Source organism: Camelus ferus, chromosome 1, assembly GCF_009834535.1.
Source record: "Camelus ferus isolate YT-003-E chromosome 1, BCGSAC_Cfer_1.0, whole genome shotgun sequence".
NCBI lineage: Eukaryota > Metazoa > Chordata > Mammalia > Artiodactyla > Camelidae > Camelus > Camelus ferus.
This window is the reverse complement of record NC_045696.1, coordinates 105,760,611-106,008,348: the sequence shown is the minus strand read 5'-3', so window position 1 is coordinate 106,008,348 and position 247,738 is coordinate 105,760,611. Positions and strand designations below refer to the sequence as shown.

Genomic DNA, 247,738 nt, shown 5'->3' with positions numbered 1-247,738 from the left:
GATATGTTCTCTGAATGCCATCTAATCTAAAAATCAATAATAAAATGATAATAAGAAAATCCATGTGTATTTGGAAACTGATAAATATATTTCTAAGTAACCAAAGGTCAGGAAAAAACCAAAATAGAAATTAGAAAATATTTTGTATTGAATGGTGATGAAAAGACTTCATATCAAAACTTATGGGATGAAGATAAAGACTGTTACTGTAAAGACTAAGACTGATCAGCTAAGCAACCATCTTATAAAATTATAGGAGAGGAATAACAGCAAATTGAATCCAAAGAAAGTAGAAGGAAAGAAATAATACAGATAAGAGGAGAGCAGAAAACAAGCATACAACAGAGGATCTATAAAGTAAAAAACCAATTCTTTGTAAAGACTGATACAATTGAAAAACCTCTAATGAGCCTAAGAAAATAGACTCTAGTGTGCTTAGCACGCACAAGATCCTGGGTTCAATCCCCAGTATCTCCATTAAAAGATATATATTTATATATACACACACACAAACACACATACACCTAATTTTAACCTCCCCCATAAAAAAAAGAAAAAGAAAAATTCATATTAAAAAAAAGTCCCATAAAAAAAGAAAAGACTCTAACCAATACCGAGAATGAAAAGAGGACATCTCTACCATTCCTGCAACATTAATAAACTCTTAACACATGGATTGATAAAAATAAATTTGAAAATATAGATGAAAGACACATACCTAGAAAATCACAACTCTTCAAAACAAACACAGTAAGATATAAAAATCTGAATATACCTCTTGGCTAGGAAGGAAATTAAATCCATATCTCAAAGAAACATCAGAAATAAGGTCACTGGCAAAATTCTATCAAACTTTTAAATAAGAAATAATGCCAATCTTGTCTTATAAGGTCACCAAAACCTTGATAACAAAACCTGACACAAACCATAAAAGAAATTTATGAGCCAATCCCACTGATGAAAATAGATTTAAAAACCCCACATGAAATATTGGCAAGTCAAATCCAGCAATATATAAAAAAGATAATACATCACAATACCATTGGGCTAATTCCAGCAATGTAAATTTGGTTTATATTTGAACATCAATCAATATAACTCACCAAATGAGAAAAACCATATGATCCTCTTAGTAAAATGCAGAAAATAAGTTGATAAAATTCAGCATCTCTTTATGATGTTTGAAAAAAATCCCTTGGGAACTGAAGCATGCTTTGTTAACCTGGTAAAATATCTAGATTCCAAAGCAAACATCAGATGTAATACTGAAGATTTTCCTTTTTAGACCAGCAAAAGGAAATTGAATATTGAATATTGAAAATTGAATAATTGCTTCTATTCAACCTTTTATTGGAATTCCTAACCAGTGTAGAAGGGCAAGAAGAAGAAATAAAATGAAGGGAATGGAAAGGAAGAAATAAAGCTATTAACTATTTGTGCATGATATATGCAAAACCAAAATAATTTCTATAAATAGTTAAGATTAATAAGAATATTTGATATGTCTGCTAAATTCAAGTATCAATTGTATTTCTATTGATTGTTCTAAAATTTTAGTTAGAACTATTAAAACACAGGTTGCTTGAGTCCATCTCCCAAGTTTCTGATTCAGTAGTCACGTTTAGGATGGGGCTCAAGAATTTGCAATCTTTTTTTGGGTGGGGGCTGTGGGGAGTTAGATTTGTTTATTTGCTTGTTTGTGTATTTGTTTATTTACTTACTTATTTATTTATTTGTGGTACTAGGGATTGAACCCAGGACCTTGTGCATGCTAAGCACATACCCTACCATTGAGCTATATACCCTTCCCCCCAAGAATTTGTATTCTAATTAGTTTCTAGGTAATGCTAATACTCCTGGTCAGGGGACCACACTTTGAGAACCACTGCTATAGATCAACAAGAAAATTTAATCACTTACCCAGGAAATCTAACAAAAGATAGACGATGCTCTCCATAGAAAACTGTACATCACTGTGGATATAAAGAGGATCTAAATAAAGGATACTCCATTATCACGGATTTTAAGAGTCAGTATTCTGAAGATGTCAATTTGCCCCAATCAAATTTATAATTTAGTGCAATCCCACTTAAAATACCACATTTGTTTTCTATGCCTGTCTGTTTTGTAAATAAGTTCATCTGTATTTTTTTAGATTCCACATATAAGTGATACCATGATATTTGTCTTTCTCTGTCTTAATTTAGTATGATAATCTCTAGGTCCATCCATGTTGCTACAAATGGCATTATTTCATTCTTTTTTTATGGCTGAGTAGTAGTCCATTGTAATAACCTATAATTAAAAAGAACATATATATATAAACTGAAACACTATACTATACTCCAGAAACTAACACAACATTGTAAATCAACTATACTTCAATAAAATTTTTAAAAATTTTTTCTATGGGTTTTTGTGCATCTCAACACAAAAATGAAATATATATTTAGGCATCACTGATAACTGAGTAAAGAGCATGGACACTTAAGACAGACTCCCTGAGTTTGAATACTGGCTCCTATTTTGTGACTGTTGACAAATTACTTAACTTTCTGTGCCTCCGTTTTCTCATCTGTAAAGTGGGAAAGACCAACTCTATCACATAAGATTGTTAAAAGGATTAAATATATATAGTTCAGATGCATGTCTAGAACATACTAATTAGTATGTATGAATTTAATAAACAAGTAAATTAAAATAAAATAAAAATAGGGAGATGAAATCTAGTGGATATCTTCTAGAGTCCAGAAGCAGACTCATGCATATATGAATAGATGGTTTATGACAAAGGGGGATATATAGAACAGTGGGGAAAGAAGGATTATCTTTCCAAATAAAAAAACACTAGGAAAAAATACTTCACACTATATATAAAAAATAAATATATATTTTAAAATTCCAGGTAGGTTATAGATCTAAATGGGTTAGGCAAAAATATAAAGCTTTCATATGACATTCTAGGAGAATATCTTCATGACCTTGGGGTAGAGAAAGATTACTTAAATACTACACAAGGGGTATTAACCATAAAGGAAAATAAAATAAATCTGACATTAAAATTAAGATCCTGTGTTATCAGAAGAAACATAAGGCTTTTATATATATATGTATATATATATAAAAATACAGAATTTCACATAACAACAACAAAAAAAAGGCAAAATTTATAAAACCCTTCCTTAAAACAAAAACAAACAAACCCCCAAAATGACAGGTAATCAAATAAATGGACAAAGGACTTAATTAAACAGGCAATTCACAAAGGAGAAAATCCATAAGGCCACAATCAAATATGAAAAAGCAATTTAATCTCATTATTAATCAGGGAAATGCAAATTAGTTCACAGAACGGCTAAAATTTTTTAAATGTTTGTTAACTGGATGTTGGTAAGAATGTGAAGCAATAAGAATTAAGTTCTGGGGAAAAATAAATTGATATAACCACTTATTTTAGCATTACTTGGCCAAAATAAAGATATGCATAATTCTATGACCCATCAATTTTAATCTTAAGTATATACTTCCAAAGAAATATGTACATATGTGAAACAGGGGACAAAATATAATTATTACAGCAGCATCATCTGTAATAGCCTCAAACTAGAAACAATCTGTATGGGTCCCAACAGTAGAAAGGATATATAAATTATAGGGTATCCATAACATGCAATATTGTACAGTGATGATAAAGAATGAACTGGAGAGAAATGCAACTACATGATTGAACCTTAGAAACACAATGTTGGGCAAAAGCCTGACGGTTGCTCTAAAAGAAGAGGTGGTGATTATCTTGGCAGAGAGGGAGTCCTGACCAGGGAGGGGAACTTGTACAGTTTCTGAGGTGTTGACAACGTTCTTTCTTGACCTGTGTGGTGGTTACCTGGATGTCTGCTCTGTAATATGCTGAAATTATTTATATGTGTAATTGTTTTATGCACTTTTCTCTATGTGCCATTTTCTACAATAAAAAAGGGGAGAAGAAAGTAAGGCAGGTAAGGTTTGAAAGGCCAAACTTCTGAGTGCTAAACCTGGGCTTTGTTAAAAGAGGAAAAGAACCAGGAATTCCAAAAATCTACCAGTTACACATTTTTAGAGTAGGAATAATCTAGAAGGTAATGTCAGTTTACCCATCATTGGAAAAGGAGATAAAACTGCCACCAATACTGAAAGAGGAAGAGGCTCCAGGATGATACAACTGGGGTTTAGATCCTACCTGGATCCCTGAGAAGAGGCGCAGCATCCTGGAGTGGAGGAAGGAAAGAGGCTGGTAAAAATAAACAACCGTTGATCCTGCTAACGCCCATGAATCCTGCTTTATATACCTTGTAGCTTCCTAATCTGCTCTTCCCACTACCCTGTTACCTAGCTCCTATTTGTCCTTGAAGACTCAGCTGGCAGGCCCACTTCTCCAGGAAACCGCAGCCCCTGCTCCCTCCCTTCTAAGAGCCGCTAGTCCCCAGTAGTCAGGGTCACGTGGTACCTCTCTGCTGGCCACCTCACGGACCAATCTTTCACCTTCTGCAGACAAGTGACCCCTGCATTACAGGCTGCCTGGCTGTATGTGACCTGGTGCTGACAGTCGGGGTTATGGGCTGGACAAGGTGAACTGAGAATATACTGGAAGTCAGGACACAAGGATAGATCTCTGGAAGGGGCTTCCCTTCCTGAAGTTCCTCCCTTCTAGGCCTTTGGGAGAGAGGGGAAAGCAGGAAAAAAATTGAGATTGCCTCTGAGTTGGGACTCAGCACATGTTCCCACAGGCACGGTCTTAAACTAGCCTCTCCCCATCCTACAGGAGAGTCGGAATGTTATTACCAATTCCATCTTACAAACATGGAAGTTCAGACACTGAGAATTAAGGTCACAGAGGCAAAGCTGGATGGCAAATACTGGCCTCTGCAGCCCAGGGTCTGCCTATAGACATGAAGAGAATACTTAGGAATTACTTGTTCAACAAAGTCAACCTTTGTCTTCTCAGAGCTGGGTAGACACAGACTCAAGTATGGAAATGTACAGGGTTTCCAAAATCCTGTTTGGGGGAAACTTGGGTAAGGAACAAAAGACAGGGTGCCAAGGCATTGGGTGACCATCCCCCACACAAGGAGCTGTTCCTGCAGCCTAGACCCCTAACCCACCCTGGAGGTTGGCTATACTCTGCCTTCCACCTCCACCTCTCTGGCTCAGCCAGAGCCCCTGAGAACCAGAGACATGCAATTCAGCAAGTGTGCAGGGTGCACCTGCTAGGAGTGCTCAGCAGCTCCTGAGGGCCTCCAGCAGAGGGCAGGGTGGTCAAGAGGCATGCTGGCCTCAAGTCCAACACTGCCTGGGGAGGTTCATTTCCCGTTCTCGCTCTTGAAGACACTGGCATTCACTGATTTGGCATATATTTACCAAGGCCCTCTATGGGCTGAGGAGACCCCTCTGGAAACAGTGGTGCCCACTTCTGCCTGATAATGCTCATCACTCTTTCACACACCTGATCCATGACCTTGTGTGTGTCATGGTGGATGGCTATTGGACAAAGATCCCTAAACAAAACTGTCTTTTTACAGTCTTATTCCTGGAACTCTCACTGAGTCTAGAGCAGCCCGGGGAATGGTCAGTTCAGAGCTTAACTCCCATCATCAGCTGAGTGATTTCCAAGAAATTGTGCTCTGAGCATCTGCCCAATGGAAAGGAGCTACAAAGTGCCTACAATCTGGCCTTGGGTACCAAGTAACTGAAGGGACATTCTTCCAGACCTCAAGATACCTCCCAGAGGTACGGAAATTTGGTGAAGGTACCCTCTTGCCACAGGCTCCCAATAATGTCCAAGAGGCCTCCCATACTGCCTAATGGGGCTGGGAAGCAAGGAGAGAAGTCACGGGAGAGATTGTGAGCTTCAGCCTATTCTGGAAGTTGGTCTGTCTATTGACCTGGCCATTTCTTCGAGTCCCAGTGCCAGGGTCCAAAGGCCTATGCTGCCCATAAATAAGAGGCCCACATATCCCAAGAGCAGCCAAAACCAGCTCATCCATTTATTTGACTGAGAACATTAAGGAGGACAACAAAATTAAACAATCTTTAATAAAATTCCTATAGAAAACCCAGTCGCAGGGCAAATACTCTTTCCCATGTCACAGAGGATTGAGAACTCCCAATAGGCTTTGGAGAATAAACAGTAGTTTTGCTGGGTGTTGCCAGTACTCAGAAAGAGCCTCCATTTACACATTCAAACCAGTAGTTCCTATTGCACATATTAACATTATCTGCCAACTAGCACCCTAAATATATGGTACCTCAACAAATAAATTAAAGAATTCCATGTGGCATGAAACATTCAATTTGAACTAATATCCTTGAAAAATCACATTATTACAAGTTTTAATAAATACAGTAAGAACAGCTGGCATTTTACTAAAATACTGAATTTTAGGTCTGGAGTTTATTCCATAAATAGTTTCCTTTTCATCTGCTTTCTGTCTTGGATACATTTGCTCAAGTATTATGCTCTATGAAGTGAACTCTTTCACAGACACCATGTAAAAACTGTATTAATATGTGCCTCATTACAGAAGCAGCTGGAAGAACTGGATCATAGAGTCAACTAAAAACTAACTCAGGAAAAAGCTCTGATTTGTAAAACTTTAAAACACAGGCTGAAGAAAACCAAAACAACATCTTTTTATATAGAACTCCCACTAGAAATTTTATAAATATATATGCAGCATATATATTAGATTTGCCTCACCAGTAGATTTTTCAGCAAGTCTGCCTGGGATGGTGCTATCACGGTAGATAAATATCAACAAAAGAATTAATGTTTCCACAGGTTTAAAAGATTTCTTTTGAAAAATAATCATAATTTCAAATTATATTATAATTTGAAGTTTACACAATTTAAAAAGGGAAGACAGATAGATAGCTTTCTTTTATGCCTCACTGGGGAAGTAAGGACAGCTACCACTCCCCAGGCATGAATAAGCTGGCTGAGTGATAACACTTGGTCACAATATGAAAAAGAAGTATTTACACCTTTCTGGAAAAGTACCAAATACTTAAAAAAAGAAGAAGAAGAATAAAAGAAGAAGAAGAAAAAGAAAGAAAGACAAAAAACAATCTCTAGTAGCATTCCTTGGCGTGCAAAGTCAGCAGGAAATGATTATCCATAATGTTGACAGTTTTCATGATGAGTCTTGGAAGCATTCAAAAAGCAGAGGGTGGTCATCAGGGATTGTTCAGATTAGATTTTGTGGGCTGCCTTGTTCTTAATTTAACTCTGGGTTCCAGGATTTCATTCCCTTTATAACATCTCTGGCAGGGTCATGTTCAATTTAGTGCAAGTGCAAAATGAAAACTAAACGAAACCAACAAATACATTAGGAGCAAAGGCTGATCGTTAAGATCTGTAGTCTTTCCGAACTGTGTGGGCCATCCAGTTCACTTTAGTAGTCCAGCTTTCCCTGAGTGCCTCATCAAATTTTTGCTTAAATTGCTTGAGTGCTTCTTCTTCACTCTTCCCTAAGGCAAGAGAGTCCTGAAAATGAAGGGAAAAAAAATCTGATTTTATACATTCTCTGCAGTGATGTGCAAATCTCAAAGTCTGTAGGAGGCTGGGTTGGCCATGTCTCCCCAGCCACCATCAAGCAGTGTACCCCATGTTCTTGTTTAAACACCATTTGCAGGAGGCAGAATGAATACCAAGGTATGGTGATAACATGACCCCTGCCAAAGAATTTTTAAAGACAAAATGAATTTATGATTACTGCAAGACAACTACTCAGCCGCCTGCCACCACCACTACTGGGTAAGAATCATCTCATAGGAAATTACTTTGTTCCATTCCCTTTGAACATTTGAAAGGTATAGCTGAGCTCTATGCCCACAAAGTCCAACACTGAAAGAAAAACCATTTATACCTTAAGATACTGTATATCCTTGACTGATGTGAGCTCAGGAAGCCCTGCAGTCAACATCAGTGCAAAGAGAGTGATGAAGAGATTCCCATGCCGTCGTAAAATCAGATATGCATCCTCACAACACTGGCGGAACCTTTAGTTGACGCAGCAATCACAAGAGTAGGACATTAGAAGGGAGACAGCAAATTTTAATAAAGGAAAACAAGAGACATAACTAGACTTTGCATTGAACCAAAGGTTCTTTTTTGATTTTCACTTCTTTCAAAGTTGTCCCAGGACTAAAATTAAATACATGAAGCCCTCTAAAATCACATGTATCTTTTCAAAAACAAAGCTAAATAGAAATTCTATGATAAAAGGTAATGTAACACAATGTAGGCTTTTTAATTCAATGAGACAAAAATTAATTATAAAACAACTGGTAATTATAAATCCATGAGGATTTCTAAACATATTTCTAGATTCTAGATTTGTGGTTTGACTCCAGAGACTTAATTTCTTTAATAGACCCCAAATCAGTATCCGTGCTTTTGCACTGCACCTTCTTGTCCTCTTGTCTTCCCCCACTCTCCTCTTCAAGATGGTCATTCAAGAGGACTTCCCAATCCTATGTTCCTAATTTTGCTAAAGAGAAAAATGGACCCAGAGATATAGTCTCAGAAACCCAGGCAGAACTGGAAATCATATTAGCAATCAGTGGTAAGATATGATATGAGTTGGTCACATCATATAACGTATCTTTAATGATCAAAATAGCCTTGAAATTTAATCATTTTTGTCCCTATTTTAAATAAAGAAACAAAGACCAAAAGACAAATAATGTGCTTGGAGACATACAAACAGCAAGGAATAGATCAGAGACGACAAGGTCTGTCCTGAGCCCTGGTTCTCCTACTATACTTCACATAGAATGACAGTAAAATGCCTATCCCTCTCAGCATCTCACTAACAAATGTCTTAACAGTTTCAAGAGAATTTTCTAAGACAGGTAAAAGACAGTATACTATTGGAATACAACATGGTAATTTACAAGTTTCTAGCATTTTGTTTCTCTTGTCTGAACCAGAACATGGATCTGACAGGCAAATTCCCCAAAAGCCTCCTGTTAGCAGACTGAGTATCTCTCTAATCTAAATATACTTTTCAGCTAAGAAATGCTAGTCTAGCTGGTCAAATATGAAAACATTACATGTGTTTACCCTTGACACCAGGGCAATACTTACCGGCCAAACTTTTCTGTGTTTCCTGTTTTTCCTTGCTGAATCACATGAATGAAGTCATAGGTAAGAATAAAAGGCACTCGCTCCCTTTTAATGCCAAATTTAGACTTGAAATTTCCAAGAATATGTCCAAAGTCAATGTGGAAGAGCTGGAAAACAAATGAGATTTAATTTCTTTTCTTTTCTTTTTTTTTTCTGATGGGTTCCAAACAGAAAGGCAAGGCCTCAAGCAGTCCTAGACCCCAAAGCACTACATCCAATGTCACGTGAGCCCTCCTCTCTTTCAAAACCTACTGGGTCACTTGGAAAAGACTGTTTCTGACGTTCGTAAGTTTTTATACACAGTAATAATCCTGATATTAAACTGCATATCCCAATGGGAAAGACGAATTTTTAAAAAGAAAAATACATCCAAATAATAAACATGTCTGATTTTAAAAAGTCAGACAGTTCTACACATAGAAACAAAATAAAAAGAGTACATCCTTGCCCCACCAGTTCCTTCACCACCTTAAGTGCTACCATTTACAGGTAACTTCTCCCCACTCTTTCATGTGTTTTTCCTGATAATTGCCACCATTTTTCTAAACAGTATGTTTATACTTACTTATTACTTCCTAATTTTGGATTATTATGGAAGGTAAGTATTTAGTACTCTTGTACTGAGGTAATGCAACACAATACAGCACATTATAACATAATTTCTGGTAAAATCAATATTCAGTGTACATACTGTTCACACTATGTGAATACATTTTAAAGCCAAGCAATGTGGTAGTGGTATATAGTATGACTACATTTCCTTTTTTGCTTATCTTTTTCCCTGACAAAAAAATTTTTTTTCTTAGTGTTCTATGATCTGATCATTAATTCTTCCCAAAATCTTAGAAATCTTAAAATCATTTTAAAACAGTTTTCCCACGGTCAGGTAACCTGTAAGTGCCTGTCTGGGCTGGCTGTTCTGTAGGCCTGCCACAGAACCATCATCCTGGGCTCAACCTTCGCCCTTCTTCCATCGGGAGTCCCCGTTTCTCAAGCCCCACGTCACATTCTCTTTTAGTTTAGACCAGGCTTTCTCAATACTGGCACTACTGACATTTTGGGCCCAAAACTACTTTGTTGTGAGGTTCTAGCTTACACACTATAAGAAGTTCAGCAGCATTCCTAGCCTCTACCCACAGTAGAATACCCACCCCCACCCCAGTCACCACCCCCACGCCAGTCACAACAACCAGAAATGTCTTCAGGCATTGACAAATGTCCCCTGAGGGCAAAACCACCCCACTGGGAACTACCAGTTCAGACCCTTATTTTGATGGATGCCCTTATTCTGGCCTCCTCCTGAAAAAAGATTCAGAGAAGATACAGTTTTTGAAACCTTGTTATATTTGAAAATGTCTTTATTCTACCTTCATACTTGACTGAAAGTTTGGTTATAGAATTCTAGGTTAGAAATCATTTTCTCTCAAATTATGAACCCTAATTTCCATTGTCTTACAGTTTCCAACACTGCTACTGAGAAGCCAAGTCTTTCTGGCTCCTGAACCCTGAGTATGTGGCCTGCGACGTCTCTGGGCAGGTTTTAAGACATTCAGCTTATGCCTGATACACTAAAATCTCATGGTGAAGGGCCTGAGTGAGGGTCTTTTCATCCACTGTAAGGGAACTTCTGAGCTCTCTGGACTGAATATTCATGAATATCAGCTTTGGACAATGTCTCTGTATTACCTGCTTGATAAGTTCCCTCCTTGAGTCTTATGTGCTACCTCCTTCTGTAACTTTTATTAGGGCAGATGATGAACCTCCCTGGACTGATTCTCTATCATTTCTGGATCCTCTTTCTTCTATTTATTAGATATTTTGGATCTTTTGGGGATATTAAAGGGCAATATATAGCATGGTGCCAAAAAAACAGAATCTGGGCAAACTGCCAGGATTTAAATCCTGGTATGTCCACTTTCTGTTGTGTCAATTTTTTTTCACCAGTAAATGGAAATAATGTTACTACTTACTCTGTACAGTTGTCATAGGATTGAAGGAGTTAACATATATCAAGAACTTATATAGAACAGTGCTTTCCACAAGTTAACAATTCAAGAAATGTTAGTTGATCTTTAATTTACACTACTTCTATTTTAATTTTTAAATTTGTTTCTATTCTTAATTTCCAAGAATTCTATTTTCTGATTTTTAAAAATAGAATATTACTTCATAGATGCAATGTTTTTTTGTTTGTTTGTTTTTATTTTTCAATCATTCTCTGTTTACTGCAGTTATTCTGTTTTCCCAGAATTCTTTTTTTTACCCTTTTGGCTTCTTCTTTTTTTTTTGGTCATCATCTATATTTATTTCTTGAAAAGGATTATCGAATCAGACATTAGATGATACCTTTGTGACCAAGAGTCTCAAATGTGGCCTTTTGGATTCTTTTAGTCTCTGTCTTTCAGACATTGAGGCTTCCCTCAAATGTCTAATAATCCTTGGCTGACCATTCATATTTAAGAATAAGTCACTAAAAAGATGAATGAAAATTCTGTGGGCATGGGTAGTATTGTTGATCAGTGGGCTTCCTTGCAGCGTGACTGTCAGAATCTGTAAGTCTTTTCACTGGAAAAGGATTCCAATCAGATTCTCTTGAGAAAAACCATCTAGTATCCTGTAAGAGTGGGGATTTACACTTGGTCGCTAGTGTTTCTGTAGCAAAGCAAGCAGAAGTTGTTGGGAACCATGCCATTTGGCATGCCAACCTTCACTTCATCCCTGTTTTTAACATGGACCTTACCCTTAGCTTCTGTAGAAGATGCTTGTCCATGAGTCAGAAGAATTGGTTTCTTCAGAGAATAAATCTTTTATCCCCTTCTTGGAGTTGGGAAGGAGACATGAGCATCTAATTCCTCCATATATTAACTGCCAATCAACCCTGTTTTCAGCCTCTTCCCCTTTCCCTACCTTTAGCAGCACCTCATGCCTCTGATTTCAGAGCTCTTCTCTGGCTGACACACCCTTCTACAAGAAGCCATTCTCTCAGCTCCTCTAAGTCATTGCCACTTTCCCACTTTGTTTTCTCTCATCCCAAAATCTGTCAATATCTTTCACCACTGAGGCCCCTTTTCCTATTATCTTTGACTTGGATTTACATATTTCTTATTCCTCAATATCATTTTAGAAGGGCGTCAGGAAAAAATGGAGAAAAACCTATGTTTCAACCTGATTAACCAGAAGACTGAGGGCATCCTTTTAAGTGTGAACACAAGGTTTAACTCTCAAAGCCCAAGTCCGAACTGCCCAGATCTCCGAGGAGGTATAAAACTCTGGGCCCCACCCCCAGAGCCAGAGTTCACATAATGACCTAGAGACTCTTATTCTGGAATGCCTCTAGTGTCAGGGAATTCCAAGGGTGGCTAAACTGAAAAATTATCCCAAATTATATCATCTCTTTGCTTACTATAAAAGAATTTACAAACAAAAGTCACTCTGAAGAATAAGAAAATTTTCATTTCAAAACTAAGAGCTTCTTTATATTAAATAATCTGGTCTAGTCCCCCAGGTTGATAGTACCAAAATGATATTACTGATATTCCATTTCTCTCTACTCCCATATATGATTAAATTTGATATTCTAAAAGAGAAAATGGCTCAAGTAGGGTCTGTCTTAACTTTCTATTTTTTTTACCTCTGGTTATCTTCTTTAAAGTTAATATATTCTGTACATTATCTGTTTTGTCTACTCTTAGGTACATATGTGTCCCAAATGTAGTTTCTTATATTGAAGGAACAGGTCACTTTTAAATGACCACAATAATTTTTTAAACACTTAAATAAATGCTTATCACCTAACTGTAAATGAACAAACCAATATATGAAGCAAATGGTATATGAAACAATGGGTGGGAAATAAAAGGCAAAGACATAACTCTGAGAATCATAAAGACTCTGACTGGGTTCCAGAAGAGATTGTGCTGCATGTAGGTAACAGCATCACAAGGTCCTTGGCAGGCTCTGGAAAGTAGCTTACCTGGCCGGTTTTTTTGACCATGATGTTATCACTATGTCTGTCACCAATCCCAAGGACATAAGAAGCTACACAGTAGCCGGCACAGGACAGGGTAAACTCCTCAATGGCTCGGTCCAGGTCATCCCTGAACAAGAGAAAAAAATAGAGGAAAGGTTTTCGGCTTCCATATGTATAGGATGAGACCCAATCCATGCTTCTGTTTCGTTTTTAATGTGAGGAGAACTGCAAAACAGAACTGCCAAAACCATATGAGCAGAAGATGCTGGATCAGCCAACAGAGGGAGGAGGATCACCAGAGGAGCAGGGCAGAGAGGAGTCAGCAGGCTGGCTCAAAGACATCAGATACCTGGATGTCAGCCATTCAAACTGCTGTGTCCTGGGGGTCATGTTTCAGTGGGGACGGGGGTAGGTTCGTGTGCACAGTAACGAGAGGACATCAGCTTTGCTGGATGATGCTGGGCTTTGGACCATTTTTGTCGGTTTTGACCAAAAACTAGAATTCCATATTTAAGAGTTAAGTATTGCAGTTCCAACCATTTAAGTCAGTGGCTTAAATCAGAAGTGAGTAATACAGACCCTTTAGGGACAAGGTCTGAAAATCAAAATTTGAAAACTAATTCTCACATACAAGTTCTTGGATTTTGCCGATGAAAAAACTTAAGTCTGACTTCAAAGTCTTTAGCCAAAAATACTTGCAATATTTTCCCCTCACTGTGAAATTCCTTAATTTCCTATGTGTTAGGGGTTTTCCAACACAATAACCATACATAACACAATTCCTAGTGCTGTACTTTATAGTTTGGAGAGCTCAGTCTACACACTCATTCATTTCTACTCTAAAAATCTACTGAAAACTTACTTAGGTTCATAGATTCACATAATGACAAAAGTTCATGCACTTAAAAAAGGTACATTATGTTACTTTTAAAATTATTAGATTTTTTGTACTGCCCAGCTCTGAAATTTGATTTTGATGAAGCAGAATTCAATGCTAATCATCTGCAAGACTTTAGGGAGGCCAATTTGTCATTTTGATCTAATCTGAAATGAAGCAATAAATAACACTAATGTTTCCTCTAGGACACTGATGATTCTAACTGAGAGAACAGTCATTTGTTTGGCTGTTTGTTCAGAAGAATGATAATCAAACAGAATACACTAACCCAGAATTGTACTCTTTAAGCCAGTTCAGAAGGGCGTCTTTGTTGAAGGCTGCTGCAGCAGCCACATTGCTACTGTTTAGCTGAATGTCAGCGATTGTTTCAGAGGTGCTCACAACTTCAATGAGGCCGGAGCGGTCTCCTGTTGCTAAACAGCCGTAAGGCAACATCCTGAAAAGAAAAAAAATGGGCATAGAAAGTCATGTGTATGTTATCTATAAAATGAAACATTAAGAGTACTTTTTTTTTTAAGTTTTATTACTATTGATACTCTTGCCATTATTGTATCAGTCATATGGAAAAATACGTGTTCTACCTTCTGTTAGAGAGTAACTATCTTGGCCAACGGTGAGTAATTCACTAGAACTCCAATATCCCAGCTAAATGTATAATTTGTTGTCAAATCATTCTGGTGAAATATTAACTTGTCATGCAGGTGGACAGAAGCACATCAGATAAAAGTTTTTCATGTTCACCCTAAATTTGGAAGTAGGGAACCACTCTTTATGGAGCACCTAGTAGGTGGCACACAGCAGGCTAAGCACTTTACACATTCTCTTAGTTAACAGCAACTCTATCCTCCCAGTTGTTCAAGCCCACAACCTTAAGGTAATCTTTGACTCTTCCTCTCAAGCCCAATATTTATCTATCTTGAGAATGTACACAGTCTAAGTACTTCCCTGCCTCCACTCTTCCTTCTGCTACCACCCTAATCCAAGTTACCATCAACCTTATTCAATTATTCATGTTTCCTAATTAGTTTCCCTGCTTCCACATCACAGTAACAATTCATTTTAAATACACCTGTATTACGTCACTCTCTGATCAAAATTTCTGCGATGGCTTTCCACCTTAGAGTGAAAGCCAACAGGCTTGTCATATATCTAGCCCCCTTCACCTCTCCTAGTATCTTCCCCTTGCTCACTTTGTTCTCACTACACTGGCTCCCTTGCTAGTCCTCAAACATATCAGGCACAATTCTCCCTCATTTCTTTATCTGTGTTATTTTCTCTACCTGGAACACTCTTCCCTAAGACATCTACATGGCTTACTCCCTTACCTCTTTGAAATGTCACTGTCTAAATGAGGAATTCCTAGGTCATCCTTTTTAAAATAGCAACACTGTGACACCCTACCTGCCATCTCTTTCCTCTTTATTTTCCTCTGTAGCCCTCAACACTGTCTAACATCCTATACATTTTATTTATGTGTTTCTTTACATCTATCTCCACCATTAGGATTAAGTTCCATCAGGCAGGGATATTTTGTTCACTGGTGTCTACTCAGTACTTGAGAATATGCTGGCACAAAGCAGGCATTCAATAAATATTTTCGAATGAATTAAACAAATTTAATAACAAAATTCCTCTAAGTTCCCCATTTTACAAATAAGAAATAAAAGTAATTTGCAAAAAAAATCATACATTTAACTAAGTGAATGATCCAAGACTTAAAACTAGATCTGAGTGGCTCTAAAACTATCTTTTTAACCTAATGCCATCTGTAGAATCACTGACTATATAAGAGGTCTCTCAGGCTCCTGCTTGTGCAAAATAATTTTTGCTATATTGATAGTAAGTATTTTGCTTTGACTTGCATCTGTATGCTCTCTAGTGAAAATAAAAATGTTCTCAGATTTTCTTTAGCCATCTTAAGAAGAATTTCTTTCATGAATTAGCTAATAACATCCTTTGCCTTTTTATCAAAGTTTTAAACATTTTCCTTAGAGATTTATATGAGTTCTTTATATACTAATATTATCCTTTTCTCATTTTGGTTGTAAACATTTTCTTCAGTTTTCTAAAAACTGTATTGTCATTACAGCAACTCCAAAATGGAATGAGATACCTTACAAAGTTCAAATAAAAGTCAAGTGACCATAGAAAATACAGTGAATGGAATTCACGGATTCAATACATATATGAGTGCACCTATGTGCCAAGCATTGTGTTAGCTGCTGGTGATACAGAAATGAGCGAAAAAGCAGTCCCTGCTCTCACTGACTGGACAAAGTACAAATGCACAACGTGCAGGTGATCGTCTATGAATGAGGAAGAAGTGCCACTAGAACATGTCAAGAGTCAAGAAAGAACTCTGTGAGGAGGAGGGACACCAGGAATGGAGGAAAGGGCAAGGGGGACACAAAAGCCAGGTAAGGAGAAGAGACAGTCAGTGTCGCAAAGACCATGCAGAACCCTACAGGCCACGAAAGGACTTTAGAAAGAGAAACAAAAAGTGAGAGAGGGAGAGAGAGAGAGAGAGACAGAGAGAGAGAGAGAGAGTGTCGGTGTGTTCAGGATTGTATGAGTGTGTTGGTGTGTATAACAATCAGTTGAAAGAGAAAAGTTTCATTAAATAGTTCCTAAATTCCTCCCAACCAACAATTCAATTCTTTTATGCCTGTTTAAGCACTTTCCTAGTTCTAGCAAAATACAGTTGGAAGCAAAATTGTCAAACTACATGCTGACAGCTGGATACACCAACAAACTGCTTTACATCTGCATTATTAATTCATTTCTCTTTTTTAAAGTTTACCCTTCAATAGGAAAGGTAGCTATGGAGCATGAAAGTTTCTACCAGAACCCCTATTCTTATCATGACATAACACATGTGAAGTGAACAGTGTCCGGTTAAAGTGCACTTTGGCTCACTTTCCTACATCTCCTCTCACCCAACTTGCAGCCAAACCAGGCAAAAGTCCAACAACTTCCTCTTCAAAAGCAGACGATGAAAGCATTCAGTGTCTTGAGGACAGAATACTGACAATGGGAAGGAAAAAACATCCTAGTCATAGAGACAGTTTGACAGAAGTCAAGTTGGGGACAAACTCTTGGAGCCCTGACCACCTTATATGGGCCCCCTTTGCACTCTTATTCTTTATAAAGGCCATGACAAAGCTTAGTAATCCTTTATCCTCCTTCCTCAGACTCTCTGATCCAAGGAGCAATTTGTTACCTTTCCATTAAAGCAAGAATTGTAAAACGAAATTATTAAGTGAAATGCTTCACAGTCCCACTCTGTTGGCAACCCTGTAAGTTTTCTCTGGCTTTGACTCTGACACATCAACCCAAGTCTGAGTGGTACCTTAGCCCCTTGCCTAAAAAGGAGGAAAGTATAACTCCTTTACCTAAGGCTTGCATTGCTTCCATCTTCTTCCTTCATCCTTCTACTAGCACCAGTGTTGTTAAAGAACAGCTGTGTAGCTCTCTTAAAAGGGATGTAAATCCCATCAGTGCAACTCAGATATAGTCACAATGAAGACAACTCTCCAAAAGTAAATGTCACCTGTATTTATGGGGGGTGGGAGTGAGGGGACTGTCAAATCAAGGCTAGATAGATTCACATGTAGACAACTTATGAGACTTGAGAGAAAGGGCTGATGCACATTTGATGATCAAAAGTCACAGCTTATAAATGTTCTAATTTGGCATGGAAGATATCAAAAGAGCATTGTGAGACACATCAGAGAAAAATGAAAATAAGAAACACACACTTTCATTCATGCTAACATGGCACTTTTGCAGGTGCTAAAATATTCTAATTAAAATAGTACGTATAGAAGGTACCTGAAGATTTGAGATTGAACTTAAAAAAGAGTGTGTGCTACGTGACCCAGGTTAACCTGAACAGCTGGCTGGAAGAAAAACAAACATAATAGGAACACTGGGGCACGTATATTTATAGAAACAGTAAAAAATGTTTGGTGAAAAAAAGACACTGGTTTGAAAATGAACTCAAAAGAATTAAAGTCCTGCGTATTTTTTTAAACATGGGGTCAGAGTATAAAACATCAGCAAAGCTCTCACTGGACAGACAAGTTCCTTTTTCTTGTTAGACACACACTGCTTCCCCTCAGACAGACACCAGGTTTATTTCTAGCACTCCCACATGTGGCTGCCTCCTTTTGCCTGAGGTCACAATGAACTTCATTTGATGCTAAATGTGCTTTACATTTAAATTGAATGGGTAAAATTAAAAACTAAGAGAAGACAACTTGGTTGGGGTTTTCAATTAGACTGACAGAACTAGGGACAAAGTCTTTAGCTCAGCCTTTCATAATTAACACGACTCATCATATGGCCAGAATCTGCTCTTAGCAAAGGAGCCCATGGTGTAGCTTATGTGTTAACCTTGGAAAGAACCAATCATCTATGAGCCTAAGCTTGAAAAGCTTCCCCCATTTTTTTGTGGACAAATGAAGGAAAATTTTCATTGGGGTTTACTATGTAAGAAGGGTCAATAAACTTTTGCTGAAATGAACCAAATAGTAAATATTTTAGGCGATGTAGACTATTAGGTCACTAACTCAATTCCGCAGTTAGAGCATAAAAGCGCCATTAAAACCCTCCAAAAAGGCAAGCCAGTCCCCTCTGGGTTGATGTTCCTCAGGCAGAGTTTCTCACAATCACCATTCCCTCTTATCTACAGTATTTCTTAGGAGTAAGTAACTGACCAAAAAAATGGCTACCTATTCAAAACTATTAATTCTATTTTCACACAGCTATATTAGAAATTCCTGCTAACTGAAAAGTGAAACTCTTTTGTCATTTATGGTATTCAAAGGTTCTTTTCAGATGAAATACAGTCTCACTTCCTTATTCCAATCATACCTACAAGTCTCATGAAAGGAACAACACCTATAGCAAACTGTGATTTCTACCTCAACAGTACCGGGAAAGTTAACCCTGGAAGGATCTAAGACTAGAAAACTACTGCTTTAAAGGAGGGAAAAAAAATCAATGGACAATTACATATTTGGGGCACCAGGCGACTTTGATAAACAAAGTGTAACAGATTATGTCTTTCCACAATTGCTTTCTCATTTAGACTGGTAAAACAACAGATAAAGCCTGATGTGAAGTTTAGAGTTTGACAGATCCCAATGTGAATCTAGCTCCACTACTTATCATTTTTGTAACCTCTGACAAATTGTTTAAAATCTCTTAAGTTTTAATTTTCTCATCTACTAAAAAGGAATAACACAACCTCATAGAGTTGTAAAGATTACATATTACATATGTGAAGAACACAATACAATGTCTGGTACAGTCAATAAATAGCAACTGTTTCTAAGTTTTTAATAAATCAAACTTAAAAGTAATCAAGAAATACTTATAATCTTGCAGGGATATAAAGTCAATCACAAGCATAACTATTTCTAGCAACCTTGTGGACAAAGTTACTGTAGATAGTAAAATACATGAAAATAACAAATAAAGCCAAAAAGATTTTTTAAATAGTTACAGTTAATAAAGAAAGAAAAGGAGGTTTCCATACCCCATAAAAATATAGATTATCCATAGTAGTAGCTCAGGAAGTTACTAACTTGGCTGACATTTTAATGCCCATGAGAAAAGAGACATGGTCTTGAGCCCATGAGAGGCAGGATCTGGACCTGAGATCCTGCAGTAAGCTGGGGCTCTAAAAGGATGTCAAATGTATGAAGGGAACTAGAGAAGGTCTGCTCACTGAGGAGAGGTTGTGCCATCAAAGTCTGCCATCTACCCTGGGGCTTGGGTGAGCTATTTTAAAAAAAGAGTTTCACGCAAGTGTAAAAATTCAAGCCTTCCCACATTCTTGTGAAATTCAAATATAATATAAATACCTAGGAAGTATGAGAGCCTGAAGGCAAAGAGTTAACATAAAAACTGGGTGATCATGAGTAAAGACCTTGGATAATAACACAAACTAAACATAAATTCATTTTGGAAGGGGGGCAACTTTCACATCTTAATGAATTCAAAACCAAATATTATTAACTACACAAGGAAATGAACAAGATTAAGCTGATAAATGAAAAGGTGACACCCTAAGAGAGAAAACAGAACAATAAGAAAGAGATACTAAAATAATGAAGACATGAAAAGGAACAGAAAACATATGGAAAGAAAAGTATAGTATTAAAAAGAGACCAGGTATACAAAAACAAAATCAAATACAACTCCTACATAAAAGCAGTCATTGAAATGAACACACTACGTTGAAACACAAGAGATTACACAATACTGAAGAGATAATTCATGAAATGGGAGACAGAATAAAAGAAACTACAAAGAATGTCACATAAAAATAAAAGAGGAGGGAAAGAGGAAAGAGATTAAGAGACATGCAGGACAGAATAGGGAAGACTGTTACACAAAAGGTGCAGAAGACTATGAGAGTGGGAGAACTTCAGTGCTGAAGAAAATGAATACATTTTGTAGAAAATAAAAGAAGATGTGATTTTCTTTCTTTTTTAATTTGCGTGTGTCAGGGCCTGGGTTTCACCTTCCCACACCGAGGAGTGGGTGGTGAGCTAAGGCCCCTGGAGGCTCTGGGTATCAAATCTCACCCTCGGCCAAGTCCAAAGCTGCAGATGATTTTCAGCTAACACCACTCTCCCAATCATACTCACAGCGATGCAACGAGCAAGGAGCACGGAGCATCTGATGGGCGGACCTCCCTGCAACCTGAGAGAAGATGTGATCTTCTTTGATTGAAAAGATACAGTGAGAATGGGGAAGTAAAAATAAATAAAAAGAAATCCATAACAGACAAATTATAGTAAAACTGCAGAAACCAAAGGAAAAGAGAAATTTTTTCCTGCAATGATGTTAAAAAAAAGGGTGGGGGGGAAACCTTATTTAGACTGACAGCAAACTTTAAAAATAAGAACAAAGGTGTGCTCTACACTGAAATTTGACACAACATTGTAAAATGATTATAAATCAATAAAAAATGTTAAAAAAAAAAAAGAACAAAGTTCAGATTACCATGGAATAACATCTTCAAGGTTACTAAGGAAAGCAGCTGTCAGTTTAGACTGTAAAATTCTACAACCAGGTGATGTCAGCAAAAATAGAGAGTTAAATAAGGACCTCTGAAAATCCACTCTTCCATTAAAAACAACAAAAACACTGGCAAAAAATTGTTAGAATCAACCATTTTAGTAAAAAGGGTTTATTGAAGAAAACAGCTAAATCTCACTTTTATTTTACCATGACCTCCTCCAATCTCCCTCACTTTCCAGTTCTGCAGTAGACTTGGCAACCAATGGCCTACAATCACTGTGAGTACAGCAATCTGTTAGTCACCAGAGGGGGCAAAAATGGGACTGGAGCTCCTCTAAAGCCTCTTTTCTACAGAACTGTCATTCTTTGAATTCTTGTAGTTTCCAGGAAGATCCCACTCACAATTCTGTGTTACTTTGACCTGATTCAGACCTCACTTACTGTGAATTGCTTTTTAGCTGAGGATGTTTCTCAAAAATAATCTGAATCAATTGTTTAACACTGAAGTTGTCTAAGGCATAAATAATAGCTGCAGTGAACAGTAAGTTAACCAAAAAACTTAAAGGAAAAACTGGAATGAGATGTTCACAGGGAACAATGAAAGACTACCACATATCCAAAGGAATCTAGAAGGCCATATACTACAAGGCTACAGTAATCAGGACAGCATGGTACTGGCACAAAAACAGACAGGTAAGATCAATGGACCTGACTAAAGTGCCCAGAAATAAACCCATACACTGGTCAATTAGTCTACAACAAAGCAGGCAAGAATATACAATAGAGAAAAGACAGTCTCTTCAATAAGTAGTGCTGGGAAAACGGGACAGCTACATATTAAAGGATGAAATTATGACATTTCCTCATATCATATATGAAAATAAACTCAAAATGGATTAAAGATCTAAATTGAAGACCTGAAACCATAAAAGTCCTACAAGAGAAAATCAGCAGACATTTTCCAATTTCAAAACTTACTACAAGGTAATTAAGATTGTGCATAAAGACAGACATGTATGTACGTCAATTAAATAGAATTTAGAGTCCAGAAAAAACCCCCTCAAGTTTACAGTCAATTCATGTTTGACACAAGTGCCAAGATAATTCAATGAAGAAAGAAGCCTTTTCAACAATGCTGCTCAGACAACTGGATATCCAGTCCAAAGAATAAAACTGGACACCTAATACACATCATACAAAAATATTAACTAAAAAAAATCACTGTGCTATACACCTGAAACTAACATAATACTATAAATAAACTATACTTCAACTTAAAAATCTTAAATAAATAAATAACATATTAACTAAAAATGGGTTGATGACCTCCACAATAAGGGCTAAACTAAAACTCTCAGAAGAAAACACAGATCTTTTCTTCATGACATTGGATTAAGCAATGGTTTCTTAGACCTGACACCAAAAACACAAGCAACCAAAGGAAAAACAGATAAACTGGACTTCATCAAAGTAAAAAAAAACTTGCGCATCAAAGGACACTATCAAGAAAGTGGACAACCCACAGAATGGGAGAAAATATTTGCCAATAATATATTTAATAAGAGTCTAGTATCCAAAATATATAAAGAACTCACAACTCAAAAGGCAATCCAATTCAAAAATGAGCAAAGGACTTGAATAGATATTCTCCAAAGAAGATATACAAATAACTAACAAGCACATGAAAAGCTAGTCAACATTATTAGTTATTAGGAAAATGCAAATTAAAATCACAATGAGAAAATTAACAAAAGTGTTAAGCAGAAATTGACAAATGCCAATTATAATGGGAGGGTTCAATATACTTCTGAAGTGACAAATACATAAAACTTTAATGAGAATACAGATCTGGGCACAGTGAACAAATTTGATGTAACAGACCAGTTTATAACCCTTTCAGCTAATAATTAACTATAGCATCTGGAATCTTTTCAATCACAAATAGGATATTTAGGAAAAAATTGGACATATTCTAGTAAGGCACAATGAATCTTAAGAAATATGACACTGATCTTGTACAGACCACATAATCTGACAATAATACAATAAAATTAAACATCATAGAGACAACAACAAAGGGTCTAATGCATTTTTAAGTCAAAATAATTTAACCTAGTTCGGGAGTTGAAGAAATAAAAACCGAAATTAATGAAATATTTAGAATTGAATTCTATATAGTGTGATGTATTATGAAAGTGCATAAATAAGTACATTTTAAAACTTATGGGATGCAGCTAAGGCAGTAGCTAGAAGAAATTTATGGTTTTAATTTGTATATATGAAAAAATGGAAATTAATGTTCTAAGTGTTTGTCTCAAAAAATCAGAACAGAATAAAAGAAGGAAACAAAGAGATAATAAATAACAAAATAAGAAACAAAAAGCTAAACAATATTAGAAGCCCATTCTTTTAAAATACTAAGAAGCAAACCTCTAAAGACTAGTAAGGAAAAGACTAACAAAAAAGACATAAGGAAAAAATACTGCATATAAAATAATTTCACAAATGCAAAAGAAGAAAAAAAATTAAACATAGAGGTTTTAAAATTACCAGAGGTTGTTTTTAAAAATGTATGGTAATAAATTTGAAAACACTGATAAACTGGACAATTCTTAGTCTCAAAAATGACTCAAGAAAAAAAACTCAAGAGGGAAAACAATCTGAAGAGTCCAATAATCATTAAGGAAAATCAGTAGTCAAAAAAACATAGACTCCAAAAAATCAGCATTAGGACCAAATTTTTGCAGAGGCAGATGAGAATAAAGCATGTCAAGTTTAAAATTCGCAAAATAAAATATAATACCTTTAAAATAACTGTACAGGGAAGGATTTTTTAAAAACAATGTAAAAAAAAACATAAACCTTAAAGAAACCTAGGTAATCTATAGCATAGAGAAAACACAATACATATAAATACTGAAAAAATACTCAACCAAAGAAATGCAAATTAAAATTCAATGAGACGCCATGCTATATTTATTAGATTTGCAAAAAATTAACAAGTCTGATTGGCAAGGAGATACTTTTGAGTGGAAACATAACACTGGTACAACTATTTTGGAAGCTAGTTGAGCAACTGTGGTAAGGTTGAAAATATGCATACTTATGACCCAGCAATCCCACTTCTGACTATAAAAGGAACTCTTCCAAATGTGAATAAAGAGATATTCATAAGTGTGCAGACTCAAGGGGTTAGGTTTTTCTTTTTAGTTTTTTTGGGGAAAAAATGAACACAAATAGCTACTAATAGGAGAACGAATAAATTTTTATATTTATTCAAAGCATTAATAGAGAAGTGAAAATAACAAATTAGAACTTCAAATATTAATGTTGATAAATCTCAAAAAAATGTAATAAGTAAACTGCAAAAAGTTACACGTGATATGACAGTATCTATTTACAGTTCAAAACATAAAACGGATATATAACATACAGTTTAAGCACAAAAATTATATATTACAGCTTTAGAATGGTGGCAAATTCTGAGATGTAAGAAAGAAGAAGATAAAAATGCATTAATATTATCTGCATGTTTAATTCCTTTTTTTTAAAAGTAAATATGAAAGCATGTTAACATCTGTCTTTTAACTGCTAAATACATATTTATCAAAGCTTCTGTATTTCATGTTTGAAACATTCCACAATTACAAAAATAAAACATAAAGAATCAGGTAAAAGATGAAGTGAATCATCAATACCTACCATAAAAAAATTTTTTGAACTGTATGGACCTGTTTTATATCATGAAACAAGCTTAATGTTTTTTTTTCCTCCTTAATTAAAAAGGAGTACATGCCCACTGCAGAAAACTAGAGAAACAGGTATACAAAGTGGTGGGGAAGGGAATGAAAACCACCTTTAATCCTGACACCCAAAAGTAATGCCTATTACCACTGTAGGTTCTGTCAACATTTTAGTGGGTCATTTTTCAGTGAATTTTTAACATGATCAAAATAATTCTGTAAAAATACCTTCTTGCATCTCACTTATTTCATTTGCTATTTGAAGATAAGTACTTTTCTCCAAATTGTTACCAATTCCCTATAAATAGTATTTTTAAATATCTGAGATATTTAGTCATATGGAAAAGCTAATTTTTTAAACCACTATTCTACTATTGTGATATAAAATAAACTAATAACATAAACCTTTCTGTATCAAGTTTATTATTAATTTACAATGGTATATGACAATGTTTGTGCTTCTGTTATGCCAACAGTGTCCTAGACTAAATTTCATTTAATGAAATCTTTGCAAGTAAATCCATGGTTCTAACTGTTCCTGTGATTCGTACTTCTACACTGGAACTGATGGTGTTCACGTAATTATTAGTTTGTTTATGCTATATGTTGTATGAATAGCTTTTGCACATTTCTTCCCCATGTATTTATTTCTATGAGCTCTTTAAATATTTAGAATTATCATCCCCCTGTCCTGTTCATTATGAATATAATGCCCACTGTGAGGTTTGACTTTTAATTTGGTTGGCTGACAATCAAATCTTGTATTGGTATATAGTTAAACATACCAACATTTTGTTTGCAATTATATTCATCTGCTCTTTACCTTAAAAGATTTGATAATAATTAACTTTTAAAATCCATTGTTTCTTTTTGTTGTTGCCATAAACCTGTTCTGCTCACTGTCTACCCCAAATAATAGTGGCAAGCGAAAAGCCCCGAGAGTCACCTAAACACTTTCCTTTTGGGAAGGTAGAGGAATCAGTTACCAGGCTAAGTAAAAACAGGGGCAGGCCCTTCTCTGGCTTATCACTCCCATGACCACCACCAGTGCATCATCCCTGAGACCACCTTCACAACCACTGGTTGGAATGTCTCTTGCTGTCACATGCATAATTTCACACCTGATGAGGTTTCAATGAGGTAATATATTTAAGAACACACTGTAAACTATAAAATACTATATAAATATTATGATAAACAACAATCAATTAAAATAGTAGGAAGAAAGGAATCAACAAGAAGTTTTTTAAATTTTGCTGTGGAAGAACAAAACGAAACAAAAATAAGTTCACTAGAAATCTCACCGAAGTGGGGAAGAGTGTAGCTCAGTGGTAGAGTGCATGCCCCGCGTGCACAAGGTCCTGGGTTCAGTCCCCAGTACCTCCATTAAAGATAAATAAACAAATAAAAACCTAATTACCCCCCCAAAAGAGGTTTTTAAACTTAAAAAAAAAAAAAAAAAAGGAAATCTCACCGAAGATCCAGACCAGCTTCTTTCCAGAGTAAATCCATCAAGCGCAGCATTTGGAGAGTCAACATATCTTGCCGTAAATCTAAGAGGGAAATACCCTGCTTTATTATAAGTGCTTTCCATTTTATGCCTAATACCATTAATTCAAGATTAGCTAATTCAGCCAGAATTAACTGACTCAAAAAAAAGACAAATGCTCTAATTTTCCAAATTTTAATGCTAACCGTATTTACTATGTTAAATATTAGGTTTATGGGTTAGCATGTCCCTGTAACTATATCAGAAATTAAAAATATTTTTAGCACTTTACCTTGTGCAAGCTACTATACTAATTGTATGTATGTTGTAACAGTAATGCTGTATTACAGCATTCATACAATTCACATGGCTAATTTTTTCCCTTCTTACTTGTTTTTTAGGGATGCACAAGAAGTTCTTAAGAATCACATAAGTAACTGCATGTTGGATTCATAAAACTGTAATAGTTGATTTTATTTATTATCAGGTACAAGGTAATTTTCAGGTATCAGGCTGTGAAAGTACTGACTGCTACATAATGACATTCATGTGGTCAAGTGGGGTTAAATGTCTAGCAAAATACAAGTGCTTTTTAAAACAGTTGTAAGCACATTTACTTATGTTATCTCACTTAATTCCTTTTAACAAACCCAACACACAGAGACACTATAATCCTCATGGGTCCGAAGAACCAAAAGCTCAATGAATTTTACGTGACTTGTAATCACAAAACTTGTTAGTGGCAGCAATGATAACTGCCTTTTGGTGGGTGTGATTACTTCAGGGGCATTTCCTTTATAAAGTATGAGTAAGATATTTTAATTAAAATACAAACCTATGGCAGCAATATCAAAGTTCCTATCACTGAAACAGGGTGTATGAATATATTATTGAAAATATTCTCTTGTATTTCACAAACTTTTTATGAAAGGAGTAGAAAGCTTTGTACTTCGTAGGAAAAAAGAAAGGTTCATTAGAGCAATGTATATAAGTAAACCGTAGAAATCATTTTCCAAGATGGAAAAAAAAATATTTAAGACATGCCAAATTCAATTTCTGACCATGTATAGCTACCTTTTGGTTGCCACCTCTTTGTTACACATGTACACATCAGCTTTCAGATTAAGCAACAAATGAAAAATACTATGGAATTTGGCACTGTTAAAACCTCACTACATACCATCACCATTTTTAAAAATCACTCCAACTGAATCCTCTCCAAACACCTTGTTGTTGTACACCAGCCACAAGGGCTTCATTTTGGAATCCATGTATTTACACTTTTCAACACTGAAAGCAAAAAGGAGAAAATTAGCCCACTTCAATTTAAAGATATAGCAAGACTATAATTTTGCCATGATATAACTAGGCTTGGGAAAACCCCTCACCTGTTCCATTCAGGCTGAGAGAAGTCAAAACTAGAATATTTCCATTCGGTAGAAAAACAACCGAGATGATAGCCTTGGCTGGCATGTAGTGATGCCAGATGAGCAGGACTGAAAACCCAGATTTGTCCTTCACACAACTACATTTAAAATTCCCCCTTTTCTTTCCTTATTCTTCCTTAATTTTATGTTATTACACATAGACATTAAAAATCAGAATATAACATTGTACTGTGAGCTCATTCTTGATTTAAGGGGGATCAGTTTTGAATACCAATGTACTCCTGCTCTAATCTAAATCTTATTTTAAAATAGGAAAGTTAATTAGTAAGTAATCTATGGTGGTTGCCAACATTTTGCTTACTTAGGATTTTCATCTCTTAGAAACCAGTAATATAGAAAACCAAATTACATACAATTGAAAGGAAATTAACTTGCATTAACTTTCACTAACCCCACAAGTAAATTAAGCTAGAAGACATACATCCTATTAAACACAAGAATAACTTCTGAAGACTTTAAGATTTTTCCGTTTTTAATTATATTCCACTTTCTGGGGCTAACAGCTGGCCTACTGTTCCCCCAAGGCAGTCACTCAGAAATCCTTTCTGAATTGCTGTTTTTGTGGGAGATTCACTAAGTACAGTACAGATGGTCACTTACTAGAGTTCTGAGAGCATGACACACGGGTTCAGAGGTGACTGCAGGTCAGAAAGGGCTTCCCGGTAAGCATTCTGTTTTAAACAAGTGTGCATGGCCTCCTTCCCTTTGGCTCTATTTAGCTTCACTGCATTCAGTTTGATTAGACTATTTAAAGTTTTTAATTTATTGAGTGCTTCAACCTGAAAAATAAGTTTCCCCACCACCAAAATTCATTTATGTTAAAAATAACATCATGTGATGATATTAATCAACAAATATTTCCCCTCTACTCACCTCTCCCCTCCACACACAGGACAACCAACTAAAGTAAAAACAGTGTTTGCTTTATCACAATTGTATTACATACAACAAAGTATTTTTATCACCTGTTAAAGTCTCATCTTTCAAATGTTCTTTAACCCTTTTCTTAAATAAAATCTTGTAAATTAGAGAAAAGAAAAGAGACATAGACTGTGGGTAAGAAGATAAATATGAAACTTAGGGTCGGGCCTGGTTAGTACTTGGATGGGAGAAGGTAAGTATTAAACTTAAACCACTCAGAACTCTGCAACTAAATGAAGATTAGAGTTTGAAACACAATTAATCTGAACCACTCTATCTGGTCAACTCCATAGTATGAAAGGAAAATCTATGTACAAACAATCCTGGAGTTGACACCCAACCTTACTATCTTTATCATTGCTCTTGTATGACATCTTCTCAGTATATTCTCTTTCCATTAATAGTATAAAGTAAATTATTGTATAATAAAATAAATATAAATATTGACAATAGTAGTTGTTGTCCAAGTCTAAATTATTTGTCTTTATAATGAGGTAACTCTATCAAAACTTACACAAATTAAAAAAAAAAGTATGCAAGTAGTACAACGTGAATTGACAATAGCCAACTAAATCAAAACCATATATTCAAAAGTCAACTTTCTTGCTTAGTAACTGAAGGGCTTTCTATGTCATATTTTGCAAAATTCTGTAAGACCCAGACTCGGCCAACCATAAAACGGAATTATTGTATCATGTCATTAAAACTGGAAACAACAAATGAAAAAAGAAAATACACGTATCAACATATAAACTGTATAAAACAAGCATATAAAATATGCATACAACAAACACTATGAACACCATGGCTTGCATTTCCATGAATAAGACATTTATTTTACATCATGTTTTCCTTTTTGAACTTAGCTTTTATGCAAGGAAACCACTAAGACTCTAGGGAGGTAAGTTCAGGCATGCAGTTTCTACAGACAGGCTGAAGGCCTGCTCACAGGAAACTGGGAAGGTTCTATGTAGCTAGATGATAAAATCGAGATGGCTGAAGTTTGCCAAGTTAGCCATCTGTCAAAACCACAGACACTCCATTTCTCAACAACTTCAGGAGCTGTACAAACACTGGTGAAAAGGCAACTAGCCGAAAAATGGGCTATGCAAACAGGAACTTTCTGAAGTATTTCAAATTTGAATTTCTTCCATGTTTGTACAGTTGCAAATTTTCAGGCCCTAGAACTAATTACGTTGATACCCATTTCCTGGACAGTGTCCTTAATACCCATATGGCCATAAGTCAAACACTTTAAGTGTTTCAACACCTTGTCACACTATAAGTTTACAGTGATAACAAGAACTGCCATGTAAAGGGTACAGTCTTGCCCTTGCTGTTCATCAGTCAAGAAAAAGTAAGAATGTGATCATACATATGCCATATGTTTGCTGTTATAAAAGTCAAACTGAGGTTTCCAGAGAACCAGGAAAATGTTCAGTGTAGTCTGATCATATGAATGAGGTCAAAGAAGTTGGGACTTTATCAAGAGGGGTCTTAATTCTTTGTGCAATGAAAATTACTGCAGGGATTTTAAAAAGGGAATATATCTATATTTTAAAAAGATCACTTTATCTGCTGTGTAGAGAATGGAGGGGGTGTGTGTGTGTGCAGATGCATATGCAAACGAATGGAGACAAAGGGGCACAATTAAGAACGTTGATGAAGATGTCCAGGTAAAAAAGGATAATGGGTTGAAGTACATGGGATGGTGGCCATGAACACAAGAGACATTGATATGTATGAAATATATTTAAAAGGACTATAAAATTAAGGGGACTAACAGTATCTATCTCATAGTGTTGTGAAGAATAAATGGTCCATAAAAAGTGGTGAATAAATGTTAGCTATATCACCATCACTGAAGAGCTTTCCAAAAAGGAGGGATCAGATATAGTTGTTTTAACATGAATAAAAAACCACAAATACTAAAATCATTTATGAAAACCTATGGTAGTTCCTCTGGCAATGCAAGTAAGTTAGAAAAGTGCAGTGAAACTGGAAATTACTACAGAGATCTGATATAAAAATAGGGTGTGATACCAGAGAGGTACAGGAATGAACAGAAGGTTAGAAGTGGAGAAACAAATAGTCCTCAAGTGAGAAAGAAGACGTTAGAAAAGATAAAAAGGTAGCAGAGTCTCTGCCATGAGGAAAATACAAAGTACCAAAAAGCAAGGTCTGGGAGAGAAAATGTAGTATTACAGAAAAGTTAGGTGGATTGAATATACTGATTTTAGATTATATCATCTAGATGAAACTACCCTGCTAATATCTACAGCTGACATACTGTGATACGTACAGTCATATATAGCTTATGGTCTATGTTTATACAGTGACAATAATAAACACCTAAGGAGTAAACCTTCAGGACTCATTTCCCTAAGATGCACTCATAGATCAAGACACATTGAAAAGTTGATAAATCCCCCAAATTCTTCCATCAGTGCTGAATGATGCCTACGAATCCTACTAGATCAGACTGAAATTGACTTTCCCTTGGCCTCCCCAAAGGGACCTACGGCCTTTCACCATGGTACTGGGGGAAAGGAAATAATCAGATCTTTGAGGGACCAGTGAACACTAGCTCTAAACTGACACTAATTCCCAGAGGCCCAAAATGTCACTGAGGTTCACCAGAGTAGGGGCTTATGATAGTCAAGTTAATGATGGAGTTTTAGCATAGATCTGTCTCACAGTAGGCCCAGTGGGTTGCAAACCTTGTAGTTATTTCTTCAGTTCGGGAAGGCATAATTGAAACAGATATATTCAGAAGCTGGCAGAATCCCCATGGTGGTTCTCTGACCTGTGGATTGAGGGCTATTACAGTGGGAAAGGCCAAATGGTTTATTACAACTGCCTCTACCTAAGAAAATAGTAAATGAGTTCCTGGGGTGACTGCACATATTAGTGTCATCATCAAGGACTTTAAAGATGCAGGGGTGGTGACTCCCATCACATCCTCATTCATCTTGCCTATTTGGCCTGTGCAAAAGATAGATGGATCTTAGAGAATTACAATGGATTATCATAACATTGACTAGGCAGTATATCAGATGCAGTTTCACTGCTTAAGCAAAGTAACATACCCCTTGGTATCTGATATGTAACTACTGATCTGGTAAATACTTTTTTCCCATACGTGTCAATAAGGATCATCACTAGCCATCTGCTTAAGTTAGCAAAGCCAACAATACACTTTCAATGTCCTAACTGAAGGGTGTTTCAATGCTCCAGGTCCATGTCATAATTTAGTTTAAAGGGATCCTGACTGCCTTTCAATAAGATTATTAGGCTGGTCCATTACAGTGATAAAATTATGCTGACTAAACCAAGTTATTAAGAAGTAGCAACTACTCTAGATTTAAAGAAATTTGTATGTGAGAAGGTGGGAAATAAATCTGACAGAAGTTTGAGGCCTTCAATCTCAAGTGAAACTTCTAGGGCTCAACTCATATGGTGTACGCCAAGAGAGCCCTTCTAAGGTGAAGAATAATTTGTTGCTTAGGCCTCTCTTACAACCAGAAATAAGGCACAACATCTAGTGGGCCTCTCTGGATTTTGGAGGCAACAGATTCCCCATGTGGGTATGTACTATGGCCTATTTACTGAGTGATCTAGCACCCAAAAAGGTGGTGGTTTTGACTGAGGTCCAGAACAAGAAAGGCCTCTACAGCAGGTCCCAACTGCCATGCAAACTGTAATCACATGATCCAGAATATCTAATGGTGCTTGAACTGTCAGTGACAGATAGGGATGCTATTTGGAGCCTTTGGCAGGCTCCCATAGGTGAATCATAGCACAGGTCCTTAGAATTTGGGGAAAGACAAACAAAAATTAACAAATACCTACTATTGCCTGCTGAACATTACTCTCTTGTGTTAGGTTAGATGATACTCAATTCAGGAAAAGTTACTGCTAGAGAACAAGAGCATAGTGTTGCTATCTGTCAATGAAGGATTCCAGCATGAGGAAGCTAATACGGGGCTGCTTTACTTTGATGGCAGAACTGCTCTCACTCATCCTTCAGAGGACCAAGAAACCACCAGTAAACCAAGCCTGGGCCATGGTTATGCTTTCTCATTTGCAAGAAAGCAATTTAAAAACCATTACTATTTGCAATTACTTAGCTGTATAAATCAAGATTATCTCCAAAACAAAATACACAAATAACTGGGAATTGAGACAACTGTCAACAATAAACCCAGCAAAATCCTGTGTTTAGTAAAACAGCTTCATGTTTCTATTTAATGGCTTATGTTTTACTTTAGCTTCAGAAATACATTTACGGTGACAAAATCACATTATTGTCTATTTTATATAATGGATCTATCTTTAACTTTTGATTTAAAAAAGAAAGTTGTACTGCTAAAAAGGTTTGAAAACTCCCAGTATAATAAAGAGATTTAGTTTTATAGCTGGACAGATCTAAGATTGAAACTTACTCCTTCACTAAGTTGTGGGGTTTTAGGCTAAAGTAACTTAATTTCTTGGAGCCTTGGTCTTTCGCCTTGTCAAATCCAGACAGTGTTGTGGCACATTATTAGGAGAGTGAAGTAACATGCTTAAAATACTTGGTATGGTTACTGGTATAAAGTAAGCATTTAATATCTGACCTATTAATATCACTAATATCTCAACATCTGCAATGATTAGAAAATGAAGGCTTAGGAAGATGTGGCAGAGTATCACAATCTCAGGCAGGTATGTATAGTTTGAAAAAACACCTTGAGGATTCTGCACTCCAGAAGCTGTTAACACCAACGGACTTAGGTGTCAAAATATCTCAGTTTGAAACAAATGGCAGAGCATGTAAACATAAATATTACTGGAAAGAGTAACTCAGAGATAAGAAAAAAGAGTGTCTAAGGATTTCATAACCTTTGTTACCATCAAACCCATTGTTAAACATGTTTAAATAGGTATTTCCTACTGAAATTTAAGGCACAGTATTAATATAGATACTATGAGGAATCCTGGCTAATTTTTCAGCTAGCATTCAATTAATACTCTTCTGTTAAAATTAGTTAAACTTCATTTCTTGGCTTAAATTTTGGTTAAAAAATGTAGTAACTGGGTTCAGTTACTGAAACTTCTATGAAATAACGTGATGGGGAAAATAGCATATGATACAATTTATCAAATACCACGTGGCAAAGTGAACATGAAGATTAAAATAAGCCGATACCTGCTTGGAAAGTGCTTTCATGTGACCTACACTTCCCCGACAGTATGCTTCAAGGATGACACCAAACTGTACTGAGACAGCAGGAATGTGCACTTCTGACCTGCAGAAAGTTAATATTTAAATGGTTTTTCAAACACTTTAGATCACCTAATAAAAATACTGATTTCTTTATGCTATTATGAAACTAACTTATGATGCTAATCAAACGAAAGAACACATCATCTTGTGTGATGCACAAATTTCCAATTCTTTAAACACTGTAGTTCAAAAAGATACAAGATTTTATCATTAATTAATTGTTTATTCCAAGAAATTCAAGGTTTTCTCATCTTACTTGTTTTCTGGAGTGAAATGGTAATGTTACCAATTTAGAGACAATTAAGATGAAACATAGATCTGACTCCGACCACAATTGACTAATCCCTCAATTAGGTTCTATTAGATTTTTTTCTCACACAAAGAATGGTGTACACATTTGAAAAAGGAAAGAATACCTTATTATGTTATTCCTTGAGGGATTTAAAAATAAAAAGATTGAAACTGATGAGAAAACAGAAGTTAAAAATAAGAAAGGAAAAACTCTATGAGTAATAAAGAAATCAAGATTCAGAAATATAACCCTTAAAATTAATATCAAAGTACTGTAACAGCTTATTTTCATTAAGAAACTTAGCCACAAAAAAGAAAAGATATTTTCTTCTGTTAATGATTAGCTGCAATACTCTGAAGTCCAGATGAAAATATCAAAAAATGTCCAAGTACAGAGTCAGAAATAAGGAACTGAAAATTTTCCTAGGAAACAAAAGAACTTTAGTTCTCTTTCCTGATTTTATTCCTATGTAAAGTTGGTGAAATAAGGTTCATGTATTCCTGAAAATTACCTAGTTAGGAAGAACTGAAAAATGAAGTTGCTGCTATCACAGGAAAGCTTTAAAATCTTTATTTATGCAATAGTAGCAACAATGATACTACTTTCCACAACCTTCTGGAGGAAGTCTGTTTCTAGTCCAAGTGTATTAAACATGGTAAGGACCCTTTACTGGAAAATAGCAATACATTATAATAATTATTAGCAGTGGAAATAATTATTATAATAAAAACAGTTATTATCTGACCTATCTGAATTACTTTGGCAAATCATGAAAATTAAGAGTCTGGCTATTAAAAAGTAGTAGAAGATACCAAGAAAGCATAAATGTTACAGATGGCTTAGAAAAACCTAAAGCACCTGCCTGTTTCGCTAAATTTCCTGTATTACGCTGATTAATATTTACAAAAGCACAAGGTGGACTCAATTTGAAATATAAAAGACTTACCTAAGGTGCCAAAATAGAAACTGCCCTATCCTCCGATTAGCAAGTGCTCTTTCTAATAGGAATCTGGAGAGGGCACAATCAAGAAAAGGCTCATATTTTAAAACTTGCACCAGTTGTAAAAGATATTGAGAGAGTTCTTCATCACTGAAAGGAAAATAAAGACACAGTAAGTCATTCAACAACGAGTGCCAGAAAAAGACCCCTTCCTATCAAACTATCAAATACTAACTTACTGAAACACAACAGTTCTGGTGGGTCAAGCTTGTTACATGCTTACACTCACTGTTTCACTGTTATAGTAACACAAGAAAAGCTGAGGATTTCTGATGGGCAGGAGGGGGGTTGAAAAGGAGAAAAGAACAGATATATGGGACATTTGTATTAAATTAACTAGGTTGATATGGCAGACCAAAGTCACAAAAAAATTAGGTAAGTTTTCTGATCATGCTGAAAAAGTTACATACTCAGTCAACCAACCAGCTTTTTAAAATACAAGTTCTATCAGTACTTTAGCAATTTATTTTCCTTTCCTATTATTAGGGTTAAGTAATTTCTTCTTCCAGTTAATGAATGAACAATTAAAATCTTAACTTCAAATAGTTTGAAGGATAAGGAGTTTATAAGTGGGAAATGATTCACTGAGTTAATGTAACAAAATATTATAATTAAATGAGCTGAATTAATTAAGGTTGGGGTTCTCTATTTCATATCCATCTCTAAACCATTCACATGTAAACACACTCCCCATCAGGGTCAATTCCAGGAGTCAGTAAGATACGAATCCCAAGTCCTCTACTCAGTGACTGTTGTCTTAAGACAATAAATGGTTAAGATGCAGTCTAAAGCAGACTTGGGACTGAAATCTAGGATACTTTTTCCTGGACATACCAGGAAAAAACTTCATAACCAGAAAATTTAACATAGGATGCTGCATCAGAATTACCTATATGGAGCATGGGGATCATAGTAATCTCCTCCTAGAAATCAATACATTTAAGAAAAACACTTCAGCCCAAGGGGGCCCAAGTAGCCCCTCCCTCTCAGGTCTCCAATGCAAACTCAGGGAAACTGAGGAACAGCTGGTGGCCTCATTTCTTAAAACTATCTATAAAACCTATAAAAGGTGTAAAAGATGGAAGTATAAAAATAGAAGAGGTTTCCTCTTTCCTTACATTTCATATTTCACTCCTCCCAAAATAGCCACTATTGAAGAGTTTGTGTAATTTCATTTGGATATCACACAATTTTAAACATGTATGGTTTATTTTAAAAAGAAAAAGAAAAAAAAAAAAGGAGCATAGTACACCTAATTTTCTGGTAACTTCTGTTTCTTCAAATAGCTGTAAAGTATAACCCCTCATTTTGAAGCTAGAAAATGGATAAACCTGAAAATGCTCATTGTCTGAGACTGTTGCAATAATGACATTTCATCAAATAAATCCTATAGATTCTCACACATGTACTATCCAAAAGGGACTGTACAAGCATGTTCACTGCAGCATTATTTACAATAGGGAAATCTGGAGAAAATTTAAACTGTTCCTCAGTACGGTAATGGAGTAGATAAGATATATCCCTATGACAGAACATTACACAGTAGTGAAAGGAATAAACTACATTTATACCTCACAGGAGAGACTGACCTCAAGAACCTAATGTTGAATTAAAAAAGGAAAATTAAAACAATGCATATGGCAACACATTTGGGTGATTTTTAAATGTACAATATTATCCAATATCTGTATTTTTATAAATATACAAATGTGGTTAAAAACAGAAAGATGTAGTATAGAAGGATATACACCAAATTCATGGTAACAGTTGCCTCTGGGAAGTGAAAGTGTTCAGGGCTGGGTAAGGAAACTACAAGGACTTTAACTGTAACTTACTTGCTTTAAAATAAAAACTTAAAAAAAAAAAGACAAATATTAATTTCTTAATTCTGGGTAGTGGACAGAAAAGCGTTTAATATAGCAGCAAGCCTGACTGCTATCCTCTGAAAAAGCATTCTTACAAGGTTAGCCCTTGACTGGCATCAAGGAGCATAGATTTAGGAAGGCTTCCCACCACCCTAACACGTAAGAATGGCTCACTGTGCCTAAACAGTTTTTGCAAACAATACAGTTTATGCTCAACATCCATCTCCTTCTGGGAGTCTAGAATTTTGGTATATGTTAGGCAAAGGGAGCTTATGTGACCAGCCCACCCCCCCAAAAAAAAACCCTGGTCACTAAGTCTCTAATGAGCGTCCCTGGTAGACATTTCAGGTGTGTTGTTACAACTTGTTGCTGAGGGAATTAAGTGTGTTTAATGTGACTCCAAAGCTTCTTCCTGGTTTCTTCCAGATTGTGCCCAATAAATCTTTCTCCTCTGCCATGCCAATCAATTCTGCTCTGTACCTTTTTGCTGTAATAAATCTTGTCAAGAGCGACTACATGCTGAGCCATGGAAACTGAGGGTGACTTGGGGACCACCAGATCCAGTTTTTGTTTGTTTTTTGTTTTATAATACAGAGTAAACATGAGAGACTGAAGAGTGTGAGGGTGGAGGGAACAAATGCTTTGGACTGTGAAGCATTCCTAGCCTTTTCCTTTCTTATGAGACGTTCAAGAAGACATCAACTTCTCTACCCACCCGCAAGTTATTCCTTGACCCAAAAAAAGCGACCTGAAGGAGATACCTCATCTGTCGCAGGCAGCCCACTGCATATTCTCGCACGTACTGATCTGGATAGTTGAAATCGAGAAGCTCCAGGGCCTCCCGGGGGGGCAGTTTAGGCCAAATCTGAAGTAGTGCCTGAAGCTGTTTAAAAATTGAGACTGTTTCAGGAATTATAGGAGAGAAAAGTAATCTATTTTTCCTTAGCACATAAGAGCAGAGATTGGTCAAAAGAAAGGAGAAGGATATTTACAATTACTGAGGCTGCAAAAATCCATTCTTGTTAATATAGATTAATAAAGATTGTCGCTTTTGACATATTCTATAGATAAGCAAGTAAAAAAGCTATTATATACTTACATGGAAGTAGAATGACACACAGTATATGAATTCTACAATCATTAGCCATTTAATAATTATTTAAAGCAAAGAAAGGAGGGAAGGCAGGGAGAGAGAGAGAGGGAGGTGAGGATAAGAAGACAGAGAGGAGGAGAGAGAAATGATCAAGAAATATCTAAAGGTAAAATTCAAACTATAAATAAAAGCTGCAAGGCTCAGCTTAATAACAGGCAATTTACATATAAAAAGTTCATTAGTAACTCAATATAAAATTATCTTAAGGGAGTTTACTTTTAGTTCTTAATATTTTTAAGAATGTCTATCACTTAACAAAACTTCATTGACCATAACAAGTTTAAACCTTTTAAATCATAATAAGTAACCCACAAGAAATAAACAGAATCTAGTTTATTTCCTATACACAAGCTAAATAAGCCAGTCTCCCACTTACACATGCCACCTAGCAATCATCTAGACATAGGATAAAAAACCCAAATCACCAAAAAGGACTCTTATCTGCCTTACATCAGGACACACTGAGACTCATCAGGGTCACTTCTGGCAAGAAAGAGTCTCTTCTTCCCATGGTTTTGATATATTTATAGCATGCATTCTATATTTATAGCATGCATTCTTATCAGGGATGGTAAGTGAGAAGAAAAGTGGTTATGGAGGCAAGGGGAAAAATTTTTTTGCTAATTATGATTTGCAGCCCTCCAAAGCTCAATCCTGTCTGACAAAATCTTATTCCTTAATATTTGATTTACGTCATCAAGTTTTCTTGGGTATCACATAAGTAGCACTGACATCAAGTCCAAGGAAGATACACAAAATGTATGTATGATCAGAGCTATAAAAATATGGCAAGACACAGAAAACAAACAACTTATATTTGCCAAAGGGGATGGGGGGGTGAATTAGGAGTTTAGGATTAGCAGATACAAGCTACTATATATAAAATAAAAAAACAACAAAGTCCTACTGTGTAGCCCAGGAAACTATTATTTAATAATTTATAATAACCTGTAATAAAAAGAATATGAAAATATATATAAATATAACTGAATCAATATGCTGTACACAAGAAACTAACACAATACTGTAAACCAACTATATATACATATATATATATATATGGCAAGTAGATGGCAATGACTCAAGGCTTTTCTCTCAAATGACCGCTCAATCTCAAAATCATGTTGAAAGAGGAGACCTGCAAGTACCTGCTGACTGCCTTGTTGTTTGTTGTTCAAGCTTTTGTGAGACCTGAGCTTTGACAACTGTGTAAATACAATTTACATTTTATTACTTTAATTCTGTAAATTATTGAACCTCTCATTAATTATGTCAAGTGCCAAAAAAAAAGTCAGTAATATCTAAATGAATAATAGGTTAAAAGGTATTTTCTCACATGAAGCAAATTCAAAAGTTGAGTTCACTAAAGATAATTTTTTAATGAACTTAATTTTTTAATGTTTTACATTAGCAGAAAAATACCACCTTTGAATAATTTAAAAAATTTGACTGCACTGTTATTATTAGTGTATTTACATAAACTGCTAACATTTTACATTTTACATAATAAATCACATCAAAGTTATTCAACAAATACAGTGAAATGTTAGTTTTTGTATTTTAACATTTACCTTAAATTCTGGTTTAATTATTCTTAGACTTACACTGAATAAAAAGAATAAGCTTCATACTTGTTCTTTTAATGTGTGAAGTACATATGTGCATACAGTACATAAGCAGACATATACTCATCTGTGGTACTAAAATTCCATGGGGACGGGGCTGGTAGGGGGAAAATATCTAAGAAGGCTCCTAAGGAGTGTAATAATGAAGAAACTTTGAGAAATACTGTTTTAAAGATATAACACCTACTTCTCCACACTTTTATCACTGATGTGGCCCCCTGCCCACTTTTCCCCAAGGCCCTAATGAATCAGGAGCCTTCATTAAGGATAAAGAGGACCTCTTCCTGAAGGTCTGAAACAATAGTTTAAAAAAACTCCTGCCATCCCCAGTTAACATGTGGAATACACTGCTCCACAAAAACAGTACAGCAAAGGACAGATAATATCCTGTAATACTAGACGTTCAACTAGGTTGTGAATTACAAATAGCCCGACCACTGAAAAGTAATTACATTTGGTGAGCTTATTTACAATTATTAAATCAATAATATAAACAAATAATTAAATAAATTACCAAAACTCACCACTTCAGTTTGGGAAAGTTACAGAAGCAAACAGGGAAGGGAAATCTGACTCAGTCATATAAAAAGTGAAGTGCTGACTAATTAATTACCTAATTAATCCAATGCACAGACTACTGAAACCCCTTCTGCAGTATGCCAACAGAGTATTTTCCTGTGGATTAATGGGAGATAACTCCTCTACAAAATTTTCACCCATGGCTTATGCCTGTAGAATCAGAATACAAATTTGCACCAGGCTCTGACTCTCCACTTCTTTTAAGTAGTCAACTTACTGAAAACACAGTTTACAGTCTCTTGTACCAGGTCGCTGTAACTGGTAATGGGATGGTGTTGGGGGAGAGGCCAAAACACACCACTTTTTATTCCATTGACTGTTACTCCCTAGACTACTAAAAGGAGGGATTAGGGTTGTGAAATTCACGCTTTCCTATACTTGCTTACACACATTTAGGTATTTCTATATGCATATTAAGTGACACTACTGACTTCCTTCTACCAAAATGGAGGAATTTAAGGTATATCTGAGAAAAACACCTTAGATTCACTCATGAAAATGAGACAAGTGTACAAAATTGCTGAGTGTAAAATTTTCTGTCCCTGGGGTTCAAATAAAGAAATATTAAGCCTGAATTGGCTCATTCCATTTTCTGACAGTTGCCATAGGAAACCTCACTCTCAGAAAGAAATTTTTTCTACTCTAATTCTATACAAAATAATAATATGATGCATTTCTTGGATAGGCACTTAGAACTGAATACTATTCATGAGACGTAGGCAAATATGCCCACTAAAAATGCTTGTATTATATATTCAACCATTACGAGGATTCATAGAAAATTAATCTTGAATTTAAATAAATAAGTGGTTAGAGGATAACTATGTCAGAACAATTAAAACCTATCTAAATGACAAAAGTATTTTCTTTTCAGAGTAAGTAATTTTTAAATGGTCTAACTGTGAAAACAGTTTTAAACAAGACACATAAGACAATTTTGTAAAATGATTCCAAAAAAATCTTTAGACACTAGAAATAAACTCAGAAGAAATCCTTTCTAAACTTAATTTGAAAAGTAAAACAATAAAATCAAAGATTTTAAAAATACACAATTAAAATAAATATGTATTTCTTGACTAAGTTTTTTAAAGTCATTATAGATTTAATACGACAAAAAAATTTTTTAAAAGATCAGGTGAATTTGAGTAAGTAAGGTGAATAAGTGTAATTATTTTAATATGCCAAATGTATTCATTCTGATTAAAAAGCCATTTCAAGGATCTTTCTCTAGACCACTGATAACCAAGTGAATTTAATAATGTCAGTGCTTTTTCAGTCTTGAAAATTAAATCAAGCAGCTAAAATTTAGTGACTTTTTTAGAGCAAAAAAATTTTTTTCCCTTTTTCCATTCTGCCTAAAGGCAAACATTCATCAACATTGCCCAACTTATATAAATGTTAAATTAATCTGAATGGTTTATGCTCTAAAATATTAACTTCTACAAATAGAAGTAATTTTCAAACAATACATATTCATTTTAGAACACTTACTGCAAAGGGTCTTTAGATTAAAATTCTGGAGTTCATTGATGAAACTGTTAGAAGTAGCCCAGGACCCACCACATGCTGGTAGTAATTATAGATAATTACACCAAGATCAAAGTTTTAATTACCTTTACTAAAATATATAGAAAACCTACCCAGAATCTGGGATTTTTAAATCTTAAAACTTTCTGGTCTACCATTAATAGTATATATAAGAGTTTAAAATTTCAAAATTTCTTCTGCAGAAAATTATCCAACCTATGGAAACATACCTATGGAGAAAAGGACAATTTTCATGAAATCAACAAAGTAATATATACTCCCAAAAGGAGTTACAGAAATGATCTTTTGTTACCTGAGCAACATCCTCAAGCTTATTCCACTTGATTGACAGCAGTAATTTTGGCAATGACTGTGGGAAATTCTCTCTGCAGTCTTGTCGCAAAGTCCAAATAAGATCCATTTCATTCTCACACAGTTGAGACAATGGATCCCTGTCCAAGATTTCTTTCAGTACAGCAAGAAACTTCTTTCCACCTCGACTCTAAGGAAGTAAAATTACTCATTACAGAACTGAATTGTGTAAAACATCATGGGCAAATCTTGAACATATGGGTTATGGGTGTGAACCCCTAAAGCAGTCGAAAATCCCAGAATCCAAGGATTCAACCAACCATGATTCATGTAGTACTATCGTACAGGGTTACTGCAAACAATCCACTTGTGAGTGGACGTGTGCAGTTCAAACCCATGCTGTTCAAGGGTCAACTATACAATGAATTTAGACACAATTTATTAGCTTTAAAATGTAAGATATTAACAATCTAATTCTTTTAAAAAGATTAATAAAGGTGGGTCCCCTTTTATTGCTGAATATGTGTAAGCCAAGAATGAAGGAAAAAACTATTCTCAGTGTTTTAAAAGGAAGAAAAAATAAATACTGTTTTTTAAAAAATCCATGTGTAAACACTAGGTGGCAGAACTGTAATTTGGATTAAGAAGAAATCATTACGTGAACTGAGTTTCTCCTTTTTAAACTTTCAATTTCTATAAAGAAAAAACAAACAATAGCAAAGATGAACCAAACATATAAAGTTTTAAAAAAGTGTAAGAGGTGCCTACTTGGCTCAGAGGCATTAAACCATTTAGATTAAGCCCAGAATCTTAAGTAAAACTCAACAACGACAACAATACAGCTATCCTATTATCCTTCCCAATCCTTACAAGAATAAATTAAAATAAAAACAGTCCATACTATTTTCTGGATCCACACTCTGAATTATACTATTATTAAAAGAAAGAGGGGGGAGGGTATAGCTCAGTGGTACAGTCTGTGCATAGCATGCAATAGGTCCTGGGTTCAAGTCCCAGTATCTCCATTAAAAATAAATAAATGAATAAACCTAATTAACCCTCCCCCCACTAAAAAAGAAAGAGATATATTTCCCCATACTTAAAGAACTATACTATTTAGGCAAAAATGTATTATTCCCCCACCCCCAAATCTCCAGAATTATCTGACAAGATTCTATATAAGGATTTACATTATATTAGTATATTATTTTGTACTTGAAATTATTTTTATCTAGGATTTCATATAAACATTAAACAATTTTCTAAAGTAATGAAATTCAAAATAGTGTACACATATGTAAAAAAGAATTAGGATGACATGATTGTCTATGTAGAAAACCTGAGATCAACAGAAACACTGCTAGAACTAATAAGCAATTACAGCAACTGGGATACAAGGTCAATGTATAAAAGCGTATCACTTTCTTATGTATCAGCAATAAACAAGTGGAATTTGAAATTAAAAACACAGTAACATTTACATTAGCATCCCCAAATAAGGAAACAGGTATAAAATTAACAAAATATGTACAAGATCTATATGAGGAAAACTCAGAACTCTGATGAAAATAATCAAAGAATTAAATAAATGGAGATACATTCTATGTTCGTGGATAGAAAGACTCAATATTGTCAAGACATCAGTTTTTCTCAGTATCAACAGATTCAATTCAAACCCAATCAAAATCCTGGTAAGTTATTTTCTAGATATCAACAAACTGATTCAAAAGTTTATACAGAAGGGCAAAAGACTCAGAATAGTCAACACAATACTGAAAAAGAAAGAACAAGATTGAAGGACTGACACTACCCAACTTAGGTAAAAATAAACGTGAAACGCAAAACTATAAAACTTCCAGAAGAAAACACAGGTGAAGATCTAGATGACCTGGGTTTGGAGATAACTTTTAACATGTAACACCAAATGCATGATCCATCAATGAAAGAAGTGATAAGCCAGCAACACCGGAAGAAAATGTTTGCAAAAGACATATCTGATAAAGGAAAATACACAAAGAACTCCTAAAACTCAACAAGAAAACAAACAACCAGACAAAAATATGGATCAAAGACCTAAATAGACACCTCATCAAATAAGACATACACACGCCAAATAAACATATGAAAAGATACTTAACATCATATGTCATCAAGGAAAAGCAAACTAAAACAAAAATAAAATAAGACTACACACCTACTGGAATGGCCCAAATCCAGCACACTGACAACATCAAATTCTGCTGAGGATGTACAGCAACTCTTATTGCTGGTGGGAACGCAAAATACTACTATCACATAGGAAGATAGTTTGGTGGTTTCTTAACAAAACTAAACATACTTTTACCATACAATCCAGTACTCACGCTCCTTGGTTATCTACCAAAAGGAGTTGAAAACTTACGCCCACACAAAAACCTGCAAACAGATATTTATGGAAGCTTTATTCAAAACTGCCAAACTTGGAAGTAAACAAGATGTTCTTCAGTAGGTGAATGGATAAACTGTAATATATACAGACGATGGAATATTATTTAGCACTAAAAGAAATGAGCTATCATGCCACAAAAAGCCATGGAAGAAACTTAAATGTGTATTACTAAGTAAAAGAAGCCAATCTAAAAAGGCTACATGTGGTATGATTCCAACTATGACCTTCTGAAAAAAGGCAAAATTATGGAGACAACACAGTGATCAGTGGTTGCCCAAGGGCAGGAGCTAGGGTAAGGGAATGAACAGGCAGAGCACAGAAGATCTTCTGGACGATGAAAATACTTGATAGGATATTGTAACGATGGATACACAGCATTATACATTGGGTCCAAACCCACAGAATGCATAGCACCAAGAATGAAATCTAAGGTAAACTGGACTTTGAGTGATTATGGTGTGTTGATGTAGATTCATCCTTAGTAATAAATGTACCATTCTGGCGAGTGATGTTGATAATGAGGGAGGCTATACATGTGCAGGCGTAGGGATATATGGGAAATCTTTGTATGTTCCTCCCAATTTTGCTGTGAATCTAAAATTGCTCTTAACAAAATAAAGTCTTATTAAACACACATACACACACACACTTACACACCACTCTCTATGCATGATGATTACAGTGGTTTTATATTCAGAGCTTCAATCTAAAAAGGGTAAGCTCTATTTTACAAACCTGACCAAGTTTCTTTGAAAAATGACAATCAGAATTTGAAAATGAAAGTCCTACACTTACATATAAAAGTGAGACCTGTTACTACAAACACCACACTATAAATTGTTCATGCCAGAGAAAGGCAGACTGCTGTTAAGTTAAATGTGCAAAAAGCTAGCAGACCTACTATAACTTCATAGATCAAAATTAGACCCTACAGACCTACCGTAAGTAAATATCCTGAAGACCTAGGAGTAAACTAACAGGGAAGAGCAGGGGGTTAGCTGTATAACTGTACTGTGATTGTTTACTGAGCTATGAAAAGCACAGCACTGAATAATGCCAAGGTAAAAACAAAAAACTATGAGAAATGTGGTTGGAAGCCCAAAAAACACAGAATCTTACATTCTTTTACAAAAGCCAAAAAAATCAGTAATGAAAAAGTACACTGTAGTGTAACTGGTGAACTTATACACATGTTCAAAAGCTTAAATTAAAATAAGATAATGGTGGAAAACAATGAAAATTAACACCCATATTCTCTACTTTGTTTCTGTGTTTAGATTTTTTCAAAATCATACACATGCTATGATATAATAGTGATTACTGACCAAAATAAAACAAAACATATACAACTCACTGTAAGCACATGAAAAAAGGCTAGGGCTTTTTCCCCTTCCCTATTGAGGATGGTGGAGTGGGGGCTGGAAAAATTATCAGCCATATTCAAAGGTGCTAGAAACTCAAAACAGTGTTAGCAGAGGACATGCCAAGGATAGAATTAACTATGTGTTGGCCAGACTGGGGCTTGACCAACACATAGCTGGGGATGAGACAGCCCATGCAGTCAGGGCTTGTTGGGACAGCAACTGGGAAGATGGTTTTATGACTGGGAGATTGATTACAAGCAGAAAATTGAGCAAATAAGCAAATATATTAAGGTTAATAGGAATTCAGATTTCTCACTGTTAGAAAAAGTAATTTAAAATATACTAAGGCAAAAGATAGAAAAAAATATCCTGTGGTGGTGAATCTAAATTAGAGCCTCTGATTAAGAACGCATGGTTTTTAACAGAAAGATAAAGAAATATATCTTTGTGCTTGTATATGCCCAAATATTATACTGTCAACACATATATAATACACTATTTAGTTTGTTTCATGAGAACGCCTAGATGCAATTGCATGCCAGGACCAATGAGCATTCCTAGTGCCCAGAACTTGGATTCTAAATATTTTTGATAAATAAAAGGAAAACAGGACTCCCTGGAGAAATGACAGAATCCAAAACTGGGGTAGAGAAAAGACCAGAGGAATCTGGAACACTGTGTTGTACCAGAGAGAAGGAAATGCTCAAATAATGATAGAGAGATGTCAAAAAGACACAGGAGAACACCTAAATGGGTTGCCATTGGCCAAATCTGGGTCAAATCTGAACATCAAATTTAATGACAGTGATGACTAATTATAAGACATTAAATAAAACAGAAATCACAAATCCACACTACTAGAAGTTTTTTAGAAGTAAATAAATGGGGGATAAGAAAAGCCTCTATAGTATAAGCCAACTAATAAATCCAAAAGGAAAATAAATCTGAAAATCAGCACTTGGCAAACCACTGTAGTAATACTGATTCAAGCAAGATGTGCTAATAAATATTTTAAAAAGTGGGTGAAGAGTTTGATGAGAAACAGGGTGTTTACTTAGTCTCAAAATATGCCCACAAAATACTTACTTATTATTAACTTTACTACAAAACCTAGTAGATACTACCCTAACCAACAATTAACATCAACATTAATGGGACAAACTGACACTGTTTGCCTTTGAGTAAAATGTAGTAAGAACATATTTCAATATATTCATGCTAAAAATGCACAGCTGGACTCTGATCATGATGAAACATTAGGCAAATCTAAACTGAGTGACGTTTTACAAAGTAACTGGCCTATATTCTTAAAAAATGTCAGAGACTGAGGAACTACTTTAGAATGAAGGAAAATAAAAATACAAGACAACAACTTACAACAAGTCATCCTGGATTGGAACCTGGACTTATAAAGGACATCACTGAGATAACTGACTAAATCTGAATGGAGTATGTGGATTAGACAACAGAACTATATTAATATTATTTTCCTGACTTTTATAAATTGATCTGGTTAAATATGAGAAAGTCTTTGCTTTTAGGAAATATACACTGAAGAATTAAAGGATAAAACAGCATGATGTATGCAACTTAATCTCAAATGATTCAGAAAAGAATGTATACACACACAGGACAATAAGACGAATGTGGTAAAATGTTAGCAGTTAGGGAAACCAAATGAAACCTATATAGGAATTCTTTGCAGTCTTCTCCCAGGTTTTCAGTAAGTTTGAAATGTTTTTTAAAAAGTTTGCTCTTTCCTTCCCTAAAATTGAAGGCTGTAAAGACTCTAAATCATTCTACTAAAAAAACATTCTAGGTAAATCCCCAGAACCTCTGAACTAAAAGCCGAGTCATTATCTGCATTCTCAAAAGTCAGTCATTAAGATTTTGTGCCTGAGTTTCTGCTATAAGAAAAGAAGACAAACTTTATAACATAGATGTTTTAGATTAGAGCACGGTTTCTCAACCCTCTTACTATTCTGTTGTAGAAGGATGGTCCTGTGCAATGCAGATAGTTTAGCAGCCCCTGAACTCTATTCACTACATGTCAGGAGCAACATTCCCTGAGTTGTGACAACCAAGAAAATCTTTAGACAACGCCAAATGCCCCATGGAAGGCCTCAGGTTGAGAACCACTGGATGACCAGATCAAAAGCCGCCAATTATAATTCACCAAGATCACATTTCTTCTATCCTGTAGACCCACGATCCTTGGCAATCACCTATTTTTAAAAAATGCCAACACCTATTAGGTTGAATGCTATCAAAAGAACAGAAGGTTGGGAAGGATCTGGAAAAACTGGAATCCTTTTTCAGTGGTGGGAATGTGAAATGGTACAGCCATTGTGGAAAACAATCACAGTTCTTCAAAAAATGAAAAACAGAATTACCATATGATCCAGCAATATATACCCCAAAGAAATGAAAGCAGCATCTCAGAAAGATATTTGTACACCCACATTCACAGAAGCATTAGTCACAGCAGTTAAAATGTGGAAGCAATCCAAAGATCCACTGATGAATGAATGGAGAAAAATAGTGTGGCACACACACAATGGAATATTAATCAGCCTTAAAAAGAAGGAAAATTTGACACATTCACATGGATGAACCTTAAAGACATTATGCTAAGTGAAATTAGTCACAAAAAGATAAAATACTGTGTGATTCCATTTATATGAGGTATCTAGAATGATCAATTTCAAAGAAACAGAAAGAACAATGGATGTCAAAGTCTGAGGGGAAAGGGAAATGTTGAGTTATTTTATGGATATAGAGTTTCAGTTTTGCAAGATGAGAAAGTTCTGGAGATTGGTTGCACAACAAAGTTTTGAATATATTGTGAATATACTTAGCACTTGTGAACTATACACGAAAATGATTAAGATGGTAAATTTGGGGTGTATTTTATGACAATTAACAACAAATTTTTTTTAATTCCAAGAATAGGTTTAAGTCCTTAAGAAGGCGTTGGTAAATTCACCAAATGAATTGTACATGTGTATATATTATACACATACACGTCAAAAATATATATACAAACCTATAAATGTATACACACACAATTCAACAAGTCAGCTTACCACAATCTTATTAATGACCGTAACCTGCCCTTGGCATACACATGAATAGTGGATTAAAACACAGGAATGAGAACACAGTTTTCCCCATTTCTCTCATTCTAAAGACTATAGGTGTCAGAAAAGATGTATCTTTTTAAAAATGGTAATCAGTAACAGTTCTGGGATACAAGAGAAAGTGCCTAACATAGGAATCCTTTAATGATAGAAAGCATACAGGATCAGGGATCAGATCTGCTAAGACCCAAACAGTAGTGAGAAACACAGTTCCAGGGGGCTTTCCAGTTCAGAATCAAAGGGTACAAGGAACAGAGGTGGCCGGGGGTATCATCAGGGAGATTATCAAAGGATCTGCAGGTGGAGCAGCTGCTTTGGTCAGGCATATCCCTTCCTATGTTTGTGCTGAGCTGAAACAGCAATGGGATCAGCCCCAGACTGAGGTAAGAAGCATGGGGACTGAGCCTTAGGGAGCCACCCAATCTCAGAAGGCATGGAAATCTTCACATACAGAAGACCCCATTGTCAGCACCATCTACCCTAGTTACAGTGAAGAGACAAACCACCAGGGAGCCACAAGTATAAAAAGAGCTAAACTAAGAATCACCAAATATTGAGAAAGACTCACATGAAGAAAGACAGACACCTAAAGAAGACTACTTTAAAAACAAGACTATTTAATCCCTCAGAGAGAACTAAGGTGACATTAAAGACATGAAAAAGGAATAAACAAAAATCTTTTAAAAGATAAACAAAATTTTAAAAAGAAACAAATTCTCAACTGACTAGTAATAAGGGAATACAAGTTAAAATAATGTGACACCATTTTTATGTTCACTAGATCAACATATTAAAAGGGTTGGCAGAAATGCAAAACGATAGAAACTCTTCCACAGTGTCGGCAGAGTTGTAAATTTTAAGTCTTTTAGGGTATATAATTTGGCAGAATTCTGATTTCCTGGTGATGATTCTCAATCAGCCAGAGAAAGTCCAGTGAGACCAACTTCCTTATGGCCAACTGTTGTCCCAGCTATTGTGAGAGTTACAAAGAGAGACATATCTCTTAAGGGTATGTCCTTACCATAATCTTATTAAGAACTATAACCTGACCTTGGCATATACATGAATAGTGGATTAAAACAGTGGAATGAGAACACAGTTCTCTTCATTTCTCTCATTCAAAAGACCATAAAGTGTCAGAGAAGATTATCTTTTTAAAAGTTAAAAGGGACATACCTTTCACCTATAATTTTAAGGAATCCATCCTATATAATACATACATGTATAAAGATGTACAAAATATTCATTGCAGCACAGCTTTAGTGGAGAATAATTGGAAATAAGCAAAAAATCCATCAGCAGGGGTACATATATTTAATAATTAATGGCTACCAATAATTAATGACATGAAATGTTAACAAGGCTTTAAAAAGAATGGACCACTTCATACAGACATGCCAAGATCCATAAAATGCATTACATAAAAATATGAGAAACTTAATATATAAGGGTCTCACATATTTAAAAAAAAAAAGATATTTACATACAAAGGGATGTAAATGCATACACAGCATTAGGATTGGTAGCTACAAGCCAAACTGTTTATACAATTATCTCTAGGGAGAAAGTTAAATGGAGGTTATTTTTAAAACTTTCATTTTTGGTTTCACACAATTTATTAATTATGGTATGTGCCCAATTAAAAAAAAAAGTCATCAAACCTGGGCAAGAATACTGCATCCTCAGTAAAGAGGGAACTCTCTTATTTAAGTAAGGTAGTAGATTGTAGCACAAATAATAAAAATTAATTTATGCTTCTGATGTTCAAGAAGGAATATTGAGACTATAAAGGGTAACTAAAAACAGGCATTAGAATGAAGACAGCCCTATTTACCTATTATCTCTTAAACTTAAACTGTAATTATATGTTTCAGTAATTCCCTGATGAGCTAAGTGTATACTTGTAGTAAACTTATTTTGTTTCATTAAAGAAAACTAAAACAACTTAAACGTCCATAGACAGATGACTGGATAAATAAGCTGTGATACATACACACACACCCAGGAATACTACTCAGCTACAAAAAAGAATAAAATAATGCCATATGCAGCATCATGGATGGACCTGGAGAAAGCCAAAAAGAGAAAGAAAAATACTGTATGATATAACTTATATGTGGAATCTAAAAATACAAAACAAAACAAAACAAAAAACACAAATGAACTTATTTACAAAACAGAAACAGACATAGAAAACAAACTTATAGTTACTGGGGGAAAGGGGGTAGGAAGTGATAAATCGGGAGTTCAAGATTAGCAGATACTAACTACTATATATAAAATAGATAAACAAGTTTCTACTGTATAGCACAGGGAACTATATTCAGTATCTTATAGTAATCTATAATAAACAAGAATATGAAAATGAATATATGTGTGTATATGTATGACTAAAACATTATGTTGTACACTAGAAATTGGCACATTGTAAACTGACTATACTTCAATTAAAAAAAAATTTACAAAAAAAAAGAGAGAACTACAGATGACCCTTGAATAATGTAAGGATTAGGGATGCAGAGTCCCTGCACGTTGGAAAATCCACGTATAATTTTACAGTTGATTCTCTGTATTCAAGTTTCCGCATCCACGGATTCAATCAACCTGCAGGTCATGTAGTACTGTGGTATACATTCAGTAAAAAGAATCTGCATGTAAGAGGACTCATGCTGTTCAAACCTGTGTTGTTCAAAGGGTCAACTGTACTCTTGAAGTATTTGTGGTGGCAAATAACTTGCACTGCAGGGCTATGGAAATTTTTGAGAACTCTAACAGTAAAACAGAAGACAGCCTGGGCCAGATGTTTCTCCAACTAACCAACATTAAATAGTGCTTTCATTCTGTGCAAATAACAAAAGCATATACATTATTTCCATTTGCCTTCTGGCTTCTATATAATTACCATTCTGTACAAAACAGCTTTACTGAAGACACCTGAAAATTATACACTGATGACTTGAAAAGAGAATATCAGATTGGTACTCAGCAGAGTCTTACACTGAAAGTCAAAAATTAAATTAAAAATAAAATGGTATAAATATTATATATATTGTAAACTAAAAATAATCTATTTTGTAGTCTTTGTGCAGAAACAATGGGAAAAGCATGTGTGGCAGAGACTGCTATTTGTCTCTCAATATGCATTCTCCTCTTCTTTATTACAATCTTAACAATCTCTTACTCCTAGCCAAGTACATGACTGCCCAGCTAAAGACTACACTTCCCAGCCACACTTGTAGTTAAGTATGGCCGTGTGACTAAGGTATGGCTAATGAGATGTGAGCAGAGAAATAAAGTACATACTAATGACATCCTCAGGAAGAACAGGTGTGGCCTCTAGTCTTGCTTTCCTGTTCCTGTGAGCCAGAAGGCAGTAATGTAGGAAGATGAAGCCCATGTTTTCAGAGACAGAAACTGCATGTTAAAAAGGCAGAGCACCAAGATGGAAAAACCTGGGTACCTAGCAATGCAAAAACATTGCTTGACTGTATCTGCTCTGCTGCATCAAGGAAATAAAGAAAATTACAGCTTCCTCATTCAACTGAATAATATTAACAGAGATGGTATTGTTAATCTGTTATAGACTAGCTGCTGAACCTGTGTTTGTATCAGAAAGTGGCTTACCATTGAACACAAATCAAATACAAACAGCTGCCACTGAACAAAACATTAGTATGTACATACTCACATACTCAGACTGTTCTTGCATGAGTATGGTCTTCTGTAAGTTCATTACCATAAATAAGATGAAGATAACTAATCATGAGCAAACTTTTTAACAAGGAAGGACCATTTTTAAAATCTTGATACTTACTGACACATTAGCACTATCATTGCTTGCAATCTCAGCTGCCTTTTCAATAATCTGTTTAAAAAAATTAAACAAATTAAAATTTAGCTCTCGTATTTATAAAATTGTAAGTGTAAATTACTATACTTGTACACAGATTATAAGGAGCTATAAATAATCTGGCATTTCTATGGTTTATAATGTAAGCATGACTTTTAAATGCAAAACGGTATCATGCAGTGATTTCCAATCTTCAAACTCTTCACAACCAGGAAACAATGGTATTACTGTAAAGGACTGTGACTCCCACGGTACAACAGGATTGTCCGTAAACAAAATAAGTAGTGCCTTTTGTATGTGAAAAAAATCTTAAATACAGGTAAATGTTTTCTGATTAAGAAAATGCAACGTTAAAAGAGTTACTAAACACAGAGTAAGTTTTTGCCATTTGTCATTAGGTTTTCTTTTGAATTAACATATATCAAAAGTAGAAGTAATGTCAAGAGAGAATCTAAAATATTTTTTAAATTAAGTTCAAAAGAGGCACTGATTCTTGAAAAAATGGGGAACCCACTAGTCTAGTGGGAAGGGTTAGCAGGTAAAAAATTTGAAGATCCATATCCAGTTACTAAGTTAAATAATTCTACATGAATAAGTTAACTGTATCCAGATGTGTAAAATGCACTGATAATTCCCATCCTATTTCATAAGGTTGCTCTAATGATAAAATTAATTACAGTTATTAAAATTAAGCAATAACCATAAAGGTGATTTGAAAAGCAAAATGTATACAACTCAGTACAGCAAAAAACATCAAATAAAAATACAAGGAACTTTCACTTTTTACGTCTGAATTATGTGTTTTTTATATCCGAATTATGTGTTTTTTATAGTGAGCATATATAAAATTGTACAAGTAAATGAAAACCAATAAATACAAATATGTATATACATATTTAAAAACTAAAATCTCCATCCCACATAGATCTTCAAAGACAGACTCTCCAAGGGATCAGAAAGGCAAAAGGAAAGTTAATTATCAGTTGTAAGCAATTTAAGCAATGTTGAAATAGAACATTTTAAAGAAACTAGACTTCTCTTGAAATATTAATTAAAAATATTTAAATTTGCACAATATGTTATATTTGCAAAAATGCTTCAAAAAGCAACTTCACTGACCCAAAAGAAACTATAAATGACCCCTGAACACATACCATAATTCAACAAAAAACAGTCAGAGTTCAGACTATTAAGCATATCACAAGTAGCTATAGCTTATGGATAAATTCCTATTCTATGGAATAAAGCCACAGCATAAATGTAATGGATGCTTCAAAATGTATCTTCTTCTACTCAGTGTATACCAAGGTATATGGTTCTTGACGTATTTGAGATTTCTACTGTAATAATCGCACATTTTAACTTGATTGTATATTACTGATCAGAAAAACATTTTAGAAGAAAATGAAATGAAAAATTACTTCTTAGGTGGATAAAATTCAATTAAAATGAAAGTAAAGGAAGAAACTTTTGAGTTATATATATGTATTTATCTTACATACTACTTTTAAAACCTACTCTATACAGGTCTGACAGTGCTGAACATTAAAATACGATTAAGTATATAGGTGGATTAACTGCAATTTTAGTATAATATCAATTTTTAAAGGTAGCTTATTCTCAAATGGATTAAATAAGTAAAAGAAACTTGCTTATTGTCTGAGACTTTACTCATAGATTTCCTCACAAAAATCAGTATCAATCATACCTGAAAGAAAGATGCCAAATCTGACAATAAAACATGACAGCTCAGCTCTTACCATGCAAATTATCACAATCCAACTGTCAGTCGCTACCAGACACACTCCTTATCCTTAAGACAAGAAGCTTGTATACTCAAGAAATATGTTTAGAAATAGCAGCCCTTGCAACAGATTCTACAAAAAAATAGCACCTTAAGGAGTCCTACTAATAATAGTATTCAACGTAAATCATCTTTTCTTTGAATACCAACTCCAACACAGTAGTGATTGTCTTTAATCTGAACCAACCTTTCACTATACATTTCACATGTTTAGAATTACATATGAATGCATGTTTAAACTGAAAAGGACCTCACAGAATAACCGAATTCCCCATTTTACAAATGAAGAATCTAAACTTCAGAAATGCCTTGTCTCACCTGGTCAGTGATAAAGTCAGTACTAAATAGAGTTGGCTCCCTGCTCAGTGGTCCTTCTACTGTACAAAGCTGTAAATGTATATGATATTTTGAAAGAGAAATAGACATACAGAGCTTAAACTATGAACATAAAGAGCCAAGAACTAATAATTCAATTACTTCATACATAGTGGCCCTTTAAATAATTACCTTACCTTATCAAAAGGAGGGTAGTAATAAGGTTGCTTTTTATTCTCTGGAAATTTGATGTGCAAAGCTGTTGCATTTTCAGTATATGGATTTGTCTGAACAGTTCCCATTGGATTCAACATTTCTTCAAGTTCATCTAAAACATGCAAATAATCATGATTTTCAAGAAAATGTTTCTGAAACTAAAGAAAAACTTAAATGGATTTCAACCATGAAAATTACTTAAAAAGTGTGTCATCTAAGGAAGTCTGGCAAACAACTGTATCAGTAAGCCTCTAATTTTCTTAATGCTTGTCACAAAATTTGAATGTGAATTTATATACATCTTTAAAATGAAAAAGTTAACAAAGATTAGTAACTACCTCACCTTTTTCTTCAAATTTAGCTAAGTATTCTCAATCTTTGAAAAAAAAAATTGGAATAGCTCACTTTCCATCAAAATTAGGTGGTCCATAGGAATTTATATTATTTCATCACTACATATCAATTTATTAATCACATGTGTTTTGATTTCATGGTCATCACAGTACCCAAACCGGTATTTCGAGAGTCATCAATGACATTCCTTTTGACAAACCTAACTTTGTTAATGTTCCTCTATTATCTCATAACTGCTAATATATTTAAACACCATCTATGGTAGTTTCTGAAACATTCCATCTAAGTAGTATTTCTTTAACCTCACCAACTGCTACTTTCTTCAAGATATTCCTTCTCTACCATCTTAAATATGGTCTACTCACAGAATGATGCATGGAATCTTAGAATTTCAATGTTTTCTTAAACCCTGAGTTCATATAACTTTCTTATTTCACAGATATGCAAACCGTGAAGAGACATTAAACACAGGATGAGAGAACAGAGTTACCAGCACAACCTAAAGTTTCCCCTCTCCAAACTAATTTCTCTTTTCTTATAACTGATTTTTAGCACAGTTGTTCTTTTATATTTCCATTCTGTCCAGGCCTAATATCCAGATAGTATGCACACTCAGAATTATCTCCCAAAGCTAGAAAGTCTTTACAAAGTATTTATAGGTTTCAGTTTCTTAATCAATCGTTTGCTTATCTTTTAATACTCTCAAATCTCACAGATTCCATTTTCACCTGGACTGAAGCAATTCTTACAATTTATGCACTTCTAAAGTTGATTTCTCAGTAAATTACAATCCTACACTTGTGCTGTCTAGAATCATTATACTTAATGTCCTATCAAATGCAACCAATGAATATGATTACATACCTTCTAACAATGACTAGGAACTCTAGATACTAGGGTATTTGTAGTTCCTTTGTGTCTGGCTTGCTCCTACTCAGATAAATGATAATTCTAGAGCTGAAACATGCAGAACAAGTATCTCCAACATTTTGTTAGAGATAAATGCAGGTCCATGGTATGCCAAGTGAATTGCCAAAAATCGTCAATTTTTCTAAAAATATCAGTCAAGTTGCTTGGTGATTCTGGAGAACATGTGTGAGTCTAAATTAAGATTTTCAAAAAACTATACTGCTGAAATGAATAATTTTCACTCTATAGTTTCTTTCTTAGGAACTACATTTCTTAAGAGGAACTATAGTTACAGTGTGAACTATAGTTCCTCTTAAGAAATGTATACATGCACACTGCTCCCCTATATTTGGGAAACAATGTGACAGCGAAAAGTATTGAAGATACATGCAGGAAAAGGCAGGAGTAAGAGAATGTATACAAATAAAACATTAGGATGTGAGCAGTTTATAAATATGTCTGATTATCCAAAAACAATTTCTCAGGTAGCAACTACTAATGTAGAACATTTTTAAATGTTTGTCACCCACAAAATAATTTTTAAATGCAAGTAAGTTCACAATTTTACTAAATATATTAACCAAGCATAAAGACAGAAGAAAAAAAGAAAAAAACACCCACGATTCTAATGCAAAGAAAACACTAAAAATTCCCAACATTTGGGAAAGCAGCATGCAAGGAACAATGGAAAGAGTTGAGCATTATTTCGTACAAATCCTAGGTTTGAATTATTATGTAAGACTGGGTGACTTCTTATCTGAGCTTCACTTTTCTCATCTGTTCAATGGGATAGAGCCATCTACCTCATGGGGGTACAAAAAGTAATTTGAGAAATACAGGGGTATGGAAGGTGCTCCTCTTTTACCTCAAATTTCAAGCTAAAGCCAACTAAAGAATAAGTGTTTCTACTATTCTTCCCTTGTTAGTTAATATTCCCTCTCCTAGTGCAGAAGTAGAAATACAGTACAACTAGCAGCAGTAAGAGGTTGTTATATAGAAGAAATTGTTTCTTAGGAGAATTCCTCAAAAACCTATAAAAAGAAAACATTTAAAGAAGGAAAATATTCATCAAAATAAACATATTAAGATACAAATCACTTTTTGAATATATTAAAAATAACCTTTGGAAATCTGTTGTAGAATAAACAATAAAAATATGAAATGATGGTTTCTTTACTGGACTGAAAAAAACACTGAGTCATAAATGTAGTCCACATGCCAGAAATTATTCTTTAACACTAAGGATTAGGATGTAAATCTTACCAGGAAATGAAGACCAGCTGTGCAGTATTATATCTCCAGATCTCAACTGTCCTTTAAAGTCAAAAACCATTGTATTTACCCACGCTACAGGATAATGCTGTTGAAAAAGACACCATTCCATAAATATGCTAGGAATGAACTTTAAGGTGTGAACACACACATGCCCTTTGTTTCAATAATGCTGGGTCTAGAAATTTCTAGAGTTCTAAATGATTTCCCCAAAAACTTATGCAATATAAAAACAAGATGTACATGGAAAAATGTTCAACACCTTTATAATAGCTAAAGGAAATCCTAAAAGCCAATTAATGTCTCATAACAAAACAGAGTATCCAAAAAGCAGAATATTTATTGTACAGCCATTGCAAATGATGAGAAATTTTTAATGATTCAAGAAAATATGTGTGATATAATACCAGGTTATATGTTTTAAGAGCTTCCAACCTATATAAATCTTAACTTAGGAGAAGGCAATGTCTCTAGGTATTGTAGAATTTATATTTCTAAAAAGGAAGCACCAAGCTGATAGGACTTTTATTTGGACACATAGACTAGTTAATTTGGTCACAGTGTATCAAAAAACTATAAATATTTGAACATTTTGAGTAAAATTCTAACCAATGACAGAAAAAGCACTCAGAAAGTAACTCTTCTGTGACTTCCTAGACAATAAAATTCATTTTAAAAAACTATATGATAATAACATTCTCACGTTAATAGATTCAAATTCATGTAGATAAATACAGTAACCAGTTCTTTTAATGTATAAATTTCATGTCCTCATTCTAAAAAACTTTTCATAAAGAAGGAAATGTTATTACTATTCCATTATAAAAAATTTTTCAGAAGTTAGTGCATAATTACCACTTTTCCAGATTTCCTGATGGTCTGATATTTAGAGGGATTAATAGTTTTAGTTGATTTCTTCGTTTTGACTTTATCCAAAACTGCATAAACAGCAAAACATAATCGAGCCATCCGTGGCAGGTCACAAGTATTGATATCAAATTCCAGTGGTTCATTCCAAATGTGATCATTTTTCCCTGATATCTCTGAGCTTACGATGGTTTTACACAGGAGTTCAGTACCATGAAAAAGGCCAGCCCTGACATGAACCTGTAATGATGGAGACAAAAACAAATACAGAATCATATATTGAACCACCGAAACACCTCTATTTTGGACGATGAAGAAACACACAGTAAAGAAGAAGCAGACCAGCTCTAGGAAAGCCTATTTGTCCACAGAACCATCAGACTGTAATTAATCAGCATATACTTCACTAAACTGTTCATTTAACCTGTTTTTCATTTACTAAGTAGACCAGCTGAAAAATGCCAGAGGTCTCATTGGTATAAATGGGTCTAAAGAAGCCAAAACCGTAAGTGTAAAAACTACTATCATATGCTTACTTCCACTCACTTCATTTACTTGGGGCTTTGTTTTAGTCTTCTATATAGTTGGGAAAGGGTGGATAAAATGTGTCCAAGTCTCTTTCTACGTCCAAATAATTTATGAACTGGTCTTTATAAAAGTCAACTTAAAGATAATCTATCCATATTTATAATTATCCTACATATCACTGTCTTTCATTTTTTCTAGAGACTCAGGTCCAGAGTGATACAGAACATATGTAAAATGTCCCAGAAAGTTTTACTCAGTTATTTAGTTATTTAAAAAAAACATGACAAGGGGAGGGTACAGCTCAGTGGCAGAATGAATGCTTAGCATACATGAGGTCCTGGGTTTAATCCTTAGTACCACCACTTAAAAAATAAATAAATAAACCTGATTACCTACCCCCACCAAAAAAAAATAATAATAATAAAAAATAAATGACATGATTATCTCCAATTTAAAAGTGAGTGGTAAAAGTAGAATTAAAAACAGTACCAAAACACTGAAACTGACTCAGTGAAACCCTTTAAGGCCAAACTTTTTTATCGATTAATTCGGATGTGACATTAGCACACAGCAGTACTCAATAAATATTTACTGAATAAATAAATACAAATGTGGAATTACTTAGGTTTGTCTTTCTTTAATTAAAAAAAAGCTTATCAATAAAAATTTTGACTTTTTTAAAGAGTTACTACCCTAATTCTGAAAAGGAAGGTAATTACTGAAGAATATCTAGATACTAAAACATATTTTATAGTAATATGAAATTTTAAATGTTGATAATACTATTAACTTTTTACATTATTATAAGTATTTATAGTATTACATCTATGGGTTTAAAACCTAGAAAATACTTCAAATGATGCTCTGATGGCATAAATAAAATTATAGGTTAGGAGACTATACACTTCACAGTGTGACAGGGAAAGAATGGCTTACTTTAACAAATAGTACTCATTTATCTAACTCCCACAAAATAAACAGATGGATTAAGGGGTTAAATATTTTTAAATCACTAAAAAACTAATTTAAAAGAAAAATTACTAAAAAGCTATCTATCAAAATAATCACTGAAGTTGGTGATGGGTTCATGGAAGTCGATTATACCATTCTCTCTACTTTCACCTAAGTTTGAAATCTTCCTTTAAAAACATTTTTAAGTTAAAAGAAGAAAATTGATTATTTACACCAAATACAGATAGACTATTGTAACACAGAAAAGATTAAAGCATAGGAATTACAAAGAATTACTAAAACACTTTCAATAAACTCCCAGGCCAGCAGGAACTTTTATCTGGTTCCCTTCAGCTTCATAAGGAAAGGGGTATTCGTTCTTCAAAGCTCCCGGTTCCATCTTGCTCCAACTGCCCAAGTACTTAGACCTTCCTCCTTTGCTCCTCTGCATTGGGAAATAATCCTCCTCCCCAGTAGGCAACAAACCTATACAAGTCTCTCTCATATCAAACTCAAAAAAAATTGTCCCTAGAACCTAACTAATCCTAATGAGAATGGCACCAACATCTACTTAAGACACTGTATGTCTCTTATTTTCAACCCATCATGAAGCCTATACTGTATACTAGGGGAATATAATTTATTACACACTTTTAGATGAAAAATGAAATACTATATATACTCGTTAAAGTATATTCATATCTTGACTGTGTGAAGAATACAAATAAAAGTAGTTTATAGTAGGACAGCAAGAATACTGGTGATTTGTCATTCTCTTATGTGATCTCAGGGGGAGAGTTCAGCTCAAGTGGCAGAGTGCATGCTTAGCATGCACAAGGTCCTGGGTTCAATCCCCAGTACCTCCTCTAAAAATAAATGAATAAATCTAATCCCCCCCCAACAAAAAAAGTAATTAAGTGATCTGGGATTATATTTTATGTTATCTTTAAAATAATTTTAAAATTAATATTCTAGGAAGTATCACATAAAACAGCTGGATGGTCTAAATTTAAGATCCTAATCACTAACACCAAATGCACACATCAATCCAAAACTCATTAAATTTAATGAAGGTATATATAAGTGAAAATGGAAAGGATTTTTTTGGTATTACTTTTTAAAAACAGCCATTCAGGTTTCTCTCCGTTTTTTAACCAACAGTTTCAAGATTCAGTAGCCATAGTCTTAAAAAACCCTCGTTTAACTCCATGGCTCTATACTACTTTAAATGACATTTCCCTGTGTTCCCTGAAATTAGGCAAAAAGTCTAAGGACTTTCATTTTCAGTTCGAAAAGAACATGACAAGGATAATTACAAATAAGGACTCACGTAACAGCAGTTTTAGGAAATCTTTGTGTCTACCTTTATGCTATCCTCAAAGTATCTAAACTATGAGAAACTAATAATACTAGTCTTTTTAACAGCCAAGACATGTGCCAATATGAAAAGGAGAGGCTTGGGTCTTTCCTTTATTGTTGAATGCTCCTACCTAATGCTTTTTAGCTTTTACTGTGTTAATTTTTTAGACTCCCATCTGTACAAAATGCAATAAAGATAATTTTAATTTTTTTTTTAAAAAACAGCCCCCCATCCAACAAAAGTCAAGACAGAATAGGAGTATGAGTATACTGACATACAATTTCTCATTTTCACAATTCCTTTATTCGGTAACGAAAATTTTAGCTGCCTGTAAGAACTATATAACAATTACTTTCTCCTAAGCAATTAAGAAATGGCTCCACCATGAAATGCACAATAAATGGCATTTAGTGTTAGTAAAATTACATGAAAGGTAGGAAGAAAGAGCACCAAATCTGGATTTCTAAGGTTTTTTTTTTTTTCCCTTCCTAATATACCTGAGGGAGACTGGGCATCAAACAATCTCCCAATGGATGGGAGATTCTAATTTATCATGAGATTAAGAAACGTTCCACCACTGTTGTACCAAATATTACCACAAAAGGAGTTCAACAGGCAGAGGAGTTAGAGGAAAAACCTACTGCCCACACAAAGACAAACTCCCCTGGCATGCCTGAAGAACCAAACATAGTCTAGTATAGGTAGACACACCTGAGGACCATGGTAGGTGCTTGAGTTGGACAGGCCTGCAGCAAAGTCAGTGCCACTTAAGACCACTAAGCAGGAATATAACTTACACAGTTAAAGGACTACTTTGCCATAAGAAAGTAGAAGTGCTTGGGTATAAGGAAAGGTGTGAAAAGAGAGGCAAGGAGAGCAGTGGGGAGGCTGCTGTTGTAATTCAGCGAAAGATAGAAAGGCTTGAACTATGAAAGGGTCTGGAAGACAAAGAAGAAGAAATAGATAGTAAAGAATATTAATGGGGTCAAGTCAACAGTATGTGAACAACTGGTTAGCTTTGGTAGGTAAGGGAGTCGGGCAACTCTAGTTGCTCTACCAAATATAAGAGGAAAGGCAGTCTAAGGGGCAAGAGAATGAGATGGGGACAGTAAATATAAGTTGGCCTTAGAAATGTGTATGTAGCACATGAAAACAGAGTCAGTAACTAAAGAGAAATCTGGGCTAGAAGCAAAGGCTTGAGAATCATAAGCAAAGATAGTACAGTTTTTTCAATTTTCTTACAAAGAAGGTATCAGTAATTGTTTTCCAAGATCTGAAGGATCTGAGTTAGAGGAAAAACACTAAGAGGTGTGGAGGCAGGGCCCACATGAAGCAAACAATCCATCTGACCTCAGAGGTCCTTGACCTCAAAATCTCCATAGTACTTCCTCTCACTCCCCTCAGCCATAGGCTCCTACAATCACACCCTGAATTTGACTTCACCACACTCTAACACCTTCAAGTGAAATTAATTCCCACATTTCACTCTCCAACTATCTCACCTGCCAGCTCACTCCAAAACTTCCACAAGAACAATTCCCTGCCCTCATTAAGGCCTCCATTTCAAAAATAACACCTCCCCCACTTCTCTATTAGTTTTGTTTGCCTTCATCCCCACCAACTCTCTGCCAATGCCCATATTTCCCTTTGTCATACTCAACTGAAGTCAGTATCCTGGATAAACCTAATTACCTGCCTCTCCTCGACATCAAATATTTTGGGGCAGACCAGCACATGACTGACCAATGTCAAATGTAAATTATTCTTTCGTCGCTGTAAGAACTATTTTTTACCTTTTCTTCACTGCTAAAAACTTCCACAGTTACTCTCCTCTGAGATGCACCTCCCTCACATTCAATACAACTACGGAAACAATTTAAAGCCCTATTTAAGCTACTTGTTTTGTCAGGTTGTCTATTACTTGAAGATGACATATCTTAAAGGATACTTCCTATCTGTCAATCTGTTCTATTTAGAAGTTATAAAACATTAGAACAACAAAATACTAGTCTACTATTGTGTATAAGGAAAACAAGTAATGAAGAAGATCAAATTATGTACCTAATATAAAAATCAGAATCCAATACTTACCAACTAGAGACAGATCATTGTTACTAAACTGTGAAGTCATGTGGGTGGGCCAGATTGAGGATGTGGTATAAGGTGCATGAAGTAGAGGGCTTACAGAGTACCTTCTTCCTGAAAAATGTAGGTTATTTCATAGACACGTGACACTCCACAAATCTCTGTGCAGAGGTGTATGGGTGGCAGGGTAGGGGTTAGCATGTATTCACACATGAAGCTTAGGAACTTCATGTCTTTACAACTAGGCTCGGTTGATAATCAAACTACATATGCTTTGATCTCATATACATATGTCTCAGATATTTATATCTGAACTTAAATGCTCACAACAGTCTCTGCTACCTAATCTTTATCCAAAACCCAATTTTGAATAAAAATACACATATATAATTTCCAGAAAGATACACAATATATTTATTTCTTTGGAAAAGTCCAAAGATTGTCATTTAATTCAAGACAAATCACACTGTTGAGTACTTACACTGAATTACTTTGGTCTCATATAGAGTGACTTTCTCTGAATTGCACTGTTAATATTATATATTAAGTCTATCCAGTGAAAGATATTATAAGAGATAGATATGTGAAACATTATTTTACCTACTATAATGAAGCAGGCAGGGGTGCTGATGCCCACCGTATCATCATCCACTGTGTCTCCTTCATTAACGAGCTGCCAAACATCTCTCCACTTCCAATATGAGGATGAACTACAACCACATGACTAATGAGACTGTTTTTATCTTAGGAGATTCTGAATCCTATAACTGATCATGTTTCCTTTGCTTTGGCCACTAGCTATACTGCGCAGAGAGCAAAATCTATAGTCCACAGCAACCAGTTATACAGGATCTTATTATACACATACCTACCGCAAAAAGTCAAAATTTTATATATATTTTTGTATACATATAAGAGAGACTGTGCGTGTGGGGGTTAGGGGTATGTAAGCAACCTTACCTCAAATTATTTGTGAAATGAGATTAGGTAAATCATAAATAAAACATATATAAAATATATTTTGTATCTTCTGTATGTTAAGATGGAAGATAGGAATTTCAGAATAAAAATGATATTCAAGTCTTATTCTCAGTGCCATTTAAGACATGAATTTATCACTTTTTGTATACAGAATATAGTTTATTCAGAAAAATCACAAGTTTAAAATGAATACTGGACATTTTACGCTGTACACCAGAAACTGACACATTGTAACTGACTATACTTCAATTTTTTAAAAATGTAAAAACAAAACAACAGAAAAAGAATATTTTTCAATGTTATTGTGATAAAGATAAGCTACTTAAAATAAATTGCTGAGCTTAGAAATGTTTGCATCTCTTGGTTTTTGACAATTTTTGAGAAATAAAAACAAATGAGCTCACTACATAGTAAGTACTCAATAAACATTACTTAATACTTAAAAAACCAAAACAAAAAAATGGTAGTTATAATTTCATCAACCAACTTCTGGCAGAATTCAGATATATGGAACAAAGTAAAATTATGGATCAGTTGGCTATAACGCTAAAAAAAAAAAAACAAAAACTCAAGTCCTATCTATACTAGCTGTAAACAGCAATAGCTAATAAAGGGTGTGATGTGAAGAAGAATAACAATAAAGGATGACTCTAATATGGGTGTGGTAACAATATACAAAAAGAGATCCTGCACATTCTAAAGAAACCTGTTGAAATATCAATCATTATCTAATAGTTAAAGTGTGGTTTATTTAAATAAAGTCATTCTGATTGAGAAATTTGATAATTCACGAAAATGATTAAAGTTCATGCATGGCTAAAAGGAAATGAGAAAAAAATCATCTACATTTAAAATAAAATTAAAAAGTTGTGTTTTTCTGAACACTGAATCTCCTGTAGTAGGAGGCATTAAAAAGAAGGTTTTTGTTTTCAGAAAAAGCAGTGAGAAAAACCAGTCTCTAAACTTATATGTGAAATTTTGCCAAAATTGTCACATTTCCTGATGCTCTGAATCATCTTCAGGCTCTGAAAAGTTAAGAATTTCAAAGCACCATCATGCTTAATTAATACAGTCACATGTTTTATTGTCCGACTTTAGTAAACTTGCAAAGAGATACTTTTTCACAAGCCCCAGAATACCTGGAGATCAAGAGAAGGCAGGCTTTATCATGCAAAGGACTTTCCACTGTGCTATAGCAAGGATGTGCCAAGTCTACACACAGACTGCATTCCTGAACTCACCAATTAAAAATGTTGTGTTGGGTAAGATAAGAAACTTTTCCCCAACATCAACACCTAATTTCTTTCTTGTTCAACAAAATGGCCAAAATCCACTACATTTTGCCTTTTGATATTAGGCACCAAAAAAAAAAATCAGTAGCATAAGTAGCCTAAATTTCCATGGTTTCACTTAATTAAAAGGCATGTTTGTTCTGGTTATGGGAGGAGTCCTGTGCTGCCTTTAACTAAGGATATAAAGATGTAAGAGAGAGTCATAGTAAAATGTATTAATTCATTGCACAAATATTTATTTTGTGCTCCAGGCACTGAAATAAGAAGATAAAAAGATTAAGATAGTTTTTTTCTTTCCCCAGGTTATATCTATTTTAACAGGTTTGGAGTGCTGACTGAGAGTCATATAACTAGTCTTCTGAGTGTTATGATTTTTGACTAATAAGGGTGAAGTTATGATTTTTGATATGGAATGTATCTGGGCTTGGAACTCTCTGGGTTTATCATGGTTGGGGCTCATTGGACTTATTGAATCTGTTATAGTTGTATCTTTTGCCAACTTTGGAAAGCTCCCAGTTATAATTTCTTTAAATAGTTTTTCTGAACTGCACTCTTTCTCTTTACTTTCTGAGACTCGGGTTACACAAATGTTAGACCTGCTGATATTGTCACAAAGGTATCTGAGGGTCTGTAGAGTTCTTTCTCCTCCAGTCATTTTTCTCTCTCTGTTGTTCAAACTGGAAAATTTTATTGATTAATCTTCAAGTTCCCTGACTCTTTCCTTTCTCATTCCTTCCACTATTGAGTTCATTCAGTGAGAGTTTTTTAATTCTAGTTATTTATTTTTCATATGGTTCCTCCTTGTATAGTCTACAGTCAGCCCTCCATATACATGGGTTCTGCATTTGTAGATTAAACCAACCACTGATCAAAAATATCTGGGGGGAAAAATTCCAGAAAGTTATAAAAAGTAAAAATTGAATTTGCTGCACTCATAACTATTTACATATCATTTACATTGTATTAGGTATTATAAGTAATCTAGCGATGATTTAACATATAGGTTGTATTTAAAAACTATGCCATTTTATATAAGAAATGTGGGCATCCATGGATTTTGATATCCTCCAGGGGTCCTGGAACCAAAATCCATATAGATACTGAAGGACAACTGCATTTCTTGGGTAAGACTTTCTATTTTTCTATTCTTTTCCACTGTGTTTGATCTTAGTTGTTGGAGCATTTTTATAATAACTGCTTCAACATCTTTGTGAGATAATTCCAACATCTATGTCATCTCAGCAGTGATGTCTGTTGATTTTCATGGTGTGTACAACTTGAGGTTTTCCTGGTTCTTTATATGCCAATTAATTTTGAATTGTATCCTAGACATTTTGACTATTATGTTATAAGACTCTGGGTTTTGTTTATATTCTACACAGAATGTTGATTATCTTTGTTTTAGGAGACAACAGTTAGGTTCAGGCTGCAAGTTCCAACAAGCCTTTTCTGAGTTGTGGTTCCAATACCGGTTCGGTTTTCAAACCCTTTGCAGGGCTATTTGAATCTGTCCTATGTGTGCACCATACAGTTGACTAGTCTGAAACTTGGGTGGTGATTTATGCCACCGTTCAGTTCTCAAAGTATATAGGCATATATCCATACACATACAGCTCAGGAATAAACCTCTAAGTTTCCTGAGCTCTTCCCTTTCTGAAATCATACAAGTATTTTTTGGTTGCCTGAGACTCCCTTTTTCTTGTTACCTAGTCAGAAAACTGAGGCTTTTTTGACCTGTACTTCCTACAACTATGCCAAACAGAGAAGGAGAGAACGGGGGCGGGGAGGGAAGGCCAATAAGGATATGCCCCATTCTCTTAGGACTACAATGCCTCTAATCAGGCAGGAAGGTTCAGCAGTACATTTCAGTCCTGTCCCCACTGCTGTTGCCACTCCCACCACGACCACTGCTACTGCTGCCACAGGACTTCTTGGGAAACTAGGGCAAATGAGAACAGAGAAAAGAAAACAAAAAAGAGAGGGGGAAAAAATGTGGAGATCCCCCCACTCACTCTGAGAGTCAGAAAAACCCATTCTAACTAGAGCTATAATGAGAGGGCTTTCTGAGCTCTGTTTGCACTAAAACCATCTTCTAGATCTTGGGCAGCACCAATTTCAGGCTTCTGCTAAATATTAAGATGCACACCTGTAAGGGGAAATGACACAAGGCTGGGAAAAGATTGGCCGGGAAGCTGTATACTACAGAATTCTAAACACTTTCAGCGTTTGGACATTCAAGTGTCAGCCAGTCCGAGTAGTGAATCCCCATTGAACACCTAGGATTATGTTACAGACTCCAGAGAACTGGGACTGTGATTACAATGGATTTCATCCCCATGATTAGGTTATACAATATGACATAAGTGGCTTTAAGGACAGAAGATTATCTTTCATGGGCCTGACCCAAAGGTATGCCCTGTAAAGGGACCAGGCTCTTCTGGCAAGAGATTCAAAGCATTAAGAAGGATTTGATCCTTGAGAAATTCTCTGTTTCTGGAGTTGAAAATAGAGAGAGCTACCAAGCCAAGACCTGGTAGATGCTTCTAGTAACTGAGAGCAATCCTCAGCCAAAAGCCAAGAAGCAATTGAGAAGCTCAAATAGCTTGAAACAACCGCAAGTAGCTGAATCTGGTCATTAACTTGAATCATTTTAGAAGCAGATTCTTCCCCAGAGCCTTCAGGAAGGAATGTAGCCCAATTAACACCAGGATTTCAACATTATAGGACCATAAGCAGAAAACAGAGCCACACCTTGCCCAGATTTCTAACCAAGAGAAATATGAGCTAATAAGTAGGTATTGTTTTAAGTGCTGGATTTGTGGTAATTTGTTACACAGCAATAAAAAAAAATTTAAGGGGCTATTATGAACTTAATGCCAATAAACTTAACAACTTAAATTCTTCAAAAGACAAATATTATCAAAGCTGATACAAAAGAAACAGAAAATATGACTAGCTATATATCCATTAAAGAAATTAAATTTCTAATTAAAAACCACCTCACCAAGAAAACTCCAGGCTCAGGTGGCTTGGAGTAAATCCTACCAAACATTTAAGGATGAAGTAATCCTATATAAACCTATCCTATACAAACCAATCCTATATAAACTTGTTCAGAAAATTGAGGTGAGGGAAAGCTTCTCAACTCAATTTATAAGGTCAACATTATCCTGATTCCAAAATCAAAGACATTATACAAAAAGTGCAGTCCAGTATTTTTCATGCACATAGATGTAAAAATCTGTAACAAAATATTAATAAATCAAATTCAGCAATATAGAAAAAGGCTACTATATTACCACTGAGCGGTGCATATTTCCAAAACACAAGGTTGCTTTCAACTTCTGAAAATCAAATTAACAGACTAAAATATAAAAACCATACAATCACCTCAATAAGTACAGAAAAAGCATTGGACACAGTGAAACTTTCTTCTATTCCTTTCAGGATAAAAATGCTCAGCAGAGTAGAAAGAGAAGAGGATTTCTTGAATAAAGGGCATCTATGAAAACCCTACAGCTAGTATTATGCTTAAAGTTGAAAGACTAAATGTTTTTCTTTAAGATTAAGAACAAAACAAGAATGTCTACTGTGATGGTTAATTTCATTTGTCCATTTGACTGGGCCCTGGGGTGTCTAGATATTCTGTGAGAGTGTTTTTCAATAAGATTAACATTTAAATGGTAGACTGACTAAAACAGATTGCCCTCCTTAACGAAGGTAATCCTAATCCAATCAGTGGAAGAACTGAATACAACAAAAAGACTGATTCTCCTCAGACTAAGAAAGAATTCTTGCCTGACTACCTAACTGCAATAGCAGCTCTTCGTGGGTCTTGAGCATACAGAACTACAACAGGAACTACACCACAGGCGCCTCCAGGTGATTAGGCCTTCAGACTCAGACTAGAATAAAACTATCAGCTCTTCTGGATTTCCAGTTACCAACTAACCCTGCAGATAGCCAGGCTTAACCATCTCCATAATTATGTGAGCCAATTCCTTAAATAAATGTATGTGTGTGTGTGCGCGCGCGCGCGCGAATATATATGGAAACGTGGACATCTGTGTGTACGCGCGCACACACACACACACCTTACTGTTCTTTTTCTTTGGAGAATCCCAACTAATATATCTACTCTCATCATTCTATTCAACATCATACTGAAGGTCCTTCCCTAACACATTAAGGAAAGAAAAAAATTTGGAAAAAAAGAGTAAAGCTGCCCTCCCCTGGCCAGATTTCTCTTCAACACTGTACTGGAACTCCTAACCCGTGTGGCAATTAAAAAGAATGAGGAATCTGTAACTCAATAGAATCAAATTTAAAAAATAATAAAAAGAATGACATATACCTACAAGAAAGCCATGCAGTACTTGCATTAACTTACTTAAATTCAACTATATAGCCCCACTGGAAAAAGAAAAGGGGTAGGGAGGGGGGAACTAGACAACTAGACAGAATGGAGTGGGAGAGATACTTTAAATAGTACATTAAGCCCATTACTCCTAAGAATATATGGCCACAAACAACAGAATCAGTCCAGCTTGAAACAGCTGATGGAAGCTGGTAAAACCTATGGAAATAAAATGTCACTCACAATTTGTCACTGACAAAGAAATAAAGCATAATTGCTCAAGAAAAATAAGCATGTAGTGAATGCTTCTTTAGGAAGAAACTGGGTAATAAGAGAAGGCTGCAGAGAAATAATAACTACAAAAGAAATAAAATAAGTAACAATAAGCTAGTAAGTGGGAAGAACAAGTAGGAATTCCCATGTAAATTATACACATGTACATATAAACCACTGAGCAAAACCATATATATATATATATAAAATCATATTCTATACACACATACACACACACACACACAATTAAAAACTAAATATGACTTGAGGGTAGAGTTGCCTATATATGAGTTCTACCTTTAGAAATACCCAAGGAATGCTATTGAATATTTAATAACCCAGAGGGCTATGCGAGATACATTACAAAGAGAAGAAGTCAAGTTATAGAATAATATATATACCATCCCTTTTGTTTAACAAACCAAACCAATCAACAAAATAAACACAACCAATACCCCTTCAATCCCCAAACCATGTTTATAAATATTTGTATAAACATGAATGTCACCCAAGATTTGTTGACCTTGAATCCCGTATGATGGTAAAGAGATAGGGAGAGATCTTTTTTATTAAATCATGTTTGGGCTTATTTTTTACCTGTTGCAACAATCAAGTTATACTGTTTGCAATTGGAAAAAAAATTAATAAAGAAAATTTAAATTAAGTTAAGGAAAAAGTTAAATTAGCACTAAAATAAAAACAAAGGCTAAATGCCTTAGCAATTTAATTTATATGCCATAAGCATACTCATTAAAAATTAAAATCTAGCTGAGAATATAAGACAAAGACATCCCTTATTTTAATGACCGCTACCCAAAGAATCTTTAATGTCCATTTATAAAAGCAAGTCATTGGTAATCTTTGGCAAGGTGCTCCTGAATATATCCTCATGCCAGCAAACATCTCAAACTAACTGAATCTCTTTCTTGGATCACAGAACTATTCACTTAACTTCCTGCCAAGCAAAATAGAGGAAAATGCATGCTTTACATTTTGAGACAAAATGCCTTGTTAAGTCTTTACCTAATTATATGGGTGGTGCAATAAATCCCCATGTGTTAACAAGCTGTGGTCTACAATGTAGTCATCTATTTTATTTCAGGAAATAGTATTACATTTTCTGTGTGTTCAGCAAGTTTAAAAGGAAAGGGAAAAAAAAAAAATGGGCTGAGAGAGGCTGAGTGCAGCTCTAAGCAAGGGTGAGAAAGCAGAGTAAGCCTGTACAGAAACATGTGACCCATAGTTTTGGCTTAAATTTTACTTGCTGAATTCCTGATCTAAAGCAATTTCTTTCATACAGTATACCCTGGGAAAATGTCAATCTTTCCAGTACATCTCCAATTATTCAAAGAATATTTTGAAACAAAAATTCTAAATTGTCTCATAATAAATTACCATATTCTACGTCCTATAAGTGACCAATATAAGAAAAACTTAATATCCAATGAGACAGTCACTGAACTTAGTGAGTTATTCAAATAATAAAGCAGAAGACAGATTCAAATCTTAACAAGTACTCACTTTTACAGTTTCTTCTGTGTTAAGTTTATTTCCCTTAACCAAGACAATGTGGAAAGGGTTGTTATTTTCCCAAACATGCTATAAAAAAAAAATGAAATAAATACAGAGTATTTTAAAGAAAGAATTGAATATTTCATGCTAGCAATGAAATCATCTTATCAGTTCTCATGTCCATTGGCAAAATAATGAAAATAGACCTCTGAACTAACAACTAAAAATCAAATATATTAAATTAAGCATCACAACCACTAGCACTTAGTTCTCATGGCAAAATAGGCAGCATTCTAATACTGCTAAGAGATTCACTAAATTAAACACCATACACAAATAGTATTAACAGCTTTGGATAAATTAAGAAATGACCATATAAATTAATATATAGATAATCTTTTAATTATCAAGGAATGGTTAAACATGCAATTTCTTAAGACTGAAGAACTATTTAAAAACTGTTAACTATTCCAATGAACACAAACTTTAGATTTGCTTTATATAAATGTATTACATTTTAGAAAAAAAAAATGCCTTTGTTACATTTAAAGCTTAAAAGTAATCAATAAGAAACAAACTATACCAAAAACACTATTACAGATAAGCTGACAGAAATGAAATATACCAGAAAATCAACTATCTCTGCACGTCTAACTTTTCTACCAGAATGTCTCAACTTGCTCTTTGAAGTCCTATGTTTAGCTCTAATTTCAAAATATTCCCAATTTGATGGCATTTTTCTTTAGCATCAAAAGATAACAGGAAACATAAATAGCCTATTTACAATTACATGTAGCTTAAGTAAGGAAAAAGAATAGTAGCCAAAAAGATAATTACTAATAAATGGTGCTGGATCTTTGGAAATATGCATTAGTTTCCACAGAAGAAGAATTGAACAAAAAATGTATTTGTGAGGCTTAAGCATACAACCTAACAGAATCACATGCCTTTTGGGGTCACCAAAGGTTCACACACAAAACTTACAGAAATAATTCGAGTTTTCTTTGGTGGTAAAGGAAGAGGAAGGTTAGACGAATTTCGATTTATGGCGGCCTCGATGGCAATCATTTCCTGTTCGTACAGCTTCTTGATCTTGCAACATTCCACAAGTATAAAATGGGGCAAGGTCCTGTTCATCACACAGTTCCGGATATACTACAGTGGCAAGAAAGAATAAGGGAAGGATTCTCAAGCAAAACATAAATCAACAGAAGAATAAAATTAAGCTGAACAACACTAGAATAAAAGTACTGTTAAAGTGTATCTTAACAACTCATGTCAAGAATATGAAAAATTAAAATCACAACATAAAATAGTCACCATTAATTGAACATCTAAGTATTTAAGAAATGAACTAGACACTTCTTAAATGTTATAACTCATCTTTCTAACTCTAAGAGATTTTCCCCCTTTAATAGATTACAGAACTGGAAACCAGAAGGTTTAAGTTATACACCTAGTATCTTTAAGAACTGGATTTAAATCCACCTGTTTGATTTTTTTTCTGTTCGCTAAACCTTAGAAAAATATGTGCATCAGTCTAGATGTTTTTCCTTCTCCTTTCTGCACTTAATACCCAGCAGTATGACCAACTGGTGTATCCTCCCAGGAGCAAGACTTGATCATCATAGACTGTGATGCCACAATGTAAACTGACCAGTAAGTCAGGAAAGGTGAATATGTGGTACACATGTGACCATTTTTTAAAAAGTCCTACACTTTTCTATGCATCCCTGCGGTAGACCTGGTACCTTTTCAGCACAGGGTTCTAGGTAACCATTACTGTCTTTCCATGAAAAACCTACTGGCCATCCCACCTGGATACTCTGTTTCATTTCCATGAAACCAAGATTGCTGTCCAGAGGCATGTAAGAAAAGGAGTGGTATTCACATTACCAAAGATTCCTAATAAAATGAACAGAAATTCAATGTATTCCTCAGTAGAATAAATTTTCTATACAGATATAAAGTATGATTCAATATATTGTATTCAATTGAGAACCACTAAAAATACATTTTTGAAATTAAACAAAAAACATTTCCAGAATGGCCTATAAGTGGGAGTTACAGTATTATGATAATTATATTCATTCAAAAACCTTTCCCTATGAAAAATGTATCATTCCATTTCCTTCATGCCCCTTTGACTACACTGCATATTTTCTTTCTCATATGACCTTGTACAAAAACTGCACACCTGCTTTTATTCTTCTTTGTAATAAACAAATTCCAGTTTGGGCAAAACAATGTACTTTCCTCTTATTAAGGTTAAAAAAAAAAGTGTTAAAGACACAGGAGACTACTAAAAAGATGACAGAACATGAAGGGAAGAAGTCAGTACTTCTATGTTACTACCAAGTATTTTCCACCTTCCTTCTTTCTCTCATGAGCTAGAGTTCAAGCACTTACCATCGGAATGCCACAGATCCCAAAGCTGTACACAAGGTTATAACAGCTGCTAGACTTTCTACCTACTAAACCAAGAATTAAAGGCTACACTAAAAATATGAGGGGAAGGGTATAAAATCCCCGTTACCTGCTAATAAAATATAACTCCTTCTCAAACAGACATCACTTAATAAATGGCATGCCTGTAGCCCACTTAAAACAAAAATCATAAATAAGAGCAATCATGTATTTTTCTAAAATCCTGTTACTATCTACCCCTAACTTCGCACTTAGTCTATGTAACAACCATATAATTCTTTCTGTAACAACCATTTTTTAGTCTTCAAATGTAATTTCAACAAAAATATCAAGTTCCTAGAAAGTCAAAGCCAGGATCCTATTCTTTAAATAGTATACCTTCTGGTAGGGGAAGTGATGTCGCACTGCACATATCTTATTTAAACTCAACTATACTCCAAAAATAATCTAAGGCACTTCAATGTCCTACATAAAACATCTACTCAAAAAATTAATGATTAAATGGAAATAAATATCTCAAAGACTAACAAAGGCTTTTGAGGATGGTCAGACCTAATGCTTACAAAATTCCTACCACATATGGAAGTAGGGGAAAGGGGAAATTATACCTATAAATATTAGGCTGATATTGCAAACTTTCCTAATACACAATGAAAATTTATATGACTTTACCTATTTAATTGATAATCACAAATAAGTTTTTACACAATTCATTTAGTGGCCACTTAAAGTATTTTCTATTTTTTTTGATATTTCTTATTGAAATCATTATATTTATGTGATATAGTAAGCAACTGTAACGAATTGCATTAAGAATTCATAATCCTATAGAAAAATATGACATAACACTCAATGAAAAAGCAGAATACAAACACAGAGACAAAACACATACACACACATATAAATGCATATAATTATTATCAGAAATACATAGTATAACTGCAAGTAAAATGATGAAAACATACCAAAATGTTAATTAACAGTGGTTATCTCAGAAGCAAGTAGGATTATGAATATCTATTATTTAATTCTGTATTTTCTTTCTGTAGGCTCCAAATATTCTACTATGACAACACATTTTTTTGGATCAGAAACTTAAGTTGTTTAAATGCATACCATACACACACTTCTTTGGAAAATTGATAGTTAAAACAGATACCTGGAACTGAATTAGGGGGTGATCACCAAACACATACTCTACTCTCCCACTGACTTGCAACACATAGTCATGGGGGCTAACTTCATCTTCTTTCCCATGAATAGTCGAACGTTTTTGGATTGCCAATTCATTTATTTTGATAGGATTCATGTTAGGAGATACTTGAAAGCTAAACACATCCTAAAAGGGGGAAGTAGAAAAAAGCAATTTTATATTTATGCTGAAGAAAATTACTCTTTATACACTTGTGCTTATTATTAGTATTATTTGTACTACATTGTATACAGCCATGTATAATGTTTATATATGTACATTTACATTTAATATTTAGTTTACATTTAAAATTTCAGTAAATTTTCTTTCCCCCTACCAATCCTGGATAACCAATTTTTTTAACCTAAAAGAATACCTTGCTACATTTCATCTCATTTTTACTTTAGTGTTCCCACATTCTGTATCCCAAAGCTGGTCATCAGCAGTGATGGTGAAAGATCCAAATGAGAATTTTATAGAAGTGGGCAGGGATGGGGGGTGGGGCAAAAGAGAAAATGCACATATGACGGAGGAGGTTGCCAAATGTTTCTTTATTCTGAGGTTCTGCCATTCCTATTTTTTTGATGGTAAAATGTTTATTTACTTATGAAATCAAGTTGGCGATAAATTACAGTTTAGGATTTTTTAAAAATAGTATTACTTGCCTAAATAAAAAGCTATAATAAATTATATGTGACTTCTAAGAATTATTTAATAACTTAAAGGATTTACTATTCTATATGATCCAAAATTCTAAGAACTTCTGGTTTAATCCCTGGGGAAGTATTTAGCCACAAGAAAAGGAGACTAAGGAGAGATATGACAGCTATATTTCAACTATCTGAATATTTGGTGTAGAATGAAGGGAGACTGAATGGATACTTATTCAAACAGGAAATTATAACCAGATGGGCAGAAGTTACAGAAAGGTAGTTTGAATATTTTTAATTTTTTTAAATTCAAAATTAAATGTGTGCTTGCTCACAGTGAAAACATGCTGCGTCAGGAGGCTTCCCATAGCACAGGATGTATTTGGTGAGAGACACAGGATATAAGGGATGGTGAAAAGAATTATTAAGTTATACAAAGAGTCTACATACATGATCTCTAAACTCCTTTCACCATTAAGTTCTATGACTGCCTGGAATCCAGTAAGATTTCACAGTATCTGTATTTCTCTTATAACTTCAAAACACTTCTTTTCACATTTACTTTGTTACAATGATGATCACATTAAAATCTGTATATCCAGTAGAGATTTGACCCATATGTGATGAAACTCACACTGAGCTAGATGAACAAATTGCCCAGAGTAAGAATTTTCAAGTTGAATTCTAATCGCCTTTTAACAGTAAATTTTATTATTCCAGCTCTTTTAACAATGCAGAATTCTGTAAATGGTATTTTAAATTTGATCTTTACACTTTATGATATCCAAATCTTGATTGACTTAAGTTGAACTTTAGTCTCAACATTATCTCAGGACAGAGTGACAAACTGGTTTTTTTTCCCTAGACAAGCTTCCTTTATAAAATCCCAGAAAGTAGGATCCTTTTTTTTTCACATTTGTCCTAACAAATACACGTATTGTTGGAAAGGAGGCAGAGTTGATAAAACAAGAAACACCTGGATAAAATTCTGGCTCTACCACTGCCCAGCTATGAGGCATGGCACACAAAGAAAACAAACTTCTCTCCTTTTCAGTTTCTTCACTTATATAGTGGGGATAAGATAACAACACTCTACAGAATTGTTATGAGAAGTGAAGAATATATTTTAAAAAAATATACCTTTCACAGTCCCTGGCATAGTAAAGTGCCCAGTACAGAATGGCTACTGATAGTTTTTTCATTGTTGTTATCATACTAATTGAATAACAAAATATCCTTGTACTCCCACCCTAATTCTAAGACCAGAATCTAAATGATAAAATGAGCATACTTGATACAAGGATAGCAGCATGATCTAGTTTGTACTATTGCAGTAAACAGTCAAATACAGATTAACTGTATCTATACTCTTATAATGCTCAATTCCATTTCAGCATTTAATTCACATATTCACAGAATGCAAATGTAAGAATATGGGGGGGGGGAGAGATCATTTGATCAAAACTTTCATTTTACAGGTAAGAGAAAAATCACATGGGAAAACAAAATTATATCCATATTAAACAACATTATCTAGACCAGGGGTTGGCAAACCGTTTTTCTAAAGGACTAGGCTTTGCTGAAAACATATAGGTCTCTGTCCAATATTCTTCTTTCTTTTCTTTCCTTTTTTTAAAACATCCCTTCAAAATTCTTTGAGTTTTTTACATCTTTTTTTAAAAATAGAAAAACCATTCAAAACCACTGCAGTTTGCTGACCCCGATCTAAACAAACATACCACTGCATCAAAAAACCATATATGTGTAAAGAATGTGTCAACTTAGATTGTCATACATAATCCTAAATGCATTTCCATCTTAAATCTCAAAATAGTCTTTGTAAGTTTTTACTAGGTGAGCAACAGCCTCCTCTAAGATTGGTGCTGCATTCAGGTAAAATTAACAAATTTATCACAAAGTATTTCTTAAAATAATATACTATTACCTGACAATTTTCAAAATGAACAGCCACAATAAGCTTTCCTCCATAAAGCTTATCTTCTAAATTCTCAAGGATGGATGGTTCATGCTCTGGTGGATAGGTCTGCTTTAGCCAATCCATCCAAGACAATCCCACAAGCGACTGAATCTTTTCCTCACTGAATTTGCGCATTTTTATTCGGAATTCATTAACTTCAGGATCCTTCAAGGCATCAAATTCATGCAGACCTAGACAAAATTTTTAAAGGTGTCATTCTGAGTAGCTAATAATAACGAGAATACAAAATATATTCACCAAAAACTAGCTTGGATGTTTGGTTTTTTATGAAGCAAACAAAACTGGGCAGGAAATACTACGATAAAAAAATTTTTTTAACTGGGCAGGAAAATATTATGAAAGATAAAAAGAATACTCAAGATAAAATAACGAATTTCATGTATAGAAGACAAACATACAATTAGACTTCTAAAGAATACAAACTTGAAACCTCTTAAAGAAATGCAGTTGGTTACCATTTTTATAATCACTGAAATTCATAGTACCGTTTTAAAACCACACATGAAACATCCACAGTTCTTCTCTACAAATTGAGTAAAGTGCATTTAAAGTATCTAAGAATCTGAAAGCTTTACAAATAAACCTAAAACTTATTACTTAACTTAAAACTGAGTAAATTTAAATTTTATGGGTTAAACTTTTAGCTCAATTGTGATTTTTCAACAATGGTTACAATATATCAGTCAAAAATCTCATAAACATAAAATTATTCTTTGTTATATTTAATTATGAAGCACCTCTGCCACGAAGACAGTTTTTTCATAAACTTAAGATTATTCTAATAACTAATTCTAGAAACCTAAAACAATAAATGAACATGTATAAATTTTTATACATGCGTTAATTTTTATCTACCAGATTGGTAAACATTTTAAAGTTTGAAAAAACCTAAGCTGAAACAGTTACAGAGAAACAGGCATATTTAATATTTATTAGAAATTACACACACACACAAACATGCGCACACGTGCCCACGCACACACTATGACCTCAAAATTCCACCAACAGGAATTTCAACCTAAGAGACTCAGGACCAACCAGTGAAAGAGATATGCTCCCCAAACCAATCACATAAGATACTCAACTTCTCTTGAGCCTCCCTCAGCTTCCTCCTGCCAACAACTTCCAATTAAGCATACCTGAAAAGCCATCCCCTTTTTCCAACATCACTTTATTAACTTTATCACTCCCCTGCCTAACTCTGAGTCACAGACAAACATAAAGTTTCTTTACTATAGCAAGCTCTGAGTAAACAGTCTAATCTCATTTGGGTGATGTTTATTTCCACAAACCTATGGAAATAATTGTACAGATAGCAAGGTATCAGTACAAGCATGTTCACTGTAGCTTTGTTTATAATATAAATGAAAAACTGGAAATAACCTAAAGTTAATCATTAAGACCTGGTTAAAAAAATGAAGATACATCCATATACTATGAGATGAGTAGTACAAGTGACAAAATGAGTAAAATAGATCTGTGTGTTACGTTAAAAGCCCCAGATATATTAAATTTACAAGGCAGGGACAGAATACATCTCCCAAGATTTCTTTCATGCAAATTCAAAAGGAAGCATATAAAACATGTAAAAAATTCTGCCTTGGAAAGAAACTTGAGGTATTATTAATAGCATTTCATAGTGTTAGGGAGGTAAGCACAGTACAGAGGGCTATTACTTTTCATTCCATAAGGCCAAATCAATACTGAATTTGAACCTACACTATTTGAATATATGCATGTCAATAGTGGATTTATATGCACGGTCTATTTATATCTATTAGAACAGTAATTATTTCTAAATAAAAGCTAGCATCAATTTGTGGTATTAAACATAGAAAAATTAAAATATTTAAGTTGCATAATGAGCCAAAGTAAAATCTTGAGGGTACAATACGATCTCTTGGATAGTTTTAGATCTCTAATGAAATTTATTACTCTAAGTCAGGTATGAATGCATGGTAATTTAAGCAGATTAGCTTAAGAATCTTAGAACTTCTTCCTCAGCACTGTTCAAACTCTTTCTAGCCACAAATCATCGGTATTACAGGTAAGGAAAGGTAAATGAGTACCTAATACTTCTAGCAAAAATCAAACTCTATCTTCCTTCATCAACTAAAAGTCACATCTAATCCATTTCTAAATGTCTCTCAGTTCTGTCTACTTCTCTTAGTTCCTGTAGCCATTACCTTAATCTTGGCCATCAACATTCCTTCCTTGGATTAATTACTACATCAGTTTTTCATTAATTTCTCTACTTACAATCTTAATCTCTCTGAACTATTTCCATTCCCCAACCTGAGTAATTTTTCTAAAATGCAAATCTGCTCATGTTCGTCACCTACTTAAATTCCTTCAATAGCTTCTCAATTGCTCTTATGAGTTAAGTCCTACTTTTTATAATGGCCTAGATGGCTCTGTATGCCCTGAAGCTGGCTGTCTCTCTGGCCGCCTTCCTGCTTATCCTAGCTGTCCCCTTTAGCAAACCATAACCAATTTCTTTTATTCCTTGAACAGGCTATCCTTCACATATGCCATTCCCATTTGCTTTTCCTTCTTCCAACTCCTTTCACCTGCTCAACTGCTAATGAGCACTGAAGGTTCAATTTAACTGTTATGTCCTCTAAGAGGACATCCTTGACTCATCCAGTTGATTTAAATGACCCTCCTTCACTTATAGCAGTTTATACACTGTATTATAACTGTCTGTTTACTAATCTGTATTTCCCAGTGGATCGTGAGCTCCAAGCAGACAAAGACCACATCACCCAAGTTCACTACTGTGGTCCCAAGTATAAACACTCAACATAAACTACTGAATTATAATCACTACTGTTTTTGTAATCTTTTTCAATGTATCATAAATAAGGGATTCTGTTCACATAACTATTAGTGTCAACTGAAAAGTACAGGTTTCTTTAATTCATCCCAGACTCCCTAGATCCCAATCTCTTAATAATCTGCTTTTTAAAAAAAATGATAAAGCCTGAATTTGGGAACCACTACAAAGATCTCTTAAAAATAAAACTTTGCCAAATATAAAAAGTTAGGCTAAGTAATTTAATTTTAAACCTAGTTAATTGCCGGGGAGGGTATAGCTCAAGTGGTAGAGCACATGCTTAGCATGCATGAGGTCCTGGGTTCAATCCCCAGTACCTCCTCTAAGAATAAATCAATGAATAAACCCAAATACCTCCCCCCACCAAAACAAACAAACAAACAAACAAAAACCTAGTTAATTGCCTATGTCTTGTGGTATGAAAATTTGACAGCAAAATTTCAATTTTAAGATGAGTACCATATTTACAGTCAAATATAAACTTTTGGTATTAAAAAAGTTTTGAGTGGACAATGACTTCATACTAAAGATGCTGTTAAAATCCTACAGACTATATATTTCCTTCATGTTAAAGATAGGTCGGGGGTGGGGAAGGGAGTGTTCAAATACTTTTGTCAGGGTGCTGACAAAATTCTCTGATCAAGATTTACCACTGGGTGTTTGGAGAAATTAATGCAAGAGCGTCAAGTATGTTCACTATAGAGAATAATCAGAACCCCAACAGCAGCTCTGTAAATAATTATTTAGAATAAACATAGAAAATAAAATGATCATCTTTCAGGAAAAGGTATTTTTAGACCCATCAAGGCAGTTATATTTGTAAAGGTTCTATTGTTTTCTTTGGGGAGGAGGAGGCAGCAAACTTGTTCCTGAAGTTAAATTGAAATAATTGTTTATTGTTTTCCCAGGAGGCATGACCTCAACAAGTCCCGGTTGTAGTCATCACATACAAATTAGCAACTGCAAAAATTGACTTCTTAGGTATTTATAGTGAAAATTAATTTTAAAATATTAAAATAGACTTAACTTCTTAAATGAATGTTAACACCTGAATTTGTGTACATGATCACAATGCCAGCTTTCTTAAATCTGCAGAGGATCTAAAGTATAATTTATAAATTTTAAGAGCTTATAAATTGCTTAATTTAATGCAGTAAAACACTCCTTACATTTTCTTGGTCATTCAAATTGCAAGGTACACTTCATTAAAAAATTTTTTTTGTACAATAAGCTTTATGATACTAAATGAAATATGGTACATTGTTTATAAAAGAGAAATTCAATTCTAATATATATATTAGATACCTGTGTTGTTGACAGGCTAAAGTTAGAGTTTAAAAAACATTATGTCCAGTTCTATTTGAATTTTAGATAAACAGTAGATGACTTTTTAGCTTTAGGTGTATCTCATGTAATATTTGGATCTCTTGTATTTTTATTTGGTAAATCTGACAAGCTTGGGTAACAGTAATGGTAGCTAATAAATCCATATGCTTTGGAGATCAAGACCCAAAGAGAGTACAGTGATCTAAGTTTTGAAAAGATGGTAAATCTCAAAAAGATATCTATATTTTGAAAGAAGTTAACTCTGCAATGCTAATTTTTGAATTATCAAACATTTTTAGCTTCCCTATCAGTGTGGTTCTGGTGTGCTTCCTTCCATCAGCAAAAAAATACACAAACATAACATTTTCACACACACACACATTATCAAAATATTATCAGTGGATATCCTTATCCTGGATAAGACTATAAGTGATTTTCTATTCTTTCTATTTTTCCATATACTCTTCAATTCAAACAAAAGAAAAACTTTTTCTACTGGAAAAGAATTAAAAGTTTATAAAAAATCTTTGGAGCTATAGTCCACAAGAAAGTAAGGGTCTATCTCTTAGAAACGGGCTTCTCAAATGAGCTACCTGGGGCAAAGGAACAACTTTTTCTTTCCTATCTTCCAAAAACCAGTGCTTTTGTAAAATAAAAATAAGTCACTGGAAAAGAAAAAAATATAGAATACATGAGCCCTTGGATGTTGTGGTAATATCACATCGCTGGAGAAGTTCTTAAACATTTATTCTCAATTTCTGTATTTTCTTTATCTCCAACTGACAACAATTTACAGACCAGCATTGGGCTATGGACCACATCTTGCAAAAAAATGTCTTACATCATACTATACATTTATACATATAGCAACAAACATGTTAAAAATTCATACTAAGAATTTGTAAAATTACCTCTGCCTATAAGGACTCCAATTTTTGAGTCTAATTTTTCCCCTGGGTCACAACTTCTTGTCACTAATTTGAGAACTGGAAGAAAAGGTCTGACATCACAGAGTCTTCTTGTTTCATCTTCGAGCTCCTCGTACACAGCAGTCTGATTCACACATGCAAACATATAGGAATCAATTTCCATAAGGAGGTTAAACATTGGGTAATTGTGAACTTGTTTCCATAACATCTGCAGAAAAGATAGTAAGACATTTTTTTGGAATGTAAACACTCAAGTGTACAAAGCTGTATCTACAAGAATGCTCACTGCAGCACTGTTTGTGAAACTCAAAAACTGAGGACAAGCTAAATGTTTAGCAATAAGGGATTGGTTACATAAATTACAGAATATTATAGAACTGTGGTAATAAAATAGAAAAACAGAGTAACATGGAACTGTGATAATAAAATAGGAAAACACAGTAACACAAGATATATTAAGGTTAGTTTCTTTTATAAACAGCAAACTGCAAGAGAATATGAATGATATTAACTCATTTGTGTAAAGTAGTACGATGGCACAATGCAAAAAGTGCATTTATATAAACAAAAATATTAAAAGTGAGTATCTATAAAGAATAAGAATCAATGAAGACTTCCACATTTCACACTCTTGTGAACATAAATAACTTCTAATCCAAAAAAAAGAGAATAAAGTATGTATCAATCATCACCTCAATACAAAATTTACATTATTTCTGTTCTGAATTCTTTTCTCTTCACCAGTCATCTTTATTAACTAGCATTGACCTGTCAGGATGAGAAGAGTCAATCTCTCATCATCTCTCCCCAAGAATCCTGGATGAGATCATGCAAAACAAGGTCATCATACAAACACAAGGTGGATTACATATTTTAACTGCAGTCAGGACAAAAGCCAACAGCTGAGGAATGAAAATCGTGGCCAATCCTCAGACACAGTTACATAAAACAAACAGGAGAAATCAATGCTAGGCAACAAAAGAAAAAAAAAAATAGGTAAACTTGATTTCATCAAAATGAAAAACTTTTGAGCATCAAAGGACATTATTATGAGAGTGAAAAGGCAACACACAGAATGGGAGAAAATAACTGCAAATTATATATTTGATAAGAGAGTACCATCCAGGATATATAAAGAACTCCCATGACTCAACAACAACAAAAAAACTGAATTAAAAAATGGGCAACAAGGGTTGGGGGTGGGGAGGGTATAGCTCCAGTGGTAGAGTGCATGCTTAGCATGCAGGAGGTCCTGGGTTCAATCGCCAGTACCTCCTCTAAAAATACAGAAATAAATAAACCTAATCACCTCCTCCCCACAGCATCCCCCCAAAAAAGGGCAATGGTTCTAAACAGACAATTTTACAAATGGCTCATAAGAACATGAAAAGATGCTTGACATCATTATCATTAGGGAAATGCAAATAAAAACTAAAATGAGATACCACTTCACAGCCATAAGAATGGTTATTATTTAAAAAAAGGAAAATAACAAGTGTTGGCCAGCATTCTGAGTTTGAAACCCTTGTGCACTGCTGGTGGGAATATAAAATGGTACCACCACTGTAAAAAAAAGTTTGGCAGTTTCTTAAAAAGTTAAAAGAGAATTACCTACCATATAATCTAACAATTCTGCTTCTGGGTATATACCCCAAAAAATGGAGAGCAGGGGTTCAAACAGATACATGTGCATCAATGTTCGGAGCAGCATTACTCACAACAGCCAAAAGGTGTACATAACCATCAAAAGAAGAACAAACAAACAAAATGTGGTCTATCCATACAATGGAATATTATTTAGTCTTTAAAAGGAATGAAATTTGGTTTTATGTTAAAACATGAATGAACTTCAAAAATATTGCTAAGTGAAAAAAGTCTGACACCAAGGGTCAACTATTGTGTGATTCCACTTACATGAGGCAGCTGGAATAAACTAATTCACACAGACAAAACTAGAGTAGAGATAACCAGGGACTAGGAGAGGGGAAATTTATTATTTAATAAGTACAGAGTCTGTATCTGGGAAGATGAAAAATGCTGGAAATGAATAGTGGTGATGGATTGAGCACTGTGAAAATCTTAATACCACAAAATTATGCACCTAGAAATGACTCTGATGGTAAATTTTATGTTGTGCATATTTTACAAAAATAATTTTTTTAAGAAGGAGCAGTGTATCAATGGTTAATCCAGCTTCAGCTTTGGACACAGGCATCCATATCTGTCACTGGCGACTATAAAAGTGCACTCTGCACCTGTAGAGTGCCTAAAACAGTGGGGGTGTTTTGTTTTGTTTTGTTTTTGTTTTTACTTCAGAGATCATGCAGTTTTAGAATTCTTATGTCTCCCTGATGAGGAAGCTTGAAAAAAAGAACTAAGAGGCTGTCCAAAGTCAAGAGCTTTAAAAAGGTTTGTCATAAATACTGTCCCCCTGTTTCCCCCAATTTCCATATTGAGTTCAGCTATTTGAAAAATATGAAAGAAAAAGTTTAGAAAAATAATTTCATTTATAAATTGTAGTCTTCACAAATCAATAGCCCTCACCGATTAACTTGAAAAAATAATCCAACAAAACAAGCAAGCCTTGTTATGCAAAAGAATTTGCTTTCAAATGAGGACATACCATTCATTACTGGGGGGAAAAAAATCTAGTGAACAGCAGAAAACCTTTTCTTCCTGCAGAGTGACCATGAAAAGTAGTGGGAGTAGGGACGCAAGATGGGGAAGAGAAAGGGAAGAAAAATGGGATAAGAGACAACCAACCAAAAGTCACATTAAAGGGGGGGTGGTGTGTGTGACAAGTTCAAAGACAGTAAGTACAGAGATCTTATCTCAAAATAAAACTTTCTTTGACAATGTCAGATTCTTTCTGACATTCTTTCAACCTGAATAAACCTTTCAAACTAACTAACATAAGCTAATTTGTCTTAACTCAGGTATCACATATGGATTAAAAAAAAAATCAGTAGTGGGAGTGAAAATGAGTACATCTCATATGGCCAAAAAAACAAGATCCAAGACAAAGTATGGATCAAAATCTTTAAAATGTATGACCTATAGGTTAAACTTCCCTCAAATTTACCCTATGATTTACATTAATAACATTTTTGATAACAGAGTAACATTTCCCCCTAAGTTATATTTATAGAAATTCCACCTGGTAACATACCTGTTTAATATAGGAAATGGTAGCTTCCCGAGGTACCTCCAACTGGATATAAATCCCAGTGGGCAAAAGGAAGTCCACAGGTATGGAGCCATCAGATCCTATCTGTGAATCCACTGCCCAGATGTCAAGGATGTCTGCCATAGCAGGAGGCATTATGGAGTGGAAGCACATTCATAACCATGGGGCTCTAGAAATCAGTAAGTGAAACTTAGTAAAAATAAAAATAATTAGCCAAATGTTATACTATAATATGAAAAAGCCCACCAATCCATAATTAGTCCTTGGATTTCAATATAGCCACTAAGGTAACAAGAGGCCAATTAAATTAAGCAAAAGTAAGCCACCATTACTTAAAAATACTTTTGGTTATCACTACATAAAGTATGTATATACACCTCACAGACTAAAATTCAACATAAGTATATTACATATGAAAGAAGAAAGGTTTAAGAAACACAGGGGTCCTGAGAAATTCAGTTACCAACCACTCAACAAGGAATTCTCTCCAGACTTACCTAGTTGATTGATACTGGCTTCTTTGGCCAAATTTTTCTCTGCAAACTCCATGAAAATGGCAATCAAAAGGGCATTCTTTCAAAAATAATTTTCTATCAATCTCATGTGAGAAATAAAATGTCATGAACTTAAATTAAAAAAATTAAAAAGACCAAATCCACCAAACCAGCTTGCAAGGTCCTTTGTGCTCTGTCTCCGGCCTGTTTCCCTTTGCCTGTCCTACCACTCCACAGCTCAGGCTCTTGTGCCACAAGCACCTTTTGCTTTCTGCTGCTGGACCTAAGTTCACAAACGTGTTGACACTCCCCACACCAAATCACTATTCCGACAAATGTACCCTTCAACCGTGCATTTCAGTCTCATTTATTCTTTAAAGGTTTCCTTCAAGAAGGCACAACAATAATACTGAGAAGAACACGGGCGCTGAAGGTAAATAAACCAAGGTTCAAATCCCATTTATTTAAAAAATGAAAGTGTCATGTCAAAAGAGACAAGAGCCAACCTGAAGCATTTCTGAGCATCAAAAACAATGACATCCAAGGACTGAAACACACCAAATATATACAAATATGTGACAATAATGATAAAGAAAACAAACCCTTTATTGGTCAACACTGCAGACTGCTCTGAAACAATCTGGGAAATTTAAATAGATTAAGTATTACATGACTTTAAGGAAATATTATACATTTTATAAGGTTTAATAATGGAATGTTTATTATATCTCTAAAAATCAGTTCTTGTCAGTCACAGATGCTAATGAAGTATACGAGGAGTAAAACAACATTATTCTCGGCATTTGTTTTAAATTATTCCATTTCTTAAGAAGTGAATGGGCAGCTGACCTCAACTCAACAAAGGAGTAAAGGTAATTTGATGAGAAAAGGAAATAGTCTTTTAAATAAATGATGCTTGAGTAACTAGACATCCATATGCTAAGAAAATGAACCTCAATCCATACCTCACACCCAAAATAAAAATTAACTCAAAATACATCACAGGCCTAAATGTAAACACGAAAACTGTGAAACTTCTAGAAGAAAATACAGGAGAAAACCTTGTGATCTTGGATTAGGTAAAGAATTCTTAGATATGACACCATATACACAATTCATAAAATTAAAAAATTAATAAATTGAATATCACCAAAACTAAAAGTTCTGCCCTTAAGGAAGACACTGTTTGTATTATAAAAAGACAAGCCACAGGCAGGAGAAAAATGCTTGCAAAGTACGTGAAAAACTTGGATCCAAAATATATAAAGAACTCTCAAAATGTAATAAAAAAAACAACTCAGTTTCTTTAAATTGGCAAAAGATTTGAACAGAGATTTCATCCAAGGAGATACATGGCGAAAGGGATCAGTTAGCATTAGTCAATATAAATTAAAACCCCAATGAGATACCACTACAGCTGTCTTACAGGGCTAAAATTAAAAAGACCAACCATACCAAGTGTAGACAAGGATGGGGAAGAACTAGAATTCTCATACACAGCTGGTGGGAATGTTAAACAACAGAACTACTTTGGAAAACAGTTTGGCAGTTTCTTAATATACATTTACCCTATGATCCAGTCATCCCACTCCTAAATATATACCCAAACAAAACACAGATATATATCCATGTAAAAACTTACACAAATTGTTTACAGCAGCCTTATTTATACTAGCCAAATTGGAAAAAATTCAAATATTCATCAACAGGTGAATGTTTTTTTTAAGTGGTATATTCATACAATGGAATTCTGTACAGCCAAAATAGCAAAAAGTAAACAAAAAATTACTACAGACATATGTAATAATATAGGTGAATCTCAAAATAGCAATGCTTAGTGAAAGAAGCCAGACAAAAAGAGTATGTACTGTATGACTCCATTTACATTAAATTCTAGAAAATGCAAACTAGTCTATAGTAACAGAGCAGTGGTTGCCTTGTGTGGGAGTAGAGAGGGAAGTAGGAAGAGGTAAGAAGGGGGGATTACAAAGGGACACAAGGAAACTCTTGGGAGTGATGGATACGGTCCTTATCTTGATTGTGGTGATGGTTTCAGGGGTAGGTACCTATGTTAAAATATATCAAATCGTACACTTTAAATATATGCACTGTAAGTCAATTATACTTCAATAAAGTTGTTTTTAAAAGTGAGAGAAATAGATGAAACAAGAGAGGCAAAACATTCGTAGTATTTACTGAAGCTAGGTGATGAAGAGTACATTGTATTACTCCTCTGCTTTGGTATACGTTTGCAATTTTTTGTAACAAAAAGGTTTTGTTATATCCCACTTATCCCACTTACCAGCTCTGTGAATTTTGGCAAGTTAAATTTCCTGAGTCTCCATTAACCAAAAAAGTGATTAATAATAAAATGTACCTCCTGGTAACACTGTGAAAACTGAAGAAGCTAATATGTAAGAGCCTGACACACTGCAGGTTCTAGTAAATGACAGCTTTCTTTCCTCCCTGAACATCCTTGCCTTTACTGATTCCTCCCTCCTAATTCTTACACCCCATAGTCCAGACCTATCACACTGACACTGTCATAGAGGTTCTGAATCTTTCAGATGAGTCAGTCTTGTTTCTGCAGGCAAAACAGCACATCAATTAGACTGTGGTCTCAGAGTCTAACAGCTTTGTTGTGAAACCTGGCTCCATCAGCTACTAGCAGAGAGATCTTAGGCAAATCATCCATCCTCTCCCTACTTAAATTCCCTTAATCTGTGAAATGGTGAAAACAACAGTAACTACCCCATCACATAATTATGAAAATTGAGTAAAGAATGTCTGGAACACAGTAAGTCCAGTGTTTGTCGCTATTTATTTTATTTTAATTCAAAAATTGTTCTTCTGAGCTATCAGTTACATATTTTCAATTACTTTTGTTTCCCCCAAAAGTGATATGTACAGAGCAGCCATCTGTAATTGCTTAATGAATTTAAGACAAACATTATTATCCCTACTCCTACAATTATTTTAAAAATAGCTCACAGGATCATAGAATTAATAATAGCTAAAGGAGAGTACTTAACTATGTGTTAGCATTCTACTAAGTCCATTATATGCATTACTGTATTTTATCCTTACTATTACCCTGTGGTAATAATTCTACTCCTTAAGGAAGCATCCTACACTTACAGAACTTGAGATCTCATGGATTAAAAAGTGGCAGTTCTGGAATCTGAACTTGGGGCTAACTCTATAGCAGGTGAGCCCTACACCACACTCTACATAGTAACTATTAAAGCACCAGAAAAAAAAGTGTAAGACATTTAACCATAACAAACCATATTATGCTGACTGTGAGATCCTTGAGGGCTGTCATTCTTTTTAAATTAGTCTCTCACCACAGTGTACAGAGAAACCACTATACTCAGGAATTCTAAACTGATCAACTTTCACAGACATGAACAAAACTCCACAAAGTTACTACAGAGGTCATTTAACAGTCACTGATCCTGGAACTGCTATAGGCAAATCACTGCAAAACAGCCTTTACAGATTGTCTTCAGTGGAAGAGCTTCTCAACTTTGCAAGAATTAGGCATTCAAGAAGTATCTGTGGAATGAAAACATGCTACATCAAATTATAAAGAACATGTTTTGCTTATATTCAAATACCACCATGCAGAGACAAACAGGGGAAAGCCATCTCCTGAACACCAAGCCACAGCAATTACTACATATAAATCTGGAGTTGTCAACAAAAGCTGAGAGGACAAACAAAAGTTAGCATTTAAAATTGAGATAGGTTTGTGAAATATAAGCCATCTGTCATAGAATTACAATCAAGATAAACCTGTATATTCCCGGATTTCTTCGGCACAAATTTTTGGCAAAATTCTCACAAGTTAAACCAAAATCACCTAACAAGTATCAATAGTAATACAGGAAAGCAAAACTATAAAAACAAAAACTCTGAGATCTCATCCTTACCAGACAGCTGGAAATGGTAAGGCTCCCTGCATTTCTGGAGTCCAGAGTAGCAATCTTTTCAGAGACTGACTGTACCTCATCATCCTACAGCCTCAACTCCCCAGATTCAAAATTCTAAACTTCTCAGGTATTAGAGGAAAAGGCACTATGGTAGACATTAAGAATTTCTTGATGAAGCAGCTATATCTAAAATGAATTACAAGAATGAATTCATGGGCCCCTACCTTCCTTACTCTCTAGATCTGTCATTCAACACTCCCATACATACTATCCTTAATCCAGCCTCGCTGAGCTGCTGGTACTTGCCAGCATGTCCCATATTCTCTCCTGCCTCCTATCTTAAACCTATCATCTCCTGTCCCTAGGATGTCCTCAAATACACATCTCCTGACCAAACTCTTACTCTTCTCAACTCTTGGAATCCTTCCCTAATACTCCTCTGTGTGCCCAAGCACTATCTGTGCCAAAGCAGGAGGACACAACGTTGAAGTCTGTTGCTTAGTGATAGCTCCTCAACTTCGTATTATTTCCAGCTCAGTAAGTGTTTACTTATGGCTGAATGAATGAATGAATCAAATTCTATGGAAGTTGCTAGTAGAATAATTATATTGGATCATTAAAACTGTGATTTAAATCATGCCTGACAGGAAAAAATTAACTACATGGCTTTCAATGTAGTCTTTCAGCACCTAGTATAAGAAATACCATAAACAGCTTCCAAAGATGACATCTTTACATGAAGTGAAGGTAATATTTTACCAATACATAGACAAAATGCCACATACATCTAGCTCTCCTAGAACTCCTTATATTGAAAAAACTGAAATGATTTAATCCAGAAATCATTTAAGTTTATTTGCATAAGACTTCACAAAATCTCAATCTGTATTTTGTAGTGGGTATGTATTCCCAAATAAAAAAATAAAATGGAAAAATAATAACAAACATACAGAATTCTGATTGCCTAATGCCACTTTGTCTCCAATCCATAAGCTCCTGTCATGTGGAGAAACATCAAATGGGTTTCACCAAGTACTGTATCCCAACTGTGTTGCAATTCCAGTAATGTTAAAAGGATTTCCAAAAGTATGTATTTTCAACTAATGTTTGACTACAGAAGTGCTTATTCCCATAAAATGGCATTTTCTATTAAATTTAGACAGACTGGGGAACTCCCATGATGTGAAAGGATAACCATTATCTTTAATATAGAGAAAAAGAAAACAGGATTTCACTTTAGAAAAATTCACTAAGCTCTAAATTTATGTTTTATAAGTTTTTGTATATCTATGCTATACTTCAAAATCAGAATGTCTTAAATACTTAAAACCTGCAAAGTAAGTTGCAAAGGTCACATGTGTTTCTTCTGCCATCTCAAAATGCATAGTAAAGTTTAATCCTTTAGCTTTATAGTTAACTATGGTCTTTGCTTACTAAAGCAACATTACACCAATCTCCAAAATCAATTCCCCTACCTTCAGTTTCAAGCACAAAATTCTCACATTCAAAATGTCAACTTTTTGATGTAAAATCTTCAGAAAGATTCTAATCATTCATAGAAATACTGATGATGCTAGTAAAGCAATACTGTGTTTAAATGAAACCTAGAAATGTTTTCCTCAACCAGGAGTAAATTATCAAAGGGAATACAGTCAGCCTTCCATATCCACGGGTTTCACATTCACAGTTTCAACCAATCATGGATTCAAACAACCATGAATTCAACCAACCATGGATCAAAATTTCACAGATACAGAGGGCTGACTGTATTCACCATACTACACCATTTTATATGAGGGATTTGAGTGTCAGCATATTTTAGTATCTGTGCGGGTTCCTGGGACCAAACCTCCATGGATACTGAAGGTGAACTACATTGCTAGGTTACATCTGGCTCTGTAAATTTCTACTTTGATATTATCATATTAATAATTTACTAATAACAGAATCAAAATGGATTGTCAGATTCTATGACTTTGTAAACACATCACATAGGCATACAGCATGTAATTACAGTCTAACATATAGGTTGTACTTGTGTATCACCTTTAATAAAAGCACTTTTATTAGATCAGTTCTCAAGGTTTTCAAAGTACTTTAAGCTAAATACTACCTAGAATAGTTTTCAATCCTCTCATATTCAATATTCTTTTTATATAAATATTTAAAAAATCTGAAATGAAGTTATTAATTTACATACATATATATCCAATTTCAATATAAACCCATATAAGTCTCTTCAGAAAATGGTATTGGGAAAACTGGACAGCAGCATGTAAAACAATGAAGCTAGAACACTCCCTTACACCATATACAAAAATCAACTTAAAATGGATCAAAGACTTAAACATAAGACAAGATACAATAAACCTCCTAGAGGAAAACATAGACAAAACATTATCTGACATACATTTCAAAAATTTTCTCCTAGAAGAAATAAAAGCAAGAATAAACAAATGGGACCTAATGAAACTTACAAGCTTCTGCACAGCAAAGGAAACCAGAAGTAAAACAAGAAGACAACCTACGGAATGGGAGAAAATTTTTGCAAATGAAACCGACAAAGGCTTGATCTTCAGAATATATAAGCAGCTCATACAACTCAATAAGAAAAAAATAAACAACCCAATCCAAAAATGGGCAGAAGACCTAAACAAGCAATTCTCCAAGGAAGACATACAAATGATCAAAAGGCACATGAAAAAAAGCTCAATATCACTAATTATCAGAGAAATGCAAATCAAAACTACAATGAGGTATCACCTCACACCAGTCAGAATGGCCATCATTCAAAAATCCATAACTGACAAATGCTGGAGAGGCTGTGGAGAAAGGGGAACCCTCCTACACTGCTGGTGAGAATGCAGTTTGGTGCAGCCACTATGGAAAACAGTGTGGAGATTCCTCAAAAGACTAGGAATAGACTTATCATATGACCCAGGAATCCCACTCCTGGGCTTGTATCCAGAAGGAACCCTACTTCAGGATGACACCTGCACCCCAATGTTCACAGCAGCACTATTTACAATAGCCAAAACATGGAAACAGCCTAAATGTCCATCAACAGGTGACCGGATAAAGAAGATGTGGTATATTTATACAATGGAATACTACTCAGCCATAAAAACCAACAACATAATGCCATTTGCAGCAACATGGATGCTCCTGCAGAATGTCATTCTAAGTGAAGTAAGCCAAAAAGAGAAAGAAAAATACCATATGAGATCGCTCATATGTGGAATCTAAAAAACAAAAACAAAAACAAACAAACAAAAACAAAGCATAAATACAGGACAGAAATAGACTCATAGACAGAGAATACAGACTTGTGGTTGCCAGGGGGGTGGAGGGTGGGAAGGGATAGACTGGGATTTCAAAATTGTAGGATAAACAAGATTACACTATATAGCACAGGGAAATATACACAAAATGTTATGATAACTCACAGAGAAAAAAATGTGACAATGAGTGTGTATATGTCCATGAATGACTGAAAAATTGTGCTGAACACTGGAATTTGACACAACATTGTAAAATGATTAGAAATCAATAAAAAATGTTAAAAAATATAAACCCATATAATAGCCTAATAGTAATACAAAGGGGAAATAAAAGAAAATAATAATGTATATCTCAGTATATGAACACTTGGACATGACCATATCTCTGCATAATGATGTAGTCAGAGGTTTACATCTATACTTAGAATCACCATGGATATGACAACTAACTACAATTACAGACTAATCCAGGTGTGTTGTACTGATGAACAAATACCACAAAAGCCACTGGTGCCACAAATTTTCCAAATCTATACTTTCCAAATCTATATCCTCCAAAATTAATGTATTAAAATAATGTAAAAAATACTTTGTATTATATTTTTATATAATATAAAGTTCAGATCTAGGTTCAAATAATAAGACTTTTCACCTATATGACTAACTGGAGGGTAACGCCAAAGCTGTGTTGTACATGAAATATGTTTCTGTTGTACATGACTATCCTATGCATTGCAGGATGTTACATTAACCATTACATAATAGTAGCACCTCCTCCAATCACTACAGCAACAGCAAGTACAACAAAATCACCCCCACAAATATCATAAGCATCTTACAGGGGGCAGTTCACATTGTCCAGTTTCAGAACCACTGCTCTAGGACAATTCCTACTATTTCTCAAAGTAGTGAAAATGGGCACTCCACAATTTACCTAGACCTAATTGCAGTCTGTATTTAAAGTAGTGATGAACATAATTAACCACACATTTCTACTTGTCAATCAATGATGTTTCCTGAATTTGGCTGTGCTGTCTTTGGCTAATTCTTAAAGGGTAAAAGAAGCTCTAAGTCAAGAAAACTTCAGCCCCTTAACTGATCAGAGGAATCTAAGGCCAATATAACTAACTCTTAGTTTTCAAGACCCTTAGTAAACATACTGATGGGGTAGTCTAACCAAAACTACAGTGTAACTTGTAGCTCTTCAGGGCTTCATGCACAACACTTTAAAGGTAGATATTGAGAGGGGACATACTCACAAAATGTGCTGTGCTGTAATTAAAAATACAATGTCCTTTGTTTGACCTAAAACTCTGATACTGTTGCAAAACAAACAAGGCAGCAAACCGATAAATCTTTTATAAAGATATTCTGAAGAGAATTAAATTACTGCCATACCATTGAAAATAAAAAACATTCTAGTTCCTATTTCCCTTAGTCGCCCTTATTTTGTAGGGAGCATCTCATACAAGAGTCCAGCCTAAGAAGTAACTCAGAGTTTCAGGTTAGGAGACACTTTAGGAGTTACAGACCCTTCTCAGCTTAAAGATAAGGAAACTAAAGCCCAGAGAAATTAAGTAAATTATCTAGGAGACACAGAGGCAGAGCCTAAACCAAGGTTTTCTAAGCAATTAACATACTTTTAAATTATTTTTTCTCTCCTTTTTTCTTTTCTTTAAAGGATATGTTCTTTACAGGGTTACCCTAACATAGCAAGATCCTCAGTCTTGTATGGCTCTTCTATTTGAGCACAAGCAAATGATCAAAGGCTGAGGACAAGCATGAAACTACTATGAAAACTTTTCCAGGAAGCTATCAGAGGACACAGGAACTTCAGCAATGAAAATTAGCTCAGCTAAACCCTTAGACTGAAATTACAAACCCATATCCTGTCAATTGTTCATTGGCAGAAAGAGGAAAGGCTTTGAATGTTCTCAGCCTCCCTAGCAGTGTGCCAGCAGAACCACTGGATTTTACATCTTTAAGTCATGATAAGCAGAAATCAGTATAAACCTGTTATACAGATGAACAAGTAGTTCAGACAAAAACTTATTTGGAAAACCATGGAAGAAATTTTGAGAGTCTGAAAGGGAAATTCTTAAAAATGAAATGTGATAGTATTCACCAATTATTTCATTGCTATTATAAGACATAGCCAGAAGACAAGTTAATGTTCATAAAAGAACTGCAAGGGGCAGTGTACTTATCATGAACACTACATTTACTATCTCTGCCTTTAGGGTTCAATCACAGTAAGTGATGGGATTTGGATTTATCTGGGCTTCAGTCCTCACCCCCTACACTGGACCCGACTGTTCAAAGACATCAGCCTCATTTGTTGATTTGTTTACAATGAAGTATGCGTTATACTGAGCGCTGAAAAACTGAACAGTGTAGAACTTCATTTGTTAAAGATGATTATTTTATGTGAATCATTGTAATTCCATGTAAGAGACGCTCTAAAGTAATTCTACAAATTACTAAAGAGTAACTGCTAAAACATTACTACATACCTTATCATTTATACTGAAAAACATTTAAATTTATCCTCTTAAAATAGACAGTGGTCCTAGAACCAGCTTTTAGAAAATATCTGCAAATATGCACTGAACCTTGAAAACAAGGTAAGCCTACTAATCCGGTAATATACCTATTTAGAAGCTTGAATTCAGAAAAATTTTCATATACAAAGTAAAATATACAAATATGACAAACTTGCAAATAATCTAACTGCCCAAACATTAAGAAACAGACAATGATATACCCACTTGATAGCACAGTGAGCAGCCTTTTGAACTAGTGTTTGTCAAATGTGTATAATACGATGGAAATAAATGATACAGAAAGAGCAAAATATAAAACAGTACAAAAAGTATAATTAGAATTCTATTTACTGTAAAAGAGGAAAAAACCATGAGTACAATCTAATGCATGGAAATACAGGCTGGAAAACCAGAGGGTGGGAGGGGAAGGGAGTAGAAGGAGAGATAGATGAAGGTAGTCAAGAGGTACAAACTTCCAGTTATAACTTAAAAGTACTAGAGAGCTAATGTACAACATGATAAAAATAACCAGCACTACTATATGACACATATGAAAGTTAAGAGAGTAAATCTTAAGAGTTCTCATCACAAGGGAAAAAAAAACATTTTTTCTGTTTCTTGGGGGAAGGTATAGCTCAAGTGGTAGAGCGCATGCTTAGCACGCATGAGGTCCTGGGTTCAACCCTAGTACCTCCTCTAAAAATATCAATAATAATAATAATTAGAAAACCTAATTACCTCCCCCAGGGGAAAAAAAGAAAAATAAATAATTTGTTCTATTTCTTTAACGTTGTATCTATGTGAAATAATGGCTCTTCACTAAACCTAACGTGGTAATCATTCCATGATATATGTAAATCAAATCATTGTTGTACACCTTAAACAGCACTGTATGTCAAATATATCTCAATAAAACTGGAAGAAAAAAAGAAAGAAAGAAAGAAAGAAAGAAAGAAAGAAAGAAAGAAAGAAAGAAAGAAAGAAAGAAAGAAAGAAAGAAAGAAAGAAAGGCTGGAAGGAAATACATTAACATAGTTCAAAAGTATAAATAAACATTTCCTTTTTTCAATGTTTCATTAATGAGAGCATACAGATTATACACTTTTCTTTTAAGTTCTATTATTCAGGACACTTATAATAGTCCAAAGGAAGAACTTAAGTTAGAGCTAGGCTATCTAGTCTTAATATGTCTGTGTTCATCAGTATTTCTAAACTACACATTTTTATTCTTATTATTTAATGTTAGTATAAATAGAATACATTTACAAATACTTAATATGCCTCTGTAAAAGAAGTTTATTTATTATAAGCCAGATTTATTTCCACCTCTTTGAATGCAGAACAATTTTTTAAAAACACACTTAATACATCAAAATGGCTTCTGTGGCTAACCTAGACATTGACAAGAATAATTCCTTTTTTGCTTAAGCAATTTTTCTCTTTTAAAATTTTTCCCAAAAAACAATCTATAATGCACAAAAACCTGGTACCCATCACAGTAAATACCCTGAAGAGGGAAAAAAAGCATATATCTAAAATTAAAGTGGTACAAATTTAAATAAAATATATATTATTACTAAAGTTTCCCCTCCAAAAAAAAAAAACAAATTACTCTCCTAAGGTATTAAAAGACATAGCTCCACAAGATGGAGCTCCTGCAGGTCCTGAAGCACGGGCTGCAGCAGGTCAGCAGCCACGGCGGCCTCCGCGGCTACCTACGGATTTTATTCAGGGCAAATGATGTGAGGGTTGGTACATTAGTGGGGGAAGACAAATATGGAAACAAATACTATGAAGACAACAAGCAGTTTTTTGGCTGTCACCGATGGGTTATATATACCACTGAAATGAATGGCAAAAACACATTCTGGGATGTGGACGGAAGCATGGTGCCCCCTGAATGGCATCGTTGGCTTCACTGCATGACTGATGATCCTCCGACAACAAAACTACCTATTGCTCGTAAATTCATTTGGACAAACCATAAATTCAATGTGACTGGCACTCCACAACAATATGTACCTTATTCCACCACTAGAAAGAAGATTCAGGAGTGGGTCCCACCTTCAACACCTTACAAATAAAGACAATTAAAAACATTTTAAACATGTAAAATGTGAGGCTTGCCATGTAATTGTACTTTTACTGCTTAGTATTAACGTCATTAAAATTGTTTGATTAAAAAAAAAGACATAGTTTCAAAGTATAAATTTTATATTATCACTCTATCATTCTCTTTAGTATAAGGTTCATCAATATTGGACCAGATCCACAGAGGTTTTATTATTGAAATACTAAATGGTCCTTTTTATAATATGGTTTCACCTACATGTTTTTTCATACAGCTTGGATTTTATATCCTTGGATAACTTACTTAAGCTGACATTCAGTTCCCTAATTTACTGAATAAGAATAGTAACATCCACTTTGCAGAGTTACTTTAAGGATTAAATAAAATAGCACAGAAAAAGCACCCTTCATAGCACTTGACATTAAAAAAAAAGTACTCAATAATTGATGACTAAATATTAATTTACAATAAACCCTTTTCTTTCCAACAAAAGGGACAGCCATGCCTCCTATTCACAGCATACAATCAACAGCCTTGTTTGCTTCATGTGAAAGGAATTAGAGCAATGCTTCTTAAAAGGTGGTCTCTAATGACTTACAGGTGGTTTACTCACATGCATTTCCAAGATTAATTACAATTTTTACAGAAATCCCACAGGGCTGTGTTGTTCAGTTTTTCCCTTGGGTAACAGTTAATGGGAAGCTTCCAAATCTTAGCAAATACACTTTTACTTCATTTCTGCTATAGCATTACTTTTGTTAAATATTTATTGTTACTATTATCCTGCATCATTCATTTTAGTATCAGCAGCTCAAAACCAATTCAAAGAGATCAAAATTAGAGGGGCAAAATGCAAAGTTACATACCTTACAGCAAAACAAATACAATTTTCACAACTGCAAAAAAGGTTCCAATAATGTTAATGACAATACAAAAGAGAGAAAGTATAATGAGCTACTACAAAATTCCTTCATCAAACTACACACTGGGCATTGAGTAATATCAATGGCATACAACATGGCAGAGCAACTCCTACCTCGTGTGTATATTAGCAGAAGTTTTGCTTTATGAAGGTCAAAATCCCTAGAGTGTCTATCAGGGTTCCTGAAGGAGACGGGTTCAATGACCTTTTATGTTTATTTATGAATGAAAAGCCATGGGACCAGAGAAATAATTTTTCCACTTAGCTTGTTATTTTTGTGAGCCATGATATAGAGTCAAAAGTGGCTGCTATATGTATTGCTCATGGAATTTAAGTTACCAACACAACATCCCTGTGTCGGTCTTTACTTGTAGTCAATGCATTCACAAGTGATCTAACTATATAACAGCATCTTTAACTTTGGTCTACTACATTTGGACTTGAGTGCTTACATATTTTTTAGCAGGAAAAACTGCACACCACTTTTTATCACAATGACCTTCCCTCATAGTATAGTTAAAGCATTATGTTTTTCTTATGTGTGTAGGTAGATTATATTACCTATTAATTTCTTTTCAATATACTAAAACAAGTATTATAAAATATACTACAAAAAGGGGGTTTGGGTATAACAGGGTTTAGAATCTTTGTTATAAACTATTTTAAGTTTCTTTATATACAGTCAAAGTTCTTAGAAAGGTACTTTCAAGAAAGGTTTTACCAATTAGAATTCCCATTATATTAATGGATGTATACAGTTTCTGTTAACAGGACTGTAATAAAGCTTTTAAATCTTAGTCAATTATCTAAAGATATCTGAGTTAATTTGCATTTATCTGATTATTTGTAAAATCAAAAAATTTTTATATTTACTAGAATCCATATTTCTGGATGTGTTTGATCATACTAATGTAATTTATAAGTTAGAGGTCATTTCCCTTAAACATTAATAGTCTTTCTGCATTTCATAGTGAATGATATCGCATGAAAATATTAGAATTCTGAGATGTAATTTTATTGCCTTGTTTCTTGCTTACCTTAGGTTTTGAAACTTTTAATGTGTTAAAGTATACTATCCAAATCAATCGAATACTTTGGAATCTTATAGAATATCTGCTTTGAGAATAATTCTTGTGATAAAATATAGCACTTAAATCTCTAAAAGACACCTCATAATAAAATCCTGTTTTCTAAGGGAAAAAAACTCCAAATACATTTAATCCCAAATACTCATCTGAAGTATATTTAAATTAAACTACAGTTTATCAGATAATGTAATGCCCTAAGTGGACTTCACAGAATGCAGAATATCTATCATCATGTTACAAATTTAGAAATTATATTTTTCCATTTTAATTGTATTGCTGTTATTTTTTCCTTTAAAAAATTCCATTCACAGCACACTCTGTGCACTAACATAATATATTTAGTATTCAAATAAAAGATATTCAGTTTTTTAAATAAATTAAATTAACTATTGTCACCCACTGTCCATTTTGGAGTATCGGTGCTTTTCATTTCTAATTGGTATGGTATTTTTCTCTATCGAGGATTTTTACGTGGTAAGGATTCAGGCCTCACCAAAGTCAGTAACAGTCAAGGCTAATTCCAGAGGACTGTCCAGAGGTCTGTCCATGGTCTGAGAATTACAATCTTGAAGATCACACAGAGCAGCAGAATCTTAGCAGTAGTCTATGCTTTAGGACAGGTTTTGAAATGCAATAAATCTCAAAATACATGGGAAACACCAAACCACAGAGTGTTCTTCAATTCATATTTTTACTCTACCCTTTTCTTGCTCCTTCCACTGATAATTACTGAACAAATAGTAAGGTTTGAAACAAGCAATATAAATTAGCACTGTTTACTTAAAAAGCTTTAGAGAATTTTAAATAACTCCCACATTCCCAACAACTTTTTAAGAAGTCATTATTGTCAGGAAAAAAATATAAATAGAAACTTAGATACATAATCCACAATGGTACACCAATGGGGAGTGGGGACAGGGGACATTACAGGTATTATTTCTTCAGACCAAATGGGCTAATGAAAAAACTTAATCCAGCAGATTCCTAGGCCTAAAGAATGTTAATAATCTTCCTACAAAGATTATAAAATTTAAGTTACATCACCCCATTATTCCAAAATATGGTATACTGCTAGCCTCTTCAGAATACTCAATTTAAAACTATTTAAATGGTTTTGATTCAAATATTTAATTTTTTATTAAAAATACTAATTAATTTTTTAGTGTTCTAGTTTTCAGTCTGCCCTCCTCTATTCTAAATGTTCAATTATGCTTATCAACAAGAAAGAAGTAATAAATTATTCTAATTTGATATATATTATGAAGAAACATATATTTTATCCCTACAATGTTGTCCCTTCACACTGTCCCTTCTCTTCAGCTTCCAAACAAACAGTATTTGGGAACTAACTGTCAAACCAATTTCAGTCACTGGTAGACCAGTACCACATTTTAGTGTAAATGTGATTATCTCCCTAAATATATCAATTTAATAGGACAAAGACCTGCTACCAACATCCAGTACAAAATACGCAGACCCTCTCTAGCCATTGAAGTCACAGCTGAGAGAATTCTCCTACATGATGGGCAAGTACTTTCTATTTTAAAATATTTTTCTCATTTAAAATAATATATAAACAAAAAAGTACCCAATGAGTTACTATAAAGCAAACCACCATCCAGGTCAAGAATTAGAAGGAATGCTGCCAGCATCTCAGTGTCTCCTTGGATGTTCCTTCTGGATAGCAACCCCTTCCCCCATCTCTCAGCACAACCATGACTTCCGTGCTAAGCGTTTCTTTGCATTTTAATCATTTTAGGTAATAGTACAAAAGTGAAACAAATAATTCTGGCTTATTAGATACACTTTGGTACCTCTCATGGGATACACATTTTAGACAAAAGTTTCATAGTCTAGACAACTGCTTCTGTTTCTCAATCCAGCAGTAATGGATCCAACAGACTGACTAGGGTGGATTTTTCTTTTTCCTTTTTTGAATGACAACAAATCTTCATCTGAGAAATGGTATTCAATCAATTCCGGTTCTTGTTTATAACAAGCGACATCAAATAATCAGAAATGACTGCAGAGCAAAGGGGACCCACACATAAGTGCTGTGAGGGTGAGTCATGAGCCAGATTGTACAAGTGTGTAGTGATGCTGGTGAGTAACTAACCAACAGCCCTCACATCTAGGAACTGAACCAGTGCCAGAAAGCCATCTGAATGGCAAACAGTAACACGAGAAGAATTTTAAATAGCTTACAGCTGTAGAAGAAGCACTACTCCAGGCTCTGAATCTTTTGGTTATTTCTGTCTGCCATCATTTTGAAAATAAGTTGTAATGCATAAAAATTAAAAGACAGTCCTAAAAAGCTAGCATTTCTCCCAAGCCATTTCAGGATATTACTCTTCTGCATACTGGTGTAAGTTCGGTCTATGCAAGTATTTGTTTGTCTGTTTTAAAACTTTTCCTTGGAGACCAGTTTTCCTCGTAAATTATCCAGCCATGAATGACAAAATGCTTCTGTGTGTAGCTTTTGTAGCCCCTTCACTACTGACAGTAAACAGAGAATACCAAAAAAAAAAAAAAAAAAAAAAAAACCTAGAAAAAATAGAAGAGGTATCTGTCCCTGATGCCAACTTTTCTTTCACTGTCTATTCTCTAGAGAACACAGTATATCAGGCGAGACAGGCTGATAGTATCATCAGTGCAAAACCTCCATCAAGAGAGAAAGACAATAAAAATCACTGAAATTCAAGTTAATAAATATTTACTAAGTATTCATTCTGTGGAAGATGCCATATCACACACTTGATTGGGGGAGGAGAGGATTACAAAAATAAAACTAAGCCATTTCCAACCCAGTCCATACCAGACCACTGAGGTCTGCAGAGAAAGACAAATGAGAGGAGGTCTTCTGTTTCACTCAGACAGTGCTCCTTCTTAGACTGCAGGGGAGAATAAAACAAAGGTAGTGAAGGCTTACATGACTCAACCAGCAAAGAACCTTAAACACAAGAGATGAGGATGGAATACTGAAAGGGGGAAGTATGGAGTGTCTGCTTAAACTTCACAGAGGGTATGGAAAGTAGTATTACCTGGGGATCAGGAGGCCTCACCTGAAGTGTTAAGGTCGCACCACAGATTCACTGTCATGAAACCCCCTCACTGCCTCACTGCCCCAGCCTACAACCTGTGCACAACAGAGTAAGTATTGGGAGTTAATGTGGCTCAGAGTATAATAATTCATCACGAGTCACTATACTATGTCTAGGTTCCCAAAAAGTCTGAAATCTTCATCTATTTGTGCTTCAAACTTGGCTTTTGGATATTGTCCTGTATTTAATTTATAACACTACCCTATAGTTAATCTATTAACCACTTATTTTTTCCAAAATAGTCAAGACAGTATTATCTCAAAAACTGCATTTTTTTTTCTTGTGATGAGGACTTCTAACGTCTACACTCTTAACTTTCAAATGTACAATACAGTATTATTAACTAGTCACCATGCTGTAGCATTACAACTCCATAACTTTTTTATAACTGGAAGTTTTTGCTTTTTGATCCCCTTCACCCAGTTCGCCCACCCTCTACCATTCCCCTGCAGTCTGGCAATCAACAATCTGTTCTTCGTATCTATGAGTTTGGGGGTTTTGGTTATCTCTTTGATTGTTTGTTTGTTTGTTTGTTGTTCGTTCTAGATTTCGCATATAAGTGAGATCAAATGGTACTTGTCTTTCTCTGTCTGAATTATTTCATATAGCATATTGACCTCGAGGGCCATCCATCCACGTCGATGTGAAAGGAAAGACTTCCTTTTTTATAGCTAAATAACTTTCCATCATGTGTGTGTGTGTGTGTGTGTGTGTGTGTGTGTGTGTGTGTGTGTGTGTGTGTATAACAATTTATCTTTTCATCCATCGGTGGACATTCAGGTTGTCTCCATATCTTGTCTACTGTAAACAATGCTACAATGAACGGGGACTTAATATATCTTTTGGTGTTTTCACTTCCTTCAGATAAATATGCTGGATCCAGAAGTAAAAATGCTAGATCATATGATAGATCTATTTTTAACTTTTTGAGGAACCTCCAACTATATCTCACAGTGGCTGCACCAATTTACATTCCCACTAACAGTGCAAAGGAGGTGCCCTTTTCTCCACACACAACACTTATTTTCTGCATTTAGGGTTTTCTCCCATTCGGTAGGTTGCCTTTTCACTTGCTAACTCTTACAACACTTGCTTGTGAGATGCTCATTCTAAGAGCCATGTGTAGGTGTTCTGACCAACCCCAAATGACTGCCAGCACCAACAGCTAGACTTCTTAGTGACTAGGCCTTCACAACTCCAGCCCTCAGACTTTGAGATGCTCCATCTGAGGCTCAGGTATCATGAACTAGAGAAGCTGACTCTACTGTGCCTTATTCAAGTTTCTGACCACAGAGCAAAGGCATAACAAAATGTGTGTTTTACACCACTGAGTTTTGGGATGGTTTATTACAGCAATAGATAATTGGAGCATGATATATTAGGTTAAGAATATAAATTATACTACAGCCAAGAACTGATTCATTTGTTTCTTTAAAAAAAAAAATACACACACACACATACATTTCCCTAAATATATTTTTTCTCAAGGGCATTTCTGATAAAAACTTTTTCTATTCATATACAAATAGCTTCAGTATATATTAGTAAACAAGTTACCCTATGAAATTATAATCACTGAGACCAAAATTCTACTAAAATTGAAATGGAACTGAGAAATAAAAGCTAAAATTAAATTACCAGTGGTAACTACCATGCTAATGTCATTTCCCTCAAAAAAGGAGGTATATGTTCAATAAATTTTTAAACACATGTAAAAATGAAATTTCCATTACCCAACTTCGCTCTATCAAACTTACAAAAACTATCAAAACAATTTTCTTGAAATCATAACTGCTGAAACAGAGGTCAAATTTATGAATAAACTGATACAAGCTCTAGTCAGCTTCCTTAATTAGATGTTTATATGTAAAATTCTTATGTTTTCCAAAGAAAATGTAGAATATTTAAACAAGTTCTTAATTCAGTATTTCAAAACCAACTAATATATTTGTCTACAACTTGGCAGGAACACATAACCTCAGAATTATTTCACCTTCCATAATAAGCTTCCATTCACAATAAGACCATGATGAGGTTTGTACCTAGGACCTGGATAAAGTTATAGAGCTTTAAGTAGCCTGGCTGTGAAAACAAGGAATCTTAACAGTGATGAAAAGCAGCTTTATCACCTCATATTCCTTAAAAACTGCACTGGAAAAAGGTGAATGAAGACACAGTGAAAAACATTTTCCTTGTACCTTTTAAGGTGAATCACTAAGAAATAAGGATGTGTGTGTTATAAATCTTCTCAATATAGATCCTTTATTTTATACCTTAAGAACTAAGACCTACAGAAATAAGACGACTTTCCCAAGGCCACTGTGGCAGAGACCACTTTTCTCCTTCCACAGTTATGGGATTGTGGCTGTGTACTTGGCACACTAGATATTCCAACCTCCTGAACAGAAAGAATGATCATATACTAAGTTCTTTCCAGTGGAATGTTAAATGGAAATGACTTGTGCCACTTCAGGTGAGGGCTTTGAAGACAGCTGATGTGCCTCCTGTACCTCCTCTTTCCTCTTCTACTGGTCAAAAAGGATAAAAGAGTCATGCGATGAAAGAAACCACCTGAAAGAGAACCACCTACCAAAGAGGAACATTCACCTTGGACTATTTCATGAGTGAGAAATAAAAATCTATTGTGTCTGAGGCATTACTCATTTTCAGTCTGTTACAGGAATTTGGACTTCACTTCAAATACATAGTTTAGGTAGTTGCATGGCCATTATTAAAACTCATGCGTGAACACAAAAGACCCCAAACAGCCAAAACAATCTGCAGAAAGAACAAAGTTGGAAGTATCGTGCCCCTTTATTTCAAGTTACATATACTGCAAAGCTACGGTAATCAAAATAGTATGGACTAGCATAAAAACAGACACAGATCAAGGGAAAAGAACAGAAAACCCAGAAATGAACTCAAACTTATACAGTCAATTAATCTATGACAAAGGAAGAAAGGATATACAATGAGGAAAAGAAAGCCTCTTCAATAAATGGTGCTGGGAAAACTGAACAGCTACATGTAAAAGAATCAAACTGGACTACTTTCTCACACCATATACGAAAACAAACTCAAGATGGATTAAAGACTTAAATGTATGACCTGAAGCCATAAACTCCTACAAGAAAACATAAGTTGTGCACTCTTTGACATTGGTCTTAGCAATATTTTGAGGGGTACGTCTCCTCAGGCAAGGGAAATAAAAGCAAAAAAAAACAAGCAAGATACATCAAACTAAAAAAATTTTGCACAGTGAAGGAAACTATTAATGAAACAAAAAGGCAACCTACCAAATGGGAGAAGATACCAGAAACGATATATCCACTAAGGGGTTAACACCCAAAATACAAACTCATACAACTCAACATTTAAAAAAAAAAAAAAAGCCAACCAACCCAATCACAAAATGAGCAGAGAACCTGAATAGACATTTCTCCAAAGAAGACACACAGATGCAAACAGACACATGAAAAAATGCCCAAGATCGGTGATCATCAGGGAAATGCAAATCAAAACTAAGAGATACCACCCTGCACCTGTCAGAATGGCTATCATCAAACAAAAAAACAAATAACAAGTGTTGACCAAGATGTGAATTAGAGGGAACCCTCATGCACCGTTGGTAGGACTGGAAACTGGTGCAGCCATTATTGGAAAACAGTATGGAGATTCTGCAAAAGATTAAAAATAGAACTGTCATATGAGTTAGCAATTTCACTTTGAGGTATTTACCCAAAACAAAAACAAAAACATTAATTCAAAAAGATATATGTACTCCAATGTTCACTGCAGCATTATTTACAACAGCCAAGATATGGAAGCAACCTAAGTGTCCAATGATAAAAAAAAAAAATCAATAAAATAGAAGTGATGTCTGCATCTATAATGAAATATTACTCAGCCATGGGGGGATCCATTTTCGACAACACAGATGGATCTAGTAGGTACTACAGTAAGTAAAATAAGTCAGACAGAGAAAGACAAATACTTCATGGTCTCACATGCAGAATCTAAAAAAAAGAACAAAAACAAAATGAAAACAGACTCACAGACACAAAGAATAGGTGATTGCTAGAAGGGAGAGGGGTGGGCTGATAGACAAAAAAAGGGGGATTAAAAGGTACAAACCTCCAGTTATATAATAAATGACCATGGGCATGTAATATACAGCATAAGGGAATATGGTCAATAATACTTAGTAACTTTGTATGGGGACAGATGGTTACTAGAGTTATCCTGGTGATCATTTCATAATGTATGTATATGTCAAAACCTTAGGAAGTTCACTTGAAACTAACATAATATTGTACATCAATGTTTCAATTAAAAAAAAAAACCTAGCATATGCTCCCTCAGTTACAATCAGTCCAATGGTCTGTATTTTCCTTACCACCCTTCTCCAACCAAACAGAAAACAGAAATACAAACAGGAGTCAGGGAATAACACTGACGAGGCTACTGTTACGACTACCCAAATCATTCACTATTTAAACTCAACAGCTTTTATCCTTGTTTATCACTTTGCACAATGTGTTTTTTAATCTCCTAGCAGATACTGACTGGTATATATAAAACAGATAAACAAGTTTATACTTACTGTATAGCACAGGGAACTATATTTGATATCTTGTAGTGGCTTACGGTGAAAAAGAATATGAAAATGAATATATGTATATTCATGTATGACTGAAGCACAGGGCTGTACACCAGAAATTGACACAACATTGTAAACAGACTATACTTCAATTAAAAAAAAAAACCTCCTAGTAGAAATGGACATATTGACAGCTCTCTTTCTCCTCCTGTCTAGTCATCTGACTAAAATTACTGTATTTTTCATAAATAAGTGTAGAGACACAAAGTATGTGAATCTGAGGTGGATTAAGATAAGAGTGCTTTCCAAGGGGAGGGGGTACTTTAACACAGACTTGAAGGAAGAAAGAAAATTGGCTAGGCAAAGGGAGAAAGAACATATGCAAAGACCTAAGAAACCTTAAATACCTGAGGAATTCAAAGACTATCATTTGGAACACAGAGACAGAAAACAGAGGCGGAATGGTCATGGAGGGAGCTGGCCAAATCCGCATTCCGATAGGCCATATTAAGGTTATTGCTCTTGATGCAAAAAATAAGAGGAGGTTCAATGAAGAATGTTAATTAAACAAGTGAATAAAAACTGATCAACTAAACAATTTTTATAAATTGTGAGAAAATGAATATGCAAAGAACATGAACCCAATTTTAAAAATGGGTAAAATAATTAAACAAATTTCACAGAAACCCAAAATCCCATAAACATATGGTGGTGGGGGGTGGGAGTGGGGTTAAGTTGTTCAACCTCCTTAGTCACCAAGGAAATGAAAATTAAAACCACAGTGAGATAACATGTCAGAGATCACTGCTGGTGGGAGAATAAACTGATTCAAAGCTTCTTTCAAAGAATTTGGCATAAAAATTCCATTATCAGGTATATATCCTAGGAAAACTCTTATCTGAAGTTGTCACACGTACATGGGTAGTCAATATAAAAATTATCATAATATCCAAAAAAACACACAACCTAAATGTACATTAATAGAATGAATCAATAAATTGTATATTCTACAATATAGGAAATTAATAAAATACAGCTACACTCATCTGCATGAATGAACCTAACAATGTTAAGAGAAACAAATCAAAAAAGAATATGCACAATGTGATTCCATTTACTTAAACAGAAAGTCAAATATTGTTCAGATACAAACATAAGTGGCAAAGTTATAAAGAAAAGAAAACAACCGAAAATTCAGCGAAGTGTAGCCTGGGGAGAGAGAGAAAGATACGATAGAGGAAGGCACGTACAACTGGCCTGGCCGTTAATGCAGAGTTCATTTTTTATCATTCTTTAAATTATAAATTTAAGTTCTCATGTGTGGTCTTCTGCACAAATGCCAAATTTCACATTTTTTAACGGACTAACAGTGATAACATATATAAAGCCCCTCGGCAGCATCTGGCACAGAGAATCCATTTGATGGGAACCCATTCCTCATTTTACTGCACCTCTGATCTCAGTGTTGGAGATAATCAAACCCAAGCTCCAGACTTTTTCTGTAACCCACAGTTGCTTCTCTTCCAACACAGCACTATTCCCACCTAAGAATCCTGACCATCCTCATGCCCCTACTGTTTCTCCTTATAACCTTTGTCTTTACCTCTAGACTCTAGGAGGGAAGTGACATTAGCAGCTAAAGCAAGGAGTTGTGATCCTGCCAAACTATACTCCTGCCACCCTTGCTGAAATCTAGACAATGAGTTCCTCAATGCCAGGGACAGGCTCTTTCATCTTTGGGGTTCTGCACAGCACCTGATACAGAACCTCAGTAACTATTGGCCAAATGATGAATTAATAAACACATACATTACAGAGTTAAGCTACTAGCGGAAAATAAGATTAAAGTTTAAAATCAGGCAGGTGATTCCTCATGTTACCTAGGCCCCTTTACAGTTTTAAAGAAGCCTCTCTTGGCTGCTCAGGAACAACAGAAAGACAATTCCAAAGTCACCTGAAAATCTTGGCCCACAAAAATAGTAGCTCTATAGTCATCAGCTGTATATAATAATCTCCATTCATTAATAATTCTTGCAACTCTGAATAAAAAAGTTAGAGCCTTCTTCGAGGTAACATAAATGATTCTGTTTTGATTTTAACTATTATAAATTTTATTTTTAAAATTATAATTAAAATGTACTCTAGGGAATGGGTATCACTCAGTGGTAGAGTGAGTGCTTAGCATGCACAAGGTCCTGGGTTCAATTCCCAGTACCTCAGTTAAAATAAGTAAATAAATAAACCTAATCCCCACTACCAAAAAAATACCCAAAATAAAATGAAATGAAAAAAAAAAAGGTACTCTATGTATAACACATAAAACTAATTCATCCTCTACATAAACAAAACAATGATATTTAATAACATACATGACTGTTCAGTAAGCTCTTATATTGGAAAATTATTGAGATCAACAAGGCAGCCATTTATGTTGCCTTTTATATACTACTTCCTCTGTCATGAGGCAGTCAAAAGGCTAAGTGAGATGCTTGCAGCAAAGAAAACAGTTTTGAAAGGTCATACTATGCAAACAGCCAGAATTTCTTTCACAATATCCTTACTGTCTATGGCAGACTATATGACAATCTAACCAGTTATGTTCTGAGTAAAAGCAAAAAGCACATTATGAAAGGAACAGAAACAGTAGGCACTAAACAATATAATCTTTATGAACATTTTTCTAATGCATAAACATCCACTGCATATTAGAAAAAAAAATTCTAAGGCAAAGACAAAGAACTGGAGGAAGAGGAACTAGTCAAAACTGGAAGGCAAGTTTAAACCACTCAGTTTACTCATAATGTTCATATAACATTGTAAGAAGCTTCTAAAGTAAACTTTTTCAAATGTAAACGTGATTTACTAAGGAAAAGCACAATTATAACAATATTGAAGCCAATGAATATGATCTACTTCAGAATTTCCAAATGTTAATGACAACTGCGAAAGAGGTACAAAGCTCCAAAAACCTCTCTGCAGGAGCTGCAATCCCATCAACATTTTTTTCCCTTAATAACTTTTATTGGTCTATGAATTAATAAATATATACATTACAGAGTTAAGCTACTAGTGGAAAATAAGATTAAAGTTTAAAATCAGGCTGGTGCTTCCTGATGTTACCTAGGCCCCTTTACAGTTTTACTGGTCTATTATCCATCTGAACAAGTAATGTCTTTCCCTAATTGTTACACAGACAATGCGTCAGTCAACAAGATGAAAATTTCTTCAGCTCCTTATAAAATTTCTAATTTCCAAGTGTATCCTTTGGGGAAAAAAAAAGCATTCTAACTCATTTAATCATCTTGTCCAGTCCTGGAGATCATAGTTATTCCTGTCCAGTAATCAAAACATATAGCTTTCTCCTAAGCCAAGTGAAGGTACTTAGTACATTAGACATAACAGTCAAGTTACACAGACACAGTAATCATAAGTTTTTGGCAATGCATTCTTTCCAAAGCCCCGTAACTTTAATTCCTGTGAGGATCTCTCACTAAAATTTAACTAGGATACAACTTTCTTTACCAGTTCTGACCTTACAGCAGAGCATGAGAATTTGTGTTACTTCTAAAACTACTAGAAAACCATCTATGATAAACATTATTTTAAGAAAATAAATATCCTTAAAACATTTCACTGCTCAAAACCAAAGTACACTATAAACCAAATCCAGGCAAAGATGTGGAGAAATTGTAATCCTTGTGTATTACTGGTAGAAATGTAAAATGGTGCAACCACTGTTGAAGAGAGTATGGCAGTTCCCAAAATATTTAAACAGAATTACCAGCAATTCTACTTCTGGGTATACACCCAAAAGAATTAAAAACAGGGAGTCACACAGATATTTGTACACCCATGTTCGCAGCAGTATTATTACCCACAGCCAAAGGGTGGAAACAACCCAAATTCCTCCGAAGAGATGGGCAGTTAAACAAAATGAGTATACATTCAAAGGAATTCAGCCTTTAAAAAGGACATTGTGATACATGATACAGCGTAGATGAATCTTAAGGACATTATGCTAAATGAAATAAAGCAGCCACAAAAGAACAAACATTATATGATTCCACTTACATGAGCTATTCAGAATAGGCAAATTCACAGAGACAGAAAGCAGAACAGTGATTATCAGGAACTGAGATAAGAAGTTAATGGGGGGTTATTGTTTAATGGGTACAGAGTTTCAGTTTGGGATGATTATAAATTTGTAGAGATGGATAGTGGTGATGGTTGCACAACATTGTGAATGCATTCAATGCCAGGGAATTGTACACTCTAAACAGCTAAAAAGGCAAATGTTCAGTAGGGATAAATTGAGCACTTTCCAAAAACACACATTTGCACATATTCCAAATGTCACCTACAAAATGTGGATAACTTCTGTTTCAGAGGGAGTTGATGACAGGATGAAATACGACTATAAATAAACTAAGACCAGTAAAGCCCCATAGAGTTGTAGGTGCTTAACATTTACTTAGGCTCACTCATGCTGAGTACTTGTCATGATGCACTAGTAATAAATGCCATTTTTACTGGGACACGATTTGGAATCATGAGTGTTTGGAGACTGCAGTGGATCTTTGAACACATTAAATCTGAAAATGCCAAGAGTGAGTCTAATGTATTCTGACTTCACTAGCTTTAAGCAGCTAGGAAGCACAGGACTCAGAGACAATCTGGGGTCCAACAGCTGTTCTTTTCCTTAGTATTCAATGTTAATGAGCAAAGTAACCAGATCTCCTTTGATTTACAGGAAAAAATCTTTAACTGATCACGAGCGTTGCTTCTGTACTTCTGACACCATCTGTCAATCAATCATGATGTGATTTAGAAATCCCCACTTTATTAAAGCTTAAAAAGGGAGCAGTCTTGGTATTTCATTTTTCAATTTACAGACAGAAGCAATGGCAAGAGAAGGCCCCCCTGACAATGTGAAATGAGCCAATTTATTCTTTCAGTCCCTCTCAGTCCCTACATCTGCTCTGAGTAAAGAAAAGTGAGCAATACTGTGCAGATGAAACTGAACATTCAGATGTTTTGTACACATGAAGAAGCTGGCCTGATTCATGTATAGATGTCAATTTATCATAAAAAATTTTTTAAATTTTTGTTACACACATTTTACAATTTAAAAAACCCAAATCCAAATAAACTTATTCATCAGGAACTACAAGCCCTCCATGCACCCAATTCACCTTTCTCTACTCTTTCTACTTCCCTGTAGTATTAAAATAATCTGTTTAATTGTACATCCCCTTCTCTTATCATCACCTTCAGATACTTCAAACATCACAGTTCGTTAGCTACAAGTTACACCTCTCAACTGTAGCCTTGCCTTTCATTCCTACAGCCTCATCCCTGGATGTGCATCCCCATCATCACACAGATGAAAACCTGAAAGTCTGCAACTTGACTCCTGCTCCTCTACCTTCACAATGTCAGCTGCTACTACCTCATCCCTCACTTACTCCATTCCAGTCACGCCAACTCTTTTACTGCTCCTAGAACATATCGGGCACAGTCTTCCCTCAGCTACCCCACCCCAACCCAGATAGCTACCTGGCCTGCTCCCTTACTTCATTCAGAGCTGCGAGCTCCAATGTCACCTAATCAGGGAAGGCTTCCCTAACTACATCTTATAACACAGAAGCCAACCCTTCCCCAAATCAATGTTTACCTTTCACTAATACATCTATCTGCCTAATATATTTTTCTTAACAGTAGTAATTACCACCTAACATAGTATGTATTTACTTACTGTTTATCTTTCCCACCCTCATTAGAATGGCAAGTCCATGAGAAAGGAGCCTCTGTTTCTGTTCACTGTTATAACCCTAGCAGCTAGCACAGTTCTGGGTGTATTAGCAGATGCATATATTATTCAATAAATATGTATTGAACCAGTCATGGCCTCCAACCCCTTGTGCATTACCTTTTACCAAGCCTTCATCCCCACAGACAGTTATTCTAACCACCAATGTCAAATTTCTCACTTCTACCTTAAAGGTTATGCTAGCTAAATTCACACTGACATGTCATGCTAGTTTGTCATAACTGAGCCTTTACAATTGTTCAGCAATTCTTTCTGTTCTATCCTGGTGATCATATTAAGTTTCTCCACCGTGGTCTCTGGCTTGGTCAATTTTAACAGCTTTCAACTGACCTTCCTGCTTCCCCTCTACTCCTATAGTCCATCTTTATACTAAAGCAGCCAGAGGAATCTTTAAAACACGTATCAAGGCACTTTTCTGTGTAAATCCTTCCTTAACAGACTTCCTTGAGTCTAAACTCTTTACCATGGCCATGGGGACTGTCTACTTCTTTAACTTCATCTCATGACACTATGGTTCTCATCCACTCTGTTTCAGAGCACTGGTCTTCTCTCCATTCCTCAAACATATCAAGCTCGTTTTCACCTTGAGATTTTTATAATAGCTTTATTTTCAAGTGACTGAATCTCTACCTTAGACATCTTACCCTAAAGTCTCCTCCTCAGAAGTAGCCACCTAGTCACTCTACCAACTGCCCTCCCCATATCACATTACAATTTGGCATTTTTCTTGTTCATTTCAATGATTGGCTCTACAGGAACACTAATCTTGTGTATAAGAGTGCCTGGCACAAAAGCACATGTCCAAAGAATATTTATTGAATTTGGTAATTACTCTACAACATTTTTTCTAAATGTTTTCTTCTCCCAGGACCCCAAAACTCTCTTCCCTTCCTCTGGTTTCTAAGCAGAATGGTTGCTACTGTTTTGTAAGAGTTAAGCCCTTTGCCCATGTCCTTGATCTCAAACCTTCTTACCCCCTTCAGGCAATTAATCACTCTAGTATTTTAAACTACTCTACATATTTCAGCTACTCTAATGGATCATTCCCTTTTACCTAAAATATACTAGGTGCTAATGCTAAAATATCTTCATGTGGCCAACTCTTCAAAATGATCACTGTCTCATTTCCTACACAAATTTCTTGAAAAACATCCTATTTTATTCTTCATGCTTTTCTTTATTTTGTAAAACCATTAGCTTAACCTCATATAATTCATTCTGGTCTACCCAAACTGTTCTCTCAGTTATCAAGAAACTCTTAATATTTATTATCTTACTTTATTATAATTTATTTAATTATTTTATTTAATATAATTTACTGTAACTTAATTATTAGATTATGTTAATACCCTAGAAGGGGGTCACTGAATGTAATTAAATTTAATGCCCTTCAAAAGTATTAAAATCCTTAATCTTTCTATAGCATCTCATCCCTCTCAAGAGCCTCTTTCTTAAAGTTCTTTATTGTGCTTCAAAGACAGACACAACTTTAATACTTTTTCTTATTCTTCCTTTACTGATTCTTTTTAACAACAGCTACTCATTTACAATACACATTTCCTAACATTCTATGCTAGGATATTGGAAATGTTACCTACTTCCACACCTTAAACTCCTCAAAATTTGTGAATTACTTCAAAGTTTGGATCTTCGGGCTGTAAATGTCTTCTAAATTTGTTTCATATTTCCACATTTAAGGAGAGATTCTGAAAGTTCTATCTGTATTTCAAAAATCACAATGTGTCTAACAGAATTCATCATGCTGTAGTCCTACTCTTTTGCCCCCTAATAAACAGTCTTTCCTTGATGTTTCCTTACTTCTGTTTATGAGACCATCATACTTGTTCTAGCCACTGGAACCCAAAATCTTAATTCATATATATGATTTCTTTTTTTCCATATTCCCCACCAAATCTGCCTTTAAAATCTGTCCTGCCAAATGAACTCACAGACTACCAACTCCCACTCCCACCACTCATTCAGGTAGTCATTATTTCACTATTGCAGCACTTACCACAGCTATAATTAAGCAATTAATTTCATGACTGTTAAGCACCTAACTTGCCTGCTAGACCATTAGCCCAGTAACAGGCAAGATAATCCCAGGCAAGAAAAGTCTGTCTTTGTTAACAGGATAACTAGGGTGAACCACGTAATTTATCACCCAAACCAGCAGACAAGAGTAAAAAAGGGCATAAAATAGTTGAGCAATTATACAATGTTATATGTCAATTATACCTAAATAAAGTTGGGGGAAAAAACATTTGGGCATTAAATGATTTACAAGAGGCTTAAACCAAGCTATATATATCGCCACACGGTAACTCCCGTGCTTAGGGAAACAGCTGTTGTATCCTAAGTACAAACTATACATTGGTTTAATAAATTAATTAAGAGCTAAAATACTCACTTTATCACCTTCTCTTCACTCTTTACTGTATTGCAAGCTTATTTTCAGCCACAAACATTGTCCTGAAACGGCCTTTGCTGGGGCCAGCAATAACCTCCTGACTGCCAAATCCAAAAAAGCTTCCAGTTTTCAATTAACCTTTCTAAAAAGCTTTAGATACTACTGACCCTTCCTCTATCACTCAGGAAGCTGGGTTAACTTTGTGGTAAACGTGACTACCTTAATAAACAATGCCTAGAATTTCCTCCCTATCCCCACCCTAGATTAACTAAAGAATTTAGAATCTAACCAACATTCACATCTTCCTTCTATATTTAACTTCTGGGAAAATAATGTAAGTAATTAAAGATACAAAATTGGATACTTACCTTGAAATGACAGCCCCCATTTCAGTCCCTTAGGAAAACAGATGGCATTACTGAAGTTTTTATGGAAGACTTTCTCAGATTAGAAGACACACTACAAAAAAGGGTGAAGATAAAAGGTATTAACACTTAAATGGACTAAATTAAAAATTATTTTGTTACTTATACGACACAATTGCTTGTAACTATATTTTTAAATACGGGGAAAACAGGAAACACATGAACCATAATATTAAAATTACAGAACGTCTGAGTTGAAAGGGACTAAAGTAGATGTCCTGTGCAACTATCTGAATTCTCCCATGTAAATCACCTCCACTTTCTTGAAACCTCTCTTCTGTAATATGGTAATTTTCTTTCTACTTCTCAATCCATTCCTCCATCTACATCATAAGCTGCTAATATGAACTTATTTCATTTTTTCCCTTTCCTCTTTAATGTAATATTTGACACACACACAATATATGGAAAGATGCATATAAGCAAGCCTAAGATGAACACTGTAAATTGTAAACCACCATGTCACAGAAGAACTCCAATAACATTACCCAAGTGCTCCTTTTATCCCAACATTTATCCTGAATATATATTACACCACTGCTTTTTAACACAGAACTTCGTCACCCAGGTATACGTTCCTAAACAATACTTCGTTTAGGTCTGTGTCCCTGACTCCTGTTTTCAGCTTGATAAATTGGTATGCTGAATGGAGTCTTCAGGGACTTGAACTTTTTCACTCAATATTTTTCTACACTTTATCCATGTTACTTTTTCATTGCTGTATATGGTATTTCATTATATAAGTATGCCACAATGTATTTATCTATTCTGTTGACAAACATTTGGATGGTTTAGTTTTTTACTTCTATCAACACTATTATACAAGTCTCTAGGTGCACTTACACAAGAATTTTAGTGTATGCCTTAAACCTGGAAGTGGAAAATTGGTGGGTCATAGGACACGCAAGTTTCTGAGTTTACCAAAAATGTCAAATTATCTTCAAATTGAATCACTTTACTAATTCACCAACCGTAGATGAATTGATAGCACATCTTCTCCAATACTCAGTAAAGTCAGATTTCTTGATTTGTAGCAATACAGAACATATAAAATGGTATATGTGTGATTTCAGTTTGTACTTGATTAGGATGAAGATCTACTACGGTTGAAGACCTTTTCTCAAATGTATTAACTATCCATGTTCCTTTCTGGGTTCCTCTGTTCAGTTTTTGGCCATTTTTATTGAGTTAACTTTTTCTTATTAACATGCTTTTGTATATTCAGAACCAGGACTGACTATATAATTTGCAGTGCCCAGTGCAAAATAAGAAAGTAGAGCCACTTATTCAAAAACTAAGAATTTCAAGACAGTGATAGCATTAAAATAAGTGTGTGGCTCTGTATGACTGCACAGGTGTACGTCCACAAAGGCAGCCCTATTCAGGACGCTAATTTTCTACTGCATACATTACAATTTTTCCCTCCAAGTCTGTGGTCTATCTTTTCATTTTCTTCATGATGTCTTTAGATGGACATTAATTTTAATGTAGTCAAAAATACCAACCATTTTTTAGTCAACTTTTCTGGCTCACTGAGAAAATCCTATAGCCTTCATAAAGTTCCATGGCTTTGCCTTTTCACTTGAGCCCTAACTCATGGATGCTTTCCAAGGATCAGTGAGCTCACAGCCCTCTCCTCTCAGCCATTATGTCCCATTCTTCACAAATGACACTTTACAGGACTTTATGACCTTTATGACAGCAGCATCCTAATCATTATCATTTAATTCATTCTGGGGCAAGCCCACTCAAACAGGATTTGAACTTGAGTAATACTCCAAGTCAGAAGTTTTAATAAAAAATTTCAAGCACCTGGGTAGAACATTTTACATTTAAAAGAGTGGGGGGAGGCTAAAAAATCTTTAAGTTTCATAAAATTCAAAGGAGAGCATAACTGTTGCTATTAAAATTGAAAATCTTTTTTCTTTTTGTACCTTCAAAATAAAATTTGGTTAGGAAGTAACTTAATCCTAGTCTTGGCTTCTTTGCTTTTGAAACAAGGACAATAATACGCTTTTTAAAGTGAAAGGGATATTATAAAACAAATTTTAGAATGATATCAAAATATATCAAACTGCTTACTTTCCCAGAAGTAAGGCAATTAGTCAACTCAAAAATAACCAATTTGCTGGTGCAGGATGTTGACAGTGGGGGAGGCTATGTGTGTGGAGGCTGGGGTGTATGGGAACTCTTGTGTACTTCCCGCTCAATTTTATTGTAAACCTAAAACTGCTCTAAAAAAATGCTGTCTATTTAAAAGGGAAAAGAGAAAAGGAAATGTTTTGATTGCAGCAAAAAATAATAACCAATCTGACACATACAATATAGGTTAATAATGAATGTAAGTATACTGCTTACTCTTCTTGGACAGTCAATGAAAGTACTCTGACCTCTTCAAACACAGAATTCGATAAAATTTATTCTTAAAGTTCCTTGTAATCCTTTACGTAAAAACAATGTTATCAATAACTTTACACATGAAGATCTACTCACACTCACATTTTTATTGTAAAAAGAAAGAAAACAGGATTTACTAGAAGAAAAAAGTTCTACACAAATGTCCATTAAACTTTAAAGGGATAGGGGGAGAATTTCAAAAGTTCATTCAAGCACTGAGGCACATGATAAAACCAAACCCCTACACAGGTTCTATCTTTCGTCCCTCCAATCAGCAAACACTGTGCCTCAATCATGCAATTTATATTTAAGAGTTGGCTAAACTATTGTCTTTAAGTAACAATGATTTCAACCTCTCAACTTCCACCCACAAGTAAGCAAGCAAAACCGTCCAAATTCCAATGTAACAAAAAAGAAGTGGGGAGGGTATAGCTCAGTGGTAGAGTGCATGCCTAGCATGCACGAAGTCCTGAGTTCAATGCTCAGTACCTCTATTTAAAATAAATAAATAAATACATACATACATACCTAACCCCCCCAAAAAACAAACCAAAAAAAAGAAACAGATTCACAGATATAGAGAACAAACTAGTAGTTACCAGCAGGAAGAGGGAAGGGGGAAGGAAAATGATAGGGGTAGAGGGTTAAGAGGGACAGACTGCAAGAACAAATTTTATTGAATTCTGTGTTTGAAGAAATCAGAGAAATTTTGTTGACTGTACAAGAGGAGTAAAATAAATAACCTACAAGGATATGTTGCATATTGTATGGTAACAACTATAAATGGAATATAATTCATAAAAATTCTGAATCACTATGTTGTACGCCTGAAATTAATATTCTAAATAACCAGATTAAGACTGCTAGTATATTAATTTGTCAGTCTGTTTTTCTTCCTTTCTTTTTGTTTAACAAATGGAGATTATATATTCTGGCTTCTTTTTAAATAATGTTTTTCCAAAGACCAATATAGCCAATAAACATAGGGAAAAAATACATAATCTAATTAGTACTCCAGAAAATAAAAATAAAACCACAATAAGATACCACTATGTACCTACCACAATAGGTAAAACTTAAACAAATTAACAATACCCAGGCTTGCTGAGGATGTAGAGCAATGGCAATTCACATTACCTTATGACATAGGAATTCTCCCCTAGATATAAATTCAAATGTTTACACATTTCACCAAAAGATATTTACTAGAATGTTCAAAGCATCATTATTCAGAACAGCCAAAAAGTGTAAACCCAAATCACTATGGACAAATTATGGTATATTAACACAACATAATACTATACTGCAATAAAATGAATTGAATACCTTTGAGCTTTATAATCACACACTGATACATTAAAAATATGCAAGATGTTAAGCAAAAAAAAAAGTATAGGATAATTGTTATAATGTGTTTTTGGCAGAGGGATAAAGATGTAAAGAAATAAAAATCTATATTCACGTTTGCTTATAAGAGACATTGGAAGGGAAGATTACACAAGAAACTAGTAATACTAGTTTCCTGGGCAAAGTAAGATATTAGGGGATTGGGGTAGATGTGAACTGGGTAGTTGGGAACGGGGGTGGAAGACTGTTTCCTTTTTTATACTTTTTATCTTTGAACCACAGGAGTCTGTTACATATTACAAATATAAATAATCCAGAAAAAGTTTTCAAAGACAATAGACATATATTTTTAAATCTATTTAGATATAAGCATCTGATTACAAAAAGATATTTCAGCAATAAAAATAATTTGCAAGCTCCTCAAAAAAATAAAAAACAGAAGTGTGCCTCAAACATACACAAATAACGGGAACCACACTTTTACACATCGTAAGAATGAGAATACAGCTTTGTCAATTTTACTAAGCTACACAGAACAGTTCACAACTATACATAAGATGAATAAATCTCAGGAGCACACAGGGTTTTTTGCTTTTGGGGGGTAGGGGTCCACTTAAACAACAAACATCTATTTTTCACAGTTCTAGAGGCTGGAAGTCTAAGAGCAGAGTACCAGCATGTTCGGGTTCTTGGTGAGAGACCTCTTCCCATTGTACAGACCACTGTCTTCTCACAGTATCCTCACACAGTAGAGAAGAGAAAGAGAGGAAAGCAAGCTCTCCGATGTCTCTTCTCAGGACGACAAAAATGCCATCATGAGGGCTCTGCCTCATGAACTAATTACCTTCTAAAGGCCCACCTCTCCATACTATCAAAGTGGGGATAAAAGTTCCAATATATAAATTTTAGGGGGACACAAACATTTAATCCACAGCCAACATTTGATATTTGTCCATTGTTTTAACGCTGAGCATTTTTACATGTATTACTTTCGAGAATCTTCACAGAAACCCCCTGGTGTAGCTGGAATGGGGACCATCACACTCATATTGTTTATGTGATTTCAGTTACTCAGTTAGGACAAGGCAGTATGAAAATCCTGGCTTGGGGTCCTGATCTCTGACCATGTGCTATCCCCATCATTACGTCCTCAATCATTAAAAAGTGATTCTTCTTGAAAATAACGCTGTTCTTCTAAAAGGTAAAGTATTCCAGCTTTTTTCCCCCCTAGTGGCATTGGCATTTTTGTTTTGTTTTATTAAACTGTAATTGATTTACAATATTATATTAATTTCAGGTGTCACAAACATCCTGTTGAATAAAAGACATCAAACACAGAGGCACCCTAACTGCAGGATTCTGGTATATAACATTCAGAAAATAGGCGAAACTAAACTAGGGTGTTAGCCATCAGAATAATGACTACTTCTGGGAAAGATGCAAGCAAAAGGGAGTGAGGCAGAGGAAGGTACACACAGGAGAGTTTCTGGACTCCTGGCAGTGTTCTGCTTCTTGGTGGTAGTTACACAGATCTGTTTACTTTCTGACAAATCATGATATTATACATTGATAATTTTTTGCCTTTTACTGTGTTATACTCCACTGAGAAAAGTTAAAAGGAGGGGGAAAAAAAGTGAACCACTATTTGACATCTGTTAGACGTCTGCCAAAAAGATATGACAGTATCAACTATATGTGATTATATGGAACAACCCAAAATCAGTCAGGCAGTAGGAATGCCTCATGTGAACTTGATTCTTTTTCTTGATAGCCTAATAAGATAACTACAACCCTTTAACATTTTTTCATTAACAGTATGTCCTGCAAATTACTTTGTCTCAGTTCATGGAGGTCTTCCTCATTCTTTTTTAACATCTGCACTGTACTCCACTGTTTGGATATACCATTACTGATGGGTATTTAGAGTGTTCCCAATTTTTTTTTCAATGCTGCAATACAAATTATTGATATCCTCCTGTTCTTATGCCTCAAGTAACAGACAAAAACAAAAACAGACCAAAAAAACTGCCTTTACCTCTAAAACATACCAAACTCATCCAATACTCCCTCCCACTGTCCCCGTCACAGCCTCAGTCTAAGCCATCAACAGCATTTCTTGGCTATTTTGCTTCAACATCCTTCTAATCAGTCTTCCTGCCTCTATTCTAGTTTCTCCACAATGCATCTGGGTCACAGCAACTGGAACGTACCTCGTGAAGCACAAATCAGATTATTCCCACTGCTAAAACCTCCAAACTTCCCACTGTAACGCTACCTGAGTTACAACTGTGACCTACAAAGACCCTATATAAACTGGTATCTGTCTACTTCTGACCTCATCTTCCACTCTTCCTCATTCACTAGTTCCCAATCATAATGGTTTGCTTTCTGTTCCTCACACAGAAGGAACTTTGTGTTTGTTTGTTCCTAACTTGGAGCATCTGTCCTTGCTATTCTTTCAGTTTAGAATGTTCTGCCCTAGGCCACCTGCCACCTTCTAACATTCATGTCTCAACTCAAAAATTACTTCTTCTATGAGGTAACTTAACTGTGTACCACCACAGTTAAGACTGTAACCTGGTTCATTCTCTACCACTTTATTAACTTCATAATACTTATTAGTACTTGCAATTTTCATTTATTATTTACACGTCTGTTTCTTCCACAGGAAAACTCAAAAAGTCTTGAGGATAGCTTTTAATCTCTGTAACTTTAACTCTACTGTTTTTTAAAATTTTCTATTAAGTCTGAAATTGTTTCAAATATTTCTTCATGGAATTGCCTATTCTGGACATTTCATATGAATGAAATCACACAATACGCAGTCTTCTGTGACTGGCCTCTTTCACTCAGCATAATGTTTTCAAGGTACATCCATGCTGCAGCATGTATAAGAACTGCATTCCTTTTCAAGACTGAATACTATTCCATTGTATGGAAAAATGCATTTTGTTTATCCATTCATTACCTGATGACATTTTGGTTGTTTCCACTTTTTGGCTATTATGAATATATACTGCTTTGAACACTCACATGCAAGTTTTTGTATGAACATGTGTTTCAATTCCCTTGGGAATAAACCTAGCAGTGGAAGTGCTATGTCATATGGTAATTCTGTTTAATTTTTTAAGGAACTGACAAACTACTCTCCCAAAGCTCTGCACTACTTTACAATCCAACTGGCAAAGTATGGGGGTTCCAGCTCCACAGGTTACTACCACAGGTTACCACCACAGGTTACTACCACAGCTTACTAAGCCACTGAATATAGTTCCCTGTGCCATACAGTAGGACCTTGTTGTTTATTTATTCTGTACATAGTAGTTTGTATCTGCCAATCCCAAACTCTCAATATACCCCTCTTTCCCCCGGTAACCATAAGTTTTGTTTTCTATGTCTATGAGCCTCTTTCTGTTTTGTAAACAAGTTCATCTGTATAATTTTTTTTAGATTCTATATACAAGTGATATCATATGGTATTTTTCTTTCTCTGTCTGACTTACTTCACTTAGTATGATAATCTCTAGGTCTATTCATGTTGCTGCAAATGGCATTATTTCATTCCTCTTTATGGCTGAGTAGTATTTCATTGTGTGTGTATATATATATATACACATATATACATACATACATACCACAACTTCTTCATCCAGTCATCTGTCAATGGACATTTAGGTTATTTCCATGTCTTGGCTATTGTAAAAAGTGCTGCTATGAACATTGGGGTGCATGTATCTTTTCAAATTAGTTTCCTCCAAATATAAGCCCAGAAGGATTGCTGGATCATATGGTAACTCTATTTTCAGTTTTTTAGGAGACCTCCAGACTGTTCTCCATAGTGTCTACACCAATTTACATTTCCACCAACAGTGCGGGGGGGAGGTTCCCTTTTCCTCCACAGCCTCTCCAGCATTTATTATTTATAGACTTTTTGATGATAGCCATTCTGACTAGTGGGAAGTGATACCTCACTGTAGTTTTTATTTGCATTTTTTGAACAATTAGTGATGCTGAACATCTTTTCATGTGCCTGTTGGCCATCTGCTTATCTTCTTTGGAAAAATGTCTATTTAAATTTTCTGCCCAGTTTTTGATTGGGTGGTTTGTTTTTTGAAACTGATCTGTGTAAGCTGTCAGTATGTTTTGGAAATTAATCCCTTGGTAGTTGCATAGTTTGCAAATGTTTTTTCCCATTTCATAGGTTGTCTTTTTGTTTTGTTTATGGTTTCCTTTGCTGTGCAAAAGCTTTTAAGTTTAATTAGGTTTCATTTGTTTATTTTTGTTTTTATTTCCATTACCCTAGAAAACAGATCCAAAAACATATTGCTGGGATTTATGTCAAAGAGTGTTCTGCCTATTATTGTCCACCTTTTGATTAGAGCCATTCTAGTGATATGAAGTGGTATCACATTATGGTTTTGTTTTGCATTTCACTAATGACTAATAATGCTGAGCAACTGTTCATGTGCTTATTAGCCATTTGTATATCTTATTTGTATATCTTCCTTGGTAGAATGTTTATTCAAACCAGTTTCTTTGCCAATTTTAAAATTGGATTATTTGAATTTTTATTATTGATTTGTACATGTTCTTTATATACATTCCTTATCACATATATGCTTTGCTAATATTTTCTCATTGGCCACCTATTTGAATGTTAGGCTGAGTTTTCTTATAAATGTTCAGAAGAAAGTCAGTCAGTATTAGTTTATAACCATATTAAAAACAATTTATAAGAATTCAGTACCACTGACAAATGGTTGCTTGAAACCTACCTTTTATAGAAAATATAGTAACTTTTTTTGTAATATGGTCAGTTTCGTTGTGCCAATTTCTGGTGTATAGCATAATGTTTTGGTCATACATATATTCATTTTCATACTCTTTTTCATTGTAGGTTACCACAAGATTCTGAATATGTACAGTAACTTAAGATAGTATGAGAACGTGAAGTTACAGATTACTTCATATGCTGTCAATGCTAACTAATGCTAGTATTTGCTACTAGGATAAGCAAAGAACATCCTTGATATTCAAAATTCTGATAGCCAATTTAGCAAATCACACAAAATCAAAAATGCAATCTTCTAATTTCCTTGTATTTAAAAATACATATATAAAGTAAAATAGCTTCCCATAGTACTTCATGTGTGAAGTTAGAAAGTAACGCATTTTAGAAACTATTATACTGGCTATGGGAGAAGGAATAAACAATACAAGAAAAGGAACAAACAGAAGTCTGGCATACAGGCTTTCTGTGATCTACTGCTTCCTAACTATCTTCTGAAACTCCCTCCCACTTTACATTACAGCCGGCAGTTATTTAAGCACCTATACCTAAGCCCTGGTGCCACCTCCCGCAGGAATATTTCCTTGCCCACCTCTCTCCTGTGGACCAATTTAGAAATTTTTTTTAACAGTTTTTATTGATTTATAATCATTTTACAATGTTGTGTCAAATTCCAGTGTAGAGCACAATTTTTCAGTTATACATGAACATATATACATTCGTTGTCACATTTTTTTCTGTGTGAGCTACCATAAGATCTTGTGTATATTTCCCTGTGCTATACAGTATAATCTTGTTTATCTATTCTACAATTTTGAAATCCCATCTATCCCTTCCCACCCTCTGCCCCCTAGAAATTTCTATTTCAGTGGTTTTCAAGCTTTTTGGTTTCAGCTTCCCTTCTCATTCTTAAAAATTATTGAGTACTCAAAAGCTCTTGTCTATATAGGTTATATCTATCAATATTTGCTGATTTTGAAATTAAAACCAAGAATTTAAAAATTTATTTCATGTAAAAAACAATAAACCTATTAAATATTTACTTAAAAACATTTTAAACATATTTTAGTTTTACAAACCATGTTTTTCAAAACAAAACCTTTAGTGAGAAGAGTGATACAATTTTATATTTCTGTGAATCTCTTTAATGTCTTGATTAATAGAAAACAACAAGAGTCTCATCTCTGCTTTGCACTCAATCTACTGCAATATCACAAGTTATATTGCCTCTGGAAAACTCCATCATACATACATAAGCAAATGGAGGGGGAGCAAATAATGTCTTATGTTACGAAAATAGTTTTGACCTTGTAGATCTCTAAGAAAGAGCTCAGGGACCTCCAAGGGTTCCCAAATCATACTTTGAGAACCTCTGCTCCATTCTGTGCCTCCCACAATACTCTGAATAGGCTCTATCATTTGCACTTACCACACGGTATCAAAATTATCTGTTCATTTGTCTGTCTCTCTTAAACTTCCTTCAAGCCATGAGTCTTCTTCAACTTTGCATCCCCTGTGCCTCACACAGCATACAGCATATATCCTCTCAATAAACATTCCATGAAGCAATGGTAAATACAGGAAAATATTCACACACTCTAATATATAAAGGTATATAGGAATGAAGCAGATTTTCCCATAGCCAACTCTTTAACAGAAGTGTATTAAAGAAAAATCTAATGATAAATTGACAGCAATGCCAAAAGTAGAATAAAGGATACATTCAGACGTGGCATAATCATACTAGATTAGAACTTTTCAAAGTTCAGCCCTAAGGGAACAAGGAAAGAACATCCTAAAAGCCATCTTAAACTGTAAACAAACACCCACTGCTCCAGCCTTCTGACTAAATAAAAGTATCACTTTTGCAACAAGACAATTAAACCACCGTTTTTTAAAAAATAGAGTGGGAGGAGTGGTGTTAAGGTAGGGAGAGTGCCAGTGACGAATGACTAAGGATTACACAGGTATTCCCAGCTAATGAATTTCTTGAAATTTTGTCAACCAAATTACAATATAAAAAAATATATCTTCCTATCTTAATTTGCATGCCTCCTTACACTGCTATGAATGAACATCACCCTCCAAATCCAGTTAAACAACAACATCATAACATTATTGAAGACAGGATTTGTCTCTCTCACTTAAACATAGACCAGTACCTCAGTGCTCAACCAGTATCTCTAGGTTTGTGCATTAATTGGATATCTGAAGTACTTGTGCCAGGGAAAATACAAATAAGGCCTGAGATGGGGTTAGGGTGGGATGTCACACTAACCAAGACAATGAGAAAAGCTCTTGGAACAATCCTCACGTGTGAAGGGTTAAGTTCAATGCAGAGCTAAAAGAGCCTGTGGCCCTAAGGGAGACACCCTAGAGTAGATGGCCTCCTTCTCTAGGTCACCATTGTCAACTGCAAAATAAGATCTAAAACACACAGGCTCTCTGCCACACTTCTCAGGAAGTCTCTGCAGCCTTCGTGTCTAGGAAAGTCCCAACCTCTTGGAAGAACAAATCTGACATTCCAAAGGTCTGAATTCTGACCAGAATCAGTTCACTAGTACTCCACATCATACTAGCAAACCATTCAATAACTATTAGTTCACTTACGACAAACAGGTTAAGATTGTTACCACATTTTCTAGGTAAGCAAATAGGAACAGAAGTAACCTGACAAATTACTTGACCTCTTAAGGAGAAAAAGCCATGTGAATATTTTAGAAAACAACAGTCATTAAAATAATTTCCTAGTTCCTATTATGTTTTATAAAAGCAGATCATTTAAACTTTTAGTAGTTAAAATTGCAACATATTTTTCATTGGCACCACAACCTGTAAACACAGCTCCATACAAAGACATTCACTTTGGCATAACTTCAGAACAAGGCTCAAAGAACCATAATAATGGCATGGTTTAGAAAACAGGCTTTTCTTGTGCGGGGGAGAGAAACTATTACCCATGATGTCGACTGAAAAAAGATGCACCACCTAAAGGTTGTGAATTGTTTTATTTGGTGGATTTTCTGAGGACTTTAAGACGGGAAGAAAGCCTCTCAGATAGTTCTGAAGGGCAGCTGCTCCTAAGAGGTAAAGGAGGAGCCTGCATATATACAAGAGTTTTTGCAAGACCAGGTTCTCAGAACATTGAAAGATTACCATTAAATAAAAAACCAGGTATCCCAAGTTAATGAATTTGGCACTTTTCTATGTATGGAAAGATATAAGAGTCTGGGCTCATTAAAATCATTCCTTTGCTATGCACCTTAGCCATCTACGGCCAGTATCCTGTTCTTTCCCATCCTGAGTCCTCTCAGAGTACAACCTTGGGGGTGGCTGCAGTGGCTTGATGGCTGTAACATCCTTCATTCACAGATACGGTAGGCAACAGTTTTCATTCACAATTATGTTCACTAAATTTCACTATATTCTCATTTTTATTTATTTTTGTTACCTATTCAAAAGCTTTATATGGCCTTTAAACTAGGTGGATACAACAATGTTTATTATTTTCATTTGATATGCTCACCAACTGTTAAGAATGTCTATAAAATATGCTAAAATATGGTCATTAAAGGCAAGTTACACAATTCCTTAAGAATTCTTAATTTCTCCAATTTCTTTTCTGTTTGTATGTTTTTTGAGGGGGGAGGGGCTAACTAGGTTTGTTTGTTTGTTTGTTTGTTTAATGGAGGTACTGGGGATTGAACCCAGGACTTTGTGCATGCTAGGCATGCAGTCTACGACTGAGCTATACGCTGCCCCTGCAATTTCTTTCCTAGCATACTTTGAGCATCAGCCTTTAGAAAACTCAGTAAGTATTAAAATCAGCATTAGGAAGTCCTCTTCCCATTTCAAAAGGATTCTTCCCCTTACAAAAAGAATCAGGATTTCCTTAATTAGATCAGCAGGGCAACAGTTTCTATAAAGACTAAGAGATAGGTATGTTAACACACAATAATAAACACATCAGTGGTTTGTTTATAAAATCTAGAATGATTTTTCAGACTTGAACCATCACTGTTACATACATTTAGCCACATGATAACTATACATGCTCAGCAGAAAGGAGTCCCAGGAATGACTGAGTTGACACATTACATTAAGCAGAGGTACATTAAGAGGGGGGATAAAATAACAAAACAGCAACGTGCAGAAAAATGTTAAGCATATGCTATCTTTTTGTAAAAAAAAAAAAAAAGGAAGGGGGCTATATAAATACATACATACTTAGGAAAAGTGCATTTGTAATCATTGGTTGCTTCAGAGAATGCAAACTAGGTGGCTAGGAGACAGGTAGAAAGGAGACTTCACTGTATGTTCTGTTTCCTTTTGAATTTTGAATCACAGGAGTGTACTACTTGTTCAAAAAACAAGTTTAAAAACCTAAACCCAGTATCTGGAGGCACCTAATTCCTGTACTTACCTCACCTGCTAGCATTTTCAATCCCCTTCTACCAAGCGGATCTTTTACCTCTGAATCCAAAAACACACACCTCACTTGTCCCAACCTTTTTTTCTTTTCCTTATCAGCCAAGATTATCTCCATTTGTCTCTCCCCACTAGCTCCCTTACTGCCTACAATCCAGGGTTTCCCCCAATTAAGAAAGTTTTATTACCAAGTCCTTCAAGACTGGCTTCCAGGATGTCTTCCCTCAGTAGTCCAGCTCACAGTGACCTTGGGCTACTCATAATTTTAGGGATTTTAAAAACACAATTAAACCTAACACTATATGTTGTTTCATAATGTTGATTATTTTATTGTATATGTCTTGTACCCTCAATCAGAGTAAAAGCTGGGAAAAGATGGATTTATTTTCTCCATGTGACACATGATATTTCAATTCTGACATCATTAGAACTTTCTATTCACCCTTAAAAAAATTCTAAAATTTCATTTCACCATTTCTTTTTCTAACTATGAAACTTACGACTGGTATGTATGTCCCATCCAAGTAATTAAAGGGAGAAAAACAGCCAAAACATATTACCTATTCAAACAGTAAAAATCTCTCACTTAAAAAAAGCCCAAAAAGCTATTTCTGATGTAAAATGCAAAACTATGAAAACTCTAGGAGAAACTCTAGGTGAGCTTGGGTTTGACTATGAGTTTTCTAGACAACATCAAAAGCACAGTCCATGGGGGAGAAAAATGGTAAGTTGGACTGTATTAAAACTAAAAACTTCTGTGAAAGACACTTAAGAAAACCAAAAGCCAGGTTTCTTACCACTGCAGTGGGACAGTTAAGCAACAAGAGGCTACAACAGTTTAGAGTTGAAAACATCAGTAGAAACTCATGTTTAGTTTAACACAGAGATGGTTAAAAATAGAAATATTTATAGAAATTGTATACTCACAGTTTACTTATATTCACATATTTCCTTGCTCTGTCAGCCAAGAAGGCCTAGCAGCAATGACACCCTAGTAGTAATAAGCACATTTTAATGCCCAGATCTTAGTTTCTAAATACCATCCTCCAGGAAAAGGAACCAGGGCCCCTTGGAGAAATGACTGATCCTAGGAGTAGGGTAGGAAATAAACAAGATAAACCCCGAACATCTTGTGGTATGAGAAAGTAAGAAAGTGCTAAAGCAACAACAGCAACAACACCACCACCACCAGGTATGTCAAAAGGACACAGGAGCCAACTGAAAAACCTCCCAGTGGCCAAAGCTGGAACATTTTGAACAACAAAATAAAGAAAGTAGTATTGGATTATAACCTATAGTATAAAATACATTACCAGAAGTCCATACTGATATAAATGACTAAATAAACAAATAAATGGGGGGTGGGGTGGCATAAAGCCCATACAGGAGAATTTCAAGTAATTTATGTAGATACTACCCCATCAAAGAAATGGAGCACAACTTCCCTCTCCTTAAGTGTGGGCTGCACATAGTGCCTTCCATTCAAAGAGTAGAACATGAAAGGGAGCAGAAAATAGTAACTTTACAATGGCAAAACCCGACAACCACCCAGCCAGCTGATCACAGTCAACATCAACAATGGTAAGTCATGTTGATAGTATATGATAAAAAATGGCACTTTTATCTCTGTGGTCTTCCTCCCAAAAATCCATAACTCCACTCTAATCATGTTTTTTAAAAAAATAATCAGAGAAATCCAAATGAAGGACGCTGTGCAAAAATATATGACCAGTATTCCTCACAACTCTCAAGGCCTTCAAAAATAAAGTATGTCTAAGAAACTGTTACAGCTAATAGGCCTTTTAAGGAAATATAAGTAACTAAATGCAATGTGGTACCCTGGATGGAATCCAAGAACAGAAACAAGACATTAGGTAAAAATTAAAGAAATCTGAATAAAATATGGGCTTTAGTTAATAACAATTTATCAATATGGGTTCATTAAATGTAACAAATATACTACAGTAATGTTAACAGGAAAAACTAGGTATAGAATATATGGGAACTTTGGACTACCTTGTAATTTTTCTGTAAATCTAACACTGTTCTAAAAAAATTTTTTTTGAGAGTTATGTTTTATTTGGCAGACATTTCCAAGGACTCAAATCCCCTTGAGCAGGGATGACAGCCTCCCAGATTGCTCCTAGGGGCAGCTCCCTAAAAAAATTTTTTTAAACTACCTCTGCCTTCAGATTCTCAAACATGCTCATCATTTTGCAATCCAAAATCAAATCTTAGCTTCTCCAGAATTACCCCTTACTTCAAAATTTTTCTCCTAAAATTTACACTTTTGGGAAGGTCTAAATTTATTATCCTTTTCTATACAATTTAACCTTTGCCTTTCAAAGCTTGCTCTTACATTATATATTTATATAAGATATATATATATATACACACACATACACATGAAAGAATTGTTTTTCCTACTTGTTAACTGGAGGAAGTAGAAGTCAGCTTTGCCTTTTTACTGGCCATTAAAAGTTTATCACCATTTAGAAACCATAATAACTGATTCAGGCACACACACACACACACAAGCCCTCAAGGGATGCTAAAATTGGTAAAAGTTGGATGAGTAACAGGATCTTTACTTAGATTCAAAGTATCCTCCCACAAAAATACTTAAAACGACAAAAGCAAAAATTAATGACTTTAGTCTAGACACAGCCACCAGAGGTCCAGAACCAAGCTTCACCAAGCAGTGGGCAGGCACTGGCTCCTCCTGCCAGGAAACCTGCATAAGCTTCCAGTCCAGCTCATTCACCAGGGGCAGATACTAGAAATAAGAAAACAATAATCCCAAAAGCCTGTGGAAGGAATCACAAACACATAGAAAGATAGACGGTATGAGGTAGCAAAGGAGTATCTCCCAGGCCAAGGCACAAGATAAAATCCCAGAAGAAGAAATAAGTGATGAGGAGATAGGTAATTTATCTGAGAAAGAGTTTAGTAATGATAGCCAAGATGTTCAGAGAACTCAAGAGGAGTAAAGATTCACAGAGCCAAGTCTTTAGCAAAGAGTTGGAAAATATACAAAATACCCAGAGATGAAGAATAAAATCACTGAAATGAACAATACACTAGAAGGAACCAAGAGTAGACTAAATGAGGCAGAAGAATAGATCAGTGAGCTAGAAGACAGATTAGTGGAAATCACTACTTCAGAACAGAAAAAAGAAAACAGAATAAAAAGGAATGAGGATAGTTGAAGAGAACTCTGGAACAACATGAAGCACTCTAGCATTCCTATTACAGGGGTCCCAGAAAGAGAAAAGAGAGAGAAGGACCTGAGAAAATTTTGGGAGATGATAACCGAAAACTTCCCCAACTTGGGAAAGAAAACAGTCCCCCAAGTCCTGGAAGTGCAGTGAGTATCACACAGAATCAACCCAAAGAGGAATACACCAAGGCAAATAGTCAAAACCACAATTAAGGATAAGGAGAAAATATTAAAATTAGCAAGAGAAAAGCAACAAATAGCATACAAGGGAACTCCCATAAGGTTATCAGCTGATTTTTCAGCAGAAACTCTACAGGCCAGAAGGGAGTGGCAGGATATACTTAAAGTGATACAAGGGAGAAACTTACAACGAAGAATACTCTACCCAGCAAGGCTCTCATTCAGACTTTATGGAGAAATCAAAAGCTTCACAGATAAACAAAAGCTAAAAGATTTCAGCACCACCAAACCAGCTTTACAACAAATGTTAAAGGACCTTCTCTAGTCATCAAACCATAAGAAAAGAGAACAAAAAGAAGAAAGAGAAAAAAAAGAGACCTACAGAAGATTGTTTTGGCTATTCAAGGTCTTTTTGTAGTTCCTTATAAATTTTGGAATTGTTTATTCTAGTTCTGTGAGGAATGTCGTGAGTATTTTGATGGGGGTTGCACTGGATCTGTGGATTGCTTTCGGTAGTGTGGCCGTTTTGATCGTGTTGATTCTTCCAATCCAAGAGCACAAATCTTTTCATTTCCTTATGTCATTTCAGTTTTCAGAGTGTACGTAACCTCCTTGGTTAAGTTTATTTCTAGGTATTTTGTTGTTTTTGATGTTAACGGGAAATATCTCTGTTGGTTATAAAATTCTGGTTTTAGAAGTGAAAAAAAAAGTGAATGAAGGGCCACAAATGGCAAAGTAGCCTTCTTTTTTTATGGGTGAGCTGTATTCTATTATATATATATATACACATACACACACACACACACATATATATATATATATATGTATATATATATATGCTGCATCTCCATTATATATTCAACTGTTGATGTGCACTTAGGATGCTTCCCTATCTTGGCAATTATAAATAATGTTGCTGTTAATAGCAGGGTGTATGTATGTTTTTGAGTTAATTCTTATTTTGTGCTTGGCTTTATTCCTTTGATAACTATGTAAGTTTAAAAAGCTAAAGCTCTAAACATTCTTAGAAACAATGATGTAACAAACAATATATGTAAATTTTAAAATATATATGCAGTAAAAAAAAAAGATCTATCAAGCCATGAAAGACATGAAGAAACTTAAAAGACATATTACTAAATGAAAGAAGCCAGTCTGAAAAGGCTACAAACTGTACGATTCCAACCAAATGACATTCTGGAAAAGGCACAGCTACAGAAACAATAAAAAGATCATGGTTTCTAGAGGTTTGGGGAGAGGGAGGGAGGAATGAATAGGAAAAAAAAAAATCAATGACTTTAAATGGAGAAATCAGGTCAACATCACTTTAATCAAGAGAGCAAAGTTAAAATGACCAATAATGGAATAAACTTAGCATTCTGTGTATGCTAAGGGATATACAACATCATTTCCATGGTGCTCCTGCCAAAAATGCATAACCTGGGCCTAAACATGAAGAACAAACCCAAATTGACAGACATTCTACAACATAAACTGACCCATACTTTCCAAATATATCAGTTATTAAAGAAAAAAAAAAGAGAAATTGTTCTAGATTAAAAGAAATTAGAGAAACCTGACAAACATATTTACAATGTGATACTGGGCTGGATGGCGATAGGTTGAAGAATATAATTAATACAGCTGGAACAGTAAGAATATGGATTATAAATAATACTGTTTTATCAGTTAAATTTCCTAAATTCCATAAGCATACTATGGTTATGTAAGAGAATATCTACTGATATGTGCAACAACTTCAATGGATCTTCAGGGAATTATCCTGAATGAAAAAAGCCCATTTCAAAGGTTACATACTGAAGGATTTCATTTACACAGCATTCTTAAAATGACAAAATCAGAGAGAAGGAGAATAGATCAGCAATTGCCAGAGGTTAGAAAGGGTGGGAGGGAGGAAGGTAGCTGAGACCACTGAAACGTATGGGAGATTCTTGTGATTTAACTGTTTTATTTTGACTATGGTGGTAATCAAACAAATCTGTACATGTGATAAAACTGCATAAAACTAAATACACATAAATATAAGTGCATGTAAAACTGGTGAAATATGAATAAGGTGGATGGATTGTACCAAAGTCAACTTCCTGGTTTTGATTTTTTTCTATAGTTATGCAAGATGTTACCACTAGGGAAATATGAGTAAAGAGTAACCAGGATTCCTCTAAGTGTACAATTATCTCAAAAAAAAAAAAAAAGTGCCTAAAATGTTAAGATTTTATTTACAAAGCTTCATTGCTGCACCAAAAAAAAAAAAAAAAAAGCCGTCACAATCTCGTAACTGGTAGCCACAGGCAGTTGATTCACCAATCACAGCTATCCACGCTACAGTAAGTCTTACATGAAAACCTAATAACTCTTAAACTTTTATTTGGGTGAAGTCCCCATAGAATTGAAAAGCATTCCTTTTTGGTATGACTACAATGTGAGAGTATGCTACTGTTGTTATTTTTTAGAAGGGGGATATATAAATATTGTATGTATGTATGTATGTATGTATTTGTTTATATAAATTGAGGAAAAACCCATTTTCAAGCACCAGTTGCCTCAGGGAATGAAAACTGGGTGGTTGGGGAAAGGGTGGAAAGATTGGCATTTCTTTAGGTTCACTGTTCCTAAGGCCCAAGGCTTTCTTCAGTTTAACTCAAACATTATCAATTGCCTACTATATGCCAGACACTGTGCTAAATATTTTAGTGCTGGTTTAGATACGGGAATTCCAGAGGTATGAGACGAAATCTTTAGACAATGGTATAGGATACAGAAAAGAGGCTCTTAGTACAACCTAGATGGTCCTGGGGGAAGTACACTTGAGCTGTAAAAGGCTAAATAAAAGTAAAGCTGGTGGGAGGTGGAGCAGAAAGTTTTCTCAATATGGATGGATGCTATGCTAAAAGCTGTAAGTATATTAACATATGATGAATTGTTATTATCCCATTTATTCCATTTTACAGATGAGGACATTACAGAGAAAATAGAAAACGTGCTCAAGATCATATGGCTAATAACTTGGAACAGTCTGGTTCCAAACAGTAATATAAAGGTTGAGTCTTTGGTTTCAGTATCTGCCTTGGGGAGACCTGGGTTATTTCACTCCTATCCTTTACTTCTCTCTCCTTAACTCTTTCTCTTCCTTCTTTCTCCTGGCTCTCCAGATTTTCTCCTGCTCATCTTCTTCCCTTGACTCCATCATTATAATGGCCCATCTCTCTTTCTCTGTCTCCACACATAGCTTGCAAACATTGATTTCAAATCTGGCCACTTCAAAACTAGTCAAAACTATAGCAAAAGATTAGAAACAATTTAAATGTCTATTCATATACAAGTAGAGAAAAATTGTGTCATGTTGATACAACAGAATACTAAGCCATGAAAAAGAATAAAGCAGTTCTGAAACTATATATACATAATATCAAATATATTGTTAAGTAATAAGAAAAGACACAAAGAACAATTAGTATGCTATGCTACTATCTGTGAGGGTGGGGTTTATATGTGTGTATATTCATAAGTGCATAGGTTATCTAAGGAACAACACACACACAAATTTAAAAGAGTGATTACCTCCTGAGAGAATTAGGTAGCTGGGAGAAAGAGTAGAAGACTTACATTTCACACACTGTATTCATTTTAAATTTTATATAATATGCATGTACCAACAATTAAAAATAAATATATCTAAATAAAATAGTTAAATAAAAATAGAATTACCATATGACCCAGCGATTCCAATCGTGGGTATACACCTGATAAAAACAAAAACACTAATTTGTAAAGATACATGCACCCCAATGTTCACAGCAGCACTATTTACAATAGCCAGGATATAGAAGCAAACTAAGTATCCATCAACAGACAAATGGAAAAAGAAGATATGATACACACACACACACAATGGAATACTACTCAGCCATAAAAAGAATGAAATCTTGCTATTTGCAACAACATGGATGGACTTGAACAGCATTATGCTAAGTGACGTAAGTCAGAGAAAGGCAAATACTGTATGATATCACTTACACATGGAATCTAAAAAATACAACAAACTAGTGAATATAAAAAAAATAAACAGACTCAGATATACAGAACAAAACTAGGAGTTATCAGTGGGGAGAGGAGTTGAGGGAGAGGCAAGATCGGGTAGGGGACTAAGAAGCACAAACTACCATGTATAAAATAAGCTACAAAGATATATTGTACAGTACAGAGAATATAGCCAATATTTTATAGTAACTATAAATGGAGTATAATCATTAAAAATTGTGAATCACTATATTGTACACTTGTAAGTTATATAATATTGTACATCAACTATACTTTAATTAAAATTAAAAAAAAAATTTTTTAATTAAAAAAAAAATAAAGGCCAGAAGGTGGTAGTCTCCTTAAAGACTATTATTTACTTGCTCAGTAACTACAGGCCTGCCTTCAGTGTGAGTCATGAAATGGTACTAAGGATTCTTGACAGCTTATTCACCCAACCTTGGTGAGCAGACAGTGCACTGACATGGGACGAAAATATGACTAATACTACAGAACATTAAGTACGCACAAACTCTTTTTTAAAAATAATCTTCTGAACAAGATCTCAACCACAGAGTTCTTATTTCCTGATTTTCAGTATTATTTTAAAGTAAGGTTGCTGGAGAAGAGCTTTGCTACAGAGAGCATAAACTAATCCTTGCAGGCAACCATCAATATACTGAACCAAAATACACAACCAGGTAAAAAGTTGATGCAGGAAGAGGAAATGAAGATTCTACTAAGCTAGTGATCCAATTTAAATCCTGGTGCTGGGAGAACGTACATTAAAACTCATTACTTAAAGTACTGAGCCAGCATGTACAGGAAGTAAAAAGTAGTGGGCATATTATATCTAGAAGGGGAGACAAGCATATTAACCCACAAAACTATTAAATAACTCAGCATAAGTCAAGATCAGAACTTGTATTTAGTGATTCCATTTAACCAGGGGACAAAATCATGGGGCTCCTGACTCTGTGGAGTCCATTACCAACTGCCTCAGGCCTGCACACAACCATCCAGCCATCTTCTCCATCTTGGAATTCTCTTGCTCAAAACCTGAAATGCTCCCCAACTATCTAAAATTTAACTCCTTTGCCTGGCAGTCAAGTGTAAACAATGGACTAACATGATCAAGTTTATGTTTCAGCCAATCTGTTAATTGTTTAACCTTGGGAAAGTTCCCTTAACTTTCATTTTCTTATTTGTAAAATGGGACGGTTAAATTACCTGATCTTCAAAGTCCATTTCAGGTATAATTCCACTTGGTCAAGCAACTCTGTACCTCACAACCCCTCAGCTTTTGTTCTGGTCAAACAACTCTCCAAGCTTCTTCCTACAGGGTCCTATACAGACCCTGCCTCTCTCTTGGACTCATCCTACACATCCCTTATTCTACACACCTCTCCCACTCAACTCTCCTCTCAAGCCAAATCCGGCCTCCGTTCAGTTACTCCAAGATGCCAGGCTCCCTGCCACCAAAGTTTTCCCATGTGCTGCACCACCACATCCCACCTATCCTTAGGTTCTCAGTCATTTCAGACCCAATGCTTTTTAAAAATAACAAAAATTTCACAGCATCCCTTTATCATTCTGAAATATAACTTACAGATAACACAAATTAAACATAATTTTAAATAATTACATATATGTATATTTTAAGTAGAGTCCTAAGTATTATAAAGGAGAAATAAAAGGAACATAATTTAGTACAAAATAATATGTATGTTAATGGTAAATGTCCTGGTACAAACGACTATTTGATCATTCAGTCAATATGCATGAAAATATAACTGATTTATAAAGATAACAAAAACTAGGAATCAAGAAACCTGAGTTCCAGTACCAGCTTTGCCAGTAAGAAGCCTAAAATCACTTCTAAATTTTTAAAAAATTCTTTAAAGTCACTTCACCTATCTGGCTCTGAGTTCCAGCCTAGGTGAAGAGAGCAGGCAAGGCTGGCACAGTCCCTTGGTGGTGATCAAGCAGGTGGAACTCTAAGCTTACTTCAACCAGAAAGGCAGCTCAGCTAGGATTTGTTTATATATTGCTGCTAGCATTTGTTTATAGAAGGCTTCCCTGTTACTTCTTAAATGATAAAAGGGGCTGTGACAGTTTTTTATAAAACTAAAGATGCAATTAGGATACAACTCAGCAATTGCACTCTTGGACATTTATTCCAGAGAAATGAAAACTTAAGTTCACACAACTGTTCTTACTTGCTTTATTTGTAACAGTCCAAAACTGGAAACAATCCAAATCTTTCAACAGGTAGGTGAATGGTTAAACAAACTGTGGTTCATCCATCTCACAGAATTCTACTCAGCAATAAAAAGGAACAAACTACTGATACATGCAACGTTTGGATGAATCTTCAGGGAATTATGCCAAGTGAAAAAAGTCAATCTCAACAGGTTATATAGTGAATGATTCCATTTATACAGAGACCCAAGTAGGGGGTGGAAGGTAGAAGGGGGGTGATAGAAGTAGGCGTGGTTATAAACATGCAACACAAGGGATCCTTGTGGTGCTGGAAATGTTCAGTATCTTGACTGCGGTGGAGGGGTGGTGGAGGATACAGCTCAGTGGTAGAGCACATGCTTAGCGTCACGAGGTCCTGGGTTCAATTCCCAGTACCTCCTCTAAAAATGAAGAAATAAGTCTAAAAAAAACCACACAAGTGATAAAATTGTGTAGAATTTATTACACACACATATACAAGTGAAACTGGAGAAATGTGAATAATGTTAGTAGATTGTATAAATGTCAATATCCTGGTTATGATAATATACTGTAGTTCTACAGATGTTACCACTGGAGGAAACCCTGTCAAGTATATAATCTCTCTGTATTATTTCTTACAACTGCATATGAATCTACAATTACCTCAGTTAAAAAATAAAGTTTGAAAAACTAAATTGATGTGCCCAGAGGCTACCTAAAGCTAGAACGTAGACATTTGACAGTCCCCCGTTCTTTTCAAACTGTCAGTAATATTGAATTAATGGGGTTCCTCCAATTGTAGCAATCTAATACTTTCCTAAAATACAATAAAAAGAATTAATAGAAAAATAAAGACAAAATACAAAATACAAACCCACATTTTCCTATTATGAACTTTTGATTTCTGTAAGCTATCACAGTGGGTATGGCAATCGGCACTGGGATCACACTTTTGAGTAGTGATGCATTAAGACAACTAAGCCTACTCATGAATTAATACCACAACAGTTCTATCTCCTGAAAATTCAACATAGACATCATCTGATGAAAAAGATATCCACATTCTTGAAAAAGGTCTTAAAATATTCATACGGGGAAAAAAAGCCTCCTATCTATTCATGAAAAAGCCCATCAGAGCCAAAAACAAACAAAACACTTCAGGAATCAATTTCTTTATAAAAGAGAACAAATAAGAGTTAATTATGCTTTAGATACCTGACAGATTAACAGAAATCATTATTTAAAATATAGATGCTGCAAAATAGCTGAGATTCAAGTAAGGCAACTCAAGGTGTTCTGTGAAACTTTTTGTGGGAGACTAGTCTCGACTGGGTTCCAGAACAGGAGTGTTCTAAATATGAAACTGTCTCATTTTGGACACTCTAATTCTACATCTATCTTCCTTCTTAATTTAGGTTCAAGTGTAGATATTATAGACAGTATTTTTAGCTCAAACAAATAATAATAGGAGAGACACTGCTTTAGGAAAGATCTTTGGTGTTCTCTTTACTTGCTGCAAGTAATAAATCCTTCTCCCAAGAAAAACAAATAAATAAATAATAGAGGTTAAGAAAAAAATATGAAAAGTTAAACCTAAGATTAATTCCCAAGTGTCATACTCCGTTTAAAATAAAACTCTTGCCAGTGATACCAAAGAAGAGCTCACTCTTTGCCTCACTCTTCCAATACTCTAAGAAATTTATAAATACATAGCAAAGTGTTCACAATCAAGTGATACACAGAACACCAAGGGCATAGATTATCTGATTAATAGCCTTAATATTTAGCAAAACACATTGGTGAAACAGAAAAAGGAAAAATTTTTTCAGCAATGAAAAAGGAAGTACAGATACATACAGTATGGATGAACCTTGAAAACATTATGCTAAATAAAAGAAGCCATTCAAAAAGACTGCATATCATATGATTCCATTTATATGACATGTCCAGAATAGGCAAATCTACACAGACACAAAGTAGATTAGTCATTGCATAGGGCTGGGAGCAGGGATGGGATTGGAAAATGAGTTTCTTTTTGAAGTGATGCAATTTTTCTAAAATAGATTTTGGTAGGTTTGCACTACTCCGAACGTACCAAAAAAAAAAACCAAAACCCACTGAAATGTGCAATTTTTAAATTTTTTTATTTGGCGGGAAGGGGGGGATTAGGTTGGTTGGTTTGTTTGTTTGTTTTAATGGAAGTACTGGGTATTGAACCCAGAACCTCATTCATGCTAAGCATGAATTCTACCAATAAGCTATACCCTCCTTCCTGAAATGTACATTTTAAATGGATGAACTGTCTTTAAATGGATAAATTGTATGATATGTGAATATATATCAATAAATTTGTTGCCAAAATATGGGGGAGAGGGAAGGAAACAGCAATAGATTCCACAGACAGTAGGCAATAAATGCTTACTAAATATATAACAAAAAATAAGAAATAAAGTGAAAGGATTAAATGCTTATATAGAAAAAGTACAGAGTTTTTCCACATATACCTTGTGTCTGAGATGCAAAAGCAAAATTGAATCAAGTCTATTGAGTACAGAAATGGATGAAGGAAGAAATTATTGGTCTCAGAGTATCTTACGCAGATCCACCAAAGAGCTATGCATATCGTATCTATAGGTCAGGGCCACCTATCACTCATGGTACAATATGCATCATTTTCCCTTTCCCTACATAATTCCAACCTCTGCTAATTATTTATGTAATTTAAAAGAAGAGAATATGATACTTACACAATAGTGAGTGGAAGAATAGCATATATACCCGTATATATTTGAAAAAGCAAAAAGCTCCCTGAAGGGCATATGAGAAATTGCTAGCTTTGGTTGCCTACAGGGAAGAGAACTACATGGCTGGAGGAAGTCTTCATTCAGTACTTTCAAATTCTGAAGTAGTATTTATCATGTAACAAAAAAAGTTAAATTCAAAAAATATCCTTCAATAGGTCTGACGGCCCTCCAGCTTGACACAGATCCATCAAGCAACTACTTTATATCCGGTTAAAAAACCTGCCTAAAACCGTGTGATGGCACTGGCATCTATTCTCCTATCTCCATCTTCTCACCAAAGAGAGTGAAACTCTATATAAGTGGAAACACAGAACACTGGCAATACTCATCCTGAACAGTAAAAAGAGACCCAAGAGACCCAGTTTCCTAGTCTAGCAACTAAGCGGTACCTAAGTCTCCTCTTAAATTCTGAGACTTTATGAGATAATTAAATGACAATTATTCTATTTCTTCAACCACATTTGTGTCTCTAGGCTTTCCCTGTTCACATTAGCCCCTTACCAATTTGATTAGATTTCAAAGAATCTCTTTAAGGAAAAAGTCTGTGTAGCACATATCTGAACACATAACAGGTTTTTGAAAAATATACGTTAAATTGAAAAGTGATAACTGACCTGGTAAACTTCAATCATATGTAAAAGAGATACTTAGGGAAAATGGAAAATGATCCCATTTGAAATAAATTATGAAAAGGTATGTATGAAAAGGTACAGAGAAAGGTATGCAGGCTGAGTGTAACAGTAATTATCTCTGAAGAGGGCAATGGGAAAGGGAGAACAGAGGTTGTGAATAGAAAGATCTGAAAGGGGACTTTCACTTTCTGTTGTATTTTCCTTCTTTATCTGAATTTTACAACTAGCATATGGTTACTGAATAACTAGGGATATCTCAGGAAAGGTGAAAATGTACCTAAAAGCTAATTCCCATTAACTTTAAAAAAAAATAAAATCTGAAAATAACAGGAGTGTTACCTTTTTCTAAAAGAAAAGCAGTCTTTTTCCTAACAGAATTAGTCAAAATTTGAACCTCTTACATACTACATACACATATGTACATACACATAGCCCTTTTAAACAAAATTAAGGAAGCTTTCCTGTTCCTTCTGCTTCTAGTCCTCCTAGAAACCCAGTAACTCCCAAAATGTTCAATATCTCTCAAATGCAAATTTCCCGTTCTCACCCACTGTCATAGTTAAGCATCCTGCCCTGCTCTTCTAGACTACGAATTTTAATATCTCCCCTCCCTGTCTCCCTATCTTTGGGGAACCCTTCCAAGTTTGTCCTCAGATCATAGAAGTATATTTTATAATTCTACTCCAAGGATCTTGGGTTACTTGCACAAAGGCAATCAAGAGGACAGCTGAGCAATCTCTGAATAATGTTATGATCAGAGGCAACCAAATTAATATTCTTGATAGCAGCCTTTCCCCCAGAGGGACAGCAACAAGCCATCAACGACACCATGCAAGATTTCCAAGTCATCAGGCAATGTAGTAAAGGCTGAATTTAGTTTTAAAAAAGGTAGATTAAGGTGACAGCATATAACATAGAAAAGAATACACAAAAGTAGAACCAATGTAAGCTGAAAATGGTCTGTTTATAGCAAAGCAAGAGTCTGTATAGTCAAATGGAGTTTCAATTCCAGCTTCACCACTCACAAATTTTGTGACCTTGGGTAAACAATCCATCTTTTAAAAACCAAGTTTACTGATATGTAAACTGGAAATGACCCTACCAGAGACTTTTTAAAGGAATAAGATAAAATGCATTCAAAGGATTTAGCAAAATGCCTGTTATATTATAAGCATTTCATAAACTTTGGCTATCATATACCTAACACAGGGTCATACACAAAGTGTGAACTCAACAAATACTACTTCACATTCATTGTTAAAGTCCCTGCTCAAAATCACATAGTGACAGGTAAGTTGGAAAGCTAAGATCACTCATTTTTGTTTTGTTTTGTTTCTGATGCTAAGCCCAGAGCTATTTTTACAATATAAAAACTTCCAGTAGTGAGAAGGTGGTGGAGGCTTAGATTTCAATCAAAAATGAATGCATGTGAATAGAGACCTCTGTCTTACCTACCTATGCGTTAACTGTACAAGTATAATACTTATCAGTGTAGAAGACAGAAAAATACAATTTTCTTAGGTTTTAATGATACTTAAACTAAACATTATAGAGTCCACTGTGTTTAATTTTGCAATACCTTATAATTATGTAATAGTGTCATTTTAAATAATCTGGGTTTCTCTTAAAAGTAAAGTATTTCACCATGTAAACATCAAAACTGCTACTTTTTAAGATTTTGAGATTACATTTTAAGGCAAACATTTTCCATTACTGACACTGTCAATGATATATGAAGACTTCAAAAGGATTGGGCTCCTTAAAAATATTTTCCTTTACTGAAATCAGATCCCAACCTAACTAGATGTATGCAGTCAGTGTAAATCTTCTCTTAAGTTATTGTAATAGTTCATTTTCAAAATGGATAGTACTTCAATGGCTTTAGATCTCCACACCCACCCAGTAATGAAGAAATAATGCTGTAACTTTGAAACTACACAGTCCTCAAATAAAGAAACCGTTGCTTATAAATAAATTCAAAACTAGTGGTTAGCTCAAAATTATTATGGAACTTACAAGATAGGATTTTCTTATTCTAAGTGTTTTCTTTTTATTTTGTAAAATAATACATAGTTTGGGAAGTATTGTTAAAGGAGAACTAGTTAACTAAAATAACATTTGCAAGTCACTGAGTTAGCAAGTCACTCAGTGAAAATTATCATTAGAAAAATTTCAGACTACTAAGAGGGAAAAGCGACCCACTTGCCCCAAATAAGTCCACTCACAGCTTGTCTACAGGAAGAGGCACACTCGTTAAGAGCCCAACTCTCAGCAGAAAAGAAGATGGTCACAAATCCCCACTTGCAGAATCGGATGCACTGTCATAATGGCTTAATGGCGCCACAACCAGAAACCTGCCTGAAACCAGTTACCTAGGCTCCAAAGTTACACAGAAAACCACTACTGTGGCCTATGTATGTCCTTCTGTCTGAGTACTACTAATGGTAGATGTAATATTAATGCTCACATTCCTTTCTCATATTAATATGAAAAAAAAGACCAAATGGTATAAATGCTTCTCTATTCTTTTTTTTTTTTTGGTATTTTTTTTTTGTTCTATTCATTTTTTTAAGTTAAAGGATTAAAAACTGTAGTTCACTGGTTCACTTATTCAACAGTAAATTTATGTCTACCTTCCTTTATTCCCAATGCTTTAGGATCAAGCTTAGCAAACATGTTTTAATACACCACCCAAACAAATTACCTGAGCAGAAGAGGGAACAAATACTTTGTGTTTTCTTATTTGAAAACTGTAAAGATGATCTACACAAGCTGACTACAACCTCTAACTATGCAAGGTCATACACACATTAAGCATTTTCGTTACTTGCATATATATGACAAACCACAAAACCACAGTCTAATTGTAACACCAAGGGAAAAGGAAAAGCTTATCTTACATCCAAAACAAAGGCATACTATATCATGTAACTAATTCATTGTTTAACTCTTAACTCTTATCCATATAACCGGACTATATACATAGAAACTTGTTTAGGAGTAGTGAGTGAAAGACAGTTAATGGTTAAATGACTGGAAAATTGCTTCCTTTTGATATCATTAGTACCTTCATTACAAGTTTGTTATGAACCTAAAATGAATAATATGGAAAAAATGCTTAGCATAACCTGACATACAGGTGAGCATTCAATAATGTTATCTATGATCATAGTCTAATTCTATATAGTAAGTCTCAGAGGAGTTTTTCTAATATGCTATATTGACAGCCACAGCTTTAATTGACTTTATATATATTCTTTGAAAAATTTATATATTTTTATGTAAAAGCAGGTAACAATATACAGAATACATATAGTTAAAGAAATCATTGGTTAAAAAATAACTGCCTAGGGCTCTAGGAGAAGATAATGAATTCTTCACAAGTTAAAGGTAAAAAGTACTTATTGCGGGTTGGTATGGCATATACAGTTCTCTATCTCACACACACACACAGAGTAGACACTCCCTGTAGGCAGAATAAAAACCTGAAACACAGAAGCCTCTCAGTTAGTTACAAAACAGCTTAATAATTTAATAATGGAATGGTGAGTGAAGTACATCAAAAGTTAAAACTAATGATTTCCAATGAAAATGTGAAATTTCCACAACCAACAAAAGATCAAAAATGAAATAATTATAATTGATTACAACGTTGTCCAAAACCAACAACTGTCTTCTCCTACGGATGTTTCCTTAGGCTCACAGTGCAAAAAAAAAGCACGTTAAGAGAATTCCAGCTGGTTCTCCCCAGGACATGCCTCCAGTAATTAACTGTAATGAATTTTAATTAGAGGAATGATGTCTACATAACTGATAAATATGGAACCTAACTTATGAAAATATACAACTGCAGAGATAAGTTCTAGATAAATCTTTGTTCAGTAACATAAAGGTAGCAAATTGTAATGATTTATAAAGTTAGAGGAAAACATCCATTTTAATAATGTCTAAATGTAAGACCTACACCAAATCAGTAGTTCAAGAATAAGCAATTTTAAATGACCATACTTCAACTATTTAATAGAAATTAACTACTGTGTAACTAAACTACATGTAAGTAACTTGCTGGAGACAGTAATTAGTGGCCTGGCTACAAAAACTGAGCACCTCTATTTCAAATAGCAGGTCTTCAGTTTAATTCCTGTGAAAATGGTCAACAGTTTAAATGATTAAATAAATATTAAAGAGAATTTCAAATTGCAGTAAACTTATAATTCTGACAATCTGAAATACTCACTTAAATCACAAAAGCTCAATCATTTAAGATAGTAAATTACAAATATCTCAAAAGGGAGTTTGACCTCTTGTTGACAGTCACTTCAAATTTCTTCCAGTGGCTCAGCAGGTAAAGAATTCATGGAATCCAGGTCTTCAAGGTCTAGTAAGCACTGTGGTTAAACCACCCAGTAAACACCAAGTTACGTGGGGCAATGCCTGTAAATTATATAACTCCTTTGACCCCTCCCATATTTTCTTTACTTCCCAACTGCCATTACCTCTAAATAGTAGAAGATAGATATGAAATTGGTAAGCATAATAAATTAATTATTAGAAATGCAAGGGAAAACTATGATCAGGAATGTGGTTAAACTGCAGTTTAAATAAAGCTTCTGGATTACCCATGGATTTCTTTTAATCCACATAATCCTCTTCCTAAAGGCATGGATAATCAGGATCGCATTTCCATTGAAGGCAAATGAGCATTTGCCTGGTGGTCTCCCAAGGAGCCAAAGCAGCAGGAGATAAACTACAGGGCCAGGGATGTGGCAGTCCCTTCCGGGTTTGCAGCAGCAGATTGTGAGCCACTGACCTGTGCTGTAGCCAATACCACAACACAGGGGACTGCCAGATTAATGTTCTTTATTTCAGCAGTAAATACTCCCAAAGGGTCAACTGATAATAACTTCAGGTGACCTATTTTAAATATTCGAGGAAATAAGGAAATAAAACATTCTTGGTGAAGAGGTGAGGGAAAGATAGGTAGATCCTGGAGCCAGGACTCAGAGGAAGGATTTGTACATTTTTTGAGGAAACGAGCGAATTTCTAGATTATTGACAGCTTTAGGCTGGAAACAAGCTGACTGAATAATGGAAAGCTACTTGTGCAATACAACTTAGCTATACAGGTAAACATCCTCCCTTCAATCCTTAAGAAAGTTGAAGAAATTAACACAACTAAGTGCTGGAATAAAATGGATAGGCTAGAACAAAGTGACAATGCTAGAAAGAAAGCAAGGAGAAAAGCTGAGACTTCATAACATAATCATAACAAAATTAATCTCCAGCTTATCCTAGTTTACCTTGCGACTGCCGTAAATACGAATTCCAGGTTTATCAAAGGATGAGAAGGTATGTGATGATTTCATCACAGACTTATCCCTCAAATTTCTCTGATAAATAGTCCCTACTGTAACTTGAAATTATGGGATTTGCCTCACTTGACAGGTTCCAGAAGTTACACAATAATTTTTAATTGAAAATCTTTTAAAACATTTCTCTGGGAGAAGGGAAAGAGCTCAGTGGTAGAACACATCCCCAGTACCTCCATTAAAAAAAAAAAAGAGCCTACTGTTTAAGAGGCACAAGGGACATAGAGAGGAAGCACGTCCTACAGGGACCCTTAATAACCACAGGTGGACAGAGTGCCACAGCTGGTGTGTAGTCAAGAAAAAACAACAACAGTAACAATTGTAATAAACTTAAAAAAAATTTTCTCCATCTAGAAGGTTTACTATTTTATTGCATGTAAATCCATTATGTTGAAGATTGGAATTCGTTCACTTTTATTTCTAAAAGAAATCCAACAATTAGGTTGGTCAATTATCCACTTATTCCAAGTTTCAATATGTTCTATCCATGAGAAATTTTCTCTTTAAAAAACAAGTCCAAGTGTTAAAAATGAAGGGGAGCTTCAGCAAGTGGTGTTGGGAAACCTGGACAGCAGCATGTAAATCAATGAAGTTAGAACACTCCCTCATACCATACACAAAAATAAACTCAAAATGGCTTAAAGACTTAAATACAAGACAAGACACTAAACCTCCTAGAAGAAAACATAGGCAAAACATTCTCTGACATAAATCTTAGCAATGATCTCCTATGGCAGTCTACCCAGGCAATAGAAATAAAGGCAAAAATAAACAAATGGGACCTAATTAAATTTGTAAGCTCTTACACAGCAAAGGAAACCATAAGCAAAACAAAATGACAATCTATGAAATAGAAGAGATATTTACAAATGATGCAACTGACAAAGGTTTAATTTCCAGATATATAAACAGCTCATACCACTTATTAACAAAAAACCCCAACAATCCAATCCAAAAATGGGTAGAAGAACTAAACAAGCAATTCTCCAATGAAGACATATAAATGGCCAATAGGCACATGAAAAAATGCTCAATATCGCTAATTATCAGAGAAATGCAAATGAAAACTACAATGAGGTATCACCTCATACCAGTCAGAATGGCTATTATTCAAAGGTACACAAATGATAAATGCTGGAGTGGGTGTGGAGAAAAGGGAACCCTCCTACACTGTTGGTGGGAATGTAGTTTGGTGCAGCCATTATGGAAAACAGTATGGAGATTCCTCAAAAAACTAAAAATAGACTTACCCTATGATCTAGCAATCCCCCTCCTGGGCATATCTGGAGGGAACTCTAATTTAAAAAGATACATGCACCCCAATGTTCATAGCAGCACTATATACAATAGCCAAGACATGGAAGCAACCTAAATGTCCATTGACAAATGACTGGATAAAGAAGTTGTGGTATATTTATATAATGGAATACTACCCAGCCATTAAAAAGAATAACATAATGCCATTTGCAGCAATATGGATGGATATGGAGATCATCATTCTGAGTGAAATAAGCCAGAAAGAGAGAAAAATACCGTATACCACGCAGATGTGGAATCTGAAAATAAAAAAAGAAAGAAAGAAAAGAAAAAAGAAGACACTAATGAACTTATCTACAAAACAGAAACAGAATCGCAGACATAGTAAATCTTATGGTTACCAAGGGAAAGGGGGTGGGAAGGGACAAATATGTGAGATTGAGATTTGCAAATGATAACCACTATATATAAAAATAGATTAAAAAACAAATTTCTTCTGTATAGCACAGGGAACTATATTCAATATCTTATAACAACCTTTAATAATAAAGAATATGAAAATGAATATATGTATATATATGCATGACTGGGACATTATGCTATATACCAGAAATTGACACATTGTAACTGACTATACTTCAATTTAAAAAAAGGCTAATTGCTTCCCCCCAAAAAATAAAATAATGGAAAAAATGAAGGAGAGGTTGACTGCAAAGGGATAACATGAGGGAATTCTTTGGGGTGTTGGATATTCTGTATACTGCTGGTGGTGGTGGTAGTTACAAGAATCTATGCATGTGTTAAAACTCATAAGAATATACATGAAAAAGTTTCTTTTTTTAAATTTTAAAAATACAATGTCACTCCCCTTTTAAGAAATGCCTTTTCATTACAAAAAAAAAGTCTACTGACTCAGAAAAAGAAAGATCTAAATGAGAGATATGCAATCTGCATTATCAGAGCAACTGGTAGGTAACACACTATACACACCCAACCGTACATCCAATCCCTTTCATTTTTCCTGTCAATTAGAAGCTTGTCACTCAGAATTATTTAACCTGGAGATGATAACATAAAGGCTACCATGGAATGTATGAGACAACAACAACTAAAAACAGAAGTGCACCAGTTTAGAGCCATTCTACAGGGTAAAGCGGGACCCAATGGCTGGAAAAATCCAGAAAGTCAGACTTAGATTATGATAAAGAAGAAAGGTCTTGTCAAGAAAGGATAGCTTCCTCTTACACAAGGTGTTCCAGCAGACATGGGACTACCAAGGGCGCATAGGTACTCCTCAGAAAAACAGCACATAGAAATAAGGGAATGGAAACGGGGCAGAGGGAAAATAATCCAAGTGTCAAAATTTGGAAAGGGGTACAAGAAGTAAAAAGGAGCGAGAAGGGAAATTGCCCCATACAAGCCTGAAATCTATGGTATTCTCCCTAATCTTCCTTTTCTTCTCTTCTACTAAATGTTCAGTGAGTAGTAGTATTCTTCTAGTCTAGGTTTTCCTTCTCCAGTATTTCTTCCTATTACCTACTTTGATGATGAAATACTACAGTGATTTTTTCCATACCCTCTTTGTTCACAAATCTGCTAGATAGTCTTCAATGCTACAGAGACTTGGTCTCAAGCAAGGGGAAAAGCCTAAATTATTCGCCTCTTTCTACAATAACAAAGCTTGCAAGAAAGCAGTTAATAGAAGCCAAATGATAGGGTTTTAGCCCCAAGATATGGTAAGATATGATAACTGAATCAAACGGTCAGAAGATACATACGTAAATGCACATAAGCAAGAGGAGGAGATGGGGGGGTGTATTCAGATTCAGAAAAAATAGTGTAATTGAAATAAAAACACCTGCTCTCTGTCAAAATTCCAACTGCTACTATGTAGGATTTCATATGCAATACTTGATTAAACTGTCACATTCTAGAACCAGTCTCCTCCAGTCAAAACCAAAATTTAATGCCTCTAAAGAACAAAACAAGGCTGGAACGCTCATTTGGTTCCTTACTCACAAAAATACTAATGATCCAGTACACAATGGACAAAATCCATATTTTTGTTATCAAAGGCTTAATGTCTAAGTGTGTAACCTTTTCAGGAGCTATAGTACCTTAACGAAGACTGAGAGAGTAAGGATACTTAATAGAATAACTCTAGGCCCTGTGACTACTTTCTCATTTGCACAAATCTGGGACCAAAAAAAGAGCCAAATGTGTTCAGTACATATTACACTTGGAATCAGAAGATTTCATAACCTATTTCATTCACACATGTGTTCATTCAGCACTAGTTAAATGTCCAGACATCATTCTAGTTATTGAGAATACCCCAAGGAAGACAGGTTCCTGACATCAAAGAGCTTATAGTATGTTGGAGGGAAAAGACCATAAACAAGTGAACAAGAAAAATAAACAAGATAATTAGCTGATAATGCAGGTAAAGAGTTTGGATTTATTTCTTAGTGTGACAAGAAGCCACTGGAGCCGGGAAAGTAAGTGAAGATCACTCTGACTGCTGTTTGAAAACGGACTGCAGGAGCGCAAGACCAAAGGCAAGGAGACCAGTTAGGAAGATACTACCCAGGAAGAACTGGCATGGGGGCAATAAAAACAAAGTGGAGTAAATATATTCGGGATATATTTTGGAGACAAAATCAACAGGGTTTGCTGAAGTACTGGTTGTGTGTGGGGGTGGGAGAGCAGTGAGGCAAAGGGATGAATTAAGGACGGCCACCAGATTTTTCACTTTGTGGAAGAGAGGGCAGAGGAGTGCTCTTATGAAATGGAGACTGCTGGGGAAGGAACAGTCTCCATGAAGAATGGAAATCAAGAGCTCTACTTTGAACATGTTAAGTTTAAGACAGACAAAGAATGATGATATGCAGGCAGGTAGAAGAAATTTGAAGTTCAGGACTGGAGATAAAAATCTGAGCATCAACAACACAGATAGTATTTAAACCACAGCAAAAGATGAGATCACCAAGAGAGAGTACAGGTAGGAAAAAGTAGAGGTACAGGCTTGGAAGCCCTGAGGCATTAGGATGTTTTGAACTCAGGAAGAGAAGAAAAAGTCAACAAAAGAGATAAAGAGAGTGAAGAGAAGGAAAACCATAAAAGCATAGCACCTGGAAGGTTCCTTTATATAATGTGATTCTCTAATCCATCACCACCCTCGGACACACACTCTCAAATTCTATAGATAAAAAAGGTGAGGCCCAGGAAAACTGGGTGACATCCCCAAAGTCCCAGCTATTTGAGACCCAAGACCAGGCCTAAGATGTAACTCTTTTTTAACGCTTTTTATTATTTTTATTTTTTATTAGATTTGTGGGGGGTAATTAGGTTTATTTGTTTATTGACTGATTGATAGAGGAGGTACCAGGGATTGAACCCAGGACCTTGTGCATGCTAAGCCAGCACTACCACTTGAGCTATACCCTCCCCTCCCTCAGATGTGAATTCTGACCCCTAGCCTTTTCACTGTGGCTAGCAGTGCTTCTCCTGCTGGGTTCGCCAGTTTAAAGTTAGGTAACAGGGAAGATCCTAATTTAGGAAGAACACAATTAAACTACAAGGAAGAACATAATTTAGACTACAAGGTTAATTTTTAATTTTTTCTTTGTATTTTGTTTACATTCACAAAGCAAGTTGGATCAAAAGCCTTTATGGATGAGTCTCTAAGAAAACCACCAAATATAGGCAAGAGGTGCAAAATGGCAGCAAATCAAAAACCAACTCAATTTTCTCTATTTCTGAAAAACACCCTGAAGGAAGAAGACCCTCATCAGAATGTGAATCAGAGGGTGTATAACAAACCTTTGGGGGTTTAGTCATTTTTGCTTTAGCGAATACAATTCCAGTTTAAAGCTTAAGATTCTTACTTTGTTCCACAACTGCCTTCTGAAACTGGGTTAAGATCTTTATCCTGACCACCCTCTCCTCTGCTACATTATCATGTTCTGCTTTTACCATATGCATGTTCTGCTTTTACCATGAAAATCTTACAGCATAGCCGAAAAATCCCCAAATGATTAATGAACTGCTGAGAATTCTGACTCGTTGGAGATGATTTTATTAGGAATCATATTTCTAAACATCCATTCAGTGCTTCAAAATAAATACTCATCTAATTTAATCATGATGACTTCACCAGACAGTAACACTGCCCACAATGATGTTTACAAAAGCACTTGTCACTCCCTTCGGATGTAGCAATGCAGAAAAAGGAGCCTGTTTCCATATTCTTCTGTGTTTATACTCTGTAACAAGTGACAGAGTTTAAGTGTCACTTAAGATTATTTAAACAGCAAAGCACTTCAAAAGTTTGTGTGTCCCACCATCTTCCATCCTAAGCGAATCCTAAATTCGCTCAGTTTTATTTCAACAGCAATTCCCACTCGGTACCTGAGACATGTACTCAAGGCAGCCTTTGCGAAAAAAGAGACTCCAGGATTCAAGGATGAGACTATAGGATTCTACTTCAGCCACTGTAATATAACAAGCTCCAACATTAAGCACCTCTAGGGGAGGTTATTGCAACATCAAAGCACTTCGGAAACAAATGTGCCCCCCAAAAGTACAGCCGTAGACGGGAATCAGCAATAGCTAGCAAGGGAAGACGCTGCAGCAGAGTTACTCCTAACAGCCTACCATTTACCGAGCATTCGCTATTCGGTCATGCACATCATCTGGTCCTAGCTTCACAATAACCCTACGATGCATGTATTATTCCCATTAACAAATCCGGACACTCTGGCCCAAGGCCCCAGGGCTGTTCAGTGGCGGCGTTGGGATTTGAAAACACGACTATACATACCCCAACAGTCCAGGATCCCCGCCCCTAAAATACACTCTGCGCAAAAAGGCACCTGAGGGTCGGGAGCTCCGCGGTTTCACCACAGACGCAGGGGGCGAGGACGCCGCCTCTCCCCAGACGCTCCTCAGGAACGCGACCCAAAGTGCCGGCAGACCCGGGCGCCCGGCCGCGTCTCTGCCGCCCGGAAGCCGAGGAGCGCCTCTCACCTTGGAGAGCCCCGGGAGGGCCGCAGGCGAGCGAGGCGCCCCCGCGGGCCGGCGGGCCGGTGTCTTCGGCGCCGGCAGGAAGCGCGGCGCGGGCAGCCAAGCAGCCGGCGCCGCAGGCAGTGGCGGGCAAGAGCGCGCCGCCAGCCCGCGCGGGGGCACCTCAGCGGCCCGCCGCGACGGCGCCGCCCCTCAGCCGCGCCGCATCCGGGTCCCGCGCCGCCGTACTCACCTGCCCGGAGCTCCGCCGCCGCCGGCTCCTGGCTCCGAGTGCGCGGTCAGCAACCCAGGCCACAGCGACGGTCCAGCTGCGGCGCCCCCATCCCCGCCTCTCAGTCGCCGCCCCCCTGCCCCGCGCGGCGCTACACCAGCCCGCCGCCGACTGCCATGGCCCACTCCGCCACTGCCGCCGCCGTCGCCGCACCAACCGACGGAGCACGCGCGCGCCGCCGCCGTGCCCGCGTCCGCGCCCCAGCGCGTGCCCGCCTTCCAGCAGCCCTCGCCCCGCCCCGCGCGCCGCTCTGGCCAATCCCCGACCTTCGAGCCAGGTCCTGCTGGGCCCAGCAGGGCCCCGCGGGAAGAGAGGCTGAACCGCCGCCTATTCCTCTCCGGATACTTGCCCGGCCGTGTCGTTGCTGTGCGGTAACTCTTGCTCCTCTTTGTGGCTCCCAGAGGACAAGGGATCAGGAATCCTCAGCAAGCTTCCTTCAGGAGAGACCCACCTCCTGCCCCGGCCTCGTAGCTTCCTCCGAGAGACGCCTGTGTTCCTAGGTTTCCTTGCTGGATTTCTCTCCCCAGTCACTCTCCCCAGTTCTGCACTTTGAACGATTCCTGGCTACAGCATTTTGCTTTTCCCCCTTCTCTGTCACTCCTGTTCTGGGAGTGGGGCTGCTAGGTCTGCTATTCCACAGCTGGCCTTTCTAATCCCTGCACTGGTCATAAAAGCAAAAGTCCAGCCTTCCAAGCCCAAGATTTTTCTTCTGTGTGTTCAGTCTTGTGATAACAACTAACATTTATCTGCAGAGCCTTACAGTTTACCCAGCCTTTTTCGCATACCTTATCTCCTGTTATCTTTGCACTCAACCAGGAAATTTCATGGTCCTCATTCTTAGCGGCACACTTGAATTTCTCTTACTGAAAACCAAAATTTTAACTTTTTGTAAAGTTACTATATTGTAAAGTTACTGTAACTAATTGCTACTGCAATAGCGCAGGCAAATAGTTGAGTAGTCTGGGATGGAATCTTAAGTAGAACTTAATATAAAGCAAAGGTGGCATACAGTCCTGTGAGAAGAGAATAGTTTATTTGATAAATGATCCTGGTTTAATTGACTATTCATAATATCAAATCTGGAACCATATCATATTCAAAAATATGTTTCAAGAGAGTTAAAGACATAAAAATATACAGAACAAAAACGGAGTAAATTTTTAAAGAGCAGTAATATAACTTAAAAAACAATAGAAATAGAGTGGCAGAAAACATAGCAAACTCATTGTATTTCTAACTTGAGTTTCTATAAATGGACTTTTTCAAAAACCGAATAGCTCAATGTTTTTAAAATATAGGCAAAGTATACTCTGAGGCAATTAATGGGAAGAGAAAAGCCAAATGGTTCATTAAAAAGATACTTATTTAATTAACCATCATGGAAAAGCAAATTAAAACAGTAATCCATTTTTCACTCATTAAATTGGCAAATATTAACAAAACCAATCAATGATACATTCAGAAACAAGCCCTGGTTCCTCTCTGATGGTAGTGTAAATTGCCATAAACTCTAGGAGTAATCTGGGCATAACTATTAAAATTTAAAATACATATACCTTCCCAAAGACCAAAAAATACATAAAACCTGCCCTACAGAAAAACTGAGGAAAAGAAAATACTAGATGCAAGGATGTACACAAGGATACAGTAGTGGGTTGAATGTTGGCCCTCATAAGATATGTCCACCTGGAGCTGTGAACATAGCCTTTTTTGGAAAAAGGATCTTTACAGATGTAATTAAGTTAAGGATCTTGAAATGAGATCATCCTAGATTTGGGGTGGGTCCTAAATCCAACGACAAGCATCCTTTCAAGAGAAAGGCAGAGAAAGATCTGAGATAGAGACACAAAGATAAAGGTGATGTGAAGAATGAGGCAGAGATGGGAGTGATTCATCTACAAGCCAAAGACTGCCAAGGATTGCTGGGAGAGGGACACAGAACAGATTCTCAGAGCCTGCCAACCCCTTGATTTCAGACTTTGGGACTCCAGATCTGGGAGAGAATAAATTTCTATTGTTTGAAGCCACTCAGTTTGTGGTAATTGTTAAAGTTGCCACAGGACACTAACACAGATGCTTATTATATTATTTGTAGTATAAACTAACACAAACAAACTGGGAACAAACTGATTGTCCATAAGTAATGGAATACATGAACCAATTGTACTGCCTCCATACTATGCAATATTGTATAATGAAAATGAGAACTATTTTTATTGATGCAGAGGGATGTCCATGATATATTGCTAAAGTGGAAAATGCAAATTGCAGGATGATAAAGAGTGGTATAATCCTGTTAGTATATTGCTGACCATTTATGTATATATTCAAGTGGGCATAGAGAAAGGGGTGGAAGAATTTATCACATTGGAAAGTTCAGAGGGCTGACAGAGGAGGGGTTAGGTGGGAGGGAGTTATCTTTTTCTTCATAGGTTTTTTATATCTTACTGTTAAAACCAGTATATGTATTATCATATTCCTTTAATAAATATAGCAGCTTTAATGGAAAAAGCAAGTTGTGAATAGTTTTTAAATCATGATTAAAGTTGTGAATATAAAGAAAAGGTTCTAGCTGTCCAATTTTAGAAAATTCAAATGTTTTCCACAACCCCACTTCCCCATTACTCAGTTCTGAATTTTACTTCACTGTATAATCTGGTGTTTTACCCCTATTTTCCTTCTTTCTAAATACTTTCAAGTATTTCCCAGGCTCACAAAATTTTTATTTTCTGGAGGGAGGTTGTAGGTCAGTGGTAGAGTGCATGCTTAGCACACATGAGGTCCTGGATTCAATCCCCAGTGATTCCATTAAAGAAAAAAAAAGTAAAAATTTTTATTTTCTTTTTTACTGTTTTAGAATTTGAGTGCTTCCTTTTCATTGTATAAGTAATAAATTCACATGGTTTGAAATCCAAAATGTACAACCGAACACACAATAAGTCTTTCTCTCAGCTATGAATCTCTTCTCAGACAACCAATGTTGTCAGTTTCTTGAGCATCCTTCCAAAGTAATGTACGCAGATATAAGCAAGCACAAGTGTATTTTCTCCATTTTTTAACATATATGGAAGTGTTTGACTCATGTTTGCTTTTTTTCATATAATATCTATTAGGTTGTTTCATATGAGTGCTTGTAGTTTATATACTCTTCTTAAATTGCTATATAGAATATGTACAAAAAATTGCCTACATCATAAATTTTCACAAACTGAACACACCTGTGTGGCCAGTTTCCAGATCAATCGAGAACCTGACAAATATCTCAGAACCCACTTGTGACCCCTTTCAGTCACTGCCCTGCCCCACTAGGAGTAACCACTATCCCAGCTTCTATCTCTACAGATTCCTTCTTCCTCTTTTTGAACTTTAATTAAATAGATTCATACAGTGTGCTCTTTTTTGTGTTTGGCTTCTTTTGCTTTATGTTTCCTCTACATTGTTTTGATATTCATACACTACTGCATGTAACAGTATTTTATTCATTCTTGTGATACAGTATTTCATTCTGTATGCATTCTATTTTCTGGCTATATAATGTTCCATTGTAAGGATATACCATATTTATCAGTCCCTTACTGATGGATATTTTTAGACTATTTCCAGTCTTTCGATATACAAACAATGCTGCAGTGAACAACCTTGAATTTATATCATTTTCTGCATATGAAAATGTAACTACAGAATGTATCCCTAGAAGTAGAATTATTGGGTCAATAGGTAGAGGTATTTGTAATTTTGAAGAATATTGCCAAATTACCCTCTCTATGGGATATATCCTTTACACTCCTACCAGCAGAATATTTGAGAGCTTATTTTCTTAGAATTTTAGAGCTTGGAGCTTGAAGACTTAGAAATTACACTGTATAGCCCACTCATCTTATACAGAGAGAAATCTAAGCCCTTAAAGGTGAAAAGACTTGCACAAAGCCCTAGAACAAGTTACCCATCATCCCCAAATTCTGAAGAAGGAGGCCTGGATGCTGATGTCACATATCAGAGGGAGCCGACAAAGCCTCAAACATCCTGTCCTGCCCACAGCTATTGGCATGCTGCCTCTCTCTCCCCTCCTGTTCCCCAACTGCCTTCAAAGACCAGCTTAAAAAGACTAGCCACACACACACACACACACACACACACACACACACACACACACACACACACCCCAAGGCCACCAACCATGGGAGGAAGGGGACCGAAAGTAAAATGCAGTGGAGGACACAGGGGACTCCGAGGGGACCAGACACCACATTCTCTGGGAAAGCAAGAAATATGTAAGGCTTTGAAGGAAAATTCAATAACACAATTACACACACACATGAGCACACACATACACAGACACACACAGATCATAATTCAACTATATGTGATATCACACACCTGTAAAAAGAATGAGGCATTTCTATATGAACTGATCTGGAACAATCTCCAAAATATTATTTAATGAAATAGGCAAGATGCAGAACAGTAAGGTGTGCTGCCATTTGGATACGCAGAGATTATTATCAGGAAGACAAGAAACTAACAGTGGTTGCCTAGAAGGAGAGCTAGAGGCGGGGAAACAAAGAGTGGAAGGGAGAATCAGTTTTTATGGGGATTGTCTTTTATGCTGTTTGAAATTTTTATCATGCTCACATATTACCTATTATATAGAGATAGATACATAAATATATGTATAAAGGAAACATATAGGGAGGAGGGTATGTGGTAGAGTGTGTGCTTAGCATGCACAAAGTCCTGGGTTCAATCCCCAGTACCTCCATCTAAAATTAAATAAATAACCTAATTACCTTTGACTCCAAAATAAATAAATAAATAAAATTATACCCAAAAAAATGTAAAAAGAAAAAAAAAAGAAAACATAAAAGGGCTAAGAGTCATACCTCTGTCACGGAGAGGAGAGGGAAAAAACAAAATAGGAAGGGGTGGGGCCTAGTAAGGGAGGCAGTGAGGGCACTAGACTAATAGGAAGTATTCTCAGGGACTGGCCTGGCCGATTGAGAAGGCTGATCACGCTGTATTGTCGATGCAATTTGTCTTCAACTCTATTAACTTGCAAGTCTAAAATGGTGTCATTCACTAAAGAAATCAAAGTTGAATGTTGAAAAATAATATAGCAGGCACTTTTAAAACCAATTAGCTCTGGTATGCAGAGTTAGCTAGATCAAAGGTTATAGCCCAGGTTCCCAAGGGGTTTGGGTGTGACTCTGCCTTGTGGAATGCGAGCTATAGCTATTTATCAACAAAGACTCTTCCCTGTTTGTTGTTGTGGAGAAGCCACCTGAGACTCCAATTTACCCTGTTTTTATAAATAAAGACGATGATGTAATATAATTCAGATAATATTTTAAATAATCTACTACCTTAAACAGCTGGAGTCCAGAATTTTCTGGCCTACTAAGAAGGCATCAGAGGCAGATATGTCTCAAACAGGCCAGTGGCCTGTTTTCAGTTTCACCCGGATTCACCCATTCCTGAATTTTTATTGGGGAGCCTATATTCAGCTCCTATGACAGCTCACAGGGTCTTATATTTGCAAGACAAAGCTCTAACTTCAAAGGGAATTCCTTTAGCTAAAGAGGTGGGCTTCATCAGAGTCTTTTTTTTTCCTGTGAGCAAAGACCAAACCAATTGTTGGCTTTAGCTTCTGCTTTTTTTTTTTTTTTTTTTTTTGCCGGGGGGGGGGGGGGGGGGGGGGGGACGGGTGATTAGGTTCACTTATTTATTTACTTTTGGAGGAGGTACTGAGTAGTGAGCCCAGAATCTTGTGAATGCTAAGCGTGCGCTCTGCAACTTGAGTTTATGACCTTCCCCGCTAACTTCTGCTTCTTAATCAAGTCTTTATTTCAAAATTTAGGTAGATGAGGTGGTTTGACTTTTTGTAGCAACTTTTGATTCTTCAGTTAAGCTGAGTGCACAGGTGTAGAGCAGTCTTGAAATACCTATGCAAATAAATGGGGAAGCTAGCAGGTACCGGATGGTCTGGAAAACAGAAACCTGGATTGCTCAATCTGAAAGGGTGGGGACCAGAGTGAAATTTGAGATGATTTCTCTAGTCCTCAGTCCCTTAGATTGGTCATGGAGCAGATAAATGTTCCTCTTACAAGATCAAGATTTATACATTGAGAGGGTTCAGGGATGTTCCATTCAGACTAAACTTCCAAAATAAAATAAGCAAGTATTTGCCAAGTATCTCTTAATAGCTACCAAGAGAAATTCACACAAGGCAGTGTTTCTCAAATTCCAATAATACACAGACTCTTTTGAGGGTTAAAAAAAAAATGTTCCAGACTCATGAGAATATTCACTTCTTCACTCACCCAGCAGCAGTTCCAGGCATCGGATCAATGGTGGAGATATGGGGGTGAACATGATTCCTACAGCATCTGTTGCAGAGGAAGAAACAGTCATTAATGAAGTCATCACATGATTAACTGCAAATTACAGCTAAGTGCATTAACGTGGGGGTGCCTCATACTTTGAAACTAAATAATGGAGGAATTGACTGAAAGGGGAAAGCAAAACTTTCTCTGAGGATGGGAAAATTTGCCTCAGTCTGAAGGGAGATGAGACCAGGCAAAGAGCGGGAACCTAAAGTGTTGCAATCAGAAAAAATAGGGGTCCTGTGGCAGGAGAGAGCATGGCCATTTGAAAAACCAAAAATGACCAGCCAGAGTGCAGGTATAAGACCCTGGGTAGACATTACCCCAACTCACTAATATTTTCGGTTCTCTTCCCCTCCAGAGTGCTTGGGAGGACTATACTTCCCCGCTCCCTTGAAGTTAGATGGAATCCTTAAAATTGAATGGAAACATAAGGCTTGTTTTGGTCAAGGAAATATGAGCAGAAGTAGTATCTGTTACTTCTCAGTGGAAGCATTTAAGAGATGGAGTGTGTTTTGTGATAACCTTTAATGAAAATAATATGAAAATGAATATGTATGTGTGTGTATATATATATATATATACACACACACACATATACATGACTGGGACATTAGGCTGTACACCAGAAATGGACACATTGTAACTTCAATTTAAAAAAAGAGAGGGAGAAAGAGAGATGGAGTACATTTTTCTCCAGGTCCTCTCTTTCCCATGTGCTGATGTGACGGTACCACAAAAAAGGATCAGTGCTGTGGATCTTGGAGCCAACACATGAAGGATGGCTACCCTGGAGAGCTGGAGAAGACTGGGAGTGAACTAGAAATAAACCTTCACCCTTTTAAACTACTGGGATGTAGGAGTTGTCTGTAATTGCAGCAAACCTAGCCTATCATACTGATACAGACTCAAATTTCAGAATCTCCACAGAGGAAACACATAATCCAAAGGAAAAACACTAAAATAATTCACAACTTACACAGAATTTCTTTCATCTACAACTATATCTACATCTCATCTGCATTCACAGACCTTTCTTTATTCAGTCATGAATTTCTATACCTAGCTTTGTAAAACTGCATCTGATTTATGGTATCTCATTTTCTATATGAAGCCTTAAACACTGAAGCATGTTTTTCTCATTTTGTAAAGTTGAATAGAAAACATTAATTAAATGCTTCTCTACTATCTATTAGCATCAAGCTCAGTATCTCAATTTATTTATTTAATCTTCCTGATATAATCAATGAAGGTCTATTATTATATGCATTTTCTAGATGAGAAAACTGAGGCTCAGTTGTACTTGTGTCTGCTACCAGATTGTAAATTTCTTGGCAACAAAGTATGGATATAGTGTTTATTTTTATACTTCCCACAGTTGACACAGAGACTTGCTCTGAGTGAGTCTTCAGCAAATGTGTATTAGGTCCCTTCGCCGGAATTCCCATAGCACTACTGAAACAGGGATTCAAACTGCACTGTTCAGCCAGTAGCCCTGGTTGCTTTGGTACCACACTAACCCCTGTCCTCCAGCCTCGCTGAGTTCTATTCCTCCAGGATGTTAGTTAATTCAGTGTTTTCTAGGAATATGCAGTTTATGGCCTACCCATGCAAGGCAGCAAAAAAAAAAAAGGAGTGGGTTTAAATTTTGTATTCAACTTTGAAAACCATTAAGTCATCTGTTATTTGAAGGGGGAAAAAAAGAACAACAGAAAACACACCTGACTGTACATATGATTAAATGGCCTTGAGGATATAACATAAGCCAACCAAAGCACAGAGTTCACCCTGCAACCGCATCCTGAAATTGTCTTCACTTCCACTCTGATTCTTTGAATGAGCTTCCCAGATGTTATTTCCCAGTGATGACATGACCTAATATCTGGAGCTCTGAATTGCTCTGAACTGGAAAGATGCTATCTTATTACACTTCAGTCCAAGCAGCTTAATGCAGTAAGTATATAAGGGGGTGTGTGCATGTTTACAATATTATATGCTAAAATAGAGATGTAATGGAATAACATCATTATGTGTGATGCAATCTGATGTTTTCTAGGCCATTTCTCTTTTCTGTGCTATGTTATTTCATATTTTAAGACCTGTAGTTGCAATCCACCAAATTAATTTCACCAGCTATTTAGTCTTGGTGTTTGAAAAACACTGGTCTAATGCAAATGTTAAAGTCACTACTCCCTGAGTGCAGGAATGCATATATCTTTTGGAGGGGGAGGTAATTAGGTTTATTTATTTATTTTTTTTTTAAGGAGGTACTGGGGATTGAACCCAGGGCCTTCTGCATGCTAAGCAGGCACTCTACCACTGAGCTACACCCTTCCCCCAGGAATACATATATCTTATTTACCAGAATATTTAGAACTTACTCTTGTATTTATTTATTTCAATTTATTTTTCGGGGGGGGGGTAATTAGGTTCACTTATTTATTTATTTTTAGATTAGGTACTGGGGATTGAACCCAGGAACTTGAGCATGTTAGGCATGTGCTCTACCTCTTGAGCTATATCCTCCCCCCTTATTTACTTAATTTTTTCCAAATAAATGAGGGAGCGACTACCTACCACGTACAACTGAACCAGGAGCTGGGAAAGCAGTCATGACCAAAACGAAGAGCCAAAGCTGAGGGGATCCTTGCCCTGATGGAGCTTACAGCCTACTGAGGGAGACAGACTTTCAACCAACATGAAATTAAATTATTTAATTACAAAATTGCTATGAGAATGTCAGTCAGATATATGTAACCATGTGTGGGGTCAGGGGAGGCATCTCTTGGAGTGATGGAGTGACATTTAAGCTAAAGACCTAAAGTCCAAAGAGAAGTTAGCTGCATAGGATTTGAGTGGCAGAGCGGTGAGGAGAGCATTCAAGGCAGAGGAAAGAAAACTGTCAATGAACAGAGACAAGAAGGAGTTGGGCACATGGAAAATCACTCCCTATACCCACTCTGCAAAAAGGGGCCTAGATCTCTGTTGTTTCTGTCCCTACTTTTCCTTTGGAAGCCCCTTTCCCCTACCCAACATGGGCCTGGTGGGACTTCTTCTGCAGGAGCCCTTCTATCCAACGAGCATGAGTTGGGGCCCAGCCATTCAGAGCTCTCCATCTTCCTGACCACAGTGGTGAATGTGATTAGCTCAGGGAGGGGCAAGTGACTTCAGCTGGGCCAAATCAAGATCATCTTTATAACTGGTACAGGGAAGGGTCCCTTTTTCCTCTGGGATTATAGATGTAAGATCCAATAAAGCCAGAGCTCTTTTCCATCGTGAGAAGAGAGCACGTCAGAAAATTAAACCAAAATACAGAGGAAATGTGTGCTAAAAGCAGATACAATAGAGGGAGAAAGAACATCGATTGAAACTCTGGGTCCAGACAGGCCTGAAGCCAACAGATCAGCAACACTTTACAATTGTTTCAGCTAATAACTCCACTGTTCCCTAGTGCTGGTTTTAGTTGGTTCTAAGCATGAAAGGAAAGTTAGAAAGCCAATTAATTTCTTTTTTAAAAGAAGTACAGAAATATGTTTGTGGGGATCACAGACCCACTTCTTCCCTGAATGGGAAATTTCTGGAATTTGCCAGGTTTCAAGAGTTCCAGATTTATAAGGGTGGCCATTTCCTTCTTTCCTTCCTTCTTTCCTTCCTCCCTCCCCACCTCCCATCTCTCTCTCTCTTTCTCCATCTTTCTCTCTCTACTGTATTGGTTGTGTGGATTAAAGGCTACAGGAGTTTGTAGACAAAGCTGGGAAGCTAGGATATATTCCCAGCTGGAAATATATCTAGCTAGAGTGGCTTAGACGAACGTGTAGGGCTGACAATAGAGATCAAGAGAAGCAAATTTAAGAACAATTTTGGTACAGCTGCTAGGACTTGGTCATGCATTAGATCTAAGGGGCTGAACTGTCAAGATGAATGAATAAAATGGATAAACTGACACATGCTGAGTTCAACAGTCACAGAGCAGGTGAAATGGCTTAGACCCTATGGTAGGAGCTAGGACAGCAGAGATGAAGACAGCTCCTGCCTTCAAGGAGTTTACAGCAGAGGAGCTCTTGATATTCAGAAAAGAAACAAACAAACAAAAGGAGCAACAACAACAAAAACCAAACCAGGAATAGGGAAGGGTTCGCCTGGAGTTGAAAGAATGAGCTTTGAATTCCTTCTGGATATGGGGACCTGACCCTTGCCTTTGTAAGATGAGACTTGTGGTAATTGTGGTTCCCTAGTCTCCAGACTCCCAAGGCTGTTATAGGGATCAGCAGAAGGACTCAGGATGGGACTGGGAGGACAGTGTTCGAGGGGAAGGAAAAAAGATGGGGGCAAAATGTGGGCGAGGTGGAAGTGCATGCTGAACTTCATTATCATAACCAGCCAAATAGGATTTGGAGAAACAAGGGGTGTGAGAGGAGGTGTTTTATGATGACAGAATGGGACCTCCAAGGGCACTGTGAGGCCTGCTATCTCAGAGGCCATGGGACAGAAAAGCTGTCAAACCAGATTAAATGATCGAATCGCATGTTTTATTAAATCAAAACACATAGGAAGAAGCAAGGGGGAAAAGATGGGGTAGGTTGTTGCATTTAGGATAGGAAACAAAGAGGTAGAAGCGTGACAGTACCTGAATCTTGGGGGGACACCATGTTTGCATGTTGTCTCTTGCCTGCACCAGCCTTCCCTGCTAAGGGTGAGTTTCTAAGACCAGAGTTTTGATGTTTAAGCAAAGGTGTGCCCATAGGTGGAAGTTTCCCTGGGTCAATGACACACACTAAGATCAAAGAAATGCCCAGATCAGTACACCTGGCCACCGAAGTACCTCATCAATTAGCCAACTGAGCAGCTATGGGTTTTATTTGTATATTTTGGACAGAGGATGGGGCCAGAATGTTTGTTATCTTCCGTGTTAAACTTTACATGTGAATATTTAGTGTGTTATGTATATTTAGGATATCATGAATATTTAGAGTTCCAGTGCCTCATGTATATTTAGTACCTCTAAAATATTAGGTATCTCTTGGTCCTTTCACCCTTTCTATGTTTAAGCACACATATCTTGTACTTACTATCTTTTCTTAATGAAGTTTTGCCTTCATCTTACAAACTATAAACTTATTTTCTAAAATAGAATTGAATAGTCTACGAAGCAAATGCACAAGATGGTAAGATTTCCAGGTCTCCAAATCAGAGAATCTTCTGGGAGTGATGAAAGTTAGTCAGGCCAAGAGGGCCTGAAGCAGTGGTGAGGGCTCTTCAAAAACCAAATAGGAAATTAAAAGAGCTAAACCCAGGAATGGAAGAGGGGCAGCCAGAGCCTTCCAAGGGATGTTCCGGGAAGCAACTCGGATAAGCAGAGCATCCAACCCAGACAGGGAACAAGTGGCTTTTCCCTACAGCCTCAAGAAGGGAGAATTCAGGGAAGAGGTGAGAGGAAGTGGGGCCAGGTCCAGTTCAGCCCAGCCCAGACTTCCATCCTGGGGATAAAGACCAGCTCATACCAGGACTCCCCAGGTTTCTTGCAAATCTGTAACTTCCTTAAATTAGTTATTTTTGTTTTCCTCGTTTCCCTGCAGCTCAACTAGTAAAATGAGTAGGGTTTAAGCAAGGAAAGGAGGAAGTGCAGTGGGGGGTTGGCTACTTATTTAAAAGCTGTCCTGTGGGGGAGGCTATATCTCAAGTGGTAGAGTGCATGCTTAGTATGCATGAGGTTCTGGTCCTTCAAGAATAAATAAATAAATAAACCTAATTACCTCCCCCTATTAAAAAAAAAGATTAAAAAAAAAAAAAAAGCTGGCCTGGGGAGCCAAGAACGGGCCCAGATTTGGTAGGCAAGGGTGGGGGTGGCTGTGAATCATTTGACAGCCCCCAGGGAGCCTGTGGGGAGAGAGGAAAACCAGGTCCATCCCAGCGGAGGTGTGAGAGCTGGCTGGGGTGGGGGTGAGAGCTCTGACCCAGACAGCTCAGCTAGCCCTTCAGGGAATACTTGAGCTTTTAAAAACCACTTTGCTTTGTAGTCAGAGGTGTAGGAACTGACTGCTGTGGGAAGGAGGAGTGTGGGAAGTATTTCTGCCCCCTCCCCTCCTGGCTCCCACCGTTCGCAGGGCTGCCTCCTCCATCACTGTACACTCATTGTCTGCTCTCTGTAGGTCTCCCCCAGCAGACCGTGAGCGTCCCAGGAGCAGGCACTGTGTCCGATTCACCTCTTTCTGTCTCACAATGTGGCCCAGCGTGGGGCCTGACACTTGGAAGTTTCTCAAAGAGTTACTTGTGAATGAATGAACAAATGAATGCTTTCTTTGAACTACACTGAACTCAAGATGGGATTTACAGAGAAGGAAAGGCCTGATTACCACTTAGCCTGGCATTCGTGTGCCTCCAGGATTCATGGAGGCAGTGAGCTCCTAAGGTTTGGTTTCTGTGTTTATATGTATTTTCCTGGGGATATGATTCTATCTCACTCATCAGGTTTTCAAAGGGGTGTCTGTCCCCTCAAAAGGATAAGAATAATCACTTGAGAAAAGAGTTCTAGGATGGAGATTTTATATACATTTTTTTCGCATGGATTTCCCTGAAACAAATTACCTTTTCTTCCCAACACTGCTGTTTTCTTTCTGTACATAATCTCTTGGAGTTTCTTATTTTGTGATGTCAGAATCTCCCATTCATCTGAGTAAGTGGTAACAAGATGCTGATTGGATTCAGGAGGCGCCACCCCAAAATATTTGGCATATTTAATATCTTAAGCTGGAGGAATTTTTAAGTGATGGAGGGAGGGTATAGCTCAGTGGTAGAGCACGTGCTTAGCATGCACAAGGTCCTGGGCGCAATCCCCAGTAAATAAATAAATAACCAAATCCCCCCCCCCCAAATTTCTTTTAAAAAGTGGCAGAAGCTGGAGGGTCCCTTTCACTTCCCACCCCGCTTCCCTGACAACAGGTCATAAAACTCACATGTGAAAAGTACCCTCCGTACACTAGGAGGAAGGAGGACTCTCATTACCAGGGACAAGCAATTTAGAGCCGAGACTATATAAACAAACAGCATTAATCTAACACTTAACTTCCTCGTTACTTCTTCAGCATTTACTAATCTTACCCCAAACCCCTTTGTCTTGTTCATTCTTCACAGATTTATTATTTGTCTAAAAGATACAAAAATTTCCAGCTCTGGTCACTTCTTTGGGTGTTCATTCTATTGGGAGGGCTCCCATGTACACGAAAAAATTCAATAAAATTTCAGGGGGAGGGTATAGCTCAGAGGTAGAGTGTGTGCTTAGCATGCATGAGGTTTTGAATTTAATCTTCATTACCATTAAACAAACAAACAAACAAACCTAATTGCCTCCCCCCCCAAATAAATATAAAAATTAAGAAAAAAATTTAATAAAATCTATATGTTTTTCCTTTGTTAATCTGTCTTCGTCAGTTTAATTTTCAGATTCTGGCAGGAGTGGGAAGAGAGAAATTTTTTCTTCCCCTTAAGGGCCTCAGTCAAGGCCCCCTGAAAGGTTTCTCCCACACTCCTGGCTCGTTTGTTCCTGGGTTTGCAGGTGGGAAGACGGCGTGGAGCCGGTGTGGGGCTCGTTGGAAGCGAGACCTCCAGGGCAGCGGCAGAACCCGGAAGAGCCGCGGAGTCACCCTGCTACCTAATCCAGTTCCCCGCACCGTCAGCCGCCTCTCCTCTCTCTGCATAACAATGGAAGGAAAGAGGAAGTGGGAAAGAGTAAGGTCATCTAATTGTGTTAGAAGGGTGATTACCAGGACCTTGGAGAAGAGGTCTTGGGAGTGGCTCCCAGAAAGAAGGGCTAAAGACAGCGTACAAAGATGAAGAGTGGGGAAATGAGTAACAAATATTCACTTGTGTGGGGAAGCAAAAAAGTAAAAACCTCAGCGCGGAATCGCTCAGGCTCTGGGGAGGCTGAGGCCGGCAGCAAGGAGGGCGCTGGGGCTGGGGCGGGAGCGGAGAGAAAGCGACAAGCCAGGCGGGATTTTGCGGCGGCCGCCTTGGCCTAGTATTGAGTATCGGTGCCACAGGAGAAGGATGAGTCAGTGCTAGCAGATCCAAGTTTAGGATAAAAGCCACTGAGAAGGCACTTGGCAAACACCTTTCCTGTGAGAGGGCTCGCTGACCATTGCAAAGAGGAATCCCCCAGCCTGATCCTGGGGGAGCGGCGGGCGGGGAGGTGGGGAGGCTGTACTCTGCGAAAGAGCTCGTTCTCATGGAGACTGAGAGTGAGGTGCTATGTTATCTCCCTTTCCTTCCTCTGCGGGAGGTTTCAGCCAGAGATGCCGCCCGTTGGTTTCATAGAGGTGTTTAAAGCCAGGGTTGGCCTAGTGCAGAAGGCAAAGGGGTGAGTGCCAGATGATGGTTGTGAACGCCACATCTTGCTGCAGAAGGCAGGGAAGCGTGCTCTGAAACTAAAAACGTTCTTGGTCATGGTCGTGGCTGTAAGTGCTTAGTGTGCCTTGGTGCCTCATGAGAGAGAGTGAGGAGCCCTGTGGGGATTTGGCCAACTGGCATCTGATTCCTTTGAGGAAGGTAAGTTCCACCACCCCATCCTGACATTCAGGGCTGTTGAAAGGATGGGCAGGACCGCGTTGCATCACTCAGCCTAAGTCTGCACGGAAACATAGAAAGTGACCCTGAGCAGGTATTGGCCCACTACTTGAGCAGTTCATGGTGGCTGAGCACGGATTATACAGCATGTTAGGGAAAGATTGTCGGTTTTGAAGGAAGTTTGTGATAGGTGACTTTGCTTATATGGTTTTGTGGGTTTTTTTTTTTTAATTTTTTTGGAGGGGCAGAGATAATTAGGTTTATTTATTTATTTTTAATGGAGGTACTAGAGAGATTGAATCCAGGACCTGGTGCATGCTAAGCATGCACTCTACTACTGAGCTATACCCTCCCCTTCATGCTTGTTTTTTTAAATTGTGGATATACATGCTATTTTAACAAACTGTTTTAAAATTATACAATTCAATGACATTAATTATGTTCACAGTGCTGTACAACTCTCACCACTATTTTTTGCCAAAACTTTTTCATCGCTCTAAACAGAACCGTTGTACTCATTTGTGTGCTGCTTTTTATTGTTGTTTTTCTATAGATTATGTTGGCTTTTTTTCTCTGGAATATGCTGGTCTCTGTGCCAACGGTTGGGGCCATGGCAAGTCACACCTTGTCAAGAAGTCTCTTCACCTGAGTTTCTTTCATCACAAGATTGCTGTGAGTTCTTTCTGTGCAAACAGCACTGCTACTTTTTTTTCTACATATGCACACCTATTTCAATAAAGCAGATATATCAAAGACTTAGTGCTTAATACTACAACCCTTTCGCTTGCTCACAATTCTGTGAGTCATCAATTCAGCAGAGCTCAACTGGGCATTTCTTCTGCTATTATCAACGAGGGCCATTCATGCCACTGCAGTCTTCTGGTGGCTCAACAGGAGTTGGATGTTATATAATATGGCCTCATTCTGTGAATGAGACAGTGTCTGGCGCTGGCTATGGGCTGGTTGGTATATTTCCAGCATGCTACCTGGGCAGCTGGGTTCCAAAAGCAGCAAGAGAGAGACATCAAGACCCACCATGCAAACAGTTTTCAAGCTCTGCCGGAATCGTCTTTGCTAACGTTCCATTGTCCAAAACAAGTCACATGATGAAGCCCAGAGTTAGTGTGAGAGGGGATTTAATGAAAGTCCAGATACAAGCAGGTGCAGTTCCTTGGGGTCATTACTGTGATAATCTACCACACCTCTATACTATTTTGCATTTTGATTTCCCCCTTTACAGTATATCTATTTTCTAAGTTGCTCTAGTTATTATAATTACATTTATTATGACTACACAACAGCCAATCAGAAGATTGCCAAAACGTACTGGCTCATTATTACTTAATCATTATTACTCTATTTTTTTGCATTTGTTTTAATTTTCACTATTAAGAATCATTAGTTAAACAGATACTTATGAGTACCTACTATGTGTAAGGAATTATTCAAAGGCACTAGGGACACAGTTTGTTTATATTCTTGTGGGTGGGTGGGGAGTAAACACAGACAAACACATGAATATATAATATGCATTAGGGAGAGAAGCAGAGAAAGAAGATTAGAGCCTGGAAAATGGGGGTGGTGGGGTGGGGTCTGCTATTTTAAGTCTTTAAAAAAACATTTTGGGATTATGTTCTAAGAATAAGGATTATTTCTTTGCATCACATCCTTGTTGTAAAAAGTGAGATCAGTAGGACATAGGGTAGGAATATTGTTAAAGCTTTCAAGGTGGATTGCCCAATGCGCTCCCAAGGGCTTTCCCAATTTATACTACCACCAGCAGGAGTTTGCCAGTAGAACTGCTTTGACCATAGTAACACTGAGCATTCTCATTAAAAAAGGAACCTTTGCCAGTTTAATAGTTTTTTCAAGACAGCATTTTATATATGCTTGACCACTTTTTGGACTTTGTGAGCTTTTGAGCTGTAGTTGCCATTTTCCATTGTTTTGGTGTGTGTGTGTAAGAGAAGGGTTAAGTGGCAAAAAAGAAAAAACAAATCTAGATATAATCACATTTTGACATATACATGTTTCCTGGTGTGAAAAAAATTGAGTATAGAATATCTGGAATTATCAAGAGCCAAATATGGAGGAAACCAAATATTTTTAATCAAGGGGTTTACAAGTAGGTATTTCCTGAAGTAGCAGCTTAATCTTGGCCCTGGAGGGATAAAAGGTTCCTTGTTGGGGGCCCATCTTGATATGTTTGTTTCTGAACCTGTGCTCTGTACTCTACTCAGCTGGGCACACTCTTCGGCACTGACCAGGGGGTGGGGCCACTTCCTAACAGGAAGGACCTCGGTCCTGGGCTCATTGTGTCTATTTCTACTTTCTAGGTCCATCAGTATTAGCAGGCTCCGTGTCTATGACCCATACATATGTCTGTCTGCCCCATGGGAAAGTGTTTCATTCAGTAATTAATGCATGTATTTATCTAATAATTTATCCGTCTATTCCTTTGGGCATGTATTCATACATTAGTGCAGTCATTCATTCAGGACACGTTAAGTAGAAGATTTACCCCAGAAGGATCGATGATAATCAGAGACCCACATGGGTGCCCAGGGAAAGGTCCCAGGCTGTAGACCTGCAGCTCTGTTGTTGGTGTTGTATAAATTGAGATCATAGCATTGTGCTGGCCAACCCTTTTTGGTCCACTGACTTTGAACAAATTCTTGTTTTACCAAACCCAAAGCAAAATGTGCTGACTAAGCCTCCTTTACCAGGAAAACTGTATTACATTTCTCTTTGTGATAGGAAAGGTTAGAACAACAATGTGTAACCTTAACAACTCTGAGCACTAAATCCGTACCATGTCAGCTATGAAAAAATAGATGTCCCTGCATTCAAGTGACAGACTTTATTTGACAAGTTTATGTACCTTTGTGCTAAAGGATGAGGGACATTTTTTTAAAAAGCAAAATTCAGACTTTGTGTCCTTAAGGGGCTTATAATCCAGTTGGAGAAATAAGACCAATTCACCTAGAGTTGTAGATAATAGAACTAAGGAGTGTTTTATGTTGAAAGCTGCCTAAAGACCATCTGGAACACAAATGAACTTACTACAAAACAGAAAGAGACTCAGACATAGAAAAGAAACTTATGGTCACCAAAGGGAAAAGAGGGTAGGAGGGATAAATTGGGAGTTGGGATTAGCAGGTACAAGCTACTATATACAGAATAAACAACAAGGTCCTACTGTATATCACAGGGAAGTATATTCAATAGCTTGTAATAACTTGTAATGAAAAAGAATGTGTATATATATATATAACTGAATCACTATGCACCAGAAACTAACACAACATTGTAAATCAACTATACTTCAAAATTAAAAAAAAACCAAAAAACAAAAAACACCAAAAACCCACCAATCTGGTTTGAAATTCCCTATCAAAGTGGAATTCCCCCTACAAAGTACTCTGCAAATAGTTTTATTTATTTATTTATTTAAATTAAAGTATAGTCAGTTTACAATGTTGCATCAATTTCTGGTGTACAGTGCAATAATTCAGTCATATAGGAACATACATATATTCGTTTTCATATTCTTTTTCACCATACGTTACTACAAGATATTGAATATAGTTCCCTGTGCTATACATTATAACCTTGTTGTTTATCCATTTTATATATATCTGTATCTGCAAATCTCGAACTCCCAACTTATCCCTTCCCACCTCCTGCAAATTATTTTTTCAGCTTTGTACCAGAACTCCTGGTGAGGAAACTACTATTAACTTTTTTAATTAGAAAAGCTACAGATAGACATTACTATCTATAAAATAGGTAAACAACAAAGACCTACTGTATAGCACAGGGAACTATATTCAATTTTTTTTAATGAGCTGTAATGGAAAAGAATCTGAAAAAATATATATGTATGTGTATGTATAACCAAATCGCTTTGCTGTACACCTGAAACTAACATAAATCGACTACATTCCAATTAAAATAAGAATTTTAAAAGAAAGAAAGAAAGACAAGAAAAGCTGTATGTGCTTAATGCAACACATTGAAACAATATGGCAGAGTATCGCAGTAAAGTCAAGCCTCACCTCAAATCCCCCACCTCCCTACCATCTGTTACAGGATGGTGAGAGTGGCTAACGATTTTCTGTACTTATACAGGTTTTCACTCCATACTTTCAATTGTAATCTGTTTTTAAAATTAGATAACATGTACAATATAAATATCAAAGCGTATAAAAGAATATACAATGGAAAGAAAGCCTTTCTTCTATCCCTCTCCCTCTAGCACCTCAGTTCTGCTCCCCAGTGGCAGCCACTGTTGCTACTTTTATGTGTAGCCTTCCAGAGATAGTCTGGGCATTTTAAAAGCATATGTTATTATTTCTTTTATTAAACCCAAGTGTTCGCAGATTAAGTGCAATATTTTCCCCTTAATAACATATCTTAGAAATTATTCCATACCATTACTTAGAGCAAGCTGCTTTATTCCTTTTCACTGGTGCATAGCATTTCCTTGTACAGATATGTCATTTATTGAATCAATCTATTTATGAAGATTTTGGTGTTCCTGCCCTTTTATTATTACAAACAAGTCTGCAATGAATAATGACTATATTACATCTTTTTTTTTCATGTGCGTGTAGATTTGTAGGATACATATCTAAAAGCAGAATTGCTGGGTCAAAGAGCAGATGCATTTATTACTTTGCTAGATATTGTCAATTGCTCTCAGTAGACATTATATCAATTTGTATTCCATTCATCAATTATGAGAATACTTTTTCCCCATACTCTTACTAGGATATTAATGACTAAACAACTTCTGCCAATTTAGTAGGTCAGAAATAGTTACCTTTAGGTGTTTTCATTTGCACTTCTCTTATGAAGGAAGTTGAGCATTTTTTTCATATATATGAGAGTCATTGTGTTTATTTTCAGTCTGTTCACATCCTTTAGCTATTTTTCTGTTAGTTTTTTCTCCTTGTTGCTTTTCTTGTCAATATGTAGATTTATATACATACATAGTTTTTTCTTTCTTTTTTTGGCTGGGGAGATAATTAGATTTATTTATTTATTTATTCTTAGAGAAGGTACTGGGTATTGAACCCAGAACTTCACACATGCTAAGCATGTGCTCTTCCACTTGAGCTATACCCTCCCCCCATACATACATGTTTTTATTTAGAATAATTAAAATTAAATTTTAAATGAAATTAAAATTTCCAGTTTGTTAGTTCTCTTATAATTGTTTTTTTCCATGCAGGAATTTTTTTTTAAAATGGCTGAATTTAGTGAATTTAAGTGAAATAAGTCAGATAAAGAAAGACAATTATTGCATGATCTCACTTATATGTGGAATCTAAAAAGTAGAACACATAGTAACAGAGTAGAATGGTGATTACAAGAGGCTGGGGGCAGGGGAAATGGAGAAATGTTGGTCAAAGGGTACACATTTTCAGTTATAAGATGCGTAAGTTGGGGAGACCTAATGTATAGCATGGTGACTAGAGTTACTTACTTGAAATCTACTAACATAGTATATCTCGAGGGTTCTCACTACCACCAAGAAAAAAAAAAAAGGTAACTGGATGAGGTGAAGGATATGTTATTAGCTTGATTTTGGTAATCATTTCACAAGGTACATCAAAACATCATGTTGTACACCTTAAATATATACAATTTCAATTTCCAATTATATTTCAGTAAAGCTAGAAAAAAAACCTCTGGAATTAATTAGTATTTTCTCTTTTTTTAATTTTATTTTTCTTTTTTGGGAGGGGGTAGGGAATTAGGTTTATTTATTTCTTTACTTATTAACAAGATCAGAGGAAAGTGAGAACACAGTCCCTCACTACCACAAATTATGCAGTCGAATTTCCCACATTTGGGGAAATCGCAAGGGTCAGCACATCTGGAGTGCAATGGATAAGCCTCGCCTGGGAAAACCACCTTCGTGATCATGGTATCTCCCCTGCCAGATAAATATGTGTGTGTGTGTGTGTGTGTGTGTGTGTGTATTTTTTAAACAGAGGTATTGAGGATTGAACCTACGACCTTGTGCATGCTAAGCACATATTCTACCACTGAGCTGTACCCTCCCCCTAGAATACCATTTTTTGTGATAAACCAAGTTTATATATATAAATTATATACAACTTTACGTATATGTTTCTAGGCTTTTAATTTTGTTTCATTTATCTATCTGCCTAGTGTTAAAAAACAGAACTCAACAATCGAATTGACTTTATTAGGAAGATTCATGAATTGGATAGAATCCCATCTGGCACTGGAAAAGACTGCAAGGGGCTATACAAAATGGAAGGTCTTTATAGGAAGAAGGGTGGGGCAAGGAGCTATCAGCAAAAGAGAAGAAAGGATTATTTTAGGCCAGGACATCTTTTTTGTTGGAGGAAGGGAACAGCCAGGGTTTTATTATACAGACTGGTTCTTTTTGATTGGTGAGGGGTGGAAACGGAGAGGGCCCACATGACAGATTGCCTTACAGGTGCTTGACCTGAAAATTCCAGACTGGTCTGTTAAGATTACATTTCTGGGAGAGGTTGAAACTGCAGTTAGATCCGGTATAAATCTAGGCTTGGTATCATGGGTTTTTAACATGAATGACTGATGCCATTTTGGCACCATGCTTTTCCTTTTAACACTAGTCACATCCCTTACAGTCCTGTTTTTATTATTCTATGTTTAATACATAGAAGAGGTGGTCTTCCTTTTCTTTTTTTTTTTTTCCAGGATTATTTTTAAGAATTTTCCCAGATTGGGGGTCGGGGGAAGTGTATAGCTCAGTGATAGAGCGCATGCTTAGAATGCATGAGGTCCTGGGTTTCACCCCCCCAATACCTCCATTAATGAATAAACAAACAAACAAACCTAATTACCCTCCCACCCAAAAAAAGTAGAAATAAAAAAAATTTTTTAAAGAATTTTCCCGATATTCTTGGAATATAAATTTTAAAATTGTGTAGTTACAGAAACTTGATGTTTTATTCCTGGTTATGCTAAATGTATAGATTAATTTATGGTGTATAGATATCTTTATAATATTGAGTCTTCCTACCCAATATGTGTGTTGTCCTCTTCCTAGCAGACTATTTTTTAAGGCAACCCATTCCATCATTGGATGATTCTAATAGTTTTTAAAGTTCCCCTTGTTTTGAAGTACATCTCTATATTTTCTAGGCAATAGTTCTAATTTTGTCCTTTGAAACTATACAGGAGTCAATATTTGAAGTATTAAACATGATCTACAAAAAAGCTACATCAGTGCTACCCGACCTTCCACATCATGGCACATGAAGGAAATCATAGTGTGCACATGGAACCCTGGGGTAATTAGATGAACTTTTTGCATCCAAGGTGATGGTGGTGGGAGGGAGGGAATCAGGCTGCTCCAGTCACTACTTCTGCTGACTTGAGAGCTGAGGGGGCTGCAGCTGGCACTGTGTGAAACCCCCATGGAGTCCATCATCTGGGAGGCTCTTCACTAGAAGTTCCTCTCCTTGCCTCTCTCGCCTTCTCTCATTTCACTTCTGCTCCCTGAACCTGCTTTTCTTTTTAGACCTTAATATACCAAACACATTCTCTTTTTAGGGCCTTTTCATTTGCTGTTCCCTCTGCCTAGCTTGCTCTGGCCCCAGAAGTTCACACAGCTGGCTACTCATTCTCTAGATCCCTGGATGATCATACCTAAGGGAGTACTTTCTCTTTCCCCAAGTCATGGTATTTTCTTGGTATCACATCAGTTTTAGAAATTTTCAGATGATTTATGTGTTTATCGTCTCTCTCCCCACCACTAGAATGTAAACTCCAAAAAGGCAGGAGTCACGTCTGTTTGGTTCTATTCTATCCCAGAGCCTTATATAGTGCCCTGCATGGGCACTCAATAAATATTTGCTATGTAGATACAGACTACTATATATAAAACAGATAAACAACAAGGTTCTACTGTATAGCACAGGAACTATATTCAATACCTTATAATAATCTTAGTGGAAAAGAATATTTATGTATAACTGAATCACTATGCAGTATACCAGAAATTAACAGAACACTGGAAATCAACTATATTTTTATTTAAAAAAAATATTGCTATGTGAATGAGTGAATGGTTTCCTACTCTAAATCTTGGAGGATCTCTTCCATGACCACATTAGCTTTTCTTCCCAGGTTAACCTCTCTGCACCTACCTACTTCCCACAATCCACAGCTTCTCCTGGTCTGATCAAAGGGCTGCTGCTGGTGAGCTATGAGTCCTGCTGTTTATACTGTCTCCCCCTCTTTTGGCCATGCTAGCCACAGAGACACCACAGACCTTATCATCCCCCTTGCAGAATCCAGATATACTGTGTCTGCAGTATTCTCGGGACTCATTTGGTTTAGTAACCCTATCAAAAAACGGAAATGAGGTTAACTCGGCAGGAAATGAGGTCAGTTTGGCCACTGATGGCAAAACACTGAACAGTGTGGGAGTTAATAGTCTGAGTTAACAATACAGGATGTGTCCTGTGGCAGTGCAATTTGATGTCCTGTGGCAGGACATCAAATGGACCGTGAACCGTGCAGGGCAGTTTGGGCTCAGACAGGGAAGATCCCTCTGGTGATTGATCACTTTCTGTGTACCTTGGGCAGGTGAGTGAGTGTGGAGTGGGCACTGCTGAGTCCTCCCAGCCTGGGATAAATAGTGGTCAGGGCATAGTAGGAGAATGGCTTTGGTCAAAATCAATAAGCACTATTTGTTAAACCTCCCATACCTTGTGCTAAGCATCTGTTATCTCTACTCCTCCCAATATCCCTGAGTAGGTCATATTAACCTTTTCAGGGAGAGTGAAATGGAAACTTAAATGGCTAAAGGACCTCCCCAAGGTCACAGGGTGATAATGATAAGACAAGGAGTTAATCCAGCCCACACTCCCACTCTGGTCTAGGGCCCCTCTTTTTTTTCTATGCTAAGTGAGGGGAGAAATGCAAATACAGGGCTCTAATGAATTCTTTTGTAAGTGAACATTGGTTTGAATCTATCTACTTGGGTATAACATGCTTAATCAATTCTGAAATGAAAAAGAAGTATCAATGTAGAAAGAAAATCTACAGAAAAATCTAGGATGGTTATCAGCGATGATCATCACACTCAAATTTTCATGTGTCACAGTCCATTAAAAGCTAATAGGCATAAAAGCTAATCAACAGAATATACCCATAAATGAAAATAATGATGTTGTTAATGCAGATGTGGGATACAGTTGAGCTCATTAACCTCCTGTTTCATCCACATCTTTCCTGAATTTATGGAGACAATGATGTAATTATAACCAGAGAGGCCAATTAGAACTATAACTCCACATGGAGGACATTTAATGTTTTCACTGCAGGCTCCTATCTCTGCATTTCTTCTAGATAATCATTGCCACCGGCTGCAGCCCCTCTTCCTTTCCTAGCAACCCTCCTTCCCAGTCCTGCACCAGGATGTTTGAATTGGCACTAGAGGAAGGAGTAAAGTTCTTCTTGGGTGGGGTAGCTGGGAGGTGTGGTCTGAAAACTGCCAACAGCTATTCTTCTATTCACTTGTAGGAACTTGTCTGAGAGGGAGTGGTTGACTTATTGAGAGATGCACAGACGGGAGAAGGAAGAGGAGAAGGAGAGCCAGTCTTAGTTGCCATTGCCCTTGAGGCTTTTTCTGTAGTTGTCTAAGCTAGTAGAGTTGGATTTCTTTCATGTGTAGCCAAGTGGCTGACTGTTGACCTTATGCATTCCAAACACCTCAACCATCAGCTGTCTATTGGCTGTTTGAGGTTCATCCCTTCTGATCCAGGAAGAATTCTGTTTTGTTTATGCTGGGGTGTGTGTGTGTGTGTGGTGTGGTGTGGTGTGGTGTATGTGTGTGTATGTATGTGTGTGGCCCCACCCATTATCTCCTGAGAAATTTCCCTTCCAGTCTCCACCCCTACTAGAGATGTGTTCTCAGGGATGATGCATAAGCTGTAATACTCACTTAGTTGAAATAAAGTTAATTCTACTTTTTAAGTCAATTCCAGCTGTTTAGAAATAATCTATTTTTTTTCTTTCATATTACCCCTAAAATTATGTGTGGGCAAGCCTTGGAGTAAACTATGGAATAGTAGATAAAGCACTAGAATTAGTCAGGACTCAGGGGTTTGAATTATAGCCTGCCTGTGGGATCTTGAGCAAGTTTCTTATGAGTTTTTAAATCTCTCTTCATCTGTTAAATGAAATGAATACATGCAAACATCTAGTACAGTGTCTGGTACACAGTGCATGCTCAGTAAATGTTTGTAAATGAGTAATTTAATGAGGGAATTGAATCCTAGTGGGTCCCTTTTTGAGTTTACTATATGGACAGTAAATTCCCTTTGGTCTTTAGAGCCCCCATTCTTAGTCCACTGAGACCAAAGGTCATACCCCTCCTCTCCTTTTTGTTCAAATGTCAAAGTGCTGGGAGAGAGCATTTGATTGGCAGAGCTTCTGTCACATGCTCAAAGGGGGCAGGGAGAGAAGGAACTTCCTATTGGAAGGATCTTCTAGGGACACTTGCAGCTTCCTTAGTGAGAGGGCAGATTCCTGGGTTAGCTAATTCATGCTCAGGAACTATGAATAAAAAATACCAAGGCGAATTTACCATAAAATTATCACAATATACTTCAAAATCAAAGATATTTATGGAGTCAATTATTTTGGATTATTTGTGCCTTTCCCCCATTCCTTTGAGAGAATAATCAGATTTGACAACCGAAACTCAATAGCTTTGCCATCAACCAAAAACATTTATGAAGCTTCTCACTATGCTAGAAGAGCAAAGGATGTGGAGAGGTGGCAGGTCCAGACCTTAACTGTGAAGACCTTGGCCACTCCAAAGGCAATCTTCCTGCAATAGTGTTCATTTATAAATCAGCAAGTATGCTTCCTTATAGGAACTTCTATAATCTTTTAAGGTCTAGATTGGGACAGCAGACAACCATTTGACTCCATGGAAAGGGATTTTTTTAAATGTATCTTTATTGACGTATAGTCAGTTTACAATGTTGTGTCAATTTCTAGTGTACAGCACAATACATCAGTCATATAGGAAAATACATATATTCATTTTCATATTCCTTTTCACTGTAAGTTACTACAAGATATTGAATATAGTTCCCTGTGCCATACAGTATAAACTTGTTTTTTATCTCATTTTTGGTTCTGTAATCGATTTCCATCTCCTTATTGACTCTTGTATACTAAGTGTTTATTTCCTCTGATTATAAATTTATCCATGGGTTCTTATCCCATAGTGTACTGGATCACAATTAGATAAAGTTCAGATGCTAACATAACTGGTGCTTCCTTTCCTGGACGCCAGGGCAGGCTCACCCAGGTGCAGGTCCTGTTTATTCTATAACTGAGTAGGACCCTATTATCATTGGTGATCATATGGCATTTGTAACTGCATAACTGTATCATGATTGAAAGGGTTTCTCTCATGCTTTTGCTACCTAGGATTGGGCTGGAAGGGATGGGGAACTTGGGGTGATCTGCCCATTCCCTTTGTTTTGCTCCCAACACTTCAGAGATAGCACTTGGGGTTTTGTGCATCTTGTTCATAACTCACCCCAACTGCACACATCTGCAGTTATTTTTAGTTCTTCATAGTTTCTTTGTATTCTGTTGTCCCTGCCTGTGCAAACACTGTAGCAAGAGGGCTCAGGCCTCAGCCTGCCTAAAATGCCAGAAGCATATATCAGCCTGACTTGAAACTGCACACTTTTTTCTCTAGAGCGCTTTTCCACAGACCCCTTTCCTAAGCACCTTTGTTCTAGGCACAAGAATATGAGAAGAGTTCCAAAGTCAAAGGCGAACATCATACCCAGCAGAAGAAAGGGGACTGCTGGATCTGCAAAGGACAATTTTGCAACAAGCTGTTATCCTGTATGGAAACCAGCACCGTTCCTTGAACTCTTACTATGAAACTCCCTACCTTCTCTTTTTGCAAGGCTCACAGCTTTGGAGACATTAGCCCGCTGTGATCTCCTCTGCCTGGCAAAGAAATAAAGGTGCCTTTTCTACTTCATCTAAAACTCTGTCCTTGAGTCTCAATTCAGTAAGTAGGGTCATTGAGTTTTGGCAACAACCCCACCATGACGCAGTTCTGCGCAGGCGCAGCTGGGACCCTGGAGGATGCTGGGAGTAGTTTTCTTGCTAAGACCCACCCCCACCCTCAGTCTGCTCCTCCTGTTGTTAAGTCTAATGGAAGTTTTCCAAAGGTCTTTTTTTAAACCCGAAGTGTAGATTTGCCCTTCTTGTCTAAGTAAACACTTTCCCTGCTGAACTAGGCTCAAGTGTTCGGGAATCCCTGGCTGCCAGAGCCCGTGGTGCAGAAACTCCCTTATTCTGGATTAAAAGGAACAAAGTTCAGTCAGAGTAGGGTCCTGACCAAGGCAGTGTCCCACCTGGGAATACTTCTTTTACTAATCGTTGTCTTTTGTGTCTTTCTTTTCAGTATCAAGGTTAGCTACAGCCAGGCGCTCTTCAGTCCCCTATTCTGATCTCCATGCCCAGTCAGCCCAGCACCTTGGAATGTGTTTACTTCTCACATGCCCCAGAGCAGTCTGAAGCTCACTGGTGTTAGTGGCTCCTGCTGGGCCATTCCTATGCCCTGGGGCTAGTATGTGGAGTTTCAAGTCATCAGCAGGGGAGAGTCCTTTGAGAGGAATTGGCTTTATCTTTTACCTCCAGGCAGAGCCTGAATGAAGATAATGACTTCAAAGGAAGAGGGAGAATTCCAGATAACTTCTAGAGAAAGAAGGATAAACAGAATTTGAGGACTGTCCAATCTGTTTGTCAACGAGGTTAAAAAATTAGTTATACAAAGAAAAATAGCTGAAAAGAGTAACATTGAAATACTGACTTTTTAAAAATAGATGAGATTACAACTGATTTTTCTTCTTTATATCCTTTCTACTAGTCTGTGTTACCTCTTCCTTTTTAAAGTTTTTTTTTTTTTTTTTTTTTTTTTAATCACAAAAGTAAAGTCTACAGATAACAATGCTGGAGAGGGTGTGGAGAAAAGGGAACCCTCCTACACTGTTGCTGGGAATGTAAATTGGTGCAGCCACTGTGGAAAACAGTATGGAGGTTCCTTAAAATACTAACAATAGAGTTGCTATATGATCCAGCAATCCTACTCCTGGGCATATATCCGGAGAAAACTGTTATTCAAAAAGATACATGCACCCCAGTGTTCATAACAGCACTATTTACAATGGCCAAGACATGGAAGCAACCTAAATGTCCACCAACAGATGAATTGATAAAGAAGATGTAGTATATATACACAATGGAATACTACTCAACAGTAAAAAAGAATGAAATCATGTCATTTGCAGAAACATCAATGGACCTAGAAATTATTGAATTTAGTGAAGTAAGTCAGAAAGAGGAAAACGAGTACCATATGACTTCACTTATATGTGGAATCAAGAATATGACACAAATGAACTTATTTACAAAACAGAAACAGACTCACAAACATAGAAAACAAACTTATGGTTACCAAAGTGGAAAGGGGATGGGGGAGGGATAAGTTAGCAGTTTGGGCTTAGCAGATACAAATTACTATATACAAAATAGAAAAACAAGGTGCTAGTGTATAGCACAGGGAACTACTCTCAATATACTGTAATAAACCATAATGGAAAAGAATATGAAAAAGAATGTGTATGTACATGTATAATTCAATCACTTTGCTGTACAATAGAAACTAACACAATGTTGTAAATCAACTATACTTCAATTAAAATTAATTAAATCAGAAAAGTGATGTAGGCTCATTGTAAAACCTTCAAATCACAAGGAAAACTACATTTAAAAAGTGAAAGGATCACTTTACCCAAGGGCCAATACCAATTCCCTCCCAAGTTTATAATCACTGATAAAGTTTTATCATATTTGTATACATGCATATGTACATATATTTAAATAAGGATCCATAGATTTAAACATATGATCACGCTTTTTTCTCTTAGCACTTTTGAAGACTTCAACACCAGGTCTGTCACTTTTTAAATTATTATTTTAAAATATATTTTTATTGAAGTAGTCAGCTTCCAATGTGTCAATTTCTGGTGTACAGCACAATGCTTCAGTCATATGGGAACATACATATATTCGTTTTCATATTATTTTTCACCATAAGTTACTACAAGATATTGAATATAGTTCCCTGTGCTATACAGTATAAACTTGTTGTTTATCTAAGGTCTGTCACTTTTAAATCACTGTTTAGTATTTTGAGGCATGAATATATTGTAATTTGACTAAATTATCTCAATGGATGTTTAGGTCATTTCAAAAATATTTTTTGCAATTACAAACTATACTGGATTCAATATTATTGCATGTACTAACCTGTGTATATGTGTTTTTCTTTGGGATCAATTTAGAGAAGTAGAAATTATGGACTAAAGACCTATCCACTTAAATTCTGGATAGAAGTTGCTAAACTGCCCTTCTGAAAGACTTTACCAATTTATTTTCTGCTCAACAGTGAAATAGAACACCCATTTTTCCATCACTTTGCCAGTAGTGAGTATTACTGGATGTTTAAAATGTTGATAGTTCTGCCTCCCCTCCCTCAAAATTTTATTATATTATTAAAATTCACATTTTTCTGATTGCTAAGAAGGTTGAGTAGCTTTTCGTATCTTTATTGGATGTTTATATCTCTTCTATAAATTACATTTTTACTATCTCTTACAATTTTTCACTGTCTCTTCTTTATTTATTATATATCCCGTGTATTGGTGATTTGGAAGATTATATGGTTTTCCCAGTTTATCACTTGTCTTTTAATCATGATTTGTGTGTGTGTGTATGTGTGTCTGTTTAATTGCATAGAAGATTTAAAAATTTATGCAATGAGGGGGGAGGGTATAGCTCAAGTGGTAGAGCACATGCTTGGCATGTATGAGGTCCTAGGTTGAATCCCTGGTAACTCCTCTGAAAATAAATAGATAAATAAATAGACCTAGTTACCTCCCCCCACCAAAAAAAAAATTTATGCAATGAAAACTGTCAAATTTTTCCTTCACGGTTTCTGGGTTTCATTTCATACTTAGGAAAACCTTTCATTATAAACCGAGTTTATGATAATATTTTCTTATTTTCCTCTAATACTTTTATGGGTTTTTATATTACACCCTTAAATCTGCCTGAAAATTTTATTTGTGTATGGTGTAAGGTGGTGTATAACTTAATTTCTAAATATTCAGTTGCTTAATACCATGCACTGAATACTCATTCTAATTCACTGTTTTCAAAGTGCCATCTTTACTGTAAACTAAATCTATTTTCTTTTCTTTTCTAAATATATTTTCATATAGACACAGTCTGGTTTTTTTTTTCCTGTGATACCATATTTTGTCAATTGCTATTGTCTTTTACTGTGATTTGCTATGTGGTAAGGCGGCTTTCCTCATTGATCATTTTTTAAAATGTTCTTTTCTCTGCTCAGGCATTTTCAAATTGAAGAATCTTGAGAGTCAAATAAGCTTGAGGATGACCATAGGGTCATTTCAATAGATGTCAAAACAAGCCTTTGATGAAATTGAACATCCACAATATGGAATATTATGCAGTTGTTTTAAAAAAGAGAGAGAGAAAGAGAGCCATTTGTACCCTAATGGAAAGATCTCCAATACAAGTGAAGAAAGCAATAGAACAATGCACATCTTATGACTCTCCTGAATTAAAAAATGAAAAGGAATATCCATTTACACCTGTGTATGAAAATATATGTGAATTCAAAAACATAGGTCTGGAGGGATATACCCTTAACTGGAATGGCTTTTGCTTTCGAGGAAAGGATGAGGAGGGTAGAGGTGTCCTGAATACTGTGGGGTGTTATCCAGATGCCCCTCCTTAAGATCAGGGCACTTCACCCAGTGGCCAGGAATGTTGCCTGCTGACAGCTTACTGCAGAGTGCCTCTCCAGGCATTGTACTTAGCTTCGGGTAGCTGCTTTGCCAAGTTTAAGCTCCTCCCTGTGGACAGATTGCATCCAATGACTGCTTACTGTGTGGTACAAATTCATGTTCCCTTTGCTTCAGTTTGGGACAGATACGAAGGGCAGTCTGAGCTTCAGAGCTCCCCCAGGGATTGCTGCAGCCTCTGTTGCAACTGCAACTACTTGGCAACCTAACTTCTCTGCCTGGTCTCACTTCTTTCACTCCTTCACAGATATCTCTGAGAGTACTTCTCAATAACCCACCTGCACACAGATTTGCCTCACAGTCTATTTCCTGGGGTACCCAGCTTGCAACAACAGGCAATAAGTTACCGAGTGATGGAGGATAGGTGGATGGGTTTTTCACATTTTGCTCTCTTATATAACCTGGAATCTTGTATTTATGAGACTTAATTTTTAATTGGTGTTTAAATATTGCCATTAAATAGAAAATATAACAACAATACTGAGCTAACTTTTAAAAAAGAAACTCTCATGCCCCCCCCCCCCCCCGCCAACGCCTTTCCCCCTTTCCATCCAGTAGTCTCACTACTGTTGCACAACTCATTTCTTTTCTATGTATTTCCCTGAGCGGGGATCACACACAGTCTTATTTTTGCCTGGCTTGTGTGGTGCAAAAAACCAAATAGTAATGCAGATTTCTCATAAAGGTGGACTTTTTACTGCTCCATTAAAATGATAAAAGAGCAAGGCACAGTTGAACCAGAACAGGCATTCAGAGAATTCTGAGAGCTATTGTCTCCGCCTTGGGTCCGGAGCAGGTGAGTTCGTTGTATTCCATGAAAAAGGACATTCCTGGAGGAACTTTACTTAACATCACACAGCCTCTGAGTCAGCACAAGGGTTCTGAGCTCCAAATTCTCAGTGCAACTTTCTTTCCACCAAAAAAAGTTGCTGTTTTCTAAAGACTGAATGTATTCTCTGATTAGGATCCTCCAGGTGAACACAGCAGGTGTCTCTTCTGACAAAAACAGAGAAATTCTTGTCCTTAGAAGGGAAGGGAATAGAGAAACCTGTTCAAAGGACTTGCTAGTCTATGGTCACCCTGAGGAAGTAGCTGTGGTCCTCAGCCACTCAAGAGTCCCTCCCCTAACTTTCCTCCAGAGTTTTATTCTCAAGTTTCTCTGGGCACTGATCTCCAGAAGTTGTAGGGAAACACTCCCCAACTAGTTATTCTCGCACACCCATGAAACTCCCCATTTCAGAGTCAGGAGCTCAGGTTGGCTGATGAACAATTAACCACAAATGGAGTGGTTGCAAACTTTTCTCAAAAATGAGGAATTTCAGGGGGAGAGTATATCTCAAGTGGTAGAGCACATGCTTAACATGCATGAGGTCCTGGGTTCAATCCCCAGTACCTCTGTTAAAGATAAATAAAATAAATAAACCTAATTACCACCCCCCAAGAAAGAGGAATTTCAAAATTGTCTATGCTTGTTGGTCCAGGACAGTTTTGCTTTATTCTGCTCCCCAAAGCCCTCATACAACCCTAAATACAGCAAAAAACAAGTATTGATGAGGACATGGAGAAATTGGAAGCTTTGTGAATTCTTGTTAGGAATGTAAAATGTTACAGCCCCTGTGGAAAACAGTATGGCAGCTCCTAAAGAAATTAAAACTAGAATTACCATGTGATCCAGCAAACCCACGTCTGGGTACATACTCAGAAGAGTTGAAAGCAAGGTCTCAAAGAGATATTTTCACACCCATGTTTGTAGCAGCATTATTCACAATATCTAAAAAGTGGAAGCAAACCAAGAGAACACCAATGGATGGATGGATAAACAAAGTGTGATATATACATACAATGGAACATTATTTAGCCTTAAAAAGGAAGAAATCCTGTTACATGCTACAACATGGATGAATTTTCAGGACATCATGCTATGTGAAATAAACCAGTCACAAAAAGACAAATACTTATGTATGATTCCACCTATCTGAGGTATCTAAATGAGTTAAATTTATAGGGACAGAAAGTTGAAAGATGGTTGCCAGGGGGAGCGGAAAATGGGGAGTGATTATTTAATGAGTATAAAGTTTCAGTTTTGCAAGATGAAGAAGTTCTGGAGATTGGTCACACAACAATCTGAATATACTTAACACTACTAAAGTGTGGTCTTAAAAATGGATAAGATGGTAAAATTTAAGTTATGTACTTTTTTCAGTTAAAAAATGTAAAACACTATATGAACAGGTCAAAAAGCAAATTAGATGTAACTAAAGAGGAAATTAATAAACTAGAAGATACAGCTGCAGAAATTATTCAGAATGCAAAACAGAAACAGAGATATTAGGAAACATTAATGATGCAATGAGAAGCTCTAACATATAGACAACGGGGCTCCAGAAGAATAGAGAAAATAGAAAAAAATATTACTCAAAGACAAAATGCCTGAGAAATTTTCCAGAATTGATGAAAAAATATGAATCCTCTGATTCAGAAATCAGAATGAATCTCAAGAGTAAAAATAATCCATACATACATTCTTTACAGGGAAACTGCAGAAGAACAAAGGCAGGGAGACTGTATAAAAGCATCTCAAGAGCAATCAAAATGAATGATCAACTACTGAAGGCAGTAGGAAAACAGTAAATAAATGGTGGTATCATATGTGTAAAATGTATACAGTTTACATCAATACATGGAATATTTAGTGCTAAAAAGAAATGAGCTATTGAGTCATGAAAATATACAGAGGAAACTTAAATGCATGTTATTAAGGAAAATAAGCCAATCTGAAAAGTCTACATACGGTGTGATTCCAAGCATATGACATTCTGGAAAATTGCAAAAAAATGTTTGCAGAACTATGGAGATGGTAAAAAGATCAGTGGTTGGCAGGGGTTATTGGAGAGGGAGGGATGAATAGATAAAGCACAGGATTTTTAGGGCAGTGAAACTATTCTGCATGATACTATAATGGTGGAGACATAGCATTATAATTTGTCCAAACCCATAGAATGTATGACACCAAGAGTGAACACTGTTGTAACTATAAACTTGGAGTTTATGATGATGTGTTAATGTAGGTTTATGGATTGTAACAAATGTACCACTCTGGTGAGAGGTGTTGATAGTAAAGACTGTCTGTGTGTGTGTGTGTGTGTGTGCGCGTGCGTGTGTATGTAATGTTCAGAGGGTAAACAGAAACTCTTGTACTTTCCACTCAATTTTGCTGTCAATCTAAAACTACTCTGAAAAATAAGGTCTATTTTTTTTAAAAAACCCAAGAGGAAAAAAAAACACCCAAGTGTCCAGAAAGAAAAAAGAAATAACCACCACGAGCAACAACAAAAGAACAATAATTACATTGACAGCAAACATCTAGACACAGAACAATTTAGCAAAATTTTAAAATACACATAACAAAAAATTTAATGCTGGTTATTATGAGAGACGATGATGCCCTATTCCCTACTCCCTTCCACCCACCCTCTGTCTTCATTAAGGTGGATGGTAGCTTTTATTTTGTAAGTAGGAGACGGGATAAACCAAGGTGAAGGAAAGGAGGAGAAAGTTTATTGAAGGAGGAAGGGCATTTGTTTTTAAATAGTGATATTGACCTTGGGAGACAAGGGGTCTAGAAAGGCCATTGGTCCGTTTCCACTTTTGGAGGGTAAGATTATTATTGTATCAGTCTCTGACTTCAGTCACTTTCGGTTATGGTGCCTCTTGTATAGGAGCTTAGAGCTCTGGATGCATGATCCCATTTAGTCTCTGAGAGAAGTCGTTCACTAACTCTGTTAGACAATGCCAACCAACATTTCTAGATATCTTGGTTGCTCTTATGATTCCTGATATTTGTTGGTTGAAATTCTGCAGGTTCCCTGTGATTCCAATGTGTTTTTTTTTTTTTTTCTGCTTATGGGCAGAGTAAGGCAGGATAAGATTTTGAAAATTTTTATTTCCAACCTGGACCTTTCTCAGGAACTCCAGACTGCTAACAGAATATTGCCACTGGAATGTCTACATAAGCATCTCAAATTTAATGTCCCAAAATCAAGCTCTTGATTTAGTTCTTTCAACTTGCTTATCTTGCTGTTTTTCCTATCTCAAAATGGCAACACCACCCTTTCAGATGCTTAGGCCAAAAACTTAGAAGCATCTATCTCTTCCTTCTTCTCTTGTACCTCATGTCCAGTCTATCAGGGAATCCTGCTGCCTCTATCTTTCAAAATATGTCCAGAATCCAACCACCACTCATCACCTCTGCTACTACCACACTGGTCCAAGTCTCCTTAGTCTCTCACTTGGATGACTACAGTGGCCTCCTTAATCATGGTAGAAGCTCAATAAATAATTGTTGAATGAATAAATGAAGCAACTCCCATGTATGGATTATCTTTGGTTGTTTGGTGGCTCACAGTTGATGGTTAATCTTGAGACCCCTTGCCATATTTTGGGGAGAGGGTGGGAAGAAGAAGTAGTGTTTGGGCAGCAAGTATTTTGGGCCCATGGAGAAGACAACGGGCAGGAAACTTGTAGCAAACATGAAAAATGCAGGAGAGAAGAATCAGTAGAACTGGGACTCTGAGTGGGAATCAGCAAAGAGAGTTCAAGTCCCTGAGTGCCCCTGTTCCTGCTGTTGTGACTGCCTATCCTTTGCCTGTATAGAGAGCCTGGCTGGATACCCTCTTCCTCTGCTGACCTGTCTAACCTGGGGTCCTGTGAGGTGATCTCCCCAAAGTCTGGACAGGTGATCACCGTCACTGAAGAACTGCTGAAGAGCAGTTTCCTTCTGAGCTTCACTGATGCTTCTTGTAGAGGGAAGGAGTTGAGTTGATCAAGCAAGCTCTTCAAACAGCTAGAGAGTAAAGGAAAGGCAGGCATTTAGGTGTGGCCTGGCCAAAGATCCCTGCCTCTCCTCTTGGGGTGCCACATGTCCCCATCTTCTCCCTCTCCCCAAGGAGATCCAGCAGCTGCTTCCTATAGTCTAGGTCTTCTGCCTGCTTTAGGGGTCCTTCTATAAGTTCATAGTTCTCTCCCCTGACTTTTCGTAGCCATCCTTTCAGTAGGCATCTAAGGCCTGATCCCTCCTCTTGGTCACTCAGGGTCTCTTCTCCAGACTGGCTGATGGAGTACGGTTTGGGGAAAGTGCTTGGCTGGGTCTCCTACATGTTAAGTTCAGTTTCCTCCTTTGGGTGTGTTTTAACTTCCAACTGGGATCTTTGCCATGGTAATTACAACAACCACACTCTGCATGGAGGATCTTAAAGCCATATGGGCAAACAAAGAAATACAAAGGAATTCTTAAGAAAAGCCAAGTAGTTAACAGAATCTGCAACCCCACCAGAACTGGAAGCTCTGAACTCGACTGCCCATAACTGCTTTGTGAGTGTTATTTTAGCAGCTTGAAATTCTTTCTACAACCACATGGAAATCAGATATTCTGAGGGAAAGGGAAGTTTCCCCACTCCAACCCTGCTCTTCCTCGAGCCCTCCCCTTCCAGCCAGTAGCACTGTTATTCACCTGACTGCTTGAGAGAAAAACCTAGAAGTTCACCTTCATTCTTCCTTATCCCTCTCTTCTCATCCTATCTGTCAGCAAGGCTATTGCCTCTGCAAGATATGCTCAGAATCTGTTTTCTTCTCTCCACCATTGTGTTCATGCCAGGCAACCTCAGTGATCTGCCAATTCGTCTTCCCAATTCTACTCTTGTCTTGTGGCCGATCACTCTCCCCACAGCAGCTAGAGCCATCTTTCAGGGACAAGCCAATCCCATTACTCTGCTTAAAACCTCCCAAAGCCTCCCACTGAACTCTTGATACATTTCAAACTTCTGACCACGGTCCATGAGGCTGTGTGTGATGGGGCTCCAGCTTTCCTGTCCAGCCACATGTCTTACTGCTCCTCCCTCTGCCACATGGCCTTGTCTGTTCCTTCAGTGTGCCAAGTGCATTCCTGCCTCAGTGCCATGGGATTTGTTGTTGGGCAATGCTTCAAATGCTTTGTGAAGATTTCTTCAGGGCTGGCTCCTTTGTCTTTAGAACCTAGCTCAGTACTATTGCTCCATAATGAAATGCCCCCAGACTCAGTGGTTACAGAATAGCAGTCATCTGTTTTGCTTACTGTCTCTAACTTGGGCAGGACTTGATGAGGATGATGGATTTTTGTTCCACGCAGCATCAGCTGGGGCAAATCAACCAAGAACTGAGGATCTGCTTCCAAGATGGCTCACTTCCATGGCTGGCATATTAGGGCTGGCAGTCATCTGTTAGTTAAACCAGAACTGAGGGCTGAGGCTTTGGTTGCTCACATAGCTTGGGTCCCCAAAGAGTCAGATAGAAGCTGTATTGTCTTTTTTCTTTTCTTTTCTTTTCTTTTTTTGGTTGGAGGAGGTAATTAGATTTACTTTTTTATTTATTCTTAGAGGAGGTACTGGGGATTGAATCCAGGACCTCATGCATGCTAAGTATGCATTCTACCACTTGAGCTATACCCTCCCTGCCAAAGCTGTATTGTCTTTTGTGATTCAGCCTGAGATGTCACATAGCATCACTTTTGTGGCACTTTATTAATTTTGCAAGTCAAAAGACCTGTCCAAGTGGAGGAAACAGGCTCTACCACTTGAAGGGGGAGTGGCAGGATTCTGCAACAGCACACAGAAATATCCAGAATCACCCAGAATATTGCTTTTTTGGTTGATTCTGGATGATTCTTGATAATTCTGTCTGCCACAGCTACCTCCTCAGTGTAGCCTCCCCAGACAGCCATATGTAAATTAGCTTCTCCTCTCCAACCCCAAATAGTCATTCTTTACCATTTCAGTCTCTGGTTCCTTCACTGCACCTTAGTTATCTTGTCCTTTTGTTTCTTTGCTCACTTGCAGCCTATTACAAGAATATAGTCTCCTGAGAGCAGGAGTTTTGCATGAAGGGAGGCCCAACAAGAGGCTGTTGCATTAAGCTCTGACAGTTGCAGTTGGAGAGGTGACGGCTATTTAGAGATATGTAAAGGTGGAGATGTTGGTATCGGGCGATTGACTGGATGTGGAGCATGAGGGGGGAAGAGAGGACATTGGGTGGCTGGTTCATCTCAGAGTGAAGAAGAGCATGGGACTGAGCGCAGGATTGCCTGGCAGAGGCCGTGCTGAGCCCTGCACCACTGGAGTGGTAAGTGATGTTCTGTGTGTGGGGAGTCTGGGTGGATGCTCACCATACCCCTTGCCTTCCCTTCCGAAGCTTCCAGGCACGTCTTGCAGCTCTCTTGCAGTTAGGTAGGGACCAGGTGAGGTTATAGCCAAAGAAATGTAAGTGGCAGCTGAAGTTGTCACTTTCAGGCATGGCCTGCTAAAAACCATCCTGCAACATCCTGCCTGCCCGCTTCCACTTCCTCATAGGGCGTGTGTGAACCATGGCAGCGTCATGGGTGGGAGGGGCCTAGATTCCCGAGTGGCTGTGTAGGGAACCACCCTTTCACAACCTTTTTTATTTCATGACACAAAACTTTTGAAGAGACAAGGACAGTTGTAGAATGTCCTCATGTTCAGGATTTGTCTCAAGGTTTCTTCATGTTGTTATTTAACTTCTTCCTCTATTCCTTGTATTTCCTGCAAATTGAAAGTCAGCTGTATAGCTCACTTCAATTCAGGTGAACTTCTTTGGGGAAGAAGTATCTCAAAGGTGATGTACTTTATAGTACATCCTATCAGGAGGGACATCAGCGTCCAGTTGTCCCACTTTTGACGATGTTCTGTTTGAAGACTGAATTCAGATGGTGCTTGCAGATTTCCCCATTGAAAAGGCACTTCCCCATTTTGTAATGAGTATGCAAGCTGTGGCGTAACCCTTGGTCACAATTCTGACATTCTGTTCCTGAATAACATTTCACCTAATATTTTTAGTCCATTGTGGTTCCTTCTCTCAACTGTTCATATTTAGTATTTTTCTAGCATTTTATTGAGCAACTCAGTATGTAGTGGGTACTCTTCTAAGGGTTTTACCTGTATTTTCTCCTTTAATCATCACAATAATCCTATAACTTTCTCCATTTTACAAGTGAGGAAACTGAGGCATAGAGAGGTGTATTAGTTTCCTATTGCTGCTATAACAAAATGCCATAAACTCAGTGACTTAAAACAATATACATTTAGTATCTTTCAGTTCTGGAGCCCAGAAGTTTGAAATGGGTCTCACTGGACTGAAATCAAGGTGTAGGCAGGGTTTCTTTCCTTCTGGAGGATCTAGGGTAAAATCTGTTTCCTGGCTTTGACCAGCTTTTAGTGGCTGCCTGCATGTCTTGGCTCATGGTCCCTTTCTAGCTTTAAAGCCAGCAATGGCGAGTCAAGTTCTTCTCATACAGCATTACTCTGATCTGGCTTCTGTTGTTACATCTCCTTCTTTGACTCTGACTGACTCTCTTCCACCTACTTTGTCCACTTCTAAGGACCTTTGCAATTCCACTGGGCCTACCTGGATAACTCAGAACAATCTTCTTATCTTAAGGCTGACTGATCAGCCACCTTAATTCCATCTGCAACCTTAATTCTCCTTTGCTATATAACCTCATATATTCAGATTCTGGGGATGAGGACACATACATCTTTGGAGGAGCCATTATTCTACCTACCACAGAAGATGGGTAACTTGCTTTGATCACACAGCAGGTCAGCAGCAGAGCTGGGATTTGGGCACTGGAAGTCTGGTTCTAGGACACATGTTTTTGATCCTTATGTATACTTCTGCTACAAATGTACTGAGTAGTGGGGTTGGGATAGTTTACGATGACTTGTATAAAACATCCCTCCAGCCTCTCTCTTCCCCTGATTTCATAAGTTATCATGAAATTCTCTATTACAGTTTGGCTTCCCACAGTATGCTGTAGTGTCTAGATCTAGAGTCTGGAGCTAGCTGGCTTGGATTCAAATCCCAGCTAGGTCATTTACTAGTTATATGATTTGGGCAAATTATTAAAGTCTTCTGTTTCCCAGTTTCCATAATGTAATATGTGGAATTAATGGTATTTACCCCATAAGGATGTTGGGAGGATAAAAAGAGTCATCATAATTAAAATGTTTACATAGCAGGTGCTATGCGTTAGCCAGGATTCTTATTTCTGTATATGCCTATGGGATCACCTGGCCAGATTGGTTTTCTGGCCCTCATCTCTCAGCGACATGTAGAATATCGACATCTTGGCAGCATCGGCTTTTTGTCATTTAAAATTTTTAAATAGACTTTTTAAGATCAGTTTTGGACATATATAAAAATTGAGGAGATACTACAGAGAGTTCTCATACAGCTCACTCTCAGTTTTCTTTATTATTAACATCTTATGTTAGTATGGTACATTTTTTCCAGTTAATGAACCAATATTGATAAATAATCATTAACTAGGGGGGAGGGTATAGCTCAGTGATAGAGCACGTGCTTGGCATGCATGAGATCTTGGGTTCAATCCCCAATACCTTCGTTTAAATAAATAAATAAATAAATAAACCGAATTACCTCCTTCCCCCAGGAAAAAAAAAATCATTAACTAAAGCCTATGCTTTATTAAAGAAGAATATAAAAAAAGAGTATGTATATATGTTTGTGTAACTGAATCACTAGTCTGTACACCAGAAACTAATACAACATTGTAAATCAGCTATACTGAAATAAAAAATAAACATGGGGGGGGGGAAATGCCCAGGTATTTGAATATCAAGATTACTGTTAATTAAAGAAAATCAGACATCTCTAAATAAATAAATAAATAAATAAATAAATAAATAAATAAATACACACAAAGTCTATGCTTTATTCAGATTTTCCTAATTTTCACCTAATGTCCTTTTTCTTGTTCCAGGATCCCACTCAGGGCACCACATTACATTGGGTTATCATGTTCCCTTAGGCTCCTCTCGGCATTGAGTTTCTCGGACTTCCTTTGGTTTTGATGACCTTGACAATTGTGAGGAGTATTAGTCCCTTTTGTACAGTGTTTTTCTACTGGAATTTGTCTGATGGTTTTCTCATGGTTAGAGGTGGGTTATAGGTTCTTGAGAGGGAGACCACAAAGATAAAATCTCACCCTCATTATGTCATGTCAAGGGTCACACTATCAACATAAGGCATCATTGTTGGCACTGACCTGGATCACGGGGCTGAGGCTGTGTTTGTCAGGTTTCTCCATGGTAAACCTGAGTCTTTCCCCTGCTTTCTATCCTGTGCCCAACACATGCTGAAGAAGTGGGGAGCTGTGCTCCAGCTCCTCGAGGCATGACTTAGTTTTGTAGGGCTATGTAATAAAGTACCACTACCTTGTGGCTTAAAATGACAGAAATGTATTCTCCCACAGTTCTGGAGGCTAGAAGTCTGCAGTCGGGCTGTCGGCAGAGCCGCGCTCTCTCAGAAGGTTCCAGGGGAACATTTGTTTCACGCCTCTCTCCTAGCACCTGGGGCTGCTGCCAGCCCTCGGCCTTGCTCAGCCTGCAGGGGCATCACCCCAGTGTCTACCTCCTTGGCACAAAGTGTTCTCCCCCTCTTGTCTTTGTGTCCTTCTCCTCTTCTTATAAGAACACCAGTTACGCTGGATGGGGGCCCACACTAGTGACTTCATCTTAACTTGATTCCATCTGCAAAGACCCTATTTCCAAATAAGGTCACAGTCACAAGTCCTGAGCATTAGGACTTTAAAGTATCTTTTTGGGGACACAATTCAATGCATAACAACAGAGCAGTATCTATATAAATTATCTGGAATTCTCCTGCATAGATTTACCACTTCTTTCCTATGTATTTATTTAATCATTTATTTATATCAATGTTAACTGCCACCTTGCTATACCCGTTTATTAGCTCCAGAAGGTGTTTCAGGGTTTTCTAAACAATCATGTCGTCTGTAACTCCTTCTCAATCTGCATGCCTTTTTTTCCTTTTCTTGTGTTACTGTAAGTAGCTAGGACGCCTCGGACAATATTGATCCAGAGTGGTGAGAGAATACATCCTTGCTTTATTCCCAATTTTAGGGGGAAAGCATCCAGTTTCTCACTGTTAAGTATGACGTTAGCTGAAGGGTTTTTTGTTTGTTTGTTTGTTTTGCCCATTTGGATCATCTTTGTCTTTTAATCTGTGTATTTAGACTAATCACATTTAAAAACTATCTAAAAATTTTTAAAAATACACTTTATTTTTTAGGGCAGTTGTAAGCTTACAGCAAAGTTGAGCAGAAAGCAGAGTTCCCAGATATTTCCTCCCAGTTTGTGGCTTGCCTTCTCATTCTTTTGAGATAATTCACATTTAAAGTGATTATTGGTGGTGCCCGATAAATATCCACCAGGCTCGTAACTGTTTTGTATTTGTTGTACCTGTTCTTTCTTTTCTCTCCCCTTCTTTCTAACTTCTCTGGTTTTAATTGAGCATTTTATATGATTCTATTTTAAACCTTATCTCTTTTTGAAGAAAAGTTCTGCTGCTATTAGTTACATTAGTGGTTCTAAACTGACAGTGATTTTGCTCCCTCGGTGACATTTGACAGTGTCTGGAGATGTTTCTGGTTGTCACGACTGTGGGAGGATTACTGGTATCTAGCAGCTGGAGGCTATGCTGCCAAACCTCCTACGAAGCATAATTCTGTCTCCCACAGCAGAGAATGATCTGACCCAACATGTCAATAGTGCCACTATTGGCAAACACTGAATTAGGTAAAAAGAAGTGATGTATATTAGTTAGGAAAGGCTGGGTTAGGTTTATAAAAAGCATCCCCTCAAATCTTATTGACTTGGAGCAACTTAGTTTAAGGAAGCAATCTTACCAATGCACCCCGAGGTGGGGGAACTGGAATTATCTGATAAAGAACGCTAATGACTCTTATACAATAATACAGTCTTTTTCTTTTGGTTGCCAAGAAGCTCAGAACTATGGTTAATACACAACAGCAATGGCATTTGTGGGGTTTTTTTTTTTTAAGTGAAGTACTGTCAGTTACACTGCGTCAATTTCTGGTGCACAGCCCAATGTCCCAGTCATGCATATACATACATATATTCATTTTCATATTTTAGCATTTACATACATATATTCATTTTCATATTTTAGCATTTGTGTTAATTCAGGTGGTCCAAGATGTAGATGCCAAGACGAGGTTAGACTCCACGAGATTTACTGAAAAAAGACTTGAGAAGGAAACTGTGAGGAAGCTGGAGGAGGTTGGGAGAGCATCAGGCTGTGTGGAGGAGAGGAAGGAAGGGTAGACAGGAAATGCTAGAGAGCAGTGACTTCTAAGAAAGTTCTGGCTCTGCCGATGAGGAGTCCTTGAGCCAAAGTCACTCGTCAGAGGAGTCCCATGTCTCCTGGGTACAGGCCTACTTTGGGGCCCGTGTTGTGCTCAGTCATTGATTGTGAGCTGCCTGGGGGAAGTCGTGATGGTCAGACACATTCCCGCAGATGGAGATCTGAGAGGCACATTCTCATGGCTGCTTCGGTCCACCCTGTCACACCGCACAAATACTCTGTCCCACACAGGTTCAGGGAGCAGCTCCTCCATGGCCCCTGGAGGCCTCTCTTCCTTAGGGAAAACGGGGAAGGGAGCTTACTGGATAACTGCAGCCCCCAGTGATGCAGCTGATCCCTGGGTTGCAACTGGTACTTAACCGTTCTGTGCTCCACTCTCTCCTTTAAGTTCTCCTCCCCCTCACTGATCACCTCTGCTGGTGGCAGCGTCCCTGGTGGTGCGACTCCTGGTTGTCATCACCTTCTCAGGCTGGGGTTGCTACACGTGTCCACTCACAGAGGGTACGAGAGGGCACTGATGTGGATCATGTGGGTTCCGTATGTGTCCCCGCCCCCATCCTGTGTAAGAGCATCTCTACCTCCTTCAGCCCATCTGGGTCAATTTCCCTTGCCAGTATGGTGACACCTCCTTTCATCAGCAGGACCCCGATGAGGAGCTTTATCTTGTAGTTTAGTGGGACCCTTGTCTTGTCCCCTGGCATGTGTGCTGCCCCTTTGGGGACGAGAACCTTCAACCTTGCAGAACCCAGAGTTGCAGGCATGGGAAGCACCAAAGTGGGTCATGGGAGTGATGGTCAGTGGGGCCACTCTTGCTTCCCCACTTGAGTTCCCAGACCCGGGAGGACTACCTGGTCCATGGCTGATCTTCTCTGGCTTAGGTGACCTGCTGTCTCTCGGCCGTCTGTGCCCCAGTCTCATTTTGTGGCTCTCCTGCCTTGTCTCTTAACTGAGTCTCCCACCTGGATTCATTTTTGACACTCAAGTTGCTGCTAAGCTCCTGCCACCAGGTCCCTGGCTTCCCACCTCTTGATTCCTCAGGACCGCGGCCAGCCCAGCAGTTGCTCAGGAGGCTCAGACTAGCACCAGCCTACGACCTTAAGCCTCAGGTTACCAAATGGCTCACAGACCTTTGCCCCATCAAAATGCCCCAGGACAAAACACATAAGAACAGGGCAGACTTTTGGAGGAAGGACCTGCATTGCTGAGATTATCTGTCTTGTTCTTGTTATGCTAATGCTTTGGTTAGAGTGAGGTATTTGATAGGATACACTGAGAGCCCTGCCCAGGCTGGTTGTTTTATTAGTCGTTTGTTTTGAATGGGTAATTATTCACAGGGTCCAAAAGGCAGCACAAAACAGAATTCAGTGAACTCTTTCCTACCTACTACCTCTAATTTTTCAGCCACCCTGGTTCCCCTTTCTGGGCAGAACAAATATTTTCAGTTCTTCCTGATACTGTAACACACATATTTATATTTGCTTACCCAGATGGTAATATACTATACATATTTTTCTGAACCTTGTGTGTATGGTTTTTAAAAATCTAACAGTGTATCTTAGAAATCATTGTAAATCAGTAGCTAAAGAGATTCTCATACTCCTTTTACTGATACTTTGTTGTGTGTGCGTGTGTCTGTGTGTGTACATACCATAATTTATTTAACCAGTCTACCAGTTGATGGGCATTTAGTTTTTTCCCTAATCGTTTGAAATTATAAACAATGTGGTGAATAACTGTGTACGTTTCAGGTATGTGAAGTGTTAAGCCTTTTTCATCTTTGCCAATATGAAAAGATAAAATTAGTATCTCGATGTTGTTTTAATTTGCCTTAATCTTAGCCATATGAAATTGCTGTGTTTTTAAGATAGAAATAATTGTGGCCTATCAGCAATTTTATGTGATTTTGTTCCTCTCATTGTGAGATTGAAACTATTTTAACCATTTAGAGTCATTTACCTATAACTTTCTTTTCAGAACTTCTGCCATTTTAAATTTTGGAGGTTGCTTTTTATTGATTTAGAGGATCTCTTTTTATATTAGAGAAATTAAGTTCTTCTTCTGTTATACGAATTTAAAAACATCTTTTCCCAGTTGGCTATTTGTCTTCTGAATTTGTTTATAGAGGTTTTATAATCAAAAATTAGTTGGGGAGTGTACAGGTCAGTGGTGGAGCGCGTGATTAGCATGCATGAGGTCCTGGGTTCAATCCTGAGTACCTCCATTAAAAACATATAAATAGATAAAATAAACCTAATTACCTCTCTCCCCCCAAAAAACTAAACAAACAAATGCTTAAGAATCAATTTTTTAAAAATTTAGTTGAATTTATCCATCTTCTCTTTTATGGATTCTGGATTCAGGTCCTAGTTAGAAGTGCCTTTTTTTTTCCTTTTCCCTCCAAGATTATATAGGAATTCTGTAATTCTGTTGTGATTTCTTTTCATACTGGAGCAGATATTGTGGGTGAAGTCAGTCATTTCAGAAATTGCTGTTCTGGGACTGGAAACCTGAGCAGCAAGGGATCTGCTAGCTTCATTTAAAATTTACAGACTTCAGGATATTGAGGGGGGATGTTCTGGGTGTTTAGGATTAAGATGACCTTCTGCCTGGAACTGGGCTGGGGGACAAGACTTATAGGAACCAGATAAGAAGCCTCAAAGGGTATGTATAGTGAGACAAAGCCAGGAGGCTCCTGGGCTCAGCCAGCCATGAAGGGATCAGTATGTCTTACTAGGCCACCTCCTAGCTCTTGTGTTTGTTTCACACCTACTGGAACAAGCTGCTGCAGCCCAGCCTGGACACCAGCAGGGACAAGTGATGGGAGCTCTGGGTTCTGCACATCCAGCAGTGTTGCAGGCCCACGAGCTCCCCTTCTGAGCTCGGACTTGGCATCACTCTCTGGGCTGCCCCGTCATGTTCTGTCCTTTCTGCTTGTTGTGAGCCTCAGCACCTGGAGCCTGTCTCATCACCTCCTCCTTCCCTGTGAGGCCCAGTAAATACTCATCCTGCCCTGTCCTGTCCTGGGCACGGAGGGTGGAGAGAAGAAGGAAGCAGAATCCCATGGGTTCTGCCCCCAGGGGCTCACCACTATGAGAGTGCCTCTCTTCCCAGGGTCCCCAGGGCAGCACCCTCCCTCTCAAATTCTTCATGACTCTTATTGTGAGGGCCTAGGCTTTAATTTCCTTTCTTTTCTTATGTTTTTAATTGAGGAATATTATACATTCAATAAAATGCACAAATCTTAAGAGTTCCCTGACTTTTGATAATTCATACACCCCTATAACCCAAATCCCAATCAAGATATAGATCTTTCCGTCACTACAGAAAGTTCCCGGTTGACCCTTCCATTTACTCCCCCCACCCCCATTCCATTGGTCAGCTTTCTATCCCCTTGGCTTTGTCTGTTACAGAACTTCAAAAAAATAGAACTGTTTTTGTGTTAGCTTCTTTCACTCAGAATAATAATTTTAAGATTCAAAAAATAAAAAATAAATAAAAAATGAAAAATGTTTTTAAAGAAAAAGAAATCAATTCATGTTGTTGCCTATTTACAGTTAATTCCTTTTTATTGTTGATTGGGAGATATAAGTTCATAATAGCAAATTCCTGGAGGCAGAATACGGATTGACTAGTTGAATAGTTATACCAGACTCTGTTTATGCACTGATCTGCTGAAGATATTTTAATTACTTGTAGTTTGGGACAATTACAAATAAAGTTACTGTGAACATTTATGTATGATATATGAGGATATACAATTTTATTTCTCTTGGGTAATACCTGGGTGTGGATTTGCTAGGTCTCTGCTTAAATGTATGTTTAACATATATATATGTATTATATATATATAAACAAACACTGCAAAAATGGTTTTCCAAAGTGGCTGTGCCATTTTATACAACCACTGGCAGTGTATAAGTTTCAATTGCTCCACATTTTTACAAACGTTTAGTGTTGTCAGTCTTTTCAATTTTAGCCATTATAATGGGTATAAAGTGATATCTCATGTTGCGTTTTTAACTTAATGCATCTTGGAGATTTTTCCACATCAGCACATGTAGATCTGCTTCATTAACTTTAATGGCTGCTCAATCTTTCACAGGAAGGATCCATCACAATTTATTTAGCTAATCCTCTGTTGATGGACAATAAGGTTGTTTTGTCTTCGACAATGCTGCCACAAACTTTCCTGTTTATGAGTCGTTGTGCAAATGTGCAAGTATATCTTTAGGATAAGCTCCTAAAAGTTGAACTGCTGGGTCCAAAGATACGTGCATTTAAAAATTTTGATTGATATTGACTGACTCCTTAGGTAACAGGTCAAATTAGCTCTTATCAGAGGATCTGAGACACCCCCAGAGCCAAGTCTTCCCCAGTCCTCCTGGGACACACATGCTGCCTTCCACAGAACTCACCGCTTTTTGACATTTGGTCTGATACGCTGATGTGAGTCTCAATCTTTCTAAAATTACATTTTATTTTATAGAATGGATGCACTATAATCTGCTTAGTCATCTCCCTATTGTTGGATCTTTACTGAGGTTGCTTTAGTCTGGAGCTACACAGATAATCTTGCAAAGAGAATTTTGGTGAACAGGTCAGCTTACACTTTTGTGGAAAAGGTTGTCTAAACAAATAAAAATAGCTTTAAAATAGCTAACATTTGTTGAGCACTTGCTGTGAGCCAGACACTGCTCTAAACCCTTTGCGATATGTTTCCCCAAAACTCCTATGAGTTAGGTAATATTATTATTAGTTTAATGTTATGGATGTGAAAGCTCAGGCACAGGTGAATAATATTTCCAGGATCCTAGAGCTGATGAGAGAGGCAGCTGGAGTTAAACCCAGTCAATCCAGCTGGAGTCAGTGGTCCTGACCACTGTGCTGAGATACCTGGCCTGGAGTCCTAGACTGAGGATTTGGTTCAAAAGGTTCCCATATTTATGAGTGAGATGCTATCAAATTACTTTCCAAGAAGGCTGTGTCATTCTCTTGTCCGACCAGAGTGAACATGAAGGCCTCTTTTCCCTCCAAGGAGTGTGTCTTATTGATGTCCATATCCTGGGTTTGGGGATATAGAAATGAAATACACCCAGCGTAAGGTCTGGCATAGAGAAGGTAGGTGCCCAAGGACTGCTGACTAAAGAAATGGTTGGGTGGAGGGATGGCTGGATAGAGTGGGGCAGACAGGTGTATAGTGAGGGCACCAAGGTCACATTAGAGCAGCCCTTGCCCAGTGTGGCTTCCTGCCTTGAAAATTCATTCATTTAACACAAGTGTGAAGTGCTCCTTATTTTTCTGTTCTTAACCTCAGAAAGCTGCTTGGCTGCCCTCCGCCTACTGTATGCTTAAATGTCTTCCTCTCATAAGAGAGGCCTGCCATCACCATCCTGTATAAAATAGAATCCCCACCTCACCCTACAACTCCGCATCCCTCTTGCTCTGCTTTTTCTCCATAGTATCTATCCCCTTCTGACATCTATTTCCTCGTTTTTAACCACCTGTATTTTGTTTATTGCCTATCTATGTTCCTTGTTTCTCCTCCCTGACCCACTCACAGAATATAAATCTTACCTGGGGTAGGCTCTTTGTTCTTTTGGGGAGGTGGGGGAAGGAAATTAGGTTTATTATTTATTTTTTTAACGGAGGTGCTGGCGATTGAACCCAGGACCTAGTGCATGCATGCACTCTCCAACTGAGCTATACCCTCCCCTTCTTTGTCTGTTTTGACCTCTCATCCTCAGTGCCAGGAACATTTCCTGGCATTATCAGGCGCTCAATCAATATTTGGTGAATATGACACTTATTCTTCCTTGTTCCCGGAGCTGGGGGTGCAGCAGCCAGTGGGACAGAGGACCCGCCCTCAGGGCCTGACCTGAATCCTGCCCGGGACTAGGAGCCTGGAGAGCCTCTAGGCTCGCGGGCTCATGGTCACTTAGCGCGTGTCTGAGGAAATCTAAAAGGGGCAACCACTGCTCGGAGGGGCGTGGACAGCGCCCCCAGCGCGCCCCACTGCGCCCTCTGGCGGCCTCCCTGCGGCCCTAGTCGGCCCCGCGCTGTACTGTCGCGCTGGAAACCTCGGGAGCTCCCGGGCGCGCTTCCTCCGGACTTTCAGAAACTTCTGCTTTCGACCCGAAAGGGAAGAGGAAGGAGGTCTGGGAAAGGGCGAAGCGGGGGCGGGGCCGGCGGGGAAGGAGGAGGAAGGTCCGGGTCCCGGCGTCGTCTTCTACCCCGTCATCCGCGAGACGTGCTTTTTCAAGTGTGAGGTCCCCTCATTTTTGGACAGTCTTGCTTTTCCCCCGACCCAGCTCCGGTCTCATAGGCCGCCCCTTCTTCCTACCGCCGCCCCCTACTCCTCCCCGGAGGCCACGGGCTGGGAGGTCGGAAGGCGGAGGCGAAGTGTCCGTTCCTGTGTCTTCTCTGGGATCTGATGTCCCTCGGCTCTGTTCTAGGGATTTGCGGTCAAGGCAGGCGGTGCCTCTGTGTTTGGCATCGAGCTCCACGTTCCGTGGGCACTAGGCGTGTCCCCTCCGGCACGGTGGGGTGGACGCCTGCCCGACGACCTTTTGGGAGGGAAGAGCAGGCGGCCACCGGAGCAGAGGTCAGCGCGCCACCTGGCGGCCGCAGCCCGCGTCCCGCAGCCCAGGCTGGCCTTAGGGGTCCTGGCGTGGGTGTCTCCTCCCAGGCCCTGCCCTTAACGCAGGATCTCCGAGTCCATTTCACTTGGTGGTTGGGGCCCTGGGTCATTGGAAATAGGCACTTTAAGGTGGGTTCAGGTTTTAAATTGCTGAGGAATGACAAAAACAGGGTAGTTCCTGTTGGTGTTGGCACTCAAGTTTCCTGCCTTCGTGGTTGGTGTGAGGGCGCCAAGTGACCCTCCCTCCTCTCTACTCTATTCCCCGCCCTCATCTGTATTGTTTGTTTTTTTTTTGAATTCTAGTTTTGGCAGGGCATGTATGATTATAAAAGGAATGCATAGTCATTGTTAAATAATTAAACGGAGAAAATATCTTACGGTTTCTGTTAGAAGTCCTTCCCTTCACTGGAATATGGGTTTGTGCTCCCTGAAAGTGCAGATTAGCTGGTTTTCTTTCCTAGATCCTGGCAGGACGTTTAACCCAGGATCAGCATTCCCTTCCTGATGTTGGTAGGACTGGCCCATCCACTTCCAGGGTCGGGAATGACACTGGCAACATCTTTAGAACTGCTGGGGTCTGGGGGCAGTCAGGGGAGGCAAAGGCTATCCCACAAGGTTTCTCACTGTTCTTTTTGCATAACTTTTTTGGGGAGGTAAGGAATTAGGTTTGTTTGTTTGTTTATTTAGTGGAGGTACTGGGGGTTGAACCCAGCACCTCATGCATGCTAAGCACCTGATCTACCACTGAGCTATACCCTCCCCTCCTTTTTGCGCAACTTGATTACATTTTTATCCTTGTCAGGTTCTTGCCCACTCATAGACAATTTTATTTCATCATAGCAGGTTTACTTTGACGTATCAGTAGAGACTCACACCGCAGGTGAGCTCTTTTCTCACCTGTTGATCTGAGTTGTTCACGGAGCCAGATCAGTGATGGGCCAGTATCCCAGATCTGGGGTGGTAGAGGCCAAGTTTGTGGTCCAATCTCCAGATTTAGTCAGGGGTGTCCAGTCCCAGAAGTTCAGGTTGCAGTAATAGCAAAATGATGCTCGTTTTGTACCTTGCATAGTACAAACTTGTATTTATTCGTTCCTCATAAACACGTGAAAATACCCAGTTCATCACTTCTACACATATAATCCTCCAAAACTTAGGTGTCCTCTTTCAAAGAGCTGACAGCCTATGTATGTCATATGGTTTATTCAGGAGCCTGAGGGTGGACAGGGTGAGGACAAGTCTGGGTGCAGAAGCTGTTTCCAGAGATTCCTGCTCATATGAGACCCCAGGTCATTGTCTAGTGTGGCACTTCCCAGGTTTTGGGAACCCATGAAGTGTCCTGCATGGTTATTGGGGTAACAGCACAGACCTGTCCGTGTTGCTTTGGCATATCAAGACATTAGCAAAACCAAATACTATAATCAGTTTAGAAAAGAAGGGATCATTTAACATCAAGAATTTTGAGAGAACAAAAAACGATTTTTTTCTCATTTCATCAAGGACTGGTGGAATAGAAAAAGGCAGTGTGGGTCCCCTTGGGAATCTGAGAGCCTGGGCTGATTTCCTTCATAGGACGCTGGCTGCCCTGAGCATCTAAGGTCTCACTGATCAAGAGGGGACATCTATTCAGGATGTAAGTCTCTGGAAACACAGACTTCACTGTATTGAATCCAGTATCCCAGCTGCTAGGTCTGTGGCCAGTCACCATCTCTGGACTCTGGGACCTTCAGGATAGGGTCTGTCATTGCACTCCCCATATTGTTTTGTGGATCTGACTGGCTTGCTGACTGAAGACAGGAACTGCGTTAGATCTGGTGGCTGGCCGCCCGGCACAGTGCCCAGCACTCAGCATGTGCTCACCAAATGCTTATTGCCTGAATGATGAATGAATTATGCTCCACTTCACTCTTTTGTATTTCCCATTAAATAATTAAGGAAATATTCACTGTAAGCTACTTCAGAATGAGAGGGGAAATGGCTAATTTCATGCTGAGAGAGGAAATATATTTGCCAGTTTTTCCCACTGGCTATTTTATAGCCACTTGATTTTTTTTTTAATGGAAGTACTACGGATTGAACTTGAACCCAGGACCTCAGGCATGCTAAGCACGCACTCTACCACTGAGTTATACCCCACCCCCTTGATTTCCTTTTAGGTTGTGTATTGCCTGTTGGGCAACTTACACTGTACAAAAGAGAGGAACTCCTGCCTTTCACTGCCCCACTTTCTAGAACAGGAGTTTTCAGCCTCGTTGTACGTTGGAATCAGTTGGGAGAGGTTAAAATACTGATACTCAGGGCTCCACCTCTGACCAATGAAATCAGAATCTCTGGGCATGGGGTCTGAGCATTAGTTTGTTTGTTTGTTTGTTTGTTTAGAGTGATTTATTTATTTATTTAGGTTTTTTTTGGGGGAGGTAATTAGGTTTATTTATATCTTTATTTTTAGAGGAGATACAGGGGATTAAACCCAGGACCTCGTGCACACTAAGCATGCGCTCTGTCACTTGAGCTACACCCTGTCCCCCCTGGTTTTTGTTTATTTTTAAAGTAGTTTTTGCCAGTGAGTCTAATGTGCATCGGTGACTGCAGCCTGCAGCCTAGAAGCATCTTTTGTGCTCTAGCAGCTGAGAGAGAAATAGTGAGGCAGGGGGAAGCCATGGACAAGGAAGGGAGACTGGGGCTCTAGGCCTGGCCCACAACTTCCTGTTAGCTTAAGCCCTGGGTTTTTCTTCTGTGAGATGGGGTGATGACAGCTGCCTCATAGGTTTGTTGTCGAGATTATCTGAGTGCCCGGCACAGAGTAAGTGCTTGTGATGGCTGGTTTTCCATGTTACTGTCTAGGTGATGGTACCTAGTTGTTTGGTTAGGAGAGATGTTGATACGAAGTTATGTTTTAGATGTGATTAACATTTAAATCAGTAGACTCTGAGTAAAGCAGATACCCTTCCATAATGTGATTGGGCCTCAAAACAGTTGAAGACCTCAGAGAAGAAGACTGACGTCCCCCCCGAAAAGGAAGGAATGCTGTTTTTAGATTGCTTTAAAAAAATTTTTTTTTAAAATTCTTTTTTGAGCGGAGGTAATCAGGTTTTTATTTATTCATTTTTAATGGAGGTACTGGGGATTGAATCAGGACCGTGTGCATGCTAGGCACGCACTCTACCACTGAGCTATACCCTCCCCCTTAGATTGCTTTTGGATTCAAGACTGCAACGTGGACTCCTACTGGAATTTCCAGCCTACTAGCATGTCTTGCAGATTTCAAGATTTCAGATTTGCCACCTTGAAATCAATCTCTCTCTCTCTTTCTCTCTCTGTTCTGTTTCTCTGGAAAACCCTGAGGAATTCAGTGCTCAGTCAATGATGGCTACTTGTTACCATCTAACTCAATACTGGCTAAGGCTGGTTTGGGGCAATAAATAAGGCTGCAGCTTTATGGGTCAGGACGAGGGGCATTATCTCAAAGAAGTGATAGTGATGTGCTCCCACTGTGAAATTCCAGAGTAAGAAGTCCAAGTGTTTGTACAAAAAACACATGGGACAAAAACCCTTGTCCCTTTCTTACTCTGAAACCTGGAGATTTTGGGGGGGATGACCGGAAGGGGTGTCCTGAAGCACAGGGCACAGCTCCACACAGACCTGGGGTCGGGAGGCCCGGCTTTGGCTCCTGGCTGTACCACCGACCTTTTGTGACCTTGGGCAAATCCCCTGCCTCCTCTGCCTTTTTTTTTTTTTTTCAATATGCTATTATTATTTATTTATTTGTTTCTCATGAAGGTGCTGGGGATTGAACCCAGGACCTTGTGCTAGTGTTAGCTGTGGGCTCTATCACAGAGATACTCCCCTACGCCCCTGGCTTTTAGCTTTCTGAAGGGGTTGGGCTGGGTGATGTGTGAGAAGGTTTCCATCCCAGAGCCTCTGAGTCTAGAGTTTCCTCTGATGATTCTACTTGCAAAACAAGTTTCCTGTCAGTCTGCTTGTTTACTTGCTGGAGTTTGGTTTCCCAACTCTGCTCAGATACATGGAGACCTTCCCTTGCCTAACAGGTTACCCTGGAGAGGGCAGAGACCACACACACAGGACTGAATGCTGTTCCACAAACTCAGGTGTAAAAGAAACAGCACAAACTCTCGTCCTCTTCGACTGATCCTAAGTCTGACTAATCCCCCATCCTGTCTGATGTCAGGGGCCTTGGGACATCAGTCTTCAGACATTACTTCCAAGCTGTTTGCTGTCCTAGGCTGCACGGTCCTGGTCCTTTTGGGCCTCGCTGCTGTTTTGGTACCATGCCGGTGGAGCTGGGAACCCCTGTGCCCAGGTCATAGGGGTAGCCCTTGGTCATCCCCTCTGAGCATCTGCCGCCTTCCCAGAGCATCTTCAGGAAAACTTATTGAAACTGAGAGCCATGGAGCCTTTCCTTGTGGGATGCTAAGGGTACCCAGCTCTAACCATTGACTTCAGTGGCTTTGTTCTCTATCTGCAGGATGCAAGACCTCAACTTGCTGCAAAACGCCTTTTGTGCTTCCAGAGTTGCCGGGCAACGAACGTTTCAGGAGCCTCACACACATTCTTCCACCTTCTTCTACTCCAGTCTGCCCTGCCCCCTGGTGGAATTTGAGGGTGGCGACTGCTCACTGCCATTGCTGCCCAGGTCTATGTCTGTGAGGCTCTTCTCTTGTCCAGGGGGTGTCATCTAGCCTCTTGAAGCTGCAGTCCTTGAGGACCCAGGGGGCCACACAGTTGTGGTCTTCCTGCAGCCAGGCAGTGACCTCATCAGAGGTGGAGGATGCCACCTCCCTGGCTCAGGGTTGCACCTGGTGACCTGGGCATGGATGTAGTGCTGCCTGATGTCCTGGGGCTCTTAGGACCCTCCTGATGAGAACTCTTCTGCTTCATCCTGTGGCTCCATAGGAATCCACCGAACATCTCTGATGACCTAACTCCTCAAAAGGCCCCACATATTAGTCATGAGTCTGCTGTTTGCAGATGATGGAAACTCAAGCTGCTCACAGTTCTGTTTTTTAAGGCAATTTGTTGGTTTATATCGCTGAAAACTCATGGCAAGTCTTCAGGTGTGTCTGGAACGAGGAGCTCAAACAACATGGTTGGAACTCAGCCTCTCCTGTCTGTTCTGCTTTCCTTTGTGTTGGCCTTACTCTAAGGCAGACTTTCTCCACCTGGGTGCCCTCAAAAGTTCCAGGCTTATGTCTTCCTAGAGCTACATGGCTTGGTAGAAAAAGAGCTTCTCTTTGCCTTCAGTCCCTACAAAAGTTCTGGAATTGGGTTTCCTTGGCTTAAGTCACTTGCCTGCCATTGAAACAATCCCTGTGGAAGATAGGAGTGAAATATACTTCCTCTCCCATGAGAGTGGAGGTGGGAGTGTGTATGGTTCCATCTGAATTACTGGGGTGAGAGTGAGAGGTAGTTCCCCAAAGGAAATCAAGGTACTCTTAGAAGAAGAAAGGAGAAAAGATGCCAGATAGGACCAAAACTTCAGGTGTGTGCTACATCCCAGCCCCTCTGCATCCCTGCTTGGAGAACAAGTGAGGCTCAAGCTGGGATCCTAACTACAGCTAAACATTACTGCAGAGACGTGTGAGGACCCGTCAGGTGAGAGGCACAGAGAGCAAGGGCTGTGAGAGTTCAGAGGAGAGAGTGAGTGTTCAGACTGGAGCTGTGTGTGTCATCGAGCAGAGCAGTGCTTCTCAAATTGTAATATGCATGTGAATCGCCTGGGGTCTGGTTAAAATGTGGATTCTGATTCAAGGTTTTAGAGTGGTGGTTCTCCACCCGGGGCAATTCTGCCCTCCAGGAGACATTTGGCAGTGTCTGGAGACCTTTATGGTTGTCACAACTGAGGAAGGAGGCTCCTGGCCTCTGATGGGTGGAGACCAGGGATGCTGGCTAAACGTCCTCCAGCAGACGGGAGAGCCCTTCACGAGTAAGAATTACCTGGTCCGAAATGTGAGTGGGGCTGTGGTAGTCTGGACAGCATGGGACCAAGGGAGAGCATTCCAAGCAGAGGAACTGCCCAAGCAAAGGTACTGAAGGAGGTAGAAGTGTCTGGTTAATGGGGAAAAGTGCTAGGCAGCCTGGTGGGCAGGGAGGGTGCAGGCTGATAGAATCTTAAAACCACAGATATCCTGGGTTGGAAGAAAGTCCCAAGGTCACCTACAACCTTGTTGCTGACACTGTGCTCTGGGTGGGCTGCAACTGCCTCACCTGAGGCTGATGCAGATCCTGTTAGATATGCAGAGCTCAGGCTCCACTCCAGCCCTTCTGGATTAAAATATGCTTGTTTGTTTGTTTATTAATGGAGGTACTAGGGATTGAACCCAGGACCTTGTGCATGCTAAACACATGCTCTACCACTGAGCTATCCCCTACCCCCTAATCTGCATTTTTAACAAGACCCAAGTGGTTTGCACACATGTTAAAGCTGAATAAACATTGGCCTATAACAGTTCCTTAGGATAAGTAGATCGACCATGTTGCATTTATTAAGCACCTACTGTGTGGGCAGATTTGAATGAGATAAGGAGCTAACTTACGTGGAGGATAGGTTCTGCTATAGAAAAGCAAAATGAACTCCGAGTCAGACCTTGTAATGGCAGGTGCCCGGCCTCACCCCTCCCCCCTTCCCTGGGCCTTCCCAAAGGAGTAGATCTCAGTAGTTAGTTTTGGTGACAAGTGACCCTGTTCCCTTCCTTGGTCAGAGCTATTTGGACCTAGGGTAGCTTGTGACCCCAGGGCAGTCACTCCAGATGTTGGCCAGGCCAGCAACTTCTGAGGTGGCTGCCTTGACAGGATGGACAGCCCCAGAGTCACCTCTCTTGAACTGGAATTGGGAATTTCCAAGAGAGGATGTTAATTTGCAGTGGGAGTGATGGTCAGAGCAGTCTTGGTGGCCACCAAATCCAGGAGGGAGCCAGTGGTCTGAGGGGGTGCTTGATAAAGCAGGCACCACAGGGAGGTGCTGGAGAAGCAGGGGGACCCTGGGAGAAACCAGCAGTTGGAGAGAGAGACAGGGCCAGACAGCAGAGGAACCTCTGACCCCAACAGCAGTCCAGTCTCAAAGTCATACAGTTGAACCCTTTTTCTTCCCCCAAAGTCACTTGACAGTTTACATGTAATGGATTTACTTACAACTATAGACAGCTTTAAAGACAAATAATGCTATTCCAAGTGGAGGAGGAAATTTTCAAATTGCTTCCACTTTAGCTCACATACATTAATTTTGGGGTACACTTCCCTTTAAGATAATAGTGTTCTCTGCCTCTCTAACAGCCATTCCCCTTTTTCCCACTTTCCTTCTTCAGAGAATCTACTTTTTTTTCAGGGATGCAGGAAACTGAAATACTGTAGAGACCTGGCCCTGCTCCTGGGCAGACCCCAGTGAGTCTGAGCTAGCCATGGTGGTCTCATCTTTTTCCCAGCAAATGGGAACAAGCATGCAGCTCAGTTCTGGCTCATGAGGAAGTCTTGTACTAGGGAAGAACAGATCTGACTCCATACTGGATCTGTTTCTTTTACTTTAACCTTTGTGTTCTATTGCTTTTGCTACAAGTTAATCACCAAAGGGATGTTGCCTATAAGCTTAAATTATGCATAATGGCCCATTTCTGGGAACTCTGCCTCCCACATAATGAGTATTTAGCTTAAATACCTTGGTATAGCTCACAGGAAACCTCCTGCCCAGGCCCACCTGTGAATGACAGCAGAAGGAAGAAATTAACACATCCTCTCAGGAGGCTGACCTGAACCAAGAAATGTTTGACTTTGCTCCCCTGTGAGTAAAAAAGCAGCATGAATTCTAATTCAGGCAAGATGGCTCATTGGGACAGTAGTCCACCATCCTCTTGGTCTGCTGGCTTTCTGAATAAAGTTGCTATTCCTTGCCCCAACAGCTCATCCACTGGTCTGTCACAGGGTGAGCAAGTATGAGCTTGGACTTGGTAACAGTCTGCTGATGGCTTCTGGGAAAGTGGTCCAGATTCCTACGAAAGAGCTTGGAGGAAATGATTATTTTTCCTATCAGACATCTTAAAATCTGACTGCCTGGACCTGCTACAGTCCACAGAGGTGAAAGATGACAAGTAGCAGGGCTCATGCCCAAGTCTTTGAGTGACTGTACCTAGAGGCAGGAGCCCCTAATCTCTAAGTCTTCTCTTTTGTGAGATAATAAGCTCATTGTTAAAATTCTTTTTTTAAAATCCAAATGTACTATAATTGATTCAAAGATACAGCAGGTTATTAATCACAACTAGATTAATATAATCCTGAACAGTAAAGATTTTAGAAGTTATCTATCAGTGTACTTCTACTCTAAGTTCAAGGGCATGAGTATGAAGTCAGCTTCTGTTTTAGGGCTGCTATTTACAAGCTGGGTGACCCTGCATCAATTATTTAATCTTGCTCAGCCTTGCTTTCTCCATATAGTAAAAGGAAATAAAATCTAGCCTGTGGGAATTCAGTGAGGTAAGGTTGTATTATGTTTGCCACAGATTAGGTACCCAATAAAAACTAGCTATTATGGTTATTATCGAGATGAAAAGTGTATGGTCTTTGCTTCAATAATATTACAGTCAAACAGTATGGAAAAGACAAACAGCCATTAAATACAAAGCAAGACCTGACAGATGAGTGGGGGTGAAGTCGTGGGGGTATGGGGACACGTGCTATAGGAATTCAGAGGTGAGAAGAGCTTGATGAACAGAAGGGGAGTTGGGATTATGGTTGATTTTCATAATGTTCTGAATTTTTCAAATTCCCTGCAAAGAATATCTATTGCCTATCTTGTAAAAGTTACTAAAATACAGTATACACTCCTCAACAAATCTTTTCTTTCTTTCTTTCTTTTTTTCTTTCTTCTTCTTTTTTTTTTTTTTTTTTTACCATTTTATTCATTTATTAATTTCCTTCCATTCCTTCAGGCAGTAAGTATTAGGTTCAGGCTTCTCAACCTTTTATGAGGTCAAGAAATTCCCTGGGAATCAGGTGAAGGCTACTGACATCTTCTCTCATGAAAGCACCACTTATATACACAAAAGGCTTGCATACAATTTGAGGGGCTTCATCAAAGAAGAGACCTTTAAGTTTCTTTTTTTAACCAGGAAAGACTCATTTATTTATTCATTTTGAAAATATTAAGTTATTTTTTAATAGACTTTATTCTTTAAGAGCTGTTTCAGGTTCACAACAGAATTGAGCAGAAAATACAGAGTTCCCACATAGCTCTCCCCACCCACACATATATACTCCCCTACCCTCAGCATCCTTCATCAGTGTGGCATATTTTTTTTGTTTTCTTTTTATAACAGTGAAAAACGTAAGACGATCCTGAATGGTGGAATAAAATAAATTAGGCCAAATCCATATAGCTGAATTTCATGTACTAGTTAAATAGTTGTGAACTGTGTAGCAACATGGAAAAATGAAAATAATTGCTTGGGTTCAATCACCAGTACCTCCTCTAAAAATAAGTAAACCCAATTACCTCCCCCACTCCTGCCAAAATGAAATCATTAAATAATACAATGATAAATAAAAATATTAAAAAAATTGCTTTGTTAGTGGTCAGATTTTGGATGATTATTGGCTTTCCATCCTATTTTTAAGTTGTGATGATTAGAATATTGTTTGTGCAATATAAAAAAATGAATGAAATAAAAATTTGTGTGATGTTCGGTAGGAACATGAAAGCTGTTTGTCACACTTTGCTCTGGTGGTTGTAGGTAGGGGTGTCCTGCTGTTTTGCCAAGCCATGGCAGGTCCCCAGCACAGATCTTCTGCCACCCTGGGGAAGCCAGGATGGGCAGGTAAACTTGATTTGGCCAGGGCTGTGGTCTGCATTTAGTGCCCCCGTTATCTGCAGGGGGACTGAGTGAGGTTTTTGGTTTTGAATCTTCTCTTCACTGATGTTTTTATACGGTTTGTAAAATGGATACCCAGGTAGGAGAAAACCAGGGCTACCCGGTTTCTTTGAACAGCTGTGAAGGCCCCGGGCCCAGGTGCTGTGTAAACAGGTAAACAGGAAACATTTTCCTCTCCTCTGGGGAATCCTGTGACGCTTTTCTCCTAGGGGCCGCTTTTGGTAGGCCCAGGTCCTAAATCTGAGAGCCCTTTGAACTTACTGCCACTGAAGAGATGGGGGCCTATAAGTGCCCTTCGTGGGGGAGGGCAGTACCTGACCCCAAGGGGCGCCCTAACGGTGTAGTGGCAGGCACGGGACAGCCAAGCAACGGAGGCCAGCTCTTGGGACGGCCAGGGCCGGCTCCAGCCGCCGGGTCCCGCTTCTCTCTGGGGCCATTTGTCAAGGCCGGGGGAGCTGGGGTCTGGATGTCGCGGGGCAGAGGCGGGTCAGCTGCGTCCGGTCGGCGGAACGGGCTCCGCGCGGAGCCGGCCTCGTAATGGGGACCATTCCCGCCCTAATGGGAAGCAGCCGCCGCGCCCTGGCCCGAGAGCCGCCGAGATAAAACGGAAGCGCCGCGAGAGGCACTTTGATTCCAATACGAAACAAATTATTCCTCCCGGAATGGAACAAAACAAGTCAGGGTGGAGTCTCACGGCCGTCATTCCTCCCCGCGACCCTGGGGCCTGCCGACCCCGCGAAGCTTGGCGGGGACCGTGCACTGGGGGGGCTGCTCGCCCGCTGCTCCGCGGCGGGGCGGGTGGAGTCTCTGGCCCTCCAGGGTCCGAATCCTTTACGACATTTAGGCACCCCACTTCTGGGCTGCCTCCTGGTTGAGCTTAAATCACTCCCAGGCCGGTGGTCCTCAAACTCGGGCTAGGGAGGCTCTGAATGTCCTGGAGGTCTTGTTAAAGCACACATTGCTGAGCCCCACCCCCAGAACTGCGGATTCTGTAGGAGGGGTAGGGTGGAGACTGAGAATTTGCACTTCCCAGGTAATGCTGGTACTGCCGGTCCAGGGACATCACACTGAGAACCACCTGACAAATATGGAGGCAGGAGCTTGGCCTTCTTGCCCTGGAATTCAGATGGCTGAGTCCCAGAGAAGTCTACAGAGGGTAAACTATTCAGTTTAACTGCTCAAAGGACCCACCTACTGAGGAATGTCCCTTGCTTCACTGCTCCCTTTGGAGCCTGTTTTTGATCCATCACCTCTGTCCAAAAGTGAACAAACCAAGTCCCACTCCAAAGTTCACAGATTGGAAGTCTGTGCAGCCTGTGCAGGTAAGCGGGCAGCTGTCAACAACCTTTGGAAAAAAACGGTAACGGGGAGATTATAGCTCAAGTGGTAGAGTGCATTCTTAGCATGCATGAGGTCTTGGGTTCAATCCCTAGAACCTCCTCTAAAATAAATACATAAATAAACCTAATTACCACCCCCCCCCCCCGGAAAATAAAATAAAAATTTGAAACAAAAACTTGTGTCACAGCTCTAGGACTCCAGGCATCTCATCTGAGTGATGCTTCTATTCCAGCTTCCCTGCCTCTAGAGAGGACTCTGGCTGTGTGTCACCCTGTCTGGGCCAGAAGTTCCTGGCAGGGAATGTGTGTGTGGGCCCGGGGGAGGGATATGGGGGAGGACAGGGCAGTAATTCTTTCTGGGGTGAGATCTCTGAGGTCCTGCCTGGCTTCATGGAATCCATTTAGGGATTGAAGAACCTGGAAGAGTTAGACTTACCAAGTCTGGAAAGAATGTGTCCTCTCCCTGCATTCCCTAGAGTAGACCACTGGTTCTGCAACTTGAGTGTGCACCAGAGTCACCTGGAGGACTTGGAGGGCTGTCCCAACCCCCAGGGGTTGCTGATTCAGTGGGTTTGAGTAATTTGAGAATTTGCATTTCAATAAGGTCCCAGTGAGACTGATGATCTGGGTTCCACACTTTGGAAACCACTACCCTAGGCTTTATTTGTCATCTCCAAGCCCTTCCTGTAACCTCAAAGGGGTCATGGTATGTGTGCCCAGCTCCACCTTCTGTATATCCTCCATCAGTCACTGGCCTTTTGTTGACTGCCTTTCCAGCTTTCAGAGGCAGTTTGGTCTTGCTGTCTTTGCTGTCTGGTTCTGGGGGCAGGGGACAGCTTTCAGAGGGGTTTAGGCATGGGAAGAGCAGCTTCCTCCATTCCTGCACACAACTCAGCATGACAGCTTCCTTCTTCCTGACGTCCCTCACCCTCTAGGTGTGTCTGAGTCCTAGCCCTGGGCCAGGCTGGAAAGCGCCTGAAGAAGGGACCCCTTTAATGTGCTCCTTACGATCCGTGCAAGGCCAGGCCGAGAGGGGTCACTGTTGCACTTCTGCCAGTGACAGGCTGTCCTTGGAGTGATACTTCCTTTTTTTCCCCCTGCTTTGCACATCATAGCTATTTATAAAATATTTGTTGATTGGCTGATTAATTGCCTGAAGAAGCGTACCAGGAGGGGAAACAAAAGAAAATAATGATGCTTCTCAAGCCTGCCATGGACTAGGACAAGGCTTTGATCAGTGTTTGCCAGCTTGGCTAAGGAGATAAAGTCTCTCCTTTTTTGTTTCCTGGGTCAGAGGCTGCTGGGTGGAAACCCTGAAGCACTGGTCTGGGATGGGAGCCAGCGAAGGTCAGTCAGCTTCAGTGTTGGGAGCTCTGAGTCTGCGCAGCAAGCTGGTGACTTTGGGAAAGATGGGGCAGTTGGTCTACTGGGGGGCTGGGGTCAACAAAAACCGTGGAGAGGCATCCTTTGTTTTTAGGACCTCAGGATCTCCAGAAAAGGCAAGTTTCTTTTAGGATGTAACTGAACATTTACACCAAGAGGTTTAGAAAATGTCGAATGTGAATAATCATGGCATTTAACATTGGGATTAGGATGTCAGTCTCCAATTTAGATGAAAATAAACCATGTGCAACCCATTAGGTTTTCATACTTTTCCTCTTAATTGGTTGTACTTTGAGACTGTGTATTTAGGAAATGGCTAAATTGGCTCTCAGTTCCCTATTTAGTTATTGCTATTGTATGTTGGAATCATCAGGGTTGTTTGAAAAATCCTGATGCCCTTGTTACACCTCATATATGGAACCCAGGCACAGTATTTTTTAAGGCTTCCCAGGTGGTTTTTGGAGCTCAGCTAGCATCCAGAACCTCTGAGCTACTGATTGAGTAGTTGGAGAGGCCAAACTTTAGCAAATCAGACTTTGGGCAGGGGAAGGTGTCTGTTTAGTCTTCAGTGAGTGCCGTGACTGTTCTCTCCCCACAGGAAGGAACCAGCAGAAACTACTAGAAGACCCTCCCCCTCACCAGCAGCTCTGGTCGACAGGACCTGATCCAGGTGGGCCAGTTTCTCTCTCACAGGAAACGGAATTGGGACTCAGAGATTTTAGCTATAACTGGGCTCCTCCCTTGAGCAGAGCAGAGGAGAAGCCTGACCAGAGCAGCAGGAAAAGTTGGTCTGCAGAGGGAAGCCACCTGGGTTCCTGCCATCACCTCAACCCTTGTCCCAGCCCTTCAGGGAGTCTGGCTGCTACCCTGCCAGGGGCTCCAGAGGTCACCTGTGAATCCTCATAACAATCTCCCCCTACCCCTGCTGTTTGGTTTAAGCCAGCTCTGGTGGGTTTATGTTACTTGTGACCAAAGAGGCCTGACACACGCACAGACAACAGTACAAGAAAAATCACACAAAACAAACATGTCTTCACCTCCCCCCCCCACACATACACACATACACTCACACACACATCCGGTGTTTGAATCAGGCTCTTTGTAACTCCATGTGGTCCCAATGGAAGATTCTTTGGAATCTGTATTTTCCGGAGTCCACTCAGAGAAACCTCAGCTTTCAATTCAATTGGGAACAGCAGTGGTTCCCTAACATGGCTCTGTGGGTTTCATCAGAATCACCTGGAGGAACTGACGTACAGATACACATCATAGGTTGCCAAGCACCAGCCCCAGAGAGGCAAAAGCTATTCGGTTTGAAGAGGATCTTGAAATCTGTCCTTTAAAATTTTTCTCCATGAGATTTTGATGTGCAGTTGAGTCTACTGGGATCAGGCTGGCTGAATGAATGTAATTTATGAAATTCCCCTTTAGCCTCTTTTCTGGATGAAGGTGGCGTCCCCCCATCAAGTCTGGGAGATGGATTTTGAAGGCATTTTGTTAGGGTGTTGGATAGGAGCCTAGTCTGTGGACATATAAAATAGAGCCCAGCCAATTTCGGGCTTGTTGAGCACATTTTAAGCAAGCCATCAGATCAAAGGGACCTTTCCAAGTTGGCTTCTTGAGCTGGTCAAATGAACTAAATAATTTACTCTGCCTTTTTAGCTCTGTAGACACAACTCCCCCCCCCCCCCCCCCGCGGATGTGTTTGTATGTGTGTGTGAGTAAGGTAGCAAATGTACTTTTTATTTTAGAAACAAAAATATCATTTCTGACCCAACAATAGCCGGATCCCTGTGAATGAAGGGTTTGCATATTTTCCTGTTTTAACGGTTCTAGTATAAACAGCCCAAGCCCAGGCCTGATTGTCAGTAGGTCCTGAGCAGCCCAACCAGAGTGCTGGAAATGACTCCTTCAGCCCTGAGAACCTGGACCCGGCTTAGTGCCAGAATTCAGGCTTGTGTTTAACAGTAGCAGTGGGGTCAGGAGTTGAGGGCGAGGGCAACTGCAGTGATCCCCAAGACCAAAGCTAATGCCAGAAGCAAAAGCAGCGGCAGCTTCAGAGGCCATAGGAGCAGCAGCTACCATGTATTGAGGATTTCTTTGTTCAGGCACCAGGCTAAGTGTTGTAATCATTTATTTGAATACTTAAAAAAGCTCAGTGTTGTAGCACTATTATTTCAATTTTTAGAATGAGGTTCATAGAGGTTGACTGGCTTCTCTGATGTCACACAGCTTCTAAGTGAAGAGCCAGGATCCAAATAAATGCATGTTTGATTCCTATTACAAGATACTGCACACAGAAACTCAGGTCACAGATACTAGCTTGAGTGCCGGCTAGGGATACAGGGCTTTGGTCCTAGAGGCAGGCCAGGGCATCTCTTCACACATATCACTGACCCCTGCTTTCTTTCAGGACATTTCTTCCAGCACCCCAGCTCCACTGGTCTCTAGCAAAGAGAAATAGCTCTCAGCAGGGTCTAGAAGACCCTTTCCCATTTCAAAGCAATCCTAAATTTCTGAGTGGATCTTTTGTACCCTGAGAGGGGGACCACAACACTCCTTTTTGGGCTAGAAAAGGATGTATTGATCAACTACTGATTATATATTTAGTGACCAAGAGAGTGTTTCCTAGACCTGAAACAAAGTGGATTAGTGCTGTTACATTAAAAAAAAGGCTCACCTGTATGATGGATTATTAAGCATTCATTGAAAACCACTTTTCAAAGAATAAGATATGGAGAAACCCTTATGGTGAAAGGTTAAAAGAAGCAGGATACAAAATTGAAAATTCTGTATAAAATATATTCTTTTAACTATGGAAATTAGACATTAAAATATATAAATAAAAGATCGGAGTAAAGTCGCCAAAATTTTAACTGTGGTTGCCTCATGGAGGGGTGGGATTACCTGTAATTTTCATTTACTTTGTGCATCTTAATGTTCTATTTCCCCAATTTTCTTCAACTTGAAATAATTTTCAGAAGTGAGTAGTTGGAGGCTAGAGAGGTACAGTAAATGGGAGGAAAAGTGAAAACGTGCAGTCCTAATATCTAGCACTGAAAGTGCACAGGTATGATTACTGAATAATTTTTATCCCATCTTAGATTTCAACAGGCGGAAGTGTCTTACCATCGCACTGCCTAAGGCTTATTTTAAGAGTGACGACGGAGACGTCTTGAGCCAGTTCCGTGACCACTAGGCAGACTTTGAGAGAGGCCGTGTGCGGTGCGAATTGGGAACCCGCCGTTTCCGATCCTTGAGGCGCTCTTAATCTGGTTGAGGAGACAAGTGACTGCAAGAAGTAGAGGCAGCCAAGCGCCCAGGCGACTATCAGGTGGAGCTGGAAGTCAGTCGGAGTGGGAGGGCAGAGTTTTCTGGACCTTGACCCAGGAGTGCCAATCAATGCTATGGTCCGAGAATAAAGGGGCGTGAGCCCAACCTGGGGCTCTCCCCGGGGTTCCCAGAGTCCGCCGATCGCCTGAGGGAAGCGCCATGTGAGCGCCTGCGGGTTGCGGCTCCCCGCGCCCAGCGCCGCCCCCACTGAGGGCCAGGGAGTACCGGGATCCTGGTGCAAGCCCCAGAGCAGCCCGACTGCCGGCGCAGAGCTTCAGCTTTCTGAGTAGTACCTGAGTAGTCTCCGGTGCGGGCAGGGAGCAGCGGCCAGAAAGAGTATACACAGAGGTTGAAGGTGCGGCGGCCACTCCCGAGATCCAGCGAGAGTAGGGTTATCCACTCTGCGCTGTGGGGTCGCCTTACCTTGCGCGAGCTGCTCTCGTGGGCTCAGCTCCCGGTGCGCTGAGGGAGGCGGCGATGTTAAAGCTTAGTGCCAGCAGAGGGCAGCCTCGAGGCTGTGAGGACACATGGCGACCTCGCCACGCCGCGGGCTCCTTTCCAGTGCCCTGGCTCTGCGGGGTGGGGGCGGCCTTGGAGTTCGGAGACCAGCGACCTTAGTCTGCCGGAGCCGGGCGCCGAGGCCCAAGGGCATCCGGGGAGATGTGGTCAAGCTACAGCCCTCGGGCAACCTCAGTGTCAAGAGTGTGAAGGCTTGGGGCCGAGGAGGGTCGGGGGCGAGATGGGGGGACACCAAATGTCCCACCCAGAAGAAGCAGCAAGAAGCAAAACCCAACATACACAAAAATATATATATAATTTAAATCTGTAAAATATTTTTTTTACACAATTCCAAGAGTGCAAGAACCTTTATAATGATGTTGGTGAGGGCCAGAATAGTCTTCGCGTCCTTCATGAGCGAAGTCAGAGGCCAAGAGCCGGATGGCTCCAAGCCGCCCTCAGGAGTGGCGCAAACAGGGACCTGGTGATCCCGGCTGGGAGCAGAGGAATAGCCGGCTAGGGATCCAGCTAATTGGGGACTCCAGCCCCGATCCCGGTCCCTTCCTGGCTGTTGAATTGGGGGCAACTTACTGTACCTCTCTAGCCTCCGACTAATCACTTTTGTAAATTAGGGCACGGTGGGCTCCGAGTCCTGTAGGGTCATTAGAGGCAGCATAATCCGTTCGTCACTGCTCCTGCTCTGGCACAACATAGCACTCCTGAGCTTGCGGTTGGAGTGAAAATATCGCGCATTTGCCTGTAGTGGCTGCCTTGGGGATGCAGGCTCGGTCCAGGGTTTGGACCTACCCGCGCGTGGGCGGCAGTTCCGTGGAATCTTCTGCCCCTCTTTCGTGGCACTCGGGCGAGCCCCGAGCTCCTCCTGCCCTGGGCACCCGGGTCACCGAGCTCCGGCAGAGCGCACTTATCAGCGAACGAATTGAGAGCAGACACCCGGCGCGGTGGGTTTCCCGCGAAGTCTGGCGAAGGACCAAGGCCCGTCGGGTCTAGGGGTCGCTTGGGCCGCTAAACCAGTCAACCTCAGAGCAGCTCTAGCAAGCACATCGCATTCCACAGCCGGCGACGTCTTTGGCTGGCCCTGGTCTATCACAGTCTGTGTGCAAACGGGCATCGATTAACTTCTCTTGGCTTGTTTGCCCGTTTAAAATTCGAAAGGACAGCATTCCCCAGGGTAGTTGTAAAAATTGTGATTGAAAACTGTAAAGGTTCTGTGTAAATATGAGGCATAATTACTACTTTCGAGCAGTCAGCTCCATCAGCATTTGGGCTGCGCGCAAACAGGACAGATCCAAGAACACTGGACAAACGTGTGCACGGGTCTGTCACACGTGTGTAAAGGTGTCTGTGTGTCTCTTTAGAGGCATAACAAATGCACACACGTGTGCGTGTACATATAGACAGATCCAGGATACCTTCGTGCATATGTGTCTATGCATACTGTGTTCGCCAACGCGATTGTTTGTGCCTGGAGGCAGGGTATGCACACTGCTCAGCTGAATCGTTTCTCTTGAACTGGGTCAGGCCACCTAGGGAAGTAGGGTCTCAGGTGCTGCTCCAGGATGCGGGAAAGCCCGGATCCGGTTAGCGACTCGGCGCCGGCAGGCTCCTTTATCTTTCATCTGACGTTCATCTGACGGCTCGTGGGCAGCTCCAGTTTCAGTGGGGACCAAGATCCGCGACTCCGCAGATGAGGGCAAGGGGCAAGAAAAGGAAGAGGTGGAGAGCGCTCCCGGCACGCGAAGCTTCAGGGCCTCACTTCCCCTGTCTGTCGCCTTTTCTTTTCCTCCCCAGGTCGCGTCCTCTAAAAGAGGGACCCTGATCTTCCATTCGGCTCAGAGGAGGCGGCCCGGGCCCCTACCCCCATAAGCCATCAAGAAGGGGGGCGAACTGAGGATTCGCCCTCAGCTTAGGAAAAATACACGTCTGCAGCTCTGGCTGGGGGCCCCAGGGTACAACCTGGCGAGAGGAGCGCAGCGTGGCTGCTGGAGATCCCTCCGTCTCCGCCCGCGCCGGCCGCCGGGCTCGTCTTCCCCTTCTTTCTTCGGAAGAATTCTGAGCTGCGCAGCACTCGCGTCACCTGCGTGTGTCTGCGGCGAACGGATCGCAAGCGTACCCTGGAAAGCCCAAGGCCGTTGTCATGCGAAAGCAACGTCGCGGATGCTTGAGCCCCGTGGCGACTTGGGTTTCTAAATCACAGAAAGCGGTAGGGTAGGGTCACAAACGGCCTCCCTCCATCTCCGCAGACTCGTTCGACCGAAAGCAGGGCGTTACGCAGAAAATTTGAGGCCAAGAGCTGGAGGAGTCTCGGGGCCGCAAGAAGGCGCAGAGGCACGGCGGTGACAGACAAGGCACGGGTTCGGATCCTCTTGGCCAACCGAGCCCAGCAGCCGCGAACACCAGAGACGCAGCAAAAGTTGCTCACGTTTCCACTCTTGGGGGCCAAGTCAGGCGAGGTCCGTCTGTGGGGCATGGCCCCTCACCCCTCCTAGAGCCCTTAAGTAAGACAACGTAATGCTGGTGGGGACCGGGTCCAGGGATTTTAGTGGTAGAAGACTCAGCGAAAGTTGAGAAACGCGGATCCGTGCCTCAGTTGGGCCTGGGGGTGGAAAGCAGCCCCTGGCCGAGTAGCCCCGCTGCGGCAAGGCCGGCCTGTTGGAAGCGGCCAGTGGACGGCCCCGCTGCCCCCTCCCTCGGGATTCCACAGGGCTCTGACCCGGCCTTTATCTCGGCGCGGTCAGCAGTCAGGGGGGCTTCAGGAAAGAAGACAAAGGCCCGGTGTCACTGTGGGCGGGGGCTCGGTTTCCTGACTCGCTGCTCACACTCACAGCCTTTAGGGCTTGTTGGGGAGAGATTTTTAAAATATGTGTTGAATTTCCTTCTTTCCCCCTAGAAACAAACAAAAAAGCAAAAAGCACATTCCCCTTACCTCCTCGTCCATAGAGATTAAAGTTTCCTGGGATTCTGTTCTTTCCTTTTCTTCGCCTGTCTAAAGAAGTAACTTTCCGTGGAGAATCCGGGGAAAAGTTTTATTTCATTCGGTTTGATAGTACTATTACTAAGGACAACAGGACCATGTTGAGCTCCCAACGCGGAGAAGCAGAGTCGGTCTCCCGGCGTGGTGGGGGCTCGGTGCGGCCAGTGCCGCGCGCGCGTTCCGCCACCTCCTGGGATGATCAGGGCCTCCTACGCTTCCCCTGCCCACCCTGCCGTCGGGAGCACCCTGAACTCAGACGGGCCCAGTCATTCTCGAATTTTGTTTAGAGCTGCCTAGAGGGGGCCGGTCCTCGCCAGATGATCCTCTCTTGCAGCGCCGCCACCAGTCTTGCGGACCCGGGACTCTGGCGCTCGGGCCAGGGTCTGCGGAGCCGCGGCCCCACGCGGTCCCCGCTCCCACCCGCGGGCAGTGCCTCAACCCGCTGCAGTTCCGCCAACCCGCTTCCTGCGTTTGCCCCTCAGGTTTCCCGTTTCTCGACAAAGACCGAGGGGAGCCTCTCCCACAAGCTGACCTTCGCCACTTCCCGCCCCTTGGCTACCTACTGCTTTTCTGGATTAAAAAAAAAAAAAAAAAAAAAAAGGTGGGGGGGGGGGAGTTCAAACAGCCCCCGTTCAGGGAAGTGCCTGAGGGCGGGAGGCGCCGGCCTAAGAGCTTGAGAGTGGCAGCAGTGCTTGGACCCAAGTGCCTGAGTCTGTGTCACTTGGCAGATCAGTGGGCCTTTCTCAGAGAAAAGCTTGTCTATCAGTGAAGACTGCCTTAGGAGAATCGAGAGGGTGGTTGGAGGAGCCCGGGGTTGGGATCTCCGTCCGGGCCTCCAGGGCCCGGGTATTCTCCGCAACAAGACGCGCCTCAACCCCAGGGTCAAGGGACTGGGGCAGGGTGAACGCAATCGCCCGCGCCCGGATCGGGAAGGTGATCTGATCTGCAGCCTGAGCTCTTGGGGCATGCAGGGGTGGCCGAGGCCGCTGCATTTGGATGCCAGACCCTACAGAGTTACTACAAAAGGCTTTTCCTTTCTTTCTCCTTCCCTCCTTACTCTCCTTTACCCCCTTCTCTCCCTCCCTTCCTTCTTTCTTACCTTCCTCTTCAATAGGGGAAGGAAAACCATATTGACCATCTACTATAAACCGGGTACTTTGACACTGGAACATTTAATTATTTTAATAACTCTTTGAGGTATATATAATTCTATTTTACAGATGAGAAAGCAAATTCAGAATGGCTTTTTTTTTTTTTTTTTTTTTTTTTTGGTTCAAGTTACCACAGCTATTAAAGGAGGTCACTGGGCTCCACACTATACCTTCCAGGGTGAACAGGCCTCTGTCCTTGCCCCATCCTGCACAGGCCACCTTGCTGGGGTGACATGGTCCTAGAGCAAAATTTTCAGAGCTCACCACCAAGCTGAAGCCCAAGCAGCAAATAGATGGCACAGCAGAAGTTCCCTGAGTACAATCGGACCACAGCTCAGACCCAGACCTTTGCTTCCATCTCCTCTGGCTGGCTCCCCCTTTACCCACGGGGCCCCTCAACATCCAACCTCAGTCAGCAGGGCCTGTGCCACTTGGAGAGCCCAGTGGGCAGCTGGGCTTGGTGCTCTCAGGTCTCTCCATAAAACTTCTGAGGTAGTTGGCTCCACAGATAGCTGGGTGACCTCTGGCTGGTCCCTTCTTTTCTCAGGACCCCAGGTTCCTTAAATGTAAACAAGATTTGGGGTTCATGGGCCCAGACACTCTTGTGACAGAATGGAGCCCTCTCTCCAGAAAGCTAATCAGACTGCTTGGTTTCAGGAATCTGTCACTTCTGGTTGTCCCTAAGGCAGACTGGGGCATGGAGATTGCTTCCAACCATTCCAGGCTTCTGGGCCCTGCCATACAGGAGAGGTGTGGGCTCCTGGGCTACTCCCAGAAGAAGGGGCTGCCCTGAGGAGGCAGCCGGATGGACCAGGCATCACCACCACCACCAGATTAACTCCACGGAGTGGGAGAACTGCAGGCCTTCTGAGGCTGACCAAACCGCTCCCTGGCCCCTGACACCATCCCAGAGGCCAGGAGCCTGGCCCAGCAGTTCTGGTGCTCCCAGCCTCCATTAAGGGAAGAGCTCACTCATGGGCAGACTGTCTTGGTTCTGATCCAGTTTCCAGGTCCATCCTCTCCTGCCCATCTGGCTGCAAGAAGCCCTGGCCTGCCCCTGGTTTCCACCCACCACCAGGGGGCTCTTCAGCTGGGAGTGCCAGCCTCGGCCAGTGGGAGGCCCAGGCAAGGGTGGGAGAGCACCTGACCTCAGGTGAAAGGTTTTGGGCTTCATGCCCATCCAAATCCAGGATGCGGGGCAGTGAACTCTTTACTCATGCAAGGGGGAAACAGGCCAGGAACACCCTCTGGGGTAGGGTGTGGGGTCATCCCAGAGAACACCCTAGGTCCCCACCTTACAGTCCCTTGATGTATGTACTACACTGGCAAAAATTTTCCTCAGGTCCCCCTGAGAACAGGACACCCTCCCCGACCAGAACCCAAATACTCTGGCTAGGCAGTTTTAGGGGGTGGAGGTGACCAAGAATTTGTGTGTAAATGTGAGGAGGTGGGGGACATCTCGTCAGTGCTGAGTGTAGGGATGTTTACACGCATGCAAGTACACACATAATCCTCATTCAGTGCCATGTGTAGCAACTCTATCCAGGACATGCAGAAACTGGCAGTGTATTTGTGTTAAACTATTTATGTTGTATTTACAATACACCCTGGCAAACATATATACACACACCCACGTGGTTTGGCCATCTAGACCAGACTGTATATGCTAAAGCATAATTGCTACGTATCAAGAACTCTCTTAAATACTTTTGCCCTTGCTTAGGGAATTCCTTCAATCATCTTTTCTAACAGAAACTCAAAAGTGCAAAGAGGCAGAGGAGAGAAAGGAAATGAGAGATGAAGAAAGTCAACCATTGCCCTTAACTTGTAGCACTGAGGGGAAATGACCAAAGTATAGAGTTTGGGAGAAACTCCTGGGGCTGGAATTAGAGACAGATGTCTTCCTGTGGGCATCCATGGAGAAGTGGGGTATGATTTGGCTCCCTTCTCTCATCTTCTTCAATCTCTGTATAGACCAGGAATCCCTCCCCATTCCTTCATCTCCTCCTCCAAACTTAGTGAGGCTACTGCTCTCTCCCTAACCTTGGGTGCCTCTCGCCTTTCAGTTCTTGGTGGGCAGAGAGAGGCTATGTCCTCCAATGCTGGCCTAGGCCAACTTCCCCACCTCACTGGAGGCTCTGCCCGGAAGACTTCCCTCCACTTCTTTCTCTCCTTGGAATAGCAGTTGTGGGGTGCTGAGAGCCAGCCTTGGAACAGCGAGCCTCAACTAGTTGAAGCAAAGGCTCTGTATGTATTCTGCTTTCATTCAGCAAACCAGGATTATATACCCAGAACATAATTGCACATGTTACCAATGACTTAACGAATGCCACACAGGCTGTGGTCCCAGTAAGCATTTCCTGAATATTAGCCATATGATTATTACAATGCCTAAAATATATGCACTCTTTGAAGGTGAATGACAGACATACAGACCTCCCTTCCTGTCACCAGGACACAACTCACACGTATTTATAGAAGGCATAGACTGTACAACTGCCCATGGGATACATATTCACACCACAGAAAGCACAAACAGAGAAGCACACAGCAGTCCACTTTCTTTTCTGCAACTCACCTTAGTCAGCCCGACAAAGGTGCAGCAGGTTGCCAGAAGTACCCAGACACCAAGCCTGACCAGCCTTTTGGGCTTCTTGCTTGCCCGGGCTGAGCCCCTCTGCAGCCTGCTTGCCCGGTTCCCGTGGTCCTGGCAGGCTCCAGTTCCTGTCTTAGGATGATGCTCCTTAGAATCTCCATGACTTCATCCTCCACTTTCCAGCCTCCCCAAGATACCCGAGGGAGGAGGGGTCTTCCTGAGCCTGAGCCACTTCCCCTTGGGCCCAACTACACATAACAGGGCTCCTACCCTGACTTTGCCGAAGAGTAACCACCAGTAAAGGCGGAACTAGGGGGCCTGCAGGCTTGTGCTTTGCCGGAGGCAGCTGCTCCCAGCCCACTGGTCGACCTGGACCTGTGGCCATTGCTGTCCAGGTTGAGTGGGGGGCAGTGAGGGACACGTGGCTGGGTGCAGGGTCCAACTTAAACTGTCCCATAGTGGTGGTAAAAGTGGCTGATACTTGTCATCCAACTGGAGGACTGAAAGCTGACCACCCCTTTTCCCCCTTGCAGCACCGGCCTGCAGTCGGGTCTGTGCTTGCACGGAAGCACCGGTCTTAATTTGTTATTTGAAGAGTCTCAGTAAAGAAAAAGAAAAAAATATTAAATTTCTACAGCCACGCAGAATGTTCCTCCCTCTCTGATACTCCCAAATCTCTTACACATATCTCAAGGTAAATGAATTCTGATTACTAAAAATAAGGCGATCAGTCGCTGGTTACATTTGTACAGACATTTGCAGCTTACAGTGCATTTCCGCAACCAGGATTTTATCTATTTGGAATAAACTTTTCTGGCTGTTATATTTATCTGGAAAAACTGAAAAGACAATATAATAAAAACACGGCCCACACACCTAGCACAACTGTGTAAGAGAGAAAATTCAAACTAGCATGGATGCAAAAATAGAACAAATACTGCCTACAGTCACGCCTCGTGAACGAATCACGGCAGATAAATCCTCTCTGATGACGTTAAACAGCCGCAACAGCCCAGCAATGATACAGAAAACAAACAATCCCTGGGAAAACAAAGCGTCCGACAACCACAAAGGGCCCCCACTCCGACGGCCCTCAACCCTTGTTTATCTGAAAAAGGATACATTTTTGCTGAATATCTCCCTCTTTTACTGAACGAACTTAGAGGTGACGTAAATAATATAAGTCCGTGTTAAAAGAAAGAACAAAAAAATTTATTCAGAAATTGACAAGACAAAACAACAACAACAAACAAACAACAAAACAACAAAAGTGCTCTAGTTCTCTCTAGAAAATTTGGTCCTCCAAACCACACACACACTACAGAACAACCAGGTCTAGAGTTTTCGGGCCACAAGCCTGCCTGGTCCGACTGCTGCCGGGTTTCACATTTCTCCTGCCCAAGGTGGGAGAAGCAAGACGTTTGAAAAACAAAAATCAGGGAGGGGATGAGCCGACCCTGCAGCTTCCGCCAGGCAGGCAGTGATCTCCCGGTGCTCGGCGCTCGGGCGCTTGCATCGGATGATAGGGGGAAATTTGTTTTTAATTTTTTTTTTTTTTAAGATAGGTAGGGGGTGAATATTCTCTAATTTGTAGAGGAAACCATCCGTTACTGGGCATATTCTCCTACCTCTCTGAACATAGCTTTTTGAAGGCCGGACAGAAATTCTATTTCAAATCTCCTGGAAGAGAAGATTTTCATGCTTTGCTTTAGCAAGCTCCAAGGCCAAGATACCTCGCCGGTTTTCCCGGTGAGTTACTTTCCTTAATATTTTTTAATCATGTCTAAAATAGCCCTCCTGATTTTTTTTTTTTTTAAGCAAAACATTAGCCAGCCGCTCGGGCCTGGAGGGGCCCGAAGCGCGGGGATGGAGATCGGAGGAAATGCAGCTTTTCTCGTAGCCAGGATGCGGTGTAAACCCGGGCGCAGGCCGCGAGGGAGAAGGCTACGGTTCCCTGCTCTGGCCCAATCCCCGCCCTACAGAGTAGGCCCCGGCAGCGGGCTCCTGAACAGCTCCCAGAGGGTACGCAGAGCAAACACGTTCGTCCCTTTCTCGGCCGGCGCGGGTCTCGTTGCCGGCCCAGGGCGGCGCTTCTAGCTAAGGATGGCGCGGCAGCCGGGCGGGGAGAGCCGCGCGCGAGCGCACCGACCTGTGAGAGAAGGCCAGGAGGTCTGAGCCGCCGACGCCCGGCTGCACCTCGGCCCGGGCACTTCCTCTCCGAAGTGAATATTGTCAAGGGGTGTCCAGCCCGGTCCCTGGGCTGCCCAGAGGAGACGAGGCCTGGCAAAAGCGCGTGGAGAGGCGGCCTGCAGGCCGGAGGGGCGAAAGGGCATAGAGGGTAGGGAGGCGAGCACAGGAGGAGAAGCGAAGACAAAGAGGAGCGAGAGGAGCCGAGGGGAGCGAGGAGGCGCTGAGGGGCCGCGGGCGGGCGCTGGCTCAGGGGCGGCCCCAGCGACGTGCGGTCTGGCTGGTGGTGGCGGTTGCGGCCGAAGCCGGCGTCGCGCGTCCCTGCATCCTCACAACCGGCGTGCGGTGGGCTCTCAGAGATCGAGGCGCGAGTGCAGCGCGCCGGTCTTGCTGTCGTGGTCCCAGTAAGAGCAATGCATCATGGCGAGCTCGGGCTGCCGGGCGCAGGCGAACTGCAGGCCGGGCGCGTTGGTGGGCGCGGGCGCCGGGGGCGCGGCGGTAGCCGGGCTGGCGGGGCTGAGCTGGCCTGGGGGCGGTGCGGCGGCCCCATGGTGCGGTGGGGCCGGCGGGGGTGCGGCGGCCGCGTGCAGATGGTGTGCGTGCGGGTGTGAATGAGGGTGCGGCGGCGGCGGGGGCGCGGCAGGCGGGCCTCCCAGGCCGTTGTACGAGTTCACTACGCCGTGAGGCAGCGCCATACTCTGCACCCGTGAGTACGGCCCGTACGAGGCGGCCGGGCCCGCCAGCCCCTTGACCACCGCGGCCGCGCCGGGGCTGCCTGGGCCCGCGGCGGCGGCCGCCGCTGCTGCAGCCGCTGCGGCCGCGGCCATCTGGCAGGAGGCGTAGGGCATGGGTGAGGGCGGCTGCGGTAGCGGCCACGAATTGTTGAGGAAACCGGACTGCAGGTACTTCGGGGGCGCCAGGTAACCGTAGCCGTCGGCCCCAGCGCCCGCCACGCCGCAACCGCCCGCGGCACCTCCGGCGCCAAAGAGCCCCTTGCCGGGCTGGAAGTGCGCGGGTGGCGGCCGGAAGGGCCGCTTCATACGGCGGCGGCGCCGGTAGTTGCCCTTCTCGAACATGTCCTCGCAGGCCGGGTCCAGCGTCCAGTAGTTGCCCTTGCGCTCGCCGCCGCCCTCGCGCGGCACCTTGATGAAGCACTCGTTGAGGCTGAGGTTGTGGCGGATGCTATTCTGCCAGCCCTTCTTGTTCTTCTCGTAGAACGGGAACTTGGCGATAATGTACTGGTAGATACCGGACAGCGTGAGCCTCTTCTCGGCGCTCTCGCGGATCGCCATGGCGATTAGCGCCACGTACGAGTAGGGGGGCTTCTGCGCGGGGTCGGGCTTCTCCGGGGCTGTCCCGGCGCCGCCACCGCCGCCCTTGCCCGGGCTTGGCGGCGGCGGCGCCTCGGGCTCCTTGGCCGCGCGGCCCGCCTCCGGAGTCAGCAGGGCCCCCGCGGCGTCCTCCGGCTCGGGGTAGCTGGCCATCATGACAAAGCCGGCGCGCCGCGGCCAGGCAGCCCCTGCTCTTTTCCGCTGGCTCTGGCGCGGCAGAGTCCGGGCGCACAAGTCCGCTCACCGCCGAGTCTCAAACTTCTGGAGACTGCAGATGCTGCCCGCGCTCTCGCTGGCGGCCTCTCGCTCCTCTCTCCTCTTCTTTCCCTTCCCCTAGGGAGCGGCCGGCGGGAGTGGAGCTCAGCCTCTGGCCATGGGGAGTCCGCCCAACAGAGAGGGGCTCTGGTCCCGCCGCCCCTCCCCGCCCAGGCCAGTCCCCGCCTCGGTGGGTTTTCTTTTCTGCGCTCTTCCCCTCCCCCCACCCTCCGGTTTCCCGAGGCACGACCCGCGTCTCTGGCGAAGCTGCCTCCTGGAGTCCCTAGTGCGCCAGGAGCCTCGCTCTGTTCTGATTCGTATGGGCTCCGCCGAGTTCCGCTTGCGTCAGGCGCCTTCGCCCCTATAGCGGGGCGGCCAGTCGCGCACGGGAGAGTTCATCTCCAAGTCACTTTTTGTAAACGCCCCGCACAGCCCGGACGGGCCTGCCCCCTCCCAGGGAGCTTAGGGGGCCGGCGGACAGCCGGGCTCACGCTCTCACAAGCCCTTGGGTCTGCCGGTGCTCGCTCTGCGGACTGGGCCGGGAGATGCCGAGGGCCCCGGCGGGGTCCGTCCGCACTCGGTCGGTGCCCAGGGAGCTCGGGCCCTAGTTGGGAGAGGCGCGCCAAGCCTCGCAGCTTCCAGGTGAAAGGAAACGACTCCTTTGCTCTGCCCTTCGTTGCTGGCTTGAGGCTAAACTTCTAGCTCGGGCCCGGGGGAGGGGCAGGACGGCAAGGGGGCCGGACGGGGGTGGGGTGGAGAAAGCTAGCTGCGCGGTGGCTTTGGGAAAATCAGCCCAGAAACGCGTGTCACTGAACGAAGAAACCTCGGCCTGTCCTGTCCCTCGCGCTCTCAGAGTGACTGGGCCGGGATGGAGCTGGGGAAGAGGATCGCTGGGAAGAAGTGCCCAGGGGCTCTGCCTGAAGACCCTCTGCTCTTCCTTGCGCCGTCCCTGGACCTAGGGACCAGACCCCTCCTCAGTATCTGCGAGGTAATCCTACGGGTTTGATGTATGCTTTAACACCACCAGGTAGACCCCTCTCTGCTTCTGCTCCGACACAGGCGCGAATGTTCCGGTAAGGCTTTGGAGGACTGAATCTGTATGTGCATCGGTACCGCAAACAGAAGTCATGGGGAGCCTGTCCTTGTGACACGTGAAATACCAGCTGTCCAGGAGCATGTGTGCTGGTGCAGAAACAGGTGTGTACATGTGCAAGGTGCTTGATTTATATTTATGGGGTAAAACACATTTATATTTATAGACATGTAATGACATGTTTATCATGTATCAGAATAAATATGGATCATGGACATTGCATCTTCTTTTTCCTCTTTTCTCTCCCCTCGCCTCTCTCCTTTCATTATCTTTCCTTCCCTTCTTCCTTCCTTCCTTCCTTCCCTTTCCTTTCTTTCTTTCTTTCCTTTCTTTTTCTCCTTCTTCCCTCCCTTTCTTCCTTTTCTTCCTGGCTCTCTTACTGCCAGTGTATATAGTCTGTCACAGCCTAGGAAGAAAAATAACAGGCTGTGAGGGAGACACTTGTTCAAATCTCTCTCCTGACACTACATTTGTTCTGATCTTTCTCCAGGGCTGAGGGGTGAGTTCTCACCGCAGAAGTCTGATTGGGACCCAGTTACATCTGCATGCATGGAGGTTGTCTCAGGGAAAATCAGTGCTGGGAAAATCAGTGCTGGCAAAATAGCCAGGTGTGCCTTTTAACAGTTAACTCAGCCTTAACAAAAAGTCCGCAATCATAAAGTGTGAGAGAGCTGGCTGGGTGTTTTGAGTCCTCATGCCCCAACTCCTTGGTGCTGAGGAGGCCAGGATACTTTGTGAAGTAATGTGGACTGAATGGATGTCATGTCTGGAGTGGCTGGCCCAATGCCTGTCATTGCCTCTTCCTCCCGAGCCTCCCAGTCTCTGAGGAAGCCTGAAGAGCCCTTGGTGGCCTATGGCCCCAGCAACTGCAGGCCACCTATATATGCTGCCTCTTCCCACTAGGGCCCAGATCTGCATTCTGAGATTAAAGGAAAGGATGCTGTGCTCTTTGGAATTCAGCATCCACAAGATGACTCCTGAGAGGTCAGCAGGGCAGCCTGGTCTGACCACTACAGCAAGAGGGAGCAGTAACTCACCTCAGTAAATACCTTCATCCTTCACCATTGAAAAGATCTCAAAGTGGCTTGATTGGATTCATTCACCGCTCCCAACAACTAGCTCTTCTTCAAAACCTCTGTGACTGCTTCCTGAGCAGGAGTGAAGGTGTTTTTCTTCGTCCTCACTCCAATTTGTGCCCAGGCTATGGGTGGGCATGGGGTGAGTTGGGTTTTGGGCTGCTGCAGATTAACCTCAATGCCCATCCTCCCCTAGGGCTTTGGCAGGGGGAAAAAAAACAGCTGGATCTGGCCCTACCTTGGGGGGAGGGGGTGCTGCTCTCTCCTTTTTTTTTTTTCTGACCACCCAGGCTGGGGCCATCTCCCCCCTCCCCCCGACTCTGTCCCCCAACCCCCAACCCCTTGCAGGCATTTCCGCCGCTGGCCTGTAGCAGCCAGGTGTGACAGCATTGTTGTGTGTGTCATCACTTCCCTGAATTCCAAACTCGGCTCCCTTTTCAGCCTTAAGGAGCCTGTGTGTGTGTGTGCGTGTGTGTTAAAGGAAGGGGTTCCTCTAAAGGATTTTCTGACTGGAAAGAAGAGGAGTCCTGCTCCCTAGGTATTGCTCTTTCCAGGAAGCGATGGGGCGCGCCTTGGTTTACTTCTCAACTCTCTTGGGCAGCTGGGGTAGCGCCCCGCTTCCGGGCAAGGTAGGGATCCCGTCCCGCAGGACAGACCGTGCCCAGGTTTGTGTGTGGCACCAGGGCCGTCCCCTTTCCCTGCTGCCTTCTGGCGACGCAGGGCCCTGGCCCAGTGACCTCGGGGCGGTTCCCATGTCCAAGGAACGGGGACGAGGGGCGGCGGGGAGCTCCCAGCCTCTCTAGCCCAGGTTTCCCGGAGGCCCGCCGCTGCGGCTCTGGGCTACCCTCCCGGCCGCCACGGGCTGACGCCGTGCAGAGACCCGCCGGCTACGCGCCCGCCCCGCGCCGCCAAGGCCCCGACAGCTGGCCGAAGCAGTTCACTCGGCTCTGATGGAGCGAGGCAGTCCTCTTCCCATGGCCAGGAATCCTGAGACAACCGAGGGAGCGTCCCGCACCTCGGGATCCCGGAGGTCGGGCCCTGCCAGGTGAGCGGACAGCGGCCCCCAGGCGGGCAGCGCTGCCCCGGCCCCGTTCAGCTTGTCCTGCGCCGCCGCTTGTCCCGTGCCGCCGCCGGCGGCGGGGCTGCGAGCACCCACCGCTCCCCACTCCTGCGGGGCGAGAGGGATCTCTGCCGCTCCACGGCAGGAAAAGGGAAGCTTGAATACCTTGTTGATTAACACATCCCCACGCGACTCTGCACCTCAACTAGCAGCACTACCCCAGCCCACCTCACCCCACGGACTCCGGGTCCCTCTACCCAGGTAACATTCCTCCATCCATCTCTCTCACAGTCAACCCCCTATTCCCTCCAGCTCTCCTTTTCCCCACTACTCTCTCACACTCACCTGTCACGTATACTAGTTCAGGTCCTGCACATTTTTGTGGGAAACATGTCTGATGCTGGGACTCTAAAGTCTCTTCACACACTCCCGCACCCATATATCTCATGACACACTGATCTCTTGGCTCCATGTCTACCAGTCTGACTCCCAGAAGCCTGCTGATTCTCTGATGTCCTTGGTCTGTGGTTAGGGTGACTGGGCTGCCACCTGCCTGGATGTTCCCATGGCAAAGCTGCTGTTTAGAGTTCTTTAGAGAAGCTCAGGCACACAGCATACCCCTGATGTATTTTAACACACACAGACCACTCACACAGGCTTCATTTCTGTCTTGTAGCTGAGCTCGCTGCCCGAACTAACAGGCTGCAGAGAAGGTTGCATGGTTCTGGTTCTCGCTCCTGCACACATCCACATAGTGCCAGGCCCGGGCCAGCAGGCATTATTCTGCCTGGTTAGGATTAGCAGAGTCACTTATCCAAGTAAGTGCTTGGGAGAGAGAGTGATAAAGAGTAGGCAAGTGCAGGGGGTGGGGGTGGGGAGAGAATGAATGAGAGAATGAGAATGAGAATGAAAGAGCACATGCACACAAGCCACTACTTATTCTGGAGAAGAACTCACAGATGAGAGCTGAGAGCCTAGAGCTGTTTCTGGTTGGTAAGTATCTTGCTGAATCTGCACCGCCCACCCCCCCTGGCTGGCTGGCTGGGTTGGGAGGCAACAGATTAGAGTCCTGGGTTCCTCTGTATCTCACTGATGTTGGACCACAAGTCCACCAGCACCTCTTTCCCCAAGGAATGTGTGCCCTACCCTGTACGAGGCAGACTGCAGGGTAGTCGTAAGCCTTTCTCCTGGCTGAGCCTATTTAAGAAGAAAAGGCAGAGGGGGCTGGTTCCTGGGCCATGTCAGGATCTCCCCCATCCAAAGACCTCTGGAATGCTCCCAGAGAAAGTCTACGGTGGCAGGAGCTGCTAACCAGCATCTTCTGATAACCCATGGCTGTGACTCCCATGGCCCAAAGCCATTTTGTTCAGCCCTGAACAGTGAGTACCCTGCCAGTAATCCCCAACACATGGTTGAGAACGTACTATGTTGTTTAAAGTTGCCTTTTTCCATATCTGAACTGTAAGCCTTGATGGGCAGAGACTGTCCTCCACTTGCCACTCAGTGCTTCCTAACAGGGAGGCCTTAATGCATTCCAGTGGAATTGGAAAATGGCTGTGCTCCACAGAGAATTGAGAGATGCCATTTTTCTTGTAATGAAACTGGAATGTCTAAGAAAAGGACTGCAGGTGGGGAAGAATGGCTGGACCACAGAGGGCCAGCTCAGGATCTGAGAGTCCTCTACCATTTGGGGCTGTCTGCTCATTACAGCTGTACAGTCATGTTGCTGAACCTTAGGCAGGGACACAGGACACATGCCTGGTTCCCTGATCATGGTGAGTACCTGCCTGAAACATTCAAACTAAACTTTACTAGAAATCGAGAGACTTCTGTATCTGTGGTAGCTGGCTTGCAAGGTAAGGCCTGTTGTCTGGAGCCCCAAACAGGGCCATGAGGGGATGCCTGAGAGAGCCCTTGTTCTTGGTCCTTATTCAGATTTCTCTTTGCAGATGGGCACCATCTAAAGGGCCTCCAGGCAAGAGGGCAGTTTTAGATGCCTAGCTATGATGAGGTCCAGAGGAAGGGAGGGAGAAGGGCCGAGATTTGTGTTTTATATTACTGGCTTTTGGAAGGAGATTTCCATCATGCCACAATGGTATGTGTATGTGTGTGTGCTGTGTAACTTACATGTGGTAAACAATATGCATCTCAAGTGTACAGCTTGATGTATTTTTACATATAATGCAACACGTATCCACGACTGTGATCAAGCTACAGAACATTAACATTTCTGTCACCTCAGAAGTTTCCCTCATATCTTTCCTCATCAATACCTACTCCCAAAGGTAATGTGTATTCTGATCTCTATCACCATAGATTAACTTTGCCTGCTCTGAGCTTCATATAAATAGAGCATAAAACATATACTCTTTTCAGTCTGGTTTCTTCTGCATAATGTTTTTTGATATTCATTCATCTTGTTGCATGTGTCAGGCATTTATTTCTCTCTATTGCCATGTAATTGTCCACAATTTGCTTATCTGTTCACCTACGGGACATTTGTGTTGTTTCCACTTTTGGGATATCATAAATAAAAGTGCTGTCAATATTTTTTACATCTTTTTTTGGTGAAGGGCATTTCATTACTCTTGAATGACTACCTTGGAGAGTAGGAGAGTTTAGTTTTAGTAGAGATTGCCAGTTTTCCAAAGTGGAAGAACAAACTACAGTGCTATACAGACAGACAGACAGACAGACATGCTGTAACAGGGCCTTTTCCTTTGAGAAGGCATTCCCTAAAGGCCTCTGTGCACCTCCAGCTGTTATTCTCATTGTCATCATTATAAAGGAATGGAATAGCTATCCTTTTTTAAGCACTTATATTGAGCCAGGGAATTTACATGCATTTTCTCATTTCATTTTTATGACAGACTGAGGTGTTGGTACTATTCCCATTTGATAGATGAAGAAACAGGCTCAGCAAAGTCAGGTAACTTGCTGAAGGCGCCCAGCCACTAAGTGGCAGTGGGACTTCGGAGCCCTGAGTTTCACCCCTGCGTTTGTGCCTCTATTTGTCCCTGCGAGGTCAGGAAGTCCTTCCTTCCATCCAATCAAATCTAGCTGCTATTTATAAGACCCATTTCCTCTTCCAATGCATGGTCATAGCCAGGCTTGAGATCTGTGTACACACACATACGCACACAGTCTTTCTCACACCAAGCACACTCACTGTGAAGAAGACAGGCCAATTCATGAAAACCTCAAGGTTGCCACACCCCGGACTCAGCAGGGGACAAGTCTGTTTCTGGATGATTCTGAGAAGAATTCAGAGGCTACCCTTCCCTGGGAAGAGTTGGGCATTTGATTCTCCTCCTAATACACTGAGCCAAGCCCATAACCGTGGTTCTTTAGAAGCAGCAGCCTGGGGCATCCTTCTACCTGTAGGTTCGTCCAGGGATGTTTATTGGGGGTTGATGGATGCTAGCCTGAAGATGTCACACCTTGCCTGGGAAAGTGGTAAGTGGCAAGGATGTGTGTGATCTGTTCAGGGAGAGAGCGTGGAGTCTAGAGAGCTGTACTTGGGGACATTGTACTTGACTGGGCCCTGCAGAGAATGGTCGGTCACTCTGAGAAGGAGAGCCAACAGCCATGGTTATGGTTCTGAGGACATTGTTACCAAGTATCCAAGACCCTGGGCTTCACTGGAAGGAGTGTGCTACCCCTGTGGGTGGGTAGAGGCCATTTGTGGGCTCTATGCTCTGTGCAGCTGGCCTCTCCTCAGGCCCCCTTTCAGACTAATTGAAGACTTGCTGGGCTGTGGGTTTATAATTGGGGGTAATTGCTGAAAGGCTGTGTCGTGGTACAAGCAGGCTTTTGTTGGGGAAACAGTGATCAGGATTTTGGGGCTTTGGGTGGGAACAGTCTAGGATTCTGGTGTGCTCTGTTACAGGTACCTGTTGGTCCTAGTCCTTTGTTAGGAGGCAGCACTTCTGAGGAATGGGAACTAGTACTATGTCTGATGGGAACTCAGGTCCAGAAATACACAAGGTCTGCTCTAGGGCACAGAGGTGCAGGTGGAACGGAGGTCCTGGTGCCTGGTACTGTCACTGATGCACACCCCCACAGGCTAGGGGGCACCGTGTGGAGTGGTTAACACAGACTACTGTCCTAATTCTTATAGGCATCAGCCTGGAAGATTATGGAAACTTGCTGAGCTTTGGAGTTTTAACAGTTTATCATTCTTTGAATAGGTAATATATCTGCATATACCAACATTTAAAAAATATGGAAGACTTACAATGAAAAGTCTCCCACTTCTATCCCCAAGCCACCCTTCTCACAGGCAGCCAGTGACCTTAGTTTCATGTGTATCCTCTGGATATATTTTACACATATGCAAACATACCACATACATTCTTTTGCCCTCCCTCACTTTTTGCCCAGGGTGGCATCTGCACCTTAGAAATCTTTCTATATCAATACATCCTCTTTTTGAGCCATGTAGTATTAGTTTGTTTCCAATCCTTTGATTTTATAAACAATATGGTAATGTACAATCTTGTATATGCCTAATTTTGTAGGTGTGTACACATATCTGTACAAAAAAATTCTGTAAGTGTGGAGTTGGGTCAAAGGGTGTGTGCAATTGTGACTTTGATAGATGTTACCAAATTACCCTCCTTATAGACTGAAGCAGTGTACATGCCCACCAAGAATGTATATGATTCCTGCTTCTCTACAACCTCACTAACACGTCTTTCTTTTTAACAAACAAATTTTGCAGATATAGTGGAGGGCCCCTCTGTCTCCTTCGTTGATCCCTCTCTGTCCCTCTCTCCTGAGGTGATTACCATGGTAAACTTGGTGCCAAGTGTTCCCATAGCTGTTTTTAATACTTGTACTATGTGTGTATCCATTCCTAGGCAATACTTAGTATTGCTTTGTGTTTCATAACTTTATGTAAATGGTATCATGCTGTTGCAGAAAGACACGTGCTTGCTTTTTCATTCAACCTTAGATTTGTGAAAAGTTCCTGATTGAGACACAAAGACAAATTCCATTCATTTTCACTGGGTTGCACCATTCCATTGTATACAACATATATGAATACAGCATGGTTTATTTATCCATGTTCCTGTTGAGGGATGTTGGATTATTTCCTATTCTTTAATGTTACCAACTGTCCTGCTATGGAACCTGTGTATGTCTGCTAGTGCTCCTGTGCTACAGTTTACCAAAGGATACAGGTATCTTCAACTTTACTAGTTTTTGCTGAACAGAGCTTCAGCTTCTTCATCTGTAAAACAGAAAGAATATTGCGTGTACCCCGGGAAGTCAGTGTCAGTGAGTGAGAGAGTGGAGTGGGAGAGAATATGGGCTCAGATTTCAGTAGATCTGTACTTAAATTCTGGCTCTGCTGTCTACTTGCTGTGTGACTTTGGGCCATTATGCAGCCTCTCTGTGCCTCAGTTCCCTCATCTGCAAACAGTGGTGATAGTATCTAGGTCACATGGTTCTTGAGAAGATTAAGTAAGATACTGTGTGAAAAGTATTTAGCACAGGATCTGGTACAGAGGAAGCACTAAAAGGCAATCATCATCATTATCATCATCATCTTTGATCTCTTTGTTTTAAGCCTGTTATTGTAGCACATTTCACACCTTCACCCTTTCCCCACCAGATTCTCTTGAAGCCAATTCCAGACATCATCTTACTTCACTTGTCTATATGTGAGATCATGTCCCTAAAATATAAGCACTTGAAAAACATAGCCACAATACTATCATCATACCTAAAAATTAAGGGTGATTTTGTTTTAGTATATCAAATACACAGTGTTAAAAATTTCTCATTAATCTCAAAAGGATTTTATAGTTGTTCTGAGGCTGGATCCAAACAAGATCCATATGCTACATTTGGTTAGTATACCTCTTGAGTCTCTTAACTTATAGATTTGGCTCTTCTCTTTTTTCCTCCTTGCATTCTGTCTGTGAGATAGTGGGCCCCTTGTCCTCTAGGGCTTCTCCCAGCCTGGATTTTGCTGATTGCATCCCTGTGGCATCCTTTAACATGCTCCTCTGTCCTCTGTATTTCCTGTGCACTGGTAAATCTAGAGGCTTGGTTAGACCAAGTTTGACATTTTGGCAAGAAAACTTCGCCAGTAGTGTTGCATAGTTCTTTCAGGACACACTAATGTTTAGTTTTTTCTCTTTTGGATTTTAACAGCCATTGATGATCACTGTCTAGAGCCATTATTCATTAGGGTTCATCTGGAAAACAGTGATATTCTAATCTCGCTCTTCCTTCTTCATTAACTAACTGCGCTCTTCCATAAAGAGAAACTCCTCCTTATCAATCATTTGATTGCCCTGAGGTAGGGTCTGTGAAGGACAGGCAGAGTGAATGACTGAGTCTTCTTATGTTTAATGACAAGGACAATGGGACTCTAAGTGATCATTTAGGACCTGGCTGATTCTGTGGGTCCCAAAACATATTAAGCAGTGTCTTCCACCCAAAAGAAGAAAGGAAGGAAAAAAGAATGAATGAACAAATACACAACTCCCCAATCACATCATTTGTTTCTTCATACACATATGTTGAACCCCTTTTCTGTGCAGGGGCTGTTCAAGGTGTGGGGATGCAGAGTGGAGCAACGTATGATTTCTGCCCACTGGGAGCTCCAGGTAACAAGTACACAGCCCGTACACAGCTCCCCAGCCCACGACACAGGTGCCAGAGGAGGGAAGATGAAGAAAAGAGAAATTTCTGGCTGGATAATCTGGGAAGGTCTGGCAGGTAAAGGTCCTCCCCAAGGAGAAGCTAAGCTGACCCCCAATGCCACTGCATGTGCTGGGGGCCGGAGGACAGCATGTTATTGCCTTAATCAAGGGGTACTTTCAGCTGAGTATCAAGTGCCAAGATATGTGCCAAGTGCTCTGTCGGACCTAAGAAAAGACCTCCATTCTACCTTTGAAGAGTCTTCTGCAGTCTGATTGCGAAGACAAGCAACACTTGATCTATTATTCAACAGAATGTTCTTAAGTTTTATGGTATGCCAGAAACAGGGCTCTGAAGGTGAGCTGAGCATGCCCCCTGCCTTCAACAGGCCATGTGGCCTTCTCAGACTGCCCACATTCTGGGTGCTCTGTGTTCCTGTACACCCCTCCTCTCACCCCGAACTAGGGGTGCATCATTGATCATGTGGGTCTTAATAAAGGTTACTTGCCTATCAGCGTCTTCTCAGCTGCTTGCTATTCACTCTTAAAGTCTGCTCAAGGATCACCTCTTCTCAGAGGTATTCCCCTGCGGAATAATCTACATCAGCAGGCTAGGCTGGGTCTTGGGATCCCATGGCACCTTGTTCCTGCTTCCTTCTATCCCAGCAATTACTGCCCCCTGCTGTAGATTATTTTTAATTTGTTTACCTCTTTCTACTAGACTGTGAACTCTCTGAGGGCAGTGGCTGTGTTGTTACCATCTTTGTATTCTTAGTGTCTGATGCACCTGTATGTCTGGCAGAAAATGTTTGTTGAATGAATGTCTGGGATTCCACATTTAGTGGTTCTTTCTTTTAGGTGAACATTTAGTCAGGAGAAAGATTAGGCTTTCAAATGTTATTAGGCGTTGGAGGGACTCTAGGACACGTGTTAGGGGTCCGCACGTTTATGTTCATGGACAGTGAGGAGCCAGGATGAAGAGGAGGGGAATTCAGGAGAGGGTCCCAGAGGCCTTGAAGGCAAAGGCTGCCAGCAGTCTCGCCAGGCCTGCAGGTGGAGGAAGGAAGGCGCCGCTTCCGGGTGTGCCAGGCCCGCCGCGTGCCGAGGGCGTAGGGCGCTGAGCGCGCACGGCGGCGCGTCCCGTGGGCCGGAAGCGGGTCTCGCCCGACGTGGGGGGCTTCCTCGCTTTGTACCGCCGGCCGGAAGCGGCGGCGGGCGCTGTGGGCCAGGGCCGGGGCCAGACCGTGTTATCTCTCCTCACGGCGGCGCAGGAAGCCCGCGGGGAGCCCGCCCCAGCTCAGCGCGCGGGGCCTCGCGCCCGGGAGTGGAGCGTGGCCCCCGGGCTCCGGAGCGCAGATGCGCGCGCCCAGGGCGGCCGGGCCGGCTCGGGTCCTGCACAGCGGTCGCCTTGCCATCTTCATGTCTCCTTGACGTCCTCAGCCCACGGCCGCTGGCTTCCGCACTGCCCCCCTCCGCTAAGCCCTGCCTCGGGTGCACGTCCCGCGAAGGGAATAAAGGATCCTCTCTGAGACGGCGGGACCGACTGCAGCTTCCTGTGGCCGCAAGAAGGCGTAGCTAAGACATTCTCTAGGTCGGGACACGGGAGATGAGGTAAAGTGCAGATGGAGGGAGCACCTGAGTGTGGAGGCTGGCACTTTCTGGACAGGCGGGACTGCCTAGGCTCTAATTTTCTGTGAGAAATGGGTGCCCACAGGTTCTGGGACATCATTTATTATGCCAAGGGATGGTCTTTCCTTCATCTGAAGAGTGTGTGAATCGAGAACAAATTATGTAGGCTGGGTGTGTACCCACACAGCTGCACATATATTCTGCACTTGTGTGTGTGCGCGCGCGCGCAGACACGCACACACAGACACGCACACACACCCCAACTCCTACTCCCTTTTTATCCTGTTTGAGTCTTAAAAATCTCTTCATAAGGAATGCCTGTTATATATGGTTACCAAATGCTTCCTGATATTTCTCTCCATTTTTCAGGTCTGGGAATGGAAGGGCATTTCTGTGACGACCCCACCAGGTTTTCTTTGGCTCCTGGGGCTGTTGGGCAAAATTATTTGCAACTTTACACTACATGAGCCATTTGGGAGGAGGAAGCTTCTATCACAGATGTGGGTTTGTGGGGACTGGCTACTCCCGCAGTGGCAGCTTTTAGGTATCACTCCCTGGTTGGCAGAATTTGTCATTCATTCATGCATCCATGCAGACACTGCCTCTGTAATGGTCTTGTGCTTGGCCTGGGAATCTGGAGAGGAAGGCCTCGTTTGTGGCCTTGGGGACGTGCAGTTTAGCGGTGAGTTGGGTAGGTAAACAGACAAATGCAACTCAGTATGTCAAAAGTACTGTGATGGGGAAAAGTGAGGGAAGTCTTCTCGGAGGAGGTGATGCTAGAGCTAAGTCTTGGGGGAAGATGTGGGGAAGGCATTGCAATAAGAAGAAGCATGTGTGTGAAGACCCAGAGCTGAGGGAGGGAATGGTGCTCTCAGGGTTTGGTGGGGCCCTGCGTGGGGGAGGGGTGGTGGGCAGTGGGCGATGAAGTTAGACAGGTTGACAAAGTCCATGTCACTGAGGGCCAGGGGTGCCTCCCTGAGGGACGTGGAATTTATCCTGAGGCCATTTGGATTTCAAAGGGGAGTGAGAGGAGGGGCTGCAGCGTGGAGGATGGTTGGAGGTGCCAAGCACCAATGTAAAACACATGGAGTCAGGGGAGAGGTGATGTGCCTGCACTAAGGAAGAAGCAGGATGGCAAGAGGGGCCCGCAGGTTTCTTGGGTGAGATGGTTGTCTGTGAGGAACCTGTTGTGTTTGAGGTGCCTGAGGGGCATCAGGTGGAGGTGTCTGGGTGGCGGTTGGACATGCGGGTCTGGACTCATGAGAGAGGTTTGGGGTCATCAACCTATAGATGGGACAGGATGAAGTCCCCCTGGGAGGGTGTGGAGAGAGAGAGAGAAGAAAAGAGATGAGAAGATTTGCGGAGTCCATAAAAAAGCAGGAGCAGCCAGAGAAATTGGGGGTGACCAAGAGTGTGTGGCGTAATGAAAGCCTTGGGCTGGCAGTGGTGAGGGGCGACTCAGGACCCTCTTTCAGACCTGCCTTCTCTGGCTTCCTGGGCCTGGGGTGTCTTGCTCCTTTTTGGGGTGATTTGTACCTCTCTGATGGTGAAAAATCAGATTCTACAGTATACTGGTTGTGGATAGTTGGGGGGTTGCTCCTTAAGTGCTTTAAATACAGAGATTATTTATGCAACTCTTACTAGGTGCTGGTAACTTTACACAAATTATCTCATTAATCTTCAGACAACTCTTTTCAGATAGATATTATTGTCCCCCTTTACAAATGAGGAAACTGGCTCAGAGAGGTTACGTGTCTTGCTTGAGGTCACACAGCTGTTAGAACTGTAGTTGGGTTGTGGAGTCAGGTGTTTTTGCTTTACGTATTCCAAGTTTTTTGTTTTTGTCTTTTTTTAATTTCCCTATGCTTTTCCCCTTAGCATTTGTTCAGAAGTGGCTGCCTCCTAGATTGGCATGTGAGCCCGGCTTGGCTTGCCCACACCCTCCAAGCCTCCAGGCCACGGGGACTTCAGAGGAGGCCTGTATCCCAGATTAGCCCTAAAGACAACATGCTCCTGAAGAAGAAAGAGGAGGTCTAGGCACAGCCGAGGCCTGGGATGGGAAGGGCTTCCCGAGAATCAGTGGGGAACTTCCTCCTGGGAAAGCCATGAGAGGGGCAGTTCCTCTCCTGGGCCAGGCGTCAGGGAGTCAGGGCCCCAGCTGTTCCTGCCCGGCCGCCCGCAGCCCTAAGCGCCCACCGGAGACAGGAGGCCCTGCCTGCTCACTACCCATTGTCCCTGCACCACAGTGCCGCTTCCCATGCGCCTCCTGTTTATACAGGAAGCCCCTGCTCTGGGGTGCCACCTCCCTCTCCTGATGGCTGGCTCCAAGCTCAAATTCCTTAGTGAGCCAGGACTAGAGTACGTTGTCCCTGCTCAGTTACTTTAAGAGTTAGTACAGCAGAGTGGGTGGAAGCCTGGCCTCACTGTGTGGCTGCCCTGGATTTGAATCTGGCCATTCATTAGCTGTCTGACCTTGGGCATTCACACCAACCCTAAGAGTCCAGCATCCTCTTCTATGACATGAGGAGTATTATTCCTACTTATCTCACGGGTTTGGTGCAAAGATAAGTATGGAAGTAAAGTGTCTGGAATATCGTATATGCTCAGTAACTTATAGACCTGATTGGTATTGTTACTTGTTCTTTACCTCCAAATTTTAGTTGCACCAGATCTCAGCTGTGTGCCAATTGTAAGTGATAGTTTTAAAATATGGCTTCCAAATTCTGTGACATTTCTCCCACTGAGAGAGAGAAATGTGCCCCCTCCCCTTGAATCTGAGTGTTCTTGTGACTACCTTGACCAATATGGTACAGTGAAAGTGACACGGTGCAATTTCACAGGCTTTGTTTGGGTCCTGGAACGCTTATATAGATGGTCTCGGACTTAGGATTTTTCGGCTTTATGGTGGTGTGAAAGTGATATGAATTCAGTAGAAACTGAATTTCGAATTTTGAATTTTGATCTTTTCCTGGGCTAGCAATATGCGGCACAATACTCTCTCACGAGATCATGAAGTTAAACAATTGATATACTTACAGCCATTCTGTTTTTCACTTTCAGTGCGGTATTCAATAAGTTACATGAGATTTTCAACCCTTTATTATAAAGAGGCTTTGTGTTAGATGATGTTGCCCAACTGTAGGCTAACGTTAAGTGTTCTAAGTGTGTTTAAGGTAGGCTAGGGTAAGCTACAATGCTTGGTAGACTAGGTATATTGAATGCATTTTTGACTTATGGTATTTTCAACTTACAGTATTTTTCAGTCAAGAAAGATCTGTACTTGCAGCCCTGAGTTGCCACATAAGATCTAACTACTCTGGAGTTTGCAGGCAGTGTGGGTTGTTCTTGTTGGCTGCACTACCAGAAGGGTGGGAATAGTTTTTCCAGTTCAATAAAAATGTACTGAGTGAGTTTCAAAATGGTAGACTGAACTCAAAGTGGAATTCCCTCCCTCACCAAGCAAAGATGGAAAAAATTAAAAAGGTAAAATAATAAATACAGAGTTGCACTTAAATTATGAAGGGATACCAGAAATGATGGTAGACCAGAAATGATGAAACATTCCTGGAATAAAGAAGTGAGTAGGATGTGACAATCATAAGCTGAAGTGCTTCTAAGTTCATGCCCAAAACATATGCAGAATTATGTCTCAGAAAAGATACACACATTCAAAAATCACCAACCAATAAACATTAGTCAAGCACTTATTATGTGCTAAGGCTTTGTCATTATTGTCTGTATTTTTACAGGTAATGCTTGTTTGGAGTTAGCTACATGTTTGCATTTTCTTTGCTCATCCATTTCTTCCTTCTGAGTTTAATTTCCTTCTTTCCAAAGTATATGGTTCCATAGTGCTTTCAACAAAAGTCTGTGAATAGTAAGTGTTGGTGAAATTTTAAAATTTCATTCTCCCTGTTAAATGTTAATATAGCTGGATATAGAACACTGAAGTTGACAGTTATTTTTCCTCAGCACATAGGAGATAGGTAAGCCTAATTGTTCCTTTGTAGGTAATGTCTCTGTTCTCTTTAGCTGCTTTTAAGATTTTATTTTAATGTTTTGCATTTTAATATGATATGTCTAGGCCTGGACTTATCTTCTTATAATCTGG

The 247,738-nt window shown here is 38.8% G+C and overlaps 4 protein-coding genes and 2 non-coding genes across 8 annotated transcripts; 2 read left to right on the top strand and 4 right to left on the bottom strand.

Annotated features, from left to right (window-relative positions):
• Window positions 1-5,989: 5,989 nt before the first annotated feature.
• On the bottom strand, window positions 5,990-155,473 carry PIK3CB (phosphatidylinositol-4,5-bisphosphate 3-kinase catalytic subunit beta). 3 transcript variants are annotated; one of them, XM_032487583.1, is made up of 24 exons: window positions 155,335-155,473; window positions 117,334-117,424; window positions 86,673-86,859; window positions 83,486-83,711; window positions 78,359-78,582; window positions 75,731-75,910; window positions 73,129-73,299; window positions 72,154-72,231; window positions 58,794-59,045; window positions 57,930-58,026; window positions 55,385-55,515; window positions 53,033-53,083; window positions 42,288-42,476; window positions 37,852-37,973; window positions 35,172-35,315; window positions 33,856-33,955; window positions 28,347-28,525; window positions 27,479-27,588; window positions 26,284-26,362; window positions 14,300-14,467; window positions 13,137-13,260; window positions 9,125-9,270; window positions 7,902-8,034; window positions 7,382-7,519 (listed from the first exon to the last, which is right to left on the bottom strand). In XM_032487583.1, the coding sequence occupies exons 3-24, from the start codon at window positions 86,841-86,843 to the stop codon at window positions 7,382-7,384; spliced, it is 3,213 nt and encodes a 1,070-aa protein (XP_032343474.1). In that variant the 5' UTR covers window positions 86,844-86,859; window positions 117,334-117,424; window positions 155,335-155,473. The 3 variants fall into 3 exon arrangements, with proteins under 3 accessions (XP_006177534.1, XP_032343474.1, XP_032343483.1); XM_032487592.1 differs by lacking the exon at window positions 155,335-155,473 and adding an exon at window positions 154,952-154,980; XM_006177472.3 differs by lacking the exons at window positions 117,334-117,424; window positions 155,335-155,473 and having other exon boundaries at window positions 5,990-7,519; window positions 86,673-86,843.
• LOC116666662 lies at window positions 20,541-20,667 on the bottom strand. Its single transcript, XR_004323582.1, has one exon. It is a non-coding gene; the product is annotated as a small nucleolar RNA ACA64 (small nucleolar RNA).
• Window positions 95,019-99,132, top strand: LOC102520409 (NADH dehydrogenase [ubiquinone] 1 alpha subcomplex subunit 12-like). Its single transcript, XM_032487608.1, has 2 exons — window positions 95,019-95,029; window positions 98,590-99,132. The coding sequence occupies exon 2, from the start codon at window positions 98,590-98,592 to the stop codon at window positions 99,025-99,027; it is 438 nt and encodes a 145-aa protein (XP_032343499.1). The 5' UTR covers window positions 95,019-95,029; the 3' UTR covers window positions 99,028-99,132.
• Window positions 148,148-155,748, top strand: LOC116665094 (collagen alpha-1(I) chain-like). The gene is made up of 2 exons (XM_032484389.1): window positions 148,148-148,248; window positions 154,908-155,748. The coding sequence occupies exons 1-2, from the start codon at window positions 148,148-148,150 to the stop codon at window positions 155,746-155,748; spliced, it is 942 nt and encodes a 313-aa protein (XP_032340280.1).
• A 20,360-nt stretch (window positions 155,749-176,108) lies between these two features.
• LOC116666883 lies at window positions 176,109-176,271 on the bottom strand. The gene has a single exon (XR_004323687.1). It is a non-coding gene; the product is annotated as a U1 spliceosomal RNA (small nuclear RNA).
• Window positions 176,272-230,853: 54,582 nt separating this feature from the next.
• FOXL2 (forkhead box L2) lies at window positions 230,854-232,022 on the bottom strand. The gene has a single exon (XM_032487570.1). The coding sequence runs from the start codon at window positions 232,012-232,014 to the stop codon at window positions 230,881-230,883; it is 1,134 nt and encodes a 377-aa protein (XP_032343461.1). The 5' UTR covers window positions 232,015-232,022; the 3' UTR covers window positions 230,854-230,880.
• Window positions 232,023-247,738: the final 15,716 nt, after the last annotated feature.

Coding starts and splice junctions, on each gene's coding strand:
- LOC102520409 (XM_032487608.1), top strand. CDS start 98,590: ATGGAGCTCCTGCAGGTCCTGAAGCACGGGCTGCAGCAGGTCAGCAGC.
- LOC116665094 (XM_032484389.1), top strand. CDS start 148,148: ATGAGCATTTGCCTGGTGGTCTCCCAAGGAGCCAAAGCAGCAGGAGAT. Junction 148,249..154,907: donor CGGGTTTGCAGCAGCAGATT/GTGAGCCACTGA, acceptor ATACCCCAACAG/TCCAGGATCCCCGCCCCTAA.
- FOXL2 (XM_032487570.1), bottom strand. CDS start 232,014: ATGATGGCCAGCTACCCCGAGCCGGAGGACGCCGCGGGGGCCCTGCTG.
- PIK3CB (XM_032487583.1), bottom strand. CDS start 86,843: ATGTGCTTCCACTCCATAATGCCTCCTGCTATGGCAGACATCCTTGAC. Junction 42,477..53,032: donor ATGATAGTGCTAATGTGTCA/GTAAGTATCAAG, acceptor TTACTTCCTTAG/AGTCGAGGTGGAAAGAAGTT. Junction 27,589..28,346: donor GTCATGCTCTCAGAACTCTA/GTAAGTGACCAT, acceptor TTTTGCTTTCAG/TGTTGAAAAGTGTAAATACA.